This window comes from Labrus bergylta, chromosome 12 (assembly GCF_963930695.1).
Source record: "Labrus bergylta chromosome 12, fLabBer1.1, whole genome shotgun sequence".
Taxonomy (NCBI): Eukaryota; Metazoa; Chordata; class Actinopteri; order Labriformes; family Labridae; genus Labrus; species Labrus bergylta.
In genome coordinates this window covers 10,407,844-10,689,379 of record NC_089206.1, presented here as the reverse complement: position 1 = coordinate 10,689,379, position 281,536 = coordinate 10,407,844, and the positions used below count along the sequence as shown (strand labels likewise).

Sequence of the window (281,536 nt, the reverse complement as noted above, 5' to 3'; positions counted from 1 at the left end):
AGGATGTTTCATCACACTATACAAATGCTACAAACTTAGCTTGCCTATTTTTCTTTTACATTTGGCTTGTTTACACAAAATGAGATGCAAAGTGTAGGCTACTGCATTTGGGATTTATCTGAACCCTTTTCTTACTCCGTAATCCCTTTTATTTCCTGGTTGAGTATAAACTCACCACACCCATATTCATTCAAATAGTCTATTACACTGCATTGCCACACCTGTCTCACCTTTTGGCTTGTGGTTATAAAGCATTCTCTTACGTCTACATCCATACTAACATCTAAGGTAACAGAAGGCCTATTTTTAATCCACTACATTTTGTTTACTTAACCTGATACTGTAAATTATAACTGCATTTATCAGTACTCTGACCCGTTTCTTCAAATTTGATGTTTAAAGTAGTCTGTATGAAATTTGTGTTTATTTATTAAAGGGTCCAAATACCTGCACAATCAGTATTTCAACTGTTGATACTTGAATCAGATTTGACTAATGATACACCCGTTCTTGTCTTATTAAGAAATCAAGGCTTTTACTTATGATTGAGTGTTTGTATTGTAGTACTGCCAGTTTCAATTGACTTAACGACACTGAATACTCCACATGATCTTATCCCACTTCACCTCCAGCTGACCCCCATGGAAATAATGACACAAGATTCAGGTGTTAACCTGAGTATTTATTGTTGTTGTTGTTTTTTGTTTGTTTTTAGGCGGGTACCTGTATATTCTGAATGGATGATGGAAAATCCATCCTGTTATTTTGCATAGGTCTTGCCTGTCAGTGGACATCCGCCACCTTTAGGGATGGAGAAATCAGTACATCACAAAAACCATGCAGAAGTAGTGAAAGGCACAATCACCATACTTTAGATATCAGATACACCAAAATTTACATGACTATATATTTCATTTGCATGGGAGGAGGGGTGTGCTAGTTGAGATGTAACATGGGCGAAACCCCAAGTGTTTAAAGCTGCCATCATTTCAGGGCACCACAAAAAACATAAAAGCTTGCCAGACATTCAACGCCTTTCATTTAAAACATCCTATTGGTGAACAACTGTTCTAATAACAATACAGGAAAATACAAGCATATTCTATTTTACTGAAATAATATAATAAAATGTGTTTTTGTTTTTTTATTTGTCTCCTGTCCACATCATTTAGGCTCACCAGACTCTATTCCCTCTCCCCATTGTTGTGTCACATTCAGTCATATACCAAACCATTGCTTCCAAGTGTGTGTGTGTGTGTGTGTGTGTGTGTGTGTGTGTGTGTGTGTGTGTGTGTGTGTGTGTGTGTGTGTGTGTGTGTGTGTGTGTGTGTGTGTGTGTGTGTGTGTGTGTGTGTGTGTGTGTGTGTGTGTGTGTGTGTGTGTGTGTGTGTGTGTGTGTGTGTGTGTGTGTGTGTGTGTGTGTGTGTGTGTGTGTGTGTCAGATTCATCACCTCTATCAGCTTCATTTAGAATAATCAACAGAATACATAATAGTCATCTTTATACAGAAAACATAAATTCTCATAATGACATCATAAATTAATAGATAATGGCAGATGTTAAATAGAATAATTATTGATCAGATTATTGGCAGAAATGAAATAATTGTGGTATATGATTCAAGAGGAAATAGTATAGCTCTCTGATCGTCTAGATGATCTAAAAAAAGACAAGACATTCCCAAGCCATACAAAATAAATCCCAACTTTTTTGCCTGTACCATTAACCCCCATATTAAAACCCTGTCATTCAAGCCTCACAAGCAGCATCCATACAGCTGATGCGGTGCTACCCGGACCCTCTAGAGGGCAGTGTTTGCCCATGGCACATCAACTTTGAGTCCAGTGCTCTTTTTATAGTGCATCTCAAAAGTGATGAGACTGAAGTTGGAACAGAGATGCCACTTTTGCCCTCTGAAATGCCCTCTTGATTTGATAATGAGCACAGAGGTGAGGCAGAGAGAGAGAGAGATAGTTCTTGTTTGTCCTATATCATTCAAGACACAACGTTTTGGACTCTAGTCCTGAGGGAGGCTTCGACATCTACTGGAGCGTTGTGAATTGTTTTGTAATATATATATATATATAAATATATACAAGACAAATAAACAAGAATTACTCAGTTCTTTAAGGAGTTTCTATCATTTACCATGTCAGTACACCTTCTCACACACAATCGGAATCAAAACAAAAAGAAAAAAAAAATATCACACCAAAAAAAAAACAAAAAAAAAAACAAGCACACGGCACACAGCTAAAACTTTAACTCACAAAAAGTATGACAGTGCAAACTTACATCCATGTCTCATATAATTTACAAACATTAGTATACACTTCAGCACCATTGTTTACTATTGTTGTTGAATACACATCAGTAAGCTAGATCTCTAGTGGACACTGTTAGTGCTGGGTGGGATGGTGAAATAGGACAGAAAGTCATGGAGTAAGTGGAGGTAGCACATCTGTGTTAAGATGATCGTTTTTCAATGTGCTTGTATGGGGAATGGGTGTTGGTGGGCTTTGAGGAGACTTTTATCCTTTTTTTTTGTCCCAACAGGTATCAGTGCTTTTCAGAGAGAGAGAGAGAGAGAGAGAGAGAGAGAGAGAGAGAGAGAGAGAGCGAGCGAGAGAGAGAGAGAGAGAGGTTGATGTATGAAAAGGTCATACTTACTTTTTGGTGTTCAAATTAAAAAGATCACGGCACACATTTTTGGATGAAAATGACCAATGTGTGCCGGGCACAATTTCTTAAGAGTACAGACCACACTTTTAATGATCATTATGTTGTGTCATTTGTTATTTGCGCGCATTTGTTTAACAGGTACATCCTTTCTTTTCTTTCTTTGGTGGAATCAATGCAGACAAGAGACCACTAAATAATAGTATGATCCATAAGACAAAATGAGCAGAAAACAATCTAACAAAACAAAATAAAGAGTTGCCACCAATACCACTACACACTTACTGTAACCTGCCATTCCCTGTAACCCAAAGGCAAGCCCTGCATCCTTTCAACTCATCTGGAGTTCTACTCCATAAATAGGGCCAAAACTAGTTTTCATATTAAATGATGTAGCCTTATTCAGAAATGAAATATGCAAGACAAGGGCCATTTTCTAATATGCTCAGAGGGTTACAAAACACTTTCCTGAAACCATTTCATGTAAATCGCATTCCTTTGAATCTGGTCTTAATTTTTTATTCAATTACTCTTTAGTCTGTTTTGCTCATACTCTCACCATCTTCTACTTGCTCCCAACCTTTACAAAAGTGAGCTGAGAGAAATATCACCACATAATGTTTCCTAGAATGAAACAGGTTGCCCCATGTTTCCTTGACTGTTAGAAAAACACCTGTTGAATGATTTGACTCTCACACTCGTCACACATGGTATTTCCCTCCACCTTTAACGGAATAAAACAATAATCGCCTGTGAAATAAGTAAGCTTAGAAGACATGATGAGTTGTTTTCTCGTCAAGGCATAATTTGTCTCTGTCTTGCATTGTTTCCACCCGTAAAATGGTAAAGTACTTCTTATTAAATACCTCAAACTATTATCTCAAAATTAAAGAGAATTTAAGGGATTATAAGTTTTAATTAATGAAACATGCCTCAAGGAATAGTTAAAGAAAAAAAAGAATATTCTACGAGGATAGGAGGAAAAATCAAAAGATCTAAAGTTTTTGTTTTTTTTCAGATATTATGTTACTAAGTCAAACCTGTATAAATACCTTAAAGATATTTTAGGTTGTTTGGATACTGCAATGGACAACAAGCATGATACATGTCTAAGCAGTTCTACTCAGAGGGCGTTGTTTAATTCAACAGAATGGGTCCTAAAACTAGCAGGTAGAGTCCTTTTTTTGGACCAAAACTAAAAAAAAAGCTACTGGTATGTGGTATTTGAGCTTCATTTTATACAATGTAAAGTGAATATGCAGTGGGTGGGTACATTTAATCTTATGTGTCTTGGAGTTGACTATGCACTACTAATGCCCTCAGAGTAAACGATGCCCCCTGGTTGCAGGGGGTTTTAGTGGCAGACGTTGCGCTTGCTGGGCTGGTGAAGGAAGGAGTTTCTGGTGAGGGCTGCGTTGCGGGGGACCTGCTCCCTGGTGAGGTTTTGGCGGTGGATGCGGTTGCGGCCCAGATGGCGCCGCTCAATGCGGGCTTTGCTACGCTGGACCCTCGCAACTTGAGTGACCTTGGCAAGCGCCCCAGCCTGGGCTGCAGCTCCACGGGTCACCCTGGTGGGCATACCGCCGTGGGCAGCGGGGACTGCAGCTGGTTCAGCCACTCTGCTGCAAGGAAAAATAAGAGTGTGTTACAATGGAGTCTAAATTAAGAGAGAAGGGTCAAGTGTATCTCGCACAAATGGTGCTACATTTCTCACCTAACGCTGCTGGCCAGGCTCACGATGCTCTCCTCTCCCACCACAGACAGGTTGCCGTTGGAAACCATGGACAGGTTGTTGGAGGAAACGTACACAGACATGCTGGGGTGCTCAATGAGCAGGTCCTCCATCGGGCTGGCCTCCGCTGTGGCTCCCTCTGCAGTGAAACAGGGGGGAGGGGTGACAAACCAACTCTCATCCATGCAGCCTCTCTCTGGGCCTGACCTACCCCTGCTACCCCCACTGCCCCTACCCTCACTTCCAGAGGAAACTGACGGGGTGGAGGAGGGCGTGGACAGTCTGGCCCGTCTCGGCGGGGTCACGGATGTAGTGGTACCCAAATTTGACGGGCTAGCGTTTTGACAAAAAAGGGCTTCTGATGACGCTACTGCACCTCGTGCCCGGCCTTTGTGTGTCCTACGGCGCTTGTGAGGCACATTTGGAAGCAGGACGGGGCATTCAGTCCTTGTATGTTCGTCTGGATGATTTGATTGGTTACTTTCTGGGCATGATTGTGCAATTAGTGGGGCTCCTGTCCCTGCCTCCGCCTGCATCATGCAGTCAGATTCTTCTGAGCGCATGGCAGCAATGGAACAGCCAAAAAGGACAAATGGTTAAGGGGACAAGGAGGTTAAAAAAATGATTTAAAAAAAAAAAAAAAAAGAAAAGCCATGCGGGATGAAGTGGGCAAATTTGGGGGGAATCACATACGCACGCGCACACATACCAGTGTGGGGAATGTAGGGGTGTTTAAATTTATTGAAGGAGGGGGAGAAGGAGGGTAAGGAAACAAAAAACATAAGAGTCACATCATTAGTTGTGTTGACCCTCTAAGGTTGTGATTATGTCAGTGACATAATGCTTTTACTCTGCTAAGAGCTACTTTTATGTTGCTTTTGATGATTGACTGACTAACTGTACGGGCAGCAAATCAAATTTAAATACTCAATAGTTGCCTTTGTCATGAGTGAGATAATACACAAAGGGGAAAGGGGATGTATGTATTTTTCCATCATCTGACAGACACCACGCTTCTTGCGGCAGCCATATGAGCGAGTGAAGTTGCGGCACATCCAGACTGATTCTTCACCTCACCCCATCATCCCCGTTATATACTTCTACACTTCTAATGTTAGTTGTGTTATTGACATGCAAGATAGAACAAAGAAATATTTCTTATCTACCCACTGTCTTCAATCATAAAACGGAAACTTTGATATTTTCCCAGCTTAGAGTGGCTCTTCTATGCAACATCCACCAATCCCACCCACCACTGAATTCCCTCTGTTAAGACTCACCAGGCAGGTTGACAAGCATCCATCCCTCCTCATCTGCCTCCGTAACACATGGGTTGGGTCCCTTCAGCTCAGCTGCCACCTCCTCTACTTCGCCAAACAACAGGTTGCTCAGACGTTGGAACATGACTGCTTGTATTGTCAAGTGTTGATGACTCGGGTGCTTTTTTTTTTAGTCCTCAACAAAGACGAAGCTATAGCTGCCTTTATGATTTCTTATTTGTGTTTTTACGAATCGCTGTTGCTGCTTTATGCAATTCTGTGACTGATTTTTTTGTCAAGTGAAGTTTTGTTTCTTAACTTGAAGCCCTTGCTGGATCTTGGTTTTGACAAATAGGTGTGGAGAGGCTTCAGTAGTGCAAATGTAAGGTTTCACTTGGTTTGGAGCAAAGGCCTGGAAAGAGAGAGAGAGAGAAAGACGGTTGGTAAGGGTTAACACATTTCTTTAAAAAAAATCTACCAAAGAGCAGTTTGTCATTGGGTCAATTTCCTGCATCTCAGTGTCTGAGCAATGTGTGTGCTAAGAGCTGTGGGTTATTTAAGGACACATCACAGCATGCAGGAACTATCTTTTAGACTTTAACCTCAAAGCCTTTTGATCTGTATTGAAAGGTTTGTACTAATCACGTTGTACGAAAATAGAAAATGTTTTTTTCTAGGTGTACAGACAAATGTGGCAGGAGAGCTTCTTAAATCAACACATTTCCAGGTTCCATTCAAATTTCATAAAAAGTCCTGATGTTGTGCGTAAAGTTAACATGTTTTTACAGTTAAAATTAGTTTCAAAAACTCAAAATCCTCAGTAGAATTTTTTTTCATGTTTCATTGACTGCCTTTTTCACCACTTGGTGGCAGTACAACAATCTTTAAAACATAAATATGACATAACTAAACATTGTAACATAATAAAACACTGACTATCTGTCGGGTGAAATATCTGACCAGATTATAGCTGCTACATGCACCTGCAACGTTGTGTGCCGGTTAACCGAAAGAGTGACCTTAAAGGTGCTCAAATGCGGTGGAAAAGCATCTTTGCTTTGTCACTGTGGTTGACTTGTTTAATGGTAATTTGACCCATCTTTGATATAAAAATATATATAATAATTTGGAACTTGATTTTGCTTCATTTTTTAATGCAGCACAGCTTTAAAAGCTACACAGGAGATAAAGAAGTAATTAAAACTTCAATTTAACTGAAGAATTTGGCAGTGCTGAGATAGAACCTACAAAAAAAATCAAAGTTTAATATGATAAATAACCTGATGTGAATACCACTGTCAGAGAAGAACTGAATTACAATTTGTTTTAATTAACAAATTCACCAAATCAAACAAATTGACAGTGTAGTATGTGAAAATGCATAGAATAACAGAGACATTACTAATGGTGCAATAGCAAAGGACAAGTGCCTGACCTTAATGTGAACATGATGATGTAATGTTGAACAGATGTTTGAACAGCCATTGCTGACAAGACAACCCCACCATGTTCAAAGGCTGACTTCTATTTACTTAAACCATATGAGAGCAGAACAAAAGTGACTGAAGGGAGCAGAGAGTGCAAATCTCTACCATATCTCCTACAGCTTGCTGAAACATTTAAGTTGTCTTTTGATTGCAGGCTGTCTACCTGATTATTGTAAATCATTTTTTTATATTGATACATGTCTTAAGGTAGAAGAGATTCATATTTCGAACATAATTTATTTAAGTACACAATATGTTTGACACCCAGCCAGGTCTGTTTTTAAATTATTATGGAAACCCAATATGTACTGCTGACATTCCCCTGCTAAATGTGTAGAACAAGAAATGACAGAGGTTAATAATAATGAGGGCGCACGGATTAAAAGGTGAGACTTGTATACAGAGCAAAGAGACATGAAAGGAGATGTGCATGAATGCCTGATGGGAAGCTGTAACTTTCTGTCCTTATTTGGACAATTGCCATGACTAAGAAAGGGAAGAAACATCCTCTGTTTATCTACACAGACTCTTCTACTTGTGTCAGCTGGACTAAAAGCCATTTTAACAGATATAGATACTGTTGAACTGGTTATTTGCATGGGCACTTATTTGAAATAAGAATAGATATTGAGAGTCAAATGAAACTGGAGGAGAAAGGGGTTCAAAGATTTGAGAAAAGCAGCAAAATCAGACACCTGTTTAGTCTTCTGTCTTCTAATATGTTGAAACTGCGTTCCTTAAGGAGTATGATATACTAACACCCTACATCATGATTAAAACATATAAAATTAATTAGTATTAAAAAAGGCCTATGTTTGTTTTCGGAGCTTGCAGAGAAAACCCAAAACAATAATAACCTGAGTCTGAACTGAGTTTCTGAAGTCAATCCTCAGCTACGAGATTGTTTTAATGCATTCCTGGACAAATTTAAATTTAAGTCAGGAGGCTGTGACAAATGAATAAAGACAAACAAACTTTTGGTAACAGGGCTGGAGGGCTGCTTTGCATAAGGTGCAGCATATATTTACAAAACACACAAGCTAAATACAGAAAGCAACCTCCAGTTAAAGCCATTTTATCAGTTTGGTGACTGTACAAACTCATCCAGGCTATCTTGGTGTAAATATAGCTAATGATACTGACAACACATGCACCAGTAGACGACTCACCACTGATATGGCTTCTATTAGAGGAGACCTTAAGACATGTTGAGACATTATCTAACCACTACCACCCATTAAGACTGATAAATGTCATTGGAAGTTAAACAGGAACAAGTGGACTAATGATTTCATTAGTCGTACCTGTTTTTTTCCTTTTAAATTTCTAACCTTTCCCACTTGTTTTTCTGTTTTATTCAACTCTTTATAGCCTAGCTGAAGTAAACAGTGGGATTTGTTCATGTCTGGTGTTTACAAAACATTCTTTTGAATAGGCAATGTTTATACAGGCTCCTCATTTTATAGGATAAGCCTTTATTCTCTATTCTTAGAATGGCTTTAAAACAGCCACCCTGAGACAACAGGTTGTTCTGGTTTCTATTTAAGAAGAAAATTTGAAACGTAACAATTTAGAATAATCCAAGGATTCAAATTTCAGCAGTCCTGTTGGCTATTTGAAGAAAAAGAATCCCTACTTGATTTATTATTCAGTTATCCCAAAGAGCACAGAGAAGTCATAATTTGTGATTTATTAAATTATCGCACTAATAATGGTTAAAAGGCATAACAGCACATCCTCCAATTTAAAAATAATTGTACATGTATTATGGTCTTTTTTTTTTTTTGTTGGTTTGTCTCTTTAAAAAAAGTGGGCGGGACCTTTGCTTGATGGGCGGGGCGACGCCAAATGAAAACAAGACGCAACAAGACGTTCATTTACGTCACGGACGCTTACAGATCCTAGAGAGGCTTCAGTCTGTTTGGCGACCGGAGGAAAAAAAATAAGGCTCAATTGCAATCGCAGGGAAACTGTAAAATGTTATTAATGTTTACGGTTCGTCATTACAAATTATATTCTGCTATAATAACCAATGTGTGTGCGATGGTTATTGTCGACTGTTATCGTCTGAAGTTGAAAACGGTATAAAAAGGCTCATAGCAACAATGTTTGCATTGCAAATCGACAGAGACACCTTTATGTAGGCTAATCTAGCAAAGTCAAACCTCTACCCCGGCCTTAGATTGCCGACTGTCAGAGAAAAGACAGGACTATTTCTGTAGGGTATCCAGGTTAGACATGAATTAGGCTGTCCTGTATAAGCCCTACAGCTGAGGGGTCAAAGCAATGACAGTTGTGGCTCAGTGACACTGCACGAAAGTCATCGACTAGATAGGTTAGTAACAATACAATTAAAACTGATATTTCTTCTGAATAACATGAGTGATTTTTTTTTTTTTAACAAAACCTTGCAGTCTACAAGGTCCGCCTCCCAGAAAAAACATCAACATCCGCCATCGACTAGACTCCACATCAGTATTTGGTGCAATTTACAAAACATCGGCTGCTGGCAACCTGTGAAATAATATGAACACTGGCGTCATTTTTCAGGATACAGGACGTCGAATGGACCTAATTTAGCCTTTCGTTTGGGTTTCTGCTTTCAGATCTTTGCTGACCTAATAATAGGTCCTCACGAATTATATCACACAGCAGTCAAGGATAGCCTACCCCTATTAATGAATCCGCTATAAAGACAAGGACATAATCTCTACATCATTAAATAAAGGCTGATTTGTGATATTTTCTTCAGATAGGCTGAGGTCTAAAGGAGAGACATTGGCAGAGACAAGTGTAGCTCGATAACCTACCTCTTAATAGCACATAGCCTCAAGACAAAACACAACAAGTAAGAGATTAAAAAGTACAGAATAGCTTACCTGCCTTTGCAATGTTTTTCAAGTTGTAAACGAGATCTCACACACAATAGAAACGACAAAAATTCTTAAAGCACAGCTTTAGATAGTCTTCAAGTGAGGTAGTTAAAACACCATAATATAAAAATAAAAGGCTTTCTTCTTAGAAGAAGATCTTCGTGTAAAAATGTTACACTAATTATTTTTTTTTAGATTATAACATCTGCAGCTTTTTTCCTCCTTTCCTTTATATTTTCCGCTGCAGATTTTTCCTTCTGTTTATTGCTGCCCCCAGCTGATCCTCGGATCAGAATGTAGAACGTACAAAACAGCTGATTGTGAGATCACAATACGCTCGACCACGCCCATTCCCCCGCCCATATCAAACAAACCAGCCAATCAGAATATTACACAAGCCACAAGCCGGGCCTCTCTAGGTAACAGGGTGGGGGCTGGGAGGCAAGTGGAGCTGTCAACCTGCACCCAGATGGAGACCCGGCTCAGGGACTGATCCCGGATCAGCTTCTACTCTCACCATCCCTGATGTTTTCAGTCAGAGCTGGGGGATGGGAAACTGATGCCGAGTCTGTGTTAACATAGCTTCATATAACATATTTCTCTTACTAGAAAAGATTAAGATATGCTGACAGCGAAGTGATTGAATTGACAACTTGATTTTTTTTTCCACTCCATGTATAACCCACAGAAAATATGTGTATAGACCGTTGTAACCAAGCTGTTACATCAACTCCCAGATAAACTCTGGACCCAAGAGGGATTGTATTTATCTTCGTGTTGTATAGATACGTTATTATATGGACGTTTTCGTTTTGGGATGTTTCTGTATAATTGTATTGCCCTGTTAAATCTTGAAACTCTGTCACAAGAGGAAAATATGCAAAGGCCATAAGGTTACCATGTTTCTGTCATGATGTGCATGATTTGAATACTGCATCTGCTAAAAAGAAAATACAAATAATTTACAGAAAAGCATCCTGCCATATATAGGCTACACATTGCAATTATTAGTGAGAATACAAATTCAAAAAATAGATACGTTTCTATGTCCTGTGATACTGTTACTTTAAATTTCATTTGTAAATAGACCTTTTCCCCCTCCCCCTCAACATCAGCGTTTTCATTAGGGAGGACCTCCACATGCCACTCATTGTGTACCAACCAATCCGAGGTTCTTTTTCAGAATGCAGTATTTGTGTAACCAATGAGCTGTAGAGTGGTTTTGAAAGCCCCTGGTGGTCACCTTTACACCCTGCAGTCTGTAAGTCTTTGACAAGACACTGCCTTTCATTACTGCAGAATGAACAGATACTGTTCATGTAACTGTGTGTGCGTGTGTGTGTGTGTGTGTGTGTGTGTGTGTGTGTGTGTGTGTGTGTGTGTGTGTGTGTGTGTGTGTGTGTGTGTGTGTGTGTGTGTGTGTGTGTGTGTGTGTTTTATGCATGTTAAGGTTGGAGATCATCCTGGTTGTGTTTGCGTGAAGTGCATAATTCTTCAGTGTTTTTTTACTGGGATTTTAATTGTCACTGTTTGCTTGTGTTTTTGTAGGCTGTACAACAAGTGTGTGCTGAAGAGCATGTTTACAACTGCATCAAAATGATATCACTCAAAGCGAATCGTTATTTTTTCTTTCATCGGAAACACGGAAAACTATTTATTGCAATACCAGTCTGGCCATAACTGGTCATTTTGCGTCTTCACAAAACTGGTTGGGTCACTCAGAGGACACTTAACACTGGAATTTTTGACGGTTTTGGATTCCTTTGATGACAGTCCTCCTTGATTACAGTAACTTAGCCCAGTAGGAGCCATCATTGTGAAATCTATAGTATCTGATAATAATTTCTGAATTTAAGAAATCTATGTGTAGTGAGTTTATTCCTGACTGTATCCGGTAAACTGTGATGCTATTAAACTTTGTTTGTGATCCTAACGCGTCTCCTCTTGGAATGCTCTTCTATAAGGCTCAATTCAAAATGTCTTCATTATAGCATATATGACTACTTTATGTTTCTGTGCACTTTGCTTTTTGTTTAGTTCCTTCAGGCAAAAAGCACAAAGTGCTCAGTTACTTGCTAAGAATTCAATAGTTTTACAGATGATGTAATGCTTTTTAAATATGATGTAATACATAGCCTTCTAAACAAAAGCAAAGTGAAATAAAGGAAAGTAGCCAGTAAAGTGTACTGTAAATCTTTTGGTTTGGTGCTGCAGTATATGTATACAGCAAACAGCAGCATTCAGCAGAGAACCTGAATTGACAGGGTTTGGTTTCAGGAATGTGCTTCTCACTTATACATGTGCATGTTTGTATGCGTAATCAGAACTAACTTTTTGGGTGGATGCCTTGAACGCAAATTGAAAACAAATGAACCACACCTTACAGCTAGTGAGTAAGTAAGCTACTTTTTTCTTCCCCCTAGACTGTCACGTTATTACCTGAACAGTGAGAGATGATCGCACACATGAGCTTTCTAAAGGCTGGATGATAAGGTTTCAGCCTATACAGTTACCAGGTGCTAGGCAACTCACACACATGCACACAACAAACACACACAGACACTTTGTCAGAAATGATGATATCCCGGTAACAGAACAAGAACAGTTTGTGCATTTGCGCCTTAAACTAATCATCAGACAGGAGCCTAACTTGTCAAGTCCTGTCCTTGTAGAATGTATTGCCACTTCATTATATATGAGTCACAATTGATGCAATGGAAGGTATTTGACATAATTAGTCTTAAATGTGAACTTGTGAATGTGATGACAAACATTTGAGATGTATCCGAGCTTCAAGACACTGTGAACACAGAAAAACACAGAGAGAAGAAGAGAGCGTTCTCCACTGTCTGCGTCTTTATTTTCGGTCTATGTCTGAGCTTTCCCTGATGTTGCCTGACTTTACAACATTCCCACAGTCTCCCCAAGCTGGTTGGATAAATAGGTGAGAGTTCACAACAGTGTCTCCCTCTCTCACCCCCTCTCCACCCTCCCCTCTGTGTGTTTTCATGGTCAAGAACGTGACACGCTGCTCTTATTTAACAGCATGCCTGCCCTTGCCCCAGCTGACACAGCCAACTACGGTATGTGCTTCAAAAAAGTCCGACCTGTGGGTTGTATACACAGCTATTTTGTGTGTTGTTGAAGAGCAAGGTGTGGCGATGGACAAGTTGACTCAGAAGTCTGGCTTGTAGTCAGTGTTGACGTTGAAACGGACAGTAAACTAAAGCCCATTGATTTGAAAACAACTCATCCCTTCCTTGAGTGGTAAAAAAAAAAAAACCCTTAAGGAAATAAAGTGACAGGGTGACATTTTTTTTCTCCAAAATAAACAACTCGAATATTTGTGTCTGTATCATCATGGAGAGGATTAATTTAAAAAAAGTGAAACTACAAGGAAGTAAAGAGTCTTTCGATAAGTTTAATTTGAGATGTTTTCCTGTATGCCCCCAGTGACCCTTCCGCAGCCTCTTTTTTGGTGCCTCTCTCTCCTCTGGATGTCAGGCCTCTGTGCCCCTGCATGGCTGGCTGCGGGCGGATGATAAGACAGCAGCTAAAAGAAGATACTAGGTCAGGCCTTCTCACTGTGTTGCCATACTTCACATTACCAGTGTGGCTGTATGCCACTGCAGGTTTTTTTTTCCTTCCAGATTGCATATCTCTATATGATGCAATTTGATTTTATTAAGAGTTAGATGAAAGAATTGACACCTCTAGAACTGTGTATTTAATATGAAGCTAACTCAAGGAGATGATAATCTGTCTTTCTTAACATGTAGTATTTTGTGTGTTCCATCCGCACACAAAACAAAATGTAAAAAGTAGAGTCTTTGCCCCTCTTGAAGACCTTTGAGCTGTGCTATCGGCTGCAGTACTTTTAGCTAAATGCTACCATGGCATAGAAACAACAACACAAAAGGGTCTATACGCTTATTTCCAGTGTTTAGCTTGTGCTTGCATTTGCTCAGTACAGCTGAGCCTGCTAATTTTGCATGACTCTTTTCATAAACACGGGTACCTCATTCACTGAATTATCGATATGATGTTTGCACTTATTTCAGTCAAAGGATATAAAAAAATTGGAATAAAATAGGAAATATTTTACATTTCAACCTGAAAACAAAAGCCTTTTGGCAGCTTTAAAGAAAAAGCCAGGGGGTAGCAAAAGTCAAAAAGCATTTTTGTCTTTTTGGAAGCACAAACGTCAGTAAAATAGCAATCCACACAATAGTTGTAAACAAGTTTCAACCTAAATCGAAGTCGTGGACTGATACGTATTAGTTTTAAAATCCATGCTACAACTTCTTATCTCTGGGTCAGTGACTCCCTGGAATCTTATAATTTCAAGTTGCTATAGGCTACAAGCAAAGACTCCTGGTAGTCACCTGGCTGCTGGTTGCCAAAAAAAAAGGTTGCCATACAATGACCACTTGCTGCTTTTACATGTCAGTTTGTGTGCACATGAACCAGGCAGCCATGCTAACAAGAGAGAGGTAGAAGTGATGGTAGGTGCATCGTCACATTTGGGAGTGCCTAATAGGCTAGCGTTTTCAGTCATGCGAAGTTAACTAATGGATGTATCACTTGCTCTTTAAATAATGCTCGGTCAAGAGATCGCTGCCAAGATTTCTAAACTAAGATTCAACATGAAGAGAACAAGAGTATTTCCCTGAATGTTAAGTCATTCCTTTAAAACGCTGGAAAGGGTTCTCTATCTGCAGCTGCATCAACATTCCCTGCATCACAAGAAGCAACTCTTTGATAGCTCTAAGGCAAAAGACACATCCGAACTGCAACATGAAAACTATCATGATTTTTTAAATCTCACTAGGGATTGTGGAAAAGGAACATCTAAAGTTCAACTGTCGGTTCATGCAGCTGTTGCCAGATTTGTTGCCCTTGATGTTCTGTCCAAGTATTTGTGTTTGTGGATATACTTTTGAGAGAGACACTATTGTTAAGTAACCAAAATGAAAAACAATTTGAAGATAAAATTTATATGAAAATAACCTGCAGATTTAACACCCCTAATGTAAATATCTAAAATTAACTCAGAAACAATTAGCTGCAGGTGTAATGTGTGTTGCATGCCATTGAAATTTAGATGATGTAATCTATAATTATCTCTACATTTTCTCCATATTGGATTCTATCACATTAATAATTTGAAATGTTGACCTTTTAGCTGTGGTTTTCTGACTGTAACGTCTGGAGGCCTGTTCCAATAGATAAAGGACTAATTTCTACATGTCATATTGCAAGCTGCCAGGCCGAACATGTTGCTATCATCAGTGCCTGACAGTCACAGGACAAGCCTCCCCTCACATACATAACACTAATCTGACTACTATTCCTTACTCAGCACAGGCTCAACATAGGGGACCAATCAACAACAACGAGTCTCCTCTCTGCAGCCAGGTGGCTTTCATTTTGCAGGCAGATCCAAGAGGCGGGGAAATATTAGTCTGTAACTCTTTCTCTCCTTCCTTCATTCCCTTCTTCACCCCTCATAAAGCCCTCATGCCATGCGTGTATCCCATGGGTCTGTCCCTACAAGGCTTAAGCAAACAGGGCCTGGAAGTAGTGTCCTTGGCAAGAGTGTGCTGATAAACACCACCTGAGTGAGGACAGGCTGTGCTTTCCAGAAGGGGCTGACATCCCCTCATTCACGCTCCCCTGGAGGCTGAAGCTGAAGCATAACAAGAGAGTTATTTTAAATTCCCCCAAACAATTGAGTTACATTAGATGCTAGGAAAGTACTGAATTTGTGTCCACCACCTGGGAAACATTGTGTTGTAAAGTTCAATTTCAAGGCATGTTGGTCTTCATCCAGACTATCCACTCCAAATAATCCTTCGCCCCCCCAAAGTTAGCATGGGAAGAAGATGAGCCTCTTGCTCAGATGATGACCCTTCACTGATACAAAAACATGACCAGCAGGCTAAATAAAGCTCAGTGCAAGGAATAAACCAAAGAAAATCAAGTCCACAAATACATCAGTTACTTTTCCATTCATTCACCCAGACGTCAGTTTATAAAACAATAAAAAGCCCCTCTCTAGTGGCTTAAAGCATGAGAGGGGCTTAAAGCAAAAAAAATGTATTCATAAAAATATCAGTTCTTAATTTAGAAAGCTAACTTACACAAAAACACACACACACAAGGATACACACTGTAAATAAATACAAATCAACTCAAGGTCAAAGGCTGAAACCAGTGTAAAGTTATGCTCTGAAGTCACATAACTTGACCTCAGCCAGAACCAAAAATATCTTTCTCAACTGTCGTCTCCGACAGAGGATGCTGCTGCCCAAATTTCAATTGAAAAGGCTAAATTAATAAATAAGAAGATGAAGTTAATATAGCTTTTAAAAGTTATATAAATAAATAATCACAGTCTTTTATTTATTTATATAATTTGAAATGTTAAAAATTACTTTTTATTTATTTATATGCACTTAATAACCTTGAGTTTCATCGGAGAGTCATTTCTATTTTCCAAAGAATTCATTGTTTGAATAACTTTTAAATGTATTTTTCATTAGCCTACTTAGGTTTCTGTAGACAATTTACATTTTTACTTCCCTTTATTTTCCCTTGACGCACACACACATGCACGCGTTCATATTACATTTTAGAGCTCTGGGTTTGTCTGTCATTCAAACAATTGTAAGAGTTTGGCTTGAAATTACATAACTTGGCCTCAGTCAGAATAAAAAATATCTCTCCACCGTCTCCTCTCACGGATTCAGTTTTAGATCAGCCTTTAAGTATACGTGTATTTCCTTGCGATATCCAGTAGGGGATGTAGCTCAGTGGTAGAGCGCATGCTTTGCATGTATGAGGCCCCGGGTTCAATCCCCGGCATCTCCACTCCTTTTCGCATCGGATACTATATCATTTATCTTCCTATCTTCTGGATGAAGCGGTAGCCTCCTTAGATTAAATGAAAAAGTTTGACACAAAATGTGGAAGAGTCACACTAGGCCTGTGAATTGTTTTTCGACATCATTTAATGTAGACTATTCTGCATATTTATCAGCACAGACATTCATATAGATTATAGGACCTAGAAGAAAAAGGCTGACAGTGATTGGTATCATCCTCCTTTTGCTATTGATGTCCATTGTAGCAGGACACACTCTGAGAATCAAACTTTATTCATGTTCTTTTTTGATGCCTTTACTTGCTTAGCCCAGGTATTATGTCTGTTTTGAGATAAAGGTGTCGAGGAAAATGAAGGTAGACCATCCTTATTTTATCTGCAGGTCAAATTGCTGTACAAATGCCATACATATCAAGATACTTAATGACCCTAAATTAAACAGTGTGGGCGATAAGCTAAAGGTTTCCAAACAGAATAGCCAGCACAGGTCAGCCTGAGTCACACCTGAGGTGTCCTGACAATTAAATGTCAGAGGTAATCTGTTTTATACACTTTAAATTCTCTAAATCAACACATAGGCTATATGGAATATCCAGGAAAAGTACGAGGTAAAACATGGTTTCCTTGTTAGACAAACAAATCAAAACAGGTGATACTGAGGATATGTTACTTTGCATCACAAAGCCATTAAGGCACATATTGTATTTCCCAACCTGAAATATTAATTTTTATTGCTGAGTCAACAGACACAAGAGATTAATGTTGTTATTCTTTAGTGTGCAACACATTTTGTGATAACTTTGTACCTGAACAGTGATACTACATCAGTACTCTTTGCACCATTTATATCCAGCTATAAATATTATAAGCAATAAAAACGAATATCTTGCTTCTAGTTCATATTCTTACCACTGACCTGGAATCCCCAAATGATCTGTTTATCATTGGTCTTTGATCGCCCCCTTCTGGTTCCTCTCAGACTAGTCCCCCTGTAGATCATTTCATGGTGTGAACTGTAGGTGGCGCCACTTCTTTGTTTATAGCTTTCTCAAAGTAACAGCTAGGGGGCAATGTTTCTTGGAGAAAATTTCAGGAAAAAAAACAATGAATGAAGACGTAGAGCAGGGGTGTCCAAAGTGCGGCCCGAGGGCCATTTGCGGCCCTTGAGGGGATTTATTGCGGCCCGTGACTTCAAATGAAGAATCAGAAGATTTTGAGGCCTTGATTAAGATTGGCACATTATCTTATTTTTCTTTTTCATGTTAACAAGGGCTGAACAATATTCCTAAAATAGAAAATGTTTAGTAACATGTATGTTGTTTTTTTTTTTAAATCTACAGTTTTTACTATTTTCCACATTTTTTTGTAAACTATGAAAAAAGATGTATGCAAAGTTTTTGCAAACACGTGGACTGTTGTTTAACCATTTAATGACCTGAGCTAAATGCAGAAAGCTTTTCCAAAGAAATGAACCACGTTACAGGCTTGATTCTGAGAAAAAAAAACCATCAAAATATTTGATTTCCTTTTATTAAAGGGTTTCTTTAGCAGGGCTTTTGATTCTGATCTACAAAGCCTTACTATTTTTTCAACTATATTTTAAAAAACCAAACCTGTGGCCCGTGAGCGAGTCTAACACGACAATTTTGGCCCGCAAGAAAAAAAGTTTGGACACCACTGACGTAGAGCATTGAATCATAGCATCGGTAAACTAATGGTTTTAAATAAAGGTTTTGGGATTTATTTAGTCTGAATCTTACAAAATTTACAAAAAAAGCAAGTGAGTCACAGAATAACCACAAATAAACGAGAGGAGAAACCACCTAACAGAATAACATTTAAAAACAGCAGTCGTGTCGTGGGTGTAAGAATGTTTCTGATTCTTCATGTAGCCTCTTCCACAATGTTAGTGTCTCTCAGTCGGAACATAAACAACTGACCATTAGATGACCTTCAGTGGTGCCATATATTACATCAAAGGGTTTCTGACTGTGGTGTCTGCATGCTGTCCAGATAAGGTTAGAGCAGACACGCACACATAAACACTAACACAGACACATCTGGCCAAATTCCAACCTTTCTGGCATTTCAGGGAGATTTTAGCTCTTAGTGTGAGTTTTTTAGTGAAAGAAAAGCAAAAATGTTATAATTGCATCTGCTATGTTATACAGTTACACACTGCATGTCAAACGTTCTGGGCTAAAATCATCTTTCATCATTTCATGTAAAACAGGAAGTTACCACCTGACAGTCACATTATGTTCGAGTGTGTTTGCTTAGATGTTACTCTGTCAGTTGTTTTGTCCAATGTTTGATTTGGCCATCATGCCACAGTCATGCTCTAACCAAATATAATCATGTTCAATAAATGACCTGGTGATGATAGAAGAATTTAAACAACAGGAGCATTTAATGAACAGTTCATGTATGCAGAAGAGGAATATTTAGTAAATACAGAACAGGCAGTTGTCCCTCTCAGTTTCACACTAGAGCATGAGGTACATTTTGCTGATGATTTGAACATAACATGTTTTAATACAGGCAGAATACTTGATAATGAGAATTTCTACAACGTCTTATTGGCACATCTTTTTTTCTTTTACTTATTTTGGTTTGCTTGAAGAAGAGATAACTGAGAATGCATCTTTCATTCTTACATTTTCAGAAGGATACATTAAAAGGAGCTTGGCTGTTTATTCATTCTTTTTTTTAGACATTAAAAACAGTTCCTGCTTGAAGGTAATTGCAAATATACTTTTATATACCCAGGACATTTGTACTGCATGGTCAGCAACAGGGGGTGCCAGAGATGCTCAAACCAAACAAATGAAACACTGATCCTACATTTCTGGTCACAATTTTTCTTGTTTAAACCTGCAAACAACTTCCAGTATTTTATTGAGTTTATATTAAGTTTTTTGTCCTTTTTATGAGATTGAAAACAATCGGAATATTACCCAACAAAATAATGTGTGGTACAAGTAGAGATAAAGCAAACGCCCTACTTGTCTCCTTCCCCAAAGTGCCTTAATCTAATGTGTGTTTGTGTCTAAAGGAGAAATAACAACAAAGTGTATGTAAAAACCAAAGAGCGTGTGTGTAGGAGTGAGTGTCTGTACGACCAGCTCTGCATTCCAACAGGATAATCTTATCTCTCTCCTGCTGAGTTTATGGACCTCTGAACCTGAGGGGCAAGACACACACATGAACACACACACTACATAGACACATGCCTTAAAGAGAGTCATCAGGCAGAAGTGGTCATTTTGAGACCCTCCCAAATGTAAATAGATTGCCCTGATTTACAGGGCACAATGGCCTTTATGATGGTGCAGATCCTCCACACACACATCTGAGTTCTTTCAGATTCACCTAGAGTGGCACTGCATCATCACAGCAGCAAATTGGGATATCTGCTGTCTCCTTTACATCATCACATGGACAAAGAGAACTTGGCTCGACTTGATCATCCAGGAAAAACAACCTGCGTGAACATCAAATGTAAATTCACTCGAGTGATCGTTGGTGTCTGAATGAACTCAATGCCAACAATGAACCTGATTGTTAAAGGCCATCAGCAACAGGTTTTTACATGTAAAACACTGCATTCACCTGTGTACTTGTCACTCAAGCAAAAGCATTTGTTCAGCCACAATAGGTGTTAGGGAGTTGGCTTTTTGTAAACATATGAAAGGACACTGGAGTACAGAAAAATCACCAGCCACCAGTTTGATCTGTTATGAAATAATTGAAGGTAAAAACACAAACACAACATTTTACTGCAGCATCTTACATCTTATGAAATCCCTCTTACAGAACATATTTTCCTCAAAACCGCCATGTCTGATAAATAAAACCTATAAATGAATCGGTAAGAGAAATATTTGTTAAAGCACAAGCAGATACGTGATGATGTTAGATTCTGTCATACCAGGCAAATTAAAGGAATCAAGAGATTATTTTACTCCACAAATAAAATCTTAAACTCTTATGAACCGTTTTGTTGTTGATTGTTTAACACATTATTTCAGTTTGAACTAAGCACAAGAGTTAACTTTAAGTTTATAGGATTTAGGGTTACACTTTGCACTTTTTTTTTTACTATATTTCTGAGTGTTGACTTAAATATTGCATTTTTTAATCAGTGCTATATATAAATGATGATAATTGTTGTTATTGTATCTACTAAAACACTCCGTTTAAAACAATAACTACTGATACTCTTTAACCTATTAAACTTGTTCATTTTAAGCTAATTAACTCAAAGAAGGTGACCATTCTTTACTTAACAAATGATTGCATCACCCACAATGCAACTCAACTACAAACACAGTTGGAGATTAAGTTGTGTTGCACAACCAGCAGCTTTTTTGCAGCAGGGATGAAGAGTGGGTTTTTTTTTTTTTAAGTCTTTTTCAGACATCCAACAACCACCTGTAACTCAACATACATACATCCCTAAAGGCAACTTGCATGCAACCATCTGAAGCCACAAAGTGTTTTATAAACGTTTTTATTTTTGATAATACAATAACTCCTCAAAACCTATAAAGTTACTTTAACCCCCGCCCTCCCCCAACCCACCACCCCCCCAAAAAACCAAACAAAAAAAACATTCAATCAATTTTACTGTAATCATAGTTTACTGTAAACCATCTTTACTTACAAGAGCATACTCCTGTTTTTCTTTGCCCTTTATCACATTTTCTCTCCACCAGGAGTCACTACTCTCTTGGGTTTACATGGGTGAATTAATACAGAAAAATACAACAATTTCATGTTCTGATATAAATCAAACAAGAAATGGTAATCATACCCTCCTTTGCGTACACAATTGCACGAATAGAAACTTAAACAAGGTGCAGTTTTTTTGTATAACACCTTGAACACACATATATGAATACAGCATTAAACATGTTGTGACTTAATGGACATAATTTAATGGTCTCACTTTACAGACTACAATACTTCAACAGGGTTATGGTCACCAAAAGTTACATCAGAGGCTACACATGGAGAGTGAAACTAATATGAGCAAAAGTTTAATTTAATTAAAAAAACTGGCACTAACATTTTTGTACAAAATACTTAATGTTTTAAGACATCATGAGTACTGTAACAGAGCCAGATTCCTTACAGCAGGGGGTCAGCATCCAGCATTTAGCGTTGGTAAAACCTTACTAATATTACCTGGATGAGGATTTTTCTTTTATTAATTTTAGTCCGAGGATGTTCTAGCAGTTTGAGTCTCTGTGTGGGAACATGACTGGTTTTAACCCTGAGGCTGGAGAGTAAAGAACATCTGTTCTGACTGAACAGCAAACTTTTCATGTCTTCACGTCCTCTTTGTGTCATGAGGTCACTCTAACCACGTTGTAACATAAATTGTCTGCAGACAAACCTCTGAAGAGCAAACCCAACAGTGTGTAATCAGCTGTTTTCACTCTTACTGCCTACTGTGTGTGTGTGTGTGTCAGTTCAGGTAAGCGTTTTTCATTTCGTTGCATATTTTTTTGTGGAGAAAATCAAAGACACACACAAACACTTCAGAAGTTTAAGCGCTCTAACACCGTTTGACCCACACCTCAGATTACTTTCTCGTGTGTCTTTGCTATTTGCTTCTTGTTTTTACTGCTGTCCTGCCCTCGTGACCCCCAGTCTACGTGGCGTCGGCGTCAACAAGCGCTCTAACGAAGTGTGAACTTTTGGGCATGCAGTGACAGTGGCGCCTTCAGACAGGTGCATATAGCCCCATCAGCGGCCACCGTGGAGCATTTACACTCTTTGAAATGCTAAACAGGACCCACTCAAGTCTGAGACATTCCTGCGTAACGGCTGGCACCTGATTTCTCACAGGTTGTGTGCATTAAAAAAAAAAAGTATTGCATAAAGAAATGTATCACAGCCATGAAATTCATGGACTGGTAGCCTATTTTAGTCATAAACTTTCGGTGCAGCGCTTTACTTACTGTTGTCATAAAATACAATACGGAATTTATGAATGTATGATTAAAAGTATTAATTTGCAATGACATGAGGAAAAACGCAGTGAAATAAGTTTTAATAGATAATGAAGAGCATTTACAGGCCATATACTTGACTAGAAAAAAAAAGACGAGGTCATTGTTTAGAGCCCATTTCCTCTCGGGGCATCATTATAGGCTTCTTCTTTTATGTCACCTAAAGGCACAAGATTATAATAGGGCCCTGTCTGGGTTAACGTCATCAAAATGGTCCTGACAGCTCGGTTAATTTTACCTTAAATCATGCTGTGAGCAAGATGGGATGCGGTGCCTCTTTTATTGACACTACCTTATTCCCCGCAGAGAGACGCAGAAAGAAAGGCTTGGTGAGGATGAACCAAGCGCCTTGTATTTTGTGCTGGATAAGAAACAGAGCGTTTGTCTCATGTACCTCCTCAAGACGTGTCCTCAACGGGGTGCGTAAAAGCTCCGGGGCACACACAACGCCAGCGTTACATCAGACACTGGCAAAAAAAGAGGTCTAAATATCCAGGTAATTTAAGGGTTTTAGGTAAATTCCGTTCAAATTAGGAATTTATTGCTTTCAAGTTAAGCCAAGTATATGTAGGCTTCGTGTTTCTTTTCTCAGAGTTTAGTGAGCATCCACAAGTCTTACGTTTATTTTTTATCTCGTTCATTTTTAAAGTTGCATTTCTTGCATTGATATACAATTAATGTTCATTTGAGTTTAAACTAGATTGTTTTTTGTGTAACTTCTGTCTAGTAGTTGTTAATTTTAATTTAATGATCGCGCGCATTTAACATCAAATAGGACCTACATTTTGAGTGGAATTTAATTCAAAGTAGTGCTATAATTTAATCAAGTTTGATGCCAATAAGTGCATCTCAGTAGTAACAAGTGAGCAATTGTAGCCGTGAAATGCGCAATTAAATCTGGGCTTTGCAGCAGCTTTTGGCACATTGGGCACCTGTGGTGAATGGGGCTGCTTGTGGCGCCCTGACGCATGGGGTGTGTCTTTGGGCGGATTAGTGCCCACCCACCCCGCTGCTTCTCACTTCTGCTTACTATATGAGGAGGCAACTTTGCTGGTGGACAGCAAGACTCAGCGGAACCTCGGTAGTGTGTTTTGTTACTCACATAACTTTTCGCTCCGTGCGGTAGGAATCCACTGTTAAAAAAGGAGGGCACTTCGCCGTTAGGTCAATTTAATCAGATTCTTAAAATCCAGACCTCACCATGCCTCGGTCATTCCTTGTCAAGAAGTATTTCTCCAACAAAAAGCCGTACTTCAGGGAAAGTCAACTGGAAAGCCAAACAGGTATGTTTCTCCAATATCATCTATCTGTGTTGTTTTGTTTCTGATTGAATTAATCACGGACAGCTTGTCATCAAAAGAGATATTTACAGAGTGTTTAGAACAGAGCCATGTGCCAATTCAGAATTTATCCTGTATAACAACAAATGCCCACCTGCAAAATGTGCTAAGTGAGAAGCTAAGTAGGTTTTGAATGCAGGCTGATACAAGACACCAAGAAATGAAAACAAGTTTTGTGCTTCATTAGGTTACATGTCCATTAAAGAGACAACCCACCTGACTTCCTTTCCTGTACTCAACAGCTTTTGTCCCTGAAAGCTTTCCCCGGGCTGAACTTCCGATGCAGAATAACAGCTCAGCCCTGACCTGCTACCCCACCAGCCCATTCTTCAGCAGCACAGACACCTTGCCTGCACCTCTGTCCCCTATCACTTCGGTGTCCCTGTCCCCCTCTCCGCTTCACCCGCTGGACCTCAGCAGCTCTCCCTCCAGCAGCAGTGGCGAGGAAGAGGAGGATGGCGGGCGTACCTCTGACCCCCCCAGCCCGGATATTATCGGACACATCTACCACTGCCTTCACTGCAACAACAGCTATACCAGCCTCTCTGCACTATCGCACCATCAGATGTCACACCACCCGCACTCCCTTTCTGCTCCCTTGCAGCAGATGCCTTCCCTACCAAGTGACGTCTCTACACGCCCGGCCTTCCACTGCAAACACTGCCCCAAGGAGTACAACAGCCTTGGAGCACTGAAGATGCACATCCGCTCGCACACTCTGCCTTGTGTGTGTCCCACCTGTGGCAAGGCCTTCTCCAGACCATGGCTGCTCAGAGGACACATTCGCACACACACAGGTATGCATTTAAAGCCGCTTTCCGTTTGTTTGTCAAAGTGATCACGTTGTTTACTTGTAAAGGTAACAGCTGGTTGCACCATGTACTCATTGATATTCATTGATGTCCCCTGATGTAAGCAAATTTTATCGCTTAGCATGGCTAGAAGTTATCTCATCTACATGAAAAAGGGCAATCTGCATTAACTTGGAGAGGTGCTCCTGCTCTTCATTATTGCCAAATCAATGACCAGAGGACAAACCTTTGGCCTGCAAAAAGTGTTTCCCTGCCTCTAATCAATATTTTCCTCTTTTCCCAGGTGAGCGTCCCTTTGCGTGCCAACATTGTAACCGGGCCTTTGCTGATCGCTCCAACCTGCGTGCCCACCTGCAGACACACTCTGAAGTGAAGAAGTACCAGTGTGGGTCCTGCTCACGGACCTTCAGCCGCATGTCCCTGCTGCACAAACACAGCACGACTGGATGTTGCCCTGCCTCATAGAGTCACATTCCTTGAACTACTTGATATGAGCCATATCAAGCCTCTCATTGGTTCCGATCCCCACCTGATCAGAGCCAAAAAACCCAAAGGAACAACACTAGATGGGACAAAAAAAAACTGGAGCTCTGTTACCATTTTGTATAGAAATTTTGTATAGACTTATAGTGCCTTAAAAATGTCTCTATAGATATATTGGATTTTTTTAAGGTCAGCAGCACATTTCCTTACTTCATCCTGCCGTGTGTGTTTATGTGTGTGTGGTTTGAGGGCAGCTGGACATGCAGTTAATCCCAAGGAGACTCCATCGGTGCCGGCCGGTCCGGGACTCTGGCCATGTTGCAGCTGCCTGGATGTGTGTGTGTATGTGGGGATGTCATTCCTCGCCATACAATACATACATGGCATGTGTGTGTCTGTATGAGCAAGTGTGTGTTGAGACAGCTGTCTGTGTATGGGGTGCTGTGGAGGCAGGGTGCTGAGTGATGCAGCTCTACCCTCGGCAACAGGTGACTCGCCTGATGCCACATTCATTGTGTGTTAACAGTAAAAGACCACTTAAACTTGACCAAAGACACAACATGTCTCCTCTAATAATGATTTTTACACTCACAACAAGATATGTTTTTTTGTGAAACTCAGTTTTTATGAACGATTTTTGTTGTTGTTGTTCATGCATTTCAAATGGGAAATACAGTGCCTGTTTTCTGCCGCTTGTAAATAAAAGCTTTTTTAAAAGAACACCTGTGACTGTGGACCTCTTGTGTTAGATTTATTTCAATTTCAACAGGTTTTGTAGTAACCCACAACCTAATGAGTTCAGTAGAACAGACATGACAGATCCTGAATGGGAAGATAGAGCAGTGTATGTGTGGGTGCATTAGGAGGTGCAGAGACAGGTTTGTGTGATGTTGAGTGATAAGTGGAGCACCTGCACACACCTGCTGGGCTGCCAGCACCATAAAACACACTGGCTAACAAGGGAACCACATGCAGAAGAGGGGCTGCTGAGAAGAAACACTATATCAATAAAGTGAGTTATAGTGAAATTACCATATTAAAGGAAACTCACTGACCCAATTCCTGCAGGAAACTTAAAATCCTGACCAACATTTATCCCTAAAGAGCAAGCTTCAGTGCAGCCATCTGCTGCACCAAACCTTGGTCACCTTACAGGAACTCTACCTCAGTGCATATGAGCACCCAGCTGAGAGCTAACATAAAGGGTGCACATATGGCAGCAATGTGTCTACAGTCTCTGTTGCCCTCCTGACCTACACACACTGACGCCAGCATGTCTTAGTGAGGTAACAACACGTGTCCTCCAATAGCTCTCGGTGTTGAGAGGTGGATGTTCGGGAGGGTAGTTGAGAAGACTCTCAAAAAGCTTGGGATCAGATTGCATGACTTAGCTTGTTCAATACAAACAGCAACAGAAAGAATGCGCACCCACACAGCTGCACACAAACATATCAAATAAAAAGCTTTCACTTTGATCAATGAGGAATTTTTCACCTGTCTCTCTGTACCTCTCTTTGCTGTTTTTGTTGAGAAAGGTGAGTGTCATTTAGCTGATGCACATCTATGAGTCAGAGACAGAGAAGTCAGCCACAAAAGGAGATTGAACTTTCTTGAACTGCCGACATTATCACATTGTTGGGGGATAGAATGAAGTACTGCTATTATGCTTGATGATAGTCTACTTATTTCCTGGGTTATTTTCACTAAACCTCCACAAATATACATATTAAAAGCATGCTGCTCACCAGATTCAGATATTTGTCTGCCTTTTTGAAATGTAACACTGACATCGAGCTATGGGGACATTTTTTTTATTGTGTGCAGTGTGTGGGAGGCACTCTATCACCCTGTAGCTTTGAGGCAATGAGATCACTGGACCTGTCACTTTTCTTTTTCACTTTGTATGTGTGGGCTTGTAATATCATATTGGTCTCCTCAAAGTGTTTTAATGTTTGCAGCGTCATGCATGTGGCCCCTGACTAATGTGACATTCCTGAGCCATTAGTGACAGACATACAATATGGCCATCTAACAGAAAAAGAGTGCTGCTGTGTCTGCTGTCTTTGTAGTCAGCTTTTGACTCACATTAATGATTTGATTTTCCTTCAACAGGAAATAATGTTATACTGTCCTATTAGAAGAAAAGGGGTTTTCCATAATTGTAAATTTCCTGTCACAAGTTATTTATGGTGGCTGAAAATGGCAAACGTTCTGCTTTTTTAGATGCAGATAAATAAAAACACATACAAAAGTCCAAGGCAAAAACATTTAAAGAATATGTACTGCAAATATATTTACAATGCAAAACCAAAAACACACAAACCATCTAACTAATCTAACAAAAACCATGCTTATTGAGTCAACAAGGTGGAAGTGCCCAAGGCTTGCAGGGTCATTAAATTGAACTGTATTTTGATTAAGGAAGACAATCATTTAAAAAGAGGCAAGTTGAGCTAACTAGCTAACAGCATCTGCACAGCAGCAGCAGCATTTATCATTTTTGTCCATCCATCCAAAACTATTTCCATTAAAAAATTATTAGAATTAAACAAATTCAGATTAAGAAGTTAACACAGGGCTTTCTATGCAAGTTTTTGAGTTCATTTTAACAAAGTATACAATAAGGCAAAGCCCTCATAACACTCTGCCCCAACATACATGTTATTGAATTTTCCTGCCTGTTTCTCCTCATGACAGCCTTTTCAGTCATTGCAGTGCAATTGCCCTTTTTGGCATGTGTTCTATTTCCACAGAAAGATGGTCTAAGCATTATTTCTCTGCTCTAATAAATGAAAACATTAGATTTTTTTGCAGATACCCCCCCGAATTAGAAGCCTGGATGTTGCTCCATGAAGGTTTTGTATAAACAAAAGTCGATGTTTGACAGTATGAAGCCAGATGAGTTTTATTTTGTTATAGAGTGCAGTCATCTTGGAGGCAGAAATAAATGCCTTTCTCTAAACAATCTTCCTGTGTGTAGTCATAATTATGGCCTCACATGTGTGTACCAGAGCAGATTATGGTGCTTTATAAACTCAACTCTCATGATTTGAGTCGTGGGAAACAGTGCTGCATATCAACAATAAAACAAACTTATTTTTGACAAGTGGGATTTATACTTAAGAAAGCTGAAAGAGCTTTCAGCTTTCTTAAGAGAAGAACCCCCTGCTGCTAGGCTCTCACTGTGTGCATTTGTGGTAATGTTTGGGACATAGGAAGTGGCCTGTCAGTCTTTCATAAACACAGCTCTTCAAAAAACAGCTGATATAAAGCATCTGGGTGCGGCCACAGCTGTTTGTGTGTACACAGATGTATGAGTGTGTTTGTAAGTCTCTGCAAAGTATGGATGTCTCTCTGTCGTTGGTTCATAAGTGCCTCAGTGATAAAGTAAGTGTAAAGTATATTACCAAAAATCTGAGTTGGTTTCCAACGAATTTTGCAGAACAAGGATTTGCAGAACTGAATCACTGGAGGCTCAAATTAAGGCCAAGGAGGTTTAGTCACTGGGTTAAAGTTTCAAACAAGCTGCAGTGTGACACCCTGCCGCTTCAGTGGCAGCCTCCTTTCATCTACTTAGATTCCCCAAAAGACATCAAAAAAAGCTTGTCTTTTTCATTTTTTTAGGCTTACAACTTTTTCTAGCCTATGTAGTGTAATGACTTTTTTTATGGTATTAAGCTAGAGTAGGGCCAAAACATTTATTTATTAAAAAAAAGGAATGAATGTTTATTAAAAAAGAAAAAAATAAATTCCATGAAAATATTTAGAATACTCGTATTCAATATTTTACATGTAGTTTTAAAAATTAGATTTTTGGGGGGTTTTCAGGATTAGTCTTTTTCGGATTTTCAATTTCCTTTTATTAAAATTACTTTTCACTATCCAGTCTTTTGAGTTCAGACTTTTGGCCCTGATAAAGTGTGGGGGCATGGCCCATTTCTACAAAGATGGTCGACGACCTTATACAACAGTATTGTTTTTCAAATTGCAAAACCTTTGGCTCTAATCTAGGCCAATATGTGGAGGTGAACTGGGGATAAGACATTTGAAATTGCAGGAGGAAAAGACTCAATTGAGGGAGAGGAGATAAGACGGGGGTGGGGGGGTGGGGGGGTGTTGTGAAGAATGAATGTTTCTGTTTGTAGGTCCTTTATCAAATCAGTAGGGACTAGAATTTGCTGAGGAATGCCACATGTTGCAATGCAGACTTGATCAATGACATGCTGTGATGTCATGGAATATAGCCGTGTGTGAATCATTTTTCTTGTGAAGGTTTTGTTCAACAGTGGGTGATTTCAGGACAACAAAGTCTTAAAATGCACGCAAAGAGCTCAGATCTCTGGTCAAATAAACAAGTTTTACCCAAGGACAGGATATGGCCAGGAGGAGGGGGCACACGCCATTTCCTGTCCACCTCTGCACTCTTGCTCTGTGTGTGTGTGTGTGTGTGTGTGTGTGTGTGTGTGTGTGTGTGTGTGTGTGTGTGTGTGTGTGTGTGTGTGTGTGTGGCTGGCTGGTGCTGTGTTTCTTCCTAAACACAGACCCTCTCTGTCCCACAGGTCAGAGGTTAGAGGATGAGCTGTAAAGGGACAGGAGGGTAAACAGATGAGATGTATGTCAGTCAACTTTGTGCCATCCGGGTTTCTATCCATCACATTCACGTTCATACTCTGACGTCAAGCTCAGGGGTGTGAAACTAAAAGTCTGCTACAATGTCAGACTGCTCTGTTCAAGGTTTGCTAAATGTATGAAAATAGGAATCTGTCAAAAAGCTAGCATTCGTTGCTTTTCTATTGGTCAGGTCCTTAAAGACAACAGATAGTAAAAACTCTGGAGCAATTTAGGGTCATATTTTAAATCAAAACTACTGATAGACTACATCTAAAGCTAGCATTTTTGACTTTCAAGCTATCAATACCATATGTTACATTATATGTTAGCAAAGGCATCAGTTCCTAGCTAATGATGGTAACTTGGTATAGTTTTAAACAAGGAATGCTAATGTAGTTTAGCTTTAGCTAATGTAGTTTAATTAAATATAGCTTTAATATAAGTTGTGCCTTTCTTACTTTATCCAGCAACATTATGAAATTTTAGCAAATAAGTAGCTTAATGCTAATGTTAGCTGATATCTCGCTAACGGGTTACAAATAGGGTATGTACTTATTGCCAATATATCAATATAGTCATTACAGTTTGCAGCTTTGCTTTAAGCCTTTTATTTAATTTAAATCAGGAGAGACTTAGTTATGGGTGAACAATTGTTTAATTTACGAGCTTAGAAAAAGAGAAAATGTGTAATTTCTTTGGTGTATACACTCCATTGTGATGTCTTCATGGTCGTGGTGATGGAAGCATGCAGGATGCAGATTCTAAAAATATGACAGGAGCAGGATGATTGGTCGATAGAGGTCGTGGCAGAATCTGGTTGGTTTAGTACTTAAAGGGTAAACACCTTTAATTAGTGGAGGAACAAAAAAGGCTTTCGTTTTTGAGATGCCCCGCAAGGTAGAACAAAGCACAACCATATTTCTTTCACAACTTTAACATGTCTAGTTTATGAAATTGATGGTAGTATAAAAATATTTTACTCCAAAATATTTGTTTTAGGTTGTTTTTCCGCATCTTACCTGCTGATCACCCGAGCAGGAAGACACTGGCAGAGAGAGAGAGAGAGAGGGAGAGAGCGAGTGACACGAATGAGAGATCATTGAAGAATGAACTTGAATGAGTGTAAAACAGTCCTCCTGTTTGAACTTACACTGAGCTTTAATTATTGTTGTTAGAAAATGTAACAATAATACAAGTGCTTGACAATACAACAAAAAGTAAGTCCAGTTTGATTGTACATGAGAAATTAAAAAAATAACATGAGAATGTGATTTCCATTTTATTGCAATAGCTTTTCTAAGGAATATTATTAAAGATGTGTGTTGTTGAAATTAGTTTCCTGTTAAATGTTTTTCCTCCTTCCACCTGTTCACCATCCCCTCAAGTCCTTGTGCACATTTTGTTGCACAGACCAAAGACATGGTTGCATGAGTGGTAATGTGATCGTGGCTTAACACACTTCATTTAACCGATTAGTACAGACTCGCCCAGAGAAAGGGGGGTTGCAAGTCACTGACACATGTGGATTAGTTGGGAGGAAACACTTTGGGCTTTGATTTACTGAGAGCTGAATGATTAAGATTTGTGATCTCCTATACCTATTGACTTATATCACAGTGAATGTAGGCTATTAGGCTATTTCTGTTCTAATTCAGCAGCAGAACTTCAATATGGACCAAGAAAAGAAGTGTCTGAGCAAAATCCACACAAACCACACACAGTGTAAACTAGGCAGTGGGGAACAAGTCATGACATGAGACAAGCAGAATTTAGAGAGTAGCCACTTGCTTTCTTGCTAAGAAAGCAAGTGTTAAAAATAAAGTGAAACATTAAAAAAATACAAATTAGCATAGGAGAACTGTGTTGTGTTTAGCTGGGACCTATTGTTATGCCCGAGCTACATTTGGAAGCAGAACATTTTCTTCATCTCTTCATATGTTTCCTTCTGTTGTGTCACCCCTTCTCCCTACCTCTTATTTACCACAGGTATTCAGGTATTTGCCCCCAGGATGCTGCTGGTGGTGCTGAGAGGTGCAAGGTGCACTTTTGTCCTCCTGTCAGGGCCTGTGTGGGCCCAGGGGGGCGCCAGCTGAAGCACCGGGACACTTCTATTGTCCTGGCGCATTCCAGTCCATGAAGGATACGGTGAGGAGCAAGGGAGGGGTTGCTGGGTATAGGGGGGCCAAGACGGGTGGAGTTTGGTCCTTGAGTTGGTGCTCTGGAGGTTTTGTGTGTTTGTGTGTGTTTGACTGTTGAGAGCACAGATTGTCCCGTCCTATCCTGTCCCTTGAGGAGCCGCAGGGCAGTCCAATGCACCTGCCTGAAATCCACACCCCAGGGCCAGACGACTATCTCCCCATCTCCAAGGTTTTACAGAAACACAGCATGTGCCACACTCAGGAGTCCATTTACACTCATTTAAAAAGGGAGCAAAACAAGGTAAAATCAAATACGACATCTCAGATATCAGACAATTGAACTCTAAATCATTCGGATTGTATTATCTTTTATGTGCAGGGGACTTAATCACCTAACAGCATGATAAACAGCAGTTCCACAAATTAAATCTGTTGGGGCTGATGAATGAAAGAATCCTATCTAAACCATTTTATAAAATTAAGGTTTTGACAAGGTAGGCCTTGAAAACAAAAAATGTTGCCTCATTACGTTCAGAAAACAAGTAGTGCTGATATGAGTTCGGATTTTCAGTACATCAGTACTTTTTACTATGTGTATCACTCCGCCCACTTTTTTAAAAACATTTTTTGACTAGTGCCGATCAATGTTAGGCAAACGGTCTTTGTCTTAATTAATAAGTAAGACGTGCCACCAAAAAAACCCAGTTTTTTTCACAGGCAGCATGACAAGTAGAAGCAAACATTTAAAGGTACATTTTGCAAAGATACCAATCAGCAGAAACATGTAAACACACAAAGTAAGAAGAGTGCAGGAAAATGTTAGCATGTAATATCTTTATTTTGTGATATTGCTTGATTGCAAAGCTATTCTAAAAAATAGAAGGGAAGGGAAGTTAAAAAACAAAATCTGAACACAGATTTATACACGTGTTTACTTTGTTCATTTGATCCAGTCTTTTTCAGTAAAGTCAGGGGTCAGCTCATTTGCCTTGGAACTATTTCTTCCTTTTCCTGGCAGAGCAAAATGCCACATAATACACAGAACGTGTGAAGAATAGTAAGCCAACATAAACAAGAATAAAGATAATCAATCACATCTTTCAACTTTCAACATCTAGGGACTGAATAAGTCTTGATGGCGTATACCTTTCACTCTGTCAGACCCACACATCAAGCTTTAAATTGCAGGTCTACCGTTCAATCCGTTTCCCCCTCCTCAATCACATAATGATCATGTTACTTTGAACCACAGTAAAGCCAACACAGTTTTCTTTTACATTACAAGAGTTGGCCAGTAATCGGACTCACATTGCACAAGGGGCCTAACGTTGCATGTCTGAACACATGGTCAGGCTGATGTGCATGCTTGTGTGTGTGTGTGTGTGTGTGTGTGTGTGTGTGTGTGTAACTGGACCCTCTCGAGCAAGTAGGGACAGGTGTGTCACCACCTGACCACACCCCCAGGCCACTCTGCACCTCCTGTCCCTAACACCTGTCCCCTTCGTCTGTGCAAAGACCTGTGTACCCCTCCTCTCTCTCTCCCTGTCACACGCACACACTTGCTGAGGTTTGTGAGGGAGAAAGGCAGGTTGCTGGGCTGTGAAGGAGCGGGGGGGGGGGATCAGATCAGGTGGTCTGGTAGCTGGTTTATCGTGAGTATCCTCACAGCTGTCCTGCTGAAACTAGAACTCCATTGAAACGTCTGCCCCGTCTCTCTGTCTCTGTCTTGCAACATGTTGTCATCTCTGCCCACATGCTGACATTGCTGCAAGCTGTCGGAGAGCAACTTCAGATCACTACATCCCCTGTGGAAACAGATGGCAATAATTCAAAACATCTTCCCACATCTTCCCACAACACATCACAATAGCAGGATTTTCTTTATTCTTTGAACATTTTTATGGATTTTAATGAGGATTTGACTCACATATTTCACATTTTAGATGCAAGACTAATGTTCAGATATATGTCAATGTATCTCACTTCAACGCTGTGATTGTAAAAGTATAAATAGCTGTTGTACTTGTATACATGTACTTGTATGCATCTGAGTAGATAACTATAACTAACTTATCTAACCTCATGTTTATGTACTATTTGAGTTACATTTATTACATTTTTTACTCATCTATAGTAAGTGAGGCAATGTCTCTTCCAGTGTGATTGATTGATTGTACCATGTTTGTGTTATTAACAAAATTATACCATGAATCAAAACACACAAGCAGTAAACATACCAAACTTAAACTCTACTTATTGTTGTTAAACACATGCAACTGATAATAATTTTTATAACACACTCTACGTTGTAAAGTTTTATAATTTAACTGACTCTACTACTCTCTCAAAAAGTTGAGTGTCAGTGAATGGAACCATGGAAATAAAGATAAATAAACCTAAAATGCATCAAATGTAGAAAATGTACAAAGGGGCGGCTGTGGCTCAGTTGGTAGAGTTGGTAGAGTCGCTTCATTAATAAATTATAGACCACCATCCTAAATTATAGCTTTCCGGATGCAAGGTTATGAATATTTTGAGATGTCCAGAAATAAATATTCTGAATGTGAGGTATATGTTCATTTGTGTATAAGGGTGGCTGTGGCTCAGTTGGTGGAGTTGCTCGTCCCCAGCTCCTGCAGTCACATGCCCGATGTGTCCTTGGGCAAGACACTTAACCCCAAGTTGCTCCCGCAGCTTCAGTGGCTGCGTATGAATGTGTATGAATGGGTATTAGTTACTTCTGATGGTCACTTTGAAAAGCAACCTCTGCCATCAATGTGTGAATGGGTGTGAAAAGCATACAAGCTCAAGTCCATTTACCATATAAAATTTACAAAGGGGTAACACAAAAACTAACCAAATAGTATAAACACACAAACAAGTAGGCATATACATAGAAATACTTATATGTACATGTATATTCTCATGATTTTGTTTGTTTGTAAAATTCTGTCTTATTCTAGACAATAGGAAAATCATAAAACATAACAATTATTGTCGTGATTTTGGGGTTTTCCTTTCCTTTTTCTGTTGAAATCTTTTTACATATTAAACATTAAGAAATCAATCCTTTGAAAGCTTCATCCATAACTGTTAAATAATTAATCTGCTTATTGGCAAAGAAATCTAAAATGAAAATAAAATTGCAGATACTAACAGTTTTGATTCAGCTCCAGAGTTAAATGTGACTCATGGTATAACCTGAGTCGTGCATGCTAAGCTTGTTATACTCCTTTCTTCTGATGTGAGGGTGAGGGAGGGAGAGAGAGAGAGAGAGAGAGAAAGGGAGGGAGAGGTCAAAGCAGCCTGAAGGCCATTGTAAATTCCTCACTGCTTCAACCAAAGACATTCTTCTCTGCTGTTTTTCTTTCTAATCTCTATGCTCAGATTACCAGCTGAAGGGCCCGACCAGATGAGATGAGCACAGGGTGGCATGCATACATGCACATGTGACAAACAAAGCACAAACACATACACACAGAAATGCACAGACTAACAGTGCAGTCACTGGATGCCACTGTGCATAAATGGAAGACATCGGTCCTCCCTGTCTCTGCTGTGTTGATTGAAGCTAATTTTGGTGTCACACAAAGGAAATAAAAACACACCAGCAACACACTGAAGTCATTACCTGAGAGCTTGTTTTTGAAAACCAAAGAAAACGACCTCCTGTGGAGAATACTGAGAGAATTCCCACATGACATCAACACTACAAAAACACACACAAAAACACACAAAACAAAGGATTTGAAACTAGAATCTCACTATAAAGCCTTTCCAGATGTGAACAAATGAGTTAACTGGAATGCCACTACACAATTAAGATTCACAGTAAGATCTAATCAAAGTCAAATAATCTGTTAAACAAATAAAGTCCTGGTGATTTTAGTTTTCTCATTCCTATTGGTGGAAGAGCGGTGGTTTTTGTCACGATGGAAGGGGAGGGCACGATGACAGTTTCATGCAATCTCACTTTAAATGATAACTCATCATTGTTATTATACATCGGATGGAAAGAGGATTTCCTCCCTGATTTTTGAATAGTAATGCCTTTTAATTAATGATTCTGTTCAATGTCTTTGCTTCAAAGGGCCACATCACAAATTTAGGAGTTGAAATGGGACAAGCTGTTGAGTACATTTACACACTGCTGAAGCCTACTGTTAGCTATTATTTCTTTCACACTTCCTTGCATTACTTCTCCTCTCATCTCTATATTTAACTCTGTCACTTGTGCTCCTCAACAGTCTCACTGCGACCTCTAGCGGACAGCAGGTGAAACTACACCCAAAGCATTACATCAAGTGCTTCTAAATACAACAGCTCTCATTATTAAGATGAACTATTACCATGTAGTGCCAGTGCATACACTCCAGGGTCTACAAGTACGGTTCCCACCTTTAGAGTGGAAACCTACAGAGTGGTACAATGGAGGGAAAATACCATTCTCAAATCACAAAAAATGATAACATTCTCACTTACAACAAAGATTTTTAACATTGAAATGTTGGTTTATTAATTAAAGCACTTAACAGTTTAACCTTTAGTTATCGAGCACCTTTTACAACAAAGTAAAAAAGGCAGGTTATAAAATCATTAGATTTTCACTTTATGTCAACAATGATCCCTGGATAAAAAATAAATACAAAATATTTATTTGATAAAAACAGTCAATAAAATTAACGATTATTTTACCATCATGATCTGTGAGAGAAACCATTATCTTGTATTTATTTGTAAAAGTGAATTCAACCTTTGACCTTTATCAAGTAAACTAATACTTAGCCTGAGAGTTCTGTTATGATGACCTGATTTTTGGTTTGTTTGTCTTCAATGTTTATGTATAACTATGTTTGAGTGCTTTCTTTTCTTTTCTCCCTTATGAAGTATTTGTGAGGGCTTGCTGATTTTTTGTTTTTTAGCTGAATTTTTCAGTTTTTTTAATTTTCAATTTTAGACTTTTGTCTTTTTAATCCTATCCTTAATGATTATTAAGCCAATTTGTGACAAGGGTCAAATGAATTGTCTGTTTTTGTCATCAAGGTATTATTTGAGGAGCTATTTCTGAGATTTTTCTGTCTCATGGATATCCTTTGGGCCTTTGCCCTTATGAACCAACTTAGTTGTTGCTTAAGATTTGTGAACATTTCTCAACTCATACAGGAAATGGCTGTAGAGACAAATTTCAAGAGTTCATACTTCACCTCAGGTGGTTAAAGTAAACTTTCTCTGACCGCCTGTGGAGATCCTAAACAGCTGGGTAAATCTTGATCTAGTCATGGTGACAGACAGAGGGGCTAGGGGCTTAGAGCTGGGCCAGTATAGATACTCTTCCAGGGGGCCTTGAAGCAAGCAATCAAACTGATTTAAAGACATGCAACATGTTGTTAATTGCTTCTTTGACACCTACCCTGTAGTGGAGGTGACAGATCAATGATGTTACTATACTATATAGAAATATCATAACTTCTTCCTGATAGTGGAAATTTTAATTTGAAATCTTTGTTTAACATTTTTTTTAACCTCAGACTTTCTGTCTTAAATTTCTGTTTACATTTTTGAGATAGTGTTTATTGGATTTTTTTTTAGAATATATATATATATATATATATATATATATATATATATATATATATATATATCTTCTTAAAATTCTTAAAAAGCTTTCATTTGGAATTTACCGGGTTTCAGTTTGAATCTTTCATGGTGAATTTTTCATTGGAAATCTGAAGGAATCTTCTTCTAAGATTTTCACATTTTGATTGTCGAGTTTTTTTAAAATCAATTTGTAAAAATATATTTTAGAAATCGTAATAAATAATTTTACAGACATTTACAGGCGTTTCAATGGAAATTAGTTAGAAATGTTTATCAGAATGTTTTTTTTTGTCTTTGGGCAATTTAAAAAAAATGTCTTTTGAAAGTTTCAGCAATATTTAACATAAGTTTCAGTCAGTAATTTTCAGAGTTTTTTTTTTTTTTTTTTTAGATATTGGATATTATTGCCAGATACATTAAAAACAATTCACTGAGAATTTTCAACAGAAATCTTTGGTAAACAGAAAAAGTATTTCTGCCATCTAGTGGACGTTGTCTATGATTGCAGGATTTGGTTGTGATATAAAAGTGAATCAGATAGACATCATAGTGAAATTCCTTCACCATATACAGTATGCAACACTTACATTAAAACCCAACATATTAATTTCTGTCTATGTGTCTCTATTCCTTCCAGGAATGAAGCAGACTTTGGCTCTGTTGCTTACTGTTGCTCAGAGGAACAAACTAAGGAAGCAGGAGAGGAAGCTCTGAAATTAGGATTCTCATGTGCATAATGCCAATATTTATTAACTGAACTAATTCAAAGTGCAGTCATTTAGTCAGACTCAGTAATCACAGTTTTGTTATTAATTGGGTAATTGGGTATTTTTCCTGCATCATGAGATGAGACTAATGAAACTACAGTCAAATTAAACAGTGTATTCTTTGTATAAAAGCCAAGCAAAGATTTCAATTCCACCTGCTAAAAGGTGTAAAATGTGTTGCCGCTCAGATCTGTCTTGTCAATTATGTCTTTATCTTAACAAGGGATGATGATGATATCAAATTTGTGGCCTCCATGGCAGGAGTCGACTTGTCGGAGGAGTGCGTCCAAATCTTTGCAACCATCCAACCACTAACTCTGAGCTAGAAGGTGCAGTGACACGTTCATGAGCTTCCTCTCCACCTCAGCGCTCTGGAGATCTCTCTCTCGAGATAAATTTACAAAATAATAAAACTTCTTTTTTGTATTCAAGGCTGCCAATATCTCACTCTGTTGAACGGGTTATTCACCCTGTTCTTCCAGGTAGCTGGGTACAGATGTGATAAACCTACTCTACACAGCAGCAGCTCTAAACCTGCTGGAAAAGGTGTCACAAGTGGAGCATCAAGAGAACATAACATTCAAGGTGCTAAATATACACATCATTGGAGAGTCGATGAAACCTTTCGTCGTTGAGTCTAATTTTACTCCATCTCTTAAACAATTCTATCAATTCATTCAACATCTTTACTCAAAACAGAGCCTGGCTCTGGCTTGCCACTTAGCTTCTGTGAAAACACAGAATATATATTTTCAAGTGGAATATTTTCTCAATGCTCACAGCGACTTTATCTCCTTAGAAAAACTCAGTGGCTTTAGTATTAGTCAGCAAATTTGAGAACTAGCATACACATTTATTGATGAGGGCATCTTAACTTTTCATCTTACTGCCTGGTACGGTCACTTGAGCTGTAGAATTTAGTGTGATAAACATTCTCAACCTAAATAAATTACTAAACCATGACATGAATTGTTGTACCAGTTTTTTAATGTGTAAATTTAGCTGCTCTGGTTGTCTGTATTCAATGGAATTGGTAAATTAACTTGAGCATGTATAGCGCTTTTCTAACTTCTGACTTCTCAAAGAAGTCAGAAGGACACATTGGACATTTGGCTACAGGAGCTGTCGAACCCCCCGACCTCAAGGTTGGGAGACTACCAACTTCACCAACTGAACCACAACCGTGTTATTGCCTGCCTGAATGTGTTTAACTTGCTTTGTGTATCTGGAGAGTCTAAGGCAAATTTCAACCTTTGGTGGACATTAAATATCAGATCTATTATATTCTATTGTTCAGGAGTACGAGCAGTATGATCAAGTCAGCAATACTGGAGTACAACTTTATTTCTTTGAGCAGCTGGATCAGATGGAGACGCAAAGAAAGGAAGAGCAGGAGAGAGAGATTCTCTTGAAGGCTGCCAACGTAACAGTATCTAACAAGGACACACTTTATCATTGGCAGGGAGAACCCTACACACTATCTTAATTGCATCGACAAGGCAAGTAAGGTCAGTGTCATTAGCATACATTTCCTCTGCTGCTGTCACTAGAGAACAGATCTGCTAACTGAGCGAGAAAATGAATAAAACAATTGATTGAATAAATTGAACATATCTGTCTTGAAATATTCAAATGTCCTCTACCATTCTGCAATCTCGGTCACAGCGAGAAGACCCCGAGCAGCTCAGACTTAAACAGAAAGCCAAAGAGGTAAGTGCATGCAGGGATAAGTGACTCTGCTCAGTGTAGCATTATGATTACGTGAGACTAATCTGTGTGCTAAAGCTTGTATTCCAGATGCAGCAGCAGTAGCTGGCTCAGATAAGACATAGAGGAGCCAACCATAACGGCGCTGGCAGCAAAAGGAAAAAATGGAAAATGGACTCTCTTGTAAGGAGCGCCAGTGCAAAGGCGAGGAAAATGGAACAATTTATTTCAAATATTTAAATACCTAAACATCTTTCTTGTGCTTTGTCTTACACACGGGTCTCTTTGCCAGGCCCCTCTCTGTATGGAGCATCCAGTAGATCAGACTCCAGACAGAGTCAATGTTAGGGACCTGCTCCTCTGCCTGGAGAATGAAGGATGACCCAGTCACTCAGCTTATTAAATACCTCCTAAAGCACAGGCCTTTTGTAGTTTTGGCACAGTAATAGAGAAAATATCAGAACATAGGCATGATTTTAGTGTTCCCTTCTGCTCGCTTTGCCCTTTGGTGACCAGTTGCTCCCAACCAAACTTGAACCATGCACTGCCTCATGCAAACATGATTTCAACTGAGCTCAGTGATGTATCTGGGTCATTCACTGGCATGTCTGTTTGAACTCAAATGTCGGTGAAGTGTTTCCTTTTCAGATGAATGTTATGTGATTTCACATAAACTGCAGCTATGACCAGTTTAAACTCCCTTTAACTTATAAACTGGGAGTTTAATGAACTACACGTTTGTTTGAAAAGCTAAGCACAGGTTTATTGCCAGTGGATTTGTTTTTACAGGGACGAATGTTGAACGTATTATTATCATCTGCTGAGTTGCCTACAAATTAAGCCATATGGATTCGAAAGATGATCAGGTTTATTAAAGTCATTTATCCAACAGTTCTCTTCTCATTTGGATGTTTGTGTTTTATTGTGTCATGCTGTGCTTATAATTTGTTTGTCATGTTTTGTGCATCGTTTAACTACAGGGTGAGTCCCTGACCCAGAATGCATGGACGCTGCTTTTTGCAGTGTTTTTTTTTGGACAAAACACAATTTGAAATGTGACGATAGCAGTGCACAAAGTTTATATGAGGAACTGTTTCTTTTAACCACGTATGCAAGCCTGATGATGCATGTCTCATTAGGTTCAAAATTGAAAAGTCAATATCATTTAAGTGGTGTTCAGTGTTTTTTTTTCAGATTCCATGAAATTGACTTTGGCCTTTAAAACAGTGAGAGATAGAGGACACTGATTGAAGGATGGAGATCTAAGGAGTCGAGTGTTCAAACTGTGACGTGTTTATTGACTGAAGTATGGGTTTAATGAAAAATGTTCAAACATAAGCTAGACTCTTTTCAATCACCACAACAGACGCCTTAAGGGGAAAGTGATGTTATGTCATGAGAACTCACATGTGATGCAATACAGGCTGAATTTCTTTTTACCAGCACAATTATATTTAGATGCAGCAACAGTGCTTGTAGTCTCATGCTGCATCAATGCATTGCAATGATGTAACTTTCAGGGCTTCAGAGTAAAAAGGAGTCTGTTATTCACATTGACCTTGGTAACTGAACAGACGGTGAGTAGACGAAAGAATAATGTCAGGTTTTAAGGGTAATGTACAATAATACTGTAAACACAAGCTTATTGAAATGTATTTTAAACTCTGACTTTAAAAGGCAAGTCTCAAACGATTGTTCTCCATTACTTTTATTATAAAACTGTATGAGCCAAACATGTGTCATTAGCTCCGATACTAGACCTGTTCTATTTGAAATCCTTAACCCCAATGTGGCACTTAAATAATTTATGAACGATGTTACTATAAACAGTTAAGAATGATAAAACCTTCCAAAAGGAAACATTTTCTCTTTCTCTAAGGCTTTTTATTCAGCCATATAGAGCAAAGGTTACCGCTTTAATTGTAAGATCATATTTTTTTGGTGTTTCCACAGCGTTCATTGATCATTTGTGTTGTAAAGTACAGACATGCACAGATCTATTTTGGTTTTTAGTTTTTTTAACACTGACATAGGAAATGTAAAATGCTAAAAACAACTTATTAGTGTTGCTGAATACATTGAGTTTACTTTCATCACAATAACTCTATTGTATAGCTCCTCAAATAATACCTTGATGACAAAAACAGACAATTCATTCGACCCTTGTCACAAATTGGCTTAATAATCGTGCGTGATAGGGTGATGCAGCTGTTTGGTACAACTACAACATGATCTTGCACCTTTATTCACTTCCTGGTCTGGAAATTTTAAAGCGATCTACTGCTGTGGGAACTGCTGTGGCAATAGTGTAGCATCAATGCAAAAGTACAGCACAGACTATAATGGCTGAAAATTAAATATCTTATTTATTAATGCAGACACTCTTTCCCCTCTATATCTCATCAGTCCACATTGTTATTCCGAATGGACCTCCAGCATGTGACAAAACCTGATTGTGATGAGATTTTGTCTGTGATTTAATATTTCACTTAGGAGTGGTGTTCTAAGTGAAAAAAAAAGATAGGCTTGTACCTGATAGCTCCACAGGGGGGCACTGTTGCATCATATGAGAACCGAACACAGATACAGAGCCTGAGAATATGTGTCAACGTTCATCATAAATGACCTAGGGGCACACGCAATATCTTTAATCACCACATGTTCAAACTTGGAGGAAACAGGACAGTTCAATAAGTTTGAAATTCACTTTAATATGTTGGTATATAGAGACAAGCTAATGACTCAGAATTCTTGACTGATTCTGCTTCACGCAAATCTTAGATATGAAACACAATCAATCTCTCCCTTACACGCACAGTGATGGACATATCCTTTAAGGATCACACTAAAGCACTTGCTCGTATTCCTTCAGATTTGGTGGATTCGAAGCTCAGAACGATGTTTGTTCTGCTTCCTCTGCAGACAAGGTATCGCCCGTCTGTTAAGTTGCCTCAACCGTTGTCTTGGTTGTCTTGATATCCAGGCATAGGCAGACTTTTAAGTCTTCTCCAATATGAGTTGTCAGGCTATATTTGCTTATGTTACTCTGGGACACCAAACTCAATTCCACTGTCTTGTTTGATTTTGCATAATGAGGGGCTGCTGACTGCTCGCAGGATAATGTCTTTGAGTGACAGCAATGAAGATGAGTGAATATATTTCACACATTTGGATATATTCTAGAAACTGCAATATACACTTTTTAAGATGGGTGGTAAAAAAATTACATGCTCTGATTTTAACACCACAATGCCTCTGGTGTTTCGGCTCATATCTTTTATAATAATACTCTTTTGCTATGAAAAGATTCTGAGCCAATAAGACAAATTGGACCTGTTAATCACATGGAAGTGTTCATTGTTAATGTCCAGGTGAAAACTCAACTTAAGTTCAGAAATAATTGTTGATGCAAAGTAAAGCTGAAAGAGCAACTATTGAGTCATTGACTATTAAAGTAATTGATCTGAAAGCCCCCTCCAACACCTTTGTTGCCTGTGATTGGTGGGTTTGCATTATGTGATTGGTTGTATAAAGCATAAACAAAGGTCATTAGTATAGTTTCTCCTCTTTAAGTAACTACAAGTGTTACTCGTTTCATAAACAACAATATTGCACTATTCTGCTAAACCAACTAATTAAGGACTGCATTAAATTATCAACAAACAAAAAACAAAGGTGAGTGCAATATGTTGATAGTGTTAACCACATAAAGCTAATTTCAGCTATGAAGATGTGCACATAGTGTGGCCATTTTAATAACAAAAACGTAGGATAATGAAGACAGTGGGGAGGTTTGTCTGAACGAGCTGCATTAATACTGTTAGTTATGAGTGTGAAATGAAAGTAAGGTTTAATGTGTCATGTGTTTGAGCCTCAGGCTCACATGAGCTACAGCCTGCATGCAGCTGCTAACTAGTTGAGTGTTGTTTACTTACTAATGGAAGATTACTCTGTTTTACTATGAAGTATTAAATAATTCATAGCTGAAGTATCTTGTATATCCATAGATATGTGTTGACTTTCATTTGGATTGTGATTGTTGTTGTTGTTGTTGTTGTTTACTATTTGCTCACATTCTTTTTGATTAATGTACAGAATTAATTGTGCTTGCAATATACAGTATACCTTGATGCCCTCCACTGATGTATGGTTGGATTAGAGTTGACTGACTTTCCAGAAATGGATTCTTGAACAATTACACAAGAAGAAAAAGAGGATTCACCAACTGACAAGGTGCATGAAGAGTGAAAGGCTTAGAAGAGGTCAGAATGAAGGTGAAGGGCATGTCTAACAAGGCTGACATCACAACTGGTGAACAGGTAGGGATCAAGGGGATGGCTAAGGGGGGTGGTTAAAAGCCTGAACAGGTGAGAAAAGGTGAAGAACACTAAGGAGGCTTTTGACACAAAACAAATATAACAAGGGATTTAAAAATAAATTAAAATAATCTTACAATATGTTTAAAAATGTATATACTAAACAATGCAAAATATTGGAAGAGCATAAAACCATAAAACCATTATAAGAACTCATTGATTGAAAACTCCTCATTCATCCCACCTGTTAGACACGCCCTTCACCTTCATGTTACCTGGCCAACAAACCAGCCCACCTTGCATGTGCCCTATTGGCTTATAAATACATATGTGGAGGCATCTGATTGGTTGTCCCTACCTTTATGATTTTTTTTTTTTACCTTTCCTTCAATTGTGTACCCACCCTATTTAAATGATGTTTGTAAATCTGTTTCTTGATGACCCTGATGAAGGCCACGAGCCGAAACGCGTCAGTCTAAATTGTTAATAAAGTTGATCTTCTTACTACAAGTGTTGCTGGAGCATTCGGACCTCACCTGAACAATTACACAAGAAATCTAACAGTGTACATTCACACCAGCCATTTTTAGAGATTGTGTTAGAACAATGGTGCTCTAAGCTAACTACTTAAGTCAGCCTGCTAATATTCCAGATGTTTTGCAGGTGTACAGTGCTCAAGATCTTGTTTTAGTGTGTATGCACAGTCACATTGGCTAATTTGCATTCAATAACACAGCAGACCAAAATGTTTAATTGCTTGTGGTTCTACTGTTCAATTGTAGCTTGTTGCTGTAATATGTAGTTAGGGAGTCATCCATACGTGCTTCTGCCAATCTCAGCATGACCTACAGATTCTTCCAGGTCAAAGCCTGTGTTTGTTTTTGTCTCTGACATCTGTTTGTCAGAGGATTTCAGAAGGCTTACTTGAGGTTTAGGCCTTACAACTGTCAGTCGCTCTTAAACCTGCCTGAACTCTGCTTCCATCACTTTGGGAGATGAAGCTGGTTGAGCCTTGATGGTTTGATGGATGAGGGGAATATTTTGTTAGAATTGACTTTCTATTTTTAAGATAACAGTCTTACTGTATTTCTGTAAAGTTACATATGTGTTTTGATAGAACAGCATGCAAAATGACTTCTCAGCTGAAAATCATCACATTGACCTGGAAATTTGGCACAATGGTGCAACAAAATCCGTAAATTTAAATGCTTCTAAACAATTCAAAATTAATTCTAGTTTGTTTATAGCTTTGCAGTAGCAAGAATGGATAAAATGAATCCGTAAATGAGTCTTTAATACTGATAGGATATTCAACTGTGTACAAAGACCAGTACTATCTTAGAGCAGTAAAATGTTCCATACTAATAAAAAAACTTCCTGGCAAAAGAAAAAAGTCTGAAAATATCTAAAATTGAATTTGGATGTTGAAGCGTAGAAAATGAACAGATAGATGTCAAGATTATATATTATCTCCAAGCATCAGATATGCCAGTTTGATTTCCAAGTTAATAAATCAGCCGGAAAAAAAAGTCTGTCTTGACATTTCGTGGCTGTCAGATCTGAAAGGTTTGGTTTAGGATTATAATGAGAAACATTCAGGCTTTAAAATACTCGCACAGTTTGCTGCTTTTCCCCCAGAGGTACTCTGTGTTTGTGTGTGTGTGTGTGTGTGTGTGTGTGTGTGTGTGTGTGTGTGTGTGTGTGTTTATGTGTTATGAAGGAGACTGTGAGGGAACAATATGCCTATATGAGATACATTTATTTTTAAGTTTTTCTGCAGTCACACATTTTTTGAAAACTAAACAGAAGGGAAAAGACTGAAATGAAGAACAAAATATTAAATATTAGCAGTTATTGTTTGTGTTTCTACAAAGTCTTAAGCACAAAACTACTAGCATCATTGTTCACTGTGTATACAAAAGCACTACAACAATAGAAAATGAGATAAAATAAAATGTTACAGACTTTAAGGGCATGCTTTGTTGGAAACTACTGGATATACCACCAGATGATTGGCTGGTTGATGTTTTTCTGGCTTATACAGTAAATGCTGGACCGACAATTGCACACAGACTTGGCAGCTATATGCAGGAGGCAGGCTACTAAATCTAATTTTTCTCTGAAAGGTCAGGGTAAGCCCAAGCTGTAGCGGAAACTTTATGGCGTTAAATCAATCCAAGGCTAGACAACCTCTCATCGCTAACAATAACATTACAATTCTGAGTGATCACCATCAGCCCCGTAATGCATTTTCCTTGTGTATTGGATGATATTACTCCACTCAGCAGGGAGAGCGTGGTTATGGCAGTGGTTTCTTCAACATGTCAGTGGTGTTGGGCATATGATGCCGCTTTCACACAGGCTCGGACATAGCTTGTCATTTATAAGAAAAGGGCTACATGAAACAGCTTTTTCAACCTGCTGCCATAAGGACAAAGAGTCCAATGATCACTCAAAATAATTACGCTAGCAGTAATTAGCATTGACTTTGTCCTTTGTGTGAAATGACTGTGCCACAAGACACATCCTGTATCATCACAGACCCAAGTGTTCCTGCTGTACTTTTTGTATTTTCACCATGCTTTATTGGTTGGAAGTGTATTTCCATTACTCAGCTTTATCTGGAAGCAAAGGGAGAGGATAGAGTAGTTCCCCTAGGGCCCGAGAAACAACCTCCGCCTGCCTCCTCTGCGCATAATTGAACAAATTATCCATGAACAGCTGTTACCTGTTAAAATGACCCGCTTTCATTTTATCGCCACGGACAAGAGGTCTGATAGCATCTGCACACTACAGCTGTCAGCCATTCTGATTAGCTCGCCGATTCCTGCTTTCAATATATCATGACAAACATAATTACTTCAACATCTCTTTTTATGGATTCTACAAATCGCTAGGTGCATGGAGCATGCCAAGTGTCCATCAATTACAGCAGCATTCTGCTAGTAGACAGTCCACTTGGCTGTAAGTACTTTGTCAAACAAGAAAAAAGAAAGTCTTCAATAATGATGTAAAAGGAAAGTCTACTGCTTTAAAATTAATATAGGAGAGTATAATAATTGCAGAGGTACATGAACCTTATGATCTGGCCTCAGTGACTCTCTGCTAGGCCACATCAATGGTTCAGTCTCTAGCTACTTTCCAAGAAGTGCAGAGAGGACTTGCTTTGACATTTTCCCTAAGACTAATCAAGGAGAGTGAATTTGAAAACTTGAGTCTCAGGCAAAAATAGCCACTAATGAGGTTCTAGCATCCATACGATGGAACTTAAGTGTTAAGTGGCTGTTAAACAATAGACAGAACTGAAAAGAAGTGAAAACATTGATTGTCTTAAGTGGTTTTTTTTCACTGATGCTGTTAAAGTTTATCAAATATGAGTGTAGCAACTTAAAGGAATTAAAAGGGAGACACTTTGAAGTCTCCTAAGTTCAAAGTTAAGCTTAAGTTCTGATTGCCATGAAGCCCATGCCTCTTTTTTTTTTAATTACAATGTCTCTCAAATTTCCACTTTCCCGCTGCCCTTCAGAATTGTTCTTGACCTGTCAAACCGATGCCCTCTGACTGATTCCATCACTCAAATCTGCCCAACAACAGTTCACCAGAGCTTTCTCACCTACATCCCCACCATCCAGCGTTTCTTCTTCTCATAAACCACTCAGAGAAATACACCAGCCCAGAAATATAGTTCCTCTGCCTGATCTTCCTTAAAGTTGGAACCTAAGCCAACCCTGACCAAATACCTTTTTGTGTCTGCCTTTACATGTCCCTCTGTCGACCTGTTCCTGCCTTAATCCTCCAGGTACCTGGCCAACAAACCAGCATAGATTAAATTATCCCACTGTCTTATTGCCTTTATTTGGATCCTTCCGCTGTTGCCACTATTTTTCATTGTTGTTGTTGCTTTTTAAGCATCTTATTGGCAGTGTCATCTTGGGTAAATATAATCACACAAATACAAAATGAGGAGATGACTGTATAAATATTTATATTTATACATGTTTTTAATGGATCAAAATAAAAGGTTTCACTCTTCAATGCTTATGTGCAGCACATTTAAGAAACTTAAACTTGTTGCTTTTCTCATATCAATTCTAATCCTATAGCAGCCAGGTGTTTTCAGTGAAACAGCTTCAAACCACACTTTCTGCAAAACTACAGAGAGAACAAGCTATGAACAAGGGGATATATGAAGCTCTTGGGAACTAAACAAGACAGATATTTTCCTCAGGAGTTGGTGGAGAAGAAGGTAGAGCTAAAATGAGAGTGAAGTTTAGACTGGCTGAAACCCAAACCCCTCACTCACTGACTCACAAACTTTGGGGTGCGTTCCTGATAAGCGTGGTGAGAGCTTATAGTGCTGATCCCACAGTGAAATTGTTGAAGTGTGAGAGATCTCTCATATGGACTTCTTAACAGGGAAAAAGATGCACTTTCCTTGAGTCTGCATATCTGCGAACTTTCCTGTCAGTCTTTCCCAGACTTGCTGGTCTATTGAAGCAGTGATTATTAAAGTTTTATAAAAAAAACTAGTTATTTGTTGTAATGTAAGTATGGATATGATGGCAAAATGTTAATTAATCAACACTAGCCTATTTTATAACTTTTTTGGTTATTCATCACACGTATGAAAAGTTATTTGTTTTTCAGTCAATTATTCACAAAGTATAAATATTGGGTTATTTTTCTAACTTTTCATAGTGTTCTTAAATATATAAAGAAAGACTGTAATAAAAGGAATACAAATACTCACTGGAGGTGGGATTTTTTCTTATTATTTAATGGCACATCATGTTCTCAGCTAATGTGTGGTGATATGATAGTATGTCCTATTATTCATTCTTAACTCATACACCTACACCTGACAATGTTTAGGTCCGTGAGGGTTCAGTGCTCAAGCTGTAAGATGGACATTTGGTTTGGGCCACTAAAACTCAACATGCCAATGTTGTTTATAATTTGCATGTGCAATAAATATATTTTTGCCAGCATAATTGCCACTAGAACTTTAACATTCTGTTGCACTGCTCCCAAGTGGTCCAAAAACAAACAATAACAAGTCTAAGTAATACCCTAAAAATAGATAGTTACACTATATTTGCTTTTTCATTGTTTTGGAAAAAGCGTTGTAGTGATGTATGGTTTAAAGTAAATGGATTACATTTTAAATTAATTCAAAGTGCTTTGCAATTAGCTTTTTATTCACATACACACAAACACACAAACACACTTGCTATTGATTTGTACTCAAAAGAATAACGCTAACTTATTATGTCCGCATGTGTACATTTTATATTTATATTTATCACTTAAAGTAATGCTGGCATTTTAACTGTCTTCCCCTGAGCTAAAATTTGCAATAAATAACTACATTAGGAACATTTTACTGCAGCCAACTTAACCCCCAAAAGTATGACACACTAATCTGTGAGCCAAATGATTTCTCTGATCATCTTCCTCCTTGATTATGTGGTCACAAATTGCACCAATCACTGCTGACCTTTTACTGCAGGAACCTGCATAAACACACAGCATGGGGACTGTGGGTTTGATCTTACAGTCAGAGAGAAAAGGGCTGAAGATGAGAGAACGAGATATCTAAAGGTTGTCTCATTTGTGTAGAATCGAGATCTACCAGAGATATTTTTGGACGAAACACAGTTAAAACTTGGAAACTTCCAGCACTATAGAGGCTGCAGTGATTACACAAACCATCATGAAAATTAGTCAAAGGAGCGCAGTAGTAACATGAAGGAAGCCAAAGAAAGAGACACTCAATTAGTTAAGTTCCCCATTAGGGAGACTGTAAACTCTTGAGGCCATATCATGTGTGCAAAATGAGAAGATGGAAGATTTTGAACCAAGCGAGAGACTACAAAGAAGGTTTGAATCTAAAACGTATCACACCAGGCAAAGCAATGAGAGTTTTCTGAGCCTGCCTGTCTACTTTCCAATTCCCAACACTGCATCTTCAGATTAATATTTTAGAATTAAAGCATGAAAGTCGAGCATTTATTGTTGCACCGAGATCTCATAAATCAAACATGACAGTCTATTTTTCGGCAAGCATTTAATGGGAAATAAATTGTCTGGATGTGGATTGTTTATTTCTTCTGCACATATACATAATGAAATCTGAAGATTTCATCAGGAGATGCAAAAATGCTGCTGTTCATGCTCATTGTTAATATAGTTGAATGTGTTGATGCAACAATTTAGAGGCCTGTATCTGTTTCCCAAAGCAAAGCACGCGCGCCCAGCAGAGAAGATGTCAAAGCAATAGCTTATACAGAGGCTCCATCAGGACCGTATCTTGAAGCTGTGTGTAGGTAAGTACAGACAGATGGTCGGATCATGTTGACGCTGTGTGTGAATGTGAGTGATAGATAGCTTCTCTGTGAATAGCTGTGCAGCATAATATGATTTGGATGTAAGAATGGAATCTAAATCTGATTTCAGGCGGTACTATGGGCCCTGAGCTTCACTCCTTTATCTCTGTCCCTCGCCAGTCATAATGCGGTCAGCTGCAGCTGTTCTCTCTGGGGTTGGGTCTCACGAACCTGCGAGGAAACATTATCCCCTCCAATCTCAGCTTTTAGACGCTTTCATGCCTCATTGAAATGACTCTCATCATATCGTAATAACACTCACCCTACCTGCCACCGGCGTCTGATCCAAGCTTCTTTGGAAATCTGTGTGTGAATCAAACAGCTTTTGTTGGCGCTGAGACCAGTGGAGAGGCCAGTGTAAAGTTTCAGGTTTGTTTCCCTGCGTGGTTTTGTGCTCTTCTTGACTGTTTGAACCCTCTCTCATTTCTCCCAGGAGCCCACTCCTCCCCAACAACGCAGATACTCTCTGAAAGGATTAGAAGAGGGGTTCACCGCAGGGGCATCAGGCAATCTGCATAGAATAGCCCACCATGGCGGCGAATAAATCAACATTGATGTAAGATAATAAAGCAAATGCAGTAGGGCTATTTGTTTATTCTTATTACACAGAGCGCCACACTTTGGATCATTCGGAGTAAATGCATTACTTGGAGATGAGTCAGAGCAGAAACCCCGCCTGCCATCTCTACTTGGCTCCATGTGTGGGTCCAGAGGCGGTGCGGGCAGTCCGCTAAAGCAGCCATTAGAGAGATATCCAATCAGACTTGGGTCATTCCCTCCTTCCTGCATTCTCTTCTGCCCCTCACATCCTCCGGCCATCATAGAGGAAATGAAAGTCACTGATGGAGAATATGAGGAAATGGTGTAGATGGATGGATGACTGGTCTGATTATGTCTACTCAGCTCCCTCAAAGAAGATACATACAATATCCACACCACACATGGCGGTATGTAAGTGTTATAGCAGAAGAGTTCATACCTCTGATGCTTTTGATAGCTTATTCACATTTAAGAGACAGTCTCTAAGAAGGAGATTAGAGGAAGAATATTTGTTTTCTAATCCAAGATATAAAAGAGAATTGAATATCTAAGCAAATGGGAAACATCTGCAACATCTGTCAGTCTGTGATATCTTCCCAAGGAGGAAATCTCTGCTCACAATCAAGAATTCAATATTTGGATAATGAATGTTGTTGTTTATAGACTCAGAACGTGTCTGTGTCTTTATCTCAGATACTTAATTAGGTATTTAGAGCCAGGAATACATCGCAAACAACAACTGTTTTTCATTATTTAAGTTGTATTAGCAACTTTACTATCAGTCATCTTGTCTGGGTTAGATGATAAATCTATAATCATGAGGAAGGTTTAGTTAGGGAGTAGAAAGTCGGGCAGGAAATGCACTTTAAGAAAATGTTTTCAGTTGTGCATGTCCCTCTGGAAATACGTATCTGCACAACTAATTCAAGGAAGACATGCAATACTTTTCAAATCGATATCCATTGCTTAGTTGTGTTAACTTGACATGTACTAAAATGCCACACTAAAAAGCTTGAAGTAATAAGTTCTCCTTGTTCCATCATGCAAATGGTTTCTTCCCTTGCACTGTGCGCAGCCTGAGCAAACTTGCATGATTCACTGATATGTTTCTCACGTGGCCTTACTGTCTCTGTTTTTCTTCTTCCTTTTTATTTACATTTATATTGCTTGTTTTTTAAACTTACTGTCCTGTGTCATTGACCAATTGTACTGTCTACCTCTTGCAAATGTTTTCCAATGTGGTTTTTTTATGCTTCAAATGGCAATAAACTGAACTAAACTGAACTGAACTCTTCATACAAGTCACAAAGCGATGCCTTCATCCATGTAACTGGGGACAAATTGTATGACAAAATGTTTCCCTATTTGTATTAAATGCATTCAATTAAGCACCCTGAATCTTTCGAATGCAGGACTTTTACCTGAAATTGAGCATTTTTTTAAATTTTCCTTTCATATTACAGTAACTCAAATAAATTCCTTATAACACATTTCTTCCCCATACAACCAAAAAGTTTATTTGATCTCAGAGTGTTTTGTTGAATAAATGTTGGCCTTGAGATGAGAGAAAAAAAAAATCAGCTTCCAGGAACCGTATGATCTTGTTGACAGTTTTGACAGGAGATAAAGATCCGGGGCTTATTGGCTAGAAAATAAATCACATTTCGACAACCCAAATGTGTGATCAGTCTAGTCTGTTTTTCTTCCATAACTGTTTGCTTTCAGGGAGATGCTGAACAGAGCTGTATTATTGAGGCACCATTTAGTCACATGTCAATTAGGTTTAAAAGCACTACTTTAATATACAGAGTTTACATTAAGCATAATGTGTTTTTTAATAATTGTTGGACATTTGTTGGTTCAAACTGAACTTTTTTTCTTACATTGTGTACTTTGATTGACTGATGAGAGTTACAATTATTTCCACAGGGACAACATATGTTTTTTTCATTCAGAGCAGAGAGAAAGGGTTAAACAGATAAATCAGAGTTTTTTATTTATTTATTTTTTAAACTTATGTAGACTCAGCAGTGAACATTGGATTCTTTATGCACTTTGTTGCATTCATTAAGTCCTAAATAGGCCTAAACTTTCATGTCTCAGGAGTCAATCAGTTTACCCAATAGTTGGGCATATCTGCTATAACAAGCACACATGAATTAGTTAGATTACTGTCGGCTATAGTTCTTATTAAATGAAGCCCTTTACTAAAATGAAAAGATTGATTTGTGCATTTATGGAGTCTACACTGTGGTTAATGCTGACCCATTCATTAAGATGTTCAAAACAAAGTCTCAATGATGTCAGTGACATAAAGCCATCAGATGAGGCTCTGGTGAAGAGCACACAGAGAGAAAGTCCTTTATAACACACTTAGCTTAGCATAAAAGAGAAAAACATGAGGAAACAGGTTGGCTGTGTCCTTTCACTTCTACCTTGTAAGGGCCAAACTAAGCAAAGCATGTAGATAGAGAATAGGAGACCCGCTAAACAAAGCTAAGCTGTTCAAAAGTGGTGCAGTGTGGATTGATATCAGTTATGAACCACCCAGGTGTATAATTCCACAACGGGTCAGAAAGCAAGTATGGCGCAATCCTAATATTGCTTGTTAGCTGATTTAATCCATCCTGACTTATCCCTTCAACCCTGGACTCTGACTGGTGGGACGCCAGGAGGGGGTTTCACTTTAACTTACTTAGTCGTGTAGTGTAAGGAGACAGATGTGTGTGTTGATGTGTGCTCATGTGAGCGGTGTGCAACAGCAGGGCTTGTTCTGTCTGCGTGTGCATTGACATATTCTGACAGGTCAATCAATGAGGAGGAGATGTAGTCTGCTATTGGTTCATTGACCTGCTGTGCAAGAAGAGAACACACAAGGGTCAAGTCATCCTGCCTCCACATGCTGCCTTCACTGCCCCCTACGACTGCTAACTGATTTCCTTTTCTACCCACAGTCTCTACCTCTTTAAGGTGGCCTTCCCTGATGTGGAATCTGAAACAGAGCTCATATGTTTATAAAGCAGTTTTGCTGACGTTATTGTGTGAACGTGTGAGCCATATTTATTTGATGATGTTTTGTTGCATCAATGACATACTGTTAAAAAGACGTGTGTGAATGTAAGCAACCTTCTCGACATAAGCATGCATTACAGGTGCTGTATTCATAGAAAATATATACATGTGAACTATTTGACTTACTTTCATTGTGTATTGTATCAGGCCTGTTTCATAGATTTATAACTTTCTAAATGTGCCTGAATTTTTTTTCCTGTTGCAGTGAACTAATTTCTTTGCATCACAAATCCATGACAAAAATCAAACGACTGACACATTTCTGGGGTATCATGAGTACAAATGTAGCACATATATGGAATATTAATGGATGTTTGGAGAAAATAAAGGAAGAACAAAATGTCAATAAAATTGCATTTTTACACAAGTTTCATTTATTCATTCATGTATGTCTAAGGCTCAAATATAATGTCAAATCTCATCTGTTACCATGTGGATTACTGTATGTACATTTTAACTGCAGCTGCCATAGGTGTGACATTGCTTAGATCATAACTGTAGACCTCTAACAAACTGTGAGTTATCAAATTTTGATTAAACTATTATTTTCAAATCTAGGTGTTGGCCAGTCATTTGTCTGTTTGGAAAGCTTGAAAGATAAAGGAGAAAAAGGTAAGTAAGTGTTTATTCAAAGCACAGACAGTTTATGAACCACCCATGGTACAAGCTGGGGTCAAACAAACATGTTTTCTCTCTCTCACCACGGTGTTATCTAGCCATGCAGGTAGTTTTAGTTTTATTTGCCAGGCTGTGTTTTCATTTTGAGTCCTTCTGTCACTGCATTTCATCAGCTTCTGCTGGGAAAGACTTCATTATTCCACCTTGGAAGATGTCCCTGTTAGGCACAGTTGAAAAATCAACAGCCTTAATTGTGTTGATCATGTGAGCTTATGTTTGTTCATGGCTGGCACTGAAACTAATTTGGAATATGAAACTCAATCATCTGAATATTGAACCAGCGCAAACGGAAGCACATCATCATTTTAAATTCATCTGATTGTGACATTGTGGAAATGATTCCGAGAATATATTTTGGTTTATTTTTATGCAGAACCAGAGAGATCATTTATATGTGCAGGAACAGGCTGTGTGTGAGCACACTGCCACAATTAAACACATCCGTCAGTGCAGGCGCTTTGTGTTAATGAGACGCATGACAGCTAGTATGCATATAGTGCATTTACACACTTCTGTCACCTGTAAATCATGTCTTGTTAAGTCGTTTATTCTAAATATGACAGAAAGCAGTAAAAAAAACAACAACATACAGACAGTTTGAAGTCGCAGTTTTACATCTCCTTCTCCCGAGAGCACAGCCTGTTCTGTGTTCCTGCAGTATAATCCAGATGACATTTTGTGTGTTTACTTGATAAGGCAACTTCTCTGTGTACTGTACAAGTCAGTAATTAACATCATATTTAACGTTACATAGGGTGGAATTAAGGGAAGCAGAGCTAACATATAACATGTAAAATGAAGATTGAACAATTGATTTTAAAGAATTCAAATGTTAGATGAAGCTTCATGAAAACGTTAAACTTTCATAACGCTAACATCTTACCATTTGAAAATGTACTTCATATAAAATCACTTCTAGTTAATTTCGGCTTAAAAAAGTAACGACATTCCTTCGTAACACAACATTTTAGAAATAGTAGTGTGAATAAATGCATTTCCTGCAGGAATGTGCGAGTGTCAAAGAAAAGACTGGAGGCAGTGTTCATATAAGGAGGGGAAATTTTATTTATAACACATGGTGCTGACAGGGAGTCTCCAGCTCAGCGTCTATATTACAAGATTGATCTGCAAGGCTGCGCATTGACTGTACGGTATTTGGAAACCAAGATTGCAGTGGCACTATAAACACACGCTTGAAACAACAGACTCTTTCCCTTTTTTTTTCGTCATTTTCTTACAAAATGGTACAAACAACAATACAAAATATTTGTGCTGTTGACAATTTACAAAAAAATTCTTTAGACTCAACAACTGTGCAATCATTTTTTCAGCATTTTTTTCTCTCCTCCATTTAAAACTATGTGAGTATGGTACACCAGAATCCCTTCTGGACTGCAACCTTGATCATGCCGGCTGCGACACATTTTGAAATGTTGTATGGTTACTGTAATAGAACTCATCTGTCCATTATAAAAAGACACATGCAAAAAGCTCCAATTGTACAGGTACAGTTTGCCTAACTTGGTCTGTTTCGCTTCAAGCAAATACTACATTATGTACACTTGGACTTGAGCAGTATTTGGAGAGCCATTGTGAAACACTGCTGCCTGTCTTTGTAGTCCTGGCCATGGCAGAGGGGAAAAATAGTATTCTGCAGGCGCCCGTCGTCGTGTGTCGGTGTGTTCATGGTCAGGCAGTGTCCAGAGAGACCAAGTGTCCATTAGCTAACACCAGTCAGAGAGGGGAAGGAGCTAGAAGACAGGGGTGGAGTTCAGCAGTGCAATTGTTCTTCCAAATTGCATTTACATGGTTGTGTCAAGTTTGACGGACTCCACGAATGATGTTCTGCCATGTGTGATAAGTGGTTGATAACATTCAGTATCATAATGGCATTGTGTCATGTATATATGTATGACACAGTTATAGGTCAGTTACCTTGTGTAAAGTGTGTGTATATGTACGTGTGTGTGTGTGTGTGTGTGTGTGTGTGTGGGGGGCCTCCTGCTTTGTTTGGCCCTGAATCCAGTCTGATTTGACAGCCTGAAGCTTGTCTTCATTCAGTAAACGCTGGATGGCCTTCAGTTATGTTGGCGCCCCGCAGCTGAATAAGAACAATGCTGAAAGGGCTTATATAATATAGAACACTCAAATATATACAGTAAGGCCTAGAGGAGTGAGTGTGTGCTAGTAAAGACTGTACAGGTTTGTTTGAAGTGAAAACTTTACACCATGATGAAGCTAATCTTAAACAGCGACAAGAGTATGGCTGTAAGCTCACATAGAATCATACCGACTCTCTTAAATGCAACATGGCTTTTAGTGGTGAAATATACATTGCCGAGTATTCATTCGAAACAGAGCTGAAATGAAAGACAATGCCACACAGAAACGGATAAATCATGTTACCAAATGTATAAAACTGTTCTGTATATACAACATGTACTTGTCAGAAATAATCACAAATAGCAGAAAGTAACAGCTGTGTTTATTTTGTGGAGATACTCTTCAGGCTGAGCAGCAGCCGGGGAAGAAAAGAGCTGATCCAGCAGCACGCTTCTGAAACTGCTCTTTTCTCGCGTCAACTGTGAGAAACTATGAGAAATGCAAAAAAAATAAAAATAAAAACAAAAATAAAGCCACTGATAATGTCTACCCCGCAAAGTACTTCATCAGACATTTATCTATTAATCTAAATAATAATGACATTCTTACCCTGTTAACCTTAGTAATTAAACCACAACGTTCCTTCCCATGTTTATAGTGGAATAAAACTCCCATCCTTATTTCTTTGTTTTGGCATGTTGGAATATCTATATGTACTAAGAGGCATTCATTTGACTTACATCTTGTCACAAGTGAAATCCTCTGAGTCCAGTCAGAAGGTAGTGATAAGAGTATTATTACAGATGAAGAAAAACCTGCATGGGGAATGTTTTGATCATCAGTTATTCTCATGTGAACCATGAGAAGGTAGCTGAAAAGCAGCAGGAAAAAAGGAGGAAAAGAGCATCCTTCTCATCAAATCACATCTAAAGAACACTGTCACTACTGAGATTTCCTCCAAGTATTCATCTTATCCATAATTAATAGAAAATCTGGTCAGTCCACATCAAGATGAAACAGGCTACAATTGAGAAGTGTTTCAATGGGCACTCAGAAGATAAGGAATGATTAAACCTTTCTATCATTCACAAGCATCTCTCTGCTTTCCCTGTGTGAGATGTTTTGCATATTTAAATAATTTAATACAAAGACTAAAGCTCTTTCTCCCTTTTCTCAACGTGCAGTTCTGGGGACTGAAACATGATCACAAAAGCCCATGGGTAGCTCTGCTTTTTCATTTAGACACAACAAAACTCTTTTTCATAATGTCTCTCTTTTAAAACGCCATTACTGGAGCTTTAGTTGTGCAAGTCTGCTTTGATAAAGTGTAGAGCTTCACAACAGACTTTCCGTTCCTCTAACTTTGTCTCTAAAACCTCTTGAACTTTCAGCCAAAAATTTCAGGAGAAAATTTCTGATGAATGAAACGGTGCCTGAAGAGAGACAGATTGTGAAGGCGCTAAAGCCCTGGCTGAGACTCAATTCCCACAGTTTCTGTGACAGGGACGAACCCCGAAGTTTGTATATTAAAAGTTTGCCGAGCTACAACAGCAAATCAAACAAAAGAAAAAAGGAGAGAAAGAAAGACAGAAAGAAACTCAGAATGGGGCTTTTACAAGCTCATAACTGTTTGCAATACTTTCAGAGCTGCTTGAACTAATCCTGTATTTCATTTCCTGCATGTTTGTACAGTTTTGATATATTTGTCATATATTTACTGCACAATAACTGAGGCCATGGTAATTACATTTGGGTGACAAGGTTAAACATGCTAACCTTAATGGTCTTAAAGGCAAATATTAATAAAAGTAACCCTCATAAGCACTTCATATACAGCGACACAAGACCTTTAAAATGTAATAACAAGCCTTATCAAGTTTTTATGTGAAAATACAGAGAGCCCAAAACAAACACAGCTGCTATTGAAGCCACAATAAACAAAGACACACAATGCATTCCTTCTCTAAGACTGTCCCATACCATAATTTTGTGATTTTAGTCATCACATTCAAGTTGGCTGTGATCTAGGAGCTCAGAAATGCCTGTCTTAAAATGTTTTGTTCATAACTTACAGACACACTGTAGGCCTGTTTACAGTATGACTAAATAAATCGCCCTCGTTAGCCAGTCAATGCTCCTCTGATATCTCCTGCAGCCACCACAGAACTGCAGGACCATAGAGATGACAAGGGGAGGTCTGAGTTAAAGGGTAAGGGGTCATATGGGGGGGGGGGGCATGTGAGCCCATAAAATGGCAACCAATCCTGAGTTAGCGGGAGTCTGCTAAAATACGCACCACTGAAGGCACTTTTTAAACAACAGTGCTTCTGTTCTAAGTAATTCAAGTTCAAGAAAGAATAAACCAAGGCCCTCCATGCAAGAAGGACTTTGATATTCGTGTTGTTGTTCTTTTTTTTCCACTTGTGTTCCCCTCAGACAAAGCAAGCAGCTCGACCTAAAGCTTCTGCAGAGAGAGGCAGGAGGGGGGCTGACAGTGTCGGAAAAGGGAAAATCTTCGTATGGAGCGGCTCCAATTGAAGGTGAGTGGGGACAAAAAAAAAAAAAAAGCTACGCAAACTCAAGGAAAACAAAATCTGACGAGTGACAACTAAAACCGGCATCAAGCATAAAACCTGAAATGAAACATGAGCACAAGTTTGAAAATACAAACTATGAGAAGCCTGCAATCCAGAGGTTCTGCTTCACTCTGAGACAGGCTTCAAAGCAGGAGACTCGTGGCAGCGGTCCTCTGTGGTGGGTTTGGTTGGTTGGTTGGTTGGTTGGTTGGTTGGTTGGTTGGTCAGTGTGAAGATGTCTTTATCGTGTGTTCAATCAGGGTGTAGTAGCCCCGTTTAGGATAGTGGGACAGAGCATAGCAGGCCAGCTGACAGGACGAGGGTGTGTGTGTATGTGTGTATACATATGAGTCTGGGTAGACTTAATCGTCTCCTCCTCCATACATATCGGCCAGCTTTTTGAAGCGAGGGCCCCAGTCGTTGAGGTAGTCATAGTCCTGGTCCCCCGTGCTCGAGGAGTTGAGGGAACTGACGGAGCCGGCTGTGGAGCCGCTGCCCTCATAGTCAAACACCAGCAGGGAGTCATAAGGAGGAGCAGTGGGGTCGTTGTCTGCCGCTCGCAAACCCTGAACATAAAAAAAATAAAAAATAAAAACACAAGGAAAGGTAGCGGTCAATACCTACAAACCTTCAGTGGAGAATATGAAAAAAAATTAAAAATCAGATTGACCAGGGATGGAAAGGCAATAAAATGTTAGAATTAAAAAACAAATTATTGAGAAATGCACTTAAAACTCAGAGTAAAAGAATATGTGGAAACTGAAGCTGCAGTTCCTACTGTTTTCTTAGTATGAAGAACACTCTAGAGGTAAAAAGTATCACAACATGTCAGTCTTATGTACCAAATCATTTTACTTTCATTTCTGTTTTAAAACACATTTGTACGCAAAATAAATGATGCACAGTCATGTATAGTGAAAACAATTGGATATAGTTCCATCAAAGGTCGTACAAAACATAAGTAATGTTGGGTGAACTTTGAAGAAACTGTACAAACGGCTCATTTGAAAACTGGATGTTGTACAGATCCTTATGGAGATGTGCAGCATAAATGAACGATTAAACAGTTCAGACTAGTTCCCATGTTAAAGCTTGGCAGACCTTAAAAATGACAATAGGCCAATAGAAACACTCTAATCAGGTAGTCTCATTGAGATCAGGATGTCTTTGAGCAGAAGAAATAATAAAAAAGTCACAAAACGAAACACTTGGGTTCACGCACTCCCACAAACAAACAGCATCAGAATCGACCACACACAACTTAAAAAGTCTGTAATATATGTGGATTTGATAAACTTCTCAAGGTGGGTGTCTTATAAAAAAATCTCTCATAAAGGGTACATTGGCCTGTTTTTTGTTTGGTTCCATAAATAAAAAGAGCTTTGTGTGTTTGCTGCTGGGGCTTCATACACTTGTTTCTTAGAATGAGAAATGAGGACAATTGACCTTAAGGTTAGGCAAGTAAGAAGAATGGACTTCATCCACTTCACTGTAATACAGAAAGATGCTACGTGCGGAAACCTAAAAAGCCTCAACCCCCAAGGGGACAGTGCATGACAGGAACACCATGTGTTTGCTGTGTTTGTGTTTTACCAGACTGCTGGAGCGAGATCAGGGGAGTACAAGTGTGAGTGAGGGAGATAGAGAGAGAAAGAGAGAGAGAGGGAGAAAGAGAGAAAAAAGAATGATAGAGAATGAATAGAAAGAAAGAAAGAGAGATAGAAAGAGGAAGAGGGAGAGAGAGAGAGAGAAAGTCAAGGCTGGATGGATCAAAGCTGAACAGCTGCCAACACCTCTCGAGTGTGAACGTGTTGTCACGAGTCTGTCAATCAGCATTTTCTCGCAACAGTGTGCCAGCAGTTTGTGTGTGTGTGTGTGTGTGTGTGTGTGTGTGTAAGTGTGGATAAAGCTGGCAAGGTGAGTGCAGCTGTAAAGTAAAACAAAACTCTGCGTTGTTCCCATCACTCTACTAAAGTTTACATATTGAACAGCATCCAAAATGAGTAATCACATTAGATGTCAGATCGATGGAAAGTGAAAGTGAGAGGCTGGCTTGCTGTGGAAGAAACAATCTAATGAGGGATGAGCTATCATGCATGCCAGATGTGACGCGTGGCCGTTGTGTCTGCGTTAATTCACCTCGTGGATGAAGTCCCCGATGTCTCCAGGGTGGGGCACGACAGGTCTGATTGGGTACTGGGACTCTGGGATGATGGGACGTTCATCCACCCTGCGGACACCGGGCGGCTTGCTGATGATGTGCTCCAAGGAGTCCGGCTGCTGCAGCTGGCTCAGGTCATAGTCCTACACAGACATCGAGATGTGAATGGTGCAAAGAGGGCAACGTAGTAAGCATGTGTGATAATGTGGGTGTCTTTTAGGATCTCACCTGGTCCTCTTCTCCTCCTCCCTCCTCATCGTATTTTAGTATATTGTCCCTGACGTCATCTTCAGGGTCAATGAGCAGCTGCTTGGTCTGCCTCTCCTTCTCTCTGCGCTTGATCCACACCACAAACAACAGCACCAAGCCTGCACGACACACACATGAACATAATGAACGTCTATGTTGACACTGTGATAGTCTGTATAAAAACCAGAACAGATAATCAGGAGATACTCTACCATTATCATTTACATAAAAAACATTTGAAAAGCCATGCTAGATGAATGCTAACATGCTAATTTGAGAAGGTAGTGTTTAAATAGTTTCTATCTTGGTTTAGCATGTTAGCACAGAAACATGCTAATTCACTGATAATAATATGTGAAGCTGAAGTTGAGGTTGATGTTATTTATATTGCAGGTAGTTCTTCAAAAACTAAAGTAATGCACATACACTTTAACTTGATGACTCACTAGAGAAAAAAGTTTACAAAAATTTGAACATGTCTTCCTAAGGGGAGAAGACTGCACCAATCTCTATGACCTCATCCCATTAAATATCTGTAGCAGTGTTTCACTTACAACCACAGATATGAGCCTCATGAGTCATGACATAGTGGTAGAGGAAAGGTCAGAAGAGCACCAAAGTAATGGATTCATATACAGGAATCCTGTTTCTCAATGTTTGGTCATACATTTGTGCCAATCCATTTGGTATATTTTGAGATACATTGCAGAAAAGGGGAAAACTTTCAGCTGCTGGTCGATTAGGATGAAAGCCAAACGATCACCATTGTCTATAGAATATTTCCTCTAGGGACTGTTAATGTCTGTAAAAAAAGATTCACAGCACTTCTACCAAGATCTGATGAGGGATTTCAGTCTGAAGTCTTCTTCATCTCTTCCTTCATCCAACTGTCTTTTCTTTTTGGCATTCTTTTGTAGCATGTATTGGTGATAATTAACTTCACTTTTTGTGGCTTTGTTGGCTTTTGCAGATATTCCCTGTGTGTGGTCGTTTTCTTCCTCTAGAGAGAGATTTCCAAACTTGCTGGTCAATTCAGCATAAACATTTTCAATTACATTGGAAAATTCCTCGAGCTGCAATATGCCTATAGGACTAGTCGCTATGTATGAATTATGCAACCACAGCAACAAAATAAGCTAGCAGCATGAATCAGCAGATATTTACCCTCACAGAAAAAGACAAAAAAAAGTCCTTGTCAAGTTGATGCTTTAATATATTATGCAAACTATTGTTCATGTTGTTGTTTCACAGCCTGGTAAATGTTTAATGACTGCACCCAGAACAGCACTTTTTGGACAGATGGGCGTATGAAAGCCAATCATCTGCAGTTGAACTTTCTGAGTTGCATGTACAGTGCATGAGTGTGGGTGTGTGTGAGCAGTGTGTCAGCGCTTGAATAAACTATGAGAAGCTGTTACTCACTGAGTAGTATGATGATACAGATGAGGATGGAGATGATGGCTCCGGTTCCTAAACCAGCTGCTGCCACTGCCCCGAGGGTGGTGCAGTCTCCGTTTTCATCGCAGGGACACACCTTCACTTTGATGACCGACCTATTAGACAACGGAGGGTTCCCCGAGTCTGACACAGTTATAGGGACCTCGTACACCCCTGGCTCTAGATAGATCTGGTATCGCAGCCCGAGACGAGCATAATCACCTGCATAGTGAGGAAAAGAAAGAGGAGAATAACAATTACAATTACAATGTAAATTATCATCACATTTACCCATATAAGCAAAAAGCCAGTTCCTATCTGGGTCCTCAATGATAATACATTGCATGGGAATATGGTTACCATGACTTATAGTAACAGATGATTAATATATTAGTGAGGATTATTCCTCCTATGAGGAACTTTCATTTTGTATTGATTTTGACCCCCTTGGAGGAAGCAGTATGTATTACTTCTTTCTGGTTTTGCCTTCTATATGTGTAAGTAGTATTTTCTGATGAAAAATCTCATCTCCTTTTCTTTAAACAGTCACATGCATTACTCACTGGGAATATTCACTGTGGATAATGTAAACAAAGACTGTTTGTTCAGGATTATGTAACTGTAACTATATAGAAACAGTCAGTCAGACTGACGGGTCGGTTTGGTTTTGTAGGTTTTATTGAGACATCAGTAATGATTTCAGTCGCTTTCCTAATCAATTAAAAATTCTTCACAGGAGCTTTAATGTTTTCTTGTATATGGCATAGTAAGCCAGTAAAGTTAGAAGCCTTATAATAAATTAGATCTGGTTAGAGTGACAGTATAGTAAAACATGTACAGATGGTTCAAATGGTTTTGTACTATGCAGAAAATTCTTTCAGAGTCACTGAAAAACCATTCCATGCACTGATCATAAATATATTATTTTATGGTGATTAGTACTTTTGTCTTGCACTGACACCTCCTCACCACTTATCCGAGAAATTGTCCAGTTGCGTCGGATGCTGCTGGGAAAGCTCGGCAGCTCGAAGACAAAGGGTCCAGCGTTGGGATCTGTGTCAGCATCAGCGGCAGTGATGTTGACACCGTTGACGTTTCTGTTCACTCGCTCACAGATCTGAGACTCCTTGGGTATAAGTGCTGGGGGGTTGTCATTAATATCTATCAGATAGATCTGCAGGGTGCCCGTGCCGCTGGCTGCAGGAGAGCCTGGGAGCAAAATGAGGGAAGAGAAAATAGTATCATGATGTGTGCATTGAAAGGAACGATTGAGAGGGAAGAGGGACAGAGTTGAGGACCAGTAGAGGGAAGTAATGAAAGAGAATTAAAAGAGAGATTGAAAAAAGAAGGAGAAGAGGTGAAAGTCACAGTGTTTAGAGGCAAGGATGGTGTACAGCTGGAGGACAATTTCTGCCTCTGACAGAAATGCTACTGACAGTTATGCTCCCAGCTCCTCTTTTTGCCTTACAGCCAAATCAAACCCATCAGAGTCAATCCAGATGCAGGCACAGCAGCTCAAATCGCCTAGAGAGGGCTTAGGTAGAATAATGATGACTGTAACACAATCAAACAAGTCCTTGTCTGAGTGTATTTACACAGTACAAAGAGAGACATCTATAATTCTGTAAATAAAGGCTCCTCTGCCGGCAATATTAACAATCTACTTCAATGCCGCACATTCATTGTGATACACAAATATTCCTTTCTTTCACACAAAACGACCTAAATGCACATGTACATGCACTAACTATGTGCCTGTGTTTATGTGGTAGGAGGTCTTAAGTATGTGTGCTTACATACTTAATGAATGCCTGCTCAAGGATAACCAAGGAACCTACTTTAAGATACAGTATGAAAATATGAGAAGATATGAGAGCGCTATGACGCCTTTGGAGTAACGTATAGATACGTGAAAAAAGAGACAGCTGAGAGAGAAGAATGCATGTATGTGAATGAGTGGTGTGAAAAAATAGCAGAGAGAGAGAGAAAAAAAGCACGTAGCTGTATAGCTGTATTAAGCTCATGGCTGTTTATTGAGTGTGTGTCAGGAGGTGACGACCCTTAGCTGCCTCCAATTACGAGTCATTTCCCCTCCATGCCCTGCTGGCTGAGCCATTGGATGGAATCAAGCAACCTCTGGGCCCATCTCTTGGATGAGATAAGGGCGATATAATTTAGAAAGATTTATGCAAAGCTGACAGATGTGCCAATTAAACATGGCAACAGAGCAAGACATTTGCCACAAGAAGAGTGAGACACAGTCTGACTCAGTGTAAGTGAGTCTGTCGACAGTTTGAACTCTGTTTGTGGAAATACCATTACTTAATATAAAAGACGTTTTATAAACTCTTCTGAAGCTTCAAATACAGCATTTTGGTCGTTGCCATTTCTTCTGTTTTTTTAATCTTAAGTGACCATAATGGGATGACAGGATGGATACAGATAGCTTCATCTACTTCCTGGTTACAGTTTTTCTTTGTTTACAACATTTTATTTACAGGAAGCCAGGCCTCGGCGTTATCGCTGATTTTATCCCTAAATGAGACCATTACTTATAATTGCTATCATGTTTGTTACGTTGGAAGACAACAGGCCGGGGGTGTCTGGCACAGTGTAGTTCCTAGAGCAATGATGACAATGACAATTTATAATAGGGATTGATCAATTCAATTCATTTTTTACTTTGGTGATATACATACTAAGAAGTAAAAATTATTTAATTATTGGTTTAATGCAGTAAGAGTTCTTTTTGCATCCAGTGAAGTGCCCCTACTGGCCATTAACAAGAATGCAGGTTTAAGACACTCCTGCATTTTCCCCACTTTTGAAACAAAGAGGCTATGTCCACTATTTTCAATCTATTTGATATACACTTATTACTTTATATATTAATGATATAAACATATTATACATTCTTGTTATTTGTATTCAGTCTGTCAGTTATTAAACAGACTCAGAACTGAACAGCTCACACAAAAAGTGAACAACAGCCTTCATATTTTAAACAGTGGTAGCACTTAAAATAATATCCAATGAAAATGTGGTACAGCATTATGTAAGTAGATTCTACCCAAATAGCACTGTTTAACCTAATACTTGATGTATTAGTATTTCCCTTCAAACCGAGTAGTCTGGTCTAATATTATGATACGTCTAAAATTGTAGTATTTTGATGATGTCATGAACCCAGACCCTCCTAAAAGCTTAAACAATGTTTACAAGCTCTTTAGAGGAATATTTCAATGATTGTCTCTGTTCTAACAGATTTCAACAATTCTATCACGAGTGGCTTATAACCAGCAGATTATATTCATACACTTAAGTATCAAATGCAAAAGTAACACATATAACATATACCTATTTAAACATAAAACACATGGAGTGAACAAACACAAAGGTTCAAACACACATAAGCACGCACAGAGGCTTTTCCGTTGTGCTGGTTTGTTAATCCCAGCCATGTATGGGGGACATGTGGAAGCAGCTTGCCACAGCTGATAGGAGAATTATGTGGGTTTTAACCAGCTAAATAAATAATTATGTTTGTGTAAATTCCTCAAAAGGATTTGTATTAACTCCTTTTTTTGATGTTGGCTTAGAGATGTGAGGCATGGTGAAAAGACTTGTAGCAAGCCTGCTGCCATATGTTTTTTTTTTTTGAAGAGCACACTAACACATAAACAATGCCAGAGGTGTTCAAAAAGAAAAAAAATATGTCAGAAAGGTCTGAGGCAGTTAGATTGTGTCATGGGGGCACATGAAATATTGTAGCACTTCTCTTTATGCTGTCACCATCTCTTCCACTACCAGTTCTGTCTATTTATACCTCTAACCATAATCCCTCTCACTTTATGAGGTCTGGCACTTCAGTCACACCTTAATATTCTGACTAATATACAGGAAGCAGGCACACGCACGCACACATGCATGACGCACACGCACACACACACACACACAGACAATTTGACCTGCTGGATTTCCATCTTTTGGTGTTGTCATAGTTCAAATATCAAACAAATCTTAAAGTTGAATGCCAGGAAGTAAATGAGATGTTCATAAAAGTCCAAGCAACAACCTCTAATCTCACTGTCTCTTCCTTCCCACCAGCACAGCAGGTTACACATCATGGTGTCTGACATTGTCAGTCATTGCACAGAAACACAGCCATGTGCTCGAAAATGAGTTTCAAATGAGTGCTTTTGAAATACATAAATTCTCAAACCTAAAAATACATCAATGTTTCGAAGCCAGCACAACTTTAGGTAAATACAGCAGCACACTGCTCGTTACAGATAAGGCAATTTGGGAGGAGGGGGAAAAGCATTTCCCCTTTTACTAGGAGAAGAACTTGCTTCCACTTGAGAAAAAGGGAGTTTATTTACTTGCTGCGATTGAGTTTGTGCTCAGTTAAACATGAGGCACGGTATATAATGTATATGCCACATTATGAGAAAAGGAGGCAAAAGCAGTCATGGACTGAAGATAAGAAGTTTGAGAGAAGAGAAGAGAATAGAGGAGAGGATCAAGAGTGTGACCAGCTGTGCGAATCCAGGATTTTCTCTAACTCTTACCCAGCTGCACTGCACTTGAATGCTGCAGAGCTTTCACTTCTTTATATCCCTCTAAATCCACACAAATGTCTTTCTATCAAGCACCAAGTAACATTTTTGACATTTTTCACTCTAACTTGTATTTACCTTTCACATCTGACTGTTTCCAACAATGATTAAACCTCTAAGCATTCCAAGCATCAACTCCAACATCACTGGAATCAACAATGAGAGTGCTTTCAACAGTGGGTAATAATCTGACTGTTTTGTATACTGTTGTATCAGGTGTAGATCAAGATTACAAATAAATAACTAAAGTCAGAAAAGTTAAACTTAAAATAATGAGAGGTACATTTTTACCTTCTAAGAATTAAAAAAATCAGTGAACACTTGGGATTATAACGTTGCATCACATGGATCCAGGCAGACTGCATACAATGGCACAGAAAAGGAACAACATACTGTGATGGATTTTGTGATGGAGGACTGCAAAATGTTAGAATATTACAACTATGGCTGAATGCTGTCTATGGCTACCAAGGCCAGTTTACTGTGTCACCCTCATCCACTAAATTGACATCTGACTCTGTGTGAATGCAGAGCAAGCGTATCATTTATCAGTTGATTCTGGTTTAAGTTTACACAGGGTAGCGTGATAGTTTTTCCCAAAACAAAAATGTTGGAATTTTTTTGTTTTGTTTAATGTATGACACCTTTAAGTTCAGTTTCGGAATGATGTGTGTTGGTCGCTGAAACAAAAAATAAGGACGATTGAAAAAGGTAAAAAAAAAAAAAAAAAAAAAAAAAGCATAGAAAGCAGCACCTTTAATCACGCATATTTTGAAAAAAAAAAGAAGAAGCCCAAGTTTAAAACACGTCTTAAAAGAGGCTCTTACCATTGTCTGTTGCCAGGAATGTAGCTTCATAAATATTGTTTTTGACATAGACAGACTCCCGGTCGAGCATGCCTGTAGTTATGATCTGACCATTGGTCCTGTTGATGGACAGCCAGTCTGCCGGGTCGTTCAGCTTTGAATACCTATAGAGACACACAAGGACAGATCGATGAAGGAGTTAGCGCTAGCATTTCTGTGTTTACAAACAATTGTAAATGTTCTCCTGAGTCTATGCAGAGATAGATTGCCTGTGCATACACACACTCTGAAAATCACAACAGCCTGACCTTCACACAGTTTAATTCTTCATTGACTTCTCCTCTGGCGCCTGCAGCCAACAGTCAATTTCACATCATTTTTCACTCCTGTGCACCAGGCATTGAAGTCAATTACCTCCCTAGTTAAGCACCGCTGCAGCTGCCTGTGTGTTGCACGCACACATTCTAGGCTATGCTGGCAGAGGCCAAACGTCATGACAGGGTTGTGTACAGTACATTCATGTTTTAGTGCTTGCATTTCTCCAAATGTCACTGTGTGTGTATGGGCAACTTTGTATAGGGTGGAGACAGGATGATAGGATCTTGGTCCTGATCGTCAAACAGAAATGTGGATGTGGGAGCAGGTGGTGATACTCCCCAGGGATAAAGGCCAGCAGAGGAACAGGGGATCATCTCCAGGATTGAATCCCAATCTCCCTCTGATCTAACTGTTCTTGTTTCACCGGCTTTTGTAGCTTTGCGCTCGTTCCACACTTGCAATTCTATCTGATCTCTCTCGACCTGTGCCACCTCATCTCATCTTGCTGTGCTTTTGTATTCATACATTTTCTTATCCCCCCGTATCTTCTCATCCTCGCCTCTTTCCTTCTGTGACACACAGTTCATCAACTGTAACCTCTCACGGCTGCGGTCTCCCTTTTGCTTTTGAAACATCATCAGTGGCTTAGAAAACAACATTCTGTATCATTTTGATTTCATTTACTTAATGTCAGTCAGGGCAGCAAGGCCTTGTTGCTATGTGACATATATATCCAGCTTTTAAATCGATCTAAATTGAAATAGATTCGTCCGTAACGCTCGCTTTTTTATTTACTGAATTGCAGGGTTCTTAAGGCCACTGTACAGCCCACTTGATTATTAACATTAAAAATGAGCTGTGTAGATTTAGTATTTAGACGGCAGGGACTGAAAGCCTGGAAGGGTGGGTGGCAGGAAGGAGGGGGTACAGAGAGCATAATCTCTCTCCTGCAGTGAGGACGGTGGGATTTTCCCAGCAGGCAGTGGGCATGATCCCAGGCGTAGCACGGTGTGGGGAAGGGGATCACAGAGATGACATTCCTACACTCTAGACGTTTTCACACAGGCTAGCCAAGCCCACAGCCACTAACTGGCGGACTGTGAAATCACCAAAAGAGCTACAGCGAGTCTGTCACAGTAGGAGGGGGGATGTAAGAGAGAAGGAAATGATTTGGAATTGGTGGGAGAGGAGAAAGGGACAGGGAGAGGTGATAATGGAAATAAGTTGCATGACTGTAGGATCTGGTTTTCAATATCTTTGTTAACCTTGACTTAATACCGAATATGATCTTGTTTAATGACCAAATAAAGAAACGACAACTTAACTAAAACCTTCTAATACCTTATGTCCGGCAGAATCTCAATTGGTTTTGTCAAGCCATATTGACTCACTTTCAGATGTTGGACCCACTGTTCAAAGTTCTAAATGTCACTAATTTAAACTGTTTGTTCAATCCATACACAAACAGAAGTGATCCAAACATACTAGGGCAACTAGCTTGATGTACAGTCTAAACATCCTTTTTTGCACGCATGTTTAGTAAAAACAACATCAGCTGTGTTTTCCTTTCCCTCACACTCGATGCTACTGCTCAACATTTTTTACCCTCCTTTTTCTCTTGTAATCTGATCCCAAATGAGTCTAATCAACAAGTAGGAACAGACACACTGCTCATACTTGTATTTTATTATCCCTGCATACCACAGGTCTGCACTTGGGCTTTATGTGTAATAATATTGAGATTCAGGAGCGGTCTTAATAAACCGGAAAGCAGCCCAAGAACTTATTGACCATGAAAGAAATGAAGACCCGTAATGGCACAGATACCACTTTGGTTCTTTGATCCTAGGGTCTGGTAGACCCTTGAAGAGCAGGAGTTAGGAAGAAATTAAATCACTTTTGGCAGATATCGCAGAACTTGTTCACATAAAAAATAAACTATCTGCAACTGTTGAAGGAAGGGTGAAGAAATGGGATTTTTGTCATTTGGTTTTACTGACCCTTAAAAATGAGTAACAGGCATAAAAATGAGAAGAAGACAATGTAGATTATGGTGTGTGTGAGTGGGAGCAAGAGTTCCTTTCCCCATAATGGGCTATAAAATACCACCAAAGCCCATTCTTTCCTCGGTCACACTGCATGATAGCGGGAGTGACTGTGTGCTCTCTGAAGATAAAAGCTATAACACAAAGGTTTGTTCACAAAGCAGAGTGCTCTGACCACCACCACACGTTAATTAAAGTCTCCTAAACAGCCCTCTATGCAGGTTTAATAAACCTTATATGAACAAATGAAGTCTTGAATGAACAGTTCTTGCAGCGAAAGTCATTTCCAACACGCTGAATAGACAATCTGCGGCATTATTATTTCTGGGCTAGAGAAAAACTCCAGATAGGTTAAGGGCAGAATGTGGCTGCTTTTAAAACATTTTCACTTACTTTACTTTTTCTTATGGCGCCCCATAAACAATGGGGCCACTCTGGCCATTAGAATAATGATTGTGAAAGCAGCCACAGTGTTTTTGTTTACAAGTCCCTACTGTCAACAACATTACTGTCTGCAATTGGTAGCCCCCCTGCTTACCTTTAAACCATTTTGTTTTCTTTTTCTTGGAAAGGTGAACAGTTCCTGTTGACTCTGGTGCTATTTTGGAATACAAATCTGGTTTAATTTTTATTTTTCTGTGTGAAAGTTTTACTTTTACTTACTGCATCTTATCTTCAGTCCTATCCTCGCGCCTTCTATTACCTCAAAGTTTCTCTCGTTTGGGAGTTGGTTGGTGTGTGAATATAGCTGGATGCATGATTAGGGCTGTCAGGTTAGTTATTTGAGCAAGTAGCAGTGAGAGGTATGACATTTATTTTTCAAGCCCCCAACCCTGAGGATGAAAAATGTATGTCTCAAGCTTAGCCAAGGCGGTTTGGGTAATCATTTATGCCGGTGTCTGGAGTCCCATGTCTCGACCTCACTAGTCGGGTATCTGACAAGTGATGCACGATGCCTCACTCCCCCCCTCACCTCCCCCTCGCCTTACTCCTGTCCACATCGCCTCCTCTTCAGCTCCAACGGGACACTGTCAGCCTGTCCCTCTTTTGATAAGCACCTGTCAAGATCAAACCTTGACCTGAAGTCAGCTCATCATACTTAGCTTCTTTTGCTCAGACCCTTTAGCTCTTTTTCATTTGAGTTTGGACGGTAGCAGCTCCCTCTGAATCTTCACTTTGTCTCTCTTTGTCTCTCACACATGTCTCCTCTAGGCAGTCTGACATGTCAATTGACATGTGATTGATACAGTTTGGAGGAATGCATAGTTCTTTGTGCACTAATAATTAGAAAATGAAAATTGTGATTAGTGTCCTTACATAACAATTGAGTAGATACCTTTTATGGGACTCATGTAAATCCGGGAATTGATAGTGATCCCATTCAGATGGATCCAATTGAATGAGATTGTGTATCTGCCATCTCTACAGTCCTGCCTCCTCTTGTAGTACAGAGGAAAACAGACTGGGCTTGTGTTACAGAGACAGTGAAAGACCACAGTAATGGTTGTAAAACACAACTCATTTTAAGACGGAAAGTACTGCAGTGTGACAAAGGTCAAAGAGTGAATTCAACAGGATGAGAGAGAGAGAGAGAGAGAGAGAGAGAGAGAGAGAGAGAGAGAGGGATGAGAGAAAGAGAGAGAGAGAGGGATGAGAGAGAGAGAGAGAGAGGGATGAGAGAGAGAGAGAGAGAGAGGGATGAGAGAGAGAGAGAGAGAGAGAGACAGAGAGAGAGAGGGATGAGAGAGAGAGAGAGAGAGAGAGAGAGAGAGAGAGAGAGAGAGAGAGAGAGAGAGAGAGAGTACACATTGTACACCCAATTTACTCTCATTTGCTGGGAGATTAGCAGGGAAATTTGTTCATATCTTATCCCAAGAGAAAATGGGAATGAAAGAGCTGCTGGAGTGTAAGGGGTGGAAAGAAGTGGTATTAATGTCATGGCACACAGCCATTTTATCAACTGGTTATAAAATATGTGACCATGAGGGGAAACCTGCCCGCACAGGAGCCTTGTCAATGGCCCAAAATGTAAATATATGAAGCTGTTAGTACCATCAACTCTTGACACTGTCTTCTGGTTGAGTGTTTGGATGTTACACTGAAGTCAAGTGACTTATTTGAAAGAGCACAAAAGTCTTCTTGGAGAAACAGAATATTGTTATTTTATTCAGGAGACCAGGGTTAAGTTCATACGTGAAACATAAGCCTTGTCTTACAATATAAGGCAGCTATTGATTGTCTTATTTTAGGTATCAAAAGTATTTTATTGACATCATAAGCTGTGTCACATACATAACTAAAGTACACGTATTTGTAATTCTAAAAAAAAAATACAATAATTTTTCCAAAACAAATCCAAAGTTGTAGTTATTTGTGATTTTGACATGTGTTAATAATTATATCATAAATAATAATTAAAATATAAATGTCAAATAAAATGTTAATCAGGAAGCTTTAATTTGAAATTTTCCCAGAGTCCTGATTTTTTATTATTGATCACTTTGCAACATCAGTGCAAAACAAAGTGAAGTTAAAGGATTACCTTTCTGTTGAAAAAGCTGTAACATATTCACGGCTGTAGGGGAGTGGGCAGCAGGTTTGAGGAAAAGCCTGCTGGTCATTTAAAGGTTGGTTTACATTTAAGATCCAGAGAGGCTTAGCGCAGAGAAAAAAAAAACACTGCAGGTGGACATAATGCTGTGTCAGGTGTTTGGGCTCGAGCCAGCTGTTCTCTTTACACTCCCCCTTCTCTCACTCTCATATGTTCTCTCTCTTTTCTGCTGTGTGTGTGTGTGTGTGTGTGTGTGTGTATGTATGTGTGTGTGTGTGTGTGCCCACCTGAATGTATGTGCTCATGCAACCTGCAGAGAGCACACACGTCTTATTACCCCAGAGGCTATTGCTCCCTATTAACCTTACCCTCCCTACCCAGAGTTCTGCACTGCCTCATAAACCTCGCACAGTAAGACTTTGAAAGATGGGTGATGCCAAAATATAGTACCCTTGTTGGACTTTGACCCCTAACTACTGACATGGAACCAATCCAAGAAGCTTTTTAGCCCACTGTTAGTGTATATGGAAGGATTTCTGCCAGACTTTTACTTACAATGTATAGAGTGCCAGACTTAAAACAGACAATACTTTTCTGGTTCTAGAGACAAATTGAACTTATCTTATCACTTATAAAAGGATTTGGCATCAGAGGAAAATTAAATGTTATTAAAATGTCAGAATTTGCCCTTTAAGTAGGCCCACGCTGTTGCAGTATCTACTGTAATTACTCAGTACCTGATTGTCTGCTGCATCTGTAGTCGGTCTGGATCTGAGGCTGAGAAGGTTGTCAGGCTGGTGCCAGCAGGGACGCCCTCCTCAAAGCGGATGTTTTTCGGATTTGTTGGAAAGTAAGGGGGCTCATTGACATCCTGGACAGATATGGTGACCCCGGCTGTGGATTGGAGCGAGGACTGGATGCCACTAGCTAAGTGGGCCTGGTTGGACACCACTACAGTCAGCATGAAGGCCCGGTTCATCTCAAAGTCTACTGGCTGCAGGGATGAAGGACGCAAACAACAGAGTGTGAGAACAGAGAGTCTGTTATCTCTATTGGAGAAAAAAACAGTCAAATATAGTTTGATGATCATGAAATCCAGCATGCAGATCAAAATTATGCACGAAACCCTTCACTGTTAAACTTACACATTATATTAAGTACACTTGTTCATTTCTGTTATGATTCTAAATGGTCAATTTCCCATATTTTATAGCAAAAATATGAACTCAAAGGCAACACCATCCTCAGAAGAACGACCTGTGTAAAAGCCCAAACCAAACCCAAACCCAAACCGATCAACTACGTTTGTGTCGTACACATCAACAGGTAGCAGGTGAAGAACACTGAAAAATAAAGCCTTTTCTCATCCTGTATGGTCAGTGATTATTACTGCTGTCAGTGGCATTATTATCATTATTGCTTTTTATGAGCAAACCATGTCAAGTGTTCAAGCACAGGGGCTGTTCTATAAATATTAGGCTCATTAAAGTGTTACAACCCCTGTCAACATTTCTCTTTCAGCCTGGGGAGTATGCGCTGAACCCTGTTGATGATAAAGGACACAGTAAATGAACAGATGCCGTGTCAAGTGGTCCCCTGATGAATGGGACCCATATTCTCTCTAAACAACTCACCAACACACATAAACACATACACACTGACATGTACAGAAGGGCTTAGTAGGGGCTGTCATGGTGCTGTCTTTTGAGGGAGTGTGTGTTTGTGTGTGTATGTGTGTGACTGTACAGGGGTTTTGCCGGCTGAGCCTAAACCAGAGTGACAGTTGTGTGCTCTCCTAATGAAGACTACAGGATCAGGTTCAAACGACAACAACAACAAGCAAGGAAATAAAGAAGAGAACAAATACGCTGCTTGCAGGTACTGCTGCCACATTTCTCAGTGGGTTGATGATGAGCACCGTCACAAGTCTTGTGTCCGTGTCGTTTGACGGTGACATAAATGACTTTGAGCAACTCAGTATATTGCGTTTGCCGAGTGTTCTGAGCGGCCAGTTTCCCAGTACAGGTCTGATGTTGAAGAAAGAGAAAATACGTTTTAATCAGGGAGCTTTGTTGACAAGGGCAGTGGAGCGGATTTGTTTCTCGTGTACTTAGATGTTAGAAAATGTAAGCACATGGATGTGTATTCGTGTGTGACCCCATGGTGCACTGGGAACAAATTTACAAGCAAACCACGCTCAAGGCCCTTTGATCTACAGCCAGTGGTATTCTGAGCACAGGGAGGTCTAGAGTATAGCTGTAGGCTAACTAAAACACATATACACACTCAGACACACACACACACCCTGAGGGGAGCTAGAGGGGTGAGAGGTCAATAACACGGCTTCCATCTTTTGCCCATGAGCCATCCTATCTTACATCTCCCCTGCATAACTTCACTCGTTTCTCTTTTCCTTTTACTTAATTTGTTCCGCTGGTCTCAAACTCCAACCCCAAGCCTCACTCACTGAGATCTGTGTTCTCTGGAGTTTACAGCTCTCAATCCACGAAAATCTGTCTCCCCCCTCACTTCTCCCCTCCTCTCTTCCTCCCTTGTCATCTCCTGTGTTTATCATAAGCTGTGATTTACATATCTTAATGACTCATTGGAACCAAGTGGCTCTGTTCGTGGGTTTTTGTGCCTGCTTTAATGCATGCTTGTTTGTCAACAAGGTTTATAACAGTGCTGCTTAATGAGAATGCATCTCAAAAACTCTCTGGAGAGTGGTGTAAATGTGTGACATGTTCTGGTTAGGACCCTAGCTCTTGTTTACAGGAGAGCCCAGGACCCTCTTGGGAGACTGCAGCATACCTGGGAGTCAAATTTGATTCGAGACACAACGGTAGAAATAGGAAGCCCCGCTTTATCGGCCTTCTTATGGCTACTTGACTTCACCTTTGGCAGGTTTTCTGATGCAACCATTCCACCTCCCTTTTCTCCAGAGCGAGCAGAAGCCCCTCTGTTTACTTGTCGAGACGGTCTATTTTTTTTCCCCAGAGGGTGTCCTGTCTCTCATTTATGATTTCCTGATAACCTCCCATGGGGCTCCATTGTAGCTTAAGGCTACCCGGCTGCCTGCTGAATTTTACATCAGGGAAGAGGAGGAATGGATTATAAAAGGCAGTCATCTAGAGATAATGAAGAGAAGCAAAATGCCAATGCTCATTGCTCAGGGTGCTGTGGGAATTACATCGAGATGTTATTGCTACTTTTTAAACATTATTGTAGGACATGAAGTGTGGTTTGCGAGAGGCAGATACATGAGGAGAGCACCCCTGGGTCTTCAGGGTCACGCAAATAAACAAGGTTTTTCCATAAAACACATGCAATATGATATGCACATTTATAGTGAGCCACTCGGGTGTGAAAACAGAAATCAAAATTCCAAAGGCCATCCAACAGGACACACATCCACATGTTACACACACAGACACAGTATAAGCTGAATTTCATACAGATTAGTTGTCCATGTTCCTGATTTTTCACTTAAAACCCTCCACACAGACTCCATCTGAGGTTGAACACTAAAATAGTAGGTTGTTACAAGACACGGCTTTGTTGTTACTGCCATTTACCGCAGCAGCCAGAACATTATGAGTGAATAAAAACCGTTGCCTTTGTAATTGAGAAATCAATACCTAATTTGCTACAGTGGTCTAGCCAGCCATTGTGTTTAAGTCTGTGTGTGAGTGTTTGAGCTGCTCTCGAAGGGCGCAGTGGCCTCCAATCCCTCATTTGGACATAAAGGGGCATCTGAAAGGCAAAGACCCCAGCCTGTCCCCATTTAACTATGTAGTCTATTATTATTGCATGTGCTGAAGTCCAGAGGGCATGTGACAGACAGTACAGAAAAAGAAACGACACTGTGTCTTCAACACTGACCTCTATAGGGCGAACATACAGAACATGTTTTATTAGGCTGAAGTCTTACCTTCACCACGGTGACCATGCCATCATTGCTGACCGGGTCGGTGCGAATGGTGAAGTGACCAGTTGGGTCTCCGCTGAGGATCCTGTAGATGGCGTTCCAGTTTGGTGAGTGCGGTTGGTCGGCATCTATCACCGTCAGATTAGCTACCACAACGTCTACACGGTTCTCTGGGACCTCACCGGAAAACTGCAAGGAGTAGAGTCATATGTCAGCTTGGGACTCTTTCTTTCAAATATTAATTCTTCAAATGTAGATGAGGTCTTTAAGGAACTCATCAAGGACAGCAAACATAACATGTGGCAATTTCTGCAAATGGCCCCCTTGCTCCTGTCATTCTTTATTCTTTTTTCTTATGGAGCAAGTCCTCCTTTTAGGTTTTCAGGTAGAGTAGGTTTAATAATCTCCTATTAAGCACAGCTGAGTAGTAAACAAGCAGTAAACACAGATGCACACGAGCAAGCACATGCACACAAGAGCACTGTTCCAGTTTTTATCTTGTCTGCCTTTTCGGGATACCCATCCTTGATGAGTGATGATATTTCATTCTCTTGAAAAGAGAAAAAAAGAGCGAAAAAGGAGGAGAGAATGGATGCAGAACAAGAGGCTCGCATCTGGGAGGGTTAAAAAAGCAGTTTGAGTGTATATGAGTGGCTTTTACTTGTCCCCCCTGCTGTACAAACACATGTGCTTTGTCCTGATAAGCCTGATGAGGAGTGAGCCGCTGTCTGTCATGTGTCTGTTGTGGTGGGGATTGATCAAAGCTGTGCAGGCTCAGGGGATAAAGTCTACAAAGACAAACCCACAACAGCTAGGACTTTGCTGCTTCCCTCTTAAACATAAGTCCACTGCAGCCCTACCTACGCACACAACCCGCCGACACCAACCACGTGGGGTCTGACAGCGAGCGCGTCGGCGTGTCTTCATCTCATCTGGAGTCAACAGGCACGTAGCATCATACAGTCACCGTGTCACCATGGGTAACAGGCGTGCAAGAGCCACTGAGCTGCTTATATGAGTGTAGGATATCAAAGAGCAAAGCCCCAGACCAAACACTCCAACAGACCATAATACCCTGCCTGGCAACCCTCGCATCACCCTGCAAACAGCCGACAGCAGTGGGCAGATTAGGAGGCTGCGTCAGGAGAGCTGTTCAGAGACTCAATGACATTCTTAAGACAACAGACAAGTCCGGGTGGTCCTGATGCACTGCTTGCATTGGATAAGTAGGCAGGCTGTCGTATGTTTGTGTCAGATCGAGTGTGTATGTGCTTGAGCGGTTTATTACTGTGTTTTGGTTCAAGGACTCCCCAATGCCAATTCAATAAAATAAAATTTCCGAGATGGTTCTTGAGCTCCAAAGGGCCCTCAAGCGTCTTCTTCCCCAGCAAAGAGTAACAACTGAGGGCAAGAGTTAACCAGATCTGATGGAAGGCTTTGAAGGATCCACTAAAGCTCATATTATCAATACAACAGTTGAAGATTTCTTCTCTCATTATCTTTTTATGGGCTGGGGGAGTTGCAGGGGCTACATCAAGCATCCGCAGCTCTAGCAATCAACATTTATTCTTCTGATGCACAATCTTACATGGCATGGCTGTTTTTAAATTCCCTGCACATGAAACTCTTCATCGTCAGTTCAATCACTTACAAAAATACGTTTCAGACAGTTTACTCTAAAAACGGCGAAAGGCTGTGTTAATAGCAACTATTGGGGATTCAGAAACTTTGCAGTAAGCAAATTTCATTGACTGAAAAGAAGTCTGTCGTCTACGATTTGGCCTGCAATGTTGAGCTTGAAACTGAAGTATTGAAATTCATTAATCATATCAAAAGAATGCAAACAAGTTTATTTTATGCAGATGTAGAGAATAATTTCAAGTACATAACAGCATTTACACATTATATTAAGATTCCATTAAAGTTCAATAACAAACAAATAAATAAAAAGTTTTACAACAATAAAAGATTAAACATAAAAGCAGCCAGGCTTTTCGACTCTGCACACTATACACTTCATGTAAACCTTTGTTTTACCTTTTTAAGACTCCAGATGTTATTTGTATGACAGTGAGCCTGGACTGTTTTCATCTTTGTCATCAATAATGGATTGGGATTCAACATTTGTTGTCTATTCGGAAAATCTTCCTGTTTTCTTTTCCTTCCACTCATTTATTGAAATATCCATTGGATACTGTGTTGAATCTGGGTCTTTTTATCATAGATTTTATTACTGTACTGTAGAGAGGTTTGGTTCGACACTGTAAATAGAGGTGTCTTCCAGGAGAGGCTCAGATTCCCCCTGATTTGTTAATGACACTGGATTTTGTCCCAAACTGCTGGACTTGGAAAGTATGCACAAGGGTGGGGGTTCTTGATTGTGATTGGCACAGACTGAAGTTGGCTTTCAAACAGCACTTGACAAAGCAGCACTTGCCCAAAACTTCATCCTTCTGTCACTATTTTGGCAGTGAGGAAAGACTAAAGAAGGCAAGGTAAGTGGAAGAGAGGAGAAGTGACAGGGGACTTCATCATAGTAATGTTGTGAGGATGCTAGAGAAAGGGGGGCAAAAGGAGGACTGCAGTAAATTCCCAGATAGCAGGATTGTAATCCACAAATGGTTAAAAAAAAAAACTCTTGGTATTGTGTATGCATACAAATTAATACAAACCTTTTTCATTTCATCGTATCTATCTGCATCACAGAAATAATGCAAAGCATGTGTGCAGCCCTGAATAAGCACCCGGAGCCTTCACATCTGTACACATACACCACCCTTTGCCGCCTTGAAAAATAGGGCAGCCTCTGATAGGCGTGATGAAATATTAATCATCCAACATTAAAGACAAATTCCCCAAACTTTATATTTCTGGGACACACTGAAAGATCTATGGGGTTTATTTCAAACACTAAATATTTGCATAACGGCCTGTATTCTCAACAAAATGGCTTTTATGTTATTCCACCGCTAAAGTGGTTGATTTATGAAGGAGGTGGGTAAAAGTGCTCCGCTCATCTCGGCTCTGAAACCTCCAATAAAGTTCATCATCAATATCCGTGATAATATTAACTTCCCACTGTGGCGATGATGGAAATGCACTTAAACATGTTGGAATACAGTCAGAAACTATTAATCTATTACTGGACAGTATCATCAATACACCACCATCAGCGGAGAATCTTGGATCAGAAGGGAACACAAAGTCTGGAAACTAAACGGCTGCAGTAGAAAATACCTCCTGTGACCCAATCATCTGTCATTCTTCCTTGTATCACAGGTTCTTCTCTCAACACCTTTTCCCCTCTCCATTTTTGTTCTTGGACTTTTCAAGGTGGTCCAATCATCACACTCCCCCCCCCCCCCCCCATTTCGCTCCTTTGTTCTCTTTTTGCTCAGCATCTCCTTTATGTGTATTTTTTTCTTCTTCCTCTGCCCTCTCTTTGTACATTTCCTGCTGTGTGTGATGTCGCAGCTCTCTGATGAGCTCTATGGCTGACACATGCTTACCGCCAGCGCTAACTCATCATCATAGAGTCTTAATAGCCCCCAGGGCAAATGCTAATGCTAACCCCTCTGCTGCTACCTCAAAGAGCAGAGCCTTTACTGTACTGCTGATTCTGCCTCAGCTGTTACAGCCTACAGCTGCAGAGCTAAGCACCTTATCTACCCAACAGGCCTGTGCGTTCATCACTACTGATAGAAGAGCACACACACTGAATTATTCTGACAGCTGAAGGCAAACTGACTTTTTCATCATAACATGGAATTAGAATGCAGGCACACTCACTCCACTTCTGACCAATCTTTACTCGTCTAAACAAATGCATGTCTCTGCCTCACATCAAATAAAATGTGTGGATCCTGAAAATTTCATTTGAAATCATGCAAATAATAGCTTGATTTTTTTCCCCTACTTCCCAGCTGTCAGTGGGAAATAATGCTTCCAGCTCAGCTTTCCATACACAAATCAGAACATTTAGAAGCACGGAGAGAAAGCTGCTTTCATGTTATTCAACCGCTCGTTTTTTTACAACACTGAATCTCCTTCTCCTTATAAGTTTAGGGATTATGTTTTCAGGATTGCACCACATGCACATAACACACAGCTCATTACTTCACAGTTTTAATTTGAACCTGCTCTCCAGAATGACCTTCTCTAATGTAATCATCATTCTAAATATCACTATCATGACAACAATCATTAACAATTTGCTGGCTCTGGTTTTCTTGCTGATGAAAGTCGATGATATGGATTAGTTCTTTCCTTGTGTGTGTGCATGTCTGTGTGTGTGTGTATGTGTGGGTTTGTTTGTGTGTGAATCCTCTACAAGGAAATATGTAATTACCCCTTGCACTTCATAACCCTCCCTCACTGTCCTTGTTTAAATCTTTGTTGCAGTCATTTCCTTTATTTTTTCCGTGGTCAATCCCTCCCTCTGTTTTCTTCCTCCATCCCTCTCTTTTTCACTATCTGCCTCTCTCTAGGCAGCGCCGTTCTTTCCCCTCTTCAACAAACTCATCATTTCCACCCCCATCTCTGAACCCAGCCCCCTCTCCTCTGCTGAATCGTTATCCTTTCCCCACTGCCCTATTTGAAGCGACTCACAGTTCTGGAGGTCAGCATGGGAGGGTTGTCGTTGATGTCCGAGACAGTAATGATGGCAGTGGCGGTGTTGGAAAGGCCAAAGTTCAGGTTGCCCTCCATATCCGTGGCCTGCACGATGATGGTATACTGGGACACTTTCTGTAAAAGGCAGGAATAGGAGAGAAAACAGAGTGTGTGGTTATTCATCTGAAAAAAGCTTTCTGTTTCTTGAGTCTACAGCAACAGCTACAGACTGTGACTCCCAGGGGAACAAAAAAAAAGGAAAGCTTAGACTGTGTTGTATTCTATAGTAGCAGTCCACACTCTTATTTGAAACACAGATCCACAAGGGTGAAATCTTTCATTCGACTGAGTTGAAAACTCTGCAGTGGAACGTATCCAGACTTTACACCATCTGACGGCTGCACTGTGAAGCCTCCCCACGGGTATGTCTTCAAAGATATTGCCTATTCAGTGCCACTGATGGACAGATGTGAAGACAATGATCCAACTGACAGAGATTAATAGACTGTCTATGAAGCTGTAATAGAGGGAATGATAAATGCAATTTTATCTTTTGAAATGACACTGTGTCACTTTGCTGGGAGCTGAAATATAGTTCTCTTATTTTTATTTTTGTACTTGAGCGCATTTGTGTGCGTCTTCCTGTGCAGCTTCATTCTTCTCTCCACACAACTCTCTTCAGCTGCCTCCTCTACCTCCTCTGTCTCCTCTACAGTCTCGGGGTGCAGTTAATGGGCCGTAGGAGGGATGGAGCCCAGGAGCCGGCTGTCTGGATAATGTGTCTCGTCACTGAGATTCCCAATTACATTCCCAGTGTCTCTCTCACCTGCTAATTACCGGGTAAATATCCCAATTAGGCCAGGACGCCACATCAGGAGGATTAGACAGCTCCTCTCAGTTCCTCTCATCTTGATGCTCGAACTCCAACCTTGTGCACACACTCTCATTAACACCCATATGGACCCACAAACACAGATAGATACACACACAGAAACACACATACACCTCTCTTTCTCTATATCTTGTTTAGAGGCAGTGCATGCCTGACTGTCCTGTCAGCCAGTGTACGGCGTGTACACAACACTCTCACTAATTAGACAAGGGAGTAATTATGTAGAGCTCCTCTGAACCTCGCTGCCGTGCAGCAACACCGGGGCATACCCGGCTTCCTCTAAAGGACTGAGGTCTGCTGCTGTCAACAAGCTCTCAGAAGTCCACTGCAGACCATGTGAAAACCTTTAGAAAAGATCAGTGTAGGAGTTTATAAAAGGAGAGGAAGAAGACATTTCAAACGTAAAGAACAAAGGAAAGGATAAGAGACAGCAGGAGATGCAGCTTAAGCGCAAGGGAGGAGTACAACCAGAAATAGAAGCTTCTGTGTTTTTTTTCTTTACAGAGCCTAACACCTCCTCTAGCCCAGTCCAAGAAGAGACAGGAGATGCTCAAAGTTTTAAAGGGCCAAAGTGCTGACTAAAAATGGACCAGGGAAGCACAGCAGCATGCTGTAAAGCATCTTTCTGTGAAGTCGATGTACAGTACATAAGCTCCCTTCTTTTCTGCAGGGTTTCAGACTTCTTATCAGCTTTCTGCAGGACAATAGAAACATGTGTTTGTATCTAGTAGAATCAGTGTGTAAGCCTGCACTCATTCATAACATTTGTTTTTATAAAAGTATGCGTGAGGCCTCAAATTGTAGAAAAATGAATGTGTTTGCATTTATAACTGTACTTATACAGTATATGTTTGTGCACTCTTGCACATCCGGAAAAAAAATCCTTAGCAAAGACATTTATTTATGTTTTAAATTTGAATGCAGAATTGATTGCAGGATTTATAGATCAGTGGAATCAGTGGCTAATGGATCAGTGGAATTAAGTTAAAGCAATGGCTAAGTGTTTATTGTATCCACTAAATGCCCTTCCAAATATTTCCCTGAGTGTACTTAAGAGAGTATCAAGGGGAGCCAACTCATATACAGAAGCTACAAAGTGAAACTAGAGGTCAAAACTCTCCAGCTAACCTTAAGCAAACAGTTGCTTATTTACACATCCGGCATCTATGAGGTCACAGAGTTGTGTTTCTGTCGACCTGGTGAATGTAGGCCCAATATTATATCTTTCACCTCTGCTTTTGGTTGCTATGAACACCTGAGGGAAATATGTTGTTCATAAGCTGCTAACAGCTTCATCCTGTTAACAAGCTAATTTCTAACTGTGTCTTTTGTTTGGCGCTGAGTTGGTCTTAACAGCTTTTTTTTTAAATTAAACAGCTTCCTCTTTTTGCTGAAAGTGACACAATGAGAGTGGTGAGCGAACCAAAAATGCAAAGTTGCTGCATGCTAAACAATGGGCTGAAACTTTCTATAAAGCTATACAGAATTGTTCACAGTTAATCTGAGCAGGGTGCTTCTGATCTCACAGTGATGCTACCCTTAACAAATTGGGGTCATTAAAAAATCATTCACCTTTGCAGGTGAAGCAGAACAAAAATGCTTGTGTGCGTGTGTGTGTGTGTTTGTGTGTTAGTGTGCAAGTGGGGGTAGGGGTTAAATCCTACATTACAGGTGGATTAGCATAGGCAGAAGAAAACAGTAAAAATAAGCAGCCGGGGTTGAGCTGAGACATTTTTATTCAATGTTACCCTCATACCTCTCTCTCCATTTGGCACCATGATTTCTCATCCTGCGTCTCTTTCTCCATCACCCTATCTTCAGTACAAAATTCACCCTGACTTCCTCCCAATTCATCGTAATACTCCGTCTGCCCAGCTCTGTTTTTGTTCTATCGCTCCCTTTCCTCCCCTCAATTGCCTATGTTTTATCGAGTGTAGATGTGATAATATGGGCTTTTGTGTTTGTCTGACAGGTGTCAAGGGCATTCTATCTTAGACATTTCCCCTCTTTCTTTACCGCACAAACACACACACACAGACACAAACACACTCATGCTCACACCCAGCCCACTGCAGCGTGATGTGTTGTTAATAGGTCTGTCACATGTGACAGTCTGGGAGGATAATCTGTCTCCAAGATTTCTTTGCAGAGTTGTCACTGGCTCATGTCGTGAGAATAAACACATTTGGATCTTGTCACAACTTTTATGGCTCCATAAACAAGGTGACCGCTGAAGAAGGCAATTTACTGTAAAAAAAAAAAATGAGTTGATGTGTGTGTGTGGTGACAAATGGCTAGAAAACATTTGTAAGGCGCATATCGGAGTGTCATCAGAGCAAACAGTGCAGTTAGGAAGTGTGCTCCATAAACAGAGATAAAGGTGAATCACCAGGCCAGCTATTCAGACTGTGTGGACACTCATTACTGGCTAAAATCATTCATAATCATTAGTTGTGTTGATTTTGTTTTGCTTCATTTAATTTCTGCTAAATATCAAAAGCCTCCTGTGTATGATTTGGACGAGAGAAGACCTACCTCTCGATCAAGCCCAGGTGCCACAGTCACGATATCTCCGGTCTCACTGTTGATGGTGAACATGTTGGGGATGGGGCTGTGCGGTGTCTGAGACAGGATTCGATAGCGCACCATTCCGTTAGCTGTGGTGTTGTCATCGGCATCAAATGCAGCGAGATGCATCACATAAGTTCCTACAGAAGAAAAGATTTATCCACATACAGATCCATAAAGCCAAGCAGGTTGTTACAGAAAAAACAAGTAAGTTAGTTACAGACTGGGTTCTGGGAAATTTGATGAGCCTGAAAAACACACCTTTTATCACTTCAACACACCTATTTCTATTTCAGCCTGGGTCAGTTTAACCCATAGACTGTAAATATTAACAGACAAAGCCTGAGTGATGTCACCCATCTGTTACTGCAGGGGGCTTCAGAGGCTCATCGGAAGCTGCCCCAATACCGGAAATCCTGTCTCAGCCTAACTTTCAGTTATCTTAACGACAGAGCTGGAGCTGAGGCAGGTTTCAAGCCTCCTAACAAACTGTTCCATCACGACCGCCCTTTAATCAAGTCAGACATACACCTAACTATGGATAACACGGGGCGTTTGTATAATCTAAAAAGTTGCATTATCAATTTTTTTTATATAACATTGCATACAAATAAGCTAATAAACCACCTAGCTGTTGGATAACCCTTGCATACGTTCATCATAAATTGTTGGACACCTGGTGGGTAGATCATTTTCATTCAGACTATAATCACAAGTAGGCGCAGACATGTTGGAGAGACTACACCACCATCCATCCATGAATGCACCACTTGTTTGCTGCCTCCACACACTCATAACTCTGTGGGATCACTGCCTGTCACCCAATCTCTCCATCTCTCCCTCTCGCTGTACCTCTCTCGCAGCCGACTCTAATTGCCAGAGATAGTGATATCATGCCAGTGACAGCCCCTGTCCGAGGATAATTGTAACCGCAGCTCCCATTTCAAACTTCATTACATTTCAAAGCAACATTTGTCAATGACTCGGCCAGAGGGAGCACTCTAAAGGCCTCTCAGCGAGACGAGAGAAAAAGCCGGCAGGAACAGAGACAGGGAGAGGAAAAGAGGAATAGAGGACAGACTCCATATTTGGTTTGATTCCAAGCAGGGAGACTATCAGTCCTCCACACATCACATTTTTTTCCGGAGATGGACGGATAGAAAGAGATGAAGAATCCCAATGTGTCACATCGCTGGGGTAATTTCATTAAGCTGCACTCTTCGGGGGTTTAATGTGGACCCTTTGTACGGGCGTCCTAAGCTGTGCCTGACAGGATTAGGTCCCCGTAATGACTCTTTAATTTGCAAACTAATTCAAGTCTGTAATTGGCCTTCTATTGAATCCACTGGAGCTTTAAATTCTAAAACACGCTTTTTAAAATATTATTGTTCAGCTGAATGTCACGCATGCCACGGGGACTGTTGCGTGGGGCAAGGCATGGGACGGGAATATTAGAGAAAGAGTGATAGAATAGTTGTATTCAGACTGCCATCTTCAAAGCACGATCTTTATGTCCCTGAGTTGTTTCGCCTTCAATTTGAATGTCGCGGAGGCGTGATGGGGGGGATGAAGTGATCCCTTCTCTGTTCCGTCATTGGAGGTAGTAACAGAGGCGTAACGGAGGCGAGACAAGGTCAGCTGACCCAGCGGGGAAGCATCAGCGCTGTCTATTTGTGCATGTCTGACTGTGTGTGTATGTGGAGCTCCTGCTGTGCCGAAATGCAAGGTGAATTCACAGACTGGGACAAGAATATTACGCCATCGGGGAATCAATATGAATGTGCAAAGGCGTAATGACGGGAGAGGGGTAAAGAAAGAAAGAAGGAAAGAAAGAAGAAAAGAAGAAAAAAGAAAGAAAGGGAGAGGAAATGAGCACCTGGACAACTGTGGAGATCTCCTCTGGAACAATAAAATCAGGCTCATCAGGCACACGGTTGCATGCACACACGCATTCAGAGAGCTCATCTCTGTGATTCTTCCTCTCTCAGGTCAGACATAAAAATGACCCAGTGGTCCAACAGCGTGTACATTTAATCCTCAATCTCCTCTTCAGCCTGAGCACCCTCTTTGGTTTATGGTCACTGCTACAGCCGGCTAAATGAAGAGCCACTGTGGGAGACGGATTCTCCCTCAGTCTGCTAAATCAAGGGGGGAATGGAAAATTCTTTCTACCGTCAAGATTCACTGGTGTGGTCGTATTTTTAAATGACTCCAATCTCTGTGGGTATACTTGTCGATCTGCTTTCATCTACCCATATCCAAACCCCTCACACGTTCAAGTTTGTTTGATCCTTTTAAATAAATACTGCCGTCCAATGATCACTCCTGCTATACAATTCACTGACTGTCCATCTCTGTGCAGTTTCATGCGTTATTACCTGGTTTAGAGCCTTCGTCCACAGAGCCGTTGTAGACCTGATTTTTGAACTCTGGTCTGTTGTCATTCATGTCGATGACAAAAATGTACAAGTCGATGGGGTTCTCAACCTGGTTTCCGTTCATGTCCACAGCATGGGCTCGCAACTGGGAAATACCAAAACACAAGAAATAGTTAGATTTGTAGGAAAGATAAAAAAATAATATTAAATGGTAGGTATGTTGTGAGTCCTTGTGTTGGTTGTGATGGTTTTATGGAGAAAGTTATTATGTTAAACATTGTGTGCTTGATGGCTGAAAAATAAAATTTCTCCTGGAATTAATGTGTGTGTGTGTGTGTGTGTGTGTGTGTGTGTGTGTGTGTGTGTGTGTGTGTGTGTGTGTGTGTGTGTGTGTGTGTGGGGGGTATTCATTCATAACATCATGTCTTATTTCGTCTACTTTTTGACATTTTTAGTGTAACTGTTGACTGGGATGGAGGTGAAACTCAGACTTTTTAGGTCATAATTTTGTGTCCCTGATACTTTTGAACTTTTAGGCCTCACAGACTGGACAACTTAGTTCATCAGATCAGATGTATGTGTTAAGTACAAAAGACATCATCAAAGATTTGTTTTACTGGTGCAAGGTAACTTTATCAATCCAGTAAAGAACAATATAGTTAAAGCTTATCAAAGAACAGAAACTCACAGACAAGTACTGACTTCTGTTAGTTAAAGGGATTTCATTTTGATACTTTCGTCTTGTCTAGTTCAGTCCTTTGTGGGCTCATATGCTGTTATTTAGCTTTGCTTTCATTAATGTATTACTGGATCGATCTCATTTCAGCATCATTTCTAAAAACCAAACCCTTCTTTCTGTTCCACTTTGACTGTTAAGTTTGCCTATACTCTTAAGCATATCTAAATATCATTTCTCTTCATCACATCGAGTTCCCTCTGTTCCTAACTAAGAAAAGTGGACAGAAGAAAGGGAGAAACACCATACATAAAACAACAACCAGCCGAAAGCAGAGATTTATTTTACCCTTCAAGGTAAATACTTCCACAGAAAAAACCCTCTGCACTGTTTTTTTGAATTTGGCATCCAACCCTGCTTATGAAAACATGAGGCTGATAAAATCTGCATTATTGAATATTAAAGTGCATAAGTTTCAAAAACTTTTCCTAAACCTTCACCACCATATTAAACAGGGTCAAGAGTGGAATAGAGGATATTTTTCTAGCAGAGTAACTGCCTTTCCGATCTTCAACTTTCTCCAGACTTCTTATCTTTTTTACTCTTAGTCCCAGAAGTTTTTATCACAGCGAAAAAACAAAAACAAAAACATCTTCTTTTATTGGAAGTTGGCTCTGTTGTAAAGGCACGGTGTCTGTTTAAGGATCACCGCGTTGGATCCCGGGCCAACATTCTGTCTGGTTTTATTTGACAGCGAGTCCTGGAATCTCTCCACTTCTCTCTGACTACACAAACACAGTCAGCCCATCTCAGATTCAACTCAGCAGAGCTCAGATCAATGGAATCAGCAACAAGGATTTCTCACAAAGTTCGGACATACTGTAAAATGAGTGCTGGCTGCTTTCTCTCATATGAAGGAGGAAAAAAAGTCAAATAAATGAATTATCAGGAAAAAGGCAGGCTTATATAAATGCTTGTATTTTTTTTTTCTCTCTCCAGACGTGAAGGTCAAACTATCCAACTGAAGTGGCATTTCAAAATGAACTCCCCGCTTCTCGCTAAAGCTGTTTTGATTTGTTTCACCTTACCTGGGAATGTTTATATCCCAAAACATGACTTATTCAGTGATATTCCTGTCAGTGAGAAGCATCAAGGATGTGTAGTTCATTTCATACAAAGGGGGAAAAAACTGAATTCAGATGCTATCTACACCCTGCTCATAACACAGCCGAGTAAATATTTATTCCTCTAAAATGTCAGCAATCAATTTCAGGAAAAGGACCAGACATCTAGACTTATTTGATTCTTGGGTTATTCATCTAAAGGACAGCTGAGGGAAGAAAGAAGGAAAAATGAAACCGTGTCAGGAACAGATAGAGAAGAAGGATTTTAAATTTGCAACATGAGCATTTTATTTTATTTTATGAACATCATGTGTGAAGAACAGGTAATGTTCATGCTTTCATCTGAGCATGCCTGATGGAAGGAAATGCTACCTGGCCACTGCAGGAGCATGAGAGCAAGATAAGTGAAATAGCCTCCAGGCTTGATGCGGCAGGAAATAGAATAAGCAACGTTCTCCATCTGCTTCTTCCCCTCAGAGAGGTGAAGATACACTCCACTGCAGACCCATCCTCTCCTCTATACACGTCTGCTTCCACTCCGCACCTCCACCAAAATTGTGCCTCCAGGTCCTCCCAGAGGTTAATTTGACTTTACTTTTCCACTGCATTGTCTGATCCATCCTGCACCCAATATCCTCGCTGCTGCCATCGCGCATCCCATCTCCCTGTGCTGGAGCTGGCAAGGAGCCAGGCCCCCTTATCTCCACCCACCCTCATCCCTCCATCCCTTATGCACCCACACCTTAATTCAATAACAGAAGGAGTCAGGAGATTACCGCCATGTTTAAAGAAAGCGTAATGTAGTTCTGAGTCCACATTAAAGTTATTATCTTGGAAGGCAAGGGGAGAAAAAAAACCGTACCAGCCAGCGCTCAGTATTTGGCAAAGATGCACCATCCTGATAAAGAAAACAGCCAAAAGAATGTCCAAGGCTTCTTTCCTCATAAGAGCGCATCTTCAGTTTGCCTCTTCTTTTGAAATAAAAACTAGCAGACTTTCTTCTGCTCTTGCATGAAACATGAAGTAGACAAAAGCAAGAGGACAGAGTCAACTCAGATCTGATGTGTCGACTCTCTCCAGGAGTATGTTGCTCTGTGTAAACCAAACCATCCTTAAAGTTCTAGGATTGCGGATGTTTTCTTTACCCACCTCACAGCACACTTTAATTGGCTTCCTGTTGCTCTAACAGAATGTTCTGTGAAAGGCCTTTAATTGAACTCCAACACCTTTCCTCATCTGTTTACTCGTACATCTATCCCTCGTCCCCTCTGGTTTCTCCCTGCACTTTGTATTCCGCACTAACTAACACTTTGCCTCCACAACAAACACAGTTTAACTTGAACAGCCCTCTTAACAAATCACCTCATTGATTGGATTTTTCTCCTGGGTATAAATCTGCTCTGCTTGCACTAAGAGGAACGGTAAGTCAGACTAGACCCCAACATAAATACAAGGAAAGCGGCAGGTACAGAGACAGAAAAAAAAAAACAGATACACAAACTTGAAGTGATGAAGCCAGTGCTGATGCTGCTCACTATATCAAAGCATTGGGGCTCTATATTTTGAAAGCAGAATAAATGTAAAACAAGTTAATTCTTTCTTTAACTCTAAAGTACCTTGCTAGGTGAATACAAATCTCCCTCTCTTGACTAGTATGTAGAGCACAAAAGTGAGAGGAGATTAAGTATTTTTCATTTATACCCTCACAGGATGAACCAAAGACGGCCCTGTGTAACACACTGGATTGAGAGCATTCTGCATAATGTCAGTTGACTTTCTGAAGGACACATTGACAGCATAGTGAAAGGAATGTTTCTGGGTATTAGGCTTATTTTGCTTTTACTCTGAGTATCATATAAAAGATTGATGTACATCTTTTCATAAAGACTAGCAACTAGCCTGGCTCTGTCAAAGGTTTTAAAACATGCGCCTTTAAATTTTAGGTGAGATAAGGGGAATCAATTGCTAAGTGAGTTTTAGGCTAAGTTTAGCGGATAGCAGCTCAGAAGCTTAAAAGTGTAGAATACTATGGATCTTCTCATCATACAAAGAAGATCCATAAGGGCAAAAAACTGGAAATAAGCATGATGTTGATTTGTTCCTTCGACACACATACACATATAAAATGTTTTTTTTTTATTAATCTAGCTCTCAGAAAGAAGACAAATAAAAGTACATCCCAAAATGTCTGCACATTCACATCTGGCCAGCCATCTAGGTTTTTCTTTTGCTCCTAAGCCATTTCTTCTTTACAAACAGTGAGTCTTTTAGTCAAGTGCAACTGTGACAGGCACTGCAGTGTGAAAGCCAATGCAAAAGCACTGTGACTGTCTGAGAGCTGAATGATTCATTATCACATTCTCTGACGAAGGTGTCAACAGATGCTTTGCACATACAACATCTCCACACCTGCAGAATGTGAGTGAACGAACACTTCACAGAGCTATGAATGTAATGGATCCACACACAGCTCTACAAGGAAAATGTGTTTTTTTTAATGTCCATGTTACAGTGTGTTCATGCCTGACCTAATGTAGTTTAATCAATCATGTTTAAAAGGTACATTACGAGCTAATGTATGATGAAATAACAAACTACATCTTCACCAGTTGTCTGTTATGTGGGGCATGTTTTCAATCATTAAAAAAAGATTTGAGAACTTTATGAGCTCATCTTTTTGATCAATTCAGCACAAATATAAATAAACTAATTGAAAGAGGGAAAATGAAAGATGAGTTATCTTATCATGAATATGTGAAATAACAGAAGAAGATGATATAAAGGCAAACACGTGACAAAGAAAGAAAGAGAGAAAGGACTGGGATGTACATCTTAGTTTGTTAGCTTGATGCTAACACATAGAGGAAATTGCCAATAATGGGGGAACAAAATTAGCATTGGGATTGCAGGAATTTAAACTAGAAACAATCTATTTCACTTTGATGTTAAGTAGCCCTCTCCCTACAATCATTAATTAATCAAATAGATCATTTCTTAAGAGTATAAATGCTACCTAGCATCTCTACACTACAGTGTGTAGTGTCACTGTTCAAAAGTCGCTGGCATGGTGCTGGATAAATTAACCCAAATGAGCAGCAAATTAAGGGGGCATGCCATGACAGCTGTCACTCATTAAAACAATGGAAGTGATTGGAAGATGATGATGCAATGCTTAGGCTGTAAAATATACCCATTTACAGAAACTGCATGCTTTTCTTTGGTACTATTAGGTTCAGTTGCTACTGAATTTAGGTTTCACAAATATTAGCCTACTATAAGCTTGTGACATAAAGTTACATCTTTATGTTACAAGCCCCTTTTTTGTTTATAGAGATATATTACACATGTTACAGTGACTTAGGTGTCATTAGGGTTAACTGGCTGTATATTAAGGTGTTTGGTTTTTGTTTTCAAAGGTCAAAACTCTTCTGTGTGTGCATGACAGTGAGAGAGAGAGAGAAACACACTCACATGGTAAGAGGAGCGATGTTCTCGATCCAGAGGTTTGGTGACAAACATCTTTCCAACTACCGGGTCGATGTTGAACACCTCGTTAGGCGGCTGATCTGCTCCCACCCCAGTGATGCTGTATCGGATTGAGATGTCCTGGTCCTGATCTGAGCGGATCTGCATCAAACGAAACAAAGAAACACAGAACACTCAGTCACACTGTGTATCGTAGCAACACTCAACTTTCTCTGTCTCTTCTCTTCTTTTACACATAATACATACACATAAACATAGGGTTACCAGGGGCAACCTGCAACTTTTGGTTTGTTTATTATTCAAGGAGCAGTGTTTTTGATGAACAGCCCTGGAGTTTCATAATTTTGTTCTTCCTAAATGTGGGAAAGGTGATATTGCATAGAATCGTTTGAAACCTGCACAGAATGAAACACACAGGCACTCACATATATACAGATTCATCGTTTCCATCAAGGTTGGCATTAGTAGCTTCTACATACTCAAGGATTCCATTAGCGTTGCTTCAGGGAGCATTCTGTTATACAGAATGGGACTGTCTCAAAAGAGAAAATTTAATTTAACATTTTAGGGGGGGGGGGAATGTAATCAACAGATACTTGCTGTTAAATTTGAGAGTCAGGTAGTGATTTATTACGATTTGCTGGGGCAGAGCTGGGACTACAGACGTGTTGTGAACTAAATTGACAATTAAAGGGGAAAGTAAAAAATATGAGCTTTCAGTTGTTGTGTAACAAGGGGAGCCGCAACAGGCAACACAACAATAAATGCACTCTGAGGTGGCAGAATTGGGCCTGAAGCAAAAAATGGACTCAAATTTAGGGGTTCATGCGAGAAGAGAATTATTTAATAACTGTAGGAGATGTGGAGCAGAATGTTCTTTAAGAAATAGGCTTGTATTTTGGTTCAGCCTTCCCTTCCAGATAGACAGCTAATAGGTGCATTAACTGCACTGCTGGGCCTGTGATTTGGGTAGAAGTGCTGTGTAATTGGGACTCATTTGGAGGAGTTTTTCAATTTAGTGCCCAAATAGAGTCCGAACCTTCGAGCATCCCATCCCTGTCCATTAGCTGCACCACAACCCATGAACATCAGCCGGTGTATCAAAATGACTCAATCATGCACTTACTTTAGTATGCGGGAACATACTGTACTCAAATACACAACACACACACGCAGAGGAATGGCTGCATTTTCTAATAATCATTGACTATTTCAGGGAAAGAGCCTGAGTGCAGCAGAAGAGTAAGACTGTCCAAAGTTGTCTCCATCTTTCACCACTTGAGGAACCAATTTAGCCACACTCTTGACATACCAGGAATCCTGCCCTGCTGAGCAAAATAGCTGGAGCAACTAACAAGGACACGGGACGGACATACAGTATTGGACAGGTGTCATCCTGAGTCTATCTGCGAGTGGAATGAAAACCTGTCTCCATCCCTGACAATTCCATTATCACGTTTTTTCCTTTTCTTTCTCTTCATCAACATTGCCATCCACTCACTCTATCAGAAAGACCCTTTTGGGATGAGTTTTCCAATCAAACAAATGTGAACAGGTATAGACACTGCAAGCTGTCACAACATCCCTCAAATGCTATTTTGTGTATGTTTGTATGTGTGTAGTCTTTGGGGAATAGTGGGGAGGAGAACGTCAGAATGCAGTGCACATTCCTCCATGAGTTACTCTTGACAGCTATGATAATTAACGCGCTGCAGGCATCGACTGCTATTACTTCAAAGAAACTCTTCCTGTTAAACACCAACAAACTAACAAATAACCAGCCAGCAACTCAGCTGAACTCTCAGTGTAGCGCCATTACCCTCCTCTACAGACGGAGCGAAGAGGCTGCAGCGAGCCGACTTCATCTACCTCTCCTGTCGCATTAGAAAATACAAGCAATTATTACACATCCCACTGCCAAACTGTCTCCCCTGCTCATTCATCCCCCCCGTTTACTCCTCCCCTCTCCTTGTCTCCCCTTTCCTCTGCCCTCCCTTTTCCTCTCCAGCTCCGTCCCTCTCATTTCCGATACTCCCCTTTCCTCTCATCTGTACCCCCTCCCACCACACTCTCTCATCTTTCTCTCTCCCTCTCTCTTTCTTCGCTTCAGGTCTCTGCAGGGACAGAAGCCATGCGTGAAAAATGAAATTACTTCAATCCGTTGGCCTTGGCAGTGGCAAATAAATCCTCACCAGTTAGGAAGTGATAGCTCTCCATAATTCCATTTGGGTTTTCCCCGCCCCCCTGATTTCCCACCCGTTTCCAAGTTGTTCCTGCTTGGGGGGGAAAAGAGATTCAGCTGCATGTTTCCAGAGTCATTCCAGCCAATTAGCTCTCCCTCCCACAACGTTCACGTAAACCCTTTTTCAGAACTATTGAGGGAGGGCGCCAGAATCCTTTTCCTCATCTGCTTCTACTAAAAATATTTGTGCAGGGTTGTATGCACACTTATTTGATATGAGTGTGCACGATTGGGCTTCATGACTGATAGTAAAAGTACATACAGTAAATGGTGATACATTAAGGGATCCAATCATGGATTTCAAGGAATCAAATGAACTTGCTGCTCTGGATGTTATCAGTTTCCTTCTTTTATCTCAGAACAGTATGACAGGCTGCATGTCATTTTAAATGATAGCTCTCACTATCATTCTGCCATTTTAACTTCATAAAAAGATGCAATGTGTTTAAAAAATTCACACCATGAAGAGCTTCTCCTAACTGAACTGAACTGAAGTACTTTTTATGTCATTTAATGAAATGAGGGAAACACTCTCTTTCCTCCTCTTACACTGCAATCTTGCACCTCAAACAAAACCACACTGACACACACGCACACACACACACACGCACACACACACACACACACACACACACACACACACACACACACACACACACACACACACACACACACACACACACACACACACACACACACACACACACACACACACACACACACACACACACATTTAATTTTCAAGAGCTCCAACGATAATCAAATACAGTTTTTTTGTTGTTTCTCTCTTTGTGTTATTTTCCCTTTCCTTATTATTTTCCCTCTTGAAAGTTAGTTTGCATGTGCATCCATAGGGGAGCAAGAGTGGACGAGGAACACTCGGCTAACAGAGATTGATAATGCAAGACTTGAAGAGAGAGAGAGAGAGGCAGAGAAAGAGAGTCATGACTGTATCATCCAGCATCAGAAACCAGACACTGTCTAAATGACCTATTTGTCGATGGATCAAAGCAATTCCCTTCATTACTGACAACTTGTCTGCTTCTTAAGGAGATCTTATCAGTGAGCTTAGCTCCCTTCTGCCAGGCAAAACTGAATCAAATGAGGAATTATCATGCTTCTGGGTCTTTGGGGAAACAGAGAAGAGGAGATGAAGAGAGGGGAATGAATAACACGAGGAACTGGGGTGCAGAGGAATTAATTCTCATTTAAAAATTCATGTTAGCTAAAACCTTAGATAAAACTACCCAATGACTACCATTTAGATGTGTCATTGTGCTGCAAGTTTGAGATATAAACCACTACATATTTCATTACTATGATGATATATAGTCCAATTGAATGTACCCAAATTGAAAGTATTGAATAGCTGAGCTATACCGAGTAACATTAGAGTGAGATATGTACGGGGATTTAAGCAGCGGTACAAAAGTAGAGCTGTTTAAACTGAGTTTCCAGAAATCCAAAAACCTCCAGAGGGTTACGCAATCCCAAAGAAGTAGATGCTTATAATATTAACTCCACAGCAATAAGGTGGGGTTTGAAAAACGATTAAAAACGCCTTCCAATAAAAGGCCATCTGATGAAACGCCCGAATAAACCCCAGCCTTAAAAAAAATCATTTGAAACATCCTAAGAGAGACAACACAAATTTAAGGCAATAATATCACAATCAATATTTTTATATTAAACTACGATCCCATGGCTATTTGGGAGAACGGGGTCGGTTACAGCCATAAAAAAGAGAGTTATCAACTGACTCTGCAGTTCAGATACACACACTCTGACAGCCAGTTTGAGCTCATTGTTTTGGCTAACTTTTACTACTCTTTTTTAAAAGTATGGGATCAAGTTAGCTGTACGTCCTGTCATATTTGTTATATTTCCACCTTAAATGGCAATACATGCAGGCCCAGGATGGTAAAAAAAAACCTGTCACAGTCAGCAGATGTTCAGTCGAATGCAAAATATTTGTCTGCCTAATTTTCTTTTTGTGCCAACAATTATGTCATGGGAATTTGTAATGAGTATTTGAAAAACTAGTTAATGGTTATTTTTGTAGTTTTAAGAAGAGTTTGTAAAATGGAATTTTGTCATCACGTATCAATCCATCTTGAATCAATCTTTATTTGTGACAAATGTTATCTCGAGACACTTTACAAAAGAGCAGATAAAAGACCTTACTCTTTGTTGTGTTACAAAGACCAAGCGTTTATCCATCTTGAGCAACAGTGGAAAGAAAAACTTCCTTTTAAGAGGCAGGAATCGTTGGCAAAACCAGGCTCATGATGATGAACAGCCGTCTGCCGGATGCTATGCTATAGTGACTTGTGTGGGCATCTTGGTATGCAAAATGTTAATAAGAAGTTAAAAACAGATGATATGAGTCATCTTTAAAGAGGATTTTATACGTTTTGTATGTATAATGATTTACTTGTAGTGAACAACTAGTGTAAGTTTCAGACATGATTCAATATTGTGTGTGTTTTGGTTATTTCTGGTAAATACAGAAGCATCCTTTAGAAACCTTAAACAACTGAGTCGACCTGCTCTGTGATGTAACTTAACCTTGTATTTGCTGGCTCTTATAGTAGGTGTACAAGGCCTCGCTGCCTTACATGATAGCAGAGCATTTCTGAGCATATTACCAGTGCATTTGTTTGCCTTAGCATTCAAGCTCTTCCTCAGCCCACACAACTCTCACCATGATTAAGAGAGAAGGCGCTGGATGTAAACAAAGGGGAGAAACATGGAGAGGCTTAGGGCTTCAATATACAGTTTGAAAAAGAATTGTCTGTGTTCTCAGACACTGTCAAAGCCAGTATACTCATTATGTTTACATGTCAGCTCTCCTCACTACAGAATAGAGGTGCTGTGAAAGTGAGGATACCAGAAAAAGAAAATAAACAGAAGGCGGTTAAAGTGTAACCCTGGTGCTCTTGTCAGAGAAATATTAAAGGAGATAGCAGGTTTGTTTGCTAAAGCAAACAAGGCGATAGAAGGAAGAGATTCTTGTATAAATGATGGATGAGGAGGTGTATTTGTGCCAGCCAGATGGATGAACTCACAAAACAAGTGGGTCCTTTCATTCAATGGTGCCCATCCATCCATCAATCATGTTAAAAAACAGGTCTACCTCCCTGACAAAACATTGCTTGTAAAACAATTAGCTTCCTGTCAAAAACATGATCAAAATCAATCAAAATCAGGGCCTGAGAAGATTTTTTGAAAACAGCCATTTTTTAAAAGAACCACAAATGAGGTTGATACATTGGCAGAGCTTTACTTTAAGTTCTTCAACTAACCTTGATTAAGAGTGAATCTCAGCTGCAGACTAACTGACAGAAGTGTGAAAAGAAAAGAAAAAGACCAGGTGTTTTCTATTTGTTTCCTTTAGTGAGTATCATTTAAAACATCTATTATACACGCGGAACATTACATATTCTAATTCATCTTCTTGCACGTGGAAGCCTTTGATGTGCAAGTATGGCAGGTCCAAGATAAGCTGCAGTTTAGTATGTACAGAGAACTGCAATTACCATATGCATGCCTGTAAATTTCTTGGGGCGTTGAAGGTGAAATTGCTGAAATTATCCTACTCATAATACACACTGTGGATTCTTGCATATTAGAGAAGATGCTTCAGAGATTCAGTTTTTACTCATATTGTCTTGCTTGTTAATTTGTTTGGGTTAAAATCAGCAGGTATCACAAAGATTCAACTTTCCTCAAGGAATATTTTAAATAGCAGCTAAAGCTGAATGATGCACACATACACTGAGTGAAGCTTAATAAATGATGTGTGTTTAGTTAAGTGAAATCAAAGATGTGTGCATTTACACTTAACGAAAGGCAATACAGTCCTGGATCAGTGTCTTATATTTAATCAGATTGCACGCATCGGCAGAGATTGGTGCAAACTTATAGCCGTAAAGCACATTCAGAGTTGTCTAAAAATACTGTGAGGTGGACATTTCCTTGCTTAACTGTCTGCATTTGGTTAGCAGCATATATACATCCTTCAATTTCAAGCCCACTAAAACAAAGTTGAAATGTCTCGCGGCTTTGTGCATCATATCTTCCAGACAGCTTTAAATAATTGGAAGGCTGCCTGTGTGGAGCTCTGTTTAGGAAAAAGGGATATCTTGATATATTTGTGAAAAAGAGTGTTACAAAGTAAGCCTCAATATTGTACGTTCAGCATTTCTAAAGATTTATGTATAAATATTCTAGACCCATCAGTGTAATTAAATGTGATAGAAAGAAACTGAATTCTAATCAGATACTCAAAGTAAAAACTATAACTATACCAGCTTAAGCATGTCATGCACAACATAAGAAGAACCCCAAGTCAAACACACAAACACACCGTCTGTCATAAGTGTGCCAATTAGGTGTGCTGTAGTGTGCCACTGTTTCAGAGGATGACTCTGGTTCAGTAAGCAGAAGGACAGAAACAGTCACTTACAGACAGCAAAGTCACAGCAAATCCCCAAAGGGTTGATACCAGACCTTTCACAGCTCTTAAAACCAACAAACACATACATCAAATACTCGTACAGGCGGGGCTAAAACAATACGACGTCCTCGAGCCGTACAGGAGAGCCGAACGGGCAGGTATAGAAATGCAGGTATTATCTAACAGGTTAGGAACAAACTGGTTAGCTGTGGAGAGAGAGAGCCTCTACAAGAAAAAGTTTCATATCAAACACTCTGATAGACACACACACACACACACACACACACACACACACACACACACACACACAGACACACACACACACACACACACACACACACACACACACACACACACACACACACACACACACACACACACACACACACCCCATCTGTCAAAGGCAAACATTTTGTGTGTTTCACTGAGTCAGCAAAAGTTTTCCGGTGCCCTTTTAACAACACAGACTGTTTCTGGAGCTTTAATGTTCAGCATTGTGTGTTCCTAAGTAAACAGCTACATCATGTTTTCTGTTCTCCAGTATGTTCTTCTTCGAATCTTTTGTTGATGCTGTGATTCTGTTAAACTACACATATCATTGATATAAAGGCAAATTTTCTCACGATAGCGTCTTATAGCGAACTCTGTTGCTTCGTCTGCTACTTCCTCGTCCTTCTTTTTACGTCAAGTCTTCCCTCAGGCGACCCCCTGCTCCCCTTCCCGTCCAGCGGGTTTAGTCCCACACTGTGAGGTACGTATGTGAACAGCCAGATCAGGAGGTTGTCAGGAGAAGTCCTCCTGAAATTATCTGGAAACTTTCACGAGTGCATATGTGAAAATAGTTTTACTGACTTAAACATGAAACACAAACTGTGCAACATATTGAAGTAAAGGGGATTGCACGAATATGTGTAATTTCAGGTATGTTTATAGATTTAAGCACACTTTAAACCCCATATTTCTGTTACAATAATTAACATAAACGATTTCATGTGTTTTTTGTTTGGCCTAAGAGATTGCAAAGTTGGTAATTTGTTGAGTTTAAGACTTTTGAAAGTCTGAAGGATCTACAAAAATGCTGGATTGGTATGAGCTTTTGAACTCGTGATTTTAAAAAAAATGTTTTCCTTCAGGGTCACCATGAGGTTGCCATTTGTGGTTTTGACAAAAATGTCCTAAAAGACAGTGGTAGTGGAATAGTAGAACAAGAGAGTTGTCATTTTAACTGTACTGCATCACAGCTCATGTATAGAGGGGCTTATGTCATTTGCTGGTAGAAAAGCTCAGTGTTACCTGTCTGCAATAATTCTCTGACAGAATGCCATTTTCAGATTTTCAGAGGGGACAGAGAAGACAGAAGAGCTAAAGAGATGTGTCCAGATTCAGCCGGCTTTGTCGTCTCTGTAAGAGTTAGACAGAATGAAATGGAGAGATAGTGTCTCTATGCTCTTTTGTGTCTTACGAGTGATAGCTGGAAGTGACGCGGGTGAGATTATTAAAAGACCTTCCTCCACATTAGTGAAAATAACACAGAGTAATAGAAGTTAAGCAGTGAATGACTTTTCCAATTATTGCACTGAGAAAGGAGTCTGGTCTTTAATAGTGCTGGCTTATGGCAAATTAGAGGTGCTATTCTCCCAGGAGTTGACAATGGAATGACTCCCCCTCCTTGCTCATCTCTTCTAGACAAGGAGAATGAAAATAAGGCAGCCATTGTAGCAGCAGACAAAGAGCAGCCGCGCCCCTTTAGCTTTAGCTTAGCAGGGTTAGAGTGTTGGGGTTACGTCTAACTCTCTCTTTCTCACTCTCTCTGTCACTCTTTTTCATAAGGGGATTGATTAAATTGTGAAATCAGGGGTGGGATGGATGCATGAATGACTTCTCTTGTCACTCCCCGAGGCTTTGACAAGGACAATATCAAGGACCCCCTGTTCCTTCCCTTTCCCCCCTCATCCCTAACCAATCTGGGTAATTAGAGTAAAGAGTGTTAGAGACTTGTAGGCGCGAAAGAAGCAGAGAGAGAGGGTGACAGTGGCAGAAAATCTGCTGCTATTGCACTTTCACCAGTAATTTACCCCCCCCCCCCCCCCCCCCCCCCAACTCTAATACATGCATGCAGCCACTTTTCCCACTGTCCACCTTTCATACACCGCTCTCCCCCTCTCCCTGCCTTCTTTTGGTCTTCTCATTTTCTAAAGCCATCAGGCAGCAGTGAAGATGAGAAATGCAGACTAGAGGAAAAATGGAGGGAAAAAAGTGAGAGTGAGGGAGGAGGAAATGAAAGTGGCTGTGAATTGACTGCATCAGCACAACTCTGAAGCGAAGCATGAGCCCTTCTGGCATGAAACCTGGAAACAGGAGGTTCAGAGAAGTAGCCAGGACTTGTCTGGTTGGATATCTGTTTGGCAGGGTTGATCTTTGGGTGGCCTTTGGGTGGTCCGGTGCTGCAAGAATTATTCTTATCCCCACATAGTTTTCCGTCTAGCCAGAGAAACATCCAGTTACATAATTGGTCGGACACATTGGTGGACACAGCTGAACGGCTGTTTGTAAGAAAAAGAAACCTTTCCTCCCAGCATTCATGGACAAACACTTCCTGGGTATCATGAGGTAAACAGATGTCTGAGGATCCAGATGTGAATGAGAATGGCAAAGGAGAAAAAGGGTTTTCAGGTAGAGGCAGGAGCAGTCTGCACGTTTGATGTTGACTGGAAGCCTGACAAAATGGGCAGCTCCCTGCCAAGGCTGCCTCTGCCAAGCACAGAAAGAAACTGAAGAGGGGCTGGACCTTGCCATGCTGCTGCTGGCTGTTTTGAGAAGTTGCACGTTCACAACAAAAAGACACACCCGCTTGCTTGTTTGTATGCCCGAAACAAACACTCATACACAGATGCACAGCAGCCTCTAAGTGTGTGTCAGAATGTTTCCCAGGATGTTTCTGGCTCCCACTAACCAAGCGAGGGATTCTGCTTGGCAAACTCCTCCTCTGCAAGAGTCCAGCTGTCATCTTGACAAATGAACCTTGGAAGAGTGAGGAGGTTTGTGTGTATGTTTGTGCAGCCATGCATCTGTGAATTCATGCTTGTGTGTTTTTTTTTGTTGCTAGAGCATAAGCACGTGTATCATAAGGATAACACACAGATGGTTGATGTACATGTGCTGTTTGCTTTTTCAAAAGCAGCTGGCCTGTCAGTCCTTGATTGATAGATATCAGAAAATGAATCAGAGCCAGTGTAGGTCAGTTTCTGTGAACCCTTTGTCTATTCCCGGAAGTTTTCAGGAAAACATTAGTGAAAAATTAGCTGCACAGGAGCATGGCTTGATGCCGAGTGCTACGTGACACATAGCAACCAGTACAAATCACCTTATGTAAAAAAAAGAAAGTGTTTTGCACAGCCTCAGCTGAACCATAACATCACACCCTGTATGCTGCCCTTCCTGGCACTGTGTAAGAAGCAATACATCACCCTGGTTTTATGAACAATATGGGATGTGTACGCTTTTATAGAGCGTGAGGAGGAAAGGTTCTTTTCTTCTGAAAAATGAGCAGCAAATAAAAACAGGTTAAGCAGCATTGGGGAGTATTGAGCAGAAACGCTCATAAGCGAGAAGCAATGAGAAACCTGCAAAGTTAAAGGACTAGTTATAAAATACTGCCATTTTTTTTATCTGGTGCTAAAGTGGTTTATTTTAGGAGATGCTTCATCTTGAGATGCAGTGAAGCATTTCATTGCACAGTGAGGATTTTTACTACACACAAACTGTGCTGATGTCTCCTTGCTCGTATCACATCTTTATGTCTGTGTTTGCTCCCTTGTGTGTGTGTGTGTGTGTGTGTATGTCTGTATTTGTGATAGTGTGTTTAACCAGTCTACAAAAACACAATCACCCCTTAGCCGTATCCAGTGGCGATGCTAGAGTCTGCTGGGGCCCTAGGTAAAAATGAATTAAGGGCCCCTCCAACCACTATTATATCTAGCAGTGTCACGGCGCTCTTCCTCTTCCAGTGATTTTCATTGATGAACTTTGGTTTTCAGAAGAGTACTACATGATATTCTAAGTAGGCCAATGAGAGTGAGTGCTGTCAGATAGGGCCCCATTAGGGAGGCTTCCCACTGTCATTGCAAAATTAGCTAATTGTGAGATACTGCTGATTCTGCCTGTTTACAAGGAGCGCCTCTGGCCGTATCCATTGTACTTCAATGAAAACATTAAAAAAGAAGGTCTTTCACTGTGAATGACAATGTGAATAGGATCATTTTATTTTGGTGCAGGCGCTGATTTGGATTTTTGTCACTTCTCTCGTCAGTAAAGCATGCGCTAAAGAAGGGGAAATTGAAAAATACAAGCACATTAAGTGAGATTAGAATTTTAATCCTCCAAAAGCACTTCAATTCAATTCAATTTCATATCCAAGGACTTTTCCCCTTGCAATCAGTCTTTCCTTCATTTCATCTCTATGCTGGTGTTTTGTGTTGAATATGGTTTTATCCTTATGAGGTCTGCCTCTCAGGCAAACATGAAAACATAGCCGAGCAGGTGGGAGGAAAGTATAACCTAACAGCCACGTCTTTCTTCTTCTGTCTGTCTGTCTGCTTGATCTACTTGTCTGCCTGAATTATTTCCCCTGTATCTACTTTTACCTGCCTCTCAGAGTGTCTGACTGCCAACCTGTCTGTCACCCTGTCCTTTCAATTTTCCCGACCTTGTCTCGTATCACCGACAATCTCTGCCAACCTCAGCCCCCCACTTCATTGCTGGTCCCCACCTCCCCTAGTCCCCTTTCGCATATCTTTCTTCCAATTTCACTGCACATTATTTTTTCATGTCTTTAGAGGAATAGAGATTCTTGGCTCTCCTTCATTCAACTGATCCACAGGGTTGCTAAGGCCAACCTCCATGGGACCAGACAGAGGCTGTTTGTTAAGCTGTTATTTATCTCCTTCATAAAGTCCTCCTCATCTCCTATTAAAGAGCCCAGAACTGTTGCCCTTGACTCACACATAACTCTTGTGTCTTTTGGTGCTATGATTTACTGTTTAATTTAACACCAACTGAACCCAGGAGGGAGCGCGCCTGGTGCTGCCTGATGTCATATCAGAGAGGAATGTGTTTGGGGGGGATTTGTGAACATGTGTGTGTTTATCCCGGTGTGTGTATGAGTGAGTGGGTGGCTGTGACAGGTTTTTTGTGTTGTTGTTTATTTGGTTAGAGTAAAGCCGTAGTATTAGCAGCTCTGGGCCTGGGCATGGACAACAAGACCACCTTCTGGTTCTCTTGAAAAATACACATTAGCTGAGTGTGCCTGATGAACATGCTTACCGCTAATTTCAAAATAATGAGATATTAAGTGATGAAAATTACATTTCAGTCTCACCTCCCTGAACACAGGAGAGAACAAGGGCCAATTGATGTTGACAAATACATGAATGTAGTAACAATTAGTTTTTCTTGTCAATACCAAGAGATCGCAAGAGACTCCATTTCCTGGAGCTGATAAAATGTAATTACATTGATCTCGCTAATTTAATTAGAGAGGAAATGAAGTTCATAAGGTATTTGTTATATACCAAGACAAGACTACGGCTCAAAGACTAGAGGCTCTTGGGAAATAGAGGATAGTTGAAGAAGCATGCGGAATAGAGCTATCACAGAATCCATAAACGTATTCCTTTCCTTATTTCATGATTGCCCTTGACCACCTCTTCACCTAAGATATTAATGTGCCTCAGGTGCTCACTTTCTGTCTGAAATACCAACGTCTCACGCTATTCAGAATCTGATCAAATTGCTTTTATGGTCATATGTTTCATTAATGATATGAACTGTCTAAAACGACAGGGCTGAGCATGTTCCTCCATTACAAAGACTCCATTAGCAGTAGCAGTAACAATGTAAAGCACTCTCCAGTTCCTCTGCTGTTCTACTCATGCTGCTGTAACTCAGGGTGAGGTACCAGGCTTAACCCGACTGTCATATTTATTTTAAGATAAATGAATAGAAAATTTAATTATTTTATTTTTTAAAGTTGTGTGATCTTGAGCATGAATATAATACTTGTTTTGTGGTATATGGCTGCAAACAAGATGAAGAATCTTCAGCTCCTCTCCTCTAAAAGGGTTTTATTTAGCACAGTGGTGCTTCTTTGAGCCCAATCAAAAAATAAAGCTCATCATGTAGTTTCATGGCAACCAGCCAATAGTTGAAAAATATTTATGAACCTGTACAGTTCATGTTTGATACCAACTCTACCAACTGTGGCTCAGTTGGTGGAATCAGTCGTCTCTTAACCAAAAGGTCGGGAGGTTCAATCCTGTAACCACATGTCCGATGTGTCCTTGGGCAAAACACTTAACCCCAAGTGGCTTCTGTTGCTTCGTCAGCGGCGTATGAATGTGTATGAATTGTATTAATTACTTTTGATGGTCACTTTAGATAGTAGCAACCTTTGCCTCTGAATGTGTGTGAATGGGTAGGTTTGCCCTGCAGTGTAAAATAGTTTTGAGTAGTCAGAAGACTAGAAATGGCTATACAAGCTCAAGTCCATTTACCATTCCTATGTAACAGTGCTAACAAATGCTAAGAATCAAACAGCTCAGGCTGATGGAAATGTTCTCAGTTGTGATGGTATTCAGTAATTAATCATAGATGTAGATAACTTTATATTTTGTTTGATGGAACAAAAGGAAAGGTTAAGCTATAACTAACAGAAATAGAAATACTAGAGAGTGGTTTATGAATGTGGATAACTACACAGTCCTACAATCTTGACAGTCATGAAGATAGAGTGACTGAAAAAGAATAACTGAATACCAGTCTCTGTACGTAGGAAACTGATCTGCAACGTCTCCAAACAGGGTTTGCTTGAACTGGAATGAAAAACACTGCTGTGCTTGAGAGAAAAAAATACTTTCTAAATTCTTCAGGAGGTGAAAAGAAAGAAAAAAGCAGAGACTTTAAGCTATCCAGGATGTGTTAGTGAGCAAATCAAAGAGCAAATGAAATGCTGACCCAACTGTTTGCGCTCTGCCCCTCGAGTTGACAGAGGTCTCTCCTTACTTTCCTCCCTCTTCAATCTCCAAAGAAGGTCCACCCGCATCTGAAAGGAGTTTATTGTTTCTATTTTTTCCCCCTGACTTGATAGTTTGTGTAGTGTGTGTGTGTGTGTGTGTGTGTGTGTGTGTGCACTGTGTTGAAGTTATGTGCTTGCCAAGAAAAGGACCTTAGCGGTGCACAAAAACATCGAAAGAATACAAGACAAAACATAGCCTTGAACAAAATATGCTTAAATATATATACAGCAGTGCACATCCTGTACAGTTCATGTTTGATAGACTTAGTATAGCTGCACATTTCAGTGTTTTCACAGCCTGAATTTATTTTTGCCAGAGGATGGGTTTACTTTTATAAAGTGTTCCATATGGTCAGTAATGCAGTTTCCTGTAACCTAGCTCTGGATCGGATTGTCATCCTTAAATACTTGTATCCCTGTATTTCACCATACTGTGGTTTATCTGGTGGACTTGGTTTAAAAAAAAAAAAAAAAAAAGCCCCAAAGATGGAGTCCTGTTTTCTGGCTTAGCTTTTTCTTCTATTTGTTCAGGGATGAAGCAGAAAAGCGACCAAACAAAACCCTGAACAATGAACATAAAGGCAACAACACGGCCCATGCGCTTTCCTGATCCTTTGTTTGCTGCTTATGTATGACAAGTAATGTGTCTCCATGCCTGTGTATGCATACGTATGTTTGCTTGTGATTGAGTGAGTGTGCTTATGAGCATATGTCACAGCAGGAGGGAGTGGGAAAACGATGAAGCGGCAGGCTTGAGCAGTGCAGTGCTGCTGTCGGCCGGGTGGTGGGGTGGCAGATGCCAGAAGGCTTCATTAGACTCGAGGGAAGAGGCCGTGGACAGCAGTTCTGCGGGAAGTCTATCAGACCTAAACACAAACACAGACGTGCCTCTACTCCTGGTCTAGTCCTACATTCCATCGCTCATTCTTTTTTCTCTCTTGCTGTTTCTTTTGCTTGTTCTCAATCATATTCAAAATGTCTCTACCCAGCTACAATTCTCCAATGCAATCGGCTAAAGCTGCGACTCACTCACGTACAGTTTGTCCCTTTATCTTCCTCCTGTTCTCTCAGATTGTCCTCTCGTTTGTCTGTATTTCTGCTGTTTTGTGTTGTTGTTGCCGTGTCTGTCAGTGAAGCGGAGCAGTCATTAATCACTGGTAAACGTACGCAGAGGAGAATGCAGACACCTCAGGGGGGGGAGTTCTCTCATTCTGCTCGGAAAACGCTTTTCTCAACATGCTCCACGGAGAGAGACGCAGAAACTGGAGCACAGGTGCTGCAGTGAGTACAATGAACGCAACTAGATGCAGAGCAACACACGCATCAAATCAGAATCAAAGTCGGTGTTTTGTGCGCTGTTTAACACACAGGCCCCCCTGTATTAGAAACATTTTCTGAAGCTACAAGCAGGAACACATCAGTGATACGAATGACTTGTCAATAAAAGTACTGCATATCAAATCAACCTCGTTCTCTTCATATCAATCAATAAAGGGCTTTAGACAACCATTTATTAGGCTTATTGATCTTTCAGAATCCTTTTTTCTCCATCTAGGGTATTCTTGTCGATAAAATGGGCCGTGATTATTGAAGGATGGAGCCACACTTTATCGGAATATCTGGCTTCTTTGTCTGAAATTGCTGCCATTTTCACATCCCTTATTCCACATTTCAAAATCAATGTCCTCTCTTTTAAAATAAGGTCTTTTATGCAAACACAGAGGTTTAAAAGTGTTACACAACTGCTTTAAGATGAGGAAGGCTGAAAAGACGAGGACAGAAATTATATAATGGGTGAACAATTTGAAGAAAGAGATTTGGCTAATGTGAGAAATAGCTATTGTACCTACTTCACATGTCTACAACCACATCAGTCAGTTCCTTGTGAGAAACTGATTATCAACCAAAGTCACATTTTGTGCTAATTAGTCTTCAAGAAATAGTTTGACATTTTGGGAAATAAGTTTCTAGTTGAGAGCTGGAAGACAAGTTTGATGCACTCTAATATCTGTCCATAAATAAATGAAGGGGAAACATTTAGGTTCTGTAACTATGTAATGAAAAACACTAGTTGGACCTCATACTCCTTCCATCATTCTTCGACCAGTGTTTGTTAAGCAATGCTGTGACTTAAGGTCCTGTGTCCACAGACAGCTTCTTTTAGAGTTGGCAGTGCTCCTTTTCTATACAAAACCAATGTAGTGCTGCGTTTTCAGCACCCGGCGCCCTGAGTGTAAAAAACGCCCCCCCTCGGCGTCAGCTAATTTGTGTTGATGCACTCACAGCACTCTCCAGTTGAAAACAGTTCAACTTAGAGCAGCGCCGCGCTCGTCAATGTCACTTCTCCTTCACTGACCAATCAGAATCAAGACGGGGCGGGACATACAATATCAGGCTTTATCAACAACAATGGCAGGTAGAGACGACTCGTCTTTTTGAGGAAACAGTTTCCAGGTAGAGCTGCTGCTGGTGCCATGACACGACTCATACATTGTTTTCATGCTTTCTTGGTGATATTTCCTTATGTTACAGCAAATATAAAGCACACAGAGTTATCTGGAACATGCCTAACGGACATTACAGAGGGAGCAGATGTTAACTTTTGTAACCTAGCAACAATGACCGCTGCTGAGAAGCGCTCTGAAACAGAGGTCATGAGCGCTTCCAGCAAAAAAAGGGTTGTTTGTGGACACAAGCCCTAAATTGTGTTTTTAAGAACTTAACACTTAATTAAAGGATAAACCAGATATCTCAATCTTTTCAGTCAATTCTGAGTAATAGTGTTATTAAGGACACATTCATTGAATCACTTCTTTAATGTTTGTAAAGCTCACACATGCACAGTCTTTCGCCCATTAAATTCTTATTTCAATGTAGTCCTCGTCAGGACAGGCAACTTTGACGAGCCAAAACCACTTCTTTGTCTGTCTTTATTTTTTTCTTCTTCTTGCAGACTAGAGTCAGCAGTACAATGGAAAAAGGCATTTTACTGGACAAACATTTATTCATAGCTCGTACTGCTCACTGGCTAAACTGTTGTTTCATCAGGGTTTTGTTCATTTTTCTGCTGATGGCTGTTCTAATAGGGGGATAAGGGAGTTGGGTGGTGTTGGTGGGGGTGGTTACGTTGAGTCTTTATTTACCCGAGCAGCAGAAATCGATGCCTCTCTGCCGAAGGAGAAGTGTGTGGATCAATGGAAGGTTTCAAAAAGCCTCTGTGAAAAATCAATGTCCCTTACATGCTATTGATGGCTGCTTGGCTGTGGAAGAAAGAGAACCACAAAGAACACCTGTTTATTCTGAAAAAATGACTCCCCCCCCCCCAGTCTTTCTGGATCACTTCATCCCTTTGTTTTCTCAAGAACAGTCTTGTATTTACAATTTATAGTTAGTCTTCTAACACTTTGCACAACTTACATCTATCTGTAGTTAGCAGGAGTGGGTAGAATGAATTCTGTTAAATATACTTAATTGTACTTTTTTTTTTGATGAGTAGTCTTTAGAGATTATTTTTACTACTAATCTTTTATACTGATAACATTCTGTTCTCAGCTTTTATTTATTTACTCTTTTGTGCATTCATTGTATGTTCAGAGGCTGCTGGTCTGCAGGCAGTCTTCTTTCCTATAGCACAGCTCGGCTTCTTTAAAGCAGTTTGTCTAAATGTATGGCAGAATAATGGATATAGGTGCAGTGAATGATTCAGAAGAGAGCCAGGAGATTTCAACTTGATGATGCCCTGTATGATTACTGTTTCATCGAAAACTTAACAAGACAAAGAATCCAGACACTCACATTCTTCTTCTTCCAGTGTTGGAAATGTTTTAAGAATAAGCAGCTGATATTAGCAAAACAACGCAGACTGCAGCGAGCTCCAGGTCCAAACATCGTCCTGAAGTCGATACTCACAGAACTTACAGAGAGCAAAAAGTCGTCTGCTGTGTTTATGCTAATAAGTTGAACACTGTGCACATTATCATGAACCATCATAAATCATACTTCAAGACTATATATTGTTTTGCATTTAATGTAAGTGTGAGCCTTTACAACTGCATTAAAGAGTTCACCAGAATACACCGCACATGTGTAAATCTGGTATATTATCAAATCAGGAGAAAATATTTGATCATGTCTTTACCTACATCTGCTGACGTGTTTATGGTAAAAGGAAAAAATAGTGTTGTATTTTTATTTATCTTATTCAATTAGTTTGAATCAATCAGATATTATATGGTGTTGTTTTCCTGTTGACTTTACTTGTTTTTATGAAGAAACTGTGTTTTTACTCGAGTGCAGTTTTTTGGCCACAGTTCCAGTAGTAAGAAAGTAGTGATGTCCATCACCAGAAATGACAAAAATAAGAAGGGAAACTGGTGTTGCTTATGTTGGGCTATATTCAGTACAACTCTGTGACACTACAGGCTGATAGCGTCGTATATTAAGCCACAGAGTTACAAGACATGAACTCCACCTTGATGTACAGTGGAAGAGTCTGAAGTGTCGGAGCAATTATTTCAACGGTGCTATTAATAAGAAGCAGTCAATAACATCTCTGAGCTCTGACACTGTCTTGGCTTCAGAGAGCAAAAGGGAGTACAGTCCTGCCAAGAATTTACCTAAGCAGTCAACATTTCCCGGGAGCCATGTCAGGCTGCAGGCTCAGAGGCCAGTCACTAGGGCCTCTGTCCTGACACCTGCCTGATCGTGTGGCAGCCTGATCAAAGTGACAGTGCTGCAGACCTGTGGAGATGCAGGTGAGGGCTGCTGTCACCCAGCCTGTCCAACTGATGGCAACTTGGTCAGCGTGGGGAGAAAAGCGACGGGATGGTGGGGAAGGCCGCTGCCTGCATGTCACTCAGGGCTGCGCAGGATGACAGAACAGCCCATTAGGAAAGGGACTGACTTCACAGGCCATTAAGGGAAGCATCACACAGCCACACCACACAGAGCACTGAGTAATGGCACAGTTGGAGGGAGACGGGAGAGGAGATGAGAGAAATAAATACTGCAAGCTCTGTTTTGCAACCTGTTCAATGGAAGTCTTGATTGTAATTAGTTGTGATTAACATATCAAATGTCAAAGCAGGAAAAACACAATGTTCTGACTTCTTTTCCACCATAAAGTCTTGGAGTTTTTGTTTCATTCGAGTGAGAGTAGAAAAACAAGTTTACACACATGCACAGACTCCTGAATTCTCAACAGAGTACACAAGTGGTTACACAAGTGGACTAAACATATTAACAATAAGTGTTGCAAAATGATCCCCATGCCATCTAGCCTCCAGAGCTGTTGCCTTGTTAAAATCTCTAGTTCTCAGTATGGCCCGGTCTGCCCTGCAGTCATCATTAAAGAGAAAGACGGGAGCCGGAGAGCTCAACAGAGGCATCAACACGCATCACTTCTCCCCTGCTCTGAAAGCTCAGCTCTCAGCAATCCACCAGCCCCTGACGGACTTATTTACTGCACAAAGTGGATTGTGTTGGGCTACACACCACACTACCAAATGTTCCTTTGATATCCCCTCTCTTTCTCACCGCCCCGTCACCTCTGTCTCTCTATCTGGTTCGGAACGGCTCATGGATTCAGCAGAACTGTCTGGCCAGTTTGTGGTTGGTGTAGCAGTACTGAAGGGCTCAGCGGACTCAGATAGGAAAGCCACACAAATGTCAGACTGATGGGACACACTCCAACTGTAGAAGCACATCAGCTCCAAAACAAAGACTTACAACAAACGCTCTTTGACTTGATGTTTTTGTTTCGCTACAAATGAAAAAAAGTTTCCTTAAAGCAGCACCCCGGGATTTTCCCTGGAGATTGGATGAATCCTTGTAAAAAGAAAACAGAAAAAAAGAGAAGCGAACAGTAACAGAAAAAGGGGGAAAATGCTTCTTTGCACAATTTAAAACCCCAAAGAGATCAAATGTGAGAGTTTTGTAAACAGAAAGGCAAGAAAAAGATGGTTAGATATTCCAGATAACGAGACAAGGAAAGTAGGAGCTGGGAGAGTAGGAGCTGGGAGTGTAGCAGCGGTCTTTTAGAATAATGTTTTTTTGATGAATTACAGCACACACGACAAGCTTGGAGTCCAGAGTTTGCTTTGAAAGAGTCAAAGTGAGCAGTCTGCTGTGACAGAATCTCTGAATTTCAAAATGCTGCAGCTTGAGCATTTGCACAACACCGCATTTACACAAAACTTTATTTATTCATGTGTTTTTTTCTCTCTCCGACAGGCATGCACAGGCCCGACCTCAAACCCTGCCATGCTGTGTTTATATTTTGTACTTATTAAAACTAGCAGTTTTGCAGAAATCAAATTTGATGGGAGTCAGCTGTTATTGCCACATTCCAATCTTGAATGCTTAATAAGAGGAGGTTTTCTGAATTATAATTTGGCACTTACAACTGAGGCGTAACTGCTAAGCCATTTAGTAAGTTATTTTTTAAGAGTATTATCTCAGATATATTAAGATTTAACCATCAGGTCCTTACTGGGGCACGGGGGATGAACCTCCGTTCTCCTTACTCTGGCTTTCTTTAGCAGCTTTTCATACTTTATCCTCACATCCCACCGGAGGGCCAGAGTAACAGACTCAGTAAAGATTGTGTGACAAATTGTATTGTTATAAAGGAGCTATAGAAATAGTATTGAACTTCAGGCAACCTTTCTGAAGTAGACTGATAAAGGAAAGAAAGGATGCATGAAGGAGCTGAAATAATCATTCGTTTCACTGAGAGCCCAATGGACCTCACACTGTGGGAGAGTTCAGCTGCTTAGTTGTTTTGGAGCGTGCTCTTTGTCCGAAGGGAACACTTCTCAGGGCTGTTTAAATACCTAAAGATTTTGTGGCTGTAATTACATCAGGGAAACACAACATAATCATCTTTGAGGATGTGGAGAACAAACCAAATATGCTAATGCTTTTCTTTCCTCTATCCGCGTCCATCACAAACCCACAATCAGCATTAGCTGTGAAGTGCACTCAAGAAATCCCTGCTGCTAGTTAAAAAAAAAAGTCAGAAATTGAGGACCATAAATGTGTCACTTACGCTGACGAGCATCTGAGGGAATGGTCCTCGTGAGTTTTCTGCCACGTTGATTGGTGGGATCACCCAGTCTCTCTTCTGTCTCCGTAGACCTTTGGAGTCATTCACAGGGGACCCTGAGAACATGATGACAGGAGGGGGTTCTTGGAACGCGTCCTTCCTCTCTTTTCTCTCGGCGATTTTGCCCTCCTCGTTTGTGACCTTTAAGACAACACAAGGATTTATTTAGCAGGCTGTTGAAGATAACAAACACTGAAGTCTTTTTCTATTCAAAACTGAAGTTCTAAGCACAACAGTGATTACATTTTAGTGTTATCTATCAGGTCAGACTATGTCAAAAGTTCAAGAATATCAAGGAGCATTTCAAGAAATATGGGGGTTGTGTTGGAGAACTAAGGCTTTTTGACAGGTAGCTATGATGGCTTATCTGTTCCTTATTGCATAGATTTTATCTTCAAATAGAGATAAGTGTTGGCAAGTTTGGATTACTGAAAGTATCAACATTGGATGATCAAACTTTCTACGTTTGTTTTACTTTATTGGTATAGTTGGAGAAAAGGTGCAAACTTCAGAAACCAATGTAGAAAAACATCAACCATCACAAGGTCAGGTGGCAGAAAATATTCAGGTAGCAAAGTCACATCACTATCTAAGAGTAACTTTGGTGAAGAGAGCCTGTTAGGCAATTTATATCACGAGCACTTTCCTCTTTCCTTGTTGTGCTGCATGGGCAAGACACACGCAAACACGCACACGCACAAAAATCGATGTATCAATTGTTTCTGATACTAAAATTGTTTCTGTCATCACTATAGCTGAAGAGAATGTATGGTGTTGCTATGGAAACAAAGTGCTATGGATTGACACTCGCACACTTATTCACTCTTTTATTTGATCACTTATCCACAGATTCAATAACCTGCTTCCTAACACCCTGGTTCACTACGTTGTTTTTTCTTCAGCTACTTTGGGATGATCAATTACACACATGCTTGCTTTACCACTCTTAAATGACTCTGTGGACTACTTCACAATATCGACACCGTATGTTATCCAAGCAGCATGAAGCAGGAAAATACAACAGGTGAACAAATTGAAGGGTTTTTTCTAAGTTATGTCTCCTTCAGAAAAAAAACACACTTGAATCAGCAAAGCATGAAGTTTTGCCTCGAGTCTGGTTTGACCTTGGAAATTTCAAAACAATAATGTGTTGTTTTTTTGTTGTTGGGTGATTTCGTTCCATCCCTCTGATTTGGTTGTCTTTATCCAAAGACTCCCAAAGAAGCTCAAAAAATAAATCATAAATCCCCGCAAAATCAGTAAAAAAATATTCAGGCAAAAGTCAAATTAAAATTAAAGATTAAAATTACTGTATTGTATGTGCGAATGGGGGTTTATCATAAAGTTATTAATTTAGACAATAAGAAAACATAAAAAATGATCTACATTGAAGGAAAAGGAAAGCATAATTACAAGCTCTGAATGAAAGATTCCTGTCTTTTCTCTACTTTGCCTGCTTACTTTCATGTGGTAGACTAGTAATTACTAAACGCCAATTTGAAGTTTATATATAGAAAGGATAGCTTAAGATGGGAGGAGAGAATGAGGGGGATGACATATTGCCTCGAGAGTGTTGGGATACAACACTTCATCAACTTTCCTACTCACACCAAAGGCCACATTCTTGATCTCATCGGCTGCTTTGTTGTGACCCCTCTTCCCTGTGTTGTGTCCAAAGCATCCTGGATGATCTTGCTCCCTTAAAAGACTCGGACTGTTTCCTTTTCCCACTCGGCCCCCTGGTTCCACCCTGAATAACGACTCCTGAAAGCCAAAGGTCGTTGCCCGGAACACTTACTTTCAAAGATTGGCCTCACTGTTCATAAAAATATGCAATATGCATCACACTCGGTTTTACAAAGATGCTCTCTCCACTACCAAATCTGCATATTTTGCTAACCTCATCAGGTCGGGTGAAGGGAACACAAAGACTCTGCGTTCCACTGTAAACACCATCTTGCGACCACCTGATATTCTAGCACCTCACTCCGCTGCCCACTGTAACACCCTCATGACCTTTTTTTCAATGCGAAAATCGAAAATATTCATCAGCAATTGACCTCCGTAAAACATGCAGCAGCCAGTGCACAATACCCAGCCCCATATCATCACTTCTTCTATCCTCTGTTCAGTTTTCAACTCCCAACTGTTGCTGATATTTCTGGTATCATTCAAAAATCGAAAATCTCCTACCTGTCAACTAGATCTCCTATACCTACCCACCTGGTCAAAGCCTGTCTACCCTCTCTGTCCTCTTTAATAACTGACATCCTCCAGTCCTCTCTCACTTCTAGTCTTGTTCCGTCATCCTTCAAAACAGCTGCAATAACTCCAAAAACAATAACTCATCTACCTATTACCTCTCCAAGCCCGACTCCGCCCTCCCACCTTCATCCCTCTCCGGTAGTCTCCTTTAAGTTAAATCCTGGTTCTCTCTCTAAAACTCAATAGGAACAAAACAGAAGTTCTCCTTGTTTGATCCAAATCCACTCCTTCCCCACCCACCCTCCCCGAGTAAAGAGCCTTGGTGTCATCTTCGCTGTAAAGAGATGTACAAAGTACAAGCAGAGATCTGAAGTCTCAGTGAATGCTTTGCATCCGAGTGTATATGTGTATACGTGCATACATGTGACAGAGACCATAAACCACAGACTTTGTCATTTACAACGCGTATAAAAAGTCTATTAACGCAGAGCATGTCTGAGGTCGGATTTACAGCCACTCTCAGCAGACAGTGACAGCTGAGTCACAGACACAAGCTTCAATCATACAATATTCTCCCATCATGCACTCCCCTCGCACGCTCCCTGCAGGCAGAGAGAAATGACCACCACAAACCTGTCTTTTTTTGAAAGATGCTTAAATAAGGAGCTTGAAAGACGCCCATTTTCCATCTCCTCCTGAACATTAACTCACACAGGGGTCAGAGGAGCTACATCAACAGCTGAAGCTATCAGGCATATCACCTGTTTGAATTAATGTGAAAATGCTGCAAAACACATGGAGGAGAACTAAAGAGATGCTTCTGCTTTACAGATGCTACTTTATTACAGATGCTTCTCGAGTGGTTAGAAATGAATAAAGTAATTGAAAACGAGCTAAGATAGTCTCAATAATCTAGCTTGGGGCTACTTAAAGCAGCAGAGGGAAGATCATAACATATGTTGCTTCTTAGGTGCAAGTACATTATAGATATCGATGCCTTTATATCAAGGTTACATAGGGTCCAACGTTTCAAGGCTTAAATACAGCATGCTTCGTGTCCTAGAGGCTACATAAATGTGCTGTGTTGAAGTGATCTTAAAGGTCCCATATTATGCTTTTTCTGGTTTTATATGCTCTTCAGTGTGTTTTCCAAGTGTCCTGTGCATGTTTAGGCACATCTATGTGCAAAAATTCAAAGTCCGCGGAAACGCGGCTTCTCCTACGTCCTCCTGTTAGCTGTAGCATTAGCCGCATGTAACGCTCGGTTCTAGCCCCTCTCGATAAAAATGTGTCAGTCCGACGTCATTGTCAGTGTGAGATCACTGATCTAAGCCCGTTGGCTCGTTGTGGCAAGCCCTGCAGCTCATGTTGCAATTTCCGAGACACGTGCTGAGCAACTGACCAATAACGACAGAGCGGATCGGCAGACCAATCACAGCGGACTTGGCCCACGTGGGGTCTAACAGTGTGGACACAACAGAGCGTAGCTGGCGGACTCAGAGCGTAGAGGGAGCAAGGAGGAGCAGTACATGAAAACAGACACTTTTTTTCGGACTTTAGCTATTGTGAACGTACAAAAGTAGGTACATAGATTAAATATATGAGCCCCAAAAAGGGCAGAATATGGGCTCTTTAAGGTTTTAATAAACAGACAATCTGAAGGGTTGTTCTACAGTGTTTACCAACATGTTCTGGGGTTACAGGCCGGTAAAAACATGTCAAGACTCAGTCACAAACATCATTGCGGCAGCTATGGATCAGTTGCACTTGCTGTCTCAATCACTTCCCCTTCAGCTACCCCCTCCCTCCCTTGCCCTTCTCTTGCAGTATTATTGTTTTTCTCTCTGTCTCTCCTCCCAGTCAGTGGGTCTGACAGCTTGTCTCAATAACAGTGATTCCTCGAGCACTGGGCTGTGTTAGGCTGATGGTGAAGCAGCAGGTAAAACAGCAGCACAGGGTTTCAGCTACCAAACACTCCTCATCACCAGGCCACAACAATCCATGTCTTTGTTGTGAATGCCCCAAGGACACGGGGGGAGAGAATTAACCTTTATTTACATAGAGTGGTCTGATGATTACAGTTCTCTCTCTTGGGACAATAACAACAAAAGCAAAAGTCAAGCAGTTTAACATTAAATTGTACGAAAAAGCATAATAAGTTTGATGTTTAAAATCAGACATCCCACACTGGATAATTTATGAACAAAAGGAAATTAGCCAAAGCAACCTTTTCACATTAAATGCTTTGTTAAGTAATTTCAGGATTAGGGAAAGTCAATGTCAGATGTTTAATCTGCTCAGGAAACAATACAGGTTCAATTCTTGCTGTATTTAGTCCATATTTTTGCTGCTTTTATTCACCATTCATCTCTTTTAATATTTAGTTTGGAACCAGCAGGAAAAAAAAGTGCACTCAAACATAGAATAGATCCAAAGTCATGGGTGAGTGTGTAAATAAATTACATGCAGTCAATTCATGGATGGCAATACAGAAAGAGGGAAAACAAAATAACCCAACAAAACATGTCTGTAATCTAATATTCTTATTTTCATCTTTACCAGACAGATCATAGCAGACATATCTACAATGCATTCATTTATTTTACCCAAGAATACTGACTGTTATTGCTAATGTTTGTTTGATGAGCAACAGTTGTGGCTCAATTTCTTGTCGGCCAAGGTATCATGTAGACAATGTATGCAGTAATGTTTTATCAATTAGTGCCATTATTTTTTATTCATTCATTCATTTTAATAAGTTTGTCTTCGAAGGGAAAAAAAAAAATCTTTTGGCAGTTTTTATCAAATGTTGGATAAAGGCAGCTCTTAGACTTGATACTAAAGTAGCTCTGATATCACTGTTCATCCTTATATGACTGTGTTGCACAAAGAGGATGGAAGGGGGCGAGAGACAGGGTTCGGGGGGGAAAAGGAAAACAATTGGAAACCACTCACCAGAGATGAGAGAGAAAAATGTTCAGTTCTATTAAGGCAATGTACATGTCCGTGTGTGTGTAGGTGTGTGTGTGTGTGTGTGTGTGTGTGTGTGTGTGTGTGTGTGAGTGTGTGTGTAGGTAGGTGGGAGGGTGTTCATATCAGAGAAGAAGAAAAATCTGGTCTTGTACTTGAGAAAGCATAGGAGAAAGAGGTTCAATCATCATACATTTACATAAAAAGAGGCCTCTGTTTTTAACACCTCTTCCAATGTTTCACTGTATTTTGCTGCTATGCAATATGTAGCCTTACAGTTGCTCACCAGCAGTTGACATCTGAGTATAAAAATAAAATTCAGAACAGAAGCAGGCTGCAGCGTTGGAAGATAGGAATGGCTTCTGGCGCACATTGAAAGTTGAGGGTCCTGTACGATGCAGTCTATAAAAAGTGTTTTCTCTTTGTCTCCCTTTGTTTGTTCTCGCCTGGTCAAGATCCCTCAGAGAGTTGGGATTGTATCTGCCAATGGAAACAATGCTTTCAGGGCTGACTTCATTAGATGGACGCCCAGGAGAAAAGCTTTTAAGGCTGCTTAAAAGGAAATGTGTCAAACTACCTGGCATCTGGTGTTTTACGTGTTCGTGTGGGCGGGGACGAGGGAAAGCTTGTCATGTTCAGTTTCATCAACCAAGGACTACACATCAGATAGCATGCACAGTGCAATCCAGGGCACTTTCAGAAGAAATTCAGGGAGCCAGGTAGAAGAATAAAGTAGGAGAAGAGAAAAAAGTTCAATAAGAGACAGAATTTGCAGCTCCACCTGGACATGAGGAGTAAGATAATGTTTCTAATGCCTGCAAAACATGGACGATCCAGTGGTTTCCAATTTGAAGTGTTATACTTTAAAGTCCAACTTCAGCCATTTTCTACTGTTTTTCCAAGCTGTGATATAGTCACGAATCATCCATTAAATTAACCTTAACAATAATGCTCATCAGCAGTTCATCCACCTTAATAACTGAGCTAACTAGCTAACATCAACAGACAAAAACTAAACAATCTCTTCATTGGGGGACTTTAACAAATTAGCATAGATACAAGTGTGTGTCACTATAAACAATATAAAGTTGTGTTTTTGTAGAGTTGACATCCAGGCCTGGAAGTTGATTCATTTTGACCAAGGCCCTTTGAGACATCAGATTGTTGCAGGTTTGGGGAATAACGAGAAACTTTTAGCTTTTACTGTAGTTGCTATGATTCCATTGTACCAACCATGTAAAAAAAACAAAAATGTAATAAGTAAGATACCATAAATAACTAAAATAAATGTTCAAGTATTCGAGTATTTGATGAATGTCCTGGTTATCAATATTGTCTGGAAAGTAGTTGCTGCGACTTGAGGGCGGTGGAAACATTCTGTTATGTGAAAGGATACATTAAAACCTTTTACGTGATATGGCCAATCTGCCAGTGGTGATCGATTTTTCATGTCTAGCATGTCTAGTTAAATTGTGTCTGCTCAATGTAATTGATTTACGTATTACCTAGTCCTCTGTCTTGCTGCTGCAACACCTGAATTTCCCCTCTGGGGAGTATTATCTTATCTTATCTTATCTTTGAGAGATTTACATTTTTGCAAAAAACTACTTCCTGTCTCTGAGTGATGCTGATAAGAGTGTGGAAACAGAGCCAGAACAGTCAAGTCTAATGTAGGTATGAGCTGAGTGGAACCTAGGCAATCATTTGTAGAGAGTTTGTCACCATGGGAAAGCCTTTCACATACAGTACACATAGTGATTTGTTCCAATGTTGTCAAGCAATTAAGAAACTTTAAATATGTTAAAGAGTAAAATTGTAAGACAAGACATTTCTGTTTGTAATTTTAGTTGGGGGTAAGCAGCAGGTCCTCTTTGGACCACTAGGGGAGTAATAACCCCTCAAGAGAGAAGAAGGGAGAATCATAAACTCTTTAATAATAATAATCTCAAAGCCTAAAATGCACCAGAACTCTACCCCCTTCTCACACGGGGTTTCTGGCTTGTTTTAGAGATAGACTAACTGTCCAAACACACATGTTGCTAAACCCAATGTTAATTGTTGTGTGTGACAAGTTCACTGAAACATGAACATGATCCTTTCCCCTCAGTCCATATTCAGGAGACCAACCTCTGCCAAGTACAACATGCCTGTGTGCACAAACAGGGTTTGTCAGCAGAGTGGGATGAGACAGATGTGAGCCAGGTCTGGACAAATGTATTCTTTTTCTTCACAAGGGGAAGGCTTAGTGGAGTTGACTGCAGGGGATGGTTGTCCCACATGCCACCAGACTGGTTGGGGAGGGCAGAGGTGGAGAGAAACATGTTTTGGATGGAATAAAGGGGATAAGGAGAAGGGTTTTCAGAAGCAGATGTGACCCCCCTCTCCTCCGCCCTGCCTAAATAAGTCATGCTCCAGATCCTTTTATCTACACATGCTAACAGGTACTAGTGAGTTCCCAGAGGAGACAAGTCGAGAGAAATAGGTGAAGAAAAAAAAAGAGAAAGAGACAAAGAGAAAGAGCTGTGCCCATCACTGTTACAAAAGGCTTAAATGAGCTTTTCTCTAGCCATGGTGTAATTCTGATCAAACCCCGAAGCTCTGATTCCCTTTTTCTTATTCAGACTAACACGGAAAAGGAGATAGTACAGGAAGGTGATGAAATTGATTAAAAAACAGGTTAAGCGGAGATGTCTGTGCAGATATTGAAACTATTATAAAAGATGGAGGGTGAGGAGAAGAAGCAAACTCAAGTCAGATATCAGAATTCTTAACCACAGCTTCACAGATTCCAGAGATTTGCAGAGTTTTATTTCCCTTGATCCAGCACAGTGAGCAGCATATGCTTTTTGACATGCAATCGTGCCCTTAGCAAAGATTAAAAAAAACCTGTAAGCTCCAAACACAAGACACTTAATGCCCTAAACAAAGACAGCAATGAAAATGCTAGCAAAATTCGCATAATTCATATTTGATCCAACTTAATCTCCCACTAACAAAATAACATTCTCGCACACGTACTGGATACACACACGCTTATGCACACTAACGCTATGAGAACAGGAGTGTGAAATGGATGCGGCCCCCCCACCACTGGTGCCACAAGCCCTAGCCAGCTGGCGGTGGTCCCGGCTCTTCCCCTCCACGCCAATGCCTCCCCAAAACCCTACACACTTTGATATCAGCCAGCCCCTGGCTACCCAGACATCTGGAAGTTATTATTCAACAGAGCACGCCACAAAAGCACCATTTCCATAAAGAAACATAGCATTTGTTTCAGCGCACTGCTTCCTGCTTTGCTGCATACATGTTTGTTACAACATGCAGTGCATTTCTGAACCATGTCCCCGTCTAACCCTTTTTATTGCTTGTCTTCAGTTTCGTGGCTCCTCAGGATCTTTTAATCACTCGCAACTTCTGAAAACTTAAGAAGGATAGCCAGTCATCATTTTCAAATACTGCTTTTTAATACTGAGTCTCAAACAAAGCTAACCAATGAATCATTCGAGGCAGTGTGAGCTACAGAAGTGTAAGAGTGAAGGCCAACCTATTCAGAGCCAGAACAACATACTCATGCTAACACCCACTCCCACTAATAGATCCTTTGTTGGCCTGTGTCCCAGTCCGCCTCTCTGTTTGTCTCTATGATTCTATGACTGACTTTGTGCCATCTCTTTTGCTTTCTGGCCATGTAAAGAAAACCCAGCTGAAAGCGATTTCTTTTTTGGTTTTGAATGAGTTCAAGTGCCACTTATCAGGGGTGATAATCAAATGTTTTATTTAATTTAATCTTTTGCTGCCATAAACATTGAGAGTTATCAGGTTTTTTTTTTTTGTTTACAGGTGATGAGAAACTCGAGACAGTACAGTTCAAAACAGTTCAGAAATGGCCTTTGAGAAAGATCCACAATGTCTATAATGTTTTCAAGACCTCTTGCACATATCTGACATTTGAGTGTTAGTGTGACTGTCTGGCTTGGCACTGCATAAAAGGGACCTCCTATGAAGAGGTTTAGCTGCCTTTTCGACTTGTGTAGCTGGGCTGCAAAAAGGTATACTTTGGCTACTTGTGGGCAGCAAAAACAAGCTGTAAAAAGACTGAAATGTTAAGTCCTTTTTAATTTAATATGGCTCATGTTACAAAAACCATTGCCTGTTGACACATACTAGCAAGTTGAAGTTTTGATCACGGTAACCAGATACTATTTATAAAAGTCCAAAATGATCTTCAAGCTCTGCTTTGTACTCCACTTGTGCCTGAAGTAGATCTCTCTCTTTATCTGCTGAATGTTCAACTTTCACCAGCTAGTTGCTAACATTGTCTTTTTGCTGGGGCTGGGGAGATAGTAAGTACATATTAGCATTTTTTAGCTATTTCCTTCATAATAGCTGCTGACGACAGCTGCCAAAAACAGTCAAAACAAGAATGCATTACAAGAGAATTGAGATTGAACAACTAAATAGTGAGCTGGAAAACAAAACCACTAACATATGAAGCTTTACCGTTAGGCTGAGGGGTTCTGCAGTTGGGTGATAAACCTGTTTGGGTTTATCACTTAAAGAAGCTTCTACATTACAATCAGTCAACTAAAACTACATTAAGTCTACCTCTATCTTTTGTCCTATTTACTAATTTAGTTCCAAAGACAGCTTTATGAAGATTATCAGGAAGAGCTGATTCTTGTCCATCATTATGTTTTCTAAGTAATGCATCTGTCTCAGCTAGGTGCAGTATGATTTCATCAGAGGCTTCCTGTACGAGATGTCTGAGATTGAACTAAATAGGCCTTTCATCATATGTGTCGATGTAACCTAGTCTGATTAACACTCATGCAGATATTGAGTCACAGATCTGACCTTGTGAGTTCTAAAATCTTAGGGACAGCTGAGCTCTGGCTGCACAGTCCTTGCTCGACCTTTGACAGCTTTAAGATAGAGGAGGAAGAGTCGAGGTCCCCCAGGGTATCCAAGGCACTGGATGTTTTCCAATAACAGCTTATGGCTGTGGGGAATTGTACTCTCCCCCAGTGGCAATGTGATTCTATCACTTTTAACCATGTGCTGCTGCTACTTTTTTTCTGCTCCACTCTCACTCTCTAAAACCCCTCAGAGTTTTGACCTGATTCTGGGCTGTCACTATCACCAGACCGCTGGAGAAAAAATTGATAGGGAAAAGAAACTCGATGAGCATGACTGAAATTTAAGCATGATATTTCAGTGTAAGTGTGTGTGTGTTTGCCCATGTGCAGTAAGTATAAGGCTTACCTCATTTTCATTTTGTGGAGGTGACGGTGGGTCTATTACTGCCAGTTGGACCACAGTCCCCCAGACCTGTGTGTGTGGACCGCTTGCTGTTAGTTTAAACTGGACTGGCTCGTCCAGGCTGGCTCCCTCTCCCTGGGCAAAGATGGAACCATCTGTCCGCACGCTGAAGTTAGGGTCACTGCTCTGGAAAACCACCGCTTGGTTCCCCATGCAGTCATCAAACTTCACTGTGGACAAGAAAATTGAGAATATTGTCATATATATATATATATATATATATATATTCATCAAAGCAGTTCTAGTAAAAAAAAAACATTCACTTTTATACATTCACTCAGTACATCTGCACTGCACACAAACATAAGAATGAAAGTTACAGAGAGAGTATGAACTCAAAAGATTGCATCAGCGGCTACGTTTGACACTAAAGCGTTCTCGCCAACTGCTGCATGAGAAAATAAACTGTAAAGGTATCGCGTGGTGTCTTGTAGAAGGGGTGAAACACCGGTCTTCCTAGAACTTGCATCTGAATTTGTTTTTGAAGCAGACCATGGGGTAAGTCTAGTAATTAGCTGAAGATCATGTCATAATATAAACAAACCTTTTTTTAGAAAAAGGTTCAACTTTTAAAAGAAAGTCCAAAGTCTCAAAGGGGGAAACAGAACGAGAAATACAGGCAGTTATCTGCACATTCGCATCCATAAAAGTTTAAAGTGTACTGTTCTGTCAGGAAATATTGATTCCAGTTTTGTGGTATTCAAAAAGCACAAGGCTTTTGTATTTCCTGACTGTCAAACACTATGCTTTTAGCTTCTAATCTGAAGGCCAAATCGCTCAATTTCTACTTTTTCTGTAGTTATCTCTGGCAGCTAGACTCAGATCCTCGCCATGAGGTCATGTGCTTTCACTATGATTGCAACACAGGGTTGACCCTTCTGCTCTTTCTACAATTTGTGTCTGTGATGAGACAAACTGGAGCCATATATGAAAACCAGAGGCACCAAATGTAGTGGTTTGAACGCAACATTGTGCTGCAAAACATTTTAAGGGCATTGACTTGAGTAGGGTTCAATAGATTTCTTGACTCCAAAAAAAGGCAATGTTGATTATGTTTTCAACCATTTACTGCAGATCACTGGATGTGTCTGAACTCATAAAGGTGAACTCGAGCAGTCTGTCATATATGAGAGCAGTCAAACATTGCTTTACGCTCGTTGAAGCTTTGCACCGTAATGCATGATGTTATATATTGTTTGGATAGTAAATGCGGTTGCACACTTGTTTTCACAATGCATTTTGGGATATGATGGCATTTTATCAAATTTTTGACCAATCTGGGAAAATTCATAAAGGTGTCTTAATACACGTATAAAAAGATTTAAATTCTACTCCTGTAGGAAAACCTCCTGTAGAGGTTAACATTTTTCATTTTTCACCAATAAGGTTCCAGGTACCCCAACCTTCCCCACAGGAGTTGAATTTAAATCTTTTCATGTATGTTCTAAGACAAAAGTTTGTGCAGAAATGTCTTGTCAGATTTGTTGCAATATTCCCTTACTGCCCATGTAGGGTATGACACTACTACAAAATTCGGACAATGCTACAAAATGGTAAATTCCTAATATGGTGCACTATATTGTGAGGATTGTGTGATTCCAGACAAAGCAAGTAACTTTAAGTTACTGCTATGCATTTCCTAAAGCTTTTTTTTCACACATCCATTGTTTCTATCACAGTTTACACAGTAAATATGCCTGAGGAAAACAAACAGATGCTTGAGATAGAGATCATTTCTGCTGTAAAAGGCTTGTTGCAACTGAGTGGCACTGAATTTAAAGATGATTTATGCTTCTTCCACATTCAACAATTGTCTTCCTTTTCTGCGCATACATTTTTGTGTGAGTTTTAATCTTTTTTTATGAATGATGCCAAACACACAACAACTGTTTGGCATAAACACAGTCATGATAATCCATTCACTGTTATCAACGTCTCTGCAGGGAACTGTTTCACAAACTTACAAGGCATGGCGTTTTCCCACCAGTGCATATGAAGATGAATTCATTCCAAGCCTTTTTTACGTGTGAGGCTCAAAACAGTGTTTATAGAAATTACACAAAAAGATATCGCAATGAGGAATCATCAGCAATGAATAATCATTTAATTATTATTTTTTTAAGTGTGTGCATCTCTTCTTGTGAGTGTCACAGATTAATATGTACATATTCATATCTATACATTATTTACTACAAACATCATCATGAACAGAGAGAAACAGTCAAAAGAAAGTCAAGCCAGAAAAGAAAATCTCTGGATTTTTTTCTCTCTCTAGTGCACACGTGAAATCCTTTCCATTTCACGTTAGAATGGTACTATGTAGCAGCAGGTCAGTATGGAGCTTACTGATTTGTCAGGGAAGTCCTGTGATTGATCTCTTCTGAAACTGAGTTCATGAGACGATGAGAAGATGAGTCACAGACAAGTGTAGCCTTCACTGGCCTTCCGTCCTCATCTCCTTCCTCCCTTGCGGCATCAACAGCCCTCCCTCCCTGGGATTACAATGTCTAGACGGCATATCATAAGAAAAGTGGAGCTAAAGGTCTTAACTTACTGCTGTAACTTCTCTTTCTCTCTTCCCACGTCTCTACAGCCGTCGAAACAAGGTTTCCATTACGGAAAGTATAAACTGCAAGTAAATCAGACTTTTGGATACAATTGGCAAGTATGCCTGTCATCATGTCAGCGACCATCTCTGTGAGGCCAGATGTCCAGACAGTCACTCAGTGCTCAGTCAGAGGGGACAGCACTTTAACAACTGTCCTCTGAGTACAGCATTTGCTGCAGGAGTGTCCCAGTCTAGACAGGAGGAGACAGGACATAAAGGATGGACTACATCAACCCGAAAGAGTCGAAAAGCCTCTGCTTCATTCATCAGGTTGTTCCTGTCTTTGTGTAGCTGAACGTTAACACCCAAAACAAACCCCCCTGAAATAAACATGTTTGCTTTTTCATGTTTGCTTCATTCTCTTGCCTTTTTTTTTGTAAAATTCCTATCTCATTTCTTTTACCATTATTTCAAATATTTTCAAAGATTAGATTTGGAAGGGGTGGGGGGGGAAATAACAAACACACCAGTTGGCAAACATGTGTCTGTGCAAAATAGAGTTCTGAAAGGCTGACTGATTACATTAAGAACGAGAAAGTACAAAATCTAATTCAAAGCATGGTTTATTGTATTACTAAGTCGTCCTCTCAGTGAAAAAATGAGCCACAGGAAAAAAATAACAAGCAGCAGGTGGTCTGATGCCCCTTCTCTCACGGTCCTCCAATTATTGTCTCGACTCTCTATGAGCCAGGCACGCAGCCAGCAGTGCAGCACTACTGCAGTCATGTCGGTAGAAGACTGTGGGCTTCTGCTTCACACCGAGGCGAGTGGGGTATCTTTATCTATAATAAAGAGAGTATGAACACCCTGACTCTCACTCCATATAAGACAGTTTAATTGTTTTTCTTCTCGACAAAAATTACAAAACTGAAACACAAATGACTCCTCTGTTTTTATTTTTGATTGATAAGGTGCTTAAAAAACAAGATGAAAAAAATGTCTACTTCCAGAAAAGTGGTTAGAATAATGTGCTTTTTTTAACATTTCTGGTAAAGAATAACTTTATGTGCTTAATCCATGAAAGCTGCAGTGCTGCAGTGGTTAGAACGTGATGGCAGTTTTCTCTTTAATCTGTTTTTATGAAGAACTGACGGTGTAGGCCCTTTACTTCAAAGTCACATTAAAAAATGAAAATAAAATAAAATCACAAACACTGTTTAACAATTTGTAAAACATGCTTGCTTGAGATATACAGTACTAAGGAATATGTATGTAGGAGAAGTAAAGTATAAGCATGGCACTAGTATAAAATACTAAATAGAATCTATAACGTGTTTTTGAAACCGCCAGAAAAAAATATTTTTCATTGAGAAAAAAAATCTTGGATCTTCTACTGCATGTAAATTTAATGTTAAATCGATGAGCCAATTCATATTGAGATAAGTAGTTGTGTAAATACTGTAGGGGTATATCCATCTGTGTGTGTGTGTGTGTGTTTCAATGATTGTGTGTGCATGCCTCAACAATGACAAGCTGAGCTCACTGCACCAATGCCCACACACAAATGGAGTAACAGGCTGCACATAGAGCACCCAGAGGGTCTCATTCTTGCACCAATTAAAGAAAAAGACAGTGCCAATTTTATCCCTCCATCAACACACACATCATTCTGCAATAGCTCCTCTTTCACTCAGGCAGGTCGATACTGCTATAAGAGAGATTATAAAATCGTCTGACAACAAAGCAATGGAGCCCATCGGCACATAGCTGCACATTAACAAGTCGTCTAAAGCAGCAGCCCAGGTTGTGCATTGATCTGGCAAATAACGCCAACACCCCATTGTGCCAAGCAGCCAGTACAGTACTTCTTTACTACTGTATGGAGGTAATGTGAGTTGTTACATCCCTGTAAAGATACTCATTTTGCCATGTTATGTGCCTATTAGGGAATCAATGTATTCCATTACTTCTTTATCACCATTGCTTTACATGCAGTGAAATGCTTCTTTTGGTGTTGCTTGGATGATATCAAACACCAAGCGCCATCTTCATTCCCCCCCCTTCACACACACACACACACACACACACACACACACACACACACACACTTTTCTAATTAAAGTTCCCTTCTCCCTCCAACAAGACAAGGACAAGGAGGAGAGCAACGCTGAAAAGAGTTGTGACCTTCTTGTGGTGTTCTCTGGACAGCCTGACAGGAAGTAGGTGACAAGTGTTGAAAGGGAAGTGAGAAAGGGATACAGTCAGGGGAGAGAGAGGAGCTGAGAGCTGAGGAGTGACAGGAAGAAGGTGAGAGGAAAGAGGAAGGAGGGGAGGGGGAGAGTTGAGAGGGAGGGACACTGAGGATGGAGGCTGTGTGGAGTTGGAAATAAGAGAGACAGTCAAATGATAAAAGAGGAAAAAGGAAAAAGGAAAGAGAGGCCTCGAGGCTCAGAGGTAGTTTGCAGTTTGCAGTTGCTTAATATGAGATCTCCAGAGGCCTCAGAGTTTATAGCTGCAGCCATTTCAATTGGTTTACGGTACATTTAATGCATTACATCATAGGGAATAGTTTATTTTATGTAGGCCTACAACAGTTAAAGTCATGTGTCTAAGCTGTAATGCAGCCACCCGCCACTAGCTAGGTAATGGGGCTTGCTTTGCAATGTTGTGCCCCCCATGTACAGAGGCTAAAGTCCTCATCGCAGCTGCTGTGGGTTCAAAACCAGCCCTTAGCTGCATGTCGCCCCCCCACTCGCTCTATTCCTAACATTTCCTGTCTCTCTTCAGCTGTCCAATCTGACAAAGACAAAAAGCCCCACCAAAAATAAATTACTTTAAAAATAAGAAATGTAATAAAAAACATTCAGCACAAGCGCGTGGAGGTTAACCTGCACGGAGGACCAAAGGCTGTAGTGCTAGCACTGCCAAATGTTAGCCACACTCAGCAAATCAATCTGCCATCCTTAACCTGCAGGTCGATGCTCGTTGCATATTTCACAGAGAAATTACATTTAAAATAAAAGGCAATTTCGTAAGTATGATGAACTGTTTCAAACTGATATTAAATAGGCCACACATTAGTTTCATCCGGACGGTGTTTAGCCATTTTCTTACCTTCATACCAGTCGGTTTGTCTGAATTTAAACTCCTGTTTCATCAACATGGTAATTAGTCACTAGGAACATCCCTATATCATCCTGACCAACAAAGCAGTAAAGAAATGACTCTTACTAGCTTTGATCTATGCTACAATCACTACGATTGAGGACAGAAGAAGAGGATGCAGAAAAAGGAGAATGAAGATGATGGGAGGCGGGAGAGAGAAGTGGGAGGAGAGGTGGAGGTGGAGGCTGGGAAGGGCATTAGAGGGGGCCCTGGCATTGGGATCCTGGCACAGTACAGCACAGGCTCTCTCTCTCACACAGCCACATTGGAATGGATGGGATGCTCAGATGGCTGTTTAAACAGGTTAATTGGGCTGGCCTCCCGAGAGATAGGGACAGATGGATGGATGGATAGAATGAGAGAGGAGAGATAGAGGGAGCAAGAGAGCGACAAAGGGAGAGCGATGGTGCTCTGAGGGGTGGAAACGGAGGGTGGGGTGAGGAGATGGATGGCGAGGGACAAGTATGGCGTCTGATCAGAGGCACCATGGGGAGTGTGCGGTCTAATCAGAGTGGATTGCGGATAAACAGAGCCAGGTCCTCTGTCCACTCCTGATAGACTATGAAAGCAGAACTAACGTGTGATGGAAGAGTGTTTAAAGCATGTTAGAAGCCCATCAGAGAGTGTTTTCACTGGAGCAAATCACTGCTCATCCTTCCATCCTGTCCAGAAACCTACAAACGTTTGACAGCAGTGACTAGCTGCATTTACAAAAACGTTCAGCCACAGACTGAGAGGAAACAGACTGACCACAGAGCATACAGCTCAGTATGAACAGCCCCAAAAAAAAAAGACTGAAGAGAAAAAACATTGAACCAAATACAATCCTTTAATGTCCTTTTATGAAAATAAATGAAGCTTTCATACACAGTAATGCAGAAATGTATCAAGTTTTACAAAGAACTAAAAGCTCATCAGTCAAATATGCATCAAAGCAAAGCTAATGCATTAGTTCGACTTTTCAAACCTGCTTGCATTGCTTTGGTTATCGGACTGTTTCATGTTCTTCCTTGCATTTTAAGTCCAAATGCACTTGGGAAATTAAGAGAATGAACTGCAGTCATGTCTGACAACTACAAAGTCACAAGGAATTTAAAACAAAACACTTCTAATGAGGTTGAAGTCTTTCAAGTTACCACAGAGGGGCGCTGGTGGTGAAGTGTTTGGTGCGCGCCCCACATGTATGGAGGCTGTGGTCTTCCGGGTGGGTGGCCCGGGTTCAAATCCGGCCTGTGGCTCCTTTCCCGCATGTCTTTCCCCACTCTCTCTCTCTCTCCCTGATTTCCAACTCTATCCACTGTCCTATCTCTACATTAAAGTCAGAAAAAAGCCCAAATAAATCTTGAAAAAAAAAAGTTACCACAGAGAATGGGCTGAATGTGACGGCTAATGTTCTTCCCAGCTTCACAAAGTTTGTCATCTCACTGTTCGTCAGTGGTGAGAGCAACTGAAGGAGGCTTTGTTGCATTGGGAGGAAATGGAGAACGTTTGAGTGATGAAAAAGATTATTTGTTGGCATAAGTCGTGTTTTCTTTTTGAATGGGAATGAGAGAAAAAGTGCAATCTAATTAGCAATTTTAAAGCGTTGCTTGCAGTCTATGCATTTAAATGTCATACTTGTTTGGAATCTCAGTCATGAAACAATTCAATTGTTTCCCAGTTTCTTTTCTGTCTCTAAACTTTTCCAGCCCTGCTTATACAGCAACACTGCACCACTGCAGTAGACCATAAAGTGAATGGAGAGTTGTGTGTGTCCTGGATATGGATGGCCTGTGGTGTCTTATGTAAAATTAAGCAGCTTTACTCTGTGTTTTGTTTGGTTGAACAGCGATACACATTACTTCACTGCTCGGGTTTCTCTGGATGAGAATCCAAAATGTCAGCGTGAAATATTAGGCTGTAGATAGAGGCTGGGAACTTTTTACCCCTTTACTCCTCTATAGGTTTGCTAGAAAAATCTCCCAGTGACGTGTTACATCAAACTGTTTACTGAATGAATGAGACAAGGCTTGGATACAAGGGAAGACTTGAGGCTATCACAGAGACAATTATAGCAGTGTGTGTTTGTGTGTGTGTGTGTGTGTACACTACTGGGTAAATCTGGATGCACTCCTGCAAGTGTGGAGGTCAGACGCCTCCTCTAAACATCTGTGTTTATTTTAAACCACTCTGTCAGCAGCAGTTAAAGACCAATTAAAAAGATGCTGTGTATGGGAAGTAAGCAGCTGACTTTACCTTCATGTGGATGTGGTAATACATCCTGTTGCAAAGGTTAATTTTGTTGATTTTTACTTGAGCAGTAATATTACTTGCCAGCCAGCTTTTCAGCAAAGCTTCTGCCATGATTCTTAAGGTCCAGGCTTGTAAACGTAGGGTCACATATTGTGTAAAATGACTAAGTAAACCTACCCGACCATCCGAATTGTCTCTTGGCACAGCTGAGGCTCTGTTGGACGGCTAATCAAGGGGTTGCTGCTGCAACCGTTGCTGGTTAGTCATTGAAGGGGGGGCCACTTTTATTAAAAGGCTGGCTGATCTCGGAGCTGCTTGACTTGGCATGAATATTGTTGGCTAGTTACAGACAATGTTATTTTTCTTCCGTACATCTGATTTGTGTTCAGCTTTCAGGTTTGTGCCTGGACCATCCCAAACTAACAGCTCAGTGAAATTCACAAGTAAGGCTCTGTACATTTTAGCAATTCAGCAGGAACTGGAGAACCTCAACTGTTTATTCTTAGATTGCAGGAAGAGTAGACATAGTGGACAATTTTTTAACATTCACGACAGTATGAATAATCTTATTTCTCACAAAATCATGCAGTCATGAGCTCCTAGCATGCAAGTAAAGTGAGCCAGAGTGCATGCATTACTTTAATTCCATAACCCAAAAATCGATAAGCACAAGGACACATGCCGTTCATACTCATATTCAAAGAGACTAGCCACAAAGACATTGTTTTTGACTCATCAGCATCTCTCTAATGACTGATTAGTATTCCTCTAAACAAGCACAGAAGCGCCTGATTGGCCTTCATCAATTCTCAGCCATCTCTCCCTGTGAGGGGAGCTGAACTTCTGCCTGAGCTCATATACGGACTCCAAACAACCACAGTGTGTCTTTTATCACCAAGGACTCATAAAAACAACAGAGAAAGGCAGAAACCTAAAGCATATAAACACACAAAGTTAACAAATGCCTGAAGCATCACAAAATATTACTTTCATTCAACATGACTCATATAACCTTCATGAAAATATTGATTGCACAGGAAAAATACAGACTTTAAAAATATTTAACATGAACATTACCATCTCAATACAGGATGTTAGGTCTCTATCATCAAGTTTCTACATCTCTTGTTTACGTCCTTATAATCAAAACCAAAGACTCGTATTTGTTTCTTCTGTTCTGATCCATTAAATCAGTTTTTTTCTCTCCTTCATGGAAGACAGACAGAGAGAGAGAGAGAACAAGGAAAAGAGAACATGAGAATTGTAGAGAGAACACGTCTTTTGGCAATTAGGGATGGCTTTACTGGTGATTACGAGAGAAGGCAGTGTGAGAGAGAGCGGGATCAGGCAGAATAAAGCCTCTTCCAGGAAGAGAAAAGCCTCTTTATAGAGAAAAAGGGAAGCGGAAATAATAGAAGAATAAAAGTAAGCACAAACTTCCCCAACTTTCTTTGCAGGAGCGGATCTGTTCTGGATAGTTTAGCTGTTCTGGAGTACACATACACACACGCAAAGAAAACCGAAGAAGACAGTTAACACAGCCAAAGGTATTTACACAGCAAACCACGGCACATATCCCCAAGATCCCCTTGTTATTCTCAGAGGTCATTTGGCCTTTTACCCAGACTGTCTGTGGTTGTGAAAGGAGGACAGAAACTGTTCTCTGGCAGTTTTTCTTCAATGTGTTTTCTGGATCAATAAGCCTACAAATTCAATGATGGATATGATACATATAGTACAGGTTGGCATTCAGCTTTTGTATCACTACTGTCTGCCTAAAGCCTCTTAGAAAGATATTTGATACAGTCTGACCAACAGAACATACCAGAAAAGTGCAGCAGCCTCTAGTCAGCATGTGTGTGTTTGTGTAACGGGGTCTGGCGTCTGCAGGACTGCTCGTGGCTCCAGTGGTGTTGAGGTTGAAGTGAGACAGAGAAGGCGAGATGGCTGTCTTTGAGAGTATAGAGTTTACACTGAAAGGGACTGCTCCTGTCAGTTTGCTTATATTCATTCTGATTTGCATACCTTATTACACTGCTTTTGGCAAGATCAACAAAGACGCAGGTTCCCCTTGTCTAGGACAGTGATCTCAATGTCAGTGCTCTTACTTTAGATGTGTCCTTTCCCCCTTGGTCTTTTATATCTATCAACCTGAGCTGGAACAGCTCCCAGTCCCCACCCAGTCTCATTCTACCCCACCAGCCACTGTATCTCTTATTTTCCTCGTCACTGCAGAAAACATGAGGAAAAATGCAGATGCAGTGGCAGCTTAGTGGAGGCCATAAAAAGCAAAGGCTTCAACTTTATTTCAGTGTTTGCCTGCAAGCGTCAAATATGCTTGTTGTAAAGAAAAAGAAATCATTTTCATATTGTTTTTTTCTCAAGCTTCCCCAAGGAAACAAACAGCACAAAATTGCTTTCCCCTACTGCTGGAGGAAATAGAGGCTGTATTCTCAAATCTAATCAACATCTCTCCATCAAAACTTTAAGAAAAGGTTCTGTTTTCCCTATTGTTGGGGTCAGAGCATTAACCAGAGAAATCCCTCTAGCCTTTAAACCGTGGAAAAACATACATGTAATTACACAGTCTGTATGGAGACTTAGGAACATGGTTTTTCAGTTCGAGGTTATATCAATTCGTTTTTTCCCTTAGAAAGATAGCCATCGGGCTGTGATCCCTGAAATCTGGGGGCTGCTGGTGGACTACATTGGCTGAACCATGCAATTAGTGGGTCTGAAGTTTCACAGAGTTAGGAAATGTGCCGAAGGTTCATCAAAGGGACAAATCAGAAGAACTGAAACACTGTAAAATACGTCTTCACACATAACACTTAAAAATGAATTACTGTTTATTGATTTCCGAGTTCCTCAGCTAGAACTGGATCAAAACTCCTTTTTGCACTTGAACATCAAAAGGAATAGATAAAAGCCTTAATAGATAAACGAATGGGAAATGAGAATCTGTCATTCATTTTTGTAATTGCTGATAAACTCCAACAAGTCCAGCATCCAAAGGCATTGAGACTATAATGGATGACTTACACCCAGTGCCAACAGTTCAATAAGACTGTAAGATGTGTGCCCTAAAAGAGAGACAGAAGGCAAACTTAGGTGTGGGTGTGTCTGACTTGATTCAGGAGAAACAGTTTGGAATGATCGCCTCCCAGTTGTATGCCTCCACCAACCACTCAAGTTGCAGTTTACCTCCATTAGTCTACTGTGGCAGAGTAAGAAGATTAATGTTTATATTGAAAGAATGCAACCTGACGCCAAATAATGGCACTAGAAGGCTTACATTAGACATTCAAAGATGCACCAAAACCATGGTGTTCTCTCTCTCTTTCTCCCTCTGTATGATTACCAGTAGACCATCTCACAACGATGGAGCAATCAGGAATGAGAGGAGCAGATATATAAACTATGTATGTTGGTGCAAATAGGATTGTGTATGTGTGTATAAACCTATAAGCTACAGTATAGTGTCATAGAACAGGCGAAAAAAGAACGATTAGTCACTGATGATTACTAACATCGTCTTCCAGAGGGCCTCTGTGTCTATATATGTGTGAGTACATGATGTTTTGCAGCACTGAACCTTCTTCTGAATGACAACCTTTAAAGGGAGGTGAATGATGGGTCTTAAATCTGTCAGCTTAATCTGTTTTAGAGTTTTGAAACAATAACAAGGGTAGAGCCCAAAAAGAATGGCCTAGCCAAGTGGTTGTCGCATTTGTGTGCGTATATGAATGAGTTTGTGTGCACACAAACTCATTCATGTATCGAACGGTCCAAACATCTCTCCTGCAGGTGAAAGTGTGAAATACAGGAACGCTTTGCTACAACTGTTGATTTGATGAGACTGTCAGGTAACACCTATACACTGGCCAACATCCTTGGGCTCATTTTCAAACACATGTACACACACTCCCAAAATGTATGCACGCACGCACGCACGCACACACGATGTAGGGAGAATCACAGAAGCTAGGAGCTGAAAGAGGCTGGCAGAGACGGTCTCCCAAAGGTACAAACACAGACAGCATTGTAGCAGCCCACCCTCTTCTCTACCTCCAAAAAAACAAATCCTCCAGTAAACACAAACACATATGCTCTACAAACAAATGTGCATTTATCATTTGACAGATTGTCAGAGCTGCGGCTCTAACCTTTTTTGTTGTTAATTGTTGTGCAATCTAGCAGGAGGAGGCCCCGGAGCTCTGTAGAAGAGGCCATGTGGTGTCTATGGGTGGGCTTTTATGTGAGGTGGATGGATGGATGGTATGTTTGAGGGATATGAACATAAGTAAACACATGTGCATCTGTCTGTGTGTGTGTGTGTGTGTGTGTGTGTGTGTGTGTGTGTGTGTGTGTGTGTGTGTGTGTGTGTGTGTGTGTGTGTGTGTGTGGTCTGATATTAGTATGTTTTGTGTGCGGGAAAATAAATTAGCAGTGCCAGCAGGTTGCTCTGACAAGTCATGTTAATGAGAACATCCTCACGAGTCTTTTGGGCTGGGAGAGAAAACTAGAGGCCTTGATCATCTGTTCAGATTTGAAGAGAGAGAGAGAGCAGGAAGGGAGTGAGGGAGGGTGCAGAACAGCGAAAAGTCTGCACAATTAGACCACACAATCTGCAGGAGCGGTGCTAAGTGTAGATGAATCGTCAAGCACAGGAAAAGACCGAGGAGAAAGTATTTTGAAGAAGAAACACCAGAATAAATAGATTAAGTTCTACATTAACTGCTGGATGCAAATGAAAGTGAAATAATTGTTATTTGATCTGGACATTTGCACTCAATGTACTAATTTAAAAAAAAAAAAAATATGGCAGTTAAAAGTTAGAAAGCCTCTAGGCAAACATGCCTCAGTGAAATACAGCATTGGAGCAAAATCAAAAATTGCCAAAGGCAGGTTGTCCCCATAGGGTGTGTGACAGCTCCATTTGACTGAGTGAAACAGAGTCAAACATGTTATGACAAAGCTGTAATGTTGTATAAAAAGTCAGAGATGTGAAACAATACTTTGAACATTAGTCTGTCAGTCTTTCCTTTGATTTATTCACTGCGTAAAAGTGCTTTTATATTCATGCAGGTATGTGATTATAATCTCTGTAGACATAAAATGTATATGTGTGTGATTGAACAAGTGAACATACAGCATGGGAACACTCTTGTGCTTGTGATAAGCTGCCAATTTGGCTGCAGTTGACTCACCTGCACCTGGCTCAGTGAGGCAAAGACAACTGGCTCCTCGTGAGTTTGGAGAATCACAAACCGAGTGGAGAGGGTTTAGAAATGCATGAAGGGCTGCTGTGTAGCATTACCATGATTCATCTTCACAAAACTGCAAAAGCTTGTGATAATCGCTTTAGCTAATCCTTGCACGCTTTGGGCAAACAAGCATGGAGAGAGTGAAGGGGTATTTTTTTTTTTTTTTTTTTTTACCCTGGGGGGAGGACTGAACTGGGGGATGGTGTGGGTGAAACATGGTCAGGGATGGAGGAGTGTGGTATTTATGTATTTGTTTAGAGGAATCAGTGCAACCAGTTGCAACATGTCTAAATTTAAGATGTTGGGAAAAGGACTATTGGACTTAATTGTTTGAGTTTATATGCAGGCCGGAAGCAAACCTACTTTATATGTTTCTGGGTATCATTGCCTTGATTGTCAGCTAAATCTGTGCATGCAAGGGTTTATATTCTGGCCGATACATCATTATCTGAGGCTCCTTTAAAACCAACAAAGCCTCTCATTCTCAGCTCTGCCAGGTTGCCTGTGCTCCTTCTATTCCTAGACTTCGGATGCCTCCAGTAGAGCGCAAGCACCATGGTTTGCACCTGGACTGACACTTTCCCAGGATATGGCCGATAGACATGGCCAAGGGATCACCTCATTAGCATCTGAAGGTGATCTGCTCCCTGACAAGGGAGACTTCACTGCACTGCTCTCAAAAAATAATGAGCAAATATCACCTCTAACGGCTAAATATAGGTAACCGCTGTCTCTTGCAGAAGAAAGCATACGCTGTTCGGGGTGTCTTGAGCCTTTCAAAGTTTCGTTGCTGTGTGGGTGTGAGGACAACACAAAGTAAACAAAAGACTTTAAGAGGAGGAAGTGATAGTTGAACAGTGTTTGATGAGAGCTTTTAGCCTGTAGCTATAGCGCATTAGGCACAGATGAGCCACAGCCAGCTCCCACACTGTTAATGTGGAACACATTACAACTGCACAATGACTTATGATTGTCATTAAAGAGCAAATGATTCAGACTCCACCGCTGGATTTAAAGGGCTGCGACTGCTGTGCCCTGTCCTTTCTCATTCCTGCCCACGCTTCCTCCAGCGACACTGGTGACAATCGCTCCTCTGAATTTGCCTCACTGAATGTGTCCGCTCACTTTTAACAAATCTCTGCACTTTTCTTTGAAAGCACAAAGAATACAATGTTTTCTTTTGATGATTCTATGAACTTATTTGCGTCACTCTGTGTGGAAGCAACCTTGAGCTGTGAAGTGAGTGAATACATTGGCTGTGTGAAACATAATGAAGAGCATACAGCATGTTAGTTCGAAAACTTAGGCACCTCAAAGATCCCAGTAGTCTCAGTTAACTTAAGCTTCACCTTCATTCTCTCGGGATCATCTTTTTCTCTCTCTTTTCTTTCTGTCTTAACAAGAGTTCTCATAATGGCATCATACATTTTGTTTAACCAATAGGGAGCGGTAGATGGAGACCAGAGCGGAGAGAGAGAGAGAGAGAGAAGGGGTACAAGCGAGAAAGGGTAGAATCAAAGACAAAGAGACCTCTCTTCCGATTGCTCTCTCTTTCTCACCCACATGATCTATCTCTCCCTTTGGGGCCAGGAGGCTAGCTGTGAAATGAATGAGAGGCAGAGCGTGGGCAGGCGCTAACGCTAAGATAATGACGCCGTTTTGTCAGCCCTGGCCTAAAGCTTTCTCTTTTGGCACATGAAAGAGGAGGGAGGTGGCAGGACGGTTTGATAGACGAGAGGCTATGCGGTTGTATGCTAACAGTAGGCTACCGAGCGTGAGTTTTTCAAGTCTCCAGGCGTCAGCCGTGGACAGAGAGAAAGCATTTGATACAGCAGTTTGATTACTACAAACACAGTTAACAGGCTAAAAGATCTTTCTCACGGTGTCAAGAGTGTCAGTGGTCAGAAACCTCAACTGCTTCTCTCCATCCACATCGCAGCTGGAGGAAGCTGTTTGCAATTATGGCAAAGAGAAAATATGCCCTTTCAGAACGTGTATTTGAGGTAGCAGATAATTCTTACAGTCTGATTTAATACGTGGACCCCAGTGAGCTGGCCCTGACCGCTGTGAAGAAAACAAAGACGAGAAACCTGCATTTGTTATTAGGCTGGGACTCTGAACTGTGAAAAGTTAACCAAATGAAACCATCAAAGCATCGATTGGTACTAATTATCTCTGCTGTTAACATCAGACAAACAAACAAACAAACACAGAGCAAATAATAAATGTGTTCTCCATGGGTTAGAATGAGCCTAATTTATTTTAAGTCCTGCTGGAACATGATTTGTGACTGTGAACACCCATGCTGTGCATCAGATACCCGGCAGATGCGTCATTACGACTAAACCAGTTAAGACAACACTTAATGGTACAGTCACGTAACCGGGAGGAATGGGGGATGGGGGGGGGGGCACAAAAATGATAAGCTGCGAGAAAAATCATGAAGTGCAAAGGCTTTGGAAACACATAATTAGATCTGTGACACTAGAGTACAATGACGATGTCAGCGGGGACGGAGATGTCTACATGGCATGAGACAACAGCACAATGTGCCCGTTTGAATGAGTCTTACATATATCACACTTAATGACTGAGTCATATTTTATATCACAGTAGCAGCTGATATGAATAATGATGCCAAGATTAAGAGAAGCAAAAGTGTATCGTTCAATAAATCATTGAGTTTTTTGGCAAGTGTCTCCCTGAGTCATTGGGTCTTCTCCCTTTGTCACAGGCGATCACTGACAACAGCACAGCAAGAGACAAAAGGCCTGTCAGTGCCTCATTAGGCTGCTCATTAGGAGGCTGCCTGTATATTCAAACATCCTCCATGGCTGACCATTTGAGTCAAGGCGAAGTCATCTCTCTTCGCTCTCGCCAGTGAGGCTGAGGGTTCGAGGTCAGCAGGATCCGTCATTATTAGTTCTGTTACATTTTCTCACACTGGTTTTGTATCTAACGACCGGTTCCTGAGGTCAGACAGCCTCGGGCCCTGTCTGCACGCCTAACCTCTGCTGAGATACAACTGTGCACCGTCTTCATGCTGTAAATTCCTATACCTTTCATTTTGTTCCATGACCCTCGCCTGAAGGTTCTTGACACTGTAATTGGACCTGAACCTCACACTAAGACTAGTCAACAGCCAGCGCTTGTTTATGAATATGTGCAGAAAATTGATTTGGCATTTATTAAGGTGAACAGTACGGCATAAACAGGCTTTAACAAGAATACGTATCCTTACTACATGAGTAACAACAGGAGAGAATTGTCAATCACACATACATAAGGTCGGACATTGTGGGACGGCTTGAATGTCTAGTGGGATTAGTCCCAGATGCTTCTTACCACAGCACTGGTTGCGGTCAAGTAGGGGCATGAGGAGGAGGTGGCACTGTCTGCTTCTGCCAAAACAAGCTTTCTGCTGCAGTGTTTGGCACCTGTGTGCCTGGAAGACAAGCCTCTGGGTCTGCATACAAGCTTCTCTCCACATCCATCCCAAAATAATCTTTATTTCTTTGAAGAATTTTGCACACAACACCCATGTTGCTTCTAGTTCCAACTATTCCTTTTCACCTTTTATGACTCTTTCGGCAGATTCTCAAAGTCTGTGGCCTTGAACAAAGCGAGATTATTCTCTTTTTCAAAACACTTGATATCTCAGATCACCATCATACATTCTAAAAGTTTCTTCTGGAGAAATGAGAGAGCGAAAAATAGACAAACAAAATAAATAAAAACCTATAATGTGTAATCATTTAATTGGACATTGTGAAAGGCAAAGGGACTCATAATACTTTGAATAGGCAGAGCTAAAAATAGTACACGTATTTGTTTCCCTTCAGAGGAAACTTCACATACTAAAGCTTTATGCTTTTGTCCCGATTTGTTCTTGATCATGATTCTTGGGTGATGATTTGATTTAAGTTATGATTCTGAAGTATTTCAATACAGCAAGCATTGGTATTCAATAGTACTGAGTATTGTGGAAAACCTACTGTATGTAGGAGCCATTTCATTCAAAAAGAAGTTGACAGAAAAAGTAGAAAACTGATAAAGAAAAACAGGTAAGGAGCATAAGCTAGAAATCATCCACTTGTTCAACATCATCTCCTATAAGTCCAGTCGATACGTAGGGGAAGATACTTAAGAGGAAGTGTGGGAAAAGACAGCAGGAGGTAAGAGTAGAGCAGGAGGTGCGGATGCAATTAAAAGGCAGGGTCAGAGTTGAGGGGAGGATTGTGGGTGATAAATGCCCCGAGCAATATACTGACAAAATCCTGACACACATACACAAACCTAGAGAACCTAGTTTCATGTTTTTCTTTTCAGCCAGCTCTTGTTTTGTAATGTTCTTGTGTTGCAGTAAATTGAACTAAAAAGTAAGACTCATCATTAAGCTGAAATTACAATAAATGCACCATTCTGTACTTATGGATTTTAACTGTGCTAGTCCTTGGCTTCAAACCTTTCTGGGAGGTTATTACTAAGTGGTATAAGTTGAAAAGCCCACAGTCCATTATAGAATAAATTGCATTAGTAAACAAGCAAGTCCCCAATCACATTTAATTGTTTTTTCACACTTAAATGGAAATATTGAAAAACAATAAAAAACTGTAGAAGTCTAATTTGTGTGCTCATTTGTTTTTGTGTATTTTGCTTCACTTAATCTGCTTTTTTCCCCTCCACAGTGGGTTAGAGCAGTGGCGCACTCTTACAGAGACATAATGAGTGTATCTTTGTGCCATAATTACTGGGTGCAACACAAACTGTCGATAAACTTGAAAGGATGAGATTCTACACACACACACACACACACACACACACACACACACACACACACACACACACACACACACACACACACACACACACACACACACACACACACACACACACACACACACACACACACACTCACTCACAAACAATGGGAGCAGAAAGTATAAACGGCTTTCATACGATCATTGATCTGTCCATTCAGCTGCTTCACAGCGGGACAGAAGATGAAAACAGCACTTTTGTTTATGCTGCTGTAAATGGTGAGCTTGTCTGGAGAAAGAAGGAGGGGAACAGACCACATCGATAGAAGCCAAATGGCTATTTTTTGTCTACTTACATGTTAGAAATGAGACAATAGGACCTGACTACTTTATGAAAGTGTAGCAGAGAAAAGAGGTGAGAGGCAACATGACATTGATGTGCCTCACAACAGGTTCAGTCATTGGCTTGATTACAAAATAAAGATGACGTGATTTGTTTTTAGAGGAATGGAAGATATAGTGGTTGTTGGCTGATTTTTTCTTAAAATACTCTTGGGTTTCTATGTTTTGTATGAAGGGTATAGTCAACCCCACCAAAAAATGTTCACACACTCTGCCTTTACTTTTTGAGGAAGATGAGATGATAAAAGCTAAATAGATATTGACAAATTCTGTTGACATGATATTCCCACAGTGAAATCTTGAAGAAAAATCATGTTGATATTTTATGAAACAGAAGACTTTTTGGTTTAGCTGCACATCTTCAAAAATGTAGTTTAAGAGGTCATAAATTAAAAAAAGATCTAGAACTTGGGATACAAGATAAGCTTTATTATGTAAGGTTTTGAAATGTTGGCTTTGAATACAAAAAAAATCAGGGGTTGCAGTGAAGAAATACAAAACTAATTTAAAAGATGTAAGTCTTTGTTGATGTAAATTCGACTTCGAAAACTATTGGCCATTTCCAAGGTAGGTAAGGTAAAAGTCACACAAATAAATTACAAAAAGTCACACAAATAAAAGTAAAAGTCACACAAATAAAAGTAAAAGTCACACAAATAAATTACTTTTTGTAAACATGATTAACAGTGACAATTCATGACTGATGTAAACAGTCTACACCAATGCAAACGCATCGTGCTGTTCGTTTCACATCTCTCAGAAAACTGACAGATGTAGGCAATAAATGGCAGAGACAGTTAAAATTTATGAAAACTCCAACATCTGTGCCATCATCCACAGTAAATGCCATGACCGAGCCAACAGAGACTTTTCCTGAATTAATGTTTCCAAGCAGCACTTCAGTCTTAAGTACCAATTAGGACTGGCAAAACGTGAAGATGGCCCCACCGGAGCTGTTCTCTTTGAGTGAAAACACACGTATTCCCACAAACATCAAGTGTGCCCACAACAAAAGCTACAAGTGGAGGGTACCTATTAGTCAGTTGTCATTGCCCTAAAGGAATAGGGATGGGATTTTACTTTGGCTGCTTTAGGGAAGCTGGGAAATCCAACACTTCTGGTGACTCTCTAGTGGCTGAGGAACACCAGGTAATACAGAATTGAGCTGTCACTGACAAACCTGCTGGACACGTGGAATAGAATCCTCCTTGCTCTACCTCAGACAAATAAAAGTGGATAAATAAGGACGAGCCCATGAAAAAACTAAACACAAAAGCAAACTCTTGTAAAACTTGACTGCGAGAGGGGGTGAGGGTTAAGGGTTGGAACTGAGTTGGTTTCACAGCTTAGAAATAGACAAACAGTTTCCAGTACAACCAAGATCAACTCTGCCTATAAGCAAAAAAGAAAAAGAGCAGAGCAGAGACAATAAAAAGAAGAGTGATGTAGTGGAGGCTACAGATAGAAGGTGGTGGTGGTGGTGGGGGGGTGTCCATCTATGTGTGTGTGCGCAATCAGTGCAAGGGAGTGGTGCATCATTATTCTATTCAGAGAGTGGAGCCTGTGGAGAGGTAAACCAGATGATAGAGGAGCCTATGATTCCCCTACCCCCCTGTATCGCTGCCTCCGAGTCCACCCTTGTGAAACTCAGAATGTGGAATGGAGGAGAATGGAGGAGTGCGCAGCAGCAGCAGGTGCAGAGCTACTCATCAGTATCGCAACAGCGGACATGGTGATGCATTTACTCCTGAATCAGAGCGCGGCAGGTGGGGGTCGAGGGAACTCACAGTTTGTTTTGTACATAACACGTGCACTCGTGAATACATACAAAACAGATATATACAAGTAATCTCCTCAAAATGACGTCAAGCCAATCGGTCTGTAAATCTCGAAACATTTTAGACATCATTACTTTTAAAAAGCAAAGAGAAGATGCCAGGAAGTCCAAAGTCAATGGTCAAAACTAAAAAAATGATTAACTTTCAAATGATCAAATGTTAATGATGGTACATGTTCTTAAATATGATAGATCATCATAATGAGAGATTGACTTCATGTTCTCACATATTCAATTGATCTACTAATTGTTTGGGCCAGATATCTGAGTAGCTGGCTCTCCATTTATTTTTCGGTTAGAATCTATATATGTTATCCTAAATAATAATGTATATCAATCTGGAAGATATCTTTAAGACAGATATCTGCTTATCTACTGTACGGTACATCTAAGACAATTTATACAGCAGCTTTATATCTTGAAAAACATAAAGCAAAGATCTGTTCTTTATCTCCAAAGATAGGTAAGCAGCTGGCTTCGGTTTCATCCAAAATCACACGAGCAGAGATTAATTGAAGAGATGAGCCTCTCATTCATTGCTGAATTGTCCTTGCAACAGATCTCAAGAGCCAGAAAAATAACAGGCTACACTAGAACAATTAAGTCGGCCTCCTGTCCAGATGCTATCAGGGCTGGAGGAAAGTAAACGAGAGCAGATAGGACTAGGCCCCAGGATGGGAAATGAATCACAGTCTGGATCTGAGGCGGCAGCTTCTTTCTGGCTTCTGTACACACAGCTCCTCCAAAGAGCTTATTTTCAACCTATTTCAATCACCTACATATTTTCTTGAATACAAAGCTCTCCAGATATTAACTCGCAGCCACTGTATGTGTTTTATTGTGAGCTGTATGTGTGAGCTGCTTTGTTTTTTCCTGTTGAGTGCATACCTGCCTGTGAAAGCTGTTTTATGGAAGCATGCACATAAATACAGTTTGTGATAGAGTTGGCCTGAATATTTTGGTTTCCCATCATGTGTCCTCCTCTCTTCGTGTGACTGTGTATCTGTATTTGGGCTTTGCCAGCGTACACATTCTATACAAGGTACAGAAAGCGGAGATAGAGATGACAGAGCTGACATCGGCTCTGTCAGCCAGAGGTGGCTATCTGCTGCCTCACATGTCTGCTCCGCTCTTCCCACCAGATTAAGTGTCTGGCGTGCTCAGCCCTGCTCTATGACTGACAAATGTCACTCTAAATAGTTGTGTGTGACTTGTGATGGATTTGTGAGAGCTCGTCTAGCCCACCGAAACAGACCCCACAGACATTTGGCGAAGTGAACACAGTTTGCACCCCACCATGAAATCTATGAAGTCACATCATTCAAAACCACCTCTTCACTTATGCGCGCTGTGTTTCATGGCCGTTGTGAAGAGGCATTCTGTGTGCTACATAATTTCGCTGCCTGATCAGGGAACAGGATGCACTTGTAGACCTGCGAACTCTGTCATCATTTATTGAAGATGACATGTACTTTTAGCACACATCGCTCCCAGGCTTACTCCTCTGCGCTGTCGGTTTTAAACACACTACGGGGAGCGCTCACTGAAAAACAGAGAGCACTACAGACACACATAAAACACACAGGAGCTCATAGTCTTTGATTTTAGCACATAGGACACACCGGGGGTAGAGATACTTACTGTAGACAAACACACACACACACACACACACACACACACACACACATACACACACTCAAACTAAAGTGTCTCCTGGGTCGTCCTTTTCTGTACAATAATCCTTGTTAGAGATGCAGAGGCGTTGTAATGACAGCCATAACCATTCTGAAGCAGTTAGTCTTAGTATCAACCTCAACCCCTCAGTCTGCTTGGAAGGCCACTTCACACACTCGTTTATTGCCTTCATGACCATTAGTATCTCCATTATATCGCTGTCATCGTCACCATTTACCTGACAAACGCTGCCTCAGCAGGATTTCTCTTTGCCCTCATCCTCTCTCTCTCTCTCTCTCTCTCTCTCTCTCTTTCTCTCTCTCTTTCTCTCTCAGAAATACTCAGATTCAAACTTTTCCTTAGTTTAAAAAAAAACTGTTTGACGTATGGATCATTAACAAAATCATTACAAACCTTTTATCGCATGTAACAAAGTGGATCAAAGCATCATCTGCTGCTGAGCATTTTCTGATTTTCTCTGAGCCAAATGTTCTGGCGAAAATGTGCCTGATCGTTTTGAGCACTAATTCATTCTTTGAGTTAAACTTCTAAGCATTTGCTGTATTAAAACCATTTTTTATGAGTCACCATAGCAAATCAAATTCTGTTTTGAACTACTAATGAGACTACTTATTTTTTGTCGACTGTGGCAGCATCTGTGGTCTTCTTTTAGCGGCAGTGCTTATTCTGCTCTGTATAGTACATGGTTGAGTAATATTCTCCATTAACAAGAATGGTCCTGCATCCTTTAAACATTACGTGTTGCTCACAGGAAAACGGTGAGATAGGCTTTTTAAGTTTACACTACAAATGACTTTGACTGAACCGACAAGGTGACAGCAGTGACAGGCATTAAAGATGACTATTCAAAGAGTCAGTCTTCTGAATGGTCTGGTTTATAAAGATACATAGGTTTAAAATGAGAATGAGACTTCTTTATAACCAGTGAAATACTCCTCACAGTATATTTAATAAGGACTTCAAAACTTTGTAGAATGCGTTTCTGTAGTTCTGGTTTGGATATCATAATTATCGTACTTTTAATGAATCCAACCTGATGACATTTTCCACTGTTGCTAAGCAGAGTTTAAGGGAATTGTCTACAATAGACTGCAACTTTAATAAAATAACGGATGAGCTGACACATATGTTGTTTTTCCTACATATGGTACAACCCTGAGGAGAATCTTGCAAACGTTGTGCATCATGAGAATACAATCAGATTTTCTTTATTAGGTGTCGTTTTGATGTGTATCTCGAGCTCTCTCAGGACTCTGGTAATAGGAGTTAGTGGTTGAGGACTACAGTTTGAGTCATGGAGTGCTGGGATCAATACTAACTGATCCTACTGTGCTGACAGGCCACCCCACATTCCTCTATGGACACTTAAGTCTGGCCCCTGGCCTGATAAATGCTGACATCCTGAAACATGACACTACTCTGATGGACAAGGGTTTGTATGTGTGTGTGTGTGTGTGTGTGTGTGTGTGTGTGTGTGTGTGTGTGTGTGTGTGTGTGTGTGTGTGTGTTTATGTGTGTGTGTGCGTGTGTGTGTGTTTATGTGTGTGTGTGCGTGTGTGCGTGTGAGGAGGAAGATAGATGCCATTGCTTACAGTTGGATCTCCAGGGCCGCTCAGATCTATCCCGGGATTTCTCTGTCGGTGTACAGTGTTTGGTGGCAGTGGTTAAGTCCAGTGTGGCTGTGTGTCTCGGATATCAGGGATATTTTTTCTTCCTGCATGGCCTCTGTCCTTCATTGGAGCAGAGAATACTCTTAGAGACGGCAAGCACACCTTAATCCACAAAACACCTCTGTTCGTGCGACTTTTAGGGCAGTGGGGTTTCCTCTGATGTCGGTACTATGACTGAGGTTTGTGTGTATTTGAAACTGAGTTTGTGTGTATGTTTGTGTGCGTTCTACCAAAATGCAATTACAGAGAGATTAGAGCGGATGATGTGCTCGGTAGAAGTGTTAGATACACGCATTGAATCAGAGGATTTCAGTGCTGAAGTGTGTTTATGTTGGCCCCACCTATGGTGCAGGAATCTGAGTGTCTGTGTGTGTATAAGACCGGATGTAATTAAGTGTGTACATTTGTGTGTATCCATCAGTTGCCTTGTTCTTTTTCTACATTGCTTCATGCAGCATTAGCTGTTGTTTCTTGCCCCTTTCATTTGTTTGTCTTTCTTTCTCTGCAACCTTTCCTCATTGTGTCGCTCGCTCTCGCTCTCTCTCTCTCTCTCCATCTCTTCAAGTATCTGTTAGTAATTCTTCACCTGACACTCGAACAAGATTTGAAATCAAATTAAAGGATTTTTTCTTGTCCTTTGCATGTCTTTATGCAAACAATACTCAAAGCATAACAACATGGCAGCCTATTCAAAGACCCTTGAAAAGTACATTCTTTGTTTCTACTCACTTATTCAACAATAGCTGCCTTTCAAGTGGTTCTCATACATCCACTTATGTGATCAAAGCAGCACCAAGCTTTATACAAATACCCAACATGATTGACCTAATGTTTTTGTGGAAAATATGCACAAACACTGTTGCCTATTTACACATCTAACTGAAAAGGAAAGACACTGTTCATTTGGACTGTTAGTGATGGACACAGGATCAGTTCAATCCCATATGTTCTCTTCATTTTAACGTTTGTTTGTTATCTTAACATATAACTCGTAAACTTTGGTTTTCATTTGGTGCTCGAAAGAAAAAGTAGAGTGTGCATGGTCGCTTTTTGGGACTGAAAACAGCTTTCTTTTTCTGTCCAGACCAGAGTTCATGAGAGCACCGATAAGGAACCAACATATTAAAGTTGTGGGCCGTAAATATTAATGAGTGAGCAGGAAGTGAGGTACAAGTCTAGAACTACAAGAAAACTCGTCTTTGATCACTTTTGCTGTTCACTCTTAGTTACTTTGTATTAAAAAAAGAATCGGTCCAACAAGAAGATATAGAATCTTAAACTGAGAATGGGCATAAGGCGCTGCTGGTTGGATTAGATGGATAGGATAAAAGAGTCCTTTAGTTTCCATGGTAGCTAACAGCTGCACAATGGCCATACAGCATTGCATTTTTCATGCATAGTTCCCCCGTCATTCCCACCAACATAATACCATGTGAGTGAGATGGCAGAGGTACAGTATAGAGGCATGGATCAAATCTTATTGACTCCATAAGACTTTTTCATCCATAATGTTTATGGTTAATTGTCAATTTAACATCCAGTAGTGTATACAATCTGCTGCTTTTCCCATTCCACCCATATCAATCACAAAACAAAAAGGCAACTCTGCTGCTCGTATCTTCTGTTAGGAGGGAGATGTATGTAAAAGGTTGAAAACATAAAAGATAATAAATTCTCCTTGTCGAAGGTGAATGTTCTGCCTCAGGCCATCTGCTGCTCTTTCTCAGCAGAACCATTACCACCGTTTGTCAGATTGAAAGCCATGGAAGTTCAAAAGTTGGCTTTTGAACAGACTGACAGTCATTACTTTATCTTCTGAGCAACCTTTTGATCTTTACCGTATTAAGCATGTGAGTTCCTAAAATGTGGGGAACTCACATGTCCCCCACACACACACACACACACACTCACACACAAAACCCACTGATGTAATCACAGACCTCATGCAAAGTTTCTTTTAATGCTGATTTTGAAAGTAGATTAAGATGCTATTTTTGCCACATACTCCTGTTGAAATATGCAGAAAGGAAAAGGCACTATTCTTTTTTGTCAGAGTTATAAATGATTTGTTTTTGGATATAAGATCAGTGCAGCAGAAAAATACAAAATATGAGGTGATAGTGGTGGCATCATTTTTAGTAGCTGCAAATATAGGTTTTACATCTTCATTCTAAATTTTAAATTGAAGAAATATCTCTTCAACCAATCTTACCCATACTTGGCCTTTTCTTAGGATTGACATATGCATATCCTTTAAGCTGTGGGTTTCTGTATTTGTTTACTGAAGGCACATTTCTCTCGATCCTCCCACATCTCCTCTTTTCTGTTTGACTTTTCATCTTAAACTCAGTATCACAACTCTGTCCAACGCTTATAACTCTCTTTATTGATTTTTACATCATTTCTGGTTTAGTGTTACATTTGCCATTTCTTATTTTTAAACCAATCTCCCTCCAGCTTTCTACTAAAGGATATTTAATTAGTTTATTTAATCAGTAACTTATTATACACTCATGCACTGTACGCCCCTCATTAAAGATGGATAGTTATTTTTACAAAATTACAGCATGAACACAGATCCCCTTCTGCCCAGAAGTGAGCTTAAAAAGTTAACCTAAATTAGAAACATTTCATGAAGAAACTATATTGTTTAAAAATGCTGGAAAGTTTTGATGTTTGTTTTGAATTGAGCCTTTCAGATTCAATCTTGAAATACATTCTTGAAATAGATTGTCTCATATTCAGTTGCTGAAGGCATGCACATGATATATGTAAATGATATATGTAAATGTGTGCAATTCAAATAAGCCTCTACAAGCCCAACTCTCATTCCATAACATAGCAGTTTAGACAGGGGGAGAAAAAACCCTCTCATTTCCTGAGCTACACAGCTCAGCAAACAGATGGACAGAGGGCAGACTGAGTGGAGAACCTATGAACATCTCTTATCTGAGCTGGAGGATTGTTGATTTAAACTGTCATGTCTGGAGAAAGGAAAAATTAAGTGAACACAACTCTCTTCTCCTCATCCTTTTCCTGCCATGTCTTTGAAGAGAACGCTTTGTTCAGCTGTGTTATTACATTATCAGCAGACACACAATTTGTTTGACAGTGCTTCTAGAGAGAGCCGAGACGAGAGGCACACATCGCCTCATTCCCCTTTTCCTGATTTCAATTAAAGCTTTTCTCCAAAACAGTCAATGCAATTCTTTTTTTCAATCTGTTTTTTTCTTAAAGTCAAGGACAGACTATTAGGAATTGGCAGAGCCTGCGAGTTCACTCACACGTTAATTGCATGGTAGAAAGAAAAGTAAGAAATGTAAGATATAAAGGAAAAAGCAAGCACAGAAAATCCAATACATTTGAAAAGCTTTCAACAATTCGGAAGTGATGACTTGAAATGGTCCTCAATGTTTTTACATTATGTCAATTTGATGGCAGCAGACAGCCATTCCAAACACAAGAACTGTAATGGCATGGCTGCAATGTTCACCACCCAATTATCTATGGTTTGCAGAGCTGTATTTGTTGACTGCACATTATCAAAGTTTGCATGCAACAGTAGGAAGCTGTCAGGGGAGTCAAGTGATATCTTTTATTGGGTCTAGCTTTGGCAGTGTGGTTTTGAGGAAATGCATTCAAAATACTCAAATGTTGTGCACTCTGGTGAGTCTTAATTAAAGCTGAAAGAATGACAGACATTGTAGTTGACCTATTCCCTCTTAGTGTAGCAAAAAAATAACATCCTTTAAATTCATTCCAAATGACAGGAGAATGTCAGAGAAGGAAATGTCCAGTGTTTCTTTTACTACTCTGCTTTTTAAGAAAAGAGTTGCAGGAAGCCAGAGTGTGATACTTCATTATGATTATTTTACTGAATAAAAGCACTGAGGTACCACTTTTCAGACCTCAGCAGTCTTCAGTAAAGTGTACGAGTGCAGAAACACACAAACATGCAAACTCAGTGTGCTGTATGCTCTGAATGACAGTTAGACCAGCTTTGCATGAGAATACAAATATTCAGTCAGGTGGCGAGGGAAAGCGATGTCAAACAGACAGGTCTTCAAACGAGAGGCACTGAGCCACCTACCCCCCCCCCCCCCCCCCCCCCCACACACACACACACACACACACACACACACACACACACACACACACACACACACACACACACACACACACACACACACACACACACACACACACATATTCAATGAACTGACAGCCTCTGGCCTGAGATTCAAACAGCATCAGGATGTCAAACTCTTGCCTGCTTTGACACCCGGTGCTATCCTCAGCAAAAAAGAAAGAGGCGAAACAGCAGTGGAGGCTTTAGTAAACACAAAAATTTACAGTCCATTTGTGTTTTAGTTCCTATTGAATGCACAAACAAACCACGCAGAGAGGGACACACAATTGCACATACACACGATCCCCAAGGAGGGATGTGTAATACATAACTCTTTCAGACATTGACTATAAGAAATACTCTCAAGATCAGTATATATGTTGGCTTTCTGATTTTTGGTGAAGCATTGTTTCTTCTTGGGACAGAGAAACAGTTCTTTAAAATTAGCTACATGGCAAAATTACCACAAAACAATGTATCCATATTGCAAGTGAAGGTGCACATAGCCAGTGTAGTGCAAGTTAAAAGGAGCTAGCTTAAAGTTCAGTGAACATAGATTAAAAGTTAACTTTAAAACCTGGTCATGTTTTCTGCTGATGCACTGAGCTACTCTTTGTTAGTAGAGTCTTGATGCTCCATCCCTTCTTGTAGTCATCATTCACAAGTTTGACCCAAATTAAGGTGATACTAAACTAAATACTATTGAAATGTCTTGGTTATATAAATATTATTAGGATTGATTTTACCAAGGATAAGGAGAGATAGGCGTGTGCTCGAGCGTAAATTAGAATGAATCAAAGGCATTAACAGACAAGCTACATCAGGCTGTCCATGTTTCAGTTTTTATAGCAACTCTCATAGGTTTATGAGAGTTGGGCATTTTAGAAAATAGTCTTATTTACATGTTTAAAAAAAGGTGCTTAATTACTAAGGTACATAAACACCTTAGGGAGAGAGGGAGAAACAGAGTGAATCAAAGAGAGAGAGTCAGAGAGGGATGCAGAGAACAAGAGGGAGATCCCACAAGAAAAAATAAATCTAGCGTAACCTACAGCTTACATCATTTATGACTTTTTTTTGCAAAGAAAGAATATCAGGGACTCCAAAAAAGAACTAAACAGCTATGCAAGTTACTTTATTCACTCCATAGCTGGACCAAAATTCACAATAAAAGCATTATGTGAAAATATGGGTAATCCCATCATCCCACCATTTCTTTAACAGATAAATGAACGCAGCAGTGTCACAGACTCCGTGACTGAATGCAACTTGGTATAAAGAATTAAAGAGGGTGAGGGAGTGAGAGAGGATGGGAAAAAGAGATAAAAGAGGGGACTGAGAGCAAATCTATTACTGATAGGGATTTGGTGCTTGCCGGCGAGGATGGGGAACAGAGGGGTCCATTCATGTGGCTCTTGTCCCAATAGAGGAGATAAGAGAGTAGTGGAGCTCAACTAACTCTGTAATTACACAGCACAAGAGTCTGTGGAGAGGATTTTTTTTTTTCTGTTGCTGAAACGTTCTCATAACATGATCCAACAGAAACATTAAGGGTTAAAGGCATTTGAGTCTAAAATAATCCCAAATATACTTTATCATTGTCTACCATCTGTAGATCTTGTCTGGGTATTATTTGTGTGTCCAGGAGTGTGTGTCCCCGTCCTTTGGGTCCTGTGATCTGCGTGAATATTTGTCTTCACTCGCTTTCCTTGAACGGTCTCCATGCAACGCTTTCTTTCACATCTACTGTCACAGGAGCCAACAATTTTCTGATGTTATTTGGGTGATTTTATTTGCTCAGTAGGGCACAATGCCCCCAACCGCCACTGACACATTTCTAGTTCTCCGCAGTCTCCCTGGTGGAAAGCCCACCTGAGACGTGGTGGAATCAGAGTAATGAAGTACGCAGCACACTGGCAAAGGCACCAATCAGATGACAGCGGGAGGACGGACAACAAAGGAAAAGAGAGGTGGAGAAGCGGCACACAAAAGGAGAATGGGAAAAGAATGAAAAGCTTAATCTCAACCAGAGGATGTAATTGTAATGTGAAGCAACATGATGAAGAAAACGTGTGCACTGCCATGAAATATTACACAGCCATACATTAAGGAGAATGTAGGAGAGTCAAAGTGAGGGATACATGTGAAAGGGTCTGGTAAAGCAGAACAAGGCCAATAATTTGAGACCGGATACACCCTTCATGGAGAGAGTCTGCTTGGGTTCCCCTCTCTGACAGCTTATTAAAGTTTCATGCTAAAATGAGTCAATATTAGATATGACATTTTCAGGGTGACTAGTCTGGGGCAGATATGGGAATAGGATAAGATCTGTGTTGCCATGGTGGCCAAATGACCAGTTCTGGCCATAGAGCTCCAAGGTTCACAAGTTTCCTTCACACAGGCTAAATGACCTTGTCTCAATTCAAACTGAAAAATATTACAGGACTATCATTGAGCACTGAATGAGAATCAAGCATAAAGAGCACTTTCAAGCTACAGCTACGTTATCATGAAATGAGAAATAACCTCTCCAGCTCTGCCCCTTAAAGACTGACTCGGATCAATTGTTGACGAAACCCTGAAATCTGAAAAAACTCTGAGTCAACTCTCAATTCTTAAAAATGACCTAGTTGTGTTGTTTTACTCAGATCAATACAGAAACATCAGAGATGATCAACTTTACAGCCCTTCAGTCTTTAGCATTCAAGAGGTCTTCACCTGAACGTCAATTATTCAGAGATGTCTTCCTCTAACAAACAAAGCTGTGACAAGGTTCAGCTGTTATAAAGCCTTTTTACCAAAACATTGCTTCCGCAACGGCAAATTATTTGTGTCCAAGTGTGTGATTTTACGCATTAGCTCTGGCATGTCAACACACAGCGGGAGCTTCACCTACACACAAACTCCGACGTGCACACACAGCACTGTTCCGCCCAACTGACTCTGACATTACACATTACCACCATCTCCTGTTACACCATTCCGCCTCCGTGCGTTATTATGTGAAAGACTGCATCACAGATGGATGTGGTCTTAGAGGCATTGACCAACAGGTTGTGATGAGGCCGAACGATTTAATTTAATTTCATTCACTATATTCTCTGATGTCTTCTGAGACGCAGAGTGTCACAAGCAAACTGCCGCTCAGCTTTTTTTTTTCTATCTGCTCAGCTTGTTTTTAAAGTTAGAAGTCCTTTTAGCAGTCATTGTTCACAAGGTTTTAATTTGGAGCAGAGTTATCCATAAAGCTCTCCTTTCCCTAAAAACACTGTGGGTACACTGTCTGTGACCTAGGCTGTAGCAAATTTTAGCCTGGCTTGTTTCTACATTAATTTAAGTTCTACATATCTGATAAGCACACATCTTTGTATTCAACAGTCAAATCTGATTTCAACATTATTCTGAGTTGGTTGCAGCTTTAATCGATTCAACTATCTACCTAAGCTTTAATAAAAGTGACGATCCTAATCTTGTCACATCTGGAGGCACACGTGTGTACATAAAAAGATGCTAAAGCATGTACAGCCTGTTTGAAATGCTTTGTGTGGTGTATTCTGGTATCATTTACACTCTCAAACTTTAGTAGTGATATGTATCCCTCATTAATTCTTTTTGGTCTTATTCTCTGTTTTCTTCAGCTGTCTTGATCATTGGCAGCACAAAGACACAAAGTGACTTGGATCAATCTGTGCTTTACAGTCTCCCAATGTGAAAGAAAATCAGTAGTAAAGATGGTTGTCAAAAGATCCCTGGGTATTTCTTTTCCTTTGAGAGGTGGGGAACAAAGTGAAAATTACATTAGCAGCTGTTTGAAACAAATTACACACAGAGTTGTACAGATCTGCAATTTGTTACATTGTTTGAGGATTTAAAAGGGAATGAGCTTAAAAAAAAGGCGGATTACGACTTGGAAAAATGTAGTGAAAGGATATATGAAAATGCTTAACATTTTTGAGAGACAAATGTCATCGTCTTCTCTTTCATCGCCGTCCCCTGCTCTTCCTGCCGAACCTTTAGAGAGGTCACTTGACGGGCCTGAAGCTGGCCACACCGGAACCAGGCAGCTAACAATCACAGCGCCTAACCTTTTATTTCCTGGCTTCAAGTGGGAGATCAAAGGCGTCGAACAAATGATTCGGGACGGGGGTTGATAGAGAAAAGGTGCTTTAAAAAGATAGTGATAAGAGAAGTTAAAAGGCAGAGAGGAGTAGAGTTCAAGAGGGATGTGAGACAAATGATTGACAGTAAAAGACGAAGGTGACAGAGTCAGCGAGAGTGCTTTTAAAAGGGGTTGTGGGGGAACAGAGAAGCAGCAGGAAGGCAGAAGAATTGGCAGACCAATTAGTTGAAACGGTTGAAAGATCACATCCTGTTTCATTCCCAGTCCACCTACATGAGCTGTCTTCTCTCATGAGAAAGCACATGCACATGGACATAAGTCTGAACAGGACAAAGGCTTTCCTTACATGTTCAGAGACTCTTTTTATGTTTACATCTGAAGGACTTCCCTAAGATTTGGTTGATACATGAAGGGGGAAACAAGTACAGGAGGATTTTGACATGCTGCATCTTTCATGTGGCAGAAGGACTTGACACGAATTAAACATACTAAATGCAAATGAATGCAAATTGTGACCGGAGGAGTGATCTCAGCACATCTTACTTCACTCTTTACACACTATCTACTCAACATGCTTTGATCTGATAATATCAATGTACATGGCTGCTCACAAGGGCAGGACTGTCCTTTTAATCAGACATAGATTCTTCTTTTTCATCTTTTCTAGTTTAATAAGGATACATTTGGGGAAGTTTCTGAAAATAGCTCCTGATGGTAAGGTAAGTCGGTGTTCCGCGGCATTAGCTGCTGTCCTGGTTTTTAGTAGTAGGAGGAGATAGTGTTAGGTTGTAATTTCACACCTTAACTTGCAGTGTGCACTGGGGAGCGAACAAAGAGAAATGTTTAATTTTGATTCTGAGAAATTGGAAAATGTGTACAGCGAATAAGAATCTTTCCAAAGGAAATTGGTTATATTAACAGACATATGTGTGTGTGATGCAGGTGCTTTTTTGCGGTTGCATGTAACCCACACTGTGCACATTTTACACCGTGTGACTTCTAGGGGAACTGAGATGTTGGGAAGTGGCATCTCTCCTCTTTAATGAGGATCTCTGGAGATGGCAGGTGCATGTTCAGCCATTCTTTGACAAGCTCAGCAACAAATAGGCCAGTCCTCTCTGTCTCCCACTGCAATTACCTCTGTCATTAGCAGAATCACATTATCAACAACAGCAAAGAAGCGATATTGCTAATAAACCCACACAAACACTCCTGAAGAACAGGCATCAGCATGCACAGCTAGATATTAAAAAGAATAAGCAAACAGAAAGAATGATGTCAAAGACAGAAACAAGAGATCTTTTTTTTTGATGTCCTGATGTGCTTGATTCAAGGGATAATTGAGCCGCTGACATCCGATCGTTTCTGTTTTTGGATTGACCTCCTTAATGAGTTCAGGCTCAGTCAGTACCCTCCATTCAAGCCCATTTTTAAAAACAAACATTTACATAATTAACTTTACTTAATAGTCCTTGAACTGCCTTTTCATGTTTTATTTTTATGATGACTATTTTGGTGTTTCAAGTCTTTCCCTTTAATGTAATCTTTCCCATTGTCATTTAGTTAGAAAGTCACTTAATGTGCTTTGAAAATGGCTATGGCCTTTAAGATAATGATGATGATGATGATACATGATAGTTGTAGTAATGCTACTAGTAATGGTGTCATTAGTTGTGGTGTGATCTAAGATTTTCACCCGTACATTACCCCCTCTCTCTCACTGTGGAGTTGAATAACAAAGTAGGTATTTGGAGCCGTGCATCCTATAGTTATACTGAGTGAAAGCGGGCCCTTTGCAAAACTCCTGACACCAATAGGTGAGCACTATTATTATGTTTACTCTTTAAAGCTAGAGTGGTAGCAGGGGAAATCATCTACTCTTCTCTCCCAATGCCAATTTCTTTTTCTCTATGCTTTCTCTCTCTGGCTCAACTTTGTTCCTTAGACTATAGATAACAAACCCCTCCCGTGAGGTGCAGGGAGGCATTTAAAACACAAACAAATAATGAACACATTTGGAATTTAAAACTCCAGAGGGGGACAATTCTGCAGTGGCATGCAGAGCACTTTCATCAGCTTTTTTTTAAAGTTTCAAGTTTGAGGTGAGTTTGTGGACCCCCAGAACACAGCAGGGCAGGAAAATAACTTGTTCTGTATCCTGAAGAGGTGTGTGTGTCTGTTTGTGCATGGGTGGCAGGCGAGTGCCTGTTTGTATTGATAAATGGAAGTTACAGTATCCAGGAGCTGCAGTTAAGACATGAGTAAAGGCCACTTGTCATTATTGTGTTTTTTATTAGATATGGACATATGGATGAGATATTTTGATTAGGTTTAAGTCTCTCTATGTAAGCACTCACCCAGGCTACTAAGTAAAGCATGATAAACAACAAGTCCAGAAACTGCTTCACTGAGTCAGGAAATATGTAAGAGCTATGGGAAAAAAGCAAGAGTGAAAGAAAAACAAGTTTGTCATGCCATGGATGTAGTGTGTAGGTTGGTTAACCTGCTCACACAGCTGGAGATGCAGAAAGCAGTGGGACCATTAGCCTCACTGGGTGGTCACTTCTAGATGGAAGATCACACACAATCTACACAAACACATGGCCACTATCCACCTCCCACTCGGTCCTTTGGGGGTCTGTGATTCAGCAGAGCAGAAGTGGAAGGGAGGGGAAGGTTGGAGGTAGTTCATCCCTTTGAATTCCTGGAGAAGTCCGCTACGTGTTGTCTCCAGTCAAAGCTCGCCCGGGGGTTGCAGGGAGTTTTTTTATTTACTGGAGCTGACATGCCAGCGGCGGCAGGGAGCCCTAATTGCTTCACGGCCTCCTTGAGCTGCATGATGCGTTCGCTTTGAACATGGATGTCTTGCGGAGAAGAATTAAGGGGCAGTGGTAGGGAACGTTGCCCCCCGTTCACTTTTAAAGACAACCTTGTTACAAGCATGCACAGCGTAATGCACTGACACACACCCAAACAAAACAAAGTCAGTGCTCTGTGAGGTGTGAGGAGGTGTCTCTAGTAGCCTGACTGGACCAGAATGAGTACCAGAGAGAGCTTAAGCACGCTAGGCAACACTAGAACTCAAACAGAGAGCACAACTCAGCACTGACTCAAGTTGAACACATCTTTAAATGCTTCAAATTATAATGAGGAAGCCATTAGTCAAATCTCATCTTTGTCAGACATTAGCATGATGCACAGTGAAGTTAAAAGACAGAGGCACATTATGCCGATCCACTCACACAGCTCAGATTTCGCATAAATCCTGGTTTAATCAAAACTAATTGTCAAGATTAGGAGGACTTGTGTATGTTAATACCTGAACAAACACCCAAACTGGAACATCTATTGTCCCTTAGGAGGGTTTACACATTTTTCCTCTGCTATTAGTACATGGTAAGCTGCAAGTCAGCTGAAGACAAATATGATAATAACTAGTGGATTAAATTAGCACTTCCTAATTAAAAGTCAACTGGCTTCATCCATGTCTGCCAACATCAAATTCTTGGTAAAAGTAAAAACTGTTTTTTTTTCACGAGACGCAACAAAGGATTCATGATTCTGACATGATTTCCGTGTCTTGCGTTTTTGAGCTCTCTGACTTGTTGATTCAAGACATTTGAATTTTGACAACTACCTTTTACCTTCCATTTGCACTGATGAAAAAACTTTGTACTGCAGCCACTTCCCTTTTGAACACTCATCCAAACAGATAAGAACAGCTACTGACAGGCTAATTAATAATGAAAGCCTCCCTCCACCCTGGAATTCTATTCCCCCAAATAGGATTGCTACCAAAGTTGATTGACCCAGGCTCACGCAGTGCCACTCAGCTCGCTGCTACCCCTGTGCCTCCTTGGGTGCCAGTGCAGGTTAGCAGATACATGAATAATTCCCAGTGGACATTAGCAGTAAGAAGTAGGGCAGAGGATTCAGTGGTGTGCTCCTCTTCCTACCCTCGCTCTCAATCCCCTCATCAGCAGGATGTTAATATTTAATTATACAAGCTTCATTTCATACTCTCCAGCCGAAACCATGAGGTGGAGACGAAGGTGCGGGGGACCACTATGAGGAGAATGATGAAATAGAATACTGGGCGTAGAGGGGGTTGGTTAAGGATACAAGAAAAAAGAGGAAAAGAAGTAGAGCGTGTATAGGAGAGAGATAGTAGAGCCATTATGTTTGATATATGTTTATATGTGTGGTGGCCTATTGATGCCTAATGAAGCATATGCTTCTAACAGATTCTCACAGACACTTTTGGCACATTAAAGACACAAAACACTACCTGTATTATGCATTCTGGTGATACAATAACTTTTTTATGTAGGCATAATGTTCACTGTACTGTTAACCTGTAGGTCTAGGAGCACATTTTTTTTGTTATTGGAAGTGTTCTCTTTTGCTATTGTATTGCCTTTTTGTAATGATTAGTATTGACCAGACAGCAGGTATCAGCAGGCATTGGATGTATGTGGAAAAAAGTTTTGTGTAGAGCAGGAGAGGCGGAACACAATCTGCCATTGGTGGTAACCTGACATTTATTAAACTAGTTGATTCATCTCTTTAAACAGAATCTGTATACAAGTGCAGCTAGCACATATCCTACTCTCAGGGTACTTCTTAAGTTGCTATTCGGACTTTAAGAAATGACATCACAGGGAGTACTGGACTGAAATCCTTCATAGTTAACCACTAGCTTCAGCAGAAACATAAAACAAAGTCTGTCGCTCCCAGAAGCTATATCATTGTCAGATGAAAGCTGATGGCTTCAGGGACTGACTCCTGCAAAAGATTAACTGGCTGATGTCATTGCTATTGAATTAACATTTCCCCTCCACATGTTAATGCAACATATGCTTGTGGGTTGACTCAAACAGCCTTCCTTATCTCTGTTTTACGTCTTCTGTATCTATTCCTTTTAACTGCCCTTTTCACATCTATAAAGTATGAAGGCAGTTCAGACTCTGGATGCTTCGTTTGCCCACCAAATAAAATTCAAAACTTTTGGTACAAAGTTCACACTTCAGATAAGTCAGTGTCAAAACAGAAAGTTTCTAATCTTTGAACCATAATTAACTCTAATAACAGGGGATAACTGGATCCATGTCGTCCTAAAATGTTTCTCTGTACATATTGCTGTTTTTTTTCCCCTCAGCAGATAAGTGCTCGGGGCTTTCCACACCACACATTATCTGACAGAGGAAAGGCCCTTAATGTTAGAAGCAGACAAATTAGGCTGCTTTGTACATTCCTCCACACTGTTTACATTTTATCCATGACCAATTTTGACCAGAGATCTCCTGTCAGGTCCCACCAGCTAATGATGAGAAGGTTCAAGGCGCTGCCAGAACTTTTTGGTAATGTGGAAGTGAAATGTGCAGTTTTAATAGAAATATCCACAGAACTTGCACGAGGCGCAGTTAATGGTGAAATTCATCCTAGTATTAGACCTTTGGGTTATTTCCTTTTCAGCCAATCTTATAGGAGTGAGATCTTGTAGATGAAGTGGTAGAGCATTAATAATGTATGTCTGAGTCTTTTTATAGAGCACAGCCCTTGAGATTCATAATTCTATTCACATTAGGCCTCAGAAAAAAAGTTGAAGTTTTAATAAATAGGTATTAAAACTTTAACTGATATTAATAGCAGCAATTAAAGGGCATAGTGTAGGGTTATGCATCATTTCTGTACTGGTAGAGTGGAAAATCCCACTCAGCAGAAGCTCCTTCTATCACTCTCATTCTCCTGTCTCTCTTTTCATCCTATCTCACTTCATCAATGTCTCCTTTCCAAACTAAGATAATATTCAGAATTGACACTCCATTGCAGGCATTGTGTAGAAACATTAGCATCTGTGCAAACCTTTTATGGCCGTCATAAAAAAAAAAAAAGAAAATGTTCAGGCTGCTATAAATGTGTTGGACGCAGCATTTTACTCCACCTCATCATTCCATAATCAATTCACCGAACATTACTACTACAGGATGAGAGTGCCTGACCATCCATGTTGTGATTGATGAGCAATTTTCCTTGTCTCCCCACGTCACCATTTCCTCCAGTGTGCCAGGTCAAATGGTGTGTGTTAGTCGGCAAATAATCATTCATTTTAGTTTATGGAGTGGAACGTGTGCGGGGTTGGTCATGTCATTAAGGACATTCGAATGCATGTCATTGCTGCAGGTACCGAGCGCATGCATGTGTCGCTGTTTTAACCAAAGCTCTATTTCACAGGTGACTGAAAATGCCTGTGTGCATGTTGCTGCTGTTTTTCTCCACTGACTCTCCATACAAGTACATCAGGACCTTCGCCTTGGCCAGCTTTATTAGCACTACGGGGTCTCAGTAGGTTCCCCCCCCCCCCCCTCTTTAGGGTTTGCTCTGATGCACTACTTTTCCCAGGGAGATATGGTAGAAGGGAGAGAGACCGTGTGTTTCCTTTGTTCTGCAGCTTTGAACACAGCACTATTATTTTCTCGCCGGAGCCAAGAGAAAGGGTTGACTTAAATAATGGCTTCTGTGTTCTAATTTGTGTAGGGACATATCCCGCTGCTTTGCTAGTGTAATGCGAGAGAGTCTTGCGAGTTGATCAGTAAAAGCAGAATGAAATAGTAGAGTGGGGAAATGAAGACAGAGAGCGTAAGAGCGGGAATGAGACAGAAAGAAGGGAAGAATACGAGAGGCTGAAAGAGAGGAGTTCTGCTTCTGTGCTCCGGTGATTCCCGATGAAATTGATTCTCATACCCCCAGAGATCCCACTCTGTCCCCCTTTCTCTCCCTCGTTCGCCTCTATTACATACCTGTCCAGAGGATGAATGATCTACACATTTACCCATGAGCACCGCTGACCGTTACATGCATCAGTGACTTCCAGGGGGAAGTTAGGGACCTCACAGACACGATGTAGAGACCGAGGGAGAAACAGAACTGTAAAGACAATAGAGATTTAAATGGAAAAGGATAGGGAGAAAAAAGAGAAACAATCAGAGGGGGGAAGAGCTTGGGTACGAGAGAGTCAAAATAAGGGTAAGGAAGTCCACCAGAGTGCAAGGGGGGGGGGGGGAAGTGGAGGTTTTATTAGGACGTCAGATGGAGTTGTGCAGGGGAAATTAGTAGATAAAGGAGGCAATGAGTTAGTGTATGAAGAGGAAGGCAGGGGAATGAAGGATGCTAAAAAAAGAGTAAGGATTCCCTTTGAGAGAAACAGGGATCAGATGGAGTACAAGTTTTAGGATGCAGGTGCATAGGCAGTTTATTTTTCCTCCACCAAATAGCTCAGAGAGACTCAATCAGGGTCATGCCTGTAGCTTCAACCCAGCAGTTCAACACTGTTTTCCCGGGGGATAGGTGTCACTCGTGTGGGGAAAGAGAGCAGCCACTTTAATGAATGGAGCTCTTTATCTGAGGCTGAACAGCGGGTTATTACCTACTGAGTAGACACTACGGAATGGGTTCTATTTCCACAGCCGTGATCCCCAGGGCAGGGGAGGCGAGAGCAGGAGGGAGAGAGAGGGGGGGGGGAGGTCATATTTGGTGCCTTATTTTGTAACAGGGTATGACATCTCTGGCCTCTACGCTATAACAAAGCCCCGAAGCATGGCCGAGCATCACTGACCAGAGGAGCATTAGTGTGGAAGGCTGCAGGAAAACCACACAATAATAACACCCACTGGGAAGGCCTCAAACTCTGCTGAGTCTCTGCTTCTTCCTGCTGCAGCTCTACCACGGAGATGTGAATGATTTAAAAGTGTTCAAGCAAACATCCTCATAGCAAAACTTCTCTTTTTGAACCGCAAAGTTTTTGTGGGTGTTCTGAAATAAGGTCATACAAAAAGGAGCGTTTGGATTTACCAAAGTAAGGCGTGAATTCAATTTGATCAACACTGGGCGCAAGATGGAGCTGAATCAATTCTCTATTGGATTGGAACTCCTGATTCGAATGTAGAGATATGAATATATTTGAGTTATTTTCTTCTTTTGAAGGAACTGAACTAGATTTTCAAAAGGTCCATAAGGCCTGTGGGAAATGTCAACATGTAACATCACAAAGGTGCTGGATCGCTTATTCTTAACTGCCCTTTAGAATAAGTATGAGTGATCACTTGTCTACATGTGTTAACCCTGTAATAGACACACCTGACCTTTTGCTGGTGTTCATGTGTGGAAACAATATAGAAATAACTACAACAATCTTTATGTATTAGGCTAATTCATGCAAATAGATGCAATACAGGATGCATTACAAAAAAAAACAATGAAAGTAGTAACAGCAGTGAATTAATCTACATATGCAATTTAGTAAGTATTTAACCTGTAAATGTCCCAGAATCTCGCTCATTATATCTGTCTGCAGGTAGAGAGAGCTGATGGAGGAGGATGGAGCCAGTCTAAACCCTCTGTTCTGCAGCTTTGCGGGCTCTGAGGGCAGCGCAGCTCCCCTGACGCTGCCTGATGGCTTTAATTGGTCTCCTCTGTCTGGAAGCAGAGCACTGGAATCCCTACCCAACTAATGGAGTGAGCTGCAACAAAAGTGATAACACTCAAACCCTGGAGTGTGCAAATACATGCTCACTCAAACCAACATAGACAGACAGATACGTGCACACTTATACCTGTATGAAAAAGCATACCAAGTTTCACACACACGAACAAAGTAAGCATTTAATCCACACGGGAACTCCTCCGTCTCTCACGGTCTCACTCCTCTGTGCATTAAGACATGAATACATATGCCTGGAAACCTGCTGTATACCTGATCCTATGTGAATATACTTGCTTCCCAGATACTCTCAGGAAGTGGCTGTTTGATGTCTACCTGTTAGAACGTACTGCTCAGGGACCATTTGCCCCTGCAATGTGAGGTGAAAGTAAAAGAAAGAGTTTCACACTTCAATAACGTGGAAAAACACTAATGGCAAATCAGGTGTTAGGTTGAATGATAGGCATGACTGCAAAACATGAAGGGTGAAGAAAAGATAAGCACCGGAAAGTATTGGAGGAAATTAAATCTGAATCTGATGAATCTGATTAGATGTAAAACAATTCCAATAAAAAAATAAATAAACTACTGCATTTTGAGAAAATCTAGTACATATTTTAAATCATACATTGGATATTTTGAGACGTAAGTATTTTATTCCACTGTTGATTATAGATGTTGTCATTTTTCCCGACAGATGCTGTTTGTACTGAGCAGACCTTCTCTAGAGCATTGCAAAGATGAGAGATACAGAGAACAAGAAAAAGAGAAATATACAGGTAGGCAAACAGACTTATACCACTGGTGGAAGTAACACAACAGTACATGAACCACCTCTTTATCTAATGAGCTATCCAGACAGACTAAAAAAGAGACCCCTCCCTCTGTTTCATTGTTCAGCTGGGGACTGCAGTGCTGTGGATGGGGAATTGCTAAAAGCTACATAAACATACGGCACATCCAGCAACTCCCTACAGTCTCAATATCACAAACAGACCATGAAAAAAAGTACATGAAAGGACAGAAAGGAAAACGGCTGATGCTGAACGGGAGAGAACTCAATGTGCAAATGATATTGGAAAAGGAAGAGTAGAAGCGAACTATACGGTGGGGGTGTGATCCTCTTAAAACATCTGAGCTATGTGCATTTACTGACTGAATGAGAGCGCAGGTCTCCCATAGCTGTGAAGCGCAAAGAAACATAGCTGACATAGAAGATCAATCCACAAAACTCAACACATCCCAGCACCACCTGTCACTTTAATTGCTTCACTCAACTGTCATCTTTAACATTAATGACATGCTAACCCTGCAGCAGGTAACACTGGTCACGTCTGCAAAAGATTCCACTTCTTCTTGTGAGAACTGGATTTCCATAAGAGCAAGCATTTTTGTCTGTAGTGGCTACACATTGTCCATATGTAGAGTTAAGTTGTGTACTGGATCCAATGCTATTATGGCTTTGTGCCCATCTGGGTTTTTAATGGGCTCAGCAGTGTTTACTTTTCAAAGACTTCCACATGAATTATTGATGGCTGAGAGCTGATTTGTGCTTGGAATTAGCCCCGAATAATCCATCTGGGCCTACCTTCCTTCTTAGGTGCCATTTCTCTCTCCAGGGTACACATGCTGACTGGAAACGTACGTAGCTTTGCACTGTAATTTGTTATCTTGATTTCTGCTGAGTGTAAATTGGTTACTTAAAGTGGTGCACTTAAAAAAACAACGCTTAAGAAGACAGGCTCTGTGAGCACAACAGGAAGGTGATGTAAGGGCTTTAGTTTTCTCACTGGAACCCTGAGACATGCATGGATTATCTTAACAGTTTTTTTTAAATAATCCTTCATTCGCACTTATACAGTTGGCTAATCATTTCATCATTTGCAAATGAGAAATGCTGGATCCCTATACGTCGCTGTAGACAAACGGGTCGGCTGAATAAATTGTAGAATCAGAGCATAGAAATATTTCCATAGAGACCTCGTGATAATCCGACACTGTCATCATTTTTCATAAACTTTTCATCACGTTATTACGCTGATTCTTAGTCTCTTCTTTCTAAATCTTTAATCGTTAACTGTCGTGTTTCCTGAAGGAATGCCTGCTCTTTCTTCTGGTTATGAGACGTCTGTTTATTCAATGTGGTTGCCATCTCTTACCACTACAATGGCTTCCAAAGGAGAATGCCTCTAGGGTCTTTCTTTGTTTGGTTTCAAGCACTGAAGGGGCCCTGGGAATTCCAACACATTGAAGATAGGCATGTGAAGCCTGAGTACCTGCAGAAGCATATGCAACTCTATATTTGATTCTTTAGCACACTCCCTTCATTTCTTCTCACTGTTTCTGTCACCTGCACTGATAGAACAACATAATATTACATATGTCTTTAAGACTAACATACAAATACGTGTTTCTATATTAGCTTGTACTGTTAAACAAATTATTTGTTAGATGCTCCATAATTTAAATAAAATAGAATAGTTGTCAAATGAGTTATCAGCCAAAGTGTAAGATATGTGGCAGAAGAGCTGAAGGAAGACAAAAGTTCTACATTTGAGATTTCCTTCCCACTGCGCATTTGTGAGTGATGCCAATTTGTCCAGACCCCGATTCATTTTCTTGGCCCTTTCTGGTGTCAGAAAACGGAGAGGCTTTTCATCTGAAGTTTGGTAATAAACTCTTGGATTGGATCCATCCCTCGGACAGAAATTAACCAGCCTCAGCAAAGAGTAAAGAGACATCTTCTCAGCAGTCTGTCAGAGGCAACTGGCTCTGCTTTCTTTTCTGTCTTTGTGTGTGTGTGTGTGTTTTTTTTTAACCATTTACATCTACTTATTTTGTTTTGGCTTGAGAATGCCCATCTGTCATTACCGTGGTGACATCCCTTTGAGCAGTAGACGAGGCTTGGGAGCATTGCACTGTAGAAGGAATAAGCTTCTTTAATTAGTGTGACTGTGGAGTCGTGAGATGTGTTTATCTCATTATGTGCATTTGAATACATTTTCACACTTGCTCAGAAATGTATGTCTGATTTTATGTGGAAGAAGAAGAAATCAAAAAAGTGTGTAAAGGGGAAAAACTATTCCCAAAGTGAATGTGAGGTTTAATGTGTAATTGTTTGCTTAACATGGACCTCGGCTAAATGAGATTGACTGAGTTTCGGGAATCTGTTCTGGTGTGCAACAGTGCATGAAAAAGACTCTATGAATCTCTCAGGTTTCTCAGGCGTGCGTGTCCTGAGCAGAGATTGATGTACTCTGTCTTCCACTTCCTGCCTGTCCCTCCCTGCCTGTATTCCTCTGTTTCACCCCGCTGAGCTAATCCAAGCTGGCCAAATCCCTCTGCCAAGCAGGCCTACATAGGAGCTGTCCTGCTGGGTGCAATATGCCACCCGCTTCCCTGGCAATGCCGGCGCCATAGGGCTTCCAACCCAACTGTGGCGTCCTGTCAGTAAAAAGACATAGATGTATGACTCGTGTAAGTGACTCTGAGCAGGTAGTCCTGTGACAATAACATGTTGTTGAATCATGACAAAGAGTTATGCTCTCCGTGGGATTACTGCACCTCAGTTCCTGGGTGGTTTCATACAGCAAGCAATGGCATCTTCCAGAGACCTGCCACACACCATCACATACAGACCTGATGCAGTTAATATTGATCAGCTGGAGTCTATCTCTACATACAGTAGTTATGGTTGGCCTGTATGGATGAAAACTATATCCCCCAGTGCAATCATTGTTTTAGACTACAAAGGAGGCCAGAGAATATCAAACTAGGTTCATCTGTCAAAGGAACAAAGCTGTTCTCAAATCTAATTGGAAGTTGAGGCTTAAGACCAGAATTCTATCAGACATGAAGTGATCAGTTTACTTTTCTTTCCATCTTTTTTTGTTACACTTATCTCAGCTTTTATCTGTCTTTTACTGATAAATGTTTCAATGCCCAGACAGCCTAAATGAGTCTAAAATGGGGATCTGCTGAGGCTCTCTTTGTGTGATTTTGTCTTCGTCTTTATCTTTATCTCTGGCTAACACTCAATTGGACATGTTGCAGGGGTTAGCCTGGCAAAGAAAATGCATTATCAGCCTCTTGTGTGCTATAAAGAAGAGCCTTTCACATTGTTGCAGGGAAAAAAAGGCTACTTTCATGAGCGGGTGACATTATCCACCACCTCATCATTTTTCCACCAGTACTGTCATAGAGGTTTCAATTATGCTCATGTCCGGGGTTGGTGTGAACCCACAGCGTCTTCTGTTGGCATTTAAATCCCATATATGCTGGACCTTATTAGTTGGCCAGAGGGAATCAATATAGGAATATCATGTCCTTAGTGACCGCTGTCTCCTGCAGAGTACACAGAGCTAAATTAAGAAAAGAAAAAAAGAAAGGTCAAGGTAATCATTGCTCTCTTTGCGAGGATCCAGAGTAGCTTCTGAAGAACGCAGCAGCAGACAACCATACGTTTGCAGACACTCTCATTAAGTGATTGCTGCAATGAGTGATATAGTCTAGTTTGACTGCATCTAAAGAAACCTGGGAGTATGTTGTTGTTAGTGCAAATACATTCAATTAATAAATACGCAGAGTTTCCTTATACTTATGGACAGCCAAAGAATGAAGAAATGAAACCTATAACACAAAAAAGAAAGATGCAAGAGTTGATGGGGACACAAATGTATCCTGCATAGACAAACACCTTTTCTTATTCAGTGAACTAGTCTACTATTGTGCTAGAGTGTTGCAATTGGAGTTTACAATGATGGTGATAATGACAACCAGCATCATCTTTGTGTAGAGTAAAAGCATCAGTAGCTGTGTATGATAATGGGCGCTAGGGGCAATCTATTTGTTTCTTTAATTCAAATTATGTGATGCTAATTCTGTAAGCCTGTCCATGGCAATTTCCATTATGTGTTAGCATCAAGCTAATGAACTATAATCTTGGTCCATCTGTGAGAATAATGCGCCAGTCGCCACTGATAAGCATTTTTAAAAAAAAATGTATTCGTAGTAAACATGAAACAGCTGAGGCTCATGGGACTGTAATAACTTGTGTAAGATTTTAATCAATAATCAGAATTGGGTACAAAACAAATTACCTAATGATGTGAAAAAATAAGAATCAATGGATGACAAAAGTCTTTATCAATCAGAGGGGGGCACTAAAACAGAAATATGACATTGTGGGGTTGAAGAAAAAGGGTCATTAGACCATCATAATTATGGGATTAATCACCAAGGAACTATGGATGTCTGGAATTGTTCAGCTGATCAATCTAGTATTTGAGCTTTTTTTTTTTTACTGTCTGGCAACTTTGATCTGCTGGTGAGGCAACATTTAATGTCAGGGGATCACCAAGGTCATTAGGAAATGACCTCTGGAGCTCAGGAATATTCAAACTAAAATCTATAACAGTCCATGCGTAAGTTTTTAAGATACAGTATTTGCATCTGGAACAAATTGATGGATTGAAGTGATAAAGAAATAGCTAAGAAAATTCAGGAAAAAAAGCCAAGCAGGAAGATGGTTTAATGTGCAGTTTGTTGCTGATAGCAATCTGTTCATTGTTATGAGGATCTGTAATTACATGCCACCCCTGGGAAAAACACATTTCTCTAAGGACATTGTATGCTTTCAATCACAGTATAAGAGTGTAGGCAGTTGGGAAAACGTAAGAATCAAAGTAAAAAAATAAGCCCCTCTGCATCACCAGATGATACATATGTGATTAAATGTGATTGGTGACATGTGATTAGTTGTTTAGAATTGAACTACAATGAATGTAGACGCATGAAAAATAATGAATAAACAGTGAGGGTTGAATGTGAATGCACTTTATTTCATAGATAATAATAGGCGACAGTTTGTTGCTAGGTTAACTGTAATGAGATTATTCCTCTCATCACAGTTAATGATCATGAACAGATAGATGAAAATGTAGCCGGTTAAAAGCAGCTTGTTTGAATGACATGTCCCATTGCTTTGACGAACTTTAGATGTTAAGAGGTTTTTGCATGTCAGCTTCCAGGTTATGACCTCAGCTTCTAATATCTCATCCACTGAACACACAGGAGGGAAAGGGTGCATGGTTAGAAAAGCCTTTGAGGTCATGGTGTGGTTTGAATTGTTTTTTACTTTTTTCATCAGCCCATGCAAGTCCTTCCGCGTCCATGATTTACACCCCAGCCAGTAATCAACTCAGTGGTCATAATTGCATCTGTGAACAATAGAGCATTTTCCTCTTTCAGAAAGGCTTTTTCTAGCTGGATTTACAAGGCTGTAAATAGCTGAGGAGATCACATGAGGATTACTGCATTATGATTATCAGTAACCAATTTAGAGAATTTCTAAATTCTGTGTTAAATATTGATGTTCAAGAGTGCAAACATAAACCAATTGTCTGGTTTCTGCACTCGGCTTTTCTGTATTTTGTATTCCGATTAAGGATAACTGTTCTTCTTATTTGCATGCTTTCTTTGTAAGTCTCGGCTGTACTATCAGAAGTAGCCTTTAGCTAATTACTGAAGCTACCAAACCATCACAAGAGGAGGGAAGCAAAGTTAAAGATGAATTATTAATTCATCTTTCTTTTTTCTTTTTCTTTTTTAGCTTTAGGCATTACATAACATATCTTAACAATCAGTAACAGCAAATGCATCCATGAACTGCACTGGATCTGTTGGCTTAAAGTGCAGTATGGACCTTTGCAAATCCAACATCAGATGATATACTTTTATGCAATCCAGTAGTTTTTGCAGATAGTGTAAGATAATAAAAAATCTAAATCAAAAAAACTTAAAGCCAAAAGTCAACATGGCAGCTTTGCTTTGACTTTGGTTCTTGGATATGAATGAAGTGCTTCCTTGTAGAATTCCATCTAAAGTAGCTTCTCCAAGTAGCAAACGCTAGAGAGTGGGAGCTGTGGTCGCATATTTACAAGACATGCACATACATTCATTTCAAATCTTGTGTCTCAGGATTCCTCGACATGGAGCTAAACAGGTACTTTCACATGAGGGAGAAATGACTGGTTCGAGGAGAGAATATGTTTCAAATTTAGTTGTAGAAGAAGGAGACTGAAGAAAAGTAGAAAAGGGGAGAGATCCACTGACTTAGAGACTCAGAGAGAAGGGGAGTGAAGAAAGAGAAACAGAGAGAGATATTGTGAAGAGTGAAGTTTCCTTGTGTAGATGTACGCTGACAGGTAAATTAGCATCTGCGGTTAATGGGGCCGAATTCGGCCAAGCCCTAGTAGGCACCCTTTCAGTCTGATAAACAGGCAGCTTGTTGACCCAACCATTGCCTCTGTCACTCCATTTCTCAGCTTTCAGACACACAAACAACACCCCCACTCTAACACTAACATGCACACACACACACACACACACACACACACACACACACACACACACACACACACACACACACACACACACACACACACACACACACACACACACACACACACACACACACACAGAAGAAGAAGCGTACATTAAGCTGCCATGGATAAAGAATGAGTAAGAAGCTAGCTATGAAGCTTGAAATGTTCAAAAAGATTTTCAGATGTTAGACTTCTGATTGATCTTCTTTTACGCTTCTTTTTTGCAGAATTGAGGAGTAGTGAAAATCACGGATCACAGCATGCATCCTGAATGAAGCACGTGGAGTTGTTTGCAATCTGCTCATCAAGACGAGGGGTAAATCTCTCTCATGCAGCTGCGTTTCTTCCAATCACTTTGGTGTGTATATCCTTAATACCATGTTAGAGCTGAAGAGAGGAGTGGGAGTTTATATGTGCATGCACATGAGAGTGTGTGCATGTGTATATGTATTGTATACGTGCACACGCATAAATGTTATGCATGAAAGACACCGCAGCAGGTTATTACCACATATCAGTGTGCCTGTCTTCTCGTAGCGGGTGTCTGAATGTTTCATCTTATCATTAAATGCTGACAGGCTTCACAGAGTACTGCCACTGATCCCCGTTAGAGGAATAAGGGGCCTGACTTCATTAGCCCTGTTAGTACTAAGCTGCTTTACCCTCACTCATGCCTGGCTTAACCTGAACAGTGATAAATGCTGAGAGGAGGAGGATAGATAGGCAGAGGAGAAGAGGGGTGAAATAAAAGGAGAGGACGGACAACGGTGTTTAAAGAGAGAGGCAAAGGTGCCAAAGTCGGGTAGAGAGGAAGAGGGAGTGAGAAATGGGAGGGCACAGAGCGTGTGAACCTGAAGTGTTCAGAGAAAGGGGAGGGGTTGAAGCTCAATGTGGCGTTTGAACTGCGAGGGATTTACAAATGCAAAACGAGCAAACAATCAATTAACTTGTCTTGCATTAATCAATTATTACGCTGAAGCATTGACAGGCAAAGTGCTTCACTGAGATTCCAGCGTGAGGCTCCTCTCTGTTGAAGAATTAGCATTGACCTCTGTGCACATTTGCATCCAGACTCATGCACAATCTAATTCATGCTTGCACATACACATTTGAGCACATATCATTGTTCTCAGCACATTTCACAAGTACATTAATCTGGTTTCCCTCCTACGAGGACCCCCCTCTCCCGACTCCCCTCTCAACACTCAGGCTTTTTCTCCTGCCAGCGGAGGTTTTTGGCCGGCTTAAATACGCCCACAGGCCCCTGAGGGACAGCCCATGACGGATGGCACTGCGTGTGACTCCGATTCGATTCAGCCCATTTGATAAATTTATTGCTGGCATTTTGAAAATGAAATTAGAGGGACGACTCGTGGAGACTGTTTTTCCAGCACAGGTGCCATAAATACACTTCATTTGGCAGAGCAGAGGGAGGAAAAGAGTAAGGGGGCTGTGAGGCATCGGATAAAGGATGTCATGGTAGGGGGGCAGATAGAGGGGATGTTCCACAGTAGATGAGAACTAAAGAATAAGGTCATGTTATAATGAGGTCCTGTATTAATCATTTTATTGGTAAGTTACAACAGTAAAGGTTATTCAAGCACAGCATGACTACTGTGGACCTTATTACTATGTGCTGGCCTTCGGTCTTACACATATTCAGCAGCATTGTACCTGTTTGAACAGATGTGAGACCAACATCACTCATGCTGGATGATAACAGATTGAGACTGTGGGGAGTTGACATTGGCAGTGTGCACAAATGTCCAGTTTTATCCATTTTTCATTCAGGTAGGCTCATAAACACACACGCTTGAATGCAAGTCTTTTCAGAGATTTGCACAAAAACACATGGTGTATGTACTAAATGTTTGCCTCAAAGCCTTTGGCTCTTCAGAAGGAATAGCAGTTTCAAAAGTACAACCCATCTATAATTTGTAGTGTATGGATGAAAACGGCAGGGCTTTTTCCTCAATGGCATGCTCAGTATGTAACAGAGAGAGCCACTGAAAGATTTGGTTGCTCTTTCTGGCTGAACAGACTTGAATTGGGTGTACTGTATGGGCCAGAGACGAAAATTATACAAACACATAAAAGTCAAACACAGGCATGGACACACACATGCTAACAAAAGTGAGCATTCATCCACTGTCAGGGATGTGTGGCCTTTCTTATCTCCACTCTCACTCAAAAGTGTGTGCGTGTGTGTGGCTGTGGATGGATGATGTACACCACGCCAGCCTCTGCTCTCCTCCAACATTCATCAGAGAGGGAGGCCCAGGCAGCAACATCACTTACCTTTATGGGCCCCTCTGACAGCATCATACACCGCATAGTCGTCGCATACATAGGCCTCACAAATCTGTGTGTACGTGTGTGGGTGAGAGCACACTAAGTGTAACCTGTCACCCAGTTGTGCTCTATGAATGCCTCTTGCACTGTGTCTACTAGCAGCTCCAACATATCTAAAGCACAGTAAGTTGACAAATGTCGCCGTGTTCCCAAAGACAACCTCCTGCTGTTGAACTTTTTCAAATATGCATGTTGTGCACATTATATCAGATCCAGGTGACAATGGAAATATTTTCACCTTCATTCATTTCTGCTCTGTTCTGTAAGAGCTGGTGCAAAACAACAGATACGTTCTTATGAGCACAGCTGGAAACCAAATACATTTTCAACAAAACCAGCAGGGAGTTCTGCTGAGTGACTGTCTGCTCCTGCTTTGCAATCACAAGAGGGTGACACACCCTCTGCCACTACATTACCTCCACTATGAAGTCTAGAACGCTGGGACTGCTACAGTACAGTATGTGCATACACCTGTAGACTGCCATTCAAAACACAACCCATGGAGGTGTTTGGACAGTTTGAATGTGTGGCCCCTATCATGTTTCAAATCAAAACAGGCTACGGTTACAACCCTGCAAACATCCCGCCGTTAATATCTGCAGTGTCTTCCTGAAGATCGGCTATGCAAAACATCACCTCCCCCAACCTCCCATTAACAAGCTCATGGAAGTGTGGAGGAGTGGGAACAGAACTGTGATTAGACCTAACATGAGACTTACAGAAGAAATGCATGAACACAGGCTGTAGGATGTCTATCATAGCAGGAGAGACGCATAATTTATTCTGGGTGTCAGTGGGTGTGAGTGATTGACTTTGTAATCAAACAGATTGTTCTGTAACAGAAACACTGGATGATTCAGTTTCAAATCAACATCAACACCATGGCGGAATGTTTTTTCATCTCATTAGGGAAAATCTGAGAACACACACCGAGGCAGGGAGCAAAACACCCACATACCAACCATCTGAAAATGCATGGGGATCCACTGTTGACTGATGGAGTGCTGTCTTACCTTTTTGTGATGACACGATGGTATCTGTAAATAGAAGAGGGGAGACACACAGAGGAATGCGTTAGGAGCTGACAGCAGGCTGTATAGTAGAAACATAAAATGCAGGAGATGACAGCAGCTGAAGTGATTTGCTGCGAGGGGTAACGAGCCACCCAAGAGGATAAATAGATAGGGGCCAGGGGGGTTACACAGCCAGAGGGGGTCTCTCATCTCAGACCTGCAAAAAATATCCACTTCACCCTACTCATGCACACTTACTTGTGCCTGAATATGCAAACACACATAGCGACACAAACAGCGGGGGAGCTGGGAATACACACAAACACAAAGCTACTTTTTTCCCTCCACTCCACAAGAAAAGCCCAGGTGGAGAAAAAAAAAAAGCATCTCGGCAAAGGTATTGAAGAGAGGAGAAGAAGTGGAAAGATGAGAGTCTCCAGACCCCTGCAAACCCTTGATCTCTTATGCAATTTACCCTGAGTGAGCTTTCTAATAAGTAAAAGTAATGTCTTTGAGGTGCAGCTAGATAAAGCAAATCAAATCCTTTCAGTAAGCATCTTAGGTTCTTAGTCAGAGCCCACTAGAGACACTCCTGGGCCGTGAGGTGTGGATGAAAACATCGGTTGCTTTAAGAGGATGTACTGCAAAATCTACACTCAAAAAATTACCAGAGTGAAGAAGGCATGTTTGTGAAAGAGAAAATACAGTCAATTTAGCTAATTGTTCTCATAAAACATTGACATGACAAGTGTTTGTAAGATCCCACTGTTTCATCTTTTATTTAATAGACTTGTCAAACTTGCAGGGAGACATTTTTTTCACAACTTCTTTTTTTTTTTAACTTTGTACTTTCAGCAACTGAAATCCTACAGAACAATTTCTCTCCTGGCCAAGTGCCCGAAAAGCCCAAATGGCCACAGACATGGGAGGGGAATAATTGAATCCAGGTGGATTTGTGGAGTGCTGGACTGAAGAAGCGATAATCCAAAGCTCTTCCTAATTGCCAGAATAAAGATGGTGCCCATTGTGGGGGTGGCATCAGTGTTTATCAAGGCAGTGTGGCGTGGGATTGGACTGAGCATTAGGGCTTTACACACTTTTGTTTTGTGAGGTGTTACAGTGGATTTGAACAAATATTGGCCTTCTGGTTATTACATGGTCTGATTGTCTGCTATGCGACTGTCCATAAGCTCTGAACGTCGACCCTAATCTGAGAGGAGGCTTCAAATAATTAGTTAGTGAAGCACTCCCACAGCCCAGCGCAGTCAGCCTTATCACTAAAAGAAAATCCTTGGTCCATTTCCTTCTCACCCCAAAGGCTTACAAACTCTCACAACTGTTAAGACCTGCAGAATGTCCACATAGATGATAAAATATTACCAGACGTGTCACTATTACTGGCCCATTGCCTGCTCTTTAAGTCTTTTATTATGTAAAAGAAAGGCTTTCGTATGCCAAAACATTTAGGCTGAACATTTCCCAAAGACTTTCAGGCCTATTTTGCATGCGCTAACTAAAATACCCTGGAATTTATTTCCAACGTCTACCTATTATAAGAAAACCTGTCTAATTCCTGCAGGTGGAGTGCTTTAAACTAACTCATTTCAAACAAAATGCAGGGCTCTTGAGAATGGTTTGCCGATATGTTTCAGTCGCTTGTTTTCACAAAACTGTCATCGTCTTTCTGTGGAACATTCACATATTACAACAAACAACATCAGTTCAAAAGTTACACAACTGTTCCTCAGCAGAGTCTGTGCCAGACTATACAGCTGTGAATTGAGGCAAAAAATCCAAACTGTTATGTAAGAGTGTTTCAGAACCCATTGGATCTGTCCATGTATTTGAAGCTTGCAGGGATTATAATGAAAGCCTAAACCACGAGTCTTACAAGTTTGAACAGCTAAGACAGCAGCCGTGGCAGGTAACTGGTGGGCATCAGACACGCGCTTCATTCATTCCAGCACCTCTTAAGATTTACACGCACTTAAAGCTGGATTTGTGCGGCCCATAAGGAGCTCAACAAAGTGCCGCTGTTAAAACATTTTTCAAGTTATTTAAAATCTACCATTGAGTTCAAGACAGTGTGGTAAACAGCACATGTCAATTTGTGCAGTAGATGTTGGGAGGCTTAATCAAAGACAGCACAACATAGCCGTGATTTAATTTGATATAACAAGGCATAACGTTTATTATGGATTAATTAATTAGCCTGATGCACAGTTACCTGCAGTACACAGCAGGGTGCTACACCGTGTGTCTCTTTCTCTCTGTGCACACTGGAATGATATATTGGGCAAGGGGTAATTTTTAAGAAAATGTGGTCACATGTTCTCTTATTATAACAGTTTTAAAGTGATTATCGTAAGACTGCACTACTTCCCTGTTTAGAACTTACTGGGTTCAGAGCAGATACACCCTGCTGATTAGTTTTAGCACACATAAATAACTCTGCTGTTTAGGGGGGGTAAAGAAACCCCCTCCCCCCCACCCATCATTGATTAGTGCATGTCTTCCCAGCTATCAGTGGCTTATATGGATTTGGAGACTAATTTGCAGTGAATATGTGAGTGGTGTTCTGATGTGCCAATGCTCCCACAGCATTGCTCCTGTGGGTTTGAGTTATATGTAAAGCAGGCCATATGTCGATACAGGTTTCACACTGCAAAGTATGCATGCAAGCCGAGTAAAGTTAAGAGTGGCCAAAAGATACCCAAGGACATAAAGCTAGACCTTAAAGATGCAATTATGTAACAGAGAAATAAACATTCTCAGAAGTCGTTTGAATTTCCATTCAGAAATGAAGCATTTCACTCTCAAAGAATATGGAAGAAAGAGGATAAGAGAGCTAGGAGATAAAGGCTGATAAAAAGAAGAGTCATCATTCTTTTAGGCAGACATGTAGCCTCTAACAATTAGACTTCGATGCAATACAAAATTAATAGTCATGCAGAAAACAATGACCAAGTCCGATTTGAGTCATTCTAATAGCGTTTGGTTAAAGAATATTTGTGTTGACATTTATAACATTCATAACTCATTCAATTCTATTATCCCCATGTACTCTTCTTTGATTAAAACGATAGAAAAACAATGAGCAGAGGAGGGAAATGACACTAAATCAAAGACAATATTTTCTGTAAGAACCACTGAAGCAGAAAGAGGTTCTCTGCTTGACTGACATCTACAGAGAAAAAAAGATCTTCCATCAAGTAATGTTAAGATGGATTATAAATGAAAGAAAGAAGCATTAATGGTTCCCAAAAACAGACAGGCAGTCATTCTGAAACTCTGTGATACTGGATGTCCTCATGTATTTACTAGCGGCAAATTTAAACCCCAATGTGTTTGTCACCGAAAACTCAGTCACCAAGAAGGTTTAATTTGGGAAAGAAACGGTGTAAGCTTAACAGACAGATAATTATTTCAACTGTTAATTGGTTGAAAACTAAAAAGTGGGAAAAGTTTCGTTAAAATTCCATTCATTTTTACCAGTGAGGATTTGTCACCACACCAAATCTTAAAATCAACTTCTGCATTATATTCCACATTTTGGTTACTGTGGTTGGATGTGCTAAGTGGGTAGCAAGCAATTTTACCAACAACCAAAGCGCCAGACCAGTAACTACAATGAACCATTACTGTGTTGAGAAAGTTGACAAAGACTTTGTGCCACTGATGATTATCAGCGTCAGTCTGTTGTCAGCACTTTTTTGCACAGTGTGGCACATTTTGTACCATCTGTCACATGAGGGAATCAAAATAGAGAACATTATATGCAAGGCAAGCTTCAACTTGATTGAGAATGCTTTCTCTTCTGTGACCAACGAGCTCCTTCTTTCTTTTCGTACTGCATGTCTAAATGAAGAATAGGCACACCTGCACAGGACTAGATTGAAGCTATAAACAGCGTGTGATGGATTTGACTTTAGTTAATGATGATAGTGAGAACAATGATCAGCGGTGATGAGAGCAGCTTCAAAAATAGTATCTCTCAGGTGCAAATTTCCTGGATTCTACCCTCTTCACTCGTCTTCCTTTTGTCTTTTCTAATTTATAGTTTCAACCTTGACTGCTGTCACAGATACTTTTTTCGTTTCTGGAGATTGACCCCTAATGTGAGGACAGCTGGATAGTTTTTACATGCAAATGGTGCAGATCATCTGTTTCTAAGGGGTTGACTGCAGAGCTAAAAATTTAAGATCTCTAAAAGCTTTTGTATGAAATTAGAAAAACATATTATAAAGTAGTTTCTGCTATGCTTTTCTAAAGCTGTAACAGTTGGATTTTAGAGACCTTCAGTTGATTGCGGGTCATTAACTCTGATGTTATGAAGGAGCAAGAGCCGTTTACCATTCGTATCAATAAATAAAAAGAATTGAAGCAAGTTCATATCAACCCAAGCAGCCAATGGAATCACACATTGCAGATACACTATTACAGATGATGAGTAGATTCATGCTTGCTTTCTGGTACTGAAAAATGCAGTATATGTATGCAGGAGGGAATCAACCACTGATCCTTAACATACACTATTCATCCTAGCCTGATTGAATTAGACTGCTATTGGAAACCTGTCGTCTATTGACCTGTTAAAGTTGTGGCCTTCCAGCAGTCGCCTCTGGGAATAGTTTTAATTACAGCCAGAAATTGGCTTCGATTTTATCCCCATCATGAAGTGAGAAATCCGTTCTGCTAATCATCGCTTCATCAGGACAAATGAAAAGCTGATCATCGCTGTAAGCTGCAGCAAAAGCACATGCATGGATGCATTGTTTCTATGATAGAAATCGCTGCTTTAGTGTATGCACAGGAATGAAAATATATTCATTTATGTAGCTGGATGTGAGCTGTAGAATAAAGTGTGCAGTAAAGTGGGAAGACTGCAGTGGAAACAAATGTGGCTGTCTTCAGATGATTAACCACTATTGATTTATCGTCTCTATAATGTAATTAGGACAAATTCCAACAATGTAGTTGTTCATCTGTTAATCACTCTCACTGGTGGACAGTGTCAGAAGCTACTATGTGATGGATGGTGACACCGGTAAGTTGTTACCATTGACCTAGATGTTAATGATTCTAGCAGGACTTAGTGATGGTACAGCTCCTCGCAGATGAGTTAAATAAATCACATGAAATCACACACGATAGGACAGGATTCAGACTTTCTGCAAAAGCATCTAAGAGCTAATCATTTCCCAACATCAATGTACATGAGTTATATGTCTGCATGGAACCTGAGGATAATACATCCTGAATATTCATAGTGGGAAATGTTTCATCTCTTCAAGACTACATGTAGGCCTGGAATGTGTGACAACCTTATTCAATGTTGCGATAACAATCTGAATTGCGAGTGCATATTAGCTATAACTCACAGTGTCAATGTCTGTCTGCTTTTCTTCTTGTGTTACAGATCACCTGTGATCGCAACATGTGCCTTATAATTCCAAATAAATAAATAAAAGCGTTTTTTTTAACAGTAAATTCATCTGAGAGTAGCTGATAGCTAGCTTTAGCTTCATGTTTCCTGTTTTCTTGAGCTGCTGTAATGCAAAAATTTCCCCCATGGGGGATCAATAAAGTTTATCTTTATCTTTATCTGACTCCATCAAACTGGTGTGAAAGCATGGCCATTATAAACAGGTTAAGTGTTCACATGCTGAGTGAGAGAGCATTGCTTCACTACATTAAGTGTTTTTTATGTATTGTGATAAATTCAGACTTTCCCAACATGTTTATTGCAAAGGCTCATTTCCCGATAAACAATAAAAATCACGATTTACTGCGCAGCCCTAATGCCCACATTAAATTTATTCTAGATCTGACAACACATTTATAGTTTGAACAGGAAGATGTAACCTCTGGCTGCAACTTTCTTTATAAACATTAAAAAAGATGAATGGGTGTAAAATTTAGAACTGAGCTGAACTAATTCAAATCATTTATGAGTTATAACACAAAACTTACTACTTTGTTTTAACCAACACTTTGCCATTTGTAACAGCAGGTTGTTGCAGGAAATGCTAGAGAGACCATTCACAAATACAGTGCAAATGGCCTAAATAGTTATATTCATGTTTTTTCTCTGTTATGCAAAATACTTGTGTACATAACATGATTCATTAAACTCATGTTTTAAAAGCGTGCGCCTGTGCTCTGCCTCTAAAGAAGAAAACAAAAAGACAGAACATAATCCTGGGTTTTAATTAGCCGAGTGTAGCGCATGCTCATCTGCTACGTGCGGCACAGGGAGCGCAGGGAGTGCTGCCTTCTTGCTCATTATGTACTAATGAGTTGTCTATTAATGAAAATGGAAAGCATTTATTTTGTGAGCACAAAGGGTTCAGCTGGATTAATTACTGCACTACAGCAACAAAATGAAAACAGAAAGTGCAGCATCACTCTTGTGTGGCACATTACCCATTAACCAACTGTTATCAGGGCCTGGCCAACGCTGCTGCACGACACACAGCAGGAGCAGAAAGTGTTCGCACAGGCCATTAAAACTTCATATCAACTGCACATTGGATACATTTTGTTTGCACACTTCCTCTAATGCGTTCATGGTTATTCTCGTACATGTCCACTGATAAAGAACATCATGTTGTGGCAAAATCAAACACTGTGTGCCATCATAACGACAGCATTTAAACCAGAAGGCATGAGTGTCATAGAAGCTAAAGTAAAAAATAAAATAAAGTGGTCACATTCTAAATGCACATAGGCAGGTCAAGAGGTACAACAAAGGAGTCTAAAATGTTGTCACACAAATTTAGGGATAAAAAACTGCAAAAAAATGTGTGGCATGGAGGGTAAGGAGGGAGACAGGACCAGAATGAGGGAGCAGGATGAGCTAAACACTTTCTATACAAATGCAGCAGCAAAAATGGCCATCCGTGCGATAGAACCATTTTGATGTGTTACATTTCTTTCCAAATGGCGATCAGAATCATTCAAATAGCCTGTTGATCGCTTGATTTCCCACTGGGCTCTCCTTGGAGAGGTCAGGGGCATGGGGAGCATGTGGGCCCTGGCAGCCTCAGCAGATGGTTCTTGATCAGATATTAGAGTCTGGGCAGCGAGGTCATCTGGCCATGAGAATTCTGCCCTGCCTGGGGGATAACAACCCTGTCTGAACCTTCAGTCTCCAGCTCTGGATCCAGCGCCAGACCAATCGCTCTGAGTCCAAGCCAGACTAGAGGGACGTTGGAGCAGTGACAGACTTCAGTCTTTAAGCCTTGTGACAGTCTGGGCAAAGACAAACTCAGAAACATTCTTTCTGCTGTAGTTTATTCCCCTCCAGGAATTGGTTTCTACAGGATTTGATGACAAATGGTTATGTAATTGCTACTGCTGTCTGTTCTCTCTTGTAAAAAATAATCACACTGATAACCAAAATCCTACTTAGCTGGATTTGAAGCGAAGCTATCCTTTCATTATCCATCACTGGCTGTCTCTATTGTGGCGATGTCTGGAGGACAGACAAATCATTAAATAACAAGAGCGCATTTTAAAAATGTGTCATTTGAAGCATCAAATGTGCTGTATTAAACGCTTGGAGAAGGAATAACAAGGAGGATCAGGTCTTTGTTATTAAAATCGAATATTAATCTTGGGATGACAGTATATGAATGTCTTTGGTGAAAAAACAAGGACGATAACATAAATCGTACTTAGACGACTCTAAATCATCTATTGGCGTTCCTGTCTTCCATTTTCTGCCACATCTCTCCTCGCTCTGAGTCCTCCTGCACTGACAAACCCACAGAGAAAGTGGGGTGAATAGGCACGACTATGTGAGCTTTATTTATCCTTTCCCCTGTGACAGTGGCAGTCTAAAATGGCAGGGCTTCGGATATGACCTTCAGTTAGAGTGCTTCTCCATCAGTCATCACTGCCACCCACAGATCAGACAGTGGATGAGGAGCAGTGGCACCCTCTGTCCTCTCCCCCTGTCCATGGGATATTTTTCTCCCTTTTTTTTTTGTTTTCCTGTCCCACAGTTTTATTTTCCCCCTCTCCTTTTTTTACCCTTGGCCTATCTTTATTTGGTCGTTGCCATTTTTCTCCATAGCCTCTTTGTTTCCTTTCTTAGGTACAGTCTTGGTAAATACCACATGCAGAATCTGGCATGAGTGCTGGTTAGCTTAAAGTGAAAACAGTTGATAAATCTTTTGTATGAAGTGGAAGGCAAACAAAATGAAAGAAGAGCGAGAGGAGGATGATAGCTTCAAAAGAAACAAAGGGGAACATTAAGTAGTAATAGTCACATCCACTTGTATTCTTTTGGCAGGGCCACTAACCTAATGTCTGATTATGTTACACTTCAAAAATACTAAATCATTATATCCCGTGTTTTGTGTTGTTGGATCTCTTAGAAAATCCGACATGATAAGCAGTTAGGCTGGAGCGAGTCTGATTACAGTATTCAAAAACACAATGGTTAAGAGTTGCCATTAAACTAAAAGCAAGTAAAACACCCTCATATCTATACTCCTGAATCGTCTAAACAGATGAAACACTCTTCCTGTCCACAGCTTTCATAAACCTAACAGCACATCCGCCATCAAAGAGATTGTTTGTGTGAAAAACAGAGATGAAGAGTGTCCAATCTGCTTCAAAACAAATATTTTGCAGGTGACACTCTCTTAAAACACAGCGTTTCATCCTGAAGGAAATCAAGTATTGACATGTGTTTTATAGCAGCATACACACACACACACACACACACACACACACACACACACACACACACACACACACACACACACACACACACACACACACACACACACACACACACACACACACACTGCAGGAACTGACAAAAAACATCAATATCAAAACAAAGAGAGCGCCAACAACAAAATGTGTTCTTTAAAGTTTGATATTGTACCAAATGAGTGGGAGTGTTCTTTTTTTAAACCTGCTGGGTTTTTTTTTTCTCAATTAATCAAGCTCTTCTAAACATCTTATTTCTATCTTCTTCTTCCTCTTTGTGCCATGTTCTTGGAGGTTATTTCTAACAGAAATACTTCTGTTGACATCATTTTATATTGGTAGTGTTAGCCCAGTTTGAACCCCTTGGTGTATAAATCGAAGATTGATCCAAAGGCAACTGGACTTAGTTCAAGATCCTCAACTGAGTCCAGTTGCCTTTGGATCAAGCTTCGATTTACCATGACCTGGATGACTGACACAGACAAACACTTTGTTCTGCTTTGAGTCAGAGGATGACAGACGAGGACAAACAGCTCAAACTCAGAGAAGTAGACAACCTCAAGGTTTACCAGCACAAGCACATTATTTCAATATCTTGTAATCCACATTTTCAGAGTTCTTATTGCAATAAATATCATGACAAAATTAATCCAGTGCAATCATCTCTGTCTGAGCACATGTACCACAAAATAGCTTTCAAATGTCTTGGTGACTCATTGCATTTTTTAATAATTGTTTATTGCTTTCTATTTCATACAAGCACCAAAATATTCATACGGAATGTTCTTATTTCGGGCCTCCGGCTTCTCTATAAAACCTTAATAATGAAGACTAGGTTTGAGCATGAGATGCAGAATTACATAGGCCTCAGGCTAGACTGTGCATCTCCAAACTATTCATTCAGGAAGAGCGAACAGTGTTCTGCTTATCCTGTGTGGGGAACATATTAGAATTTTACATTATGCTAATGTTGAACATAAATCGTTCCCTTCTTTTGTTTTGCTAACACACGACAAATTGTTACTCAAATCTATGTTGGAAAGGTGTAAAGGTCAATGCTTTTAGTTCAGCTTTATAATTGGCAGTGTAAATACATGTACAAAATCCTGGAAACAGCAATTGTGACTCGTGTTCATTTAAAAGGAAACGTTATTAGAAACTGTGTAGCATTCATCAGCCGATCTACACTCAGTTGCATTCATGGGGGCACACTGAATTATGGTCAAAATGGTTGCAAAATGTCATGTCACTTCTAAGACTAGACTAAAGACTGCATATCAGTGGCACTAGATTGTGCAGAAACCTTTAACACTCAGCAGCTTCTCAAAAGCTATTCATATGGAAACTAAACTCAGCAGGATATAAACAGCCCCGATTTTAATTAAGAGTTCAAGTATGGATTAACATACTGAGCAAGTTGAATGAAATAAACCCCATGAAAGAGTATTAACTATGTACAAGCCCCAATGAACAGATATAGATGTGGATGGCCTGTGGCTGATGGTCAGTCCCATCCTATTCTTCAAAATCACTGTCAGACTCTGACAGAAATGTGATCCTCATGTTCTGACAAATCTTCCTCTTAATCACCTTCCAAAGCTTCTCTCGCTTCAAAAATCATTTCTAAAGCCCTCTTAGCAGAGAATCTTTTCAACATCTTCATCGATTGTGATAAGGAGCCACACAGGCAAAGCTATTTATTTGTTGTACCCCGCTCCCAATTTGCACCTTTGTTAGCGTGTACAGAAGTACAGAGTGGTTCCTGCAAGACAGAGGTTAAAATGTGTGGGAATGTGGGAGCAGAGAGGTGTGAGCAGAAATGTGAATGTAGGTGATTGAAATGAAACAATGTTGCACCTTGTGCGGGAAAAAGAGGTGAAGAAAGACAAACACACACACTCACACTCACAAACACACAAGGGTTAAAGCAAACAAAGTATTTATTCATTCATTTTCATAATGTCACTTATTTGTTCCTCTTTGATGTTGGAGAATGCAGCTCATAAGGCCAATCTCAGAAAACTTTGTGTTCCCCCTTCCACACACTTACATGTGGGTGTTAACCGAGTCATATTCGGCATGTAATTTAAAAGCACTGGGAGGCAATTCACATGTAACTCACCACAACAGGATAGTTAACCTGACGATACGTAGTTATGGGTGAAGATGTTGTTTTTTTTTGTATTTATCATCTAAATTATTCACTGAGTCAAAAATAACTTTCATGTAGAATTGTGCCAACTTGATAAAGTCGTCACTGTCAAGTTGTGTTGAATAGATCCATGGAGACATTTCAACAATGTGTTGTCTTTCAGTACGTGACAACCACAGAGTTCAGTTAATACTTTAAGCTAGAGGTTCATCAAACCACTTGTGGATTATCTGTTCAACAACTTGGTCACACAACAGCTTCAGAGCCAGCAAAAGAGTGACGGTGGCTGTTCATTTCAGCACCTGGGACAGCTCCTGTGCTGAAGGAGGATCAGGAGGAGGAAAGGAAGATGCCTTTCCAAAACAACACTGCAGATGATTCACAGTTAAAACACCTCTGTTAAGGTTTTCCAGTGGTCCTGCTATAGCTTCTGATGCGGTAGTAGTAGAATTTAACACGATCGCAGGTTTGTTACCACCTCGTCATTATAATAATAAATTATCATCATCCAGCCGATGCTGAAAGGTGCTCTCCTTAATGATAGCTACCATAGTATATGTAATTGTTTTTACAAATCTGTGATCATTCCACACATTTCATATCTCTCTTTTCTAAAATCAAACATCAGCTTACAAATAAAAAAGCCTTAATGTTAGCCAAAGCTTTTTGTTATCTTTTAAAATGGGAAACATTGCAGATTGATGGTCTCATCAATTTGACTGTATTTTATTTTGCTCACTAACCTTATTTACTCAATGGATTTACCAAGCAGAGAGTAGTTAGATCAAGATTTACTCAATTGTCAAAGATTTTGATGGAAGGTTCCAGATATGTATTCCTTCAACACAGCCTTAAATGATCTCATTTCAGATTAAAAGTTAAGTTACATCAGTAAGATCCTTTTCATGAATACTAGGATGGGAATAATGCTAAAAAAAAAACTTCCCAGAGCAATTGGGTTTACAGCTCAACAATGACAAGCTTTTTCTGATCACAAATCAGCATTTCTCTGGCATTACTAAAAACAGCCTTTCTTCATATAATACCCCTGTACTCTATTTGTATCTTTTTGGAGATGCAGGTCACATCTGACAGAACTTCCAGAGACTAGACAACACCCTGATACAGAAGAATAAATCCTGCTTTGGACTTGGACACACCTGAGGCCCATCATCTTATCAGTGAAGCTTTAAATCGCCCAGCGTGTGGAAAGAATGGTTAGTCAGTTGGAAAGAGAGAGCCAAGCAGACAACTGCTCAGCAAGAGCAGATCAGGCGCATGAGTCCTGTTCAAACCCAGCTGCAGCACTGGGAAACTGGAGGACCTCCTGATGGGGTTTTGACGCTGACAAAACCAATGTTTTTCCTTTTTTATTCTCTCTATCCATTTATACCTTGGTACAAAAACCAGGGTACAAGGTTGAAGAGGGAAAACATTACCATAACCCAGCTGTTCTGAGGACTACATGTACTCTCTCTGCTGTCCTCTGCAGCAGTCCCGTGGTGACAATGAATGAAGGAGAAGGATTAGACTGAGATGGTGGGATGGCTAATGGCGATAAAACACTTTGAGGACAATAACAAAAGACAGGAAGTTAAGACAACCGAGACATATTTGCCCAGTGGAATGAAGAGTAAGATAAATACAGAGAGGAAGATGAAGGGAGTGAAGTGGGGGAAATGTGGTGATGCAGGGCCAGCCGAGGGATCAGGACACTCTGTCACACTGTCACACCCAACAGGCACCGCTGTCAATCACACACACACACACACACACACACACACACACACACACACACACACACACACACACACACACACACACACACACACACACACACACACACACACACACACACACACACACACACACACACACACACACACTGTTCACACCACAAGGAATTGAGCACCTCGACAAAACAACACCCATATGCACATATACAACTATTCCTGCGGTGTTAACATAATAATAAATTACCAAACAAAAAGCTGAAAAGCAACGAAAAAGAATACATTCAGCTTTCAAGGTTTTAAGATTCTCAAAGAATACAAAAGTATGGCTAATCTTTTCTAAGTCTCAATAGCCACTCAGAAAAAAAGTGATATAAGAACATGCTGTAACATCATCGAGAGCTTTTATTTTCTTTTCAACCAATTACTGAAGGAAACAGAGAATAAAGAAACAGCGTAGGAGAGAGGTGAAACCTGAACCACATTTTCCAGAACAGTCTCGGACTGTCTTGTCAGTAGTCATTACTTCACTTTGCTCCCTGCTCTTTTTCAGGCTTTATTGCACGGAACTTAATTTTTATGAAACAAGGAGTTTTGAGCCAAGAGCTTTATATATATGTGTGTGTGTGTGTGTGTGTGTGTGTGTGTGTGTGTGTGTGTGTGTGTGTGTGTGTGTGTGTGTGTGTGTGTGTGTGTGTGTGTGTGTCAGTGTGTTAGCTATGGTGGACACAAAGAAAAATGCAATGTTCATATTAAATGACTTTCCCGTGTATTTCAGTTTGTGATGATGCACATTAACCGTGGAAACAAATGTTAAAATGCTAACACATTCACCATTTTAGCACTTACTGTAAAATTAAGTCTCCCACGAGAGAAAAACAACATTTTCGCATTTGATGGTTGATTTAAATTAATCTTCGCATTTCTTTCAAAATGAGTACATACTTTAAAATTAAAAAAATAACCTCCTCTAATGGACCTTTGGTGCTTTCAGCTTCTCATCCTCCTAAGTACATTTTCTATTGATAAACAACAGTGACACCTGCACTCTTCATTAAATTATATGCACGGCACTGATGCCAAACGCACTTGACAAATCTGCCCCCATGGACTCTTGTGGAAACATATTTAACTCCCGGCATTAAACCTGTTATCACATGCACATATTAAACCATGCCAGCCTGCCCAGAAGTACAGAGGCAAAGCTTTTAAGCAAATGGCAGTTGTGTAAACTAAAATGGCAATGTTGAAAAAGTCAATTCAATAATAGCTGAAAGCCATTACAACGTTGTCATTAACAAGGTTGCTGGAAATGCAATTAGCCCCCTCACACTGCTCATGGCAACAAGCAGGGAAACGTTTCAATAAAACAAAAGACCCTGGGAAAATAAAATAATAACAGAGCGGCCTAAAAGAATGATGCTTTCTATGAAAATTAAAAAAATAGATTATGGAGAGAATGGACAAGTTAAAGGGGAAACCATGTCCAAATCTATAACAGAGATATGACAGAAAAGGGGGCCAGTGTAGTGCTGCTGAAGTCTAATCCCCTTACCCCAAAACCCTAACACAGAGCAGACAAATCCATTGTTGTTTTACCAAAGACAAACATGACACAAATGACAGCTTGGTGGTGCTATTAGAGAATTAGTAAAAAAAAACAAAGGAAACATGTTATTATTTCATAGTTAATTACGAGATTTTATTTGACTTTACAGTGACGCAACTCCTGCCGTCGTGTAAACATATGTTGGCATTGAATGTCTTTTGAACAAGTTTCAGAGTGTGTGAGACTTCATGTGTTCAGATGTGAGTGAAGGAGGATGAGGTCGTGGCTTAATGAATGATAGGCATCACTGTCACACAGCAGACTCTCCAGCAGGTCTCCTTGGAGATAAGGACCAGCTGTCTATCCCCAATACACTGTTGTCAAGGTCACTCCTCTGCTTATTATGGAAAAGACACTGCTTGTCTCTGAATCACAAACATCTTAGAGCATTCTAACAAATACTGACTTCCTTTTAATGGTATAAAAAAATTATTTGTGACGCCAGAAGTCATATGTTTTCAAAAACCGGGTATATGTAACATCAAACATGGCTGTGTTTTTATTTTATTTTTTTTTATCAGGGGACGTCATTCTACTTAGCTTCTGTCAATGTGGCTGCATCTCCCTGCAGTATCTGTAATCGTAGTAAGCTTTCTGAAAGAGCACCAGTTCATAAGGGGTGTTTAACGTGTACATAATTTTGCGGTTTGTTGTTCGTGTATGGAGACGGCTGCCATTGATATCCCAGTGCAGCGCTAAGGCAGCAGACGGGAGGGTAATGAGGAGGCAAATATGATTAAAACCATCTCCTCGGGCTGCCTTGGACCTGCCATTAAACCAGTGGACGCTCCTCACGCCTAATCCATCACACTGCTTAGCTCCCACTGAGAGAGATGGGAGAGACGACTGTTTGCTAAAACACCCCTCAAACCTCCAATCTCTCCTCTCTGAAACATAACTAACACTCCAGGAGGCTCGCTCTTTATTAAAGATCTGCCACTGATGCCCCTGGGCAGAGGTCTAGAGGGAGAGTGTTGGTGACATCTCGATAAAACTGTCACATCCTCGCTAAAAAATCTACATGGAGAGTAAAAGCCTGTATCCAATACCTTCACAAGAGCAACTCTACCTGCTATAGATTTAACCGTTTGCAATCACAATACAAACTACAGCCTGAACATACCTTCATACGCTTCAGAAGTTGGCATCTAAACTCATCGGCCTTCTATGAAATGAAAAACAAAAGCCCATTTTCTGTTTGTGAAATAAAGCATGAAACATTTTCAAAATGATGGGGACTCTCTGCCAAGACACCTGACTGTGCAAAACAGTGTGTGCCAGGAACAATAGATTACACAGAAAATTAGCACAACATAACAATATCTCATTCACTGCATCTACTGAATAATTTAACCTGCAACAAACTTACCTTTCTCTATACTCTAAACATTTTATCAAAGCTGATATGGTGAAGGGACCTGCTCTGTATTGTGGTGCACTGTTAATCCATCTCTTTCTTGGAAACTCCTGACATGCTTTTTAGGCTATTTGGGATCATACTGAATTAAAAGTAGTTAGTCTCATCCTACAACAGCCTCTTAAACGCTGCTGAAAACATCTGCAGGCTATACTAAAATACCCCCTTTTACTTCCCTAAAGACACAAGAATCATGCAGAATCCACAGGCGACTGTTGAGCCCATCATGTTGGATTGTTGTGCAAGGGCTGCAGGATAATTATCAGCAGGAAGCACAGTCTGTGGAGAAAGGAGGCATCTTTTGCCTTGGGCCTTTTAAATGAGCCCTGCAGACCAGCTGAAAGATTCTGATGCCTCTCTTTATTGAGGAAACAAGAGGTGATTCCATTAAACGGATGAGGACTCACTATCTGAGTGGAACACTAGGTGCATGAGTGCTGCAGGACTATCAATGCAGATGTGCAGATGGAAGTGGCTATAGGCTTGTGTGACCCTGAATAAAGACATATGTGGTACAAACCCTAATCCCCCATATAGTGAATTGGTGAGTATGCAATGCAGCATAGTCCATACAGTAATTTAAAGCAACAGTGAATGGTTAATGGTTGATGTGAGAACAGCACATTTCATTATGCTATTCTGGTGATGCTGCTGCTTTATCTTATTTTTACCTCATTTTATTTTATCTATTTTACCTTATCTTATTTTACCTTATTTTGGTTGTAATGCACCGCGTGACGGAGACAAACGCAATTTCGATTCCACTGTATGTCTGGCATATTTTGAAATTGACAATAAAGTTGACTTTGACTTTTAAGTAAAAGGTCAATGTCAACACATATATGAGAACATGCTCATAAATCTGTGTACTGCAAAACCAAATCTAGGATACAACACAATTGTGTACAAGGCTAATGGTTTACTGTGTTATTTTTATTCAAATACTTTTCAGAGTAGAAACACTGTTTACATGTTTTTTTTTAAATTACAAGTCTGCTTTGCATTCAGTATTGAGAAATAAATCATTGAGCATTGTTTTTGTATTTATCCGTTTTTAAGAGTCCATCACAAACTTACAAACCAAAGACAAATCAATATGTTGTTGCTTCCTGTGATCTAAATATTCAGATATTCAGATATAAGTGGATGAATGCTGACAGTCTTTTCTCCTCGTATTGCTTTGTAACCTGGTTTGTTTAAACAAGCCACAGGTTTTGGCCTGTATACTCAATTAGTCCCAGGAAGAAGAAATCTTCATGTTTATCAATTTAAGCTGGGAAGAAAAGCTGACTTCTTACATTTTTAACAATTTCCACAAAAAACAAATCATGAGCACCCCTTGTGTATGACAACCTGAAATTAATAATCAATGTTACATCATATCAATACTCAACAACACTGTTTGTCAAACTGACCTCTTTGAGTCTTTTACTTCAAATGCCATTTCACTGAAACTGGCCTAAAGGAAGTATTTTTTCTGAAGTCTTAAGTCTTTTACTTTTTAGAGTAAAAATAAAGTGCTTTCAAACTCTTGTTCTTTAGTTTACCATCTATATAAGCTTAGTGTTTAAGATTTAATTGGAAATAAATGTCACTGATTCCTCCCACAAAACAAAATAAATGTCAACATGACTAATAGTTATCTGACTGGTTTGTGTCTCTGAGTTTCTCACAAAGATTCCAAATAATTGGCATCAACAAAGAAATTAACCTTATCTGAAAAAGCCTCATCGAGTTAGAAACCCTGATTTATTTGGAACAACTTTTCTGAAAATAGTTGTGAAAATATATGAAATAAAGAAAGCACAGAGTATAAGTGTTAGTGGAAAGCAGAATGTCCAGCTGTCCCATTACCATCTCTCCCCCTCATGGACTTCATACAATGGCTGGACTGATGGAGAAGACAGACTGATCTTTCATAACAAACAGGAAATAGGATTTTTGTGAGGCTCACAGTCCTCTGGTCAAAATGTATGTTTAATGTGTCTTTCTCTGACAGGAGGATGGCGTGGAAAAGTTTTGTATTAACAGTTACTGCTTGAACGAGCCACATGTTTGATCTGGTCTTCATTTCCTCCCTTCATGCAATGGGGTCATACTTCATTTTTTTTCTGCCTAATGTTGCCAAGACAAGCATGCCACCTTTGTCTGAGAGGATCTGATGCCAACACTGGGCCAAATTTCCCGCTAACATTTTTTAGCGGGTTGAGCATGTGTGTTGCATTAGGCTTCTCCTTGGGGCGAGTCAGTTTAGCCAACACGAAGAGCGATGAGGGCCAGATAAGTACAAGACCTTAATGTTTTATGACATCCAAGGATGCTTTCATCTCCTCTGCATGACTCACAGAAAATATAAACACTCACACATGGAACATGGAAGCATATGTGCTTGTACAGACACAAACACACACATCTCAGACACACACATGCACTTCAGCCGCCAGTTACAATTTAATCATTTCAGTCAAACATCGCATGGCCTGTCCAACCAAGCATATCTTTCCATCTCTTTTTCAATTCCTTCTCTTCTCTTGGCAGAAATTTCAATTTCGTGTGTGTCCTCTCCACAACTCTGTCTACTGTTGGGCTGCACTGCCTGTACTTCCTGATCCCGTTTCCATACTGACTGCGACAGGACATTTCCTCTGCCGTGATGGATTTTAAACTAACGTAGCAGCCATGATGACATGCAGATCTACTCTGCTGACAGCGGTGATATCTCTCGCCTCCTCAGACTCAAACTCTCACTCCCTACTACACCTATTTCCTCATTCCGTACTTCCATTCATTTACATGTAAACATTTCTAGCACTGATGGATTTGAATCTTCCCAAACGCCACCACAGTGCATGACAGCAAGAGGTAAAATATCTAGTAACATGCAGCAGTATAATCATCAGGCTTTCTTGTGTGCCATCAAACTGCAGGTGACAGGAAAATAGAGTCTACTCATGAGTCAAAAAATGCAACGTGCACAGCAATAAATAGTTCTAATCCGCAGCTTTTGCAAGGGAGGCAATAAATCCCAAGAGGGATTTTTCTCACACACTTATTCTGTCGGAATAGATTTACAGCTCAATACAGTGAACACTATAATGCATATTGACATTAACATGCAGCACCTTTCTCCATCTACACCATCCAGACCCCTGGATGACCTATATCCTATCTGTTGCCAGCCTAATGAATTTGCCATTATTAATTATTTCTTGAGAGTGGGAACAGGTACGGCACTGCTGCATGCTGCAGGGAACTAATGGGAAGACTCCGTTCCTCTTCCTCATGCCTGTTCCTTTTGAAGTGGTAATGGGCTTAAGGTGCGTGTAATTTCCTGCCGATAGCGGATGTGGGAGAGGGCCACACCTGGGCGTGTAGGATAAGGAAGTGGGACTCAAGTTCTCCCAGGGGCTCTCGTGCTCATCGTCTCTGCTGTCTCGTGGCTGATAAAGGAGCAGGTGTGGCACTGAAGTAGGATACAGATAATACTAGCGGAAAGATTCTTCTTTAAACCATGAAGAGATGAACTTCCCGAACACTGACGCTGGGATATGTTGAGTTAACAGTCACTGGGTTGATAAGAGCAACCAGTGACCGAGGTGTTATGGGGAAATAAACTGGAGTCTTGTGAGGCTCTCAGATTCTAGGTAAGCCAGGTGTAAGAGCATGTTGTATATAACAAATTTGTGACTTTTTCAGAACATGGAGCATAGGAACGATACCGTGTGTGCGGCAGAGTTAACCTGTGGTTTACAATCTTTCCTTCTAACCCATCACATTAAAGGAAGGCACACTGATGCAACGCTCGCGACAGTCTGACACATCAAATTATAGATTATTCAGAAACATCACAGTGTGTTTGATGAAATATCAGGATGCTAGAGTGTGGTTGAGCACCAAGGGACTTCATAAAATGACACAATTCACAGTACAAATTCCAGTGCGCGAGTGTGCAGTAAAAGTTTAGGCGTATGTAGGTGGCTGGGAGGATGGATGGCAGCCTCTGTGTCCTCTAAAGTCTCCTGGTGTAGGCCAGAGCTGAGTTCACCTTCATCTATCAGCAGCATCGCTGTGACCACCATAACTCATCTTCACCTACACTACAAATATGGAGGGTGCATGTGGAGGAGTAGAGAGGGGACGGGAAGTAAAAAAATAAAGTCAGAGATTGTGGAGAAGAGGATCATTGGTCTGCTTGATTGCACACTATCAATGTTATTTCTTGCATGAATCAGCAGTGTGATTTTAATCAATGTTTCCCAAAGAGACACAAAAACCGAACACTGCAAACAGCTGGATGAGGCACACACACACATACACACACACATACACACGCGAAGCCAGTGTATGTCAGGGGCTGGCTCTATTGGATTACCTGAGGACACACTGTCTGTCTTTATTGCAGAGGTCCTTGTCGATTAAAGTTGCTGATAAATTGATTATGCCTCAAGGCCACCTGCTGGGCGCCGTCTGGCAACAATCAGGCTCAATAGCAAATCAATGTTACATAAACCGGTTATCATAGCGCATATTGACCTTATCAGGGTATATGAAGATAAAGATCAGAGCTTAAAATATGGTCAAAGAGAAACAGGACGGGGTTAATCACCTGTCTGACCTGTCTCCTGGTAGAATCACCAAAATAAACAGTGAATGGAACCAAAGGGCTTTTAACCATTTCAAAGAGTAAACATTTGCTTTTTTTGATGGGGAACAGAAAGAGCGGTATTGTGTTGATGCATGTGTGTGTTAGTTTCCTCTCCCTGAGTGTGTGTCGTTCTTTTTGAGCAGGTGTTCCCTCTCTCCTGAGAAGTGTCCTACATACAGTCACCTTGGGCTGTGTCTGTCCTGGTATAGAGCACAGGGACGACCTGACATGCTAACTTGGGGAATCCTGCTTTTTCCTTGCTTCAAGGATGCAGAAAGAGGTAGTGAGGGAGGGAGACATGCAGAGGGAGAGAGAGATTCTGCTTGTGACAGAAACAGAAAGACAGAGACAAGGAAGAGACTGACAGAGAGGAATTTCAGGACAGAGGGATGATACACGACAGAGAGAGGGCAAACACAGTATCTCCAGGATAAAGGACAGGAGTAGAGAGGAGAGGTGTTTTATCTTTAGCAGCTCAGGCTAACTGACACTGTTCTGATGTTGCAGCGTGACATGTTTTCTTCCCATGTGAAATGGGCAGTATGGTGGCAGTGCTGTATTGTAAATGTGGAGCTAAAAATGAGCGGTACAAAAACAAGAATAAGGAGGTCAGAGTAGACAGACAGAAGGACTGAAGGGTCTCTGTCCCTGTCTCAAACTTTCACCTTGCTCAGCAGAATCTGTCAGATGAGAGCAGGGAGCCAGGCTGTGAGTGAGGGAGGAAGTGAAGCAGAAAGAAGAACTGAAGAAGTGAGAGAGGGAGTCAATGCACTGCAAAAAAAAGGCCCTCTTATTGACTCATTTAGTCATACATTTTTTAAGTCTGTTGTAAACCCTTTATTAATTAAAAGGAGTCAAGTCTTTCTGCCAAATGGGCTGTGATGATTCCACCTGTTTCAATTTATTAGTTTCCCTTGACTGGGAATCTTTCGACAAAACAAGAGTAAATACCCTGAGGCTGAATACAAACAAACAAAAGTATCACACCTTATTAAAATTAAATCCTTTGTATTTATGCTTATTAAATGTCTTTGTTAGATTTATGTCTCCATAAGGGGGGGAAAAAAACCTCTAAGTTGAACGACATCTTTTTTTACAGTGCGGAAAAAGTGAATTGACCTTTTAAATTAAAAATAAAGGTAGCACAAAAAAAGTAGAGAGTGATGGATTGGGACAAGCAGGACTAAAAGAAACAGAAGAAATGAGCAAGGCATAGCAGAGCAGAGCAGAGCAGAGGGGAATTGGTGGGGAGGATAAGGGGGTCCATTTTTATGCAGTGTGGGGATTAGGGGCATGACACCAATCCAAACAAAGCTAAAGACTAGAGGGGGAGGTAATGGAGCATGGACAGAGAGGGGAGTTGGCCTTACACTGTTGGTTCTGAAAGCGCACACACACACACACGCACGCGCACACGCACACACACGCACACACACACACACACACACACCTACTAGGAGTAGCACAACATTTGCTTTGGTCTGGGTCATGCGAGTGGGGCAAAGGGGTGGTGGGGGGGTTCAGAGACAATGTTAAAAATGGAAGGAAAATACTAAAATTGGAGCTCAATCCAGTGTTTGATAATATCTCAGCATCACTGAGAGAAGCTGCTGGAGAGTGAACATGTTGAAGACAACTGCCTCTTTATGAACTGCATCCTCGTCAGTCTTGGACACATGATTGGTTCTTTGAAGCTACAATGATGACTGATGAAACGATAAAGGCTGGCCTCCGAGATATCCACTCTCAAAGAGAAACGTGCTTCCTGAAGATGCAGAGATAATGCAGGCCTCCAAAGAGAGGGTGGAGATAACGGGCGTACAGAGAAATTCAAGCCCTTATCATGTCTCAGGGTGAGAGATGAGAGCCTGCTTCTCTGAGACGACACCTATCTACTCAATAGCAGCTATGAAGACTGACACACCTGTCCACTGACATCCTCTGTATTCTTGATCTTCTACTTCCAAACGTCTACGCAGTGTTCTTTGCTGTGTTTGCAAGAACAAGATTTGGCACCTTGACAACTTTTTCAACTCAATACTCAGCTGATGTTTGACATAACAAGAACAGAACATTTGTTAGTATCCTTAAGTATGTTTTTTCCAGAAACCTGAGAATATAGAATTATGACAACTTTAATTGGATCCCCGCTGAGGTTCAATAATGCTACTACTGACATTTTCAAAATGGACTTATTATGTTATATTACTTTACTACTGCAAGAAATACGTCTTTCAACAGATTTTGATGTTGGAGCATAATGTATGGTCACGATTAAAACACCCATTATTTTGGGTGTTTTTGTTACTTGAAGTTAGAATGATTTAGATTCAATGTGATGTGAGGTTTAGTAATATTTTCACAGAAGTAGAAATGTCCTTCAGAAGGCCGCTTTTTACTTTAGAGAATAAGTTGCATCAGTGAAAAAAAAAAAATTTGTTACTTTACCTAAGTAAAGAACGTGTGCACTTTTAAAACCTTTGCAACCTTGCAAGAGACAACCAGCAGTGTCCTCCAATGCATTATGCAGTGTTTTCAAAATGCTAAAGGGTGAACAGGACGGCTTTTACAAGTGGATTGGTCTGCCAACGCAAACTCTTCAGTGTATATGTGTGTTATCTTTCTATGCCACTTTAACCTCTCGCCATTTCTACATAATTTAGTGCACCTCAGAGAAACAGTCCAACTTCACTCTGCTCTGAAATGACACATTTAAAAGCAATGTCCTTTGCCTTGAGCGCAATCTAATGCCACATAGAGTATGAGCCACTGGTTAATGCCCAAGTTGTGCCATCTAGCAGAAACACCTTCTCCCTCTTCCCTGGAATGCAATACAAGAAAACATGCTTTTTGTTATTCCATTCCCATTTCCATTAAAACTGACATTTCATCTAAACTGAAGCCTCCAGGGCAAAGTAAGAGCTCGGGAGTAGATGAAGCAATAAGTCTCTGTGTGCGTCTGCGTGTGTCCATGGATTCTCTCCATAGATATGTGTGTCTGTGTTCTGCCAGATGCCAGTGTATATGCAGTGTGTATTCTGTGCTGGATGGGAGAGGATGATGACCTGAATGTGGTTGTAGGCAAATCTTTCACTGTGTGTGTTTGTATGTGTGCACGCCTTTTTGATATAATGTTTTTAAAAGGCTTCACGAGCTGGAGCCTGAGCGCACGTAAGAGCCTGTGTACGTGCCCCCAGGCCTCACTACCCATCCTGCTCTTCCTCTGGATCAAGAGAAATGTCATTATTTGTAGCCATCAGTGAGAAATCAATGCTATTATGTTTGGAGTCTCCGCTCTACTCTTGCCTTTAATGCATAATTTGCAAAGTCATAAACGACATTAACGCATGCTCCCTGCACAGCTCTCTTCTCTTAACCCTTGCTGGTTTGATCTCCTTTGATAGAATATGAATTATTCTGTTTGCAGTGGAGCGTTCGCAGCTCAACCCTAGGGATCTGACACGTTCATACCACTGGGTTGGGGTGGAGGCTTTGTGCTTTTTATTCAACCACAGGAGAATGAGTGACAGGGAAGGAAATGCAACAAATATACACTCAGACTCACACTCAGACATGCACATACATTCAGAAACAAAGCAGCAAGGGCAACTACAAGTGAGCTCAGTGGTATTCTAATATAATGAGACATACTTCTGTTAGCTTCAAGCAAGCAAAGCTCCGTCGCTAGTTAGTCCTAAAAAACACCCTGGAGTTAGTTTGGAGGGCGCTGTGTACAATCCCAAACAATGCCTCTGCTATACCTAAGGATGGCTCTAAGGCTTATTTTTAAACAAGTTAAAGAATCCAAGTAAGGCCTACAAGAAAGTGGACAGATTCTGAGATCCATTAGTTTTGCAGCAGAATGGGAAGAATATAGAGGAATGAGGATACACGAGGGATACATGAGGGATACATGTGAACATCCTGGAAGACTCTCAAAGTTATTCATTATTAGAGTTAACCACCACAACTTAACAATGAATCCCACCTAAACATGTATCTGGTATCTCTCGGTCTGTCTGTCTGTATCTCTCTCTGTCTGGTGTCTCTCTCGCCCCTCTTGCTCTCTCTTTTTGCATGAGATATTTATTGAGTTTCACCAGTGTTTTTGGTGTTGTTAACTTTATCTTTGTATCATGTTTGTACTTGTTTCATGTTGAGTCATTGTGACAGCATTAGGAAATGTTTTTCTTTAAATGTGTCTGAATAATCCCATAAGAGATGGGCAATAAGAAACGTGAAAATTAAGATTCATTCATTCATATTAAAAAACAATATGTGAAATCCCATCAGCAAATTCCCATGTTCTGGCTACAGTGAAATGTTTGATATTTCTGTTTTTTCCTGAACAGAATGTGAAGATTTAGGTGTAATGTAAACTGAAAAGGTTCTTTTCTGCTTGTCTAAGTGTAATTCTGTAAAAACTGAGTTGACACAGTGAGTATGATAATGCAGCTGAACAATTTGACAGAAAAATCCTAGACAGAAGATGGAAGCAGGTAAAAGTAACAATCAATAAAGGAGGAAACAGAGGCAAACCTTATCTAGAGTGGCAGCAGGACAAACTTTGTCACTGCCTGTCACAGTGCATCTCGCCTTGCCAAGCTGAGCTTTCTATTTTGAAGAGAATGAAGATGTATCGTGGTTTGTTTCTCAGCACTACTTGTATCTATCCACACTGATACTTCTAATACTACAACCTGGACACTGATAGTTCTGTGAGATCAAACTGTCAGAGGCAGTCCATAATCAATCAAAGCAAAAGAGTAGAAGTTAGTTAGTTCGTCAAATAAAGAGGAAGAATGCAAAAAAGCAGTTGAAACTCCAAAGATTCTAAGCCATTCATGCAGACTGAAGTAGCCTCGACTTTCTACTAAAGGTTGAGGTCCTTATGATTAAATAAAGTATAATTACTGTCTAGGCTTGTAACCTGATTTAACGCAGACTTTCCCAACCTTGGGGTTTCCAATGGGGCACTTGAAATGTATATTTATTGATCATTATAAAATGAATTATATATTAAAATCTATTAAACACAGACTACTGTGGGCCATAGCCAAAGCCAAAACAAAAACCTTCAGAGTCTCTGTCTGTCTGTCATCCATTGTGCAGAAATGTCATCCCAGCCTTTCTTTCTCTGTCCACAATAATCAACATGAAAAAGCCTAAATGTGCTCTAAAATGAATGTTTACTTGTAATACAGTAGAAAAACTATTAAATGATGGAAAACAGATTTTTAGCAAAAAGCAGTATGTGCTTTAGATGTCTGAGGTCATCAGAGTTTTTGAGGTCAAAGTGGTGTCACAAACCAAAGAAGGTTGGGAACCACATTTGACAATATTAAGGTTATAAAGTGAGTAGATGTTCTCAGGACACTGTACCGTTTGAGTTACAGTCAACCTGTGAAATCTTCTTTTTGATTCTGAATAAAAATGTCATATTCTCCAACGTGTAAGCCTCTCCTCTTATTCTTAACTCAGACCAAAAAACAGTATTTCAGTGAAAACACGAGTGCATCAGCCAACAAGTGATTGTCTGCTCTGCAGTAAAGAGAACAGCTAGCTGTGGTAATGCTGGGTGAGATGAGCAGCGGGAAATGAAAAGTAGCAGTTATTTTCAAACAGATGAGTTCGTAAAAATGACTGTGGAGAGTTGGTACTGTATGTTGCATTACAGCAGTAGAATAACACGGGTACTTTTTTTGTGAACAGGTAAACAGCAGCTTTTCCATAGTTTCTTCGTTAGTTAGCATCGATAGTAATTATTCTTAGATGACAAATTGCCACTTCTAACGTTTTTTTGGAGACCAGAAAATAAAACAGCTTGTGCCTGAGCTAAGAGTGCCCAAAGAGGTGAATATCCTCTAAATGTCTGACTCTTGTGTGTAAAGACAGCAGAGCACAGGTTATTGGCTCCCTTCAATTTGCAGAAATGAAAAACTGGTCAAGTTTCTATTAACCGGAGGTATATGAGCCCTTGAGACGATGTTGCTACAGCTTAAAAACAAGCTTTCCTGCTGGCCTGTTAGAGGAGAGGACTACAGTGTTGCTGGCACTGTTTTCTGTCTGTGACGTGAAGATACAGCAAAGTGTTCTGTTTTGGGGGGGGGGGGGGGTTAGAGGGTGCTGGGGAGTTACCCAGTCTGTGCAGAGACTTTTTCTTCTGGAGCAAAAGTTTGGATGAAGACAGAACTGCTGTAGGCTAACAGTGGATCATGTCAATGCTGATGATGCAATTTAGATTAAGGCTCTAAAGACGTATCACAGCACAGCTGGGCCTCAACTGGTTGTTATTGTTATCTTTGAGTTACAGAGGAATACTATTCAGCAACATTGTATTGACTCTCACTGTGGAGAAGACCTTGAATGGATGTAGCAACAGGTCAGATGAGAATTTTTGTACGTCACAACAATTCCCATCTTAGTAAGGCTAAGGTTAAGGTTTATAGATGCTGCTGACGAGGCGCCGGATGTTCTGGCAGTTCTAACGCACGCCCCATGAGCAGAAGCTGTAATCCTCGTCACAGCAGCCGTGGGTTCGAGTCCAGCCCCGTCCCTTTGCTGGATGTCATCCCCCACTTTCTCCTTTTACTCTCTCTTCAGCTGTCCTATCTAATAAAAGGCAAATATTTCCCAAAATATATATATCAAAAAATGAGTATATAAAAATGTTGCTGAGCAAGTTAGGTGATCAAGTTAGAATTAACATAATGAAGAGGGATGAGGGTTTGTTTCTGAGAAACAGAAATAGCTGTGTTAAAGTAGATGTTGCATGTGCTCGTAAGACACATCTCTGCCTATGACGTGTGTTCAAGTATAAACAAATACAAGTGCTTCATGTTGGACAGGGCTCAACATTCATACGAAAGAGTGTTTGAAAACAATATTTCCACATCTGAATACAAGCACTACTTGGATTTCCAGAAAAAGAAAGAATCCATCTTCGTTGTTATGGGATGCTCACACGTCTGACTCATCTCAAGCAGCTCCATCACACAGCTGTCAGAAGTAGACTACAATCCTCTGTGTTCTCATCACATTCAGATGATGTTGTTCAGACTCTCTGTGGAAGCTCTTATCAACAAATGCCACACTGTGAAAGCTTTTTTCAACTTCAGTTGGAGGAAGACAGGCGGGAAAAGGTACATAAAGATCCTGAGGCAAAGAGTAACAAAAGATCCACTCGGAGTTTGTTAGACTTGCTGCTGTAAAGATGTGGTATATATGCAATGTATAACATGAACACGGGACATTTTGAAAACTATTCATCAAAGTGAACAGGGTCACGCTTCGTGAATTGAGCTTCAAAGAATAATTATCCAAATGTGCTACACCCCTCAACAGAGCTTTGCAGAGAGAGCGCCAACATCACTGTTTTGATTTGTTCTCACCACTCTCATAATCATTGTTTTTGGCCGCAGCAGGGGGCCGTTTTCAGCTAAAAGAATTTAAAAAAAAGCCAAACTGTACATTGTCTGCCTTGCACCAGACAGCAGACAGACACAGTCAGCGGCTGTCTTCTCAAACACACAGTTAAAAGAGAGAAGACTGCTTGATGTGGAAATAAGTAACTGTTTGCCTACAAGTTCACGATTCAGCTAAAGAAAGAGATTTAGAGGCATCCAGCAGTGAGAGTGTAGATTTGAGATATTCAGAATAACAACAGCTCACCTCACGCTACCCTTTCAAATATGTAAGAGGACTGGTTGCTGCAAAACTTCTGACACAAAACAAAAGGCACACTCTCAGCTTTCACTTGATGTGTTTGTTCTGGACTACAGCAAAAACATGACTCTGCAATATGACAGACTTTGTATAACCTCCCCACTCTACACTATTACATTTTTATTATAATTGTTCTTAAAAATAGTACTACTAATAACTGAATTTAGGAGCTTGGCCCCTGCATATGCTCCCTTTTAACCCTTTAAGTGATTCTGGTTTATAATGCTGTCGTAGTTTTTCATTTTGTAAAAGAGACATCGTCAGACTGAAGCATTAAAGAGGAGGACAGTAAAGACTGCTGAGTGTGAGAGAAGGTCAGAGTTCAGGTTGTTCAGTGAACCCTTAATGGAGGGTAAATTAGTAAACCGAGGGGTCAGCTAATTAAGGGATGACTCAGACTAACATAAATCTACCTTAATAATTCACCCTCTTTTGTAAGTTATTCATTAAAAACCTGCATGCAGCTTGCCCCCCCCCCCCCCCCCCCCCCCCCCCCCCCCCTTGTGGGGACTAATAAACATGGACCTGTCTATACAGCACATGCACTTATACACATCGAGCGTATCTAGTTCCTGAAATAACGAGATGTTCATGTGGGGAACACTGCCAGTTCAAAGGTATCCCTACCTTAAACACGGACATAAATAGAGCTATATATAGTTCTTATCCTCACTACTCTGAGTTTGTATTATTCCTCCAAGTAAAAGCTTGAAACTAGGGCCTTCAGCGTTAAACACAATGCGATTAAGGTCCAAAATTAATGCATTCATAATTTTTAAGTGCATTAATCGCATGCAATTTTGTCCCTTTAGGCGCACAGTAGCAAAGGCCAGTGATGGAAAAGGAAGACCTGTGCCTTTACTCTAAAATAAACCCCTCCCAAATGGCTTTTTACTGTCCTCTAGCGGTTTTCATTTATTTTTTGACCCATAACAAGTTCCTAATGTTGTAACCAAAAGTCCTCTACAAGTTCCCAATGTTCTTTCAAAATAAAATCAGGTTTACATAAAAATAGGACGTAAAGTACCCTGAGGATAAGACCAGTACAAAAGTACAGAATAAAAGCAGGAAAAAAACTTGCAACAAAATTGAATTTCAAATATGATAAAAGATTTTGATTTATTGAGATTAACTATTGAATTTCAGCGTTTAATTGTGATTGAAAACAGTACACTACTACTTTTACAATAGTAGAAGTACCACTTATCTGTACAGCATGTGTACATGACTGAGGCCAGCCGTCACTCACAGCTGCAGTGCCAGGGGGAGTCATGCTGATTGTCGAAACAAAAAGGCTCAAAAGTAGGTCAAGTAAACTAACAACTGAGGCAGAGTTATGATGCCAACTTTGAAATAATGGTTATCAGTGTGGCAAAGGCATTACAGAACTGTCAACAGCTAAGAAACATGGTGTCACAGAGTAATGTCAGAAGATTGCATGCTCAAAAAACGTCTGAAAAAGGCGAACAGTCAGAGACAATCTAACCGTGCTTCTTGGACAGCAGAGTGTGTGAGTATGGTGTTGAAATTAAAGAATGAAGGTATGCGGCACCTGCACTCAGACTTCAGAGAAGCTTCTGTCTTTTCAGTGCTATATGATTAACTAAAAGAAAAAAGCATCCATACCCACGAGATCAAGTGAACAACACTGACCTACTGTAACATCTGGATTTTTCTATATGCCAAGATCTGTCATTGTAGTGGAGAAATCAGTCATTGTAATGTCTAATGGAAATTATTTAATGATTTTTTTTTTTCAGTCTGACATTGGAAACATAGTTGTATTAAAAAGGTGTTAAAAACAACACTGTAGTTAGTTTCAAATATTATTTTTCCTATTTTTCTCTTCAAAAAGTATTTTTCTAAAGTCAGTCCTGAGAAGTGGGGGCGTCTTATAATAAGATAAGATAATCCTTTATTTATCCCACAATCAGGGTTGTCTCATGAATGGACCGATACTGATTATTCTAACTGCATTTCTTTATTTTTTAAGTTTACTGTACGAAGTCAAACCTTATCTTATTCTGCTAGCTACAACTTTAAGTCTGCTTAAACATCACAAACAACTTCAACACAACATTTACAGATTAAAACCTTTAGAATCTATGGCTCCCACTCGATGTTGACTACACTGGCAAAGCAACCCCCCCTCCACCCCCACCCCCATCTCCATTTCCCAGCTCACATTCACTCCCTCCTTCTAATTCTCCCCAACATGTTACCTAAGATAAGTAATGTAATCTCGGGAAAAGGTTACATCTCTAAAACAGGGCAATCATATTAAAAACTAATGGATACATAAAATCAGGAGCTCAGAGGTGATGATTAATCAACTGCTAAAATGCACTGGGTTTAAATCAGTTTAGACTGAATTAATCCCCGACCAGCCACTGTTCTTCCCCTCTGGGCAATTCAGTGAGAAAATACAATTATGGCCTATGAGTTACACCTGACTGGTTCATCTCACCTCTGTGTTCCTCCGGTGTGCCGGAGTGCATGACTCAGTGTGTGCCTGCCGACGCCCAGTCTCAGTAATGTCATTCAAAGATATACATGTTTTTTTTAAGCAATACTTTTACATCTCTCCCTTGAGTCACCTTATAAAAACATCAGAATGTTTTACCTCATTTGTTTCAAATTGAACAACCATATTTCCTATAAGATATAACTTCTTATTTTATACTATTCTGGGCTTTTCTCAAAACTGGATAGTTTAAGGACCGGGGGTGTTTTAGGGGTTCTTCCTCTCTTTACTTGAAAAAGCTCAAACATAAACATTTTATCCTTACTTTCCTATTACTAACTGCTCCTGAGATCTGCTTTACCCCGGGAAAAGCTTGATTTATCTTTAAACCTCACCTATTTTATGGCCATGTGTTTGTTTATATGTACGTGTGTGTGTGTGTGTGTGTGTGTGTGTGTGTGTGTGTGTGTGTGTGTGTGTGTGTGTGTGTGTGTGTGTGTGTGCAGAGTTTGTATTTGTAAATGTTAACAAGAGAGTTAGAGGGCTGAAAGTATTAGCATCAGGTTGCCATGGGTAAGGAGGCAAATCCTTCAACTATAAATCCTCACAGCAGCCTCAAACTGGCTGAACACAGCAGAGTACAACAGTGGACATCATGGATCGTGTGTCTTCAGGGTTGTAAATCTAAAATTAAATTTGTAATAAATTAGTTTGGTTAGTCAACTTTCTCAGTTTGAGTTGTTCTTGAGTGTGACACTGGGTGCCACAAAAATAACATTTAGATTCAAAGTTATGATCCAAATGTATTACAAGTATTACATCAGTCTAAAGTCAGGGCATCTAAAAATAAAGGCTGCACGCTGCATGCTATCAAATGTTGACCGGCATCTATGGTATATTTTCTTCCAAATTGCTCAAATATAGCTTTAAATAAGACCACTGCTTATGGATATTATGTCATTAACAGTGAAAGGACATTTTTTAAATTTAAACTGGTGAGGTCTGTTGCTTTGATATATGCCAGATTTGAGGATTTGTGTTGAGATTTGAGCCAAACATTGTCTGAAAATGAATTTAAGTGTCGCTCACGCTCTCTTCCCAGCGGATGGTTTTAATGTAAGCCAGCAAAAGGGCACTGACTTGATGTATTTGAAGAGGAAATGGCAGCCAGACAAGACAGTCTGGCACTCAAATGCTCCATAGTCATTAAAATGTTTAAAATTTAAATGAATGTCTTCACTTCAAGGAGTCACCTCTCTGCTCCCTCTCTTTATTTCTTTCCACGTCTTTTTTGGCAAACTCCTTTCATCACATAAAAAAAATGACACAATTTGTCATGCTTGTTCTCATCTTCTCCGGAATTTCAAAGCTAAAAAAAATGGGGCACCTGTGTGAACATTATGTGTGTGTTTATGTGTGCATGTTTGTGTGTGTAAATCTCTCTTGCTGTTTATCGCTTGCGTCATGTCTGTAAATATGTTTTGGGAGGGAGTGTGTGCTCGAGTGTGTACTCATTCTGTCATTCTGGGTTTCGTTCTCTCAGATGCCCACTGAGAGAAGCAAATCCACTCAGAGAAACAAATAGTCCCCCTGTTGTGAGTGTGAAGTGGCCATAAAGAGAAAGGCGGCCGTGTGAGGAACAAAGGAGAGAGAGAGAGGCCTTTAAGTGCGAGTATTTGAAAAGCCAGGTAGAAAGTGTACTTTTCCTCTCGCCCCCACTATCTCTCTCTTTGTATCATAGCTTTTCTACCAGAACAGTCTCTCCCCTTTTGCCTTTACCTGCTGCCCTCATCTGCATGCCTTTTCACAGGAAAACATCGCCACGCCTGACAGTGGAAATGAATTTCAGTGTCGCTGAATATACTTATCACAGGGAATTCTACAGCGGTCTGCTGAGGAGGGATCTTGCTTTGGAATCCATTTATCCTTGAGAAAACCTTAGAACTCAGCTCGAGCATGCTTTGAAACACACTGATAATAACACACAATGTTGAGTTAGGGGGTTTCTGCTTTGGCTTACAGTTTAGCTCTGCTGATGTTATTACTGTGGTCAGTCCTTTGTACTCAGATCCATATTCAAATATTAGGGATTTATGGGTATTGATGTTTTTAACCTCATTCTGCTGACATGTTCGAATTCAAAATAGCATTCCTCAGTAATGGCAAGGCAGTGATGCGGAGGCATATTTTATGGATACTATTTGAATGTCAAACTGTGAAAACCACCAGCACAGCATAAGAGACAAAGGAGTAGAAGGAAGGGGGGGGGGGGGGGAAGAGTGAAACACAGAGAATAAAAGAGACAGAAGAAGACAAGGAAAAACAGAAAGATTGAACAGATTAAGAGAGCATTGCTGTGTCTGAGCTTCATAGGCATATATAAGCTTGATTCATGCAAATCATTGTACTTGTCAGTTTCTAAGACGAGGCCACAATGGTCCCTTTATGCTGGCTAAAGCTTATCACTCCTCTGGATTGCTACAGGGCAATAATTATTGAACATATCCAGCCCCAGCGTCATGTCTTTGGTACAGAAACTGCCTACCCCCACGTTTAAATGACAGTGGCTCCATAATGCAGGAATATCACATTAAAATGTAGCATTGCTTCGTCTCACACATGAGCACACAGACTCCCTTCCCTCTCATTGACTCCTATTTTGAATTTCATTCTGCCGGCTCTCGGAGCATGGCTAAACAGCAGCAAATGAATTCAGTAGGAGGTGATGTGTGTCGCGTATTGGATGTTATAATGCATATTACATTTCCATAATTGGAATATAATTAGAGAGGTAATAAAGTTTATTTAAAACTCAAATTTAGTCATCTCTAAGTCGAACTTTTATCCCATGAGACACTGAAAGGTAGAAAAGCTGCTTTGAATTTGCTGTCATGGTGACAACAGCTCGACTCAGATCACTTTTTACTTTGCATGTTGCTGGGTTAAAGGTGAGTGAGTTTTCAAAAGACTTGCAGCATTGTTGTGTTTCTTGAAGAGAAAATGTATCCATCAAGAGGCCTGGAAGAGACTGAAGTCAAATGACCTCAGGTATCAGCCAGTGTCTACCTGCCATCACTTCAGTGTGTGGTGACTATCAGAACTAAACTTTAACACAAACTAAACATCCAAGGCACAGAAAATTTAATTCAAATGTGCCATACTCAGTCATAAAAGCCGGGGATGATGACAGGCCATGCAGGTGTCTCAGGCAAAGTGTTTTAAATGCATCATTAGCAGCAGGCCTAGCAGTAGCACCTCTCACACAGGAGCACACACGTTTCTATCTTTAACAAATGTGAAAGTAATGGAGTGATGCTGGGGGTGTTTTGGCCGTGTCTGGACTGTTCACCTCATACACTACTCAGCTCTGTTTCATCCTGTCAGCAATAAAAAGCTCACACCTTCTGCACCATGTCCCAGTTTTGGACCATTTGCATAAACTGCCATCTTAAATTATTCACAGCTGCTGTCTTGGCTTTTCTGACTAATTATATTTTGAGCTCCTGTGCTTTCTTTTTACCACTTAGACAAGTAGAGAGTCCAAACACAAGCTCCTACACTACACACCCACAGAGTGTACATGTATGTTCAGCAGCACAAAGACCTGCGGTTGGCTCCTGTTGATTAGTACTACTGTTTCAAAAATAATTTTCACCTAGGTATTTTTTTGTCTTACACCAGTTCCTCTATCACCAGGAATTTGATGAAGGACAACCATGAATATGAGGCTGAACAATTCAAACCATTTTTAAAGGACCTAAAACAGCCAAAAACATCTGCTGGATTTAAATTATAAAGGGCCTCAACCTCAGTCAATCCTTGAGAGTTTTCAAACCTGTGTTGAAAGCATAAGAAAAGAGAAGGTATTTCTAAAATCATATTTCATTTTAGTTGTTACATTATGCCGGAGACAACTTAAAATTCAACGTCTGTCTAATTCATGGTTTCAAACAGAAATCAGTAGTCTTCATTCCTGTAACATGAATTCATACACAGCTCATTTCTCTCATACAGCGTTAAATCTTGTGGGGAAAAAAAGACCGTGGCTGTAATTCCCAATACTTTTCTTGTAGCATTATTTAAAGCTCAACAGTGGGGAACCTTTTGTTTCTCTTCTGTAGATACAGCAGCTAATTAGCAGTAGTAACTCTACCGTGGATATGCACGTTTTGGTTCTCAGTGTTGGTGAACAGCCTCTCAGAGTAAATATGCAGTCATGCAAGAGTGTGTGTAGTTAGCTAATTTAATAAAAAACAAACACAATCTCACAATTTCAACCATAAAATATATGTAGAAAATAAAAGTGACGCAAAGACCAGGTGAACATTCACTCCGCTTCACTGTGTCGTCACTGTGATGATTATTGAAGCCAGGCTGTTGCTACAGTGGCTGACAATCTGGCACACTTATATTCTCTCATAAACCTCCATCTTCCTTCAACATCGATCGATTTTCCTCAGAATCAACTAATCTGAGTTCAATAGTTAAATTTGACAAAACTCACAGATTCTGTAATTACTAGGTCGTCCTCCTCCCTGAGAGCAAATACTGATTTATACGTTCATTAGACAGCATGAGGTATCGCATCCTTCCTCTCCTCCTTCCTGCACGTTTTCCTGCATCTCTCCCTTGTGTGTTTGGGTGTAATTGAGTATGTGTGCATTTCTTGTCAATTTTTTAGATTATATTCTACAGTGTGCATATAGTGATGTGTCAGCGACAAATGTACCGCTGAAGGGCATTAGTCATCATCTCCTGAAAGCCGCAGATAAATAATGCCAAGAAGATAATCACACTGTTGTTCTAGAGGCCACAACAACATGTATAATACACACACTTAATCACACATACTACACACACGTAGTGGTTTGTATGTTTTACGCACCAGCAGAGAGCCCTTAATCTAATCCTGGGTGAGTTCCTACAATAAATAACTGAAATTGTGAAATCTCTCACATGCGGAGACGACAAGCTTTTAATATTCCTCCTTCCGCATATACGCCGCGTCTCCACTTTCACCTCTACATTCCCTTTATACCTCACAAAGTGACGTAAGTAATGCTTTGTGAGAAGTTATGCTGAGATTTCTCACCCGATTCTCAGCTCTGACGCTCACATTCTCTGATCACATAGCACAGATTCCTTCTTGCGTTACTTTTTGGGACACTGTCTGAGCACAGACTACATGAAAGTCAGGAGAAAATACACAGAAAATACAACTTGTAGAAACAGAGAATTGAAAATGTCGTTGGGTATAAATCTAGCATGTAGAGCTGCCTTCTGCTTTCTCCCTGTTTCACTCTGTCTCTCTCTAGTGATTGTTACCCAGGGAGCTGTTTTGCTGAATAAGTTTTTCCACATTTACATATTCTATTGCCCGCTCACCTGCTTTGTTATGCAGAGGCCAAGCACTTGTATTAAATATTAAAGTTAAGCGCAAAGGAGAGAAGATATGTCACCTTTCTCACTGTAGAAATGGCTGAAAGAAACTGTACATGAAAAGCATTTTATGAATCTCTAATCTATATGAATATTGGAGCAGAATAAAGGGCAGTTAGAAGGGGTGTGAGTGAAAGCAGAGCATGAAATCACCTCCATAAATCATACTGTTTACCACTGATGACATATCTCATTCATCAGTCTGAAGCCATCAGTTGATGTAAAATATGTCTGGGCCTCATGATGAAGCTGCTGATGTCTGAGGGAACAATAACCTTGTGTGACTGAGTGTGAGTGAGTGTGTAATGTGTTTGGACAGAGCGCTGCTCCCTGATGGTTACACTTGATGGGAGGCAGGCTATTCTTTTCCAATTTGCATCCTGGCTCTGTAAAAAAATGCATCTTTCTTCTTACAATACTAAAAGTGACACTTAAATGACACAAAGTAATATGACACATTTGTTTCTAAAGCCTTCTATTGCTGACAGTCTTGTGCACGTTGTATTGATTTGTTGTTTTGCAAAGGCTTGTGGGATTGAGGTTTGTCCGGCAGAATTTTGCAGGACTCAGTGGACATACTGTCAGCTGCTGCAGACTGTAAACATCCTCTAACTCCACAGTATGTGTGAGAGTCCCTTTGCCATTTCCTCCAGCCCCTGTGCTGTCCTTGTGTCACATGACTGTTGACAAATATGCCGGACGGAGGCCGAGGACATCTGCTGTGACTGTATGACTAACAGATGGATGAGTAGTGTAGCACGTAATGACAAACATTCAAGCCTTCTGTACAGACACAACATCATAATAGTTAATAATAACAGTGTATTTGTCTAACAGGAGAACCTGAGTCGACCTCGTTGACCCACAGTTCTATGACTAACGCTGCTCTTCCTCACTTGTGACTGAGTGACAGCCTAGCAGGACAGCGGATGTTACGCCTCGTCATTGTTTGCTTTGAGTGTTAGCCTGAGCTGAACCCTTGGGACTGCCGGTTATCTGTCTTAGACACACACACACACAGGCACACACACAGGCACACACACAGGCACACACACACACACAGGCACACACACACACACAGGCACACACACACACACACACACACACACACACACACACACACACACACACGCACAAAATACACAATAATATGATATTTCTTGGTGCAGTCCTATCATCTATTTTACATTACGCTCATGTTTTGGGCTTACTTTGCTTTACAATCTCATTTTCACCTTTATCTCTAGGATACACTGACTGCAGCATTTCAGTCCCTCCAGCACTGTATTTACACATAGTGTGCTTCAAGAGGTTTTACCACCTCCCCCCCCCCCCCCCTCCCCCCATTACCATGTTCATCAAATAATGTATCTACTGATCTGTTTCTCCGCATCTTCATTTTTCTCTACAAAATCATCATTAACTGAAAAATATGAAAAATAGAAATGGAGTTATTGTCTGTCCAACTTTTGGACGTTTTCACAAAGCTCTGATATTATTTTCTATTTACCTTTTTAATGTTATAATATATTCATATAAGCTTATCTTATTATCACTCACACCTTGTTTTTTATGTAGTGCTTCATTTCAGATAATAAGGCTTTTAAAAATGTAATCAAGGCTTCTTACAAACTTTCCTGTCACACAAGATTAAAAACATAATGAATGTGTTTATTACTACAAGGAAGGTTCATCCACTGGAAACTTCCTGGGTGATTCTGAACTCATAGCAGCTTAATAATTGTCAGATATCTTATTTTTCCAAACCTCCGGAATATCTGGCAGGAGTTTCCTGAAGCAGTTTCCTGTATTCCTTTCATTTTGCATGTTCCTTTGACACATGGGTCATTAAATCTTCATTTAAACAAATTCTGATTTCTTAACCTAAATGTCTTCCATTGTCCAATCAGCATTAAGCACTTTGGGGTTTTTTTTTGTCAGAAAGTGAGTCCTGTTCCATTTTCAGCAGTAATATCCAATGTGCCTGTTCCATAAAGTTTAGCTTCTATTTCCAATTTCTTGCTTATCAGGCTCTCCACAAATTCAATCATAGATTGCACTTCCAATTTTCAGGACGAGATCCTCAGATTGTCCAGGTGGGCTCTGTTTTTTAAAATCTTCCCTTTTTCTTTAGATTGATCAGATTATCTTCATCTCTGTTTGTTGGGCAGAATATTTTGGATCAGTTTTACTTTTGTTTTGTTTTCTATTTCACCACAAATTCACTGAAGGTTTCCTTAGTGGAGTTGAAGTGCTTTTCTTTGGAAGAACTTCATTCTGAGAAAAAAATGGCACATCTTAACCTCTTTGTTAAAACACAAGCAAATTCAAAGTCTTCAAACTTCATTGCAGTCAAATGTCCTATATTACGGAATGCTCAACATTGAATATTACAGTGATTACAAGAGGGCTGTGTTGCCTCGTGAGAGAGGAGGAGAGAACGTAAGAGAGCGAGAGGAAAATAAAACGTACATTGAAAAGCCCCGGGTTCCCCAGCTAATGACTATACTGAATGTAGTTACTTCAGGGGAGGCTTTCTAACCTTTACTCCTCCCTAAATAATAGCTCCAGCACCAGCTCCTTCCAGCTCTGTAATCTAAATATATAATTGAAGGGGGAGCATCACTTCCTTTGCGGGGCATTTGAGTCTTTATAGTGAATATCTTCAAATTAAACCCTCTGCTGACAGATCGGCATTGCCTGGAATACAACATGTGCTCATGAGACTGTGATAGAATCAGTGGGATGTTATCTCTTTAGTCTGTCGTGGATATGCATTGCATTATATGTGTGCACGAATAAACATCTCAGTGAGCAGGATTATATTTGCTTCTGATATTAAACTGCATCAGGAGTAGAAACCAAACCGAGATTCCTCTTAAACAGTATGGAGACTGATGCAGTAGCTCAAAATATAAACTACCCACCCCCATTTTTGTTTGATTCTTGGATTGCATATTTACTAAAAACAGTAAAACACTTCACTACTTTTTCTATACACCATGAGCATAACCACATCACTGTGTCTTTCTCTCGATGCTTTTCAGATGACTGTATTGTCAAAAACATTGATTTCAAGTGTTTTTTTCTTTCTCCAGAATATAACAGCCTGACATTTCAGTAGTCTAAATAAAGAATCCTGCAAACTAGATGTCATGCTGCCACAGCTATAACCAAGTGAAGCCCTGGGTGAGTGAATTGCTCTGCCACTCTTATGAAACAGGTGCTAAGATCTTCTGGCAGTGAGTAGTGGATTGTTGGAGCTCTGGATGAAGGCGATGGGAATGCGGTGGATGAATACAGAATAGTTAGTGAATGCAAGCCGAGGCTAAGTTTAGCTCTGTAGCTCCTACTGATAAAATTACCTTTAAAATTATGACACTGTGGCTGCTGCTGCCATTCTACAACAAACTGCTCTGTTGTTCGCTCAGATACACACAAACAAAGAAGTGCAAAGACACACCAACGTGTTTGCGTGTGGGTAACTTTTGACATTGAAAACATTATCTTATTCAATAGGATAGGGAATAGACAGAATGGAAGGGTTACTACTCATAATTCTTTCTTCATTGTAGGTTGCAATGAATGTGAATACTGGTCTCATCATATCAAGACAGAGCAAGACCTATGAAACTCTTTGACTAAGCCCGTTATGTACCCAAAGGCTAGGATTCCCTCAACCAGTTCTCTTCTCAGTCTACAATCAATGGCAGTAATGACTGTACATCACCGTTAGCATTGAAATGTGTAGTCCATTACTTCCTTTGCCATTTTCTCTGAGAAGCTCACTGATGCCAGAGACAGACTGAGTTAGTTAAGAAGAGGAGACAGATAGCTAGGGATGATGGGAGATGCAGATATGCGTTTTACACAAAGACATGTTTTCCTCTTACCTGGTTTCCAATAGGCCAAAAATGGTGCAGGAACATGTAAAAGAAAAGAAAAACAGATTTTCTGTTAGGAATACACTCATAAATAAAGAAATACGTTGAAAAATACATGTGTTTTTCTAGATGCATTTAGTCAGAAATACAGGTATGCTTCAGTTTTGCTGTATTTTCTTTCTCCTCCTAAAAGTTGCATGGACAGCTGAAAGTTGGCAGCCTCCATGCTGCAAGAGATCAAGCACTTCATTTTATGTTCTCTTTCTTTTTTCTCGTGTTGTTCCCTCTCCAGCTTTTTCTTTCCCTCTGTCCCTCGCTCTCACATACACATACTTGAACTCACACACAGAGAAGGAGCTGGGGATGGTCTAACACCTCTCAAATATTTTTTAACAGATCCACAGAGGTTCTCCGACAAAATCTCACCCTGTCCCCTGGCACCAACAGCCATGCACCAAAACAGCATAAAGTACTGGTGTGTGAATAATTTATAACCTGTGATTGTAAAACTCTAGCACAGCGTATGTGTTGGTACTTTCTATCATGACAGATTTTTTTTTGTTAGCCCCATTTGCAGGCACTGGATTGTGATTTAAATGGTGCGACCATGCAGCACTATTCTCAAGCCAAGACACAGGGCTAATGGAGGCACACACACGGCTTTTATTAGCTGTGAAATCCAGTGGCATCAAATATTAAACACTTCATTATGGAGCACTGCTTGTCTTGTTCCACAGAACAGCCACTTAAACCTACAACAACCAGGAGAAAATATAGAGAAAAGGAATATGCTGTGACAGCTGTAATTACTGGAAATCTATTTCATAAGATGTGCTTGTCATGGGCAATTGCAGTGTTGGTGCATGTGTTTGTGTATGTATGTGTGCTTAATGTCTGTCAATTTGTTGCTTGTACTCATCAGCATGTTGGCCTGCAACAAGCGAAATATTGTTTGTTAATAATGAATCCCTATATATGAAAACAACCGTTTTCTCAGTGGACAGGGCGAGAAGTGTATTAAACAAAATGAAATGCTCCTATTACATCTAACATCATAGCCTGTTGAGGCCGTTGAGGCCTGACTTAGAAGCTTATGCCAGACACAATGGGCAGCGTTGGTGATGGCCGACTATGGAAAGAGAGGAGAGGGAGTGGGGATTTTTAAATACAAAGAGAGAAGATAATGTGGAGGACTGGACCAGCAGAGACAGAGAGAGACATGGGATCTGAGAAGAACCAGACAGACAGTCGTCACAGCCCGTGAGTGACAGCTCCACCGATGACCTCTGAATGATTTATCCCTGGACATGCTTCTGTCTATCAAAGCATCAGAGGCCATTAATATCAGGGAACGCAGTGAGCGGGGACAGAGTGGAGCCAGTGCTCATCCGTCATTACTGAAAAGTCAACCCTCAGGAATGAGGGACGAGAGCGTCTCTACCAGAGCCCTCCTGTCCTGTAGTCTGCTGACATTCTTCTGAGGAACATTTACTCAGAGTTAAAGGTCTCTCTAAATTTTCTTAGATGTTAAAAAAAAATGGAGAGACATTTTGAGCAAAGAACTTTAATCAATTGTAATCTGGTCCACCTTGACCATTATGTCACAGAGCCAGAGGAGCTGTATTCGACTTTAAAAAGCCCAGCCGCTCGCTCTGACTCCCCATGATTGATTCATAGAGGTTACCTTCCAGCAGCTTTTATTTGTCTGCAACAACAAGGGTTAAAGCCCATATTTTAAAAAAGTTTTAACAATGCTCACACTATGATGGAGCAGGAGTGCCATCACCGTCTTTATTGTATTCATTAATGCTACTTTATTGAAAATTATGTACTTCAGTAAGCTGTTTGGCCTTTAGGCCCAGCAAACTGTAGCAAGCTGTGCCAAGATTGAGATCACAACCCCAGCAGCTTTGTAGCAGACCGCTAAACGCTCACTTTTCTGTACACGTATAAAAGAAGAAAAGCAAGAAAAACAGCACAGAGTGATAGCTGTGCTGACATCTGTTTATGTGCAGTCTCTGCTTTGAGAGAGAACGCACTAAGCGTTATGCTCATACATTTTCAGCAACCAAATTCGGTACTAACAGACCATTAAAACAGTAATAAGATCACAGCAATTACGCTGGGCCATGGGGGAAATGGGAACACTGGAGTGAAAAGTGTTGGGAGGAAAAGAGAGGAGAGGTACAGAAGGAGGGGGGCTGGACAAATAAATGGTGAGACAAAAAAAAAACAGAAGAATTAAAAAGACTAAAGCATAGTTTCACGCTTTTCTAGAAGGTAGAGTTTTAATCCATCTCTGCAGTTGTGTTTGGAGTATCAGGGGTGGCAGAAATGAAAGACTGGGGTAAGCAGAAGAAAGTGTTTAGGATTCAATTAGCCTTGTCTCTTCTTGTTAGCCCAGACTAACACTGACAGTATGAGGGAAAGCTGGGAGGCAGACAGCTACGTACATCCGTTCTCCGCCCTGGCACATGACATCCCAGCCACTATAGCAGCACTATCAGGTGAGAGACTGTAGACTATATCTAAACACTCTTGTTTACAACTATCAACATCACTGATTGAATTACTCTCTGTCAGAATGAATGGGTTTCTCTTCATGTGAACACAAGTGCTGGCAGATCTGAAACATATCACATCAAGCAGCACAGTCACATCAAAGTTATCTCACTGCACAGCATGTCAAATTATTTGTGTTAAATTCCTCTCGAGTCAAGGCCTTGAATCATTAGATCAAACCAAAATGTCAGATCTCAAAGTTGCTTTTCCTCCATCTCCAACTGAATCAAAACGTTACATCCCTGCTTTAGGGAGGGGAGACTTTCATCACCTGAGTGTGTCTATGAAGAGGATGTAAGGGGGAAAACGACTGCAATCACTGATGTCAATAAGCCAAAAGCCACTGCCAAAGTGCGACTATTCTGAAGTTAATGGTTGTTTGAACTATGAACAATAAGACCCGACCTGAGGAAGCAGTGGATTATGATGTCCCACCTGAATGAATAATTTGGAAGGAGCCAATACTGAAGTCATAAACAGGATCCATCCGCTGCCCTCGGATCCGTTAGGAGCAAGCAGAGATGGGAAGCATTGATTTTCTCCATGGCCCTGGATGTTCTGTGGATCTTGTCTGCAGACTGCCAACTCTGTGCATCAATACAGACGTGCCTTGCTTAGCCAATGGCACCCTTCAAAAGGTGGAAGCGGGGTAGAGGGAGTCTGTTTGTGTCCGGGGGTCATCTTATACGTTACTTGCCTTGGCTTCCAGTCGATAGGAACTCTGTCTTCAAGCTGATAAGGACAATGTGTGCACGCGTAAACATGTGCCAATTTGAGAAAAGTGAAAGACTGACGGAGATCATGTTCAAAAAGCAATGTGGGACATGATAGAGAAGTTTTCAGTCTCTGTAAAACTTAAAATACAAATGTTGCAAACGTATACTAGAAGAACACACAATACCTTTTTCTATGGTGCAGAGGACATAAACTGACTTTAAAACAAATTTAAAATTTAAACATTAAATAAAAGATTGTTCTTGATTTCAATAGAATTTGAAATATTGACACAAGGACACATTTTCCTTGTGTCTGTATGTTAACTCGACTTGACAAAAATTATGAACCATCAACTAATTAAATGTACTTGTATGTTTAAATGAGTTCTGTTTTTAACTTAATCCTTTCAGTTGTCAAAAATTAAGAGACAATTTTGACTCTTCAATGGTATGAAATCTAAATATATTGCTTTATTGCCTGTCAGTACATCTTTATTGATCATGTTTATGGCTCACAGTCTAATATATAGCCAGGTGTTTGTGTGGCTTTTGTGTCTCCAGCTGGACATCTTCCATTAGATCTAGTAAAGCTCAACCAGGTATGAGCGTTGAGCTAATCAACCCTGTCACACGCATCACCACCACTGTTTATGTTTTCAATTAGGCTTCTCACTTACCTCATGTTTTGTGTGCAAATGCATGTGTCTGAACCAATCACTTGTACAGGCTGCCGTGCACAGCACTCAGCGGGTAATCATAGGACTGTCAGTGACGTGCCATTTCTGATGGGCATCCACCATTAATATTTATGATGCTCTGAATCAGCCACACACTGAGCACCGTGACAGCAATCACCCCGGTTTTTTAATATCCTTATCCAGATCAATTGTGATTAGCATTTCAAGCGTTTGGTGGAGCCATGCAGGCAGCTGAACTTCTGCTTGTTCTCAGAGAGAGCGAGATATAGAGAGAAAAAGAGAGAAAGAGAGAGAGCGAGAGAGAGAGGAATATGAGCCAAACACAACTGATACCAAGTTACACTTGAAATGAAATGTTTGGCAGCAAGCAACAATGGTGGAGAGAAAGTGATGTCTTGTTCTTAAATGAAAAAATGGAGTTTCAGTGTTGGGAATTTAAAAATGAATAAAGAACTTCTGCAAACAGTAACAAATTATACAGCTTGTGAAGCAGTCAGATGGTGAGAGACAGGAGGCGCAGTAGACCCAGATGTAAAACCTTGACAAAAGTACCTGGGAAAGAATTTGCATGTCTTTATTGTTGATATGGGAAGTGACATTTTCTGGCATTAGAGGTAGGCTTTGGAGGCTCTGTCTCTCCTCCACCACTGTGCTGGTGCCATTTTATAAACCTTTGTGTGAACTGAGCTCCTTTTGTCGTCTCCAAAAGACAAACCAATCTGCTTATCTCGCAATCCAGAGGGAGCGAAGGCGTTTGTTTCTGCAGATCGAAATAATACGCAGGAGAGGATAGTAACCTTCTGAACAACTGAATCTCAGGGAGGAGGCGGGGTGTGTGTAAATGTGAGTGTGTGTGTGTGTGTGTGTGTGTGTGTGTGTGTGTGTTAGAGTGTGTTTATGTGCAAGAGGAAGCCTTCTCTGGCCTTGAGGCTCCCCCACAGATGTTTATTTGTAGTGACAGCAAGGTTTGTTCTCTCTGTGTTCCTATTTATCACACTGAGCTGATTGTAAGGCTGCGGCCAGATCCCACAGAGAGGACACAATCACCGCCACGACAGATATGCATGAGTAAGCAATACAGCTCTATGAATCCACAGACATAATCTATCAGCTTGGATCAGCAGTCCTCACTAAGAAAAATGAATATAAGCAAGGAGGGGCAGCGGACCCTGCACTGAGTATGGGATGTTAATTTGTCCTTTTATAGCATGTATTATTTATGAGGGATACTCTGAAAGGTTTGAGGTAAATCTTAAAAGATCATAGACGATTCTTGAGCTCCAAGTGCAGAAAAGTCATCTGAAAAATAAACAAATGAGAGACAGAGGCTGGCATCAGGAGAGAAAAGAATGGAGAGGAACAGGCAGGATGGAGTGGGTAGGAGCGACTCCTTTGGGAAACAAAATGCTCTTTGCGGCTTTAGTGAAAATAATGACTCACCAAATGGAGCACTTTAAGGAAATTCACACTCAACTCTCTTGGCTCTGTTCCTTTTCCATTTTCTCTCTTCTCTGCTTCCCTCTCGCTCCACTCTTACATTGTCTTTTTGCCTCCCCTGAGGAATATCACAAGCCTCCCAAAAACCACATGGAGACACTCTCACCGTTTCTGTCTGCTAACATACATACACAGCTACGCGCAAACCTCTGTCTATACACACACATTCAGCAAGGTGGCATACACCTGCAAATCCTCTGTGTGAATCTTGACCTTTTCACATGAGTCATGTTTCCCATAAATATCTTCTTTTGTCCGCTTGCTTTTCACTGTGTCTATATGTGTGCTTGTCTGTCTGCAATGTGTGTGTGTGTGTGTGTGTGTGTGTGTGTGTGTGTGTGTGTGTGTGTGTGTGTGTGTGTGTGTGTGTGTGTGTGTGTGTGTGTGTGTCCATATCTGTGTTTCACTGCAGAGTTGACCTTTCCATCCTTGCTTTGTCCCAGATTAGAACTGACACCGCCCTCTGCTATGGACCAAAGTGATACAAATACTGACAACAACAACCCAAATGCACACACAAACACATCTGCACACTGGATAAAAGCCATACATGCAGACACATTCAGACAAGAAGTGTTGACAGGTTAAAACCTGAATTCTACAAGATGTGACCTGTTAACGACTTCTTTTAAGACATGATGAAAAAAAAAACATTTTAAAAGTTCCTAACAGGCAATGACAATGTATAATTTTCTCACCCACAGACAAGTGTGTTTGTTTACATCACAAGGTTAAATGTCTATAACAATGCCCCAGAAACTGTGCTTTGAGCTACATGCTAAGATTGGCATGCATACTATCATAGCCTACTAATGTTCTGGAAAGAAAGTATAATATTAACCATTTTCAACACCTTACTTTTACTAACCAGAGTTAAACACACTGTTTTTCTCTAGCAAAATGGACAAATCAAGAATCTACAATGAAATAGTAGAAAGTATTCTATGATGTAGATTCACCCAAAATCAAGTCACAGAGAATGCATCCAGAGTTGGACTCAATAAAAATGAAACTGGCAATGTAATCCACTCTGTCAACACCGACTGCTATGGCCCCAAAAGTTATTAAAGAGTTTTCTGAGTCAACTGGATGTGCTCACCCATGAGGGAGGGGATCTATGAGGTGTTGGTGGTGGACGTGGCTCTGTCTCAGTGGGAGAAAGAGCAGAGAATAAAGCTCAGACTGAGCTGAGTAACACTCCATTTCACTGATCGCTGAGCAGCCTCTCAGCCTCAGCCGCAGGGGGGAAAGGCTCACTTACCTGGCCTGAATGTGTCTAAATGTGTAGGTGCTTGCACACATCTATCTATCCCTATCCACCTCTGTAAGACTGTATGATACTGTTTTTTGTCTTTCCATCTGTGCGTGTGCGAGGGTTGATTTTGGCAGGTTGTTGGGATGATTCAGTTCACTGTATTGGTACTGGGTTAGTAGCTGCATGATGGGTTTGAGCCTGCTCATTTAACCTGAGCACTGACCCTCATCACTCATTGTTCTGGGAGGAAGCTTGGACTTAGGAGTCAGAACCTTTGGATCACACTGGGTTAAGGGCACAGCCTGGCCTGCATGACCATCAGGGGAGATATGTGTGTGTATATTTTTCCGAGTAAAAACACACAGTAAGAATAAAATGATGAAGGAGCAATTCTAAAAGAGTTCTGCTTGCACAAACACACCTGTGTCCCTTTCATCTCAGACACCAGCTGGTCATTTCACACCTCACCTTGTCTATTCACTTGGAAAAAGGCCTGGATTTTTTCAGGCTCTGATATGTCTGCTTATATAGTTACAGCATGGAGACAAATCGATTAGAAAATAAAGCAGTTTGAAAGTATACACTGTGCTATGAAAATTGTTTCCTGACGCTCTTCTTTCAAGAGTTAAAAAAGGGTGACTGAAATACAACTGTGGCTGCAAAATAAAACACAACAGGATCATTGTCTGTATATAATCTTTCGCAAAAGACATGAAGAAGTCTCAATCTATCGCAAAAAATAACAAAAACTATAATATTTTAAATAATAAATTATTTCTCACTCGTTCATCCATCCATCCATTTTCTTCTGTTTATCTTGGGCCAGGTCGCAGTGGCAGCCAGCTAAGCAAGTTGCACCAGACCCCACCCCCCCAGAAACATTTTCCAGCTCCTCCTGGGTGATCCCGGGGCTTCCCAGGCCAGAAGGGATATAGAATCCCTGCAGCCAGCTCTGGGTCTACCCCTGGGTTTCCGCAGTTGGACATGTTGGAAGATCTCCAGAAGGAGTCGACCAGGAGGAATCCTGATCAAATGTCCAAGCCACCCGCAACTGGCTCCTTTCGATGTGAAGGAGCAGCGGCTCTACTCTGAGTTCCTCTGGATGTCCAAGCTTGCCATCCTATCTCTAAGGTTAAGCTAAGCTGACCTTCGGGGGAAAACCGTTGGTTTTTGCTTCAGGAGGGGCATGTCGCACAGCCATTATGGAAAACCTGCAGGACAGCAGCTTGACATAAAAACTGAGTTATATAAAGTTTTTTCAATATTTGTTAAGTTACTGGGCTGCAATTCATTTCAAAAATATTGAACAGTAAAGAGTAATCAAACATTACACAATTTTTAACATAATCAAGGAAAATGTTATATAAAAAGCAGACTGCATTTATCCGGGTTGATTTTCTGTATTTTTCTTACGTCGATATACATCACAGATAGATTAGATGTTGCTAAGTGAGTTTTTCCAGTATCGTGCAGCCCTGAATACAACTTTTATACATACAACTATGTTAGGGAGACAATAACGCTAAATAACTTCAAATATATTTTGGCAATTGAGCACAGTACTGCAATTCTTGTTACCAGCTGATGCTTGCCCTGAATCTGGTGTATCTGCAACAACCTTAATAGTTTACTGTTCTATTTAATACATTAAGTGGTTCAAGAGTCTACATCCCTACATGCAATGGAAGAATAAGGACACATTACCATTCTCTGTAAAGATTTGAAAGATTCAGTCAAAGTGACACATATGACGTATGAGTTTCAGAGAAAGAAGCCAAAATGTCCCACTCAAAGGATTCATTCTTAGAAGCTCCTTTTTGTTGGGTCACATAAAGTTGTCAATGACTGAATGACTGTACATGATGTCACACATACCATACCAAACCAACACAGACTCAAACAATCTGAATGGGGAAGCAGTGGCACACAAATACATCACTTCACTTTCCCACACAGTCGTAACATTTCGGGAGTCATTGGTTGTATCATGGAGCCATCCCTGCAGGGAAAAAAGAGCTATAACCGAGAGAGGCAATGGAAGAGTGCAGTGAATATGTAATATGTATGAAAATGAGACAAACACAAAGGATAACAATGGAGATGGAAATGGTCTTGAAAAGAAGTATAGAGAGAGACGTGTGTGGTGGCATAGTGAGAGAGTGAGAGTTAGTCAGAAGAGTTAACATTTCATGAACTCCCATTGTCACTATGTGAGCAGATGCTAAGAATAAACCAGGCTCCTGTGAATATCTTAGATCCATACGGGAAAAATATTAAAACAGCTGTCTCTGGTGCCCGGTGCAAAGGAGACATAATACAGAGGGGATGAAAAAGTGACAAACAGTTTATACCTTCCGTAATAAAATGTATGGGAACTAATACTGAATAAAAAGCCAGATGGTTAACTGAACCAGGATCTAAGGGACTTTGTCAGATTTTTTAAACAACTGTCATGTGCAGACTATGCCTCTTTTTCTTATTTAAGAATCAAAAGCTTCAACTTCCGTTCAACTTAAATCGCCCTGACACTGTATTGAGTTCAGCTAATGATGGTTTAGTATCACTGTGTCAGGACACCATGAAGACAGAAAGCAGAGATCGAAAAGAAAAGGAGGGGGAAAAAATGGTGTGACTGATGAGGAGCGCTTATAAACATGCTGATTCATTCATCTGCAGGCGCTGGGAAGCACTTCCTTTGGGAAAATAGGGGTCAAACACATTAGCTCCCTGCATTTAGAGCATGTGTAGTGCTTTAAGAGAACTGCTAGTTGTAGACCATTGGATACACATCACCTTTAACTCCTCCTCACCGTCTCTACAGCAAAGCAACAGAACTCCTGAGAGCAAGCACAGACAAAATTCAATTCTTTATCAAAAGAAAATTAAAAAATAATTAATTTCCATTGATTTATTTGTCACCTGTGCACCATCACCCACATGTTCTGTAATAATAATAAAAGGTTTTAAATAAAAAATGGTTTTCCATTGGGATGCAGACATTTTTTTTAATGAGCACAGTGTATTCACATGTGAGCTTAGAACTGGAATATCTAGAGTTAATAAACTTTTCATATTACTTTTATATTTCATGCATTTTTCAGAAATCCCAAAAGCCCTCTTTCAAAGGCCTAGAGGTCTTACTAATCAGAGCCCAGCTTTTTATGAACACATCAATATTAATACAAAAACAGAAGCATGGATTAACACAACTTTAATGCCTGCTGATACAAGTGATCTGGGGTGTGTTTTAATTAATGGAAAGGATAGTAGTTTATATTGCATGTTAACATTCCCCTTTAGAGTATGTATGAGTCACAGAGTCAATGGGGAGTTCCCAGGGCTATCAACATGGTGTAATCAAGACTTACACTTGGAAAGAAAGACACACACTCCAACTAAAAGTTGTGATTCCAACTTCTGTGCATCCAAGGTAGAGGAAATAGTAGCCTCCTGACCACCAATATATGCCATATATGGTAGAGGACGTATATTAAGAGATTGTTCTTCAGTCTGACTGAAATAATGAAAGGACTTATTAAAGGCTCGTGACAGCCACAGAGACCAGTTTCAACTTTTTCAGGAGAGTTGATTTGTCCATTGCTGTAGAGATGTAAGAGAGAATGTCAACAAACAAAACATGCATCTAAAATAGATCCACTTTCCTTACTTTAATGATGCACTTTCTGGTCTCAAGAGATGGAGTCATGGGAGTCTACTGAAGTGTGTGGATTCAACTTTGTTCTATCTGTCCCTGCTGGGTAGCTAACACGAGCTAGCCAGCTGTCAAAAGGTATCAGAGTGTCTTGTGAAGAAACACAAACAGCAGGGGAAGATGACTTACTGAGCAGCCTTTTCTGCTCCATCTGTGCTGAAACTGATAATTGAGGTGGATGTTTGCACACTACTTTGTTGAATCACTGACACAGATGTATGATAACCCACAAATAACCTTTCTTTTGAGAAAATGCACAATCACTACAGCCGAAAGTAAACCTCTTAAACATCCCCAATACAGAAACAAAAAAACAAGATATATTTATTAACACATTTCCCTAAATAAGATTATTATGAAGCTTAATGAAGGCACTGTAAATCAATCCTTCTTATAATACTTATCTTTTGGGGGTACATTTTCCCCCACAATGGCAAGTTCCCTGTAAGTCGACTAACCAGCCAGATTCGTCTATGAACAGTCAATGTATGAAAGCACACTCAAGCTTTGAGTAGGAAACTGTGTCATCTGTGAAAACCCTCCCTTTGCCATGGCCGAGTGAGAGAGCATCTTCATGAGTAAATATAGATCTCATTTATTACATCTTATTCAAATATATAATTAAGCCTATTGGGAAACGTCACTGTCTGCTGATGGAAGTAGTACAAATAAATTCAAAGACTAGATTTGATATTGATTTCAGAAAGACTCTATTGAGTTGAGGCAAGGCAGTACAGAGAATTGGTTAGAATGGCACATCATTTTCTTCTACTTAGTTTTAAGTAACGTGTGTCTGTGTCAGTCAGCTGTGACTGCATGACTTAATGTGTGTGTGTGTGTGTGTGTGTGTGTGTGTGTGTGTGTGTGTGTGTGTGTGTGTTTGGACACTGGGTGAAGCTGGGGTGGGGGGGTAGAGGAATTCAGAATAATTAATAATTCCATTACAGGATCTGTGAGCTGTTTAAAAACCTGACAGGCTCAGATGAGGTTACGGTGTTAAACTTCATGTCACTTCCCATTTCCCTTGTAACAGGTATGTGAGCAATGTTATCACAAAGCCCCCAGAGCTCAGATGAACTTGTGTAATCAGCTGGCAAAAATGATTTTGAAAATTGCCTTTTACTATTAAGAGCACTCTATTACATCCTGAAATAAATGCATTCACTGCTTGGTGTGAAAGGTGCAAATGTTTCCTCCTCCTCTTCAGGCTGGCACCTTCCTGACCTCTTGCTAGCCAGAGCCTCCACAGAATAGCGTGCAAAATTTATTGGATGCGTTGACACCCCATGCCTTGGTGGCTAAATGAAAAGGTATGAAATCAAACAAATTAATTCTGCTCTTTGACTGGCTGACAGCCTCGGTGGCTGTCACTGCTGCTTAGTGTGACGCTGGAGGGGTGTTGGAGAGGATGAGAGGGGCCTGTGGAGGAGAAGCCAAGCCTCTGCCACAACTGTCAAGCCTGGACATGACGCTCAGCAGGTCTAAGGGATACCAGCAGAGCAAAGTAGGGAAGAGGAAAGAGGGACAGAGGGGGAGAAAGAAACGGGTAAGATGAGAGAAAGGTTTGTAGACAGAAAGAAAGACAAAAGGGAGAAAGAGAGACTATAGCTAGAAATAAACAAAATACTTGTGCTGAGGAATGGTGGGGATGATAGAAGTAAGGGGGGGGGGGGGGGGGTGCCTTCAAGTGCTGAAGCAGTTGAAATTTATTGCAAATAACTGCTCCTGATGCTCCGCCGTTTCAATTTCACACAACACAATTCCACAGCTCTGGAGCAAATGTGTCCCTGTCAGCATCACTTAGGCTCCCCCTGGTCTCTGCCTCACACCTCTGCCCCCCCTTCTCCTCCTTCTCCTTCACCTTTACTCCTTCATCTCTCTCACACTCTCTTTCGTCCAACCCCTCACACCTTATCCCTCCCATCTCTTTTTAATGTTCTTTTTTAAATGGTTAGGCCATTGCAGACAGGCAGTGATAGAGAGAGGCAGGAAATGGGCAGTGAGTGCCCAAGGAAGACAATAGACAATGAATAAAGGCAAAGACGGAGGGGGAAGTTAGAGAGTGTGGAGAAAAAAAAAGTTAACTTACAAGAAACTATTCTGTTATGAACTGTATAATAACTCAGAGAGAGAAAAAGATCAAACAGATAGATATGGGGGGAGAGGGGAATATCCTGTCTTTAGTCAACATTCAAACTGTGCTTAGACACAAATGAGATGTTCAGTAACCAGCAGAAGCCTGTCAAAGCTTTGGTCATAAAAAGACTACTGTTGATTAGTGGGCTGACACCAAACTGTCCTATATTCAAGTTCTGACAAAGGAAACTTACCACAGTGCCTACACCCTCACCACAGCGGGATGAGGCAGATTTTAGGGGAACGAGAGATAAAGGCAGAGGGCAAAAGGAATATTATTCATTTGGGCCATCTTTTGAATAATTTATCTACATGGTGGAAAGCAGCTCTGGATCCATAATGAGGCAGAAGACAGTGTTTGGATGACTTTCATCTCACTAGTCCAGAGACCCCCTTTCACAATAAAAATTACAATATAAAAGCACCAGTATAACTTAACTCTCTCTCCATTCACTGGATCTCCATATGCATGCACACACACTGATAGAGACCACACAGCAAAGCTAAGCATCAGGGATGAGAATCAGCAGCGTTCGCTACATGGTACACCGCAGCTGGATTAGCGCTGAATGCTTCAGCAGCAGCATGAAGAGCGCTGGCAACTAAATGTGAGTGACAGGAAGAATCAGTGAGGGAATCAGCCTGAGAGACGAGTGCTGAGGCAGAGACAGGAGCAGCAAAGACAAGGAGGCAGAGAGGAGAGAAGAGGAGCAAAAGAGAGAGCTGCACTCAGTCTGCAGTGGTTTGATAAGAGTTATTATTTCATTATCGCTCCCTGGGCCTAGTCCTGAGCTGGCATACACAGGCACACGCACATGCAAAAACATACACACATACAGTATATCTATACATACAGAAACACAGGGAAAAGATAGAGAGTGGGGGGAGAAGCAGGATAGGAGAGATTAAGGACATTTTTAATAAAGGGGATAAGGAAAACAGACCACAGAGCACTTATTACAAGTTGGTGCAGAAAACGCACAGGAAAGTAGTTCCACCATGTCGCATCACACAAACACACAAACAGCATGTTTCTGCACTCTTAACAGAGAGGGATTTTCATCCGCCATGATGTGATGACGGTGGAATTAAAAAAAAAAAAAATCAGAACTACAGGGACTAACCTTTGAAGAAACATTAGTTTTGTTTCCATTTACAGTGGACATGTTTGACTAATGTTGTCAGAGTGACTTAAATAAAATCAAACGCTGCTTTGTTACAAAAAACATTTCCCTCTATTTGTCTGTATTTCGTCTTTGAAAAATATGTTTACGGCGGCTGATTAATCATCACAGAAAGCTAAGAAAATTTCCCACTTCTGTCATAAGCTTAGGCGACCAGTTTAGGAGGACCTGGATTCAATTCAAAATGTGGTGGGCTGTTTGATGTTAGCACTGTATCCTCAGTGGGATGTTTGTCCCCATTAGAGATTTATTTGTCCCGTTGTCTGGCATGGAGCCAAGCTGAAGCTGCAGGCATCCTCTCTTAAAGCTCACAACCACCATCACTGTCAAGTCTGAATTGCTCACCACAAACACATCAATGAAAGTGCAAAAATGGGATGGATAAACTTGTAATACATCTCAAAATGAATAACTGCAATTTAATTTTAAATCCACCAACAACTAAATATTCAAGAAAGAACATTTTATTTTGATAACTTCATCTCATGTTTTTAAAATTCTAAAATTGATTTTTTTTTTTAAGGGAAAAGGTCAGGGGCCGATAAAGGGACACATCAAGATGATGCCGGTGTATATCCAGCTGACAGACCAGTGAAAGGTGAGGACCACGCTCGTGACATGTTCGGGGCACGTCAAAACAAAAACATGACAACAGATGTGGAATCACTGATGCATACTAAAAATATGCACTGACAGGTATGTTCTGTTAAACAACGCAAGACGTAACACATGCACACTAAAGTCTGCGCACACATACAAAAAAAACACACCTGACACTACCAACTGTGAAAACTGAAAATGCACAATAAAGCTTTTTTTTCTGACCACGTCTTCATAAGGCTGACACAAAGAAAGTGAATACATCTCCAGTCTCTCCACTTCCTTTTTCCAGTTACGTGATGTGAGGAATATACAGATGGAGAAGCTGCATGTAGGGGGTATTTAAGAGACATGAATGACATAAATACTTGGAATCTGTCGTTTTTCTCAGACAAGACCTTGCTAGAAACTATTGGAACGACTGTTGTGGACAACAATAATGTGAATTTTTCTTCATGGCTCTTCTGTTTATTCAAAGCAGCATGATGCAGAAACGTAAGAAGAAATATTGTATGTTTATGCTTAAACTTCCTTATAAAAGCTTCCTACCTCATTCTAATTTGAACATAATGTATCTCAAATGGATCAAGCTGACATGATGCAGTTACAGATGAGTTGCTGTCATCTATATCAGCACACTTCCTGCTAAAGCAGTGAGCATAAATTCAGAGTGGAATGGGGGAAAAGCAGCAGGTGTATGAAGGGTGGAGGATGGACTCTTAACACAAAACGATTGTTCTTCAAAGATAACCTGGTGCAGCGTTGAAGTCCCACACAAATGGGTGGACTTGAGTGCATGCACAAATGTGTGGGTGCTTTTAAAGACAGGCATGTTTAAATAACAGGAAAAGAGCACAGCTGAGAGCAGGCTGTGCGAGTGATACAGTAATAGCTTTGACATTTTTCCAACAGCAATTTTATGTAGCTCTACAAAGTGCAAGGTACAAAGGGGTGAGAAGCTGAAAAGAAAGAGGAAGTTACTTCCAATGCTCGGCCTGTCTTGAAAAACTGTGCTGTAATTGAAATAGATAAACCTCAAAACATCAAGAGCAATTATTAAAACTGTTTTTACACACAGCATGAGCTATATATTTCCCCCTCTCTATATGTGTGACCCACCTCCCCTTCTGTGTCCCTGGGGCAGGTGGAACTCATGGGAGGGGGGCTGGTGGTGCTTGGCGGGAACCATGTGGCCATGCTCAGCCCTTCATACTTCATTAGTGTCTCCCATTTACTCCCTAACCTTTTTTTCCTTCATCTGCTCCCACTCTACAGCCGTCCTGACCTCATTTATCGCCACGCTCTCCTGGGGAATTAGTTCACCCACAGGGATGTCCAACAAAGAAAAAGGTGCAAGTTGACCATGCACCTAGAAGATGGAACAGCACTGCAGAGCATTACAGCCCATACATTTGGTGTTTCCAAGGCACCCTTGATCATGCCTTCATTCTACGAGCCCTCATTCCCAGAACACTCTGAGTCCAAGAAAGGCTTGAAGCCAACCAATCTCGGAAATCCTCACTCGACCACCCAAAACCCAAGCTCTCCACCTCGCACAGAAGGTGAAGCCCCATGTTTCTATACCTTGGGTTTGATTTGCTGTATAAAATGAGGTAAAATTCAAGCATTCAAAGTATTCATACACATCCACTCATAAATGAAAGTAGACATGCACACATCCAAAAAGGACAAGCATACATTTGAATGTGCACCTGCAAAAGTTTTCTTTCAATGTGGATATTTCCACCTGCCTTGGGTCTGATAAAAGCAGCAGGTGCACACACATACACACCAGCACACTTAAATATAAACCAGGAGAAAAATGAATTAGTGGCTGTGCATTGCAGACCAGCATCTGTGACCCTTTTAGCACCCTTGCAAGCCCTCTTTCTCTCACCGTCCTTCAGTTTCTCATATACCTCATTCCAGCTTCACAAAAAGGCTTTGACGAACCACAATTGTGTGCGTGAGCATGTGTGTGTGTGTGTGTGTGTGTATGTGTGTGTGTGTCACAGAAACATACACATCTGGGTCAAAACTGCAGCACTTAAATAAATAGAAGGAAAAAAATACTAAATATGATACATTAGAAGCTTGTTATGGGTTCATGACATCACATCAATAATGGCCTTGCCAACACATTAAATAATGTATGAGACTGTAATAAGAAATCAACCGTACAAAAAGGTCTAAGAAAATGTGTTTTTCAAATGTCTTCAATTAAATTCTTCGTAAATTGCTATTAATGACCTGCTAACTCTCCTGTTCTCTATTTTTCTAACCAACTACAAACAAGTTATTTAAGATAAAAACTAGGAAATACATGTTTTTATTTGTGAAAATCACATTTGAGACAGTAAATTGGGTTGAAATCCACATGCTATGTCTCACTGATTGGACCCAATGTGATACTTTCCGTGGCCTAACAGAGCTTGAAAAAGCTAATAATTGAATGAATTTATCCACCGTTCTCGCGACACAGGAGACAAAGGGATGTGTTTCCCCACAAATGCAAACAACTTGGTTTCTCATGTCACAATCTCCATTACATTTTCCAAAACATAGCTATGTGCATCTTATGGTAGTGAAATGTGAAAAATGTTTTTCCCCACAACTTAACCAATCTTCTAAGCATGTCAAAAGGCTAAACATTTAAAAAGTCAAAAACCAGGAAATATATCTGGACTCTTGTCACTGTGCCCCAGAAAAATGTGGGAGTGTTGGTCTCTCAGTGTTTTAAACATTTACTGCAGTCCCCTTGGGAAAAGTAAATACCCAAATCATACAGTATTAAAAATAAAGGATAAAGCATGGTCCAAAAAACAATGTTTGCCTGACATGTTAGTTTTCTGTCCCCAAGAATGCTGGCTAGGGATTATGAAAAGCAATGAGCATACTAAACACATGAGGCTGCTTTTAACAGCAAGCACCTACACGGGACTAAAGCCAAGGTCTTGTCATGAGACAGATCTGTGATTACTGTATAAAGCCGACCAAGGTGGCTTTGCCCAGGAGAAACAAAAGCAGACTCAGGGGAAGATCAAGGATCAAAGCAATAATGGAAAAGGGGAGAGAGAGAGAGAGAGAGAGAGAGAGAGAGAGAGAGAGAGAGAGAGAAGGAGAGCAAGGAAGAGAGCGCGAGAGAAAAAATAGAGAGAGGGAGCAGAGAGCAGAGGGAGGGACGAACGTGAAGCCAAACAGATTGAAAGTGTCAGCGCCCCACTTTACAGCAGATGGGGATTTCACGATGCACAGCTCTCCTCTCGTTCTCTATTTACTATTCTCCCACTTAGGCTTAGCGAGAAGCATCTTTTTAGTGAGACTGTCGTGGCTCTTGTCTAAATACATTCATATTCCGCTGCACAAACAAGTGCAACACAATTTAGTGTGGTGATATGAATTCATCAGCGGCCATATAGGGTTACTTGTGTCTATAAGAATAAATAAAAGCACAGAGGCACACAATCGTCTGTTTCAGCAAAAGATACCAGAGGCAGAAGACGGTAATTGGCCTGACCCACACACACACACACACACACAAATACACACACACGCACACACACACACACACACACACACACACACACACACACACACCTCAAGAACTGATGTGGGTACAAGCTTATAGTAGAACACCCAGCTTGGTAATGAAGGGCAAAACTAATATTTGGAGTGCATTAATATTGTTGATCTGAGGTGACGATGAGGCTAAGCACACCAGCTTTGTGAAATATGCTGGTGTTTGTTTGTTAGAAGTGCAGTGGGTGCTGTACGAGGAGCATCACTCCACAATACAAATGGCCACCTGAACTCTGCAGAACTACTCATATAGGTATTAAACAGCCATAGATCCTGGAAACTCTATTACTTGTGCAGATGCACATAGTGTGACATATGCACCTGCACATAACGGCAACCATCTGCTCATTGACACAGCAAGAAAATGAAATTGAACCAATTTACATGTTTGCTTATATACATTTGAGTTGACATTTCACTATGATTCAATAAACCACCACATTCACCTATATATCAGTCTGTTTTTTTTTTCCAATCCAATAACTGTTATACCAGTAAGAGTGAAGACTAATCCATGATTTAGCATTTACTTTTAACAGTTTTGAAAAATAGACCATACTATTTATGTCTGAATGAGAATGCTTGATATTTACATTGCAAACATTTTGCAGTTTTCAGGGTTTTTGAAATAACATACAACTTTTAAGAACTCTGACTAATCTTCAGCACTTCAAAGTGTTTACTTTCTGCACTTTATTTAACCTGAAGCACACTGAACTATTTATGGAGGAAACTTACAAAGTCATTTTATACTCTACATTCATGTCTGTCATTTCTATCAGATTACGCAGACATCAAACTAAGTATTGTGTAATTACTGTTATTCCTAATGATTACAGATTAGCTATAATAGTCAAATATATAGCAACAAAGGGTTGCTATGGTTTCTAGGGATCCCCCCACATACACACACACACAATGATAATTGTCATCTTAGAGGATAAATACTATGATATACATATATAGAGAGAGAGTTTCTTGTTTTTTTTATTTTTTGTTTGTTTTTCAGAGAGAATTCAGAAGCCTCTGAAGGACAAAAATCACACACACTGTCTTCCTCTTCCCCGTTGTGACAGGCACCAGAGCTTTGAGGTGCTCATACTCTAAAGGGAGTTTGGCCTGAGGTCACTTGAAAGAATCGAGAAGGATACATGGGGTGTCACTTCAATTTATTCCTGCCTCCAACAGTCTGTTTTACAGTGTTATGGTGAATCTGCTGCACAGAGAAATGGAATGGAAAAGATGGGGGAAGGACAGAGAATGGTGTATTTGAAATGTTAAACGCAGGCTATAACTTCTCTTCTCAAAGAATAAACTTTGCGTGACTGAATAATCACAACATTTTTAATGATGCAACACAATTCTTACTGATTTTATTTTATTTTTTCTAACAGGAGCCTGGGAAAGACTTGCTGATTCAATTTTCTCCTTGTCTCAATCATTGGTATGTCACTGAGGCCAGTGCCAGGCCATGCTCACACAGATTTGTCTTGTGCTTGCGCCAAAGCAAAGGTGACAAGGATGACACCAACAAGGATGACTCACCCTTTCAAGCTGGGCATAAAACACCAACCATTTGCATTTGGCAGTCCTAGGTTAAATTCTTTTGACTGGTTAAGTAAAAAAGTTTTTAAAAAATGTACTGTTTGTTTTATTTTTATTCATCCCTGGGACATCCCGGTCCTGGTGGACAGTCTGTGTCTCTATTAATAACTTATTTTAGCTCGCTTTCCTCACTGGACTGCCTGATTAAAAAAAGAAATGAAAACTCTAATGAAGCTAAAATCTCTCTGGTCATCAAAATTTCCCTAGAGTGTAAAGGAGGCTAAATGTGGTCCAGTCCCTAACCTCCTGTAAACTCAAACACAACACACACTCACTTCCCATACCAGAGTCAGTACCTCGCTATCTCACGAGAGTCATCCTGGCATCTGCTGCTTTCATACAGATTGTATCTCCAGCACGGCGGTGTCAGGATACATCAAGGCCTGGTGCAGGCATTAGCACATGTGGCTAACCAGGGAGGCTGCAGATTGAATTACGACTGCCTCATGTGGGCAGACTGAGCAGAAACACATGTGTGGCTGTTGCTGGTTTAATGAGCACATTAAGCACATCAGCACACTAACCATAAAGCGTCTGCACAGACATCTGTATGTTGTCGGAATAAGAAATCTTCTCACTGGATGAAAGCGAAACCAATACGTCTCATTTTTCATTCTCTGTGGGGGTATGTTTAAGGTTGAGATCTCTGGGAAAGATCTGCACTGGTTTGTCATTTTGGAAAAGCAATTTTCCTGTCTGCACTAAATTTGATGACCACTTGTTTTTTGGAGAATAATTTAATGGTTGGTTATGTGGAGAGAAGGCCCTAACTAACTTTGAAAATGGCAAAAAAGAAAGTCTGAACATTAGCTATCTTTTCATTCTGTGCTTCACACATAGAAATGATGGACTATCAACATTTTTAAACAACCTTTGTATACTGCAAGCAGAACCCCCTAATATCTAAACATCATGCATGACTAAAGCCTGTACTAAACACCAACAGATGCAAAGAGAGCATTTAGCACAACAACATGTTCGCTACCAACCTTCAGTTGGCTCAAATCAATAGTTATTTACTCTCTCAAACTGGCTTGGGACAGAAAAGCCGGAAAGAGAGAGAGAATGAAGATGTGTGTGAGTGAAAGGGAGGTGGTGAGTAACAAGGCAATCAATTTCAGTTGTAAAATACAGAATTTAAATCCAGCGCTGAAAGGAAATGAGAAAATATATGAAGTGAAAACTAACTAATAAATGTCAAACCATGTCTTCTTTTGTAATCATTCCATCCATCTTGCTTTTTATTCTGCACATGGGGTGTGTGAGCAGTCCAGTGGAAATCAATCAGGCTCTGGACCAGCTGATACTGCCCTGTGATAGGCTGCTGCTGGAAAACTGCTGGTGTTATCCTCTAAAGCAAAGAGTCTATAGAGGATACATAGTCTAAAGGTGTGTGGGTACATGAATGTATCCATGTGCTTGTGTGTTTATGTGTGACTGTATCAGTGGGTGTGCTGGGAAACCGGTGTAGAGAAGTGTGTTGGAGAGGTGAAAAGTAGTTCAAATGGGGGATTCTATTGACAGGCTCAGACTTCGAGAGACGGAGATGGCGAGGGCAAGGAGATAAGGGAGCCACAGCAAACAGAAAGTCGGACCAAGTAATGGAAAAAGGAGGGGTTGAAAAGAGAGAAAAATGGGGGAAAGAAAGTGACTGGGAAAGGTATGCAGTGGCCATAAATACATGTGGAATTCTGAGGGAAAAAGCAGTCTAGCCTTGACATAGACTATAACAACTTGAACCGGTGTTTCTCTGTCTTGCTTGGATTTAAAAGCTCAGATGGAGACAGCGTGGACAGACATTAGAGGTCACATCCCATCCTACAACACAAGCCCTGTAATTGAATCTAAATTATAGCCAGGGCTCAAATAATTTGTCCCACAGATCACTGCTGAGTATGTTACAACCAGAGCCGAGCTCTGTGCTGTACAGTACATTAAAACCCTTCATTACCATGAATACATCACCAAACAAGAAATGAAGTACCACTCCACATTGGATTCTCGTCTATATGAGGGGAGCCCAATGTACCCTGGGATACGGAGTGAGAGGGGGAAAGAGGGGAGTGGGTGGTGGCACATAGCGAGAGAAAGTAAGAGAGCGAGAAGTGAGAAAGTCCAATCACTGTCAGAGACCATGAATTATACATGAGTTGTAGTTTTAACACTGTCTGCTCACTCCCCCGCTTTGTCACGATTAAATATTCACACCAACATCTTTGTAGGCCATTGTTAATTACTCATCACAACAACAAAAGGTCTCAAACGGAAATTGCCAATGCTAACCTCCATTAGTGTGCGTATAAAGCTTGCAGATAGCGCTATCACATCAGACGGGTGGTGGTGCCTCTTTCTTTTCCTTTGCAAAAATGGTCTGAGATTTGAGCTTTAAGGTATGCCACTATGCACTTGGTGTCTTAGTGAAATGTGAGTGAATATAAAATACACATGTAGAAGAAGTCTGTTAAACTGGAAAAGGCAAACATTTTAAGCACCCCTCCTTGTTTGACCTAGAGCACAGAACAAGTTGGAACGGTGGACACAGTGCTAAACCGCTGTGTTTGGCAGGTCTGGATTTATTTTTTGCAGGAAAACACTCAAGGAGGTTGAGAAAGATCTGGATCCAAAAGACTTGAGGTTTTGGAGATGCTGAACAGTCAAATGGCATTGTTCCATTTTACTGCTGGACTTTACCTAAATAAATGGAAGGCAGTATTCCCAGGAAAATCAAAAAAAGGTTTTCTGTCTTACATGTTTTAAGTCCTATTTTTTAAATGATGCTTCAGAAACCAATGCTGCCAATCGGGCAAAATAAACTTGTATTTTTTAAGTCAAAAGCCATGGCTGGTGTTGATGCTTGTACTGTTTCAAAAGTGTTAGTACATGTTTAAAGCTACATTCAATCAGAACTAAGATTTTACATTAGACTCTTCCAATACATTTCAATATTGCAGGCAAATACTGGAGTCTAACTTCGTTAAGGATAAAAAACAATTTGAAAGAATTTAGCTATCACTCTTTTTATGATAGAATCGTTAATCTACCATTTGCTATGTCTGACTGGGTATGTGTGGCAATTTTCCGTCTGTTACAAAATAATAGCATTACTTCCTTTAACCCATCTGGCTCCATCAGACACATAGACACAAAATAACACCACTATGCTGACAAACATCCTTTGAAAAACATTGTTTTTCACCAGGGAAGAGAACAAAGTGAGCAGGAAAGAAGAGTTTTGCCCCTGGAAGCCGAAATTTACACACTTTAATCCTGAGCTATGCGCCAACACACAGGAACCTTGAGCTGTGTGGCTTTATTCTGTTGGCCTGGCTAACAAGGCTGCAGGGACATGCAGGAAAGTCACAAGGCAGAAAGTGGAGAAATGCTTCTTAAAAACACAATCTGTATTTTGTCACAATAAGTGCTGTGAGTGTATCCACTTATGTAAATGTAGATTTGCACACTTGCATGATAATGTTTAGTAGAGCCCTGGCACAGTCACACTTCCTCAGTCAGCTGCTGACCAAAGTGAAGGAGTGTGCATGTGTGTGTTGAGGGTGGTGGCAGTGTGGGTGTGGGTGTGGGGGGTTAGATGGTGTAAACAAGCCAGCCTACATGGATTGGGCTAATATCCAGTTTGTTCCCTCTCGCCTGAGCTCCACGGTGGCTGCAGCGCAATTTCTTCCAATTGACCTCCCTGCCACCGGCACAATCATTCTCCACCGGAGACACAACGGCCCTAGAATACGGAGCAGCCAGCAGCACAGGCCTGACGCTGGAGAAGCCACAGCTGAAAGGAGGTGGGGAGTAAACCAACCACGAGGCGGAAATGAGATGAATTAGAGAGCGGGAAGAAGGAGGCACGGGGAGGTGAAAGAGTAAATTTATTCAGTGGTGTAGTGGCAGTGACAAAGCACAAACATTCAGAGATCAGCTTAGGAGGAAATAAGAAGCATTACAGCCAGCCCTGCTAGTTTCCGTGTTTTCTTCTTTTTCTGACTTTACTTCTTTTAGTAAGAATGGCAGTAGTAAAACTGTAAAACTAAAAGGATACTGATAAAAAAAACAGATAAAGTTGAAAACTTCTGTTGAATGATGTGAGCATTATGACAATTATACCTGAGCTCAATTTTGTCAGTTTACAAATGTCTATACATAAAAATGCAATAATATAAACGTAGGGGAATCGCCCAAAGGCAAGGAACCAGATTTATTGGAGCAATAGCCCAGCCAAAGGCTAAAAGGCTTTATAACGGTAAAGGATTTCCAATAAAAGTGAGGTTGGAGCCCTCTTAGAGCTGCACTCTCGAGTAATAGGATTAGTAGAAGTCAAGAGCACGGCCATCTTAACTCTTTATGTTGCAGAAATCGCTGAGAAGCATCTCTGCCACAGCCAATACATCTGTGCTGATGGAGCAAGAAAAATCCTGAACATGCTCCATGATGCTGGGCTCTGTCCCTTTAAACTCACAGACACACATACACACAGACAGAAACACATACACATTTGTCATCAGCAATGTTGATGAACAACAGGAAACAAGCTCTCAGTGTCATTTGTTACACTCCTCTACATCCCATCAATGTTCAGCAAGGGAAAGACCATTGAAGAAAGGATGGACAGACCTCAAGAGATTTAAAGAGGTGCAGTTGAAAATGAGTAATATGTGGAGTAATGAATTGATGGCTCCCAGCTTATCTCTCATTCAGACTCCTTTCAAAACAAATTGCTGACTTCACCATATTTCTTCCCACAGCTCCCCTCCCTTCCCCTCACCCCCACCCCCACTACCACCATCACCACAGCCAGTGGCAACTCTCTGGGACCTGTTCTTCTCATTTATTTAAATGCTAAATAAAATTAGTGCAATGCGTCAGTGAGTTCATTTTTCTCACTGAAAATCACTTGGTAATCTGCTCTGCACATGAAAGGAAGGCACCAGGGCACCTGAAGGTCGTCCACATCTCAGCGCTTACTATGCACTTTCCTTTAAAAAAAAAAAAAAAAAAAACAGGAGTGAAGTCATTGATTTCTTTTTTTGTCCACCTCCCTCTCTTTTATATCCACAGAGCAGACTTGTTCACGTGTTCTCTCTCTCTCTCTCTGTCTCTCTCTCTCGCTTCTCTGTCTCTATGTGCTGCTCAGCTGAATTTGTAGCGAGAAGTGAGTGTTTGGCTCTTCATTAAAGAAAGTGAGCCAGCAGATGAGGAGGGCATCTTCACTGTACCTGTGTTTATGTGAATGTGTGTGTGGAAGCACGTTGGCATACGCAAATCAATTGTTAGTCCCTAAGTGTGCACATGCGGCATGCCACTGTTTTCCACTCTTTCCTGTGAGTAAACTTAAAGGGAGCCCACCTTTGCACCCACAATGCCAGGTAGGCTCCTTTCTGCACCTTCCCTTTGTGCCCTAATGGCTTGATGGATTTTCAGTTCCTAGATAACGTGGTCTAAATCACAACCCTAGAGTCTCTGTGTTCCAAGCCCTCCCTTGGCTTTCTGCAAGCTTCCACAATGCTGGCGGCTCTCTGCTTCTTTCCCCTACAGAGACAAGCTCTTCTGCGGAAGTGCTGTCCACCGCTGGGAATAAAGCTACAAGAGAATAGAGCAGAGGAGAGCAATGAGAAGTGGAATTGCACAGAGATTTAATTCACCTCTGAGGAGATGGCCGCTTAATGTATATAAATGCACTATACGGAAAGGAATGAGGGGCAAGAGGCAGCTGCTGCAAGGGGGATCATCACGGCTATCTCAAAGCTAAGGAGTAGAGACATAATACAAGATAATTCAATATATTACTACCCTAGTGGAAGTGTACAGCCCCAAAGCTTAAGTGGCACGCTCTTGTTGTTTGTTTGCTGCTGCAGCTGCTGCTGCTGCAGGGGTCATAAAGAGCTGATTTCTTTAGACAGGAAGAGATAAAGAGATGAAAACAAAACTATTCAATTTCTCCTTTGTTAGAGCTATTGTTTGGAAAGTTGAAGCATATATAGGGCTGTACACAGACCGTGTGCTTATAAGCTTCAAACACAGCTGTACGAAATCTTCTCAGATTTAGAAGTGAATTAAAACAACCTTCACTGCAAATACTCATTTGGTTTTAATGACTCATTTAACCAAATAGAACAAGGCTTTATGCTGATGGTAATACAAATTGAGAATTGCTTTGATGAATTTTATTTCACTTGACCCTGCATGTGTTTTCCATGTGGGTATGTAAAGATCTTTTAATAAAGATGTTTTAATCGTAAACACAAGATTCCTTACTTCTGGGGAGTGCTGGGCAGTGCGACCCTCGAGCAGGGGGTGGCATCTCTGTGACTCCACGCCCAGCCAGTCTGCCATGTGATGCCCGACAACCCTCAGCCCAACAGTCCACCCTGACCACTGACTGTCCTCGTGTCCCTGATGGCTTTCCCAACGCTCCTCATGAGGCCTACAGCTTCAGAGTTTGGTTTCATCCACGTCATGCAGATACTTAGCCACTGTCCCCAGCTTTGGGCTCCAGAGTGTCAGATCTGGGGCATGCTATGACACTTGGGGCTGGCTTTCATTCCACCCTCACACACTGACACTTTGTTCACTGTCACACTCCAGCAGGACGTGCTAAGAAAACAAAACTAAGACTGTTAAGCCACTACTCACGCAATTTGCAAACACATACTCAAATGTAGGCACAAATATATGAACTCCCACATGTGCAGACACAGACACACACATTTTCATACCCCTTCTTCTGGTAAACTACTCAGCTGGAGGGATACTGTGTCAGCTATTGCACAGTGGGAGAGGGAAGCAAAAAGATAGACAGAGACAGAGAGGCAGAAAATAAGCTCAGATAAGAATTTAATATGTAGGAGAGAAGTCATGAGAATAGTAACATGAAAGGCACACGGGGACATGGAGATATATAAAAAAAACAAGAACAGAGTGAGAGCTCAGAAGTGGACAGATACAGAGCGACAGACAAGGGGGAAAAAGAAAGGAAAGATGGACAAAAAAGCAGAGCATCAGTCATCGCATTTGGCATTCTTCTCGGTCCGGTGTCTGTCTTGTCCAGCTACTCAACTGTGCAGCCTAGCTATTCAAAAGCCTCTCACATAGCTTTTTCGCATTGAGCTCCAACACTTTCTCCCACTTCATCTTACTCTCCCTGTCGCACTGTCTCTTGACCCCCTGCTTCCATCACAGCTCCTCAGTGTACGACTGTCCAAGCTTCTTGCATGGGGGAAACTTTCTAAATGTGTGAGCTTTTTCACAACTCATTCCTCCTCTGTTTCCTCACCAGTTCACTGAAGTAGAGAAGGGCTTACTTTGCCTACTTTGACACGTTTGCAAAAGAATGCTGTATTTGCAAAACGTCCTTTATTGTCATTACTAAATGAAAACATTGCATAAACATACAGAGCTCTTGTCCATCCATTGTTTCTCAATCTGACTATAACCCCATCCAACAACGTCTAATGAAGTGGAAAGAGAACACTCCTGCGTTATTAAAGGCATGGGGTGAGTTTAATTAAACAATGCTAATGAGCAACTAATTAAAAGCTTTCCGATCAAAACAAGCCAGTAATTACCTGGAGCTGAGATGGATAATGAGCACACTACAATCACTAGCAGACAGGCAAACCCATGGAGACCTGGGAAGATCAATTCCTTCAGTATTAATGACCGCTTCATTTCCCCAATGTCTTTTTCTGCTCCTTCTCCTTAATATGTCAGACCACATAGAGGATGAGTATGGGCTGATGTGGAGCCTAGAAAGGGGCTCTTGAGGAAATACTTAAGCTTGAGTGTTGACAAAAACATCAAGAATGCAACTTATGCCAATGTCACCCACTCACTGTCTCTCTCTGCAAACACACCTCCACTACCTATTGATTCTGGTCTCCTTTAGTGGTTTCACTTCTCACATTTTTTGTCTGGCTAGCAATAAACTGGGTGGTGGAAACCTCTGCAGACTGTTCCTCCACAGTGATGTAATGGTCTTCACTTTCTGGCCACATTGACAGGTTGGTGTCAATGTCTGGCGTCCCTTTCTGGCACTGCAGGAAAATCCATGGCTTGGCTGACAGGGTCTCAGCGAGAGACCAGATGAGTCACAGCATTGAAAACCACTCTGATGCCATGGAATATCAGTAGGATGTAGATATAGTAGGGGGGGGGGAAATGACCAGGAATTATGTGACTACAACATTTTTTTTAATAGTCACATACCTGGAGGCCTGTGTGATAAGAGAGACAGACAAGAGAAGAAGAAAGGTGGGAAGACAAAAGTTGTAGAAAAGCAGAAATCACAATGTGCTTGGACACCATGATATGATGTATGGCAAGAAAGAATGAGGCAGGACAAGGGGGATATGTGAAGATGGATCTAGCGGAGAAGTAAAAAAAAGTGATAAATAGATGGATAGGGAGCAATGCCCTCCTGGCATTTTTCTTCCTTTTGATCCTTTCCTCACAACTAAAAGGATTAGCAGTTTTTCAGAAACACCTCAGTCAACAGGGATCAGTCAGCATCATCTGTTTCCTCTAGTCTCGCAAGCAACTCCACAGAAGGCTTTTGACTGTCTGTTATTGTAAAGCTCTGTACAGCTTTTGTGTGAGGACCATCATTTCCGTCAATATGTATAACTGGCAAGCTAGACACCCATTCAATCCATGGTGTTTCATTGAAGAATACATGAAGGGTCTTTCTAATAAAGAAACTGTACAGTACTCTTGCACATCAAATGTAAGACTCTTGTGTCTACATTGTTATTAAAATGTGTTACTCCTGAGTCAAACAGAATTATTGGTATCCTTGATGTATTTTATGCAATTATCATATGACCTTAATTATACACTGCAGCACATACAAACAAGGCTTGTTGGAGTTAACTTCGCCGTCCTCCTTCACCCTGGATATGTGAAGCAAGTGGGCAGTTCAAAACACCTGCTGTGGGCTATGAAGCTCGACCAATACACAATGCACTTACAATAGCAAATATGTTAGCTGAAGTAATTGCTTAAGCAGAAAATATGGTTTTGAAGAGCTAGGTCTGTAGGATCTTGAGGATTTTTTTTTTTTATTCTTCGATAACTGTAGTTACCCTGAGGACGTGTGGGGGCATGCTAATCAGTACATGAATGCCCAGGCCTTCGGTAGAGTGATGCATCTGGTTGATGAAGCCCAAATTATGAAATCATATAAAAAGGAACTAAATCCTGTAAATGCTATGATAAATGATGTTACAATTTTAGAAGAAAATATTGTTGTTCTGGGAATGAGAGCATCTCAGATACACTGACATCTCAATAGAGGAAAAAAATGTTGAATTGTTAGAGCTCTATATGCCTGCTGCTGATACTTTAACCTAATCTCACACCAGCAGCAGAAGGTGTGAAGGGACAAGGTGACTTTCAACTTTTTATTTGAATGTCAGACACTGAAAATGCAAAAAATAGTCATGACGTTGTTTTTGTCAGGCAAGTGCACATAAAGCTAAGTCAGTTACACTTGGCTGCATGGTCAGACACAGATTACTGTGTTTACACAGTACATATTCTGGTGGCCTTGATGTGAATGACTTTTAACAAATCCCAAATTCTTTATGGACATGTCTCAGTGTCATGTCCATGTTACTAACCAAGACCGCGGGCAAACAAACAGCTTTTGTACACTTAATTGCTTGCCTCTGCTTTTACCACTAACATTGTTACGATATCTGCAATCAAAAGGCAAAATGTGATCTGTTTTGAACAAGTTATTTTGAAGGACATAGAGTGCACTCTCAGTCAAACAGGTTCAAAATAAACAGAGAAGCTTCAATGTGTCCAAACCATTCATCAGAAGAGCTGCATAAATACTATAGAAATACTATATTCATAATTTAAAATCAAACATGAACCTTGGAAGCTTTAGTGGCAGAAAATTCTTGTTTTTGTTGTTTGTTTTTTTATTTGGTATATATAGATATAAAGATTAGAACTACAAACATAGCTACAAATCTAAGAAAAAACCTTTGTAAACATGGAATACATACATCCACATGAGCACACATGCTGTTATATTATCATTGTAAAAATAAAATATAGTTATACTGTTCAAAAGACAAATGGATACTTGTGAACCATATGAAAAGTATTTCCAGACCATTATAGATAGACATTACATTTTCCAACCCCTCATTCTAATCTATTTACCCCCCAACATTAAAGCTGATTGAAAGCAAATATACATCTCTGTGTTTGATACATGTTTGTATACTGGATTTGTGCCTGCAGCTTTAAGGGATTTCCTGTGTGGGTCTGCAGCTTCAGTCTCTGCAGGACAAAGCTGCAGCCTCTTGCAGACAGCTACCTCAGATCTCACTACATGTATCTACCTCCTCTCTCCACTTCTCTCATCCCCTGTCCACCCTTTCCACTTTTCTTCTCCTCTGGTAGGAAGGGGGAGGAGAGACAGATAAGGCTGCTTGCTCAGAAATTACCTATCACAGCTTGGCAATGTGTTCAGCCTTGCTGTCTGAAAAATGCTGAATTTGTCAGTCCAGTTCAACTGAAAGGAATATACGAGCTCATTTTTAGCTGTCGTTTTAAATGAGTCAAGGACTGTAGGAGTATGGGTATCAGAGTGCATGCTGTGCATTGCTAAAAACCAAAAACAAATCACACTCTGTAGCTTTTATTCACTCTTTTTTTAATACCCAGATTAACCCAGAGTGAAGACCTTCACAGGCTACGATCAGAGGACATTCATCACCAGCAGCAAAGCAGGCCAGATCGTATCAAGCTAAGATTGCTCTCTGGGGCTGTAAGGCAGCCTCCCTCAGCTACACATTACAGTAGATATATAACTGTTACAGTAGTTCTCTGCAGTGGGGCTTTGAGGGGCCATAAATTATAATAAAACAGCATGGCAAGACCCAGCGCACTGTTATTACAAAATCTGCAGTAAAGCACAGAAATAATTGTGTGTAATGTGTATTTATTACTTACAGACTGCAGGGGATATTCGTATTCATTCTTTTACTATAAGAGATGCATTTGTGAGGGAGTTGAAGAGGATGCTTCTAGTTTTTCTATCCCTCTTTCTGCAGGCCCAAAACAGGTGTTTTCTGTACAGTTCTCTACAGACCTCTACTTGAGACATGGGCCACCATCATCAAGCACAACTCCCTGAACCATAAATACAGCTCATAAAAAGCTCTGTCACAGACTGAACGCACATTGTTTCAATTTAAACCTCAGGACTTTAGGAGCCTCATCATCACAAAGGGAAGGTCCATGATGTTCAGAGGCTTTAGTCACTCTGCTGTCCAGCGTATCCCTCAATTTTCTTGACCAAGTGTTTATAAGAAACTACTGCCTGCTTTGCTGTGTCTCTGCATATGCTTGGGAGAGATGTAGCTCTGCTGTGAAGCATTGATGTTTTATGCTCTATCTGGGACGCAGCTCTGAGTAACATGCCACAACCTAACTGGATCAGAGTTGAAATGATTGGAACAGATGGTTCTAGGTTCACCCAATACCACTCAGGCGTTGTGTACAGGCCTGAAATAAACTTGAAAGAATGAAAATGCCAAAGGTGACATTAGCTAACTTGTATACAAATATCGCATATTTTTAAAGTTCAGGCAAGTCTCTACAGAACTTGTGAGACGGAAGAAGAATTACACTATCTTTTAATATTAATTATTTAAAAATGTTTACTAAAAAGTAACACTTGAATTAAGCAAATGGAAATTGTATTCACTCAGAGTGAAAAGGCCAATGCACACTGTTAATATGATTATTGTTTGGAAGCGATTGTGCTCTCTTTAAATAAAACTACCTCTTCTTACTTTCACAAAACAAACATAACAGAAATATACATCATGTGCTATTAAGATGATTGTGAGGGTAAATTTACCCTTCATCTCTATCTCTGTCTGGTCCGTATCTAGTCCAGGCTACTATAAAGCAATCAGAAACCTCAACATGGGTCATCAAAAGTAACAGAAAGTTTAGCTTGCAATTTCATAACAAATCCACAATGGTGAAAAAAAAACTTGATTGCACTCTTTGGTTAGACACTGGATCCAATGACTCATAGCACATCTGGTACTACAGCACTGATTGTGACACCTGAAAAAAAGCGCTGTGCTGTACATGTTACCGCTCTCCAATCAGGCCCACATTCCTCTCATCACATGATTGAATACAGTTCTCAATTATTACCCGCCAGCAACCTAAATGTCAGGACTAATTTGTAAATTATATGCTACTCCTTATTACGCTGATATTTTCAAGAGCAGAGTAAACCTCCCTCTTTACTCCATGTCTCTGGCTTCTCTCTAGCTCTCTGTCTCTGGTAAGGTTTTCATTTTTTTTCTGTCATTTAAATGTTACTGCCTTTTGGGGGAGATGAGCAAAGGACACTTTAATCTAACCTTTAAAAGACTCTTCTCCTTGTCCTTTCACATCCTGAGGTAATGATGTCCTGAGGGGTACAACAGTAATCTAAGAATCAGAGAGTCGTCATCTCACGTTTCCAGGCTGACTGACAAGCTGATACATTTTGGTGGTGGAAATTAATGTAATAGGCACACAACACTTTTCCAATTATAGTCAAGGAAAGGTTAAAAACTTGAGCTGCTCTAATGTTGCCTTTTTGTATTGTATTATAGTGTTCTCCCAGCATACCAAGCACGTTAAAACAAATTTGACCCCAGTATCAATTACCCTTCAGTGTCAACATGTCTGCGCACCAGTATATTTAAGTGCCTTGACTGATAAAGTATTCTGAGGATGCACAATGGTGATATACGAGTTTACCACAGGGGTTAGGACCCCTTAAGGCCATGTCAAATGAGTCTTGTGGCTCTAATAGGCAGCATTGGCCCAGAGGGTCATAGGACAGGTCACACTAAGACATCTCACGGGAGATGAAGGATCGCTCCAACATCTTAACCCACTGGGTACTATCATCATTAGAGATGTTTTCACAACATCGCCTCAGGAAAGAATAAATGATCCTATAGAAAGAATAAATGACTGGTCTGAAAAAGGCCTTGCTTTTCTACTGTAAGGGTAGAACTCCATGAGTCCCTGGCCTCCATTAGGAGACAATGTGATTCTTTTTGGTGGCTTCCCCATGGCCTTTTCTCTGTGTGAGATGAGCCGAATCCTCAGCTGCAGCCACTAGAGAGACACACAGACATCACATACTGAGTTTAGCTTCTATCGCTCAGATGTGAGAACAGAACGAAAAAGTTGGCACATTTAAAAGACGCTGTGTCTGGAGAAAGAACGCAATAAGGTTCCTGATGGTCTGGAAAAGGGGCGAGGGCTAGCCAGTTCTGATCTGAGGACCCTGACAAAGAAGCAGCGAGCGCAAGGCACACTCCCGCATCCCATTAGCCTTTGAGTCTAAATGTCAGTGTCTCTACTGGCCTAGTTCAGCAGCCTATTCCCCTCTCCCCTGGAGACCAACAGTGCAAAAATACAAACAGAAGCAGGATAAATAAGTCAAATGTCATAAGAGACTCTTACAAGGAATAACAGGCTTTGTTTTATTTAACCTCCTGCTGATCATGCAAATTGAGAAAACTGTTTGATTTGATTATATTTCATCAAACACTATTTCATTTTAAACATGATATTTTTAACTGATTGAAGAAATACATATTTTAATAAAGTTAAACAAACAATTTCCATACCATCTGTTTTGACCCCCAAAAAGCAGAGGATACATCACACAATGGGACCAAATGCTTGCTGTAATGTGTATTTTTGTGAATGTAAATGTGTGTACATGTATATGTTTAAAAATGCAAGCAGAGTGTCTTTGTGTCTGTCATTCTCCTGGATCGTACAGCCTGGGGCCCTGCCCTGAGAGTGGCCCTTGATGCCTGAATGCTTTGTGTGACATTTTCTGGTAAAGGCCATCGCAAACAAAAAGTATCTCCACAAGGACCAACAGCACGAGATCTCTCCACCTACCTCAGTGAAATGATAACCTCAAAATCTCCTTATACACCAGAAGATAACCTCTACATATTCCTCTCCCTAAAGAGTTAAGATAATTGTTGACTTGAGAATCTTCTTCTCCTATTACTTTTGCTTTAAACTATCTGCAGAAGTATTAACTAGTGAAAGTTTTCAAAGTCTCTTTGCATTCTTGAGGTTAAATAGACTGCTTAAAAGTGGAACTATTTTTTCCTTTGCTTTAAATAAACCTATGCAAAGCAAGTCTTTTTGAGAGAGATGCCACAGTTGGTCTATTAAGGAGCCATAACGATGGAAACAAATGGAAGCTGAGGAGGACAGTTTGTGAGCCAACACACAACTGCAGACCAATTTATACACTCTAAACATGGCAACAGAAGCTAACTGGTGCCAAAAGACTCACACAGCACGCGACTGGAATGCAAAGCACTCGCTCTCGTTCTTTCTGTCTCTGCACTAATTGCATGCAGGCTGTTTCGGCCAGCACAAGTGTACTCTAGCCAATTTGTTGGACAATAGAATCGCATTAACGGAATCTGCATTGTTCTCCTTGCCCCAATCCATAGCCTGCTCCCTGTCACTGTAACACTCTTCTCTCATTCCATCATTACTAGTTGCACACATTGTGAACACTATCAGCCAATGTCTTAATACCTTGCCTGCCTTCACTTTAATATTCATCACCTAAATAATCCCACCGTCTCTCCCTCTTTCCTTATCATGTTCCCACATATATTTTTTTTCACACAATATCTTCAGGAAGGACAGGTAGGAGAAATTAATCACTGATGTTGGCTTTGTTTTTGACTTTCTGGGTTTGCATCAACATTCAAAAAGGGCAAAAACAGCCAGCCCCCTGTCCTAGTGCTCGGAGGCCATCCATCACGTTTCATCTTATCTCGTCCTATCCCAAACAGCAATTAGCTAACCCCAGACTCCACGGTCCAAATCACATCCAGCATCTCAGGCTGTGGTACACCATCCCATTACACACATTCAATGCAACTAACCTCCTTTTTATGACACATACACATACACACACCAAACCCTTAACTCTCCACTCACACACTCCATTGAGGTCGCCTAGGCTTGAGGTTAACCTATTCACCATCTAATGGGCTTTGCATTGCTTTGTTAGAGTTGAACATTACTGAGGGGAGGTTGGGTATGAAAACAACTGGCAATCTTTTTTAAGACGCCAATGTGGCCACAGTGGTTTCAGCATCAGCACAGTTAACGGTAACAATTCCTCTTCATTTAAGCCGCACAGGGCCACAGTTATTCTGCACACAGTCGAAGGGAGGCTAAATTCAGTGTGGGGTCCATTTTTAAAGAGATAAACATATTTAAAGGGGACTATAAGCACATAATGTCAGCAAATAAATATCACCTAATATTTAAAATCCCTTTTTGACAGAAAAGAAAACATAACTGTTTAAATGAGAAGACTTCTAGGCATTATTGTTTAGGAATTATATCAAGCTGCTGTATAAGCAACTTGGAATAGATGGCATTGAATTAAATACAGACATAAAAGTAAAAAAACAACACTTTTGAGCTTAATTACCCCTGGTGGAAGTAAGTGGGATGTGGAAACAACAAAGAAACACAAAAGGAGACAGATGCAAAGAGGGAAAGAAAAGAGAGACAAAGGACAAAGTGAGACACATTGAGAGTGATAAAAAATGCAGGAAGCTGGTTTAGCAGTAGCTGCGATGTCACCAGGGAATTCACTCAATTGTTGACTTCCATGTAGAGAGAGACAATGAGTTCAGCTTCATTGACTTCTACAGAGGCAGTGAAGCACAGTAATTACCATGGCTCAGACTTAGGAGGTGCTAACACCACAAACACTCAGCATTTTGGAGGCGCAAAACACACACACACACATTAGCCTTAACTCAATTTTTAACTAATTCACATAGGCACACAAGGAAAAGCTACAATACCACAGATTATTCTTCTGCCCAAGATGAAGAAAAAGAAGAAGTAGTTGCAATCGCAAGTGATAGAGGTGGATAAACAATATCACTGGGGCAGGAATATGCTACAGGATAGGAACACAGAGACGATAAAAGTATGAAAAAATGAGGAATGAGAATCCCCAAACAATCTAATCTGTCCTTGAGTGCCCTCCTACTGCAGCATTGTTCTGTCAGAGGCAGATAAGTTGGGAAGCGCTGCAGTGAGTGAACAGAGGAGAGAAGAGAAAAGAGAAAATCAATGATAAGAGTCTCTACTTGCCACAGTAAAGGACTGAGTTGGGGGGAGTACAGCCCGAGAAGGGGGGGGGGGGGGGTCCAGACAAAAGGGGAAAAGAGAGATGCTAAAAGAGTCTGACTTGCATTGATCCTGGATGAGGTACTGTCATTTTTAAATCTCTGCAACAACCTTCTGAAATCCAAAATATCACACAGTAAAGTCACACACGGCCCAAACATGTCTTTAACTTTCTAAATGTGTGAGAACTTGTGTTTTAATTCCAGGACACCTTGTCTCTGATGACAAGTAATAGGTGACAGAGAAGAAAGCCTATTCCTCCAGTTCTAAGATAAGCAAATCCTTTTTCCCCTGATGATGACATGAGAATACTTTATGCTTAATGTGCAGACGTCCCATCAGATACTTGTAATATATACAACCTCTTTGTCTTCCACCTCAGGTCACTCATCCAAGGCCTGCTTAATTCATTAAATGCTATCTTAAGTGGCTGAACTGATGGACTTCCATTATTTAAAAAGTTTCACAGCAAGTCCTCCAGTAGTATTACCTCTGAGACGTACTAGTATATAAATTAAAGTTAAATATTTAGAAAATCTCTCTAAAGCCGCTGGAGGGATGGGCTCGCTGTTTTATGTGTTCATTTCCAAGTTAATCTGACTGCAAACAGATGAAGAAGAAAAATAATTTGCTGTGAGTCAGTTCTGAATTCCTGAGCGCTGTGGTGTTCTCTGTCCAAACAGGAAGCATGATTGTACATATTCTTATCCAAAACCTGAAATACATACTGTATACACATATGCATCGGGACCTGCTGATGGATTTTAACAGGAGAGAGATCGCTGTATACATTCAAGAGGAAATCTGAAGGTCATCCATGTATCTTGGTTAAACTGGACTTCAAACATTTAAGAAGGCAACGCTCACACTAACTGAATCAGTTGGGGAAATGGGCCAACTCTATTAGTGTGTAGAGTCTAAATGCTCTAGACAGTGAGGTAATGTAAAAGATGCTGGCAAAACTGATGGGGAACCGAGGACAATCACTCATCGATTCAGTACATCAATAATGCTAATTGCCATGCAGTCTCTTACTTTAGTCAGCTGGGAAGTTGTTGATAGCCTCCCACAGCGAGTGCACAAATTTTGCTTTGCTCACAGGGGTGTGACAAGGCACTGGCATTGGCATGGTTTAGGGGCGCTGTCAATGTTTGGACCAAAATAACTCTGCAGGCAGTAAGGTCAGCCTTTAATCGCAGCTACAGAAGACTGATAAGTGCTCTGCTTCACAGAAACATAAACATGAAGACTTCCTGCACCTGATGAGACTGATGCCAATATTGCTGGTCTGTCCTTGGGTTTTTTTATAAAATTTTTTTAAAACAGCAAGGAAGGTTTAATGCTCATTTAAAACTATAATTGTCATCTAAAGCATTTTCTAAAGCTTGCTGATTGGCCTTGTTGCTACTGCCAGGCTTCATAATGTTATCAATGGACTTTCTCCTGAATGCCGACTTAGAAAAAAACTAAGCTAAATTCAGCTTAACCCCTGAGTGAGTGATTTAGTTCACTCAGTAGAGTAGGCGCCCAATGTATAGAAGTATTCTGGTTGCGGGTTAGACTCCCAATTCTGACGCTGTTCTGTGCAAGCCATACTCCACTCTCACCCCCCCCCCCCCCCCTATATTTCCTGACTGTTTTCAGCTGTTCTGTACTAATAAAGGCAAAACTCCCCTCAAAATTATTATTTTTTAAACTCACATGATTAAATAGCTCATATCTAGTTTAGGTGTGTTTTTGAAGTCTCGATATTAAGGGATGATGATATTAAGAGTGTGAATACATTTTCCAGTCCAATATATCAGAGTGAAGCATAATGTATGTGTCACAAGAGGGGTCACCATATTTGAATATTTAGGCTTTAATAGTAATCTTATGTTAACGTCCACTACTTTGTATTGGTAGTGGATGGACTGTCATGGAATGTGTTACTGACATTCCTTACTTAAAGTGGATGAAACCTATATTGTTTAACTCATGGTTTTAATGTAGTACAGTAGGCTACCTCCATAAGGTTGAGTGTAAGTGTATGGATGTGTGCCAGTGAATTTGGTACAGTTGAACCATTTTCCATTTAAAAACAAAATTTAAATGTAGATAATAATTTGGTTCATGATCACAAATCTGCTGTGATACTTCAATTGGTCTTCTTTGTCATAAGAAAGTAGTGGTTTAAAAGAAAACATAATAGTTTACTTGCTAAACATTGAAAAGTAAGGATTGTGAGATTTGTATCTATCTTGATAAAAATAAAAAATGACAGGCAAAAATGACAGGCACAGACACACATACTAAAGTACATCTTCTGTTACGCGGAAGGAGTGTCTTTGTTTTTTGGCATAGATTAGTGCTTCGGCTGTGAGGAAAGGACAGCCCAATTTGTCAAGAGAGTGCATGGAGCTAATCACATCAAAGGAACTGCTACCCAGGCTAATATCAGCCCAGGAGCAGGACGCCTCATTCATTAGTCTGCATCTGCAGGACAAATCACTTCTATGCTGACATACAAAAGCAGCACACACATACGCTAGATCATGCCTGGTAAAACTTGTGACATTAGAACAAGAAAACCTGGAAATATTTTATTTGGTGTGCACATCAAATTGAACTCTGTGAGTTTTATCAATCAACAACTGACCCTGTAAATCTCTACATGGTAAAGTGGTGCTGCATTGCACTATGCAACAATCATGTGTATGCAAATGTGTGTGCTTCAAAGAAAAATGGCTTTTTCCTCAACGGCACAGTTCCATTTAGAGCGCCATGGCCTCTCTGCCTAAGTGGAAATGGATCAAATGGATGGAAGATATTTCCGTCTCTTTTCTATAAGAAGGAGCAGGCATCTATGAAGAATATTCCACCATCTTAGAAAAAAAAAAACAGAAGAGAACTGTGCCCCTCAATGCAGTATAATTTGTCTCTATTTTCTCTGTCCACTGAGTATCACATCCGACTCAGCATTTCCACACACACACACACACACACACACACACACACACACACACACACACACACACACACACACACACACACACACACACACACACACACACACACACACACTCTCTCTCCTCCGAGGAGACAAGTCCTCCACTGGGGCTTTTCTGGCCAGAGATGAGATTACAGTCAAGGTAGAAGAAAACCACAACTATTCAAACTTCTAGACCAAAATGCTGCCAGACGCTGGGTAGAAACCAAACCACTCAGATGGTTATTTACTTAACAGAGTCATTATATTGCAGCATGTCAACCACAAAAGCTTTACAGTCAAACTAGCCTCAGCCAGTGTTTTTCCCCCAAATAGCTCACTTCTGTACCAGTACTGTCAACTCAATGCTGGTCTTGGATTAAAGAAAATACTATATCTGCTTTTACTGTGGCTGAAATGAGTGTTTTTACTATTTACATTGTTTTCTACTTAATAAGATGTTCACAAATAACCAGAATTGGAATGTGTGAAGCTATATAAAGACACTCTGACTGGCAGCAAATTCAAGTTCATATATGTAGCCTGTCACATTCTTAAGATGGTGTTATTTAGCACTGCTTCTGTTCCGTAACTCCTTTTCATCATAGATGCTGACAATGTTGTTGTTATTGTGCGCTGCTGTAGCATGATGAGGCCAAGTCTTTTATCAGCGTCCTAGTGAATGTCTTTATTCTGTTTTTCTTTTTCATTTTCTTCTGCTCATCTCAGTCTGTGAAAGAGATTAAACCTCTCTACTTCAATCTTCACAAACCAGTACCTACAATTTTACACACTCCGGCACCTGCTCCCGTTTGTACACAAACCAACATACGCACATGCTGTGACGTGTAAAGAAACAAACAAAGAACACATCCCTGTTTCACAACCTATTTTCTTAAAACACAACGGGAACTGTCAAATTGCTGTCGCTAAACTTTGTGATTTACCAAACTATGAATAATTTGTGCATAAATTAAGGGAAGGGATAATGAGAAATGCCACGCTTGTGTGATGAGAGGAAATGGAACGCAGCAGTAGCCAATCAACTCATGAAGATTGAAAATAGAAACAACAACCTCACCTGACATAAGAAACATGCAGGGATGAAAAACCTGACTGAAGAGTCACAAATTTCTCGTTGCTCTGGAGTCTGACCAGCTGTAAATGATGGAGCAGGGGCTTCACTGCCGTCTTAGACACCCCTATTAGCTAAGGGGGATTCTGTTTCTCTGTTTTCTAAGCTCTGAAGTCTTAATGCTTTTGTCATTTATTTATCTCCTTCCATGCTGTCCAGTATGCGTCTGCTCATGAGCAGAACAATGTGGCAGCACTGCAGCCAACTCACAGTGGGAATGGTGGCCAGGCCTGTCTTTTGAAACAACCAGGATATGCTAATGTAAATTCATTAAAAAGCTACGTGTTGATGCGACGGTTACATATAAGCTTGCTGCTGTGCAAGCTTGATATTTTGTCCATATTACCCCTGCCACAGTGTCTGAATTTATAAACAAGAGAAATCAAATGTTTCACAGCAAGGTGCACTGACGTTTCATTAACCTGTGCCTCTTTATTCACCGCTGGAGTTCAAATTAATTTATCAGGTGGAAGGCAATGAACACAAACCTTAGGGTCAGATTGTGTCAGGTGGTGCTGGTTGGTCAGCTGTGTTTCGAAAAAGTAAGAAGAAGAAACCAATACATTTCATAATATCCACTTTTTTGTTTCCATGCCCTCTCTCTTCTTCCCCCACAGCCCGGGGGTGTCTGCCTGGGAGGCACAACAGCATGTATCTCCCTATGGTCTGTCTCTCCGCCACCATGGCAAATCAATTCTTAATAAACCATCTGAAGGCTTCCTCTGTGATACCTTTCATTTCCCCTCCTCAAAGCTGTAGGGCAAATTAGCCTGCCAAGAGGATGAGAGGGAGCAAGCGGCAGAAAAAAGCAAGAGAGGGGGGATGAAAAAACCATGACCCTACACCTAAAATTAAATTAACAAATCACTGTTCTTAATTAATCGGGGAATTACATGCAGAAATGCGGGTTTGAGACGTGACTGACATGGTTAACAGACCCTGCATTTGCTTTTGTTGGTGCTACTGGGGTGGGGATAGCAGGGAGAAGTAGTGGAGGAGAGGAAAGGCAGATGAAAGCTTAATAAAAACTCTCCGCAGAGCCCCCTGAGCGGAATAGCGAGACCGTTACCTCTACTCCTCCTCCCCTACTCTTTTTTGGTTTTCTATTCCTCCCACTCTCTTATATCCGCCTGATTCCTCCCTTACTTACTTCTCTCCCCTGGCACTCCTACTATTTCTATCCCTTGCCTATTCCCCTTTATCCACCCCGTTGCTTCAGTCTCCCTCTCTACCTTTCACTCCTACTTAAACCTATGTTTGCTAATGAGGTGTGATTGACAGCTGGATTACACCATCGCTTTGTAATCCTTTCATTTCTGTGTAAGGATAATCACCCCCCCAGACCAGGGCCTAGCCTCCTAACTCTAGGAAGAGTCAACAATGTATGTACGTGCTAGCAGTGCTCATGTATAAAAACTATGAATATGGGATATTTAATTGTGTGACTAACCTTTTCTAAAGCTGAATTCATAGAATGACAATTAATCATTTATTATCCAGCGCACTAGGGCCAACAACATGCCAATCATCATGTAAGAACACCAAAAGCCATACAGCAGAGAATGTAGCCTATCTGCCTGCAGTTTTCCATCACTTTCTACCCCTGAGATGTGCAAACACTGTGTTCTCTCCTGACTTTTCCTCTAGCCCATTCCTCCTCCTCCTCGGTCAGCCCTCCCTCCTTCCTCCCCTTTCTTCCCCCACTCCCTCACAGGAGCTTGTTCCCTCAGTGGCCACAGGATTCACTTTGTTTTTTGATCATTCTCAGATTCAGAGCTAGACAACTTATCTGCTTCTCTACATTCTCCCAGGCCCGGAGGAGGAAAGCGGGGCCTTTCATTACCTCTCGCTCTTTGCTTCTTCCTCTGATGTGCTGAAAAAGACAATAGACAGATAGGCAGGAGGAGAATAAAGGGCTTCTGGCCAGTGTGCTTTTAAAATTGTGTTGGTCCCAAAGCTTGGAACAGCTAGCCTACATTTAGTCTTGAAATTTGACCACTAGTATTTAGGTGGAAAACTGCTCACAGAACCCCTCACTTGCCAATCTTTGGTATTTGGTGCCTAGCTGAAAGTAATTACCAATACGAGTTAAGCCTAATTACAGTCATACACTATACTAGTTAGCCTTCATACTGAAATGAACAACATGTGATTTAATAGATATTCTGCAGATTCTTATTAGAAGCCAATCTCAAATGTCAAGGCAATATGCATATTACTGTACAGACTCAGATTATTATAACATCTGAATCCCACTTTTAGTAGGCTACAAAATAATTGAACTAGACTCCAGTAAAATGTTAAACTTGTCAGTGCAGTACATCTGCATATTTCTGATGCCTACACTGCAGTCGAATTCAAAAACAGACTTGATAAAGTGTCTGCACTGCGGATGCCCTGTAACCCCTATTCCACAGTCTTCACCAATTTATAAGTGCATGTATTCATTGCTCAACGAAGTGCAAATGTTAGCTGAGTGAGTATTTGCTAGTTATTAACACCCCATGACAACTGTTGCCAGAGCTACAATGATGTGTCTGATAGAGGTACAGCAGTGAGTGCCACAATATAAATGTGTGATTTCTCTTCAACATCTCTGGCTGCTTACTTTAAATCAAACAAAAAGGAAATTGGCCCATCATAAAACACTCAAAATCAGACTCTGCTTTTATGACATCACCATTCCACAGTAATGCAGACTTGTAGCAAACACCACACAACTGCCTTTAGCTCTTTTTTTGCATTCTACCACGTTCGATGATTATTGGATCGCCATTAGCTGTACCCGAGAGCTCAGCTATACTTCCTTCACATTAAAAAACACTAAGAGGAATATAAACATGTTACAACCAAGCGACATGGACTTTGATATTCAGAACAGATTCCAACTTCTCAACTGCCACGACACTAAATAATTCTATCCACACAGAGGTCATTAGACATTCTCAAACACTAACATATTTATCATAATAGGAGGCTTAACATACAGTAACATTTGGTGCCAATATAAGCCAAAGGTTTTTATAGTTAATAAAACTCCTAACTCAAAAATAAAGAATTATGCTTAAAGATCACTTTCTTAATTGGAAGAATAGCTCACAGATACTCAAGCAACAGTAAATGTGAGTAGAAATCCTGTAAGTTTCCACTTCAGTGCCTCTTCAAAAGATCCTGCAAAAATGTCCTTGAACAATAGTTCTACCACAACCTCAAAGGTCCTAACTAGCTAGCTAAGTCTGCCCCAGCCATGGGGAGATATGAAGATTTCCCTTTTGGAAAAATCAATGAAGTCTGTGAAAAAAGAAACAACATGGATCTTGACATAAATCATCAGACTTTGCCTGCAAAGACCACAGGTCCTCTGGAGGGGCCTTTGTTAGCTTCGTATTAGCTTTTGGCCTGTTGAATTACGTAGGCCAGACAACAAGGGACTCTTCATTGTCTCCTCATTAATTAACATTACTGGCACTCTGTTTGTCGACCCCCGGCCCCCCTATCCTTTTCTCTCTCTGTCCCCTGTGTTTCTGCACAGCCTCCTTGTTAGAAGGCTATGATTCAACTGTGAATTGAACTTAAGAACCTAATGGGGAACATACACAGCAAGTTCAAGACACAATTAGCGATTACCAGACAGCCCATGTCTTCAGAGGGTTTCTATCCTTCTTTTCATCCTCCATTAACAAAGAGGGATCTTCAAGCAAAAGGAATAGCATATGAGGCTGTAGTGCTCTTGGATTTGTCCTGCGCACATTCTCAGGGAGATCACACACTTTTGCTGGTTGATTAGCAAAGTGTGAGAAATGGACAGAAGTCTCTTTAATTAGCAATAATGATCTGATCTTAGTTTTGGCCAATCAGGAAGGGTGGAGAGATAGAATAGGGTATCAGAGTTGACATCACTGAAGTATTTTTCATATTCCATTTTTCCCTGTTATGAGGACTTTTCAAAACAATGGTTGTAAATGAGTCAAACGCTCTCTGACTCGGTTTCACTAAAAGAAATGAGAGTAAATGATTTTTGAGGAGAAGAGTATATTGAGTTCATCCATTTGTATTTGCTCAGGGTTTAATAGAACCTGAAAGCCAAAATAGTAACACAAAGATCATCTCAACTAGAAAATTGTGTCATCCCCCTCTATTACACTGCCATCTTTATCACAACTCACAATCAACATTTAAAGGGATAGAGCTGGGATAGCTGAAACAGCACCTTTTGGGTGTGCTTTGTAGTTGCTTCAAAGTAATTTAATCAATTAGGCTGTAATTAAAATGCTACCATAGACAAACAGAGGCAGTGGAGGAGTTGGGAGAGTGTGAGCAGGAAGAGGACACCACAGAGTTTGGACCCAGGCCAAAGTTGTAGTGAAGTAGTGGGCGAACTGGGAGGGAAACTCTGGATCCTTTTTTTGTTTCAGAATGCTATAATGGGTTGTTTGTGTTTCCTTGTGTATGTGTTTGAATGTGAATTAAAATGGAAAAGCACCATATTGTATAAGAAGCTATATGGATCTTTAGTCTGCAGAGCCCTATCTGATATTACCTCTTCCCCTGTTGAGAGGAATGTGTCTGCCCGCCTCCCTCCTCTCCATCCTATATTTCAACCTCAATTCTGACAGTAGTCTAGCTGAAGGACATGGTCAGTGTGACTCTTGAGCAAAGAGAAAACAGCCTTGTAGGCTTATCGTTATCCTGCTGGTGTAATCCCTGTCCACCACAGCCCAGCAGAGGAACAGGCCTGGGAGCGCCTTGCATCGCCTTGCTCCTCATGACAAACTGTTTTACCAAAGACAGCAGGGACACCTTACAACAGCCGCTGTGGAGTCTTAATCTGACACTAGCAACAAAGAACACCTTCCTAACCTCAAGACAGAATGTGTGTGCAGGGGTGTAATTTTTGTGTGTGAAAGAGACAGAGCAGGAGAGAGAGAGAGAGAGAGAGAGAGAGAGAGAGAGAGTTTGAAGTGTCCCCTTGTCATCTAACAGCCTTCACAGCCCATACGCACCATCTGTGCGTTAAAGAGCTGGAGTCCAAGCAAAGTATTTAAACTGCTTTAATGTCTTCAGGAGGGCCATAACCTTGGTCTTCTAGGACCCCAGAAGACCCATCATACGAAGGCAGGAGGTCTCTTAATGTAGCAAGCAGATGACAAGGCTGCAGAGTTCACACACCACAGAGTAACTCAATCTGCAGGAAGTCTCCCACATTTGTTCATCCACTCTCCTCTCTCCTCCCTCCCTGTCTCCTCTGTCCCTCCTCTCAAAACAAAGGGAGAAGATGTCAAAAAATCTCATTAAAAAATAATGGCCTCCACCTGCTTTCTTTCTTTTCTCATTGTCTCCTGCTTGGCTTTCTAATGACCAGCTTGGAAAAACCTGGAGGAAACTTGCTATGCGCAGAGCCCCAGACAACCAGCGGAAGGCAAGCAGCCCATTCAAAAACATATAATTGCAACAAGCACAAAAAACCCATAATTGTTCCACAGTATGGGTTCTCAAGCCTGACAATATTAATCAAAAGGAACTTCTGCAGGTGTAATGCATTTTCCCCCTTTTCTCATCCCATAAACTACTTGTCTAGACCTTTACACGGGGAAAAAACTCAACTATGTTGCTAAATCATCTAAACGATTCTCTCTGGAACATCCACACAGTATTCTTTCAAACTATTGCGAACATACATCAGGCCTTAGGTTACACGTTAAGTAAATATGTGTCAACTGGCTATTTGTAACAGCTCCCTGGGGTCAGATGAGCCTTCGGCATGAAGAGCATTAAACCAGCACCTCCGTATGTCTGTAGAGTCTTCACTGCCTTACAAGCCATCCAACAAATGTCAGCCTCATTGATTCTGTAATTATTAAGCATGAAAAAGTGATGTGTCTGTGCTGTCCCTGAAAATCCTCATAAAAATATTAGCTATCAACCATGTCATACTTCAAACAGATGGCACAGAGAGAGCAAGGATTTGTGTTGTTATTCTGCATTATAAGAGAGATTAGATGTTTTTAAGGGAGGAGGGCGGCAGAGAAAAAAGCATGAATGATTCTGAACAACAAAAAGAGAATTAAAGAGAGATTGGACTTTACATAACATTTGAATAAAGGCAGACACCACAATGCAAAACTAATAATAAGAGAAAGCAATGGGAGTAATTTAGGCAGAAAGAGAAAGAAACAAAGGAGGCTATTTTTCCAACAATGTCTAATCTCCATGCGGACGCCTGTCTGCTATCGACCCAGATAACACTGCAGGCTGTGTATCATGAGATTTAGGGCAAAAGGTAAACAGGAAATCAAAACAATCTAATTCTGTTTGAGGGTAGAGTGAAAAAGAAAATTGATGTATTGTCCAACCCTTCAGTGTTGCATCTTTCATTTAGTCTCCCATAAGTCACTCCTTCAAAGCAGGCTTCTGTCCCAACATGACCCATACTCAAAACCACTGATAAGTGTGTGTTAGCACTGATTTTGTGTGAAGGAGAAGTAAATTGTACTCTTATTCTCTGTGTAGTAATATTACATTAGGGAGAGGATTCTGTAAGGTTATGTGTCATATTGAGCTATTTTCTAAAGTGGAAATAGTTACGTGCTTTAAACTGGGGTGAAATTGATTCTTTTATCAACTTCTAAGAATAAAGTTGAAAATGATCCAATCCAAAATAGAAAGCCTACAACTGAGTAACAGTCCAGCTATTGGATTTTGTAAAAATACCTCACAGGGAAGCTTCACCGACCTAAGCAAGTGAGACTCATCACCTTGGGCCTTCTGAATGTGCGCTGGAGGAGATTTTTGGAAATATTATCATGAGGAAATTAAAGCTCTGAACAATTTGTTTTATTCAGAATGCAAAGCTCTCTAAGGCATTGCTCCTGGTTTGTGGTTATCCTTCTGGCGGGCAACAGCCATAAAATATTATGAATATGATAGAACCAACGTGGCACTGAAGGGGGAGAGAGGGGATCTGGGTCATAGAGGAAAGGCATACATTTTAAAGCCATCAACTGCACATTGAATTCTATTGAATGGCAGCATATAAAGACACTGAAACAGACATTGTGCGAGTACATATGTGTGTGTAACAGGGTACCGGAAAGTGTGTATATAAGTGCAAGAGTAAGAAAGCTGCTTAGAGTTTGAAGCACCTAATTTTCTGAATAGATCCAAGAACTCGTTTGGTTTTAAACCTACATAGTTCCCTCAGAGAAGCTTCATACATCAACATTGCTATAGCTCAGGAACTCACATGTCAACACACACAAATCGGAATTTACCAAATGTGTTTTTTAATCCCCCTTACCCATATATATCTCTCTCTCTAACATAAACACTAAATGGCATGAACACAAACACAGACTTGCATACAAAAAGTGAGGGCTGCCCAAAACCACCAGTAACCCAAACAAAGTCCAAGGTCAGCAGAGTGGGCTCACTGAGCTGAAACCAGCAGCCCTGGCTTTCATTAGCAGGAACAGAATCAGCAGAGGGATGCAGGGACACATGGGATGAGGTTACTTTAGCTAGCTGTGTTTATCTGAGTGAGACTGGCCAGGACCCAACTCTGGAATACAAAACACTCCAAACATTGTGACAGCATCTATTGTTGGTCCAAATATCAAACCGTCAAATCATTTTAACAACTGAGTGTCGTTTTTGCACTGCTGAAACAGACTGAGTAATTAAACAGATTTTACAGCACTGTTTCAAGTGTGTGTGTGTGTTTTGTGAACAGTATCCGTATCCGTCATTCTGTGTGTAGCATTAAGCAGGCCATGTGGAGCTCTGCCTCGAATGGTGCCATGAGCGTGTGACACTGTCACAGGTCTAATGGAAACCAGGAATAAAAAATCAGCAGGCATCCTCAGAACTAAATGTGTCATACAAACAGCACATGTATGTGTGCACACACACGCACACGCACACACACACACACACACACACACACACACACACACACACACAAGATTAATGGCACCCCTCACCCCTTGAAGCTTTTATCACACCTATTACACCCCTGCTGTTCTTCTTTTCTTGACATAAATCCTCTTTTGAATTAAAAACAGAACCAAAAACGTATTTGCAATTTGTTGCTACAAACAATACTATAATTAATAAAACAATAAACTGTAAGTAGTGTCCGATAACCAGGTCAAATTTTAGAGTAACCGTTTAATTCCCTGGCCCCCTTCAATCTTCCTACAATCTACTGACACAAACTAAGCAGTGTCCATTTTTGTGTGCTTTAGCTATAAGCTTTTGTAACCTGCAGGAATTTTCCTGATAAATACAAGGAGAATCAATTCACTCAGCAGGAACAATTCAGGGTGTAGCATTTATACTCACAAATGTTTATTGGGCAAATGGTATGTATCAATAGAAACCTCAGGTTCCCTACAGTTTTTTTAGGAAATGATCAAAATGAGCATTACTGCTCTTTGAAGAAAGGATGATGTTTAAAAGTTGTTCAAAGCTGAAAATAATATGAGTAAGCTATCATAAAAGTGATATTTAGCCATGTTCTCCGCTTTTGCTTTGTCATCACATGCTCTGGCGATGTCAATAACAATACAAGGCTAACTATTTAGATATTTTTGCACCCAAGAGTGACTCAAAATGTGAAATGTAACATCCTCCTCCTCTTCCCCTTTGATGATTCTCTGTAAAGAACCAGGCATCCTCCCCATCATGGCAAAGGTCCGAGTGCTGTCCTGCCCATTATTCCCTCAGTAACACATATATATTTATACTGTATGTGTGTGTGTGTGTGTGTGTGTGTGTGTGTGTGTGTGTGTGTGTGTGTGTGTGTGTGTGTGTGTGTGTGTGTGTCGCGTGAGTGGGTGTCATTACTCCTGCCCTCATCTGACGGTTTTGGGTTAAAAAATGTTATCATTAAAGGCTTTCCAGAGTAGCTATCGCTCTCCCTCCAGTGACACCCTCACCAACAATAAATCAACTGCCTGAACCCTGTAGATCACATATTTGTCTGAATGTGTGTGTTTGTGTGATAACATGTGTGCCCCAATGCAGCTGTACTCTGAGATGTGCATGAAGATGAACCTGCAGCTGTGAGAGAGTCACCGCGAGGATGAGCTCATTTTCTTTTGGTAAGATAGTTTAAAACAACACAGAGGAAACAAATGATACATGGTAAATTAAGACATATGCTGGAAAAAGCATTAAAGTGACACACTGTAAATAAATTAGGCTCCATGACTGGAGCCGGTAGTATTTAAGGTGGTCCGATAATGTAGTAATAATTAAAGCTGCCTTTCGTGTGATAGCTTGCAGTAAAATCACACTAAATAATATTGAAGTCCTAACACCAAAAACAACCCTGTCAGACCACTACAGATTAGTTTATGTCTGAATGGAGACACAGAGACAATTTCATCTCCCTGAGACCAAGCAGATAAATACTGCTCCCTGAAATAAATGGCTCCTGTGCAGCAGTGATGGCTCATTCTGTGATTGTTTGTGATTGTGTTGACACCCCCTGCTGGGCTGAAGACATCACTACCGCATGGAGAGCAAGCTCACTTCCAGCGACAATGTCCCTCATCCAATCCCTCTGCCACCCAGGCAACAATATACTGAAGTTAATGAAACAAGGAAATCTAGCTGATACCTTTCTCCACACCTGTGGCCTATATATGACTCCAGCACAGAACAAACACAAATATAGCAACAAGAGAAAAAAAGACCAAAAAACAATATACCAAACCCTCTCGTACTGTATATCCTAAATCTAAAGCACTTACTTATGTGTGCATGTGTATGTATGTTCACGCGCACTCTCAAGAGGAAGAGTCTAGACAGCTGTATCCCAGCCAGGTCTCTCCTTACTAAGGAGAGTGAGAAATATATACTGTGCAGCTGCCGAAGACACAGTCAACCCACAAAAGAGCTATTGTGCGCCCACAGCAAAACAATACAGCTTAGCTGAGCTATGAGAAAAAAAACCACTGGGATCAATAGAGAATTGCAATTAGCCCACATTGGCAGGAGCAGTGCCAGATTAGACACAGGATGTCGATTCCATTTCCTGCACTATCGGGCCCTCAAACTTAGTTGGCTCACTGTGTAATTGGAACAACACACACACAAGTGGGTAAGATGCTGAAGTGTGAAGGTGATGGTACATAAGATAAAAGTGATAAAGACAGTTAGAATGATAATAATGTTGGATTACAACCCAAAATCCAAGCACACATACAGTAAGTATCAGACAAGCATTTGGAAAGTAATATGCATGTAATATATCCATGTACAGTTTTTATCAAAAAGTATTCAAAGTGTGTTTGATTGTATTTTTTCTGAGGCCCTAATGTACTACATTGTAACAGGAGAACAGTATGCTTACCTTTTAGCCCTTTTATACTTGATCAGGTAATTCTGTAGTTCATTACAGCAGCTATTAGCAAGATCTTATTTCATCCACATGGTTCATGCTGCAATTCATGAATTCAATCTTTTCTTTTTTATTATATTTTACATCCATCCTCCAGATGCATAAGTGCTACGTCAACAATCTGAAAAATGTCTGCACATCGTATAGAAAGACTTGTCACAACTCATGTTCCCTTACAGAGGCCCTGACGCAGAAAGGGAATCACTCACAATGTAAATCTCCTTGGCAAAAAAAGAACTGAATCTCCAATCAGAGGTCCTACCTTTCTGTATGCCCTGGCCTTGCAATACATCCCTTGAAATCAGCACAGAGTAGAAGCTTTGTGAAAAGCCAGCTCGGCAGGGACCTTTGGAAAGATGCTCCCCATTATTCCTCTGTAAGGAAGAAAATACAATGTAAGACATCGATAAACATGGATTCCATTGATTTCTGGTTTTCTGTTTGGCCCTCAGCCTTGGAGGCAAGCAGCATGTAGAGAAGCGGTTAGCAGAAAGATATTCAACAAGTTCATCAACTTCATGCCCCATAGGCGCACTACTTATTATGTATTCTCTTAGACAGTGTTTGTTTAAATGTGCAGTTTAAGTCGCTCCATAAAGAAAGCAGCCCTTGATGAAATAAGGACCCCTTGTAAAATACTGAGCTCAGGGTTAAGTGAGACACACAAAAAGAAAACTGCATGAATGCAGCAGAAAATTCTCTCTGTGTCTGTGCAGACACTCTGTTAAGTGGACTGCAGAAACTAGCAATATTGAGCACACACTGTTAAATTGTTTCGTCTGACCTATTACAGCTAATAACACCACACGAGTAAATATGCGCGTGCACAACACTGAGGGTCTGAATTGGTCCTATCATCTCTTGTTGGCTGAAAACACCGAAGTGAAACACATTTTCCAAATCTTCTAAAATCTGTATAAAAGGCCTGAGAACATTCGCTTTAGTGGGACGCAGCAGTGAAAGATTTAGCAGAGGACTTGTTCATGCCGTAAAGAAAAGCTCACCGGCGCCCACTTAATTCAGCTTTCAATGATTAAATGACGAGGAAGGGTTGAAAAGCACCTTCTTACTACTACTAAAGTTGAACTTATTTTCGGCTTATCGGTTTTATTTAGGGAACCTTTCGTTTGAAATATGCGAGATAACTCAATTCGTTTGAGAAAGCAGAAGAATAAATAGTGCATCATTAACTTGTAGATGATAACGCATCCGAGCGCTGAACACGCAGCGATCCGGGGGAAAACTATCAAGGATCAGAGTGGGCATACTTGATTGTTAACAGTTTCTTTCTTTTTTTTTATTTCAACTCGCACTCAGTTAAATTCAGTAGGGGACCAATGAGCGTACTTGTGGAGGAATAACGACCGGCGCTGCGCTGCGCTACTGCTGCGGCACTGACACTGGACTCCATCCACTATAGGCTACATGACTTTAACACAGACTATATGCTATTACATTCAAACCTTCACATTACCAACAACTCCTCTACACAGAACAAGCTGTACTGAAATTAAAAATTAAAAAAAAAAAACTCACCCAGACTGTGTCACAAAGAAGGGCTGCTGTCAGGACCAGAGCGAAGTCAGATCTCATCGTGGCGAACAAGCAAACCAGGGCTGCCTGGACGAGGAACCAGAAAGAGGGTCGATAGGAAATTCTTCTGCAATAATTGTGTTATTCCCCCCTTTGCGGTCAGACTGTTCGTTACGTCCCTTCCCGAGCTCCGTGAGTGTGCTGCAGCTCTGCCCCGAGTTTCCCCGGCTCTCTCATCTGCAGGTGAGCGCTCAGCTCAGCACCAAGGCGCAGCCAGCGTCACTCTCCAACCCCTCCTATCACCCGGTGCAGGAAAACTCCACACACGCACTTAAAGAAACACTCGTTTAGGGGTTTGAATCAAACAACTCCACCCCTGACGTCTCTCCGAGGACCCCGAGATTTGAGTTCTTTCATATAGCTTCGTTTAGGGGATTGCTGTTAAATGCTGAAAAAAAGAAAAAGTCGCTGAACCATGAATCGACTCGCTGTGTCCAAATGTGTGGCAAAGTCGTTAACTATTAGCCACAAAACTTCCAGCAACGATTTACAAGGATGTAGCTAGCATCTGAAAATTCGATTATAATCCTACATTTAATATTCTGCTGCCAACCAATCCTTGAAGGAGTGAATACTTTTGTTTTATTCAGTTCAGCTCTCTATTAAAGTGCTTCTTCTTTTGTCCTGCTAGGCGTGCAACTTGTGTACCATGTGACCTGCTGCTAGTTAGAACAGGTAAACAAAACATCTAGAAAAATATGCTGCTTTGTGAGAGTATGATCATTGTGTGTTTTTCAACACTAAACAAATTCACAGATTGTGTTATTGTGTTACATGACTTTAACACAATGAACGATATGTTTTAGCATTGTATCCACTAATTACTTTGAATAATGAAACAGTGGATATTTGTGGTCTGTTGTTTGAATGCAGGTTTTATTATTGTATTTCTGTAATAAGTACTCTGATTTGAAGATTGAGTTGTATCATTGCCACAGCCTGTCATGCTGATAAGAACATTTATTTTTTGTATGTATAGTTAATGTAGTTAGACTTTGATAATGAAAGAGGATTCTATCACTGCATGGCTCTTTCTTGATGACACACTGATTACTCAGCTCAGCGTTCACGACAAATAGCTATACAGTCTGAGGTACAGTCTGTGAAAGAGAAATTTTATCAAAAGGGAATTTTATTCAAAAAGGTTTAAAATGTTTTACAAAGCAAACTGTACATAGATGTCTTCACGTAAGCTACTTTTTCCTGAAAGAAAAAATGTTTTCCACCTAAGAACAAAAACAGGGCCATGTCAATCTGCTACCCTCTATCTGTTAACACGCAGTTCAAAACGTCTTTTACCAGTGTCCTGTGACTACATACAATTTTACCCTTTTGGACTTGTGAGCATCTAATGACCTTCATATTTGGCTCCCTCTGATTGCCAGACTAGTGTCCATCTCAGCCGTGTGAGCCACTTGCATATCAAAAAGAGTATGACTCTGCATAAGTGGGTGCTGCTCAGCCAATTTCCTCAATGTGACATCCAAGCATTGTACTACCGCTGTTATCCAAGTTCCTCAGTCCCAAGAGTGAGCTCCAACACTTCTATCCACTGTCAGTTTTATTTCAGATGGTCTAGGTGACATGGTTAGAATTTTTGTCCTGTTAAACGCTGTGATTGACAGGTCTCTCTCTGTCTGTGTTAAGTGTGTGCGTGCATGTCTGTGTGTGGCCAAGAGTTATGCCAGAGACACCCTGTTACCAGTCAGAATGTAAATGGATGGTTCTGCAAAATCCCAGATTACATTATTATGATTTATTCAACTGATTAATTCCCAAAATGTTCCCATTTGGAAACAGTGAGCACAGCTATGGTTTGGAAGCTGACACTCGGTCAAAAAAAAAGAAAAAAAAAAGTTTATTTTGTTGGAAAAAAATAATGTCAGGATACTGTAGAGTTAATTAAAAGACGGAAATGTTGCCACTGCTAAAACAAAACAAAAAAACATTCTTTAGAGATTTGTGGGCACAATGTGCTGAGCCATGAAAAACAGAAACCAGTCCTGCCATGTAAGCATGGCGTAAGTAGTATACACAGGATAGCAGATAAAAGGGAGGGGATGATTTACCTTCATGACGCGTTGGGAGCTGTGACTGCTGACTGCACACACCATGGTAAAGCTCATCATCTGCATTATCCACCAGCTCCCTATGGTTGTTTACTGCTTGTCCTGCAATATTAAGAAAAGAAAAAACAGTTGAAACAATGAAGCAGAGTTCAATGTTTCCATATCTTGTTATGAAGACCATTTTGCCTTGAAAAACTGTACAAACTCACTGACAAATACATGTAATGTACAAGTGAATCCTTCCTGCTACCTCACTGGTGAGGAGATGGGACATCAGGATCGGTTCAGATGAAGGACACACTTGTGCATGTACTGCTACTGATGTTTCACTCTCTGCTGATTCATAGCATTGTGTACAGTTCAGTTAAAAGTTATCGTCACTGACAACGATCTCAAGCATTGTCTGTTCTGCAAGTCTACTTCAGGAGTGTTTTCAGTCTGACTAAACGGTAAATAGCTCAGCAACCACCTTTCAACAAGAGTTGTCTCTTCCCAATCATGCAGCTTCTGCACGTTTTAAGTGAGCTTTTAACCATGCAAGTAAAGACCGTTTTATCAAAGCTGGGCTTCCAACCATGCACTCCGTTACCAGTGAGGGGAGCTCAGCTGTCAACAGTGAGTTGGTAAAGTCGATCCAGTGTGAAAAGATTGTGCTACAGATTTGTTCATAAAGGTTCTGAACAGCTCTAAACTGAAAGGTGGCATGGGGTGTAAACAAGAGTGCTGCATTACTGCTCACTGGGCTGTGTTAGACTGTCACAGTTTTTAACATTTCAGCCAAAGCCATGCAGTGAAAATATGCTTGTCAATTTGGTATAATGTATGTTTTTATTTCATTTTTAAGTATCACTTTTGGTAAAGGTTCTCAGTTGACTAAAAATAATCTAACAATAATGGGCTTGTTTTATTGTTTTGATTGTTTGTTTTAATACACAGAATGTACCGAGGACTCCCTGGAAAGCAGCTGAGCAGTTGATTATCTTGATTAAATACCCCTTTAAACCAGTTCAGATGAATTAAAAATGTGCAGCCTTGTTAAAAAAAATAAAAATCGTTTTTATGTCTCGTAAACACAGACAAAGCAAGGTGTTGGGAAGCTAATTTGTGTATGTATTGTTGCTTCTTTATCATATTCTCATTTTGCAGTTTAGCACAAGGCTTTTTAAAAACCACTTGAGATGCAGATAATGACCTCAAACACTATTGTTCCCTCACTTAAAAAAATGCATTTCAAGTATATGAACAGGAGACAAAAGTTCTTCTGAAAGTTATAACTTTCTTTGACTACCGTTAATTAATGACTGAACAATGGATACGCCGCTGTTTTGTTTGAATTTTGTTCTAGAAGTGCAGGTGTTTCATGCACAAAGAAAGAAACTTGACAGATTTTGTGGAAAGTCCAGGATAGCATTATAGATTGGTAATATTGTGAAAAAACAACATCCTGATTTGAGCGGCGATTCTTCAGCATTGCGCCTCCCAATATGAACATGTAGACTACTTGTTAAAGCCTTGATTGGAAAGGTTTGAAGAGTGTCTGAATCTCATGGCTTTCTTTAAGACGTAGGGTTGTACATTAAGGCAAAATTCTACTGTATAATCATGGTTTTCTGGGGCTTTCGGACAGTGAATATTGTAGGCTACTTTTGCACTTTAACTACAGCCCAATACATAATGTAAAAAAGTTCATAATTGACCAAAATGTCAGATTAGCTGCCAGAATACTATGGTTGGTATGTAATTCCTCCCGTATAATTATTGTTGTGACTTTAATACCATAAAAAAATAATACTCAGTTCAATTATACTCATTGGGTCGGCCCGCCCCCCCCCGAAAGTCAAGTAAAAAAACAAAATATTTATTTTTGGGCTTTTTGTGCCTTTATTGTAGGGATAGGATAGGGGATAGAGTCGGAAATCAGGGAAAGAAGTCATTTAAGGATACCTTTCCGATAGAAAAGGACATCTGTCATTAAAAGTAACACATGGACGTTGTGTCGTTGTGTCGCCGCGTCGGCATGTCGACTTGTCCACACCCCCCCCAACGCTGTAAACCTAGGGGAAACTTTTTACAGTCTATGGGGGAAACACTGATACTGTAAACTTAAAATCTCTGCATTAGGTACAGTGATGCCACCTAGCTAAACAGCTACAATTGTGCGCCCGTGAAAATTCATGTAAATAAACAGCTTGTCCCAAGTAACCAAGTAATATATATTGATAGTAAAGGAAACCAGATATTTTAACAAAAAAAAACATGGTACATTTTTGGTATAGTAAGGATAGCTAATTGTCAGACAAGACAATGAAAAAATTAGCTTGGTAAGCTAGCTAGCGGTTACAGCAGCCATATTCAGGGTAACTAAATAAAAGTTGGCTGACTCACCCAGTTGTTAGTAGTTTTATCTGCAGCTGAATATATAAACTAATTGGTAACTCGTAACACTCAGCACTAGACTTATTCCACAACAGGGATTTTAACTTGTCCTGACAGAGCACAGGAGGAACTGCCAAACTAGCATGCACAGTACCAGGGCGCTGGAGGCTGAAAGAATGTACCCCTCGTTAGTCTTATTAATTCCACCTGTGCTGTCCCCAGCATTAAACGTCAAAATGACTGTCAGATCATTATCATCAACAGCTGAATGTGTAACCTGATACCATGCAAAATAAAAAATATGCATACATATTTATTTCATGGTCTTTTTAAATTTACTAGACCTACAATTAAAATGTATATATTTTGTTTTAGCTTTAAAGTTAATTTGTGTTTAGTAGCAGTGTATTTAATGTACTTGTGTAACATAAAATATATTTTTATAAGGATGGTGTGATCAATGTTCGACACAGACCCATCATGCATTGGGGCACATTTTAAATCAAGGTGAGAGAAAATGGATCCATTTTGCTTCTATTTGCAAACTTTTAGGAGCAGTATAGCTTTTTAAAGCAGAGTTTTAACTGATGTGCACCTTCTCCTGTTAAGACGAATTCAGCGTTGGCTATTAGTTTCATCTTAGTTATATCCCCACTCCACTCCCAGAATCAACCATAGATTACTGTAACCGGTATTGTTTGCATATCTGTAGTCTGTCTGTTGATAGTCTTATTGCCTTTCTCTCTGTCTTTAATGTCACTGTTTCTCTTGTTGTGTAATTTCACCAATAAAGGAAATAAACAAACGATAATGAGTCAGCATTTGCTAAGGAACTATTGGTTATAATGCAGTTACACTTGAAACAGGAGCTTTTGTAACAATTCAATAGCAAGTGAAAAAATATGGTATAAATTTAGGGAATACTTTACAGCTTGAGTTACATTTGAATCATTCAGAGTGCCTAGTGGCGGTTCTGCCCCGAAAAACTGACCTCTATTTGACAGCGATGACAGGGAATCCAAACTTGAATTTATTTCCAATATGTATTTGTCAGCTCAACAGGTTTCTATGTCTAGTTTAAAGTAATAGAATTGCTGCTGGCATCGAATGAATCCTCATTTTAGAGTATATGAAATTCAAACGTAGCTGATGATTCAAACATTTATTATCAAGCACATCTTTTCGGTTGCCAATTTTAAAACGTGAACTGCCCAACAAAGTCACATGGACTGTACTAAGCAGCAAGTTAGGAGCTGTGACCAATACAAGTCATTATTTCCTTTAAAAGATAAAGAAAGAAAAAAAACAGCATCTGTCTGCCAAACTCACATCGAGGCTTGCCATTGTACTGTGAACAGGGTGCTTCATTATGTCATCTCACATTACTGTATTCAAAATACTCAAATAAACTCAAGCCTAGGGAGTTGTAAACACCCAGACAGCCTGGGTCTAATGTCAGTAAAGGAAAGTAGGGGAGACGGGCTGCATTGCTCCAAGTCTGTAAGCCTATTCTAAGGGGCCCAGTCGTCTCTCGCCTCTGATAATGATGCTTTCATTAGCCATTGGGATGCCTGGCATGTCCCATACACTAAAATCATCAAGTCTCTCTCTCTCTCTCTCTCTCTCTCTGTCAGTGAGCTTATTCGGTCACCGTTTGGGTTTCACGTTTGTATTCCAGGCTCCACTTCACTCTAAAACCCATTAATGCAAATTACACTGAGAAAAGACAACGAGTAAAAGTGCAAAGGGTAAAAAGTAAACCCACTGAGTGTGGTACCAATCTTTTATAAATTATTCTCTCTTTATGTGCCACCAGGGACCTTCTTCTGCGGCTGAATAGCCACTCAAGACACAGAGAAACTCTTGCCACCCGCTGGACTCGATTGCAAGAAAATACTTGATACGATTTTGGAAAATTGGATCCTTACGAAGGGGGGAGGATATGATCCCATCCTTTCCTTCTGGATTATGTGGCCTGAGGGGTTTCTTGGTCTTGGCCCCCGTATCCTGTGGTATTGTCTATGGTTGACTCAGGAGGCAAGGCCCTCAAAGGTTGATGATGGACTCAAAGACTCGTTGACAGCTCTCGAACAATGACCCAGGGAGGAATCGGGGAATTTCTGGGCTTGAAGCAATACAGAATACTATTGTTTGATTTCCCATCTCTGATGGAGACTCAGTGGAAAGAAAATGCAGTTGGATATCCCCTGTGGCATGACCGTGGCATGACGCCTTATGATATTCAGACATCACAAAAGCCAGCTGCAAAGTGGTCAGTGGAACAATGTGGAGCAGTGGGTCCCACAGCCTGTGAAATTCACATGGCAAGTGAATAAAAATGGTCAGGGGAATGTGGCATTGTACCATTCAAATGTATTCATCTTTTAAATGAGTCATGCATTTGTGCTGGGTTTGAAGGCCTTAAGGTTCTGACTGATTTTTTGATGATGTGTGAGTTACTCTGGAATAGTACATGTGGGCTACATTAATTTTATATCTAAAGTCTTTGAAACAGCTGCACGTTCACTATCCCATATTTATCAGAATGAGGGGCAAAGACAAGAAATCTGAGATGAAGTGTGTTTTATTATCAACCACAGTTTAGCGTTACTTTCATGTGCAGCCATCAGTCATGTCTACCTTTACCTTAGTTAGACTGTGCGAACATCATCTTCAATTCTCTTTCATTAACAAAACTTCTATCGTATGTTGTTGCCAGTGAGGATACATGAGAGACCCCAGAGAAATGTACAGGTGCTTTCATGTGCAGTAGGTAGGGCGCATGTGCAACGGCGTATGAATGGACAAATATCAGAAAAGAGGTGCTAAAACGATTTCAAGGCACGGAGAATTTTTTGCAGCTATGTGAGGCACTCAGCAGAGATGCCCCTAAGGCTGATAGGACGCTTTGATCAGAGACGGGAGGGACACGCCTGTTAAAAATCAGCAGCCGCCCGTTCCCCCTCTATCTCTTTGTATTCCTCCCTTTCTCCATCCCTCTTTCTCCCTCTCTATTGCTCTGTCTTTCCACCTCCTCTTTTATATACCTTCCTCTCCCAGTTGGCCTAGCCTCACTCTCTCTTCTGTCTCTTCTCCTCCATCTCTCTGTGTCAATCTCTGTGTCTTGCTCTCATGCAAACATATACAAACCAAAAGGGTCAGCGCAGTTGTTTCCACTGTGCTGCGGCTCGTTGCAGCTCTCCAGGTGGTTGCTTAGTCTTTCCCACAGGAGACAGTCTTACTGGACAGATGGCCTGTAGCGCTCCCTTACACCTATCATACCCATCAGACATCCAGCCTTAATAAGCACACAAAAAGCATGCATATTGTACAACAAATGCACAAAGGGAAGTACAAACAGCCGCAGCTAAAGAATTATTGCATCCAGATTTTTTTCCTGTTCAATATGGTTTTTCAATTGCTTTGATTTCACGGCAGCACATTTATTTCTGAAAACACTCTGCCAGTGATTTGGTTTAGTGGTTCACTTTATGTCTTTTCCAGGGTTGCTGCAGTGTGGGGATTCTCTGACACTGAGCAACAGTAGTGAGTAAATTATTCCATTCAATTATCTGAGCATTTGCTCAATATAAATACCATCTGGGTGCTAGAAATAGATTAGTTTAAGGCCATACTAAATTATTAAACTATTCCCAGTGAACAAGTCCCCATTCCCCTTAAAATGAGGCAGACTTATAGGGTTCATACAAAGCCTTTGGTCGTGTGACGCACACAGCACTTAAACTGTGTCTGCCCAGATCATTGTGACAGGATTCCCAACAGGAACATGAAAACGGGGTCCAACAACACTTGACCCTCACTTCTTCTAAGTGCCTAACAGTTTTTAACATTTCCCTGACTAACAGGCCTGGCCTCACTATCATAACTCTAACTCAGGGTAGGGTGGAATGAAATATTAGCTCTGTGATTTCTGTATATTCCTCTGGACCTTAATGTATTTGGCAGGGAGAGTTCTGCACGACATTAGTTCATACTTTGACATGACCTCAATCTCTCTCTCTCTCTCTCTCTCGCTCTCTCTCTCTCCCCGTCTCTCTCTCGCACACATGGATTCAGCTCTGTCAGACAACAGACCTACAGCGAAGTATTTTTCATTTATTTGGCACGCTCCCCCCGGAGGACAAAATCAAAATGTGAACATATGGCTGAACTGCACTGTGCAGACACTAGTATCCTCCAAACTGCCTTAGCTCAGTGGTTTAGGGACTTGAATGCCTTCACAGTACACACATCAACTCACATGCAGTACACTCGACGGTACAAAAGCTTTCAGGCTCAATGTTAAATGAGTTTTAACCACGTTATGATCTGTAAAGCATCAACAACGTGTCCTTGCCAGGGACTTTATTGAAATATTTTTGCAGACAGGTAAATTATTTTATCCTTTATACGGAAGGGCATGGAGAGATTTTAGAATCCCCAAATCACTCAAAGACAGAATTCAAAAGATGTCTGACAGTAAAAAGACTAATAGAATGAATGACATAACATTTCACATTATGATTCCAAATTGGAACAGGTCCTTGAACCCAGAAAAACCACAAAGGTCATTTGAAATGTGATTCAAAGAAGTGTTCCTTTGGAAAGTGCCATAAAATCCATGTATCATTTATACTTTTGATATTCAATTGAAATTTCTAAATCTGAAAAAAAAAAACTTATTTATTTTTTTAAATCTGATACCACCAAAGACATAATGGTTTGTTTTTTGTTTTTTTTTCTAAATGTTTTGATCTATTTAGGGAAATGAAAATGGTGCCAGAGGTCCAATTTGATTTTATTATATAATTTTATAATGCGTTATATGGCACAGCTTAAAAAACTATATCAGTCTTCTTTGTGGGTTTTGATCAGTTATGAGATATGATCTACAGTTTAAAGCATATCAACACGTTTGTTCCTCAGTGTTTTAAAGACTCCATAGACGAAGCATTTTCTTGAATAACTGACAGAAAAATGTGTTGTGCTTTTGAATGCAGAAAAAGGCTGAGCTTTGAAAACCTCGATGGAATGAAAATGGGAACAAGGTGTTCACATGAGCTGTTACTATTAACCTAATATCAACAAGATCCTTTCTCTTAATTAAGAGCAAACAGTGGGCGATGGTGGTGTTTGCACGTGTATAAATGATACATTATGCATTCATATGGAACCACCACAATATTAACATTATCATCAATATTAACCATAATATTGATAGTCAACAGATATGAAGCTTTGTGGCTGCAAATACTGTTCACAGAGGCAGCGGGACAGAGAGAGGCCGACAGGAGAAAGAGATGGTTATATAACCTGGTGCAGTTTTGAAGATGTGTTTTTAATAAACAGCACACTAATGATCATCGTTTTATTTTTAACATAAAATTGGATTTCCATTTTCATTTTAAAGTTACTAAAAATGTTTGTTGATATAGCTATATTGCAGTACATATAGCTAAATCCAACGAAAATAAGTTTTTCATCACTTCTCCATAGTCCTTTTTGTCTGCTTATCAAATAAAGTATGAGGTTTCATGTATTGAAATTGTTGGAAGTATTCCCTTCTCTTGAAATGTCACTTGAACATGTCACAAATTGCGAGTCCCTGATCTTTCTCAGACGGTGTACGACGCCCACACTGCTAACATTTAGTTTTTATTCTTTTTTACATTTTCCCTTGAAAACAAGTCACAGTTTGTCAAACAGGAGACTTTGTCTGCCCAATGTAACAAATCTACCCTAAATCAGCAGTTACTTACACAAACTTAAGTGATGCAACACAAATCAAAGACTGAAATTTTCTACATAGGACACACTATTTTCCAGTGGGCCTATGTCTGTCAGCAGGGCAATACCAGGCGTTACTGATGATCAACCAACACATCGGTGCATCCCAAATTTGAACACTCTGGGTGAAGGTGTTCTGTTTGTAAGACACATTCATAAATCCCGACCTTCGCCTCCACGAGGACTTTCTTGTTTTTTGTAAGACATCAACCGACTTCCTTCTTTTTTACCCAACAATAACCATTAATATGGGTGTTGATAAAAGGCTTGCAAAGACAACCTGTACATAAGTCTTTGCTGAGAGGACCATCTTCTAAGAATGTTTTTCTACTGGATCAGTGATAAAATCACTGCTGGCCTAACTTGCAACAATGGAGGAGGCATATTGTAAAAATTTTTTTAACTAAAATAAAAACAGATTGATCAAATCAGCATGCATGGAAGGTTTTACTTTCTGTTGTTTAGCAATGTGATGAAACATGTTATTAGATTGCTTTCTTTAAATCTTATTACTCTTCAATCAGAAAATGACACCTGCCTCCATCCTCTTGTCAATCGTACATTAAGTCCTGAAACTTGTTAGAACTTAAGGTAAATGAAGAATTTTCAACCATATACAATGACTTACATTGAGTAAGCTATGAAAAGTGTGTTTGAAGGGTGCAGGGAACTTGATTAATAAGTACTAATTACCAATTACTTTGGTAAAAGTGAACCTTTTTCTTTACTGCACACAAATAAGATTTAGGTGATAAGTGTCTCCCTAGTGTGGGCTGAAAGACTGGCTGGAGCTTAGATCAAGATATTGTATCTAGAGATGAATGCCGTGGGATGCTTTTTCAAAGATGCAATCTCTCGGCAGATGGCACTTACTGTAATCTTTTAAAGCAATTATGTGCAACAACTATATTTATTTCCCTCGCCACAATAGCTTGTTTAAAATGCTTTCAATAAAGAGAATTGTATAAATCAGCGATGTCACTCAGTGAATAGTTAGCTGGTATCTTGAGCGCACAATCAAATGCTTCAGTTTTCATTTTTCTGCACAAAAGCCTTCTCAGATGCACAGTCAGTGCATTTACCTTGCAGATCATCAGACTCATGTGTCCCCATGCAAGGCCTCTTCACAATAAGATCCTTCATTTATCTCTTCCCCCTTGCATAGAAATAAAACACAACACAAAGCACTGTAACCAGCATTTCTTGGAAAGCAGGTCTGAGACACTTCATCAAACAGCACATCATCAAAACACACTTTGAGAGAAAAATAACTTCCTCTATCTAACCGCACATCGTGAGAGCCATTTTTCAAAGAGCAACTATAATGGAAATTATGGAAAGGCAATTTCACCCTTGGGTAGAATTGGGGCGACCGAGTGCGATGCGGGCCTTGTGTTTTTTAATGTACGGTTGTAAACAGTGAGATACAGGTCTGCAAGTTGTTGACACATCTCCGTGGTGCATGTTAGCTGTCGCACCAAAATGGCACAAGAAAAAGGAGAGAAAAAGGGGAAATGCTACAACTTAAAACTTCTTTCATTGGAGGGAATAGGGTAGCATTAAGTTCATTTTTGCTTTGTCCTTCACAATACTTCTTTTAAACCAAGTGAGACCTGTTACACTTTATGTTTAAGCTTTTTTTTTTATCAGACTCTGCTTTGTAGACAAAACATTGGATTGAATTGTTTGAAAGATTATTTTTATATCGGTTCACTTACTTTTGGAAAAACGTGAAGCACATATTTATGATTTAAAGCACCTTTACACCATCATTTTCTCAGATTTGATCATAGAATAAATTAACACCAAACAGCAGAAATAATGTCCTGTATGATTTTCTGGAATCGTTCTTTGACTAACTTTTGGTGAACCTAGTAACAGGGAAAGAGCTGGAGCTGAGGTTGGCCCTAAACCACCTGACTAACAGCTACAATGACCCGCCTGTCAGTCAGATCAGCCACACCCCTTATCGTGAAGGACTCTTATCCTTCATGAAATCAAAGCGGATGAGTAATAAAAAATCCACCACTCATACAGTGTGTGCCCATAAAGACATTAGGTGTTCATATCAAAATAGTTTTTTTGAACCAGGCTGTGTTTATTTCAGGTGCCAAAATGGACATTTTAATATCGGGTGTGTGTGGGACTTCTGGGCCTTTGGGGGCCAACCTCAAGTGGACACTCGAGGAACTGCAGTTTTTTGCACCTCTGTATTGGTTTAATTGTTCAACACTGGAGGATGCTGTTGGTGGAAACTTGAAGCCAGTCGTTTATTTTCTTATTTTTATTAACTGGAAGCTTTGACCTCTGTATACAGGTATAAATAATCAAGAGGCAGCATTATAATTTGGATAAAATGAAGTAATGCAATAAAATTCAGAAAGCACGCTTTCACACTAACCTCATTTTACAACCACCTGAATTAAACAGATGAATGAACGTGCAGAATAGGCTAGAATTTCTTTCCACACTGGCACCATGAACTTCTTTGTTAACTTAACACTTGTACATTAAAAAAGTTGTAAAGCGTGTTTCAAGTTAAAATCAGGTTTGTCTAGAAATATGCCATTTGAAGAATCAAATATATATATATAAAAAAACTATAGAGAGGATCTGCTCTCTTACTATCTTTGAATGGTATTGTCTCATGGGTAAGACATTTGAAGAGTTCTCAGTTTTTGTTCAAAGATGTTTAGATCTGCTGTGACTTCTGCTACAATTCCAACACAATACCTCTGATCAAGCTGTGCTCAAAGGGCATTACAGGGACTTCCACACTGAAGATATACAGAATAGATAAAACTTGACGGACCATTTTCAGTCTTGATATCATAGTAAATACCTTATATTATTTCATTTTTATATCATCCATATAGAGAATTTTACCTGCTGATTACAATGTGGGCAGTATCATCGCAGCTTCTGTCTCAGTTCATTCGCCCAGCTCTCTAGCTTTGACTATCTTGCTTCAACTTTCTGCTTTGATCCCCTTTTCTCCTGCTTGGGCTTTTGGATTTGTTGATCAGCTGAGCTGTCAAAGTCTTGGTGGGGCTGAGACTGGTAACGCATTTATGTCAATCCCTGTTACAAAGAAGAAATGTACAGTACAAGTATTACAGAGGCATTTTCTAAAAAAAACCCCTCTGTAATTGGAAATAACTAGAAAGGGACTAGAATCTATGCTTCACTTGTAGAACTGGAAAGTATCCTTCATGGGTTTTATGGAAACCGAATAACATAACAAATGCATGTTGGGTAAAGGAGAATTTTCAACATTT

The 281,536-nt window shown here is 40.4% G+C and overlaps 3 protein-coding genes and 1 non-coding gene across 8 annotated transcripts; 2 read left to right on the top strand and 2 right to left on the bottom strand.

Annotated features, from left to right (window-relative positions):
- Positions 1 to 669: 669 nt before the first annotated feature.
- Positions 670 to 10,335, bottom strand: LOC109992346 (tumor protein p53-inducible nuclear protein 2). Of its 5 annotated transcripts, none has more exons than XM_020644903.3 (4): positions 10,037 to 10,335; positions 5,692 to 6,082; positions 4,394 to 4,964; positions 670 to 4,301 (listed from the first exon to the last, which is right to left on the bottom strand). In XM_020644903.3, the coding sequence occupies exons 2-4, from the start codon at positions 5,813 to 5,815 to the stop codon at positions 4,034 to 4,036; spliced, it is 963 nt and encodes a 320-aa protein (XP_020500559.2). In that variant the 5' UTR covers positions 5,816 to 6,082; positions 10,037 to 10,335; the 3' UTR covers positions 670 to 4,033. The 5 variants fall into 5 exon arrangements, with proteins under 5 accessions (XP_020500559.2, XP_065817150.1, XP_029135361.2 ...); XM_065961078.1 differs by having other exon boundaries at positions 670 to 4,298; XM_029279528.2 differs by having other exon boundaries at positions 4,394 to 4,961.
- A 6,496-nt stretch (positions 10,336 to 16,831) lies between these two features.
- Positions 16,832 to 16,903, top strand: trnaa-ugc (transfer RNA alanine (anticodon UGC)). Its single transcript has one exon. It is a non-coding gene; the product is annotated as a tRNA-Ala (tRNA).
- A 7,073-nt stretch (positions 16,904 to 23,976) lies between these two features.
- On the top strand, positions 23,977 to 26,291 carry snai1b (snail family zinc finger 1b). Its single transcript, XM_020644909.3, has 3 exons — positions 23,977 to 24,219; positions 24,519 to 25,073; positions 25,372 to 26,291. Exons 1-3 carry the CDS (start codon positions 24,138 to 24,140, stop codon positions 25,551 to 25,553), a joined length of 819 nt encoding a protein of 272 aa, XP_020500565.1. The 5' UTR covers positions 23,977 to 24,137; the 3' UTR covers positions 25,554 to 26,291.
- Positions 26,292 to 56,425: 30,134 nt separating this feature from the next.
- Positions 56,426 to 268,286, bottom strand: LOC109992345 (cadherin-4). Its single transcript, XM_020644902.3, has 17 exons — positions 267,970 to 268,286; positions 266,696 to 266,807; positions 176,339 to 176,362; positions 125,228 to 125,454; positions 114,734 to 114,931; positions 93,898 to 94,053; positions 88,627 to 88,771; positions 86,216 to 86,388; positions 82,786 to 82,923; positions 78,181 to 78,366; positions 74,987 to 75,243; positions 69,357 to 69,499; positions 64,880 to 65,119; positions 63,896 to 64,132; positions 62,453 to 62,592; positions 62,203 to 62,367; positions 56,426 to 60,629 (listed from the first exon to the last, which is right to left on the bottom strand). Exons 1-17 carry the CDS (start codon positions 268,024 to 268,026, stop codon positions 60,426 to 60,428), a joined length of 2,802 nt encoding a protein of 933 aa, XP_020500558.1. The 5' UTR covers positions 268,027 to 268,286; the 3' UTR covers positions 56,426 to 60,425.
- Positions 268,287 to 281,536: the final 13,250 nt, after the last annotated feature.

Bases quoted from the DNA above. Each gene is read 5' to 3' on its own strand.
- LOC109992345 (XM_020644902.3), bottom strand. From the start codon at position 268,026: ATGAGATCTGACTTCGCTCTGGTCCTGACAGCAGCCCTTCTTTGTGAC. The intron at 114,932-125,227 runs GTAAGCCTTATA...GTTGTCTTAAAG, and splicing joins CTCCACAAAATGAAAATGAG to GTCACAAACGAGGAGGGCAA. The intron at 75,244-78,180 runs GTAAGACTTCAG...TCATCCCTGCAG, and splicing joins GCATGGTCACCGTGGTGAAG to CCAGTAGACTTTGAGATGAA.
- LOC109992346 (XM_020644903.3), bottom strand. From the start codon at position 5,815: ATGTTCCAACGTCTGAGCAACCTGTTGTTTGGCGAAGTAGAGGAGGTG. The intron at 4,965-5,691 runs GTGAGTCTTAAC...CCATGCGCTCAG, and splicing joins GATGCTTGTCAACCTGCCTG to AAGAATCTGACTGCATGATG. The intron at 4,302-4,393 runs GTGAGAAATGTA...TTTTCCTTGCAG, and splicing joins AGCCTGGCCAGCAGCGTTAG to CAGAGTGGCTGAACCAGCTG.
- snai1b (XM_020644909.3), top strand. From the start codon at position 24,138: ATGCCTCGGTCATTCCTTGTCAAGAAGTATTTCTCCAACAAAAAGCCG. The intron at 24,220-24,518 runs GTATGTTTCTCC...TGTACTCAACAG, and splicing joins TCAACTGGAAAGCCAAACAG to CTTTTGTCCCTGAAAGCTTT. The intron at 25,074-25,371 runs GTATGCATTTAA...CTCTTTTCCCAG, and splicing joins ACACATTCGCACACACACAG to GTGAGCGTCCCTTTGCGTGC.